Genomic DNA, 250,000 nt, shown 5'->3' on the forward strand with positions numbered 1-250,000 from the left:
ACATTCTAACCCTTAAAGCCGCTGTTAACCGACATCCACAAAATGCTTCTAATGATGTAATTTGAGGAGTTAGTTGCACGATAGTAAGCATCAAAAAGCATATTCATCAATCCAAATGATATATATTGTCATCTAAGTTTGTTAAAGGTGCAGTGTGTAATATGACATCAAGTTCTACAAAGTTCTAGAATGCAACGCTCCCTGGGTAACCCCAACCCTTTCGAATAATAACAGAAGCTACAGTGGCCTTCAAGGACAAGAACAATTCTAAATTTTAAACAATGCACCTGATGACATTCCAACTATGACACTTTCAAGATGGCGGCACTAGGCCTTGGTCCAAGATATGCAGAAATATGGACATATATGAGACCCTTTCTGAGGGAAAAAATAATAATTAAAAAAATAAAATTCAGCTATTATGCACTAAATTAAACGTACTTATGGATATTACAATTACTTTCTACAAAATCTGCTAGGAAATAAAACCCAAAATTCTACACACTGCAGGTTTAAACCATACATACATTTGGTTTAGATGAGGTGGGCTATGCTCTGGTCCTGATGACATATTAAGTATGTTGAACCAATCACGGCGGTTCTTTGCCCAAACGTTCTATAAAAACAATGACTGTTGCCATGGGGACTGTTTGATTTGACCACACAGTCCTGGAAAACCTTCCAGTCAGTAAAAAAATATGTTTTTTGTTTACGCTTTATAATATTAATGAACATGTATTTAATAAGATTTTTTTTGTAAAAGCTTATTGAGACACCCAACTTAAAAAAAACATATTCAAATGTTTTACTATTTTAGACCATGATTCCAGAGGCTTTAAGACACTGATTAATCCTTCACTATGAATAAGTTGCATCCTGTTGAATAGCATGCATATGAAGTGATTTATCCGGCAACATAAAACACAGTGATGGTGCGCTGTACATCTCTCCACTAAACGAGTTCAACTTGTTTCCTGCTGACTGGTAAATAGCCTCATGTGTATCATCATTAAATTCATAGCTCTACTTTCTGGATGATCATGAATTATTAACTCCTCCAAAAGATGAATAGCTTCAAATCGGTGCTTGATGCATCTCATCTGGTACAATACGGTACCATCCAGGCAGGATATGTTGTACATGGTGTTGCAGAGGAGTTGTTTTGTTGCTGACGTTTTCATTTCAGAATGAGTCTTGATCCACCATGAACTCCGGGATGTATTTCAACTGTGTGTATCGGGGCGCACAAATTGACTCCTTACTGTAGACACATATTTTTTTTTGTGTTGATTGCGAGTCAAAGAGCCAAGCCAGACTGCACAAAAGAAAAAGGGATTTGAGCGAAATAAATACCCAGTACAGTGTTCCAAGAAAAATCATGGCAGCAGTGTGCAGGCATCCATTGCTCAAGTAAAGCAGACCTAACACATGTTGTCTCCTTGGTGTAGCAATCCTGGAATCCTCGCATTTTCCGGCACATATACTGCATGTCATCCCAAACTCTCGATGTGCCTGGAAAAAAGGAATTGCTAGAGCAATTCATATTTTGTTCACCTTTCAATGTTCTCCCAACGCTGCAATGATTCATCCACAAATGGTTAAGGAACATGCCCGATGCATTTTTACCTAGACAATTGTAAGAAAGAAGTGGATGCATTGGAAAATAAGACAGTGAATGAATTGAGAGAAAAAAAAAGCATGATACAGTATATGATATTGAGGAGAAAAGCGCGTTAACATACTCCTGCAAATACATTTTACTGTAGACTATGAGCTATTGAATCTAGCCTTATATGATTTGTTGATCTACAAAACTGTGAGCACTCTATTCACTTATATTCACCTCACACATGCATTCGGCAGAACCTACAAGGCCAAACACATCTCTTATACTTCGAACAATGAGACAACTGAAGCAAATGTTTCAATTCACTATTTCTTTCTCTGAGAACATGGTTAACTGAACTGTATGCACCCTATATACCACAACCTTGAGGTGCATTTCTCTGCCCATAACAGGGCCGCATTCAGCCCCCACACTTATTTGTCTCATCGGCCACAAAAGAGCAACATCAAGACTGCATCTTGTTCCCAACCGAGTTGCTGTGTGTCTTTGTGAACCTTCTACTTGTCTTTGTTCAGAAGAATGCAAGCTAGGCTGCTGAATGACGCCTGTGTCCTCTGACCATAAGAGTTAAGGATGAATACGACAAGGAGGTGAAGGCCAGTGCTGGACAGTAACAAAGTACATTTACTTCAGTACTGAATTCAAGCACATTTTTGAGTAATCATATTTTACTTGTGTATTTGGAAACGTATGACTTTCACTCCAGGGCATTTCAAAGACGGTAATTGTACTTTTGACTCCACTACATTCCTAGGAAGCTTTTCGTTACTCCTTACTTTCAGGCTAAGCAAAGCTTTTGAATCAGCTGTTGATATTGTTATTTATCTTAAATGCAGCTATGGAAACCAATAACAGTATTGGCTCTCAGCTGGTTTTCAAGTGAATACCGAATTACTCGGTATTCACTTTCATTCTCACAAAATTCGGTTAATGGTGACGGCAGCACATGAACCAGTTGCTAGAGATGTGAAACAATATGCGACCAACCCTACGTTAATCCTTTGCCTCTATCTAGCAGGAATTCATTATTTCTAAATTCAAATATCAACTACTTTAACACATAAAACAATGGCTGGGCAACCATTACTTGTAGCCGAGTAATATTTGACCAGGAGTATCTATTCTTAAACTTAAGTACTTGGGTTGAATACTTTGTCCAGCACTGGTGAAGGCTAAGACCAGATCTGATGAGACGGAGCACTCAGCAGTACTATCACAATGCTATGCTAACATCCAACCAGTAGCGTGCCGTGGGGTTTCTGTCAGGGCCTTCAGTAACAAACTTTATATACAGTATACTCGGATCCTATAAGCCATTAAGGCTGTTAAAATCCGTGATGTGCCATGTTCCCTCACAGGTATTAAAAAGCAGACACGGCCAGCAAAATAACTTGTTCCGCTCGGTGCTAGCTGTTAGCCATAGCGTCATAGCGTCGTAGTTACAGTCAGTGAAGTGCCGCACACAACCTTTGCCGGCCTTGGTCAGCCCATCAAGCTTAGGCATAAGTATTCATCTTGAAATTATATCTAAACTATGTTAAACGATCACCTTGAAAAAGTCACACGTGTGAGGGCGATGGCCCTAGTAGCTAGCTCATTCACAACAGCCCAACGAAGATTCAAACTTCGCTGATGACATCACAGGGGGCTAGCGCTGAGAATATCGCTGGGCCTTGGGGCGGGCTGTCACTACACATCAAAATCTGATTGGCTGATAACACACGTCAGTCAGCGTTATTATCCAATAGGAGACGGCAGCTTCAATGAAAGGCTAGCAATACTCAGTGGGACCTAGTGAAGGTCCCACTGCTCCACATAGCTGTGATGCGTTTAGATGACATATGCCTGGGAAATCCAGCTCAGCCTCACAAAAAATAACCATAAGCCAAAAAAAATGTAATTATTATTGTAACACACTGACATTTTATTATTGAATTCCGACACATTCAGACAAAACATTATCTAATTTGGAAGAAAATAAAAAGATGAGGGCTGTCAAAATTAACGCGTTAACGCAGGGTGATTAATTTCTGGAATTAACGTGTTTTTTTAAGGCAATTAACGCATGTGCAGAATGATCCGCCCCATGCATCCAACCCTCTCTGCACTACTCTAACGTTGTGGCTGACCCAGGATCAGTAGCTGCGCGTGGCCAAACATATAGCAGCATGCTACAGTCTGTGTTTTAAACTGCTAACCACGGACGTATATAACTGCTGCTAACGGCCACGTACGTGTCGCGGGCGGCAGTTGCTTTCGGAAGCAACAGGAGAAACATTCTGCTCTGTTCACGGGAGGAAACAAACGTCTGCAGTTTTCAGAGGTGTGTGCAATTAATACGTGACATCAACATAACGTCGGCTTTCTGTTACAAATGAACAGTCCCATAGAACGTGGTGCGTGTGCACACACACACACACACACACACACACACACACACACACACACACACACGGACTGCAATCAGGTTGTATTCAGGGATGCAAAACCATGGATTCACCAAATATATGCCATTCTCAAGCCTATCCTATTGCTCAAAGACATAGCAAAGAGACAGCCAGATTGAAGTAGGCTATGGTGTGGTAGCATATGTTTTAGTTGATTATAATTTATTTGCAGTATTTACTGTGGTGGAAATGGAGTTTGAAGAGCAGACGGTTTTAAAGGTTGGGGTCACATAGAAAGGAACAAAAACACCCATGAATGGACATGTGTTTGACTTGTTGTTGCACAGATGATAGCCTATGTCTATTTGTAGATATTAACAACACGTGATGCAACCCACTCACACAGAGATATAAACGCAGTTCTGTAACCTTAGAGAGAGAGAGCCAGCTCAGCCTGCTGCTTCAACGCTCCATGAAATCCCCTGTAAATGTCCTGATGGAATCTCTTCTGAAATAAACCTGAAACAATGATGAAAAGTCCAGTCTGCCGCCTCTGTCTTTGTCAGCCATGGGGAAAAACCGGCACTACATTACACCATCATTTGGATTTCAATGAATAAAAAAAATACATTTAAATGTATATATTCACCTTCTGTCCTTTATCTTTCCATTCATACAACAATACACAGAAAAAGTGGGAATTGTCCTGGCCTATTTCGAATGGTAGAATTAATCGTGATTAATCATGATTAATCCACAGAATCCTGTGATTATTCTGATTACAAATTTTATTCGTTTGAAAGCCCTAAAAAATACATATTATTTTGATTTTGACAGGGCCAGCAGAGAAGGCCCTGCTGGCCCTTACGGTCCACAACTGCATCCACCTCATCTCTCACATACTCCTGGGTTTTTCCAGTTGACAAGCGTCACATTGTAACAGTGTAGATGGAAGATTAGCCCACTTAGCATTCAGAAATCAATCTTCAATGCTGCTTCAAACAGCTACGAGTGGATCTTTTCAGCTACTCTTACTTTCTGCAGGGCTGGTGCTTTACTCTCTCATTTCTTTGTAATCAACAACTTAATGAAGGGAAATACTGTCTAAATTGCTAATCGCCAAATCCAATTTTCCAAAATCAAGGCCATTGATTTATCAATTAATTACGCATCTGTGTCGCTGCTGCCACTTTGCATTGCTTTGGGTTTGTTGACGGTTTTAGCGGTCAGATGCATTATTGAAAGAGGCTTTTTACCAAGGCAGTGGCTGATGCAGAGAGCTTAGGGGGGCTTGTCAGTCTTGATGTAAAGCTTTATTTGCAAAGCGAGTTAGTGTGAACAGCCTTTTAGTCCTGCTAGGAGGACAGTGACATGAATTTATCTTGCGAGAGAGGAGGAATATCAAATGTGTTGAATAAGGCTTTGGCTTGTCAAGGGATATTGATTAAGTGGTTTTGGGTGGTGTCTCTTGTGTGTGTCGACGTATTTGTGGTTGAACGCTTGTGTGTGTGTGTGTGTGTGTGTGTCTGTGTGTCTGTGTGTGCCCCTGCAAGTGGATGTGGTGTTGGGCTTTGTGAGTGCATATTGCATATTCTCATCCTTAACTGTTTGTATTTCTTTGTTTTGTTTGCTCCTCGGCCTTATGGGGACTCAGCTAGAGGGATTTAGATCAGAGAGCAGGAGCAGAAGTGGAGATCATGAAACAGAAACTGGTAGTCTGGACAGGAGTGGAGGAAAAATAAACCATACCTCACTCAAGATCTAAAATAAAGAATTGAATTGTAGCTGTATAGTCAAGAAGATATAAAAAAAAAATGTCTTTTGAAAAGTTAAAGCTTATGGCATCTCCCCCCCTCGCTCTAGGGCACATTCACAGGGCATGAATAGTGGAGGACCCTTATGGATTTCTACACGCTGCTCAGACATGCAGTGCCAGTGTGGGATTTGACCCATGTCCACTATAAATAGTCAAATGGTCCAGGATTCTTTTTTTTCCCCAGCTCCTGACAAGAACAGATCTGATGTGCAAGTATAGTGGACAAAACACACACTCTTTCCTTTTCCGCTTCTTTGTCACGCGCCAATCTCGACCCCGTGGGCCATTGTGTCACTTATATTACTTGATTTCTAATTACATTAACCTTGGGCGCTAGCTTGGGAGCTGAATGGTTGAGACAGTGAAAAGATGGAGAGAAACTAAAGGCGACAAGCAACATATAGTCTATATTGAAAAGGCCAGTATAAAGACTGTGTTGATTCTCACTGCTGTCTGGGTGTTCAAGTATGTTGTTCGTCGGTTAGTGTGAAAAGTGTGCGTGGGCAGGGGAGGGCAACGAGTGCGTGCTTGTCAATGTGTGTTTTTTTCTTAATCTTATTACGGATACTGTACAGTATGTATGGATAGGTTCAGGCATTTGTGTGTGTGTGTGTGTGTGTGTGTGTGTGTCTGTGTGTCTGTGTGTGTATGAGAAAGATCACACACTACAGTATTTGTTCTGCCGGTAAACTCGGCATTAGCAGCAAGAGATTTCAGGCTTGGTCAGCTGTGAAAGCACGGACACGTGACGGGAGTAGTGCTGCCGCCGCCCACAGATATCCGGGCCCTTATCCACTAATTAAAAACTCTCTATCACTCTATGTCTCACTTGGCGATCTCTCTATCCTTCAATTTCCACCCATTGTTTTCACTGTGAAAACTCTCATTATATATCCGTCACTCTCTTTTTACTCGTTATTCCATCCATCCATCCCTCCATCCCTGCCTACTCTCAGCAGGCACTGAGGGCTCCCACCGGGCGCTGTAGTGTTTTGTTGTGTTTCGGCTGGTTTAGGTATAACAGGGTCCTGTGGGTCCTTCATGGGCTTCTCGTCTGAGGTGTCCCTGTCATATGCCTGAGGAACCATGGTGGTGCTAACGAATAGAACAGATAGAATTTTTAAGCCCCTTCCCCCCCCCTCCCATTTCATCACACACACACACACACACACACACACACACACACACACACACACACACACACACACACACACTAAACACAGCCTCACTCCAGGAGAGGCAAATCTCTACTCTGACAGCTCACTGTTTACTCCCCCAGGACCTGCATGTAGCCTGGATCTGCATTTGCAGCAGCAGACTGCGCCTGGATTCCTTCAGATGATTAAGCCGTCGTATAATGGTAGACAGAATGAAAAACTTGCGAACAACACCGGGGATTGTCAAGAAGACTTCCCTTTTTGGAGCATCTGCGCCGCTCTGAGTTAACGTCTTGTGCTTTTGGCATATATACGTTCCTCATCTTCATTCCTGGTGCGAGCGAGGCGTGTTTAGTGAGCGGGATTAGCCGGCCCTCTGTGCCAACAGGCTTTTTGGAATTGTCCAAAGGCCAGAGCTAACAAAGATAGTAACTCTGCTACTCACTGGGGGTCTCCAAGGCTGTTAGGAGGAATAAGACTGCATTTCTGGAACTATATAACTGTATCAATAATCTTGAGGAGCTAATATTGTTGGCTGGCACTCTGGCTCTCCCCATCCATCTTTGTTTATTTACCAATGTGAAACTCAATTTCTCTGCCGCTGCCTGGGCCCAATCCTGCTTCTGCCTTTCACCATTTTGCAGGCTGTCTCTTCTGCCTGTTTTTCATGATCTCGGTTTATTTATTGGAAATTGGAAAGAGAAAATTGGTTTTGGCTTGTTCTAGAGGCTCTTGCCTTTATATACATGATGATTTCTCCTGTGCCGTTTTTTGAGTTGTTGTTGTTATTGCTGGACATCTTAGGGACCCCGCCCCCTCCGGAGATGAGTTGGAGCGTAAATCCTTTGTGTGTGTGTCCGTGTCCGTGTCCGTGTGTGTGTGTGTGTGGGGGGGGGGGGGGGGGGGGGGGGGGGGGGAGGGGGGTGTGTGTGTGTGTGTGTGTGTGCATCTTTCAATTCTCTAAGCAGATTTGCAAAAAAGAACATCCTACTGGTCTGTGGTCGCACTGATTGAGTACATGTTTGTATAGGAGGGGATCGAGTGGGTGAAGAGTCTCTTAAGATAAAATTACAAATATGTAGCCGTGGATTACTATCAGTATGTTTGTATTTGAAAGGAGAGTATGAATAGAAGCAAAGAGGCGTGTGTGTGTGTGTGTGTGTGTGTGTGTGTGTGTGTTGAAGGAAAGAAAAGGGTTAGCATGGGTGGAAGGGGGGTAACAGTGTAATACGATGCATGTGTTTCACTCAGTCCTGTCACTTTGTATTAATTTTAAAGCGAGCGGTGAAGAGTTCATTACACACACTGATGAATTATGGATAAGAATTAAATTAGAAATGAAAATCGCACAATAACATATACATACATTGTCACTGCAGACAATTACCGTACTCCCTGAGAGTCCATCTGTTGAACTGACAAACTCATTTTAATTTTTTTTCTGTGTACTGTATGTGCAACTTTTTATTTTAATGCATTTTGTGATATAAGTACATCCATAAATAATAATTCCATTGAGAACACATGCAGTACTGTACCGCAGTTCATACTTTAGGTAGCAAATGCATAAATCATCAAAGTCTATAAATGTTGCATACACCGTGGCATGAAGATGATTAAGCTCAGTTGTTAGTCACTGGCAGTGATGCAATCGGTTAAGCACTTAGTTAGTTTCACTAAGGGATCCCTCAGTGTGAGTGTGTTTCCCTCCTCTACACAAACATACAAAAATGATGAGGGGGCACTTGTGGTGTAGTGGTTAGAACGCCCGCCCATAGAGGCTCAGTCCTCAGAAGCAGCAGACCACAGGGTTCGAATATGGCCCGTGGTCGTTCACTGCATGTCATTACTCTCTGTGCACCATTTCATCTCTGTCGCTCCACACTGTCTAATAAAGCATACAAATGCCAAAAGATAGTCTTTTAAAAAATATGAGAGGTAGGATACATGTAGAGAAGGTTTTGAAGATTTCGGTATGAAAACAATTATTCTGGCATGGTGCTGATTAAGCCAGCATCCTCAAACCTTACTTGAGCCGTTTCCTATGAGTTTTCTAATTAATAAAACCCCCTGAAGGGTCTATCTCTCAATTGTAAATCTAGGGCTGGTGTTGCGGCCCAGGTGGCACATGCTGACTTGTCCTACTGAACGCCCATGTGTCTTGTTTGAAGTGAGCTCAGGCTCTAGGAAACAACCTCCAGGTTTTGACATCAAAACCAAGAATCAAGCCCCCCTAATGGGCACCCCACTGTGGGCTAGAATTAGCAAGAATAACCCCCGCTAGCAGGCTTACTGCTCTAAATGCAGGGGCCTTGGAGGACTAAATGGAGGGTGGAGAGCGTGCAAGGTAGGCGAAGAAGGAGCAAGCATGAGAGGGAAGGAGGAGAGACAGCAGAGGTGGACTGGTACAAACAAGAGGGGTGTAAAAGAGTGAAATATAGTAAAAAAGGATGCTACCTTGTGCACATCAATATACCAGCAAGACATGTATTAAAGCTTCTGGAAACTTGGTCTAAAATAGTAAAAATCAATATATGAAATCAGAGTTGGGCGTCTTAATAAGCGTGTACAAAAATGTGATTGAAAATAAACCTTCATAAATATTATAAAACATAGTTAAACAAAATATATTTGTTACTGTCTAGACCATTTGACAGAACTGTGTGGCGTGGCCATATCAAACGGTCTCCATGACAACAGTTATTATTTCTATAGATTCGGGTAGAGGACTGTCGTGATCGGTTCATAATACTGTTTGTGTAATAAGAACCAAAGCATAGACCGCCTCATCTACACCACATCTCTTTAAATTCATCAAACTTAAATGACAATATCTTTCATATGCCCATCTCTTTTCAGATGCTTACTATCATGCAATTAACTCCCCAAATTACATAGTTAGAAGGATGTTGTGGATTTGGGTTTACAGGGGCTATAAGCAAAACACTCACTATAGACTATGTCTGCGACTGAGCACAGACAATGGTGGGAACAAGATGGTGTGCCCAACATGTGCAGCCATTGCGTGCTTTCATTCTTGCGTGTGAGCATGTGACAGACATAAAACGGGACAGAGAGCCTCTGTAGAGACAGACAGCAGTCAGTGCCTGCAGCTAGCTCAAAGCTCACAGGGTAATGTATACTCGCGTCTCGCCGTACCACAGAGAAGGTGACACCAGTCAATCCCGTTCTGACAGGGCAGTGGAGATAATAGCCAGCTTTGATTCCCAGCAATAACTCCTGCCATTCAAAATGAAAGACATCTTGATTTCATGGGAACCGCAGGTGTGTGTGTGTGTGTGTGTGTGTGTGTGTGCGTGTGTGTGTGTGTGTGTGTGTGTGTGTGTGTGTGTGTGTGTGTGTGTGTGTGTGTGTGTGGAGCTTACATTATGCTACAGTATGGCTCAGTCACAAACTGTAATTACATGCAAAATGTGGGTATGCATTTTTAAGGCGCTGAAGACACTGGCAGAAGCATAGTCTTTTCAAGCACTAGTCTATTTTGAGAGTGTCGGCTTATTTACATGTCTTATTTCATAATAAATAAAATGTCCAAAATGAACATTTAGGTTTTTATTCAACTTAACCTTGTCTGTTTGAAGCTGTATATTTCTCCTATACAACCATCTTAAACAGCAATTATCTCAACATTTGTTTTTACTCCAAAAATCTCAACTTCAAAAGCAATACTACAATTTCCATAATCATTCATAGCTCTTTTCTATGTTCTATGCTATGTTGCCTTTTTTGTCTGATTTATAATACATTTTGTTCTTAAAAACATGCCCAAAAGTATTTTTTCGGATTAAGACCTGTAAAGAATAATTTTTGATTCATCCAAAGTCTTGATAAAACAAAAGAAATGGATGGAAGGAGTGAAGGGTGATGCTATGATCAAGTCTGCAGCCGGTGATGGTGTGTGTGTGGGTTGAATGTGTGACCCATTTTTTGGACTGTATTCAGTCAGGGGACGGGGGGACGGGGGGATCCAGCAGGTGGTCTGTGTGTGTGTGTGTGGGTATGTGTCTGCGTGCGTGTGTGTGTTTGTGTGTGTGTGTGTGTGTGCGTGTGTGTGTGATTGTGTGTGCATGTGTGTATGTGTGTTTGTACAGTGTGTGTTTGAACAGTGTGTGTGTATACCATGCAAACTGGTGTGTGTGTGTGTGGGCGAGCATGTGGCGGTATGGTGAAGGGTGAGCGCGAGGCCATTGGGAGAGGAGTCTTTCAGGTGGAATAAAAGCATTACTGCAGCGATAGAAAGGTCAGCTGTAAACTTGTATCAGACTGCTGGTGATCACCCCGTGCTGTGGGATCTCTGAGGTATTGAGCAGGCACGCTCTAATGGCTTTGATATATGGACTACAGGACTCCCTGAAGAGGTCAATAACATAGCACTTTGTCTCTATGAGCAATGACCCTCTCAAGCTCCATTTAGAAGCCTTATATCTGCAGGAAATAGGCTGGAAAGGCCTCGGGCAAAGGGGGCACTGTGAAAGAGAGCTAATATGAATGAAATATTTTTTTATAATCACTTCTTCTGTGTCTGGTAATCGTCGTACCGATCGATCATTAGTTACGGCGGTATAAGCATTTTGTCCGCCGGACGTTATCAGAAGTGGATTTTGATGTGCTTGAGAGAAGGACAAGGGAATCGGGAGCTGAATAGGGGGCTTAAAAAGAGCTGATTTATCATTCCTACCATTTGGAAGGGCAGTGGCACCGTAAAAGACCGGTGTCTAATAAGTGTTTCGTCATGGGCTTTAGGGTGAAGGCACAGTGGTTAAAAGAGAGGCAGACAGACATGGGGGCTCAGCTGCAAATTTGAGGATTTATCCGCAACTTGTCAACGGTTAGTCTGTGGAAGAGAGATACTGTAGAGGAGCCCACGCTATATAGTGAGAGAAAGAAAACAGAAAAACCACAACTGACGGAACAGACGAAAGATGTGTGTGCGCTTGATTTTGGCCAATTTCTCTTCAAATAAATCCCGACATAATGGCCACAGACCGTTTGCGCCGGTCCCTTCTGAGCGTATTGATTTGGAACTAACCTTTTGGTGTGAAATATGAAAGGAGCCAAATACTGTTTATGAATGTCTGCTGTAATTGGAAGGAGCAGATGTTGCAATATTGTTTCCACTGTGTTCAATAACAGTCTCTTTTTTGTGCTATTTTTTCTCTCCATGTTTCCTTTCATTTTCCTCTCCTTGCCCATCCCTTCTCCCTACTATACCCCCCTTCTCCTGCATCTTTCTCCAGACTCTGTGCTTTGTGCCGTGGCTGTGCTGAGTGACTAAAGTGTGGAGCCCCTTATAGCCATGGAGGAAATGGACAGTAAACCCTACCAGCCGTTGTCTAAAGGACGCCATGAGATGGAGATGTCCTACACCAGCTCGTCTGACGAGAGCGAGGACGGCCGCGCCCACCACCGCTCCTACACCTCCCGGGAAACCCTGCCCGACTACACCCACGAACTGCGCCTAACTCTGGGCTCACACCGAGAGAGACAGGCCAACTACAGCCAACCACAGACAGGTAAAACAAGCTCAGGGCAATGTTGAGGCTAGACATGGCAGGCAATCTATAACATAACGTAATGTACATTGTACAATGATTTTTTTGATTTAAAAAAAGAAATGGCTGTATCAAATATCTGTTCAGTAAAAACTTTGGACACTAATACATTTTAGAGATGAAGTAAAGAGTTTAGCTTTGGCTTTATCCAACATTTACATTTTTCTGTTTTTTAAAAGAGATGCAAATGTACGCATTATAAGTTGTCACATTTGTATTGAAACATTTTGGAAAATTAAGTTTTTTAATGTTTGAAATCAACCGGCAAAGGTTCCTAATGAGATCTATACGTTAAAATGTTACCCTTTGCACCTGCAGTGTGCCTTAAGGCTGGATGTATGTAGCTTACAGGTGCAAGGATAATGTGAATGCATACACTGTTGAAAAATGACACATATGGTACACACACACACACACACCTGCACTGCCAAACACACACGCTGAGCTCTTTTAAAAGGGCCTATGTGAATTACCTATTAAAGTCCACAAAGAACCAGAAGGACAGTCGGAGGCAGCCAATTACCTCTTCTCCACGGAGGTGATATTTCTCTCCCACAGCTAAACTAGGTCAACCCTGAGCCTTTCTGGCCTCACCTGGGGTGGAAAACCACCCTTCATTACACACACACACACTCTCAGATATGAACAGAGGGTGGTACATAGACACACACACACACACACACACACACACACACACTGACACGTACACACCGAAAAATTTCTTCCCTGCCGGTGACAGGAGGAGAAATGGGCCAGCGCGTGCTGTGATGGATGGCCTTTATGCAGGTCATGTGTGGTGTTAAGAGAGAAGCCGCACCTCATCAGGAGTATGCCGCTGTGCAGGCTTCGCGGTGATCAATAGATACTCTTTTTTTTTTGCTACCCCCGAACTCCTGCAACTCTCCCAGACCAACACGGCCAATGCCTCACAAGCCACATTAGCCATTCATAACAGATGCAAACTCCCTGACAAGCATGCTGCTTGGGGGGGATTTCACTCAGTTTTGAATGCCACCTTCTATGGATTTTGTCCTATTGTGTTTTTCGCCACACAGCAATCAATCAATAGCCTTTAGCGATCATCATATTGCCCTAGCTATTTCTTTCACATCGTTGCGGTGTCAAAAATCCACTTGTCCTTTTCAAGCGTTTTCTCCGCCTTTTTTGTTGCCATAACAAACAAACAACATCTTCCGCCATCAGCAGTGTCATATGGCAAGGTGCAAAAAGACCCCCCAAAGCAGACTTTTGAAATGTCAATGGCAGCCGGTTGCTACGACGCACATCTGTTCATTGGGCTACGGAGTTATATATAGTGTACCCGACCTAAGTAACCAACTGTTAAGGGGGGACATCGCCTCCAGTGACATTTTTAATGGATCACGGAGTTCCTGACAAAGATCAACCAAGTTGTTTCTCCTCTAACTCCCCCCCCATTTTCTCTTCATATGTTCCTCCTTTCATCTTTTAAACTGACACATCTTGTCCTCTGCTCCCTCCCTTTCCATCCCTTGCTTCTCCCAACAATTCATTTTCCCTGGTATAATATAGGTATATAGCCTATATTAATATATATACACACACACATACACACACACACACACACACACACACACACACACACACACACACACACACACACACACACACACACACACACAGTATAAATATATATATATAGCCTATAACATGACACTGATAAATGCTGTCTTCTGATTGGTCAATCGCGGCTTTCTACAGGCAATTATTTCTCGATATGGACCTATATGGACATTGTTATGTGTATCCTACTACTTCAATAAACAATGAAATACTTATTCAACATGACTTTTGAATGTATATGTTGAGAGCAGTGACCTTCAGAGTCATGGTTAATGTCAGGTAAGACTCCAGTCAAGACCACGTTAGTACGTTTGGCCACAGATTTACATAGTTACGGTTGCTATGGAGGAAGTTCCGACTGCAGCAAACAATTTTTTTCTACCGTGAGCAATATGCTACAAGCATTTCTAACCAGAGTCTCGTTCTATTAGAAAGATAGCCTACTATTGATAGATGGATATACAAGAGGGGTACAGGGTAGCTCAGCGTAAATTAAACATAGCCTGGGGGACAAAATCCAAGGAAAATAATGGCATTGAGCTAATTGTTACAAGCAGCTCAATGTTAATTAAAGGTGTCTCGGTTGAGTGTTTCAACATCTTCAACAACATGCTGTTATTCTCATTTGGATTAAGAGGACTCTGTTCAGAGATACTCCAATGAGAAAATCAGAATCTAACTGTAAAGGGGAATGGAACTAGAAATGTGAGGGGGAAAAAAACGCACTGGGCCACGATGAACCTCATAATTCAATTTAATATCTTGATTAAGAGATGTCTATTTTTTTTTTAATTCTCTTATTTTTATTTTCCATCTCCACACAACCAATAATAATAACACATATTATACTTCTTATTAAGCCACCTGTGAATTTACATTTGTAGCCCGCAACAAAAGATCACAAACTTAGTAAACAAAACAGAAGTTTGCAAGGACCCACTGGACATTAATACAACCTGTATTAGACTATAGAGAACCATATTTTGAAATAAAAAGAAAAAAGTACAATAACTGAATAAGATAGAACAAACATGTTGGGGTAAACCTAAATGACACATAAAACCCTCTACGGAAGGATATGAAAGAAAACAAAAAAGAACACAGAAATCCACTTTGGACAAATGCTGGTCCATCACAGATGTCTATTTAAGAAACAATTGAAGTGCTGTATGAGGGCTATTAAAAAGTGACAGAAGGAAAGTCTAAAGTTGTCTCTTAGGGCCTTAGTTGTAGTCATGCTAGTCCTCCTAAGGCCATTATTATGTCAGTTGATGTGGTGCTTAAGCATCGCATGTTTCAATCCATTCAGCTAAAAAATATTTGACGAACAGTTTCTGGGCCCCTGGGGCAGTCTGCGCACCATGGTGAGGGGGACATGACACACACACATACACACAAACACACACACACGCTGAAATGATGGAAATTGTGCCATTGAGTGAAAAGAATGTGTATTTATGTGAGGACTGCAAAACAGTGGAAATTATGACCCAGACTGTTTTGACAGCCATTCAGAATCTTAGTACTTGCAACACCGGGTGGAACTCATTTCAAACATACAAATCGTCTGTTCTTTGTTCTGAAGTGAGCGGCCGACTATAATGGCAGGAAATAATACATTTAAAAAAAGAAAAAGAATAATAGTTTCCTCTCGTATACACCACCTGCTGAAATGTCCTCTTGTGTCATAAATATGCTTCAAAACAAAATAGTACTGTATAGACGGCTTTTTCATTTCTCAGTCAAGTCATGTGTTGTTGCTACGGGGGAAATAGGCTATTTGCTCCTGAATTGCCCTCTTGCAGCCAATTTGAGCTAAACAGTATAGAGTGTAGTGTGTAGTGTTGACCAATCTTGCGGCGGTTTAATTCCAGTCAGAACTATGTGTGAGCCACAGTTGGTCTGTCTTGACCCCATCAAAGAGGCACTGCGGGATACCACGCTGGTCAACACAGTGGTCAACACGACTGTGGCTTTTATTGAAACACTGTTGGTTCCTGTTCAAAAGGACCTGACCCAACCCACATATTAACTGCACTAAGTGAGAAGAAGTCTTCATTTTTTTTTTACCCAGAGTTCTCAGTGCAAGTCTATAAAGTCTAGCAGGCTACAATAGCATCTGTATGGATTTCAATTTACGTCTCAAGTTTTTTATTTTTTATTCTATCAGTTCCATCATCTCCACTTGTACGTTCCAAACAGAAACCCGAGGTGGCGAGAGAGAAAATGTACTTAACTGACTCTGCAGGCCAAAAAAAAAAGTAGTGCTCAATTGAATTGAATTGAATTGAAGTGTAACCAGAGGACTAACACAGTAGATCTGAAGTTCTCAGATAACAGGTTGATGCTCGGGATTGGAGGGCGTTCTGATACCTGAAAGCATATGAGGCTCAATTTTTCCCTCAGTCTGAGTCAATATTAATAAGGTTTGATCTTTATCTGATCTCTTCACCCCACCAAGGAGAATATAGATGAGATCAGTGCTCTGTTTGAGCAGCAGCTCAATATGTCTCAGGCTCGATAACACACATCAGTGCAGCCTGAACAGGATATAGCTTCCCTGCAAATGGTTAAGAAAAAAAATATTTATTGAAAGTGGCATTTTGATCCGGAGTTCTGCTGCAAAACTTCATAAATTCTTGCTCAGACAACAGCCCTCTGTCTCTTGGTATAATATGGGAGGTGTTCAGGTGTTTGGCTTGTAAATGTCCATCTCTAACAAACACCTGGTCAGCTTAAGATGCTGAAGCAAACAAAGAACACATGCATGTGTTAGAGGCAGGGGCGATGCACAAAAATTAAGAAAACTAATTAACACCTTTTTTTTCATTTCAGGCTTTTTGAGGGCACTGTGTAGTCTGTTTCACAACCCCTGACCCCCCACTCTATGCCTATGATCAGATGCTTTACAGCTCAGTTTCTTTGTTTTTATAATTTTTAGTATATAACCTTTTATAATCAATACAGGTACTCACATTTAGACACAGGAACTCATTCTGAATGGAGTCCATTTAGGGACAATACATCAACAGTCAATGACATATAAAATAGTACATGCTGTACCTGTACATACACTATTTAAATGATTTCAACCTCCGTATCTCTCTCTCTCTCTATTCTTCTAGATCTAGACTTCTGTAAGGCCAGCCAGATGAGGAGCCCAGACTACCACATCCACCCACAGCAGCAGCAGCAGCAGCAGCAGCAGCAGCAGCAGCAGCAGCAGCAGCAGCAGCAGCAGCAGCATCATGTGGAGGAGGAGGAGGCTCTGTGCTCCGGGCCTGTGGCTCATGGTCATGGTCGGTCCTACTCCCTGGGTGTGGGCTCAGATGTGGACACAGAGCCGGAGGTGGACCCCTCTCCCGCTCACGGCCTGCAGCACATGTGGATGAGAGGCATCAAGTCGGAGCAGAGCTCCTGCCTCACCAGTCGAGCCAACTCCGCCCTCTCTCTCACCGACACAGAGCATGACCGGAAGTCAGAGCCCGACAATGGTGAGTGGACTATATATACCCCTTTTTTCTATTCTACATACTACATCTGACATGAAAATAATCTTGATATGATGCAGTAGGCATACACCTGGGACATACTTTTACTTATTTATTTCATCATAACATTGCGCCTTGATCTTGCCTCTTGCTTTTACTCGCATCCCTGTTTGTTTTCATACGGAGGCTCCGTCGATGTGACGTCACTACCGGTGTGCATTGGATTGTGAATCACACAAGGATGCTGTTTTCAACCCTAAAAATCTCGTCCGGACGTAGTAGACATCCAGGTTTTTCTAACCATCCAACTCTGGCCACAAGAATCAGGACATCCTAAATCTTTTTCTACCATACTAAATAGTAGATAGTATTGGAGCAGGGTTTGTCCTACTCTACAAGGGTATTGTCCATCACTATGAAAAATTACCCAGGGGTAACTTAGACAATATATACTATCATGAACATTTCCAGTCGAGTACTTATATTAAAACTATGATTTTTTTCTATGTCATTTTTTGAGAAATGTTACAATAAAAATGCACTTTTGGCAATATCTTACTAAAAATGCATACGTACATTTGCATCTCTCTAAATCTAGATGTTGGATAAAGCCAGAGTTAAAATCTCATTATCCTTTTTACAGCACATTAGTGTCGAGTTGCATTACCTCTTTACAGTTGTGTATTTTTTAAAGAAGAAAGTTCTTTCCAAGTCATGCAAAAAAAAAACAACATGTACAATTATAAAGTTTTTTAACTTTTTACAGTTACAGCCTTGGGCAATCACGTGATTGTGTTTTTGAACAAATGCTAATGCTCCGTAGTTGCGATAAGTTTCCTCTCTCGTTGAAAAGCACTTTGAAGAGACTAAATATAGAAAAATGTGCTATTGGTTATTTAGTGTGTGAAGTAAGCTTGTACTGTGGAGGTGAAGCTGAGGTTGGCTAGGGATGGAGCTCAAGAAAAGTACGGTGACGAACATCCACGCCGCATATGGCTTTGGAAAGGATTGAATATCCATTGGAAGCTTAGGGCAGGTCTTGGTTTGAGGCTTTGGTGAGAAGGAATTCATCTGAAGCACCCACACACACACACACACACATACACACACACACACACACACACACACACACACACACACACAGCCGTCTCTGTGGGAGAACTACAAGCCTGGAAAGGGAAAGGAGAAAGTTTGTGAGGTGGGGGTGAAGATATCGGGCCAACTAGAGAAGAGTCTGGGACGGTGCCAGCTATCTGTCTTGCACTGCTGGGCTTGGCTTGGCTCCCCGCAGATGGAGAGTTAGTTAGAGGTGCACACAAACAAAGACAGAGCTCTCCAACCCATCCCCAAGGGCACTGTCTGTTTGTGTGTGCGCCGCAAAAAAAAAAAAGAAATGGTGGAGCCTTTTCACTGGCTGAGAAAAGGGAAAGTTGATAGAGCAAGAGAGCAAGGGGAGGAAAAAATTAAATTAGGGAGAGGGGAAGAATGCTGAGAGCAAAAAAAATGCTAATTAGAGAATGGAAATGGTAATGTAATGGTATAATTAGAATGTGAATAGTAGGGGAATGAGTGGTTAGGGGTAAAACAGGTGAAGGAGAAGATGGTTTTTTCGAGTGCTAGTGCAAAGATGGTGGTGAGAAGGAGAGGACTGGGAGTTGGGGGAAAGAGAGGGATTATGTGAGGAGAGAGGTTTAAGATGTGCTTGTTTACGTTTGGGTAGCACCCAGGGGTGCTGTTTAATGACAGCCTGGATTGGACAGAGAGTCAGCCTTGTGCGAAAATCACAAGATGGAAGAGTAGAGAGTGAGAGTAAGAGAGAAAGAGAGAGAGAGAGGGAGAGAGAGAGAGAGTCAGAGAGAGAGAGAGAGCAAGTTGGAAGCGCTCGCAGCATTACACAGTAATCAATTTGTGATGGCTGTGTGCATATGGACCAAAGTTATTACCATTTGAGACGAGGGACTCCATCTTTATCCAGGGTCAGAAAATGAAAGCCGCAAAAGAGGAGGGGGGATGGGGGGGGGGGGGGGCAGCCGGCCATTCAGCAGAGGAAACAGAAGCAAAATGAGGATGGATGGAGTCACAGGAGGGAGAGGAGGAGGAGGATTTAAATGTTCAAAGCATTTTGGCTTTGCTGCTACAATGCACCAGGAAAAGCTGGTTTATGTGTGGATTGCACATGTCACATGAGAGGAGCTGCTAGGGCTCTCCAAACCTTGACACCATATCTCTCTCTCTCTCTCTCTCTCTCTCTCTCTTTCTCTCTCTCTAGAACATGTTCGTCCTCTGCCTTTTCTCTCACATTTGGTATCATTTACTCTGCAACTTTTTTTTCTACCCTCTGCAACACCAAAACCCCATTTATTCTCCTCTTCCTCCTCCTTGTCTCTCTCGCTCTCTCTCTCTCTCGCTCTGACACGTGGCCAGGTGTGTCCATGCGTATCCATCCTCTAATAGTAAATGCATTATGGATGTCACATTCCTCTCCCATCAGCACAACAACAAAGTCTCGCACGGCCCGCCCTACCCCTGGTCCAAGTGATAATGAAAGTTAGAGCCGCTTGCGAAAAAGATGTTGGCGTAAAAATGGGTCCGTACTATAAAAAAAAGATTTCCTGCCAAAAATGAAAGTGCTTTTTAAGTCGGCCCGACCTTGCACTCCATTTGTCTTTAGAGCTCGGCCCCCCCTCCAAAAACCCATTAATGATGTCAACCTCAAACTGGCAGGACTCCTTTTGTTCCCGGGTCCTGATTGAAGCTGACAAGTCAATTTAGTTGGCGTGTGTGTGTGTGTGTGTGTGTGTGTGTGTGTGTGTGTGTGTGTGTGTGTGTGTGTGTGTGTGTGTGTGTGTGTCTGTGTGTGTGTGTGTGTGTGCGTGCGTGCATGCGTGTGAGCAGTGAGAGAGATGGAGCAACAGATTAAGAAAGACTAAAGGAGTGTCTGTGTCTGTGTGGGTGTGTGTATGTGTGTGTGAGGCGGCATTTGTAGAGATGTCTGTCTTTATTCTCTTTTGTGTGTGTGTGTGTGTGTGTGTGTGTGTGTGTGTGTGTGTGATGGGGTGGCGGTGGGGAACATGTCCAACTGTGACACCTCCCTTGAGGAAGGCTGTAGGCATCCTCAGACCCGCTGACTAACCCAGGAAAACATCAACACCTCGATTTGACGACAGTGCACCGTCAGAACTGAACAGAGGAGATTGGCAGTAGAAAGGCAACAGTGTGGTTCAGCTAGAGTTTACTGCTGAAACACACATACTCACACACTGACACACTGAGGCACTCATACACATGCACACACACACACACACACACGCACACACACACACACACACACACACACACACACACACACACACACCCAAATGGACAAAAGTAATCGGACTTGCATGCATTTGTTAAACATGTCATTCCGAATCCATGGGCACTAATGTGCTTCTACATGGGAAGGCTTTCACAAGAGTCTCAAGCTGGCTGCAGGGATTTGCTCCCTTTTAAGACAAAAAGAACATTAGTGGGATTGGCCATTGTTATTTGGGCAATAAGACCTGGCTCTTATTCAGCGTTCTAGTTTATTCCAAAGGTGCTAGAAACATAAGGTAAATCATTTCCCTAATCCTTTAAAAACAGACCTAGACAAAGCACATGGAAGTACTTTGTCCACTAAGTAAATTGTCAATAAGTGAATAAGCACCCAAATGCTGCTTATTTTACAAGTAAATGATAGTAAGCCCAACGTGATCTTTCTTTTTCTAGGATAACTCCATTCCCTAGGCTTATGCATTATCCCGCATAGTATTAACCAAATTAATTAGTTAACTGAAAATAAAATATTGATTTAAAGGTGCAGTGTGTAATATGACATCATCAAGAAAGTTCTACAAAGTTCTAGAATGCAACACTCCCTGGGTAACCCCAACCCTTTAGAATAATAACAGAAGCTACAGTGGCCTTCAAGGACAAGAACAATTAAACATTTTAAACAATGCACCTGATGACATTCCAACTATGACACTTTCAAGATGGCGGCACTAGGCCTTGGTCCAAAATATGCAGAAATATGGACATATATGAGTCCCTTTCTAAGGGAAAAATAAATAATTCAAAACATTATGCACTAAATTAAATGTACTTATGGATATTATAATTACTTTCTACAAAATCTGCTAGGAAATAAAACCCAAAATTCTACACACTGCAGGTTTAAAGAGGTTGTATTGATTTAGAAATGCTTTCACTGCTTACAGTACCAATAATAGTCCACTATGGTCGGAACTTTGTCTATGGCAACAGTAACTATGTAACTCTGTGGCCAAACTTACTCACGTCTTGAGTCTTTTTCAGACATTAACTTTGACTCCAGAGTTCACTGCTGTCCAAAGTCATGTTGAAAAATGATTTAATGTTTTTTTTTTAAAGAGTAGTATGTTACTGTTTGTAGACGTCTATCAACGGATTGATATGACAGGGAGTGATCGATCTGAAATGTCTGTTACCCATAGCAACGGTGTATTATCCTTGAAATCGCTCAGTTATCGAGATATATCAGACCGTAGAATGCAGTGATGGACCAATCATTTATCAGTGCTGTGCAATAATGATCAATATTGAAGGATTAGTTTGACAGTTGACCTTTTTTTTAAATGAGTGTTGCCATATGCCTACTGTGTATGGATTAAACTAATCAAATGTACGGAGAAAATGAGTGAGATTTACAAGTGTCTGTAGCCATGTGAGGTTAGCTGTCTCCCCCCCTTTACTTCAAGTCATGCATGTTAAGCTAGGCTAATTGCCTCTTGGCTTTAACTTCATATTGCATGAACCAACATGAGAAAGGTATTGATTAACCCTCATATAAAAAAATAAGCAAATTAGCATATTTCTAAAACATATCGAACCGTTCCCCATGATCAATGTGAAAATAATTTGCAATGCCAATCGATCGAATTTCAAAGTTGCTTGCTGTTATAAATGCTTTTTTAAAAAGGAGAAGAGGACGGTCGACAAGACAGAAAGCAGATAGAGTGTAGTGCTAGCTAGACAGTTACTGCAGTGTGGAATAATTGAAAAAAAAAAACGGTCGTAGCTTTATTATCTGGGTTATAACGCTGTGTGGTACAATGAGATGCTAATTAATTGACCACTTTTTTATTAGTTTAATCAGTTGCAGATTTATTCTACACTTGTGTCTATCTTTTCAGCATTTTTTTTTCACCCTCAGCTTTGTGGGAGTGACACATTGGCATGTAGCAGACAGCCCCTTGGTTTTACATCACTGCACTTTCCACACATCGTCCTAAGCTCAGATAGGGTTCTAAGGCAAATGCAAACAGCCATCCAATGAAAGGCTCTATCACTCATTATGGTAGTAGATAAGGTTCTTCTGCTAAAATGCAAATATCGCTGTAATTACCATAGCCTGAGTAAGCACTTGATCCTGATCAGCCGTCGGAAGTCCATTATTTTTTTTTTATCTTTTTTTTTTTTTAACTTGACAACTCCCTGATAAGTGTCTGATCGCAGTGCTCAGTTAATATACACTAGAAAAAGGTTTGAGTGTTCCATGTCCGCCGCACATAATGGTTTGAAGTAAATGGATTTTCATAAATTGCCTACTAACTATTTAGAGTCCCTGAATTAGCAATCATGCTTTATGAAAGCAGTAGAACTGACAACACATGGGTCAGTATGAATGTGATCCCGTCCACATCTGTTGATTTGACATGGCAATGACACTGTGTTTAGTGCTATGCACACGCAGAGGATACACATCACAACAATAAAACGTTATTAAATAAAAATGTCCTTTAGTTTTTTTTAATTATCTTTATTGTCTGTTTGGAAGGCTGATAGTCGATGGGTGTTTAAATGCAAGGTGTTGATAGATGAATATTAAAACCTTATAATGGAAGCAAAGTCATTTGAACAGAACTCCCACCCACGGTCATTTTCATCAGTCATGAATTTATTTACACTTGGCAGCTTGTTACTCTCAAATTCACTCATTTATTAAAATTGTCTTCCAACTATATTAATTTCTTTATTTGTTCAGAAAACATGCAATTCTCTCCAACTTTGGAGTCTTCCAAGATGGATGGCAAGAAGACCCACCATTTACTAGCTTTTGCTTCGAAAATCTTAAAATAAGCTTGAGGCTTTTATTTTGGAATCATTTGGGATTTTGACTGTTGGTCGGACAGCACAATTGATTTGAAAATATTGAAATATATTATAAATATGTTACATATATGTAACAATGTATAGACTGAACAATTTATCAGTTAATCAAAAAATAATAATGATCAGATTATGCGATAATAAGAATTGCCAATAACAGCCCTAAATCAAAAATCACTCACCGCTGTTTGAATTGAAAAAAACTGCCAGAGAAAGGGCCCCGAAGACCTTTTTAACATCTACACTCACTAATTTCCATTTCGTATAAAGTGCTTGTCCAATAAATGAAGGATAAGCAAAACTAATGTTCTCTGCCTAGGGAGTTTTGCAAATCGTGCTTTAAAATAGTTTGAGTAGGTGCCAGGTCTGTACTTACCAACACTGAATGAAGGCAGCAATCTAAAAAAGATTGCTGCCTTTTAGACGTAATAAAATAAATTGCATTTCTAGTTAAAAATATATTTTCTTTTACAGTGTGGCAGTTGTCCTTGCCTTGAAATAAGACAAGCATGCAGTGTTAACTAAAAGATACATTTATATAAACTAAGTTGTTTTCGAGGGACCCGGGGGAATGCACAATGTCAAAGGTCCCTCATATCGTTTATAAACACCGTCCATTATTATTTTTTTAATGATGTGTCAAAGTTTTGCAGTCAAGTTTGGCCAAGTTGCTTTCAGGAAAGGATGTTGCGTAAGGTTAGCGAGGGCAAGGTATAGACAAAGGGCTTTAGAGTGGAATGAATAACTGACCTTATACGGTTTAATGAGCAAGCGCACTGCATGGAGAAAGACAAAGGGAGCGCACGGAGAAGATAGGTAGACAGAGGCTCAATGGCAAGTTAATACATTTCACAGGGGTATTATGGAGCCCATGTTTGAGCTTTTTATACTATACTCTTGATTTTTATTTTTAGCTAGCTGTCAGTTGATGTGTGAGATATCGCTGAGTTTGGGAATGCCATCATAAGATGAACTGATGGAACCCGGGTGAAATAGCAACAGGTCTTACATCGAATTAGATTTCAGATGGGGGGAATCAGATTTTTTTGCAGGATTTTTCTCCCACTTCATGATGCAATCCTGACATTTATTAGGCAATCTGGACTGTTTAATCAGATAGTATGGGGAGTTACAAATGTCTCACGTAAGCTCCCCTTTCCACAAGTATCAGATAAGAGCGTTCAAGCAGTATGAACGCAATGGGTTTTATGCGTTTTTTTTCTCTACATCTGAAGACACAAATCTCTGTTTGGCAGCTCCGTAGTTGCGATAACCTCACAATAATACCCTGAGAGATAGAGACATGCACGGACGTTATGCGCCAATACAACCCGCACATATAGACACACAGACACAAGTTGAATCCCAGTGTCTCTCTCTCGCTCTCTCTCTCTCTCGCTCTCTCTCTCTTCCCGGCATTCTCTTTGTCTGTGCCTGCTAGCAGAGGGGCCTTAAGTGGCGACACCAGGCAAACAACGCACACACTCTTAACTTCTTCTGTTTTCTTCTTCTCTCCTGCCTTACCCCCCCTAAGGCCCCCGGGGGGTTTTGCAGGAATGGATTTGTCTATTAGCTCGTAAAGAACATTGCTCAGTGCCATATCGATCATCCGAGGCTGTAACGTTTAGGGTCTTTAAGTTGTAGAGTTGATCTAGTGGTACACAGACTCCCCTGGCTATTTTACACAGGAGTGCGAGATGATCAACTTAACCCTGGTGCCGCCCGCGCGTGGCCAGAAGGAAACTGCTATAAACACGTCCGACTCGAGAGCCCAGAAAAACCTGCTTTTATTGAACAGGCCCGTTCAGCCATCCGGTGTGTGTGTGTGTGTTTGTGTGTGTGTGCGTGTGTCAAACGAGCGCCCATGAATCCACCAGGTGCCTTATTGTAGCAACAGTGCAGTTTAGTTTGTGTGTGGGTTTCCTCTCTTCCTTTAATAGCAGGCCTCATCACATAGTCGCCCATGCAGGCGTGTGTGTTCTTGACAAGCTGTCAGACTATTGGACCCCATCACGGTTGTCCTAATGATGGAACCTTTACGGCTCACTGATCCAAAGGAAGACCTATTGGACTGTACTATACTGGTTGATGGGGGGTAGGGGGAGGTGTGTGTGTGTGTGTGTGTGTGTGTGTGTGTGTTAGAGAGAGAGAGAGAATGAGAGAAAAGTAAGAGAGATCATTTTCTGTGTCTGTCTCCCTGTGTGAACGCGTACACCCATCCTCCATCCATCCTCATATCGCTGCCATGGCAACAGTCATCAAATCCAAAGATCAGGCCGTAGCTTTCATCTCACGCGGGTCCACAGGCTGTCTGTTTACATAAACTGTTATGATGGTGGACACAGCACTAACAGTCCAGCCTTTTTACTTTGCCCTTTTAATAAGCAGTCACATCCCGCACAATGCCACAATCACCCACGCAAGCAAGAGAGGGGTATGCAAGGTCATGTGAGGTATTTTGTGTTTGCTTTGTTTTGTTCAAATAAACAGTAGAATGAGAGCGGTCCTAAAAAAGTGTTTTCCAGCTCCCGGCGCTGTTGTATTGGGAGTATTTAAATGAGAGGAGAGGCATGGTGAGTGGCACGTGAATACGCTCACAGCAGAAGGGAACAATAGCTTTGAGAGTGTACCGAGAGATTAGTGCAAATCAGAGTGTTCGTCACTAGTGGAGAGAGGCTGAGAGGGGGCGGAGGGCACACTCACACACACACACACAGTTGCCCACACATGCTCCTGCTGTTTGGTGTGTGTGTCTGTCTGTGAGTGGTGTATTATTCAGAAGAAATGGTGAAAAATGCAGCCACATCACAGCTGGATTGATTAGCAAATGGTTGCCGTGGAGTGGAGAGGGGAAAAAAGAAGAAATCTAATAGTAAAGCGTTATTTCTCTATTAACCCTTTCTACCGGAGGTGTTTTCAAAGATACAGGAGGCGCAGGCGATGATAAAAGACATCGGATTCCGTGAGTGGGCAACCAAAAAAAAAGACGAATCGATGTAAAGAAAGAACAAAAAAGAAAAGAAAAAGAAAGCGAATGGGGATCTTTTATACGACCACAATACCATCCTCAGTGTGGATGAATGGGGGCTTACGCTGTGATGAAAAAGAAAAAAAGCTTGTCTGAATAACGAACCTACTGCTTCATTGTCACCGGGACAATCGGAAATTGTCATCTGATCCCCTCGCGTACGGGATTCTGAATGCATTGGCCAAGAGGATGAGTGATGGTGATGACAGCCTAGTGGTTTCCCCACCATTAACAACCGCTGCCATTTTAGTTTAACTGCTTGTAATAGCTGCCCCCACTATCCGTAGTACAGCGATAGTGGATAGTGCCAGGGATACTTTTCTGCCATGCCTGCATCAGTGCCAGTGTTAAAGACTGCCCATCGCACGCTGTGGTGCCGGTAGTAAAAAAGGCTGTTGTTACATGGCACTGTGCCCTGAGCCTGTCAGACCTCCAGGGTGTGTACACCACCTGTCATTATCAGCTCTCTAACCCTGGCAGCTCCGCACAGCTAATGGTCCATTGGGTCTCACCCAACAAGCTGCTGACCAGTATGTGTGCTGCTGCTGCTGCTGGTCGGATGGCAGGAGGACACCTACGCACACAAATGATGCCCGTGTGTGTGTGTGTGTGTGTGTGTGTGTGTGTGTGTGTGTGTGTGTGTGTGTGTGCGCTTACACTTACTTACAATAGCAAACAGACATGCAGGTGCTTGATTGGGCATAGACAACAAAAAATACATCGTAGTGATACATGAGGCCATTTCACTCATTCACTATTGCCCCGGAATGGACTTATTCTTCTTTAATTCACTGGGGGGAATGTCTTGTGTGATTTATAGGGAATGGATTCGCAACCTTTTGTCACAGGCGGCTTTTAATTGAAAAAAAGCCACAATAGAAACGTTGAACAGCCATTAATTGTAACGGTTAATTAAGGTAAACATTAAATGAAGAGAGTTTTAATTGGTTTCTCTACTGATGAGGGTTGGGATCTAGGGTGGGTGACCATGGAATCTGCATATGTAAATAACCAAGCACTCCTCCAGGCCTGGGCTTAACTCGCTCTCTCTCTGCCTACGTGTTCCCTCTCTTTCTCTCTCTCTCTCTCTCTCTCTCTCTCTTTCTTCCTCTCTCTACTCCCCCGTTTCAGTTTATTTCTCTCTGTTTTTGTCACTGCTTCTCGCGGGCACAAAACACACACACACACACACACACACACACACACACACACACCCCAAGGGAGCTGTCAGCAATACAAATGGGGGTGCTTTTGTGGAGTGACATTGATGTGATGTATGTACATGCTAAATGCTAAACTGGCACTCCCCGAAGAGACACCTTTTTTTAGATGAGACATGACAGATTGGCACAAGACATCAACTTCATATTTACAATACATGGAATTATCCCAAGGCCGCCGCCCCTACATTCCAGCAGGCTGTGTTTATTGCTGGTCATTTTTATAGTTGGAAAAGGATGGTGTGTGTGTGTGTGTGTGTGTGTGTGTGTGTGTGTGTATGCATGTGTGTGTGTGTGTGTGTGTATGTGTGTTTTTGTGTGTGTGTGTGGGTGTGTGTGTGTGCCCACTGGTGCTCATCATAGCACATTTGATTGACCACTTTCTCCTTGCGCTTAAGATTCATTTATATGCTGTCAAACGGTGTACATATGGAAAATATCACAGATGCATCAAATATTAGAGTTCTTTCTCTCTCTTTTCCCCTCACGTCCTCTGAGCAGCTGCCACCTCTGCCAGAGGAGAGGGCGTTAAAAGCGTAGGCCAATCACTTTGCTAGACAGATCACCCTAACACCAGATAGATAATCATGCTGTTAAATAAATAGCTTCTTAAAATGTGTCAGAATGCTGCTAAAAGCATGCACATTTTATGGGTGACTTGGGAGATGAGAGGGGTGGCGGTACTACATTTGCATTTTAGTGTGTGTGTGTGTGTGTGTGTGTGTGTGTGTGTGTGTGTGTGTGTGTGTGTGTGTGTGTGTGTGTGTGTGTGTGTGTGTGTGTGTGTGTGTGTGTGTGTGTGTGTGTGTGTGTGTGTGTGTGTGAGTGTGTGTGTGAGGATGAGGCCAGCAGACAATTGGACGACTGCTCGGTCACCCGGTCAGCCTGCTGCAGTGGAAAAGCTTCTCATGGCCAATGCAGGAGCTTTTGCCAGTGTTTCACAAAAAAAAAAAAAAAAATGAATGTGCTAGCGCTGTCCAAACAGATGCTCAACCCCATTCCCAGAAAGTGTTTATGTGTGTGCTTGTGAGGTGGGTGGAGTGAGTGTGCTTCCAAGGGAGCGTGCACTATTGTATTTGTGTCTGTGTGTGTATATGTGTGTGAGTGGATTTCTGTTCCAAGCAGATGTTTTTTTCCAATGTGTGTGTACTAGCTGAATCAGATCAACAACAGCCGGTGCAGTGGCTTGGCCAATGTGGATAATACTCAGTGCCAGTGCGACCCATGCTATACACACACACACACACACACACACACACACACACACACACACACACACACACACACACACACACACACACACACACACACACACACACATGCACGTTGAAGGGACTAAAGAAAAACATAAAAAGAGCAAAGAATGCATAAAAATGCAGGCACACCTCTACTTAAACTTCTGAAGCATTAGCTTATTCCAAGGAATGTTGAAGCACTGAATAATTATGAATAATGATTATGATTACCAGTAGATACAATGAAAGCAATCATATAGAAAAGGAACAGGAAATAAATGTGCATAATCAAATTCAAGTAAATGAGGAGGAGGAGGTGGAAGTGGTGGTGATGTATTTCATGAATGAATGCACTTTATTTCCATCAGGGGAGGCCTGTGTTTATGTTCTGTAGTATTTGCATTAGACCTTTTTTTTCTTTGTTGTGCTGCCAAGAGTAAGAACCCCACCCGCCTAGTTAGATGTTAAGCCCGTCAAGCTTGTCATTCTTAACGTTTTTATTTTTATAGTCATTTATGGGAAATTGGTCCTTGATTTCACACAGCGCCTGTAGACAAAATAGTCGCAGGCAAATTTGCTCAGCTGTAGCTAGCGAGTTAATAAAGCTAAAGTTAGTTCCCAGTTGGTAGAAAAACATTGTCCCCATGTTATTTCATGTTTTTAAAAACACATTTACACTTTTGGATAGATTTGCTTGGGTATAAGTTTAAGATAAGGACTAAGTCTTTAATGTTAGCCACAATTATGATAAAATTTGCTCAAATACATTAGATTTTTAGAGCCGGCCTTTTTGTAAAATATCCGGTAAACTCACACATCTGTTGGTCAATAAAAAGCTCAAAGGACTTGAGAAGTTGCGTTGGGTAAGGATGCTCATGATCCACTACCTGTCCGTACTATGTGTGCTTAAAAAAAATACACTGCCTAGGCTAATGGGTGTGTAAATAAATGGGGCCCACAGTAGCTTGCATCTGGCCTGCACACACAGTACAGACTGGTAGCAGATTGTGAGGAAATATTCACAAATGTTGTCAGAAACTATTTTGACATTAAACATTCTCTAGAATAACTGATTGCACCTTTAAATGAATACTGTGTTGCTTGATATAATTGATATATTTTGAGTGAAACATAGGAAGTATCATACCTAATGAAGCAAAAAGGTGAGCTGCGAGAAGTTTACATTATAAGCCCAATCCACCCTTTTTTGTCCATTTGGAACCTCAGGGTGAAAAATACTCCATTCAAGAAGCCATACAAATGGGTAGTACTGAGACATAGTGGATATGCTCTACCAGTTCTTAAAGCATCCTTCCTCCTTGGAGAACTGGTACATATACTCGAGGTACAGTACATTCATCTATTGTTTTTTATTCTGTCTGTATGGTGGAATATAGGGAAAAGACTGCAGCCCTGCCTGAGTGGGTAAGGATCCCTGTACAGTTTGGGAGGGAGCAAGAAACGACTCTAGTGTTGCAGATGTGTTGAGAGATGATCACCTCGGGGAAGCATGAGGCGAGCCACCTTGTAAGCTGCGGAGAGAGCAAGAGTGAGAGAGGGAGAGAGAGAGAGAGAGAGGCAGAGAGAGAGATAGACAGGCAGAGAGAGCGAGAGTGAGAGAGGGAGGGAGAGAGAGGCAGAGAGGAGAGAGAGATAATGGGGTATGCGGCTATACGATAGGTGTATGCGGTTCTTCTTTCGAGTTCCTTTTTTTTGGGTCAGCACCACAGATGGGTCAGCAGGCACACAACAGACACTGGGAGCGGAGGAGGAAACAGTGCGGAGTGTTGGAGGAAAGAATAAACAAGAGTAATATCTCATGTGTCCGTCCTTGCCCCAGGATGCCCTCAGTCAAATCCTCACTATTATGCTCTCGGTGCCTGATTTATGTGATGTGGCCGATGGTAGCAGTATCTTTTCTTTTATACTGTACAAGAGAGTAAAAACAAAAGGGTGACACAGCCGCTATGAACCAGATCTGGAGGCTGCATTTTACACCTGTACGACACACAAAGGGATCCAAATAGCAACTACGTATAAATCTTCTTGGGTTTTGGCTAAGTACATTCTCTTGTCTAGAGCAATGCATGCTTCTTTAACTATAGTGCGATCTTGAGTGGGCAGAGCTTATATAGCTATATAGAGCTTTTTTTTACATCTTATATCGACTGTCTATGCCAAATGAATTTCCCCCTCTGATATCTCAGGCAAGGGGGGGAGGTAGAGATGGAGTGAGGGAGCCCAGCGGGTGAGACCATGTATCAAATGTATATCTGCAGTTGAACGCTACATTAGTGGAATGAATGCGGGGCGGTGTGTGTGAATGTTTGACCAGAGGCAGGGAAGAGAAAACAAGCATTTGTGAATGTTTGGCTAGAGGCAGAGAGATAAAAAAATAATAATATATATATATATATAATTGAGAGAAATCTATAGAATAACTGGCTTGTGACCATTGCACAGCCATGAGGGGTGACTGTGTGTGTGTGTGTGTGTGTGTGTGTGTGTGTGTGTGTGTGTGTGTGTGTGTGTGTGTGTGTGTGTGTGTGTGTGTGTGTGTGTGTGTGTGTGTGTGTTGTGTGTGTTTGTGGATGTAACACGGGCTGTAATCGCTCCTGAAACAAACCCGGCTGGCTGGGTGGTTGGTGCTGCATTCATACGTTAATACTTTAATGATGACATGATGGCCCGGAGATCAAAACCTCTCCAGCTGAGAATGCGGCTCCAGCTAATTTTACTTATACAAGCAGAGAGTGGCTTTACACTCACTCCATCACTTTAGGCTGAAATATTTCTTTTGTAAAGGTGACACTTTCACTCTGCAGTGTATATACTTTTTATCTACTTTTACTTAATTTATCTTTATGTTTTTTATCATAGTTTTTGCTGTTTTATCTATATTGTATTGTTAGTTTTTCTATACCATTTTATTATTTCTTATTATGTTTCATTATTAGATTTTATCATTTTCAAACAGTTTTAAGTAAAGTTTTATTCTTTGGTATTTTATTATCCTCTTCATCAAATTCATAATTTATTTTATAGACCGTATATTTTTATTTTATAATTTCTAACTGCTCATATTGTATTGCTAGGCGCGCATTAGTGTCTGCGTCCTTTTGTTTTTATTTCCCCCTTTGTTGCAATCAACGTAAAGCACTTTGAACTCAATCTGATGTGTTCTAAAGGAGCCAGGCTATATCAATATGTCCAGTGATTGAACGGTTGACATGAGGCATCATCCGTGTTCACAGCATTTGTTATTTTGTCAAGTCTCTCTTTCCGTTTTCCTTCCATTTCCCCACACCTAGCACTGTCATCAGCCACAGACTGGAAACACCCGCAGTGAATGTGAATTAACAGACGGTGTGCTGCTAGCACTACCTTGCTTGCCACCGAAACAGATCCATCAGAAAGACCTAGATTCCGCCTCCTCTCACTGTCACACACACACACACACACACACACACCTACACACACACACACACACACACACACACACACACACACACACACACACGCTCACACACACACACACACACACACACTTTCAACCAGAATAGCACCTCACATTTTATATATTCAGGGTGTAATACTCCTCACACTTTACAGACTGTACTTTGTGATCAGTAGAACAAAAGAACTGTTAGCAGACTCTTCTTCACGGCTTGCTGTAGGCTTTAGGTTTGTGTGTTTTTTTTTAGTTACATGTCTCTGACAAAATGTTCCTTTACTCCCCACTCAAAGCTCCTAATCTGTCCAAAACAATATATCCCCGTGTTCACATCTCCTCAATTGCCACATTTATAATGAGATGCTAGCAAAATCCATTTGTCCATTGGAACTTGAAATGGGTAGAGTGGGGCTGGCAAAGGCAGTACACAGCTCTGCAACTCAGTAACGTGGAGACACATACTTCATTATCCTCTGAGAATAAATGTGTTTTCTGCACACACACACACACACACACACACACACACACCTGTAAACACACACAGTAGGGGTTCTTGTTTGAACCAAAAAGCATTTTTCACAGGTGTATCATAATGGGCACTCATGAGACTTGATACCCCATGCTTCACTATAAAAAAAAGTGTCTGATAGTGAGCATTTCCACCTAAATTAAAGGTTTGTCAGTACTCTTCCAGCGTAGATAGATACAGCTGTAGTTCTTCTGGCCTGGGCTGAACACACCATCGAACATAATTGACATAGTTTGTCAGTGAGAAAGCTAGTGTGCGATCGTGTGTTCTTGTCAGCAACTTTTACTGGCTTACCTGTATGGTGGGGTCCAGAGGGGGTGGTATTGTTGCTGCCCTAATTAAAAGTGTAACAGCACTGAGAAGCACAAGGCTGATCCACTCTCTCCCCAAGTCAACTGTGGGATTTAGTACTGACATGTAGGGGGTACAAGTCAGACTGAATTCTTTCTCAGTTTTTTTTCCTGACATGTTTTTTTGGAAAAGTTTATTTCAATCGCTCGGGAAGTATTGAAAGCTTTTCTTTTTGAGAGAGAGAGAGAGAGAGAGAGAGAGAGAGAGAGAGAGAGAGAAGTTTTGGAAAGATATGAGGAAGAAAAAAAGACAAGGCTTGGGTCAATGTTGACCAAAGAAAGTAACAACAGGATGTTCTATACTAGGTAAACACCATAGCTTCAACAATAAAGGCTTTACACTACAAGTCCTGCCTGGAGATAGTTAATAATTGAGCTTGACAGAATGGAAAAACGTGTACAAAAGGGCTTTTGGTTCAGCCAAACCAAGCATTACCAACAGCTTCATTGTTTTCATTATTAGATTCTTAATGCTGCTATAAATCCTAAAACAATATGTTCACCAATGGAGCATGTCAGGAACATGCTACAGCCACAGTTCTGCCTTAAGCAATACATGTATGATCTTGATGTATTTATTTTGTTATTAATGTTTTATACATTTGTAACATTGATATTCCATATTTTAGATCAACTAAGAAAACTCAAAGGTTCTAAAAAATGGTCCAATGTTTACACATTTTCCAAAGCTAAGAAATTCAAACATCTTCAGCAGTCCAAAATAACATATATAGGTGCACAGGTCCTTGTATTTATTGTTTTATGTATTTTGTATAATTTTCACCTCACATTAATGAGGTATATACGGCAATGTTGTATTTCCATCATAATCAGAAATGAATAATGTAAACTTTCATTGGAGTATGTATGTTTGAAGTTATTCTGGCCAGTGTAAAACATATTCTACAGGTACAGGTATATGTTTTACTATTAAAGAAAAACACACTGAGAGAGGTAAAGCCATTTTTTAAAGCTGTGCTTTGATTGCACTATCATGGCCATTTTATATCATACTATCCATCATGTAAATGGCCTTTACAGAAATAAAAAAGACCTTACACCTCATTACAGATAATGATATCTTTCACCAACATTACTCATTCCATGAACTCTATGAACTTTTTTATCTCTAAGGTTTTTGAATTTTTTCTCATAAAGGTGTAAGTAGGACATTGGTTTCTGTGAAAGATGAGGAGTACTTAAAGGAGAACATATTGGATAAATGTTGACAAAAAAGACAAAGCAATATAAATTGTTTCTCTTTGTAGTAGTACTTCTTTTTTTGGCTATAGTTGAAACTTAAGGATTCAGCCCACAATAACCTCTGGATGAAGCACACTAGGGGAGCTGTTCAAAAAATAACTATAAATACTGTATAGCCAAGCTAACGTTCTACTAGCATTGTACATTTCTCCTGTTCGGTTTCTAAGAGCTTCCTAGAAGCCTGTCATTTCACATTACAGTAGCTTAGCAATGCTGCATTCATGGATTTAGTCCTCACCGGACAGCAACTGATAAATGTATGTATAGATTTGAGATGGGAACTAGACGAGGTTGTCTACTCATCCCACATTAGCTTATGTGTGTGTGTTTGTGTATGTGTGTGTGTGGATACATGTGTGCCTGTGTGAGTGTATGTTAGTCCCTCATTGGTACAATGCATTTCCATTATAAGGCATATGCCACCTTGTGTTACTGTGAGCCGAGCTGTTAGCCGTCACTGTGACTGTCACATCTATAGCCGGGGAAAGGAAGGGGATATTTCCTGTTTAGATGCCACCAATTTCCCCTCCATGCATGCTACTCACACCCATCACACACACACACACACACACACACACACACACACACACACACACACACACACACACACACACACACACAATTGATAGATTTATTATAGCGTGTCAGGAAAGTGCAGGCTTCACATTTCAGCAAAATGGACCCATTTGGCGGGCAAACGACTGCCCCTCCCCCCCCTCCACCCCACCACCTAACTCTTCTCAGCCCCCCCCCCGCCCCCCCCACCCATCCAGACAGGCGTGCCAGCCCACTCAGCCGAATCCTGAACGGCACCAAATACATGTTTCTGTCACAAGCTTCGTGTCAGCTTTTTTTTCTCCAGGAGCAGGAGAAATGGGGGAAGAACAGGTCATTCTGACAGTCTGAATCACTCGGTGTGGATCTTAAATGTTTTACGGCCTTAATGGGCCTCCAGAAATAGATGCAGTGCTAATGTCCTCTGACTCTAGGAGGGAAAATGTGTCCGTGCTAAGTGTGTGTGTACTAAGTGTGTGTGTGTGTGTGTGTGTGTGTGTGTGTGTGTGTGTGTGTGTGTGTGTGTGTGTGTGTGTGTGTGTGTGTGTGTGTGTATGTGTGTGTGTGTGTGTGTGCTTGGGACTTGTGTGCGACAGTGTGCGCATGTCCGTTTGTGTTTCAGCGCCCGCCCGCTCGTGTGTGTGTGTGATTCCAAACAGGCTTAAGTGAGGGATTCGCGCATGCAAATGAAGCCACTTAAATCTGGGTCCTTTTTTTCCCTCTCTCTATCTCAAAGGGGACTCCCATATTCTCTATTTAGAGCAGCACTTTGACACCATCCCTATGGAAGCAGCGAGCCTCCCTCCCCCCCTCCCCCCAAGGAGCTTTGGTCTTAAGTGGTGCTACTATAGACTATACGGAATCATCCAGATTTGGTCTTATATAATCTCCCTTCCTTAGAGATATCCGCCAAACAAATCTTCCAACAAGCTTCTCGCCTGATGCAGACATTCAAAGTTAACCCCTCGCACAGCATGAGCATTAAGCCTTACCTTTTGAAGCAGTGCTCATTGCTCAATATTGGGGTGGGTGGGTGGGGGGGATTCCTGGCATTGGGTGCTTCTAGACCCAGACAAGCATTTGCAGCTTTGAGAGCAGTTAACCATCTCCCAGCATGGTTCCTCTACTCCAGACAGACTCTGACTTAGAATATTGATCCCTCCTGCTAGCTTGTATCCTTACCCCCTCAGACAATCCATACTAAATGTATTAGCTGTGGAGAGAGCTACAATGTCCTCTGCTGCTAATCATATTTAGCAACAGAGAGAGAGGGGGGGTATCTTTAAAGAAAGTGGGCCTATTTTCAGAGTGAATGATCCGAGTGGATTGTGCTACAGTGTGTGTGTCTGTGGGACATCAAAATGTGGGACACAGAGGCATAGAAAAGGCATTTAGGGTTAATCTGGAAACATGAGGGCCTCACACAAGCATAATCATTATGTTCTAACATACACAGGAGTAACTTTTCGACAAACCTTTTTGTATGATTTTTCCTCTATACAGCCAGTTTTACACACATACACACCAATATGCACACACACACACACACACACACACACACACACACACTGATATGCACAAACACACACACACACACACACACACCAATATACACACACACACACACACACATACACACACACACACACACACACTGTTATGCATCACAGCAGGCATCATACAGGAGAGCATCGCTGATTGTTGAGTGGGGGCAATCAAACGCTTTGATGCTAATCAGAGTTCTCTGTTCTCCGCCGGTTTGGGATGACAGTGGAAATACACAATAGAGAGAGAGAGAGAGAGAGAGAGAGAGAGAGAGAGAGAGAGAGAGAGAGAGAGAGAGAGAGAGAGAAAAAAAGGGGTTTTATAGCAGATGCCCGATTCTTTGGCTGATGTGATTGCTCTGTACCTCATTCACATGGTAGTATAGGAGTATAGCACAGGGGCTGGATAAATCAGGCCTTGAGCTGGGTGGGGGGGGGGGGGGATATGGCTTGCTTGTGTGAGCTGCTTCTCCTAATGCAAGTGCCACAGTGTAATGAGCTTTGGATTTGGGCCCCCAACACCATGCAGCAGAGTTTCCCTTCCGTATAATCTGCTAAATACTCTGTGAACCATTCATTACATTTGTGTGGGGTTGATTTACTTTGTTTTCTCCTCCTGCTGCAAGTGGTGTAGAGATGACAGTGGTACATTGTTTGGCGCTGCAGAAAGCTGCTCTGAGAACACCTGCACCGTTTGATGCAGCGAGCGAGTATTCTTTGCACTGATCCTCTCTTGGTGGGGGGGCTGCCGCTGATGTGTGTGTTTGTTTAGAACCGCTGATTTTCCCACTGTACGTGCGCTTCTACTAGCGCTTCTGTGTTCATCTCCTCTGCCTGTCTTAGCTCTTGCCAGGAAAACCTTTTTTTGGACATGTGTGTGTGTGTGTGTGTGTGTGTATGTGTGTGTGTGTGTGTGTGTGTGTGTGTGTGTGTGTGTGTGTGTGTGTGTGTGTGTATGTTTGAGAGAGATAGACCAATAGAGCAGTACAGAGAGAGAGAGAGAGAGAGAGAGAGAGAGGGGAGAGTTCTTGACATTGTATTTGTGAATGTGTACAGTATTTGTGTATGCTATACCTCTGCTTGTTGGGTGGTTGACAGGCGATGTGTTCAGCCTTCTGACAGACAGTTCCATTAAGCCATGTTGCATTGGTAACCCACGGTGACAGGACAGCACTGCCTCCCTGGGATTACTTGCATCGGGCTCTCTCATGCGCCTAACGAGGAAGTAAACAATGCTAAATTGCTACGTTACATGCTATGTTTGACATGAAGCGAAGAGGCTGTCTCGATGTTTTCAAGTCACGTGTGTTGTAGAATGTCCACACGTCTTAGTTGCCTTTCTCTGAGCTTTAAACATAACACAATGAGGTCACATGGCTAAGAGAAATGTATGTTCCTTAAATAGGACACATACTCTACCCTACCGTAGCATTGAGAAGACGCACTGCAAAAATGTTAATGTTGTATGCTGACGACAGGAAGAGAATCTGCTCAGATATGCTTGCTATGCTAAGAGAGAGTTGAAATGGGTAAACAATGATGATTCTCAAAGTATGGTGGAGCAAAATATGGCAAATATACCTAGCGATCTAAAAATGTAGGACGTTGGAAAAAAGAGAACACTCCAAATGATTAGTGTCTCTGGTGTTACTATTAATAGCCATGTGTTTGGTTGAAATGAACATTTATATTTGTTCTATAGACAACTGACAACGTTTTTTCCAAAATTACCCACCAACAATAATTAATTTAGAGCATATTAATTAATTTAGAGAAGCTGATTTAAGGACAATTCAGAGTCTCTCTTAATGAATCCCAGAGGCAAAATAACCAATTAAATTGTTATTCATTATCATTATAATAATAGTAATTGCCACACTGTCAGTTATATTATCTTAAATATTGGACCCTATTGAAAATGATATGGTTCATCTCAGGGGGCTATCCGTTAAGAAACTTCATATGATTGGACTCATATGCAGCTCTGGAAAAAAAAATCTGAGACAATTCCAAATGATCAGTGTCTTTTTACTAGATGTATACTAGGTATATGTTTGAGTAAAAAAAAATAGAAAATATTGTGTAGATAACTGACACAATTGTCCACAACACATTTTGTAATTTAGAGCATTTCTATTACTACATATGCCGAATATTTTATTTTTTTAGACACTTTACATTCTGCTTGTGAAATAACTTCTAATGAAACCACTGTCACCCTTTACCATTTACTTATTTAAAAAAAAAATTGGAAAGTTGCACATAGTTTAGCAGACAATTATTCCCAAGCCCAGAGACGGTGCAGCGGTGCCATTGTTGAAGTAATGAATGCAGCTCCTAATAATAAACAAGCGTTTGCATTTGAAGATGCAGTTTGTTGTCGTTCGTGAATCTTCTTCCTGCACAAGTCTTGCCTGGGAGCTGCCTGCTGAGAAAAAAAAAACTGAGTGGATTTTGAAGAGGTGTTGAGTGCAGGGGATGATGGCTCTGCTTGTTCCCTTTTAAGGTTATTTTAAGCCGCAGACCTGCAGGGTGTGTGTGTGTGCGCTGCGTGCTAGCTTTGTGTGTGTGTGTGTGTTTGTGTGCGTGCGTGTGAGTGTGTTTGTGTGTGTGTCATGGTTGTGTTTTAATTAGAGAGACAGGAGTGTGTCCTTGGGCTGCCGCAGAGGGTCAGGAGAACCTGGTGTAGTCTGGAAAGAGAAGAGCAGTGGCTGGGACATGTCTGGCAGGCCCACTAAACACCCATTACCCAGACGTTTACATGCACTCAAGAAAAACAGCGCCCTTTCTACCGCCCACACCCATGTACCCATACACACCCATGTACACACACACACACACACACACACACACACACACACACACACACACACACACACACACACACACACACACATGTACACAGTCACACGCACACACGCAAATACAGTACATACGCGTCCTGGTCTTGGCAGCCATTCCTGTTGGCTATACAGCGATAACTGAGCAGCAAAAGGAACACTGCATCAACAGTATAAACCATGTGTTTCGCGGCCCTATATCTGAAACAAAATTGCCACTGGTGCTACTCTGGGGAGAGACACATGTGGAGAGATAGAGAGAGATCGAGAGAGAGAGAGAGAGAGAGAGAGAGAGAGAGAGAGACACTTGGGAGATGTGGGCAGATTGAGAAGGGCAGCAGGAGGTGGAGTGGAAGCGAGGGAGGCGGTGAGGGGAATTGAAAGAAGAAAAGGTTGAGAGAAGAGAAGAGGAAAGGAAGCATCTGACATTTAGGTTCCCTGGCCCAACAGTAAAATGCCACTCCTGCCTGGCACCTTTCTTTCATTCTCCGTGACTTTCTCCAGCCCATATCTCTGACCTTAGGCTTACCTCGGACGGACGTACACAGTACACCTTCTACTTCCAAGCTATTTCCTTATTCGGTCACTTCCCCTCTCATTTCCATTGAATCAACATCTTCCCCCCCCCATTTTTTTTCCTTCCTCTATTTGTCGAGCATATGACCTCTGGCTTTCATCCAGCCATTTCTTCATCTCCCCAGGAGTCATTTCCATATCACAGGCCCTCGCCCTACGCCACATCACGCCCATCTTTCGTCAGCTTTCCGCTTTGATTTCGTAGCCCTCCGGAATCCTCTTTAACCAACTCCCATTCTTCTCCCTCCCCGTACCTGTATTTGCATCTCTTTCCTTTCTCTCTCTCTCTCTCTCTCTCTCTCTCTCTCTCTCTGTCTCTCTCTCTCTCTCTCTCTCTCTATCTACCCATAATCCCCTCCTCACACACCTCTGGGGGCTGGTGGTGTGCCTATAGCCCGGGTCCCATGGCCTAGATGATGGGCCTCATAAAGCCCCTTCCTTAGATGAGCCAGATAGCTAATGGCTGTTGAATAATGCATGGCAGGCAGGATTTAGAGAGCCCAGTCTATTTGCCTGACCAAATACGCTGGGCTTTTATTAAAGACCAACACTTACAATTACAAACTACATTAAGGGGCTGGGGGTCCTCCTGTCTTCAGCTACCCCCCTCCCTCTCTCCCATTTGTCGCTGTCTTCCGCGATCATAGGCTTGGGCAGAAAATTATCTTATGCCTTTTAAAAAATGTTATAGCTCGAAGCAACTGACCCTTTTAGAAGGGGTCGCGAGCAGTCTTTTCTGGTTGTTGTTTTTTTTATTATGTCACTGTGTCAGGGGTTAGTGGCCCTCTTAGTCACAGTTGAAGACAGAGTGAAGATGGGTGAAGCATTTGGGGCAGCGGTGTCATACAATTCAATGTTGGTGTTCGGAACAAAAATGAGGGTTGATGCGTACACGTATAGGCTTTTTATGTCTCTCCCGGCCGTGGGTTGTTTGTTTTTGTGGCCGTTCCAGCAGTTGTATATTCATTCAGCGTAAGTGATACTGTGTGCTTCTGTGCATTTAACATTGAGATTCGTAAGGCCTTTTGTGTACACAAAACACACACAAAAAAATGTGTGTGTGTTTTGTGTACACACCTGTGCAGAGCCCTGCGCTCTACTTTGTGCTGGGAATAGTCATCATCTTCAAGAGATGGATTTTAATTTTCTCTGTACTTACTGTTAGATTAGGCTCCTTTCGCACATCATTCCACATGATTATACTCCGGTGTTAATAGGCCCCTAATAGCTATAAGTAGCTGGAAAGTGTGCATAATAGTCATGAAGTGTTGTTAGCTAATGGCTATCTAAACATCCCTCTACCTGCTTATGTTAAAGTGCACACTTAGCAGGTCTCTGTGTAATAAGGTATTGACCTGATCTCCCAAAAAAATTGAGATTGCTATGCATGGATCCAATCATGAATTTGCATATACAACATTGAGACGCGTCTGCATATTCTTGACAGCTTTGCAGAGTTGGGAGTTATTCAGAATGAGACCTTATAGCCCTAGCCATGGGATCATTGGTCAGTGGCGCGCTATACGGCCATCTTGTCAAGCCAAAGTGTTCCGTCTTTATGTCGCTGACGGATCTTTAATCTTGTCATTCAAGGAAAAGAGCTAGGGGATATCCAGGCCGTGTCAGATACAGAGTGGGCACCATGAGGGATGAGAGATTGATGTCGGGCAGATCAACAGTGAAAGTGTCAACCCTAAACCCCCCTTGATCTATCTCAATATCCTCGTGCCTTTGTCCCCCTTCTGCCATGTGTCTGCACGGCTAAGTGATTACATGTCTTATCCGGCCAACGATCTGATGAAAAGCTTGGGCTTAATATACGTGGCCAAAAACCATCAACCCCATGACCTCATGTGTTTGTTTGTTTGTGTGTGTGTGTGTGTGTGTGTGTGTGTGTATGTGCGTCTTTTTTCCACTGATGTTTATTTAACCTGATCTCCAAGCCCGACCCTGCGGCCATCCAGTGTTCTTCAATGGACGGCACTCTATATATAGAATTCCTTAAAGGTCACAGACTTTTCAAACATTGGCTAACCTCCTAGAGTATCAACACATGCATACTTATGGAGCTTTATTTAAGGGGAGACACTGCAGGTAAGGCAAAAGGGTAAACATTTTAATTTATAGATGTAATCATGAAAATGTTCCGTTTGATTACTTATATTTGAAAAAAAAATAATGTTGAGGTTTTATAGCAGAAATATACAGAGACAAGGTTGTAAAATAAACTACTACATGTACATTTTGGACCTTTGATTTAATGTCCATATCAGTATAAAAGTGTAGAGATGCATTCAGAGCCCTTAGGACATGCTTGATGCTTAGTACGTTCTCACCCCTCCCATCACCTCAACCTCCTCCTTCAAAAATAACAAAACAAAACACTTCCAACCAGCTCTTTATTCTGTCTTTTGGGGACATGATTTTTTTCCCGTTCTTCGTGGCTGCCATTGCCCTGAGAGCTCAAGCAGCGTCTCTGATAGGTGAAGAGGAAAAGCAGACGTTTATTGACCGTCTTCTTCTCATTCTACTGAAGCAGAAAACACACCTTTCCTTCAAGGTGTCTCTCTCGATAGCAGGCGGTTTGTCTGACACAAAAATGATGCGGATACATTTAAAAGGTACAACACAGTGATGCAAAGCTAATTCGATAGGATTCAATGCAGCCCGTGATTTATTATTGATCTGGCTCAGGACTGGTGGATTTGATAAGGTGTTCATTTTGAACCACTAAATAAAAAAAGGATCAATACTTCCTTCTTATTCATTTCATATACCAGAATTAGAAATTGTGTATAATGCCACACTTACTTACATGGCATATATATATTTTAAACGCTGTAAACAAATAAATCTTCGTGTGGTATTTACCAAGGTTTCCAGATCAATGCCATGCATCTAAATTGATATATTATATAATACTATGCTTTAGTTATTACCTTAGGGATTGTAGGGTGAGGATACTGACGTACTTACTGTAAGTAGCTGCTAATGCCTGTGCTACATCCTTGGGTTGACTGCTGCTGTCTGTTACTTTTCCACCAGTGCACACAAAGGCTTGTAGTCCCATAATCTATAAGACAGGACTTATGAAATGTAATTGTATTTAGTTTCTAAGTAACACTGTGCTTATACGCTGATCCATTTTTTTAAGTCTGTATTGATGTGTTGATTAATTCCACACATCATTTGGGATCTGTAGTTATCGTTCAGCTATCTCAATATTAAATGGGGCATTTCAACACATGCTTTAAAGGAAGATTGTGAATAGTTATACACATACGTATATTTGCACCATATTATTAATTTAAGGTGAGTGACTTCAGGCAAAACCACATTGTCATACTCATGGTCAATTTTGCTTTCATAACATTTCTTCTTTCATAATAGTATTAAGACATTACTCAAGTGTGTGTGTGTGTGTGTGTGTGTGTGTGTGTGTGTGTTTGTGTGTGTGTGTGTGTTTGTGTGTTTGTGTGTGTGTGTGTTTGTGTGAGTGTTTGTTTTAGACAGCAGAGGAGGACTGCAGTGTTTTATCTTTGTTAACGCTACACCTCTGTCTCTCTGGAGGCACGCAGGGAGCAGAGGGCAACTGCAGTCTGATGTGGGGCATCTGTTCCCACATTTGTTAAGCTTCCCCATGGTGTGTGTGCGTGCGCATGTGTGTGTGTGTGCCCCCTTGTGTGTGTGTGTGTGTGTGTGTGTGTGTGTGTGTGGAAAAATAGACACATAATGAGAGTGCAAAAGTGTATGCATGTGTGCGCGTGGTGATGGGTGTGATAGGTGCGGTCAGTGGAGCGGAGCGGCAAGGTGTTGTCGCCAATAGAGGGCAAGTGCCGACGTGTCATTGGTCCGTGTTAACGCTGACCCGGGGCCGTCGGCCACGCTCACCTCATTGACCGCAAGATGGCTGCCGCTCCAGTCTGCAGCAGGTGGTGCCGAAAAAGACACTGAAGTCTATTTCCTCTCTCAGCCCTCCACTCCCCCCCCCCCCCTTTGCGCATTCCGCTGTACCTCTATCTCCCTCCACCATCTATTGTATATGTTCCAGTTTGGAATACCAATTGCAGCACCTCATCCTTTTTTCTGCTATATTCCCCCCACCGTCTTCACCCATATTCACACAATCCTGTCCTATGAACATAACGCGTCTATATAGATACATATATATGTATGCCTCTCCGAATGCTTTCCATACTGTAATCTCGGAGGAAGCATTACATGCATAATCTACTCTGTAATAAGGAGCCTAGTTGGCCCCAGATGCCTGGTTAAGATAGGAAGGGAAGATGTGTTAATTAGAACTCATTTACAGGCACTAGCTAGCAAAGAGCGGGACCCCCCCTTCACAGACGACCTGCTTCTCCTTGGGAGAAAGAAGAGCCACAGAGTTTGCTGATCAAAGTTTCACATGCTAAGCCACGGGGGATCTGGAAGGTGAGCTGAGGTAGCAAACCCGGCAAGCAAGCGTTACTTCTTCCTTTAAGTCAAGAGCATGCGCTGGTTAGATGTAATGGGAATAGGAATTATTGACTGGAGCGGCGTGCTATGGAAATAGTGTCTCTGGTGTGCCATCATGGAGACAGGAGAGCTTATAGTATAGGCCTGATTTATGATTGCTGCGGAGAATTGAGTGCTTCATAAAGATTCGCCTGCTAGCCTTCGAGATGGAGTAATCAGTGAAGTGATCTGACTTTGGTGGATTACACTTCCAACGAGTTGTAAAAGTCAGTTACACACGCTTTGACTTTGTCTGTCAGGACAATGCACGCGGAGTTTAGAGTCTCACTCACTCTGGCCCTCTGTCAAGGTCATATGGATTAGAAATGATTGGGTTTCCAATACTCCACGGTGGAGTTCTGCATGATGAATCATCACTTCATTCTAAATCGACACCAATTAAGAAGGGTTTGTTTATTCCGCTGTGGGACACGCTGTGGAATGTTTTTTTGCTGGGAACAAGCGTTCACTCTCACACCCCCTTCTTCTCTTTGCACTAGCAACGCTGTGGCATTTGCAGGGATTTTAGGGTAATGTGTGTGTGTGTGTGTGTGTGTGTGTGTGTGTGTGTGTGTGTGTGTGTGTGTGTGTGTGTGTTCGTGTTTGTGTGCACTTCCTTGTGCACTGTGAGTTTCATGTTTGTTTCAGACCTCCAGATTGCATTTCCACACTCGCCGACGACGTACATGTGTTGTATGCATGTGTGTGTGTTGTGTGCTGTGTATATGTGTGGCATGTTGGCGCGCGTGTGTGTGTGTGTGTGTGTGTGTGTGTCTTCTTTGGTCATGTCACTCAGTGTTTACTGTGTAGCCCCTGCTCTGCTCTGCTCTGCTCTGTTTGTGCCAGTAGCTTATATGAAAAGTGAGGTGTTGGTGGTGGAGCCCAGCGCCGGAGCCAGTGAATTCATTTGCATTCATTCCACTGCCTGTCTCTCCTCAGAGCCCATTCTAATTACCAGCAGCTCAGGTCTGCTACAACACTGCGCATACTCTCTCTCTCTCTCTGTCTCTCTCTCTCTCGCTCTCTCTCTCTCTCTCTCTCTCTCTCTCAGTGAAAACATGGGTCTGCTGGTGATGCATTCTTGTAGCTTTGATACTACTCTCTCTTTAGTGTGCCAGGAATTTCTTCATGTCGGTTTTGTTTGCTGTCAAGCCCAGGCATTTTCTCCTGTTTTATTGTCAGAGAATGAGGATATATAGTGTATATGCATGTGTGTGTGCAAGCGAAACTCCCCCATACTCCTCCACGTGTGTGTTCTCGTCTGAATTGTTATGGGCTGGCGGTACTTGCTTTGTGTGTGTGTGTGTGTGTGTGTGTGTGTGTGCGTGTGTGTGTGTGTGTGTGTGTGTTCATGTTATAGGAAGAAATAAAGGAGAGAGAAAGAGAATCACGAGGCTTGTAAAAGATGAATGTGCGCACTAATCACTGTAATGGCCTTTGTGGCGGTTCACCTCCTGAGTCTCAAACACCTTGTCACGCCCTCTTTCCTGGTGATGCAAATTCTCCAGCCGGGCTAATAACTCACATGACATTACGCCACTACTACTGAGCATTGGCCTCAATGATCTGTCTGTCTGCCGTGTGCATACTTAAGCGAAGGAGGAGATTTCAAGGGGAAATTTTAGAAGACGTATATTTGTCAAAAACGTTCAGGGGGGTCAAACACATTTATAAATCCTTCTTATTTGTAACTATATATTACCCAACGATTTCAGACACCCTTAAAGTGGACCATGTCATCACAACCATGCCTCCCAGCGTACAAATCCTGTCTTTTCCTTTACATAAATATAGACTATTTTAACGTAAATTGATGCAGAAAAGGCATACAATCACCAGAATGCAGGACATGCATTGTTGACGCTTAATATGCCCCCCCCCACCCCCACACCCCGCTCCATGTTGCAACCAAACCTACGCCCATGTACTTATGAACGCTTGCATTCACACACATGAACGCATGACATGCACCATTGCACACACACACACACACACACACACACACACACACACACACACACACACACACACAAACAGACACACACCTGCACCGGGTCGATAGCAGGTGGCAATGACCGGACACCCTGCAGCAATGACAAGGTCAGGAAGAGATCAGGACACTGGTGTGTGCCTCTGGAGAGATGCGCTGAGCTCAGCTAGCTGCTGTTCCGCCCTGTACTACATCCAGCCAAACCTACACTGGCCTCCGCAGCTCTGCAGACAACACTCATTAGGATCAACAGAAAGTTTGGTGGTGGGGTAATATCATGTCTGCGGGAAAAAAAAAACATCGGCTGATTAATTACAAGTTTTAGAAGCCATCATTTAAATAGCACAAAACTGAAGGAGGAGGATGCTCTTCTTCTGAAAGTGTAATTTGAGCGCGCGGGCCCCTGCAGTGAAGTGTTTGAGTGATGGTAAGCCCCTTTGCTGTAGAGCAGAGAGGAGCTGTACACTCAGGAGCTTTGACGCCCTCTCGGGGGAAATGCAACTTTGAGAATCACCTGCAGCCTAAACATGATTGTGGAAGCGTCTGCAGAGTTGTTTTTGAAGATGGGGTTACAAACAAGCAATTACACAGAAATATGCACGTGGATATACTTGCCTTGCATAGACTCATGCACGCACGCACACACACACACACACACACACACACACACGCGCGCGCACGCGTGCACACACACACACACACACACGCACACGCACGCACAAACAACTGCACACACGTTGAGTTAGTCCTCCGGTATGAAAAACATCAGATGATGCATGGCTGCTAATTATCAGGCTCTGTGTATGGAAATCGACTGGGTTCAGTGTGTTTGAGAGAGAGAGAGGGGTAAAAGAATCTTAGAGCACTCTGCTTTTTCTTCATTTGTTTTTTTTTCTCAGCTTTTAATTGGACAACGTGATTGTGTCACTTTGTTAAATGGAGATCCCAGCGTTTATCCAGCGCGTCTGCAGCAGAGATGAATCAATGACTGTTTTTTATTCTAATTGCCGTCTCGGAGCTCCCGCACTGTCATCAACGTAATTATCAGTGCTTTTTTTTTGTGTTTTTTTTTGCCTCCATCGCCGCTGTTATTGTCGAACGCCATCACCATTATCTTTGTTATTTTCACCAGCACCGCCGCAGCCCCGTTATTATCAGTTAAAGCTATCTTCACCACAGTCATCCTCGCCCAAGATCATTAGCAATCTTATAAGCCCCCTTATCATACGTTCAATGTGGTTATTATCAATATCACCATCCTTCACACTAACTTTAATCAGCGGCCGACCAATGAAACGGAGTCATGCTGGAACTTTTTAATATGTCTAGTCTGATGAGATAATGCGTTATCTCCGGTTAGGAACTCAGTCATGACAAAGACATTATTACATAGTGTCAGATGGTCAGATGGGGCAGGATGGGGATCACATATCATAATTGCAACAACAACAAAAAGAAGATACTTAGTTAGATAGAATAAAAAAAAAATGTGGGTTTTCTAATTTCAGTTGTCTGACCTTTTTATGAGGTTAATTATTTATTTCAACCGAAGCACAGCAGCAGCAGCAGCAGCATTGGAAATAAACTTTGTGGCAATGTAATGCAAGTCAATTAAGGAGCAAGATAGATGGAAAGCTATCCTGGGGGAAATTATGAAGCTCTTTATTTTTAGAGTGGGGCGGGGCTGGTTGGCTGGATGATGTTTTTTTTTTTTTTTTTTTTTTCGTTGGGCTCGATCCAACAATAATAGTGTTTAATGTTCTCTAAAAAAAAAACGATTGCATTTACTCTGTTAGACAAGCCAGGTTGGCTATTGTTGAGGTCAGGCTCTATGGATTTTTAGACACCGCTTCCCTGTAATAATTTGAATTAACTCTCGCACTAGAGCGCCGGGCACAATAATGTAGAAAGAGAGAGGGAGAGAGAAAGAAGTTGGGCGAGCAAACAAAGATAGTGAAAAAAGAAGAAGAGGAATGCTGTTTAAATATTATTGTGGCTTATGTTTTTTATGCTCGGCTACACACTAAACTTGAAAGTCTGTCCTTATTAAAGAAGCTATGCATTATGCGGTTGCAGCTGCCACACTTAAGGGACTATTTAAAAAAAAAATCGATAGAGTGAGGGGACAAGGCCTGAATCTTATATTTAATTGTATATGAAAAAGACAGCCAACACAGAACATTATTAAGTTGTTTTCATTTCTGTTGTACCCTTCCTTTTTTGACATGGAGAAAAAAATAGCAAAACCCTCAACCAGAATAATATACAGTTTAGGGCATAATATAATAAAATGGTAAAATTACAGCCGCACTCCAATTGTGTGTAAAAAAAAAAGCTACTAAAAACAGTTATTAGAGCCAGTGGATGAAGGAACAGAAGCGCAGACTGCTGCTTTTGATGAGACAAATAAAGGCCCTAAATAATTTCCCACACAGTCGCTCATTGTCCATGATTGCTGAAATTGCCCCCATTTCATTTATTTATTTTTTATTCTCAGTATAGCCTCTTAATCTTTCAACAGCCCCGGTTAGAAAAACACCATGTACAGGTAGCGCTGAACATCTTGTCAGACAAGACTAGACCCTGAGTAGAACAAGATTATTTTGAGCGCGTTTTTTCGTTCAACCGTTTTAAAACACGCTTGTTAATTCCCCCCTCCAAAGGAGAACTTCAAACATCATGACAGCTAACTCATTACACACACACACACACACACACACACACACACACACACACACACACACACACACACACAGTCGACCACTACTGTGTGTGTGTATTATTTTTTTTAACTCATGCTCCGCTCTGATTACATTAGTATGACATGGCTTTAAATGCCAACACTGTCATAAATACTTAATGTCTGTGCTATTCTCGGTCCATCTCAGCTACAGTTGATGCATTTTTAATACCTGGCCCAAATACCTGCTACCTGTTACATTTCTTTCCCAGTAAATCTGCTGCAGATCCCCCCCTCCGTCCCCCCTTCCGCTGGATTTAAAATCCTTTGCCTCAAACCTCCCTTATGTAACCAAGAGCTGATTATACCAGGAAAATATCTCATGAATTACTTTTCAAACGTGTCTTCTTTGGGGACCCAGAGGAACACCAGGATAAACAACCTTCTACATTGTCACAACTTTCATCTACAGCTGCAAAATGTGTGTGTGTGTGTGTGTGTGTGTGTGTGTGTGTGTGTGTGTGTGTGTGTGTGTGTGTGTGTGTGTGTGTGTGTGTGTGTGTGTGTGTGTGTGTGTGTGTGTGTGTGTGTGTGTGTGAGTGTGTCTCCATCAACTCCCCAGTATAGAGTTGACTTGATGTTTCAGAACTGGTGGCCAAATATCACACAGCCCCTGCTTCTCTACAGTATATCTCGCCGAGCCTATTTTTGGGTTACATAAACTATTTGCACAACATCCCAGCTAGCGTGTGCGATGAGACTTTGCGTGAGGGAGACAGAGGGAGAGTGGAGTCAACAAGTGTCTCCGTGGCATTTGTGCGTTTGTGTGAGAACAAAGGCAATCGCGAGTCAGTTTGTGGATCTTTTGCTAGCAGAGACCCAAAAACTGCCTTATAGCCTAAGCCTTCTAAAGCGCCATCTGGCAGCCCGGGCCCCTGTGTCACACTACTCACCAAGATTACATTCTCCTCTGGCCCCTCTCTCCATGTCCTTTCTCTTTCCCTGCCGCCTGTCCACTTTACCCTTTTTCCTTTTTGACTGGCCAATGCAAAAGTAGCAGGTGAAGTAGCTACAAGTCGTTGCAGATGTATAAGGCAGAAAAAATATGTAATTTTTTTTTCTTCTTTTTTTAGGAACCACTGAGCAACATTTTTTTCTCAACTGAACTCAAACACGAGGTTTGGAATGCACAAAGATGCCTGTGACTCCTCTTAATCCGTTAGAATCCTATTCAAAGGGTATTCCTCTTGAGATAAACGCAGATAAATTCAATCCCATAGAATTTACAGTTGAAAAAATACAGGTTTTATTTTGTTTGCGCTAGGCTTTTTTTTCCCCCAGCATCCCGGCCCTATCAAACATCAAGATCAGTTTGCTCATCATGTATACTACTACTGCTCTCTGATGCTGTTGAATGGCATCATGGGAAGTGTAGGATCCAGAATTGTTAAAGCCTCACCCACACATACTATACATCAGGGAATCTCGGCCTCTGTCGCTTTAATACCCCAACTTTAAGAAAGTACAACATGCTATTGATGGAGTGCTCCTCAAATTTGGAAATAGAAAAGTTGAACGTTTTTAAGATACTGAGTAGGCCTACTTGACTTGTGAATTGTTTTTCTAATAACACATTTAGTCATTCAATACAGGACTTTTACTTTTAGTGAAGTACCTCAACACAATAGCTTATTTGACGTAGCCTAAAGACTCAAGACAATGCTAGAGACACTTATCATTTGTGTTACAAACAGTCTGCAATGCTGTGTTCTGATTCAGTGACACACCTGTGGGCTGACAAGTTCACACTGAGATTTATGAGAAACTTTTCACAGTGTTGTAGAAATAAAGGCTTAGCCTTGGCAGAAATGTTCACAGTGGCTTTAACAATGCTTCCTATTCTATTCAAGTCATTATAGCGTAGCAGAGTGTGAGTCAAGTCTGCAGTAGACAAAGTCATATCCAAGTCAAGTCTAAAGTTTATTCTAAGTGCCTTAAGCTCAACATTTGTGCAACTTGCCAACTCAGTGCCCAGCTCTGGGAATGCACTGCACGCAATTTCTTTTAAAGAAATATACAGTGTATTTTTTGTAACAAATGCTAAAAAAAACAGCTACTTATGGAAAATCCTTGAAGCAAGGGATTTTCTGTCTGGACTCAAAGGACCCCCAGTTAGTGATGAATCAGTTCTACTGCTAAAAAACTGAAGCTCCACTTTAAAACTCCTGGTGCATTACAATCACACGCGATGCAGCGGGCTGCTGCTCTACGGTATGTTTTCCCTGAGCATGTCATTTTTTAATACTCAAAGGTGTATCTGACAAAAATAACTTCCATTTTCCACATCCCCATTAGAATAGACTAAACAGCAGCTCCAGGTGATGACACAAATACATTTCCCGTCATCTAGTTCCATATAGAGTGAATTTAGGAACATTTGCACATCATCTAATGATTTAGTTTGGTGATAGCAAGTAACAAGCAAGTTGTGTGTATGTTACATATATGTGTGTGTTTGTGTGTGTGTGTTTGTGTGTGTGTGTGTGTGTGTGTGTGGGTGCGTGCGTGCGTGCATGCGTGCATGCATGCAAGTGTGTGTTTTGTGCAAACATGACATATCCACTTGTTAAGAGCATTCACAAACTACAGTATATACCACACAATGTCAGCTTTTGTTATTCAACAGCTAAACATCACATAACAGACGGCCCACGGCAATAAGCCAAAAATGGCAGAAGGGAAAATGTTTAGTTAAAACACGCTCTGCACGTTTCCATGGGACCGTGAAGAAGTAAATGTGTGATGTGAGTTATGGTGGCTTGTCATGAGTACAGGGGAGAGATAGTTCCATTGTGTGTCAGTGAGCAGAAGAGGCAGAGAAATTGTTTATCACGTGCTTTGTAACTGTGAACAAAAGACAAACTCAGCTGTGTTTGAAGATCAATAAGTAGCAATGTGTTTTGGGAAGATGAAAAAAAAACCTTTCTTTTTTGTTTCAGACTCTCTGAAATACTGTGAGAGTATTTATGTAGTCCTTTTGGAAAGCATAATATCAAATGTGCAGATATATAACACACAAATGGATGTAACACATTATAACTGCTATGGTTGCAATGCTCAAAATGCCACTGTAGCTGGACAGATGGCATCTTGCTAATATCACCATGTCCTGCACATAGGATTCCTACAACAATATTTATCTTGGAAATGTAAGGGAGAGCCCTAAAACTCTAGTGCTGCTATGTGGTACGTCGATGAGCATTGGTTGTAATGACATTATGACATTGCATGTAGGCTAACATGTTGACAATAATTTGGCATGAAGAGATCAAAGCAGTACGATTTTGAACAATTCTTCAAATGTCAAGTTCATGTGCATCAGATTTACTGTTACTGTCCATAACGGTTTCCCTGCAATATTTTTTGGGGAGAAATGTCGCCTCAATTTTCGACATAATGGCAGCTGAAGTGCAGATCCCAGGTTTTTATGTCGGCAATAGAAAACTGTAGAGCACTGAAACGTGATCATTTAATTATTTGCTTTTTCTACATTTTTCATCCGGCAAGAATCATCTAAATCTGTTCTTTTATGCGACTGTGTTATACTTACACTTGAATAGGGGAGGACTGTTGTATTTCAACAGCTTGACTCTTTTTTTCCCCCCACATAGTGAATTACTGCTGACATTTTGGCAGCAAATAGAGTTGTGGGCCAAACATTGTCTGTCAACCAGATTCAGGTCTCCTTTGTGCCCGACAACGTGCTTTGAGGCTACTGTTACATTCATTGTCAACACAGCTGGACAGAGTTGGTCTTTTGGGACGGGGGATTTTTCTGTGCTCGCAGAACCGTACTGCAACCATATGGCAGCCGCTGTCCCCCTAAACACTGATAACTAATGTCCCAGGATGCTTGAAGTACACACACACACACACACACACACACACACACACACACACACACACACACACACACACACACACACACACACACACACACACACACACACACACACACACACACATATGATATACGTGCCAACCAGCTTCATCTTCTGGAAACGCATTCACACATAAAACAAACATATGCACACACTTTTCATTTGGCAAAACCACAATTAGTGTATGCTCGCCTTTAAAAGACGGACTGAAAAGAGAGAGAGACAGAGAGAGATTCAAAGAGAGAGAGAGAGAGAGAGAGAGAGAGAGAGAGAGAGAGAGAGAGAGAGCTGCAGGGGAGGAAGGGATGGGCAGCGGCAGAGTTACAGTGAAAAGAGAATGATAAATGATGGATTGAGAGAGCCCGGGCTAGACCCTGAGGTTAGCAGGGTGAGGGAGTTACAGCTGGCTGGCTCATTCCCTTTCGCGCTACAGAGCTCATAATAAACATCACATGGGTAGTTTGGGCTGGCGGGCGCAGATTAAGCCGGAGCTGTTAGCTCTTTAAAAGACTGCTCAATGTTGCAGCCGGCCAAGAACCTATTTATAGGGGCGGTTTGGAAGTGCATCAAAGCAGGTAGGGGAAGAGGGGAAAGCAAAGCGCTGGACAAGGCAGACCGTTTTCCAGCTGATTTACGCCCCTCAATCAGTGTAATAACAATAAACTGTCAACTTACATGCCACTTTAATGTGTAATTTATAGTATGACTGCCCTCCTAATAAAAAGCCTATGTTTATTCCCTCCCTCCTACTCTCCTGCTAGTCTCCCAGGGTGGACCCATTCCACCCTAACCCATCACCTGGTTCAGCTGTTGCCTTCTGGAAAATGCTACAAGGTCCATCAAAATACTCACCACAGCATTTTTGAAAACATTTTCTATACATTTTTATCATCATACTGAACTTTAAACTTAAAAGCGAACCCCCCAAACACACTACAGCTATAACGTGCGATAATTTTATCATTATATGCATTAGTATTGATGAGTAATTTTATCCTACAATGAGCACTTTACCCTGTTTTTAACTGCCTACGTTGGCTATGAGTGTATGATACAGAGTGTGAATATGAGTGAATGGAATGAATGCATTATTTATTCATTATCTGCTCCTTGAGTGAACCTGTATTTCGTTGTTACGTTCTGTACACTGGGCCACAAATAGACTCCTGTGAAATGGTCATATATTTGAACAGCACTACCATTTTATACATGTTTTTGTGTAACTATTGTCTTTAACTTCCAATGTTATTTCCTGCACCAATTTCAGTTTCAGTTGTACTGTTTCTTGTCTTGTCTATTACCTTTGACTTTTCTCTTCTTGTATTTGTATGCACCTCGGTCCGTACGAATCAGAATTGCGTCCACTGTAAACTATGTTGATGCTAAATGACAATAAAGTTGAAATTGACCAATGACAATGAATAATCTTATCTTATCTCTTTTCTCTCTTCTCCACACAGAATTACCCAGCAGTCCCGGTGGTCAGTTCACATTTCGCCCGCTGCCCCCTCCACCCCCTCCCCCTCACTCCTGTACGTGTGCCCGGCCGGCGCCCTACACTCAGGTCAGCCTGCAGAGACAGACCATGCCCACACGCTGCCAGGCCAGCCAGGGGGCACAGGGGGCCGACACAGGCTGCAGCGCAGACCAAGCACAGCTGCACAACAGCTGGGTGCTCAACAGCAACATCCCCCTAGAGACCAGGTAAGAGAATGCAACAAAAGGGGATTTTTTTGAATTTTTTTTACAATGGTGTTTTCTTCTTCTTCTATTAGTTGTTCATTAAAGGTGGAGTGAGTCAGTGATTCTGGAAAACGCTTGTTTTCAAAATCACTTCCTGTCAAAACCAGTGAATATCTCCTCATGATCCTGATACCTGTCCATACTGTGTGTGCGCTGAAAAAGAAAACAAATCTGGTGTTAATACACAGCCTAGGCTCTGTAAACTGGTATCCAAAAAAAGGTATGGAACAAAAGGGGTCACGGTAGCTAAAAATATTCCCGTTTACAGAGCCTAGGTTGTGTATTAACACTGGATTTAAAAAAAAAATGCACACACAGTATGGACAGGTATCAGATTCTAAGAAGATATGCACTGATTTTGACAAAAAAAAAAGTGATTGTGACAAAAACAGTTCTCCACAATCGTCGACTCCACCTAAGTGAACAAAGATGAGTTAAGATGGTTTAAATATTTTGGGAACAAATATAGGGCTTTGCTCCAACATGCTTTCATTCCAAAGCGGAGCTTATGTCATTTTGCAGATTTTTAAAGAAGAGACTCTTCAAAATGAAAATGTCTTCAAGGCAAAATTCCCTTCAACATAATGTCACTCCGTTAAAGAAATGTCTTTAATCTCACAAATAAGGATCATTGGATTACATTTTTTTTTTATCAGGAGTGTGAGTTGGCAGACTTTCTGTATTTCTTTCTAAAAAATCCCAGTTGAATGATTAAAAATGAATGTTGGACTAAAGGATTTGGACATGTTTTGCACGTGTAGTGAGGGAGTGAGCGGAACACAACTCAGGCCTCTGGGGTATTATTACAGGATTTTGCAAACCATCAAAGTCATAATGATTCTCTCAAGATTCTTTTTTTGACTCATTTTGTATTCTCATACCCCCTCACTGCCGACAGATTTACCTGGGGACCAGTATCTGAGTTTATGCTACCTAAAATAAAATCACTATCCAGAAATCCGATTTTTCAGGAACACATTGTGATTCCACGGCCATGTGTTGCGCCCGAGAAATAAGAATCCTAATGCCTGGAGATTTTCCCCTCCCATCAAAGGGAATTAAGCATTTGCTTGCTGCATAAGTAATAATTGATCGAAGAATTATTTAGGAGATCCTCATTTGTGAGGCTACTTTCTCCCAGACGAAGCAGCAAGGTGCAAAAGAATATGTTTGCATGTTTAGTGGGAGCCCGGTGTGGCAGCCTGAATTCTGGGTATTATGGCTGAGGATGGGATTGGCAGGCTTTAATAAGTTATGCATTAGGACATAATTAGATTTTACCTCGTTTAAAGAAAAGACATGAATAAAATTAGATTCAGTGACAGTTTGAATTAATCACTGGCCGGACACGAGTATAAATGTAAAAGACTTGTCAGACGTGCGTTGTAATTACATTACTTATCTGTGTGTCTAATTTTTAAATGAAAATCAGACATATTTTTTGTGTGTGTGTGTGTGTTTTGAATTGTTTGCTGAACATCAAAAAGTCTTCCCCCAAAGAGGGATGTGATTATACAACCCAATTTCCACAGTGGCTCTGTATATCGGATGGTGCTTTTTTGTAGTAATAACTTTTTTTTGTACTGGGGAGTTTATAGTCAAATAAGTTTCATTTGATAGTGTACGCTATTAGTTCTGAACCATAAAATGTAATCATATTTATAGTAAATGGAAGAGTGTCCCTTCATAACATAATTCAGATATTATTGCCGATTTTTATTTCCTCGCTTCTAGAGGGTGTAATACAAAAAAATAAAGTGTTTACTGCTTTACTGTTACGGATTGGATTTATCATTCAGGCAACATCTCTCTCCTTATTCACATATATCTGATAAACACTAATCTTATGATTTCATGTTTTTAGCTCTTGCCCCCGATATGCTGTTGCAATCAGATCCATCTCAGGCATGAGATTAAAGATTCATCAAGTATCTACAAACTCGACATGCCTATGGAATTCTAAGTGACGCTGTGACCTTAATAAAAAAATGCCAGGAAAAAAAAAATCTCCTATAATATCTCTTGTTGTCAAGTAGACTTCCATTTTCCCCCTCGACGCGAGTTTGATGAATCTGTATTGAAATGTATTGACGTCGTGTCAGCGGAGATTAAGATAGTTTGAAGTGTGCATAGATTTCCTTTTCGGGCCGCATATCCGTTATGTTTTCTGGAGAGGCCTGGCTTGTGTGAGTGGACGGATGCAGATATGGATGTTCAATATATCTGACTGGTGTCTCACACTGGGCGTGTGTTAAGAGGCAGAACAGATGTTGGGACTGCAATAAATTAACTGGTGCCCTGCCATCTCTCCTTCCTCTTATCGAGATGACTCGGATCACACACTTGTGCGTGTACAGCAGGAAAAATAGAAATCAACTTTTTAGACACACACATCTGCATGTACCTGATGCCCCGTGCACATAGGGCTCCACACACACACACACACACACGCACACACACACACACACACACACACAGATCTCTGTCATTGTGTCTGTGCTGCCAATGCTATCAGAGCCGCTATTAGTTCTGAAATCGAAACAATTTGATACATTTTTAATTCATACATTTTGGTTAGATAAGATAAGTCAGAGTTCGCAACTTGAAGACACACACACACACACACACACACAATCATTGGCACACATCCAGGTAGAGAGACAGCCCCTTGGGCCGTATACTCCGACCTCCTGGAGAGCGGGAACTCTCATTTTCTTCCTGTCTCGGGGGAAATCTGCCCTCTGATATGAATTCAGAGCTTCCTGGGCGTCGCCCCTGGATATCGTCTGAGCAGATCAAAGGCAGGGAGTCTAGGAAGAGCACTGTAGCTTGTTTTTAAAAAGGCACCACAAAAGAAGAAGTGGAGTTCCGTATGCGTTGACGAATGCAATTTCTTTCAGCTCAATTCTGATCTCTCTTTCTTTCTTTAATCCACCTCCAGCAGAGCAATAAAAGCAACGCAGTGGAGTTGACCTGTGTACTGGCCTCAACGCATTTGAAACTGCTCACCTGTATTTGACATCTTTTGGTGTGTATGCTTGTCTTGTGTGGGCATCTCTGAGTCGAGCCATGCTTCTGTGGGCGTGTGTGTGTGTGTGTGTTTGTGGCAGTGTGTGTGTGTGTGTGTGTGTGTGTGTGTGTGTGTGTGTGTGTGTGTGTTCTAAGTTTATCTTTGGCCTTTCAGAGTTGAACTACCATTGACCCAATGGTGCTTGCTGCATGTGAGTGCATTGAGTCTGAGTCCCAGCCTTCAGCAGACGCTGGATGGTTGGAGGGGGGGAGGAGGGGAGATAGACAGTGAAGGATGGCTGTCATCTGTCTCTCAAGTTAAACACAGCTCTATGAATACTTTATAGACAGACTGAGAGAGGGAAACAGAGGAAGACAAGACATGAGGTGAAGGGCAAAATAGAAAAAGGGGATTTTATTGAATAAAGAAATAAACAGACTGAGACCACGATGAAACATATCCATTTAAGCTATATTAATTAGATTTTTTACATTTAAATTTGAGAAAAATATATCCTCTGAAACTGTAACTCCTGTCCTTGTTCATGTCTGTTTTAATTGGATTTGACTTTGATTGATATTATTCTCCTTTTTTTAGTTTTGAATTAACATACTAAGGCATTTGTTTTTTAACCTTTAAATTGCCTTCCATGTTTGTATAGCCTTAGAGAAAAAAAAAAACTTTCCTGTGTCTTCCTATGTAAATCACTATGTTCAAAGCAAACATCTTTTAATTTGCATGACTAAAGTGCTACGATCTAGTTTTGTTATTCAGCTTTAGTAAATACTTTTTCAGCTTGCCGGAAACCTTTTTTTCCAATTTTGCTTTTTATTTTCCTAGATACAAAGCCATCTTCAAGGCTGGAAGTAAAAAAAAAAGAGAGACTAAATGACTCGGGGACAAGATGGATGTGTTTTTGCCGTGTGTGAGGGCCAAATGGTAGAGGTGCAGGCCCGGGGAGGGAGGGTAGCAAGGCGGGCACGTCTCGGTGTCCAATGACGCTGTCAGTCTGCTGTCTGGCCCCACTTTAATGGCCTGTCCTCTGAGGGCCCTTCAGAGACCGCCGCGGCCCTATACCGGCAGCCTGTGTGACCTATCAACCTATACTGCAGACAGAATAACACTCTCTGGGCAAAAGCTATACTCGTCTGCTCCGGCATATCGCACTCACTGTCTCAGTATTAACCCCATATAGAGAGTCCGCTGTGGGGGGCAATCGCTATAGCTGCTGGGGAAAAAAAATTCAGGAACTCCAGGATATTTTTAATGTTATTGTTGTGAATGATATAGACACTCTGCAGAGAAAAACACAATTGTATTTGTTTCTATTTCACCTTTACTTATATAGGCAAGAGTCTAATTTTTCCGCTGATATTCATTCATAACATGTAACAACAAGCGAGACCATCAGTGCAAAAGATATTCTTTTCATATAATTGTTTCTTAATACCTTTGTCATTGGTACGCTCATCCAGGAACTACAGCTGTCTTCGTAAAAACACCGCTTTTATCGAAAGGGGGTGCAAGAATTAACACTAACTGAAAGTTCCTCGGAACTTTAAGGGCCCTTTAGATGACACAAAGCACTATTTTAAATACCAAAAAAAATTGACAATGAGAACACAGAAAGCAATCAACACGTATATCATGAGACATGTACTGGCACATGGATGATTAAGATGGGAAAAAAAACGTACAAATGTCGGGTGTTATGTGCCAGTTCTGTTTCATGTTTCCCAGTGCTCCTGGAGCTCCTCCCTCAGCCCCTCCTTCTCATCGTTACCTGGTTCACCTGCTGCTGCCTTTAAAGCTTGTGAGGCTTCACTCTTTGCCTCTCGGCAGCCAGGACCAGTATCATTGTCCCCATTCACCACTTTCCCTTTGTAAACCTATGTTACAATAAACCCAGTTTTCTTACATCTTAATCCTTTGTTGAGTCCTTTATGTTGCTTCCCTCGAGCCGGGGTCGTAACATGGGGAACTAGGATGTAGAAAAGCAACTGCAGAGAACAATTTCAACAACGCATTACACACATTCTTTGTTTGGTGGTTTTTTTGCCCCTCTGTTTTCCTCTACATAACCATTCATTGTGTCTGTCCCCCCACTGCAGCAGCAGCCAAATTTGTTCATTTTTAGATTTTAGATGGAAGTCAATATGGACAGAACAGGCTGGAAAAATGCTTTTAAGGCAATTAGCTTTCTCCCAGACCCACTTTTCCAAATTGCATAATTTCCTGGCCCCAGTATTCCGGCTTCCTCGTCTGACACCCTCCAACCCCACGGCGCTCCATTATCCAAGCACAATATAGATGAAATGCTACCTCCATTAACTGCCCTTCAGCTTAGCTCGCTATCATCATCGGCCATCTGACGTCTTCTCTTTCTCATAATGAAAATGAACCTCATCTTCGCTTAACTAATAAAGCCGCATAACTTAAGTAGTCACTTTGATGAGTCAAAAAAAAGGAATAGGTAAGTCATTGATCGTTGGCTGCCAGGGATTTTTTCCCCACTGTCTTTCATATCTGTACTGCTCTGTCTGCATTACAGTCGCTGCTCATAATATTGCACCAAAGAGACACTTTGTCAATTTTTGGCTCCTTTTCTGATGAAGGACTCGGGACTGTGGGTATGAGCTTATAGGTTCATATTTTTTTGAAGGATTATACAGTATCTGTAGTGTGCTGTGATGTGGGTACATTACATTGCAAGTTTGGGGCAACACTGTTTTCTACTATTCAACTGGTTATAGTGCACTAAATGTGAATAATGTCCGTGTTTTACATTTGTCACATATATTGCTCATGGAGGGGAAGATTTATGGTGGAACGTAATGTAAATTGCGAGTGGAACTGTGTAGCCGCTAAGGGACCTTCTTCCACCACTTTTCTTCCTTGATTTTAGCTTTCCGGATTAATCTTTGATGATGCATTACTTGCAAGTTTAAAGAGCCCACTTAAATTAAAAGCACACCGATGCAGCCAAACACGCGGGGCATAAGTCATAAGTCAATTACTTAGGCCCAGACAGTACTGAGAGCTTATTTTTCAGGTGAGGTTTAGTAGCACTGTCTCTTCATGTATAGTGGCTAAGTAGAACAGTCTGTCCAGTGTATGATATCAGCATGCATGCATCGTTTTATTTTTAAAAAATGGGAGGATAGGGGTCTCCTCTAAAAATCTCCCCCACCTTGAGGGCCCTTTAAATGAGTTTCAGTCAGGCGTACTTTAGAGCGTGACTGAATTCCACCGAGTGCAGATTTGCATGAATAGAATCAGAGTATAAGGAACTAAGAAAAGATTATGTCTGTGCTGTGCTCGGCTAATTTGCAAACGATTGAACCACTGCTGTCCTAGATAGGCCCATAGAGTCACCTTGATTGTTTCTAAAATAAATAGTAAATTCCAAATTTAGAAAAAGACGAAAACACTGGTCCCAGAGGTTGTTTGTGGGTCATACTATAACGCAGCTTTGATCCCTTCTCATATGATTAAGACAGACATTTAATTGTCCATTTGCTAAAGCCCGCCCTCAAATACTGATTGTCCAATTACAGGTGTGCAACCGCAAGCTTTAGATTTCTCCATAGGCCGAAGAGGTGTGTGCAGTGCATTTAAAGGGTATAGATGCTTGTGTCTTATTTTCTAGACTTTACAAAACCCAAAAGGAATTAGAAAAAAGGGTAGGTAAAGGATTAAACAGTGTGTTTATCTGCTCTAACGTCAGCTCCAATCATTAGCATTTATCTCTAACTTGCTAATAACCCCCAATAGTAACTGAGTGCTGCTCTCAAGGCAGTGTGCACATAAATAAAAGATAAGGGCATTAGTTTGTGTAGTAGTTACAGGTTGTGTTAACTCTGTTCTTCCCTTTATTGGATATGGAGAAGGTTTGCACTCAGCCCAGCTAACTTCCGCAGGGTGCATTACGTTCCCCAAACTCATCATTATCAGAGCCTTTTCTCTTGTGACGTTGTGAAAGAAATGCTTTTTGAACAAGTAAGCTAAACAGCAAGTCAATGATTTCCATTTTCCGTTATGAATATGTAATGCTCTAAGGACCATCTATCTCTGCATTGCAAAACAAGAAAAGCACATTTGATTTTTTTTCCATGGCTCCTAGGCTACATGTTTCATTGGCTGGTCAGGATTGTAACTTTTCTTTCTTTTAGCCAGCAGTATCATGTATGTAGCCGTGAAATGCATATGTAAGTGTTCTGTTACAAAATTCTCCATTTTAAAAATATGAAAGCAGTATTTTTCAACCAAATCCTGGCGCAAACTTTAGCATATTTAGCTAGCTAGCTGGTGAAACCTTACAGTTATTGTTGTCATTTCAGCCAAGAAAATAATAAGTTGCTGGCTCGAAATAACGGTCCCGCTCTAGTCTGCCTCTGTTGGAAATCAAAAACCCATTGTTTTACAAAATGACCATGAATTTTGAGAATTAAATCTCCTGACAGCAAAACATCAACATGCTTAGCAACAGTAGCCAAGTGCGGGTTGAGCTAGCTGACCAGTGAAAGTAATGGTGCGCCGAGGGACTCTCAGTTTGTTTAAATTCTTGCACCATCTTTTTTTTTTACTTTAGCAGCTGTTGTTCGTGGGTGAGCGTACACATGACCAAGGCACTACGAAAAACTATTAAAAAAAATAGCATTCTTTGCACTGATGGTCTCGTTTGCTGTTACATGTAATGTATAATCATCAGAGGAAATATGAAATCGTTTCATACATACTTAAAAGTTCCTCATAGAACCTTTAAGTATCCTACAGGTAAGAATCAAAATGTCTTCTTTGTGTTTATCTCGCACAGACACTTCCTGTTCAAGCAGGGCTCTGGTTCTTCGGCCCTGCTGTCGGGAGCGGGCCAGGGTTACCCGCTGACGTCTGGGACGGTGTACTCCCCTCCCCCGCGGCCCCTCCCGCGCAGCAGCGTGACCCGACCACTGTTTACCTTCAACAAGCCGCACCGCTGCTGCAACTGGAAGTGTACAGCCCTGTCTGCATCACTTCTGACCCTCACCCTGGCCCTGCTGCTCACATACGTCATCGGTGAGTTACACAAGCACGCACGTTTTGTCATTGTATAGCTGTTATCGTATGGTCTTAATTAAGGGTGGAGTCAGTGATTCTGGAGAATGTTTGTTGTCAAAAAACACGTTTTACCTACTGGTTCGTACTGTGTGCACGGAGAGAATAAATCTGGTGTAAATACACAGTCTATGCTCTGCAAACAATGTCCTTTGTCAACAAAGGGGGCCCACCATAGCTAGCAAAATACCCGTTAACAGAGCATAGGGTGTGTATTAATACTGAAATCTTTTTCAGCGTGCACACAGTACCTACAGATAGCAGATCTTGAGGAGATATTCACTGATTTCTAGCATTATCCAGAATGTCTGACTGCACCTTTAAAGACTCAACATTTTCCAAAGAGGCTGCTAGGAGAGCTGAGCAAATTGTGAGGCTTGTCAAGTGACTACATAAATAATAATACAGAAAAAATATCAATAAAATATACAGAGGCAAAGTCAAACAGAGATTTTTAAACTCACAGAGAAAAAATTGAGGCAGTTAAAGAGCAAAAAAAGAAAATACATTTGAAATGAGATCGATAGGGATCGAGGCAGACCCGCTGACAATTGTACACTTTTGCTTTGATGGAGTTGGCTTTAAAAACCGAAGGCAAGTCAACTGTGTAGAATGTGTTAATTGTTAATCAGCTGTCCTTGACCAAAGCGCACAAAACAGGTAATTATTCTGTGACGATTATACACATTTAGCTTAACAAACACACATACACCGTATTACATTTCCAGCTATTTAATAATTTCTGTTTAAATTATTTTAATTAATCCAGTATTGTCTCAGTTTATGACCTTATCATTTTTGCATTTTTTAATTAGTTTTGTTAATATTGAATTTGATCTAATTGCTCATTTGTTTCATTACATACTCCCCCTTTTTTATTGTTTTAATCACATTAATTTCACCATTGCTTATTTTATTTGAATTCCACCACTGACTGTAACCACAGATAAATGCAGCATGTTTCTTTGGGCCACTCATGAACAGGGCCGGGGGTATCGAAGTTTGATACTTATTTGGCACTGACCGAAACGCCTTCATACCATCAAGTATCGAAAATTGTCTTGTCGTTCAATACCTTAGGGGTTAATCTCATCACAGTCAGTGAGCCAATAAGCAGGCAGCATGCTTGATGTGCCAAGATCTAAAAGTGCTGGTGGTTGGCTGTGTCGAGGCATCCAGGGAAAAATACATTAGGTTGCAACATGGGTTACGCCATATGCAGCATACAGCCTTGCTGACTTGCACCATTTCATTTTTTGCACCAATTCATTGCATTGTAACTTTGTTCCTTTTCACCCGTATATTTGGTTGGAGCTGTAGTGGCTCAGGAGATTGGGCATGTGCTCAATTTCACCTTATTTAAAGTTTCATTTTTTGATATTTGGTAAAAATGCCATAATGTGTAATGTTATTGTTTTCAGAAAAAGTATCGTTTAGGAACAAGTATCGAAATCAGGGCATCATTTTCTGTAACAATATTGAATGTGTTTGAACAATACCCAGCCCTACTCATGAACTGTGATAAACTTCCACCTTTTGTATTTAACATTCATTTAGAAATCATTTTGATCTCTCAAAATCAAGACGGCGAGATAAACAGCTCGAGAGAGTCAAAGTCAAACACCGAAATGTTTTCATCGATCTTGTCCTACTGCACCAACTCACTGTTCTTTCTCAACCTTGGCCCCACCCTCCACCTCAGCATATAGTCCCCCCTACACCTCTATACCTCTACACACACACAGACACACACACACACACACACACACACACACACACACACACACACACACACACACACACACACACACACACACACACACACACACACACCTACACCACACCCAATGCAGATATCCCTACGCTCCACCCAGACGCTTCATTTCCCTCCTGTAGTGGAGCTCAAGGTCACGCCGGAGCAGGCGGGGGTTCGCATTAATCACATGCACACACACACACACACACATCAAAGACTGACATCATACACACACACACACACACAGCCGCACAACTGCCGAATCCATGCAGATTAATCCCCAGGCTGAACCATGCTATTCCATTAATGTCCCGGCCCCGGTAATTAGTGCATTAGTGAGGAGTGTGAGTGATGACTTGGAGACAACATCACCTTTTAATTGGTGTCATGCTTCCACTCCTGCTTGGCAAAATGATCGATCTCCCTGTGTTGACATCACCATGGCAACCCGCACACCCTGAGATGTATGGGCGACGTATAAAGCGTAGTAGATGGTATGTCAGAGCTGTAAATCAAAGATATTCAAATGCTAAGAAGATGAAAGCGTTTCATGGACTTAATGCCTTTGTCTACGGGGAGAGGTTGAGACGCGGGCCACCAGATCATTAGGTTCTCTCATTACATAATGATCCAGTCATTTAAATGAATGAATTATCAGCCGCTGACAGGAAAAAAGAGAGAAAAAAAAAACTGTTCTTCCCAGTAGTATTTTTTTTTCACTTTTTCATCCTCATCAAATAATAGCCATGTTGACTCTTGTTGTATTTATTGATTTGGAGGTCTGTTCCTCATTAAATGAGGGTTTCCTATTGAAGTGTGCATTCTTATTAGCATACATATGATTATGAGACACTGAATTAACAAAATTCAAGAGTTTAAAATATGATAATGAATGATCTATTATTCAAAATATAATGAGTTCCTGCAGGGAATTCTACAGAGCCGTTATTACATTGTGCATATTGTTTTTTAAGCAAATGATAATGTATTTTTTTTTCATGCATATATAAGATTCCCCACATGCAAAGTAGACCATTAGCTCATTACTACATAAGACAGTCCAGAGAAGAAAAAAAATTATAATTAAAGCAAAAATACAAAATATTCCTTCCTTTCCAGCTTTTCACTTATGGCTAATTGCTGTTTCTCTTTGTCTTTTGAAATAATATGGTTAATATCTTGTGTTTTTGAAGTGCGATTGAAAGAAAATGTATTGTTTTATCTTAGCATGATGGGGTATTTTTTAGCTATTTTCCAAATGATTCAAGGTTTTAATAAGGGACATTATACATAGATTAATAAAATAAATACTCCTACGTGTGAGGATTTGATTCAACAGCCACACATTGTCCCGTTACTTAATCTTTCTTTATCCTGCGGTTGATAACTCTACTGTGTGTAGTGTCTGTCAAAGTGCTACACTGCGGATACTGCTGTCTGAATCAAGACATTTGCAACATTTAAAAAAAATAAAAAATGACATATCCCTGTACAGTCGTGCCAAGTTGGAGTCCAACATTTCAGAAAAGCTGGAGATGCGTCGTCCCCTCTTGGTGAAAATCAACTTAACGCAGCTGTTACTTTTGGCCTGAATCTTTAGCTTGTTTTTCTTTCTTTTTTTACTCAATATACTCAGGCAAAGTCAACACTGCTTGACACAGTCACAGTAACTGAGCTGGTAGCCGATACATTTTAAAGTAAAGTGGAGGCACTAGAGTGGCTAGCAGTGTAAAAACAAGGTCCTTGCAGAATATCATAATCTTGAACTTGATGTAGCTCTTAATAATCCAAAAAACACACACATCCACCAGTGATGATCCCCCAGTACATCTTCATTTTCGTAATACACAGCTGGAATTGTATTTGCAAGTCCGTGAGGCTATTTGTGAGTTATAATTTGTGGGGAAAAAAGTTACCCCGGCAAATAACGAGGCAATAATATTATGTCTCAAATTAAGGTTTCCAATTAGCACAACAATAGGACGATGCATGATTGCAGAGAGATAATGCCGTGCGTAAGTGATTGCAGCGTTTTTTACAGCCCCCTGTTGTGATTAGCTAAGGCAGTCCTCCTCTCTTTCTTTAACTGGCCTCTCTCCTCTCCTCCTCAATACCCCCCGGTGATGCAGGACCTGAGAATAGCTTTGTTAATTTGTTTATCTCCCCGCGTAGCCCCCTCCCCTTTCTCCATTCCTGGCTTGTTATTAAGCACAACACGGCCATCAGATATGAGCGGCAGGCATTATGATAGCGAACGAACGGGCCATTTAAGGAGAGATAGAGGACAGATTAAGATTGCATCTGTAATCTTGAAGAATATTGCTGCTGACAACACTGCCAGTAACTCATTTTCTATTCTCGTTCTATGGCCTCGTTTAATTCTGCCTCCATAAAAAAAACACCTGCTGTTGCTTTATCGTGCTGTACAAAAAAAAAGCTAATTAGAGTATTTTCTTCATTAAAGGTGCAGTCAGTGATTCTTGAAAGAGCTTGTTGTCACAATCCGCTACCGGGTCGGGTTTGTGTGTGCGCTGACAAAAAAAAACATTTGTGTTTATACACAGCCCAGGCTCTGTAAACTGGCCTGTTGCTAGCCACGGTGGCCCCCCTTTGTTGACCTACAAGGTGTTAGAGATAAGGCTGTGTGTTTATAAATTTTTCAGCGTATTTGATCATGAGGAGATATTCACTGACTTTTTTATTTATTTTTTATTTAATGAATGTATTTCAGTTTTAATCAGTTACAGTCCTCAGCCTTTGAATCGGATATTATGAAAAAGAGGGCGGGACGTGTCATTTATGAAAAAAGAATCATCTCTATGGCAACAGGGAGAAGCTTCTGACGCAAGTGAAAATGAGCAAGTCAGTAGCACCGTGCAATCAAATGATCACCTCCAAATCACATTTCATTCACTGGCACAAACACAGAGGGACACAGACAGTTTAAGCTGCACTTTGAGCCCAGATCTTCTTTATGGTTCTGTTGTGCAGTATGTGCTGCTTCAGGGGACCATGGTGCTTCCATAAAGAACCAAATGACTCGTAAGTGGCTTTAAGTTCATTACTTTCCCGCTATTTCTCTCAGTAAATCTGTTTTTTTTTCTACAGTATGATGAGAATTCAAAGCAACCGCCTTGAAATGGGTGAGCCATTATTAACAGGGGGTCAAACTCAGTGCAGCCTACAACTGAACTCACAAGATAAAAACACAATGTTGTGTCTGTGCGTTCATTGGAGCTAGATTATTCCGATGATCAATAAACCTGCTGGTTATTGTCTTTATTTGGTTTCCCCAAAGCCTAAGGCGATGCTTTCAAATGTCTTAATTTGTCCAAGAAACAGTGAAAATCCAAATATATTAAGTTTATAAGAATATATTACATTAGATGGCATTTTTTTGCAGATGATGTTATCCTAAACGTCTCAAAACTGGAGGTAGGCACACAACATTAAGGTTCTTGCCTAAGGATCCTCACTTATATGCTTGCCCTGACCAGGAATTGAACCCTGTTTTCCCGTATCAAAGTCAGTGGTGTTAACTTACTGAGCTATCCAGCTGTCTGTAATATAAAATTATGAAGCATATTCATTTAAAGATGCAACAGTAAATGTTCGCAATAAAAAATTACAAAAGCAATAAATTGATTATTAAAATATAGCATTTATTTTCTTTCAACCCACTAATCGAGTAATCCGCTTAGGGTATCCCATTTAATGTTAAGTCCTTAAATGATCCATCAATGAATAAATAATTTACAGAAAATATGAATTATGTGAGTAATTTCTAAGCAAAAATAAAATGTTCTGCTCTCATATTCTTAACAGTTTTATTTGATTGTACATTGACCATCTTTTGATTTTGCTAAGATGGTTTTGGCTATGGTTTATACAACATGAACAAATATGAAGATGATGTCACCTTGGGCTCTGGAAAGCCATTTTTTTTAGAAAAGAAAATCTTATTTCATAATAATAAAACTAATCTTTACTCGCAGGCCTTCTTACCAAACAACAAACTGTGTGCTCGGCTAGAACTGAAGGAGAGTTCTTAAGTCGCTCCCTCTTGATCTGGATTTCTCCTCCAAACGTCCTATAGCGGGCCTCGTCTGTCTCAGCGCCAGGCTAATTACAGCTTAGCATGAATTAAATGCGTGTTCTAGCTTTTCTGTGTTGCTGATCTGACTAACAAGTTAAAAATATCACAACTGGGGAACTGAGAATACTTTTTACATGATGTCATAGACCATTAAAGTGTCTTATATGTATTCAGACTATATATATGTAGGGATCAGTGGACACCTCAGAGCATAATTATGAGACAGAATTTCTTTATTTTTTCAAATTAGCCCTCCATTTGCTGACAGAAACTCAAATACGATACAAAAACACACAACTGCATTCAGCCTTGTCTATTTATTGTCTCAGACAACCCCCCCCCACACACACACACACACAAACCACACAATGTAGACATAAAGGTTATAACTAAGAGCCACAGTTAACAGAAGTAACAGACTAACATTAGCAAATGGTATCGAACAAGCTACCTAGAGTCAAAATGTGTGGTTACAAACATAACACGACAGGAACGTGATTATTCTTTCACTCTTTCGTAGCTGCATCTGCTATCACACTCTGACTGTCCCAGAGATGATGGCGTAAACACTGGTGGCGCCATGTTTGTTGCAGCCTGCTGTCAAAATCCCCCTCGCTAATGTGAGCCAAACACAATGACAGTATTGGCTGGTGACAGTGATGGATTATAAATCATCTTGCTGATCATTACCCATGTTGGGAAGTAAAACAACTATTCATAATTGTTTTTAGTTTGATTTGAAAAAATAGTAGAGCAGTAACAGAAGTAACATTATTTCACATTTGTAAAGACCTCAATTGCTTCAAGTGTCGAGGCACTATAATATAGCAGGATTCAGACACATGGTAATTCAAAGTGCTTTACAGGGGCATAAAAACACATTAGAACTAAAAAAAAACATGAGACATATTGAAATTACATATAACAAAAACAAAGTGAGAAAAACAGGCAGACAAAATGTTAAAACTTATTTTAAAAGACAATAAAAGCAAGTGGGTTTCATTTTTTTCTCATGATTTTATAAGTTTATCCTGTTTTTTTTTTACTATATTAGCACATTATTTTCATTAAAATCACACTGGCCCTATACCATTGTAGGAAATAAATGTAAAACAAAAGCAATTACTTTTCTATCACGTCACTTACTGCTGATGCTGAATAAACACTTTAAGGTACAGTTGGTATGGGTGAAGAAAGGAAGCAACTGAGACCAGTAATTGGTGGTTCATCCCACTGGCTCACACAAATGTAGTTCATTTATTTTTCAGACATGCTGATTGAAGCTGGCTCTCGACTTGCATAACTAGCAGCTGTTACAGTATACAGTCAACTGGAGAGCTGCAGCTGATGAAAGTACCTGAAGAAAGTAGCTGATGCCTGCTTAAAAAGTTGCAACATACCTTTTCTGGGCTTGATTTTTTTCTTTCAAAGGTTTTTTTATTAAATGTTAGTAACAACGGAATTGTAGCACAGCGAGTACACATTTTTTCCCCTTTTTCTCCCGAACATACCCCACCCACATCCCACCCTCACACCCAACAACACGAAACACACACCACAAGAAACAAAAACAAACAATCAATATGAAAAAAAAAAACACGTAAAGAAATAAAATAAAAGAGGGGGGGAGGTAGCTACTCTTCTATAATTATTATTTTTTTTTTTTAATAATTTAGGAAGGGGCGCCAAATTCTGTCAAATGTATTCTCGGATCCCTGGGTAGTGTAAAGTATTTTCTCTAAATTCATACATGCCATAATGTCTCTAATCCAATGTGAGTGGGAAGGAGGAGCAGGATCTTTCCACTTGAGTAAGATAACCCTACGAGCAAGTAATGAAGTAAAGGCCAGTTGGGCTTGATTTTTTACATTAAAAAGCACCCAAGGGCCCGGAAAAGTTGTTAAATCTATAGTGACAGTGTTGCAAATACATGGGTAAGGACGTAAGAGTTAACAGTTAAGAGCGGCTGTAGACTGAATTTACTAAATGTAGTAATGCTATGAGATGGTGTGTCTGTTTTATTCTGATTGTATAATGTGGAAAACCGTTGAGACATAATCACAGAGGCAGCAGCATTTGATGAAGTCTGGTGAATATACAAGACAGGGTAAAAGATTATAGTGGCTCCTAAAGGTTAAATGAAATGTGTGACCACTTAGACAAGGTAGTTGACCTTTTTATTTGAGGATACACTCGGCCTAGCTACAATACATGCTGTCTCAGATCAATGTGGGCTTCTTGTCAAAGGGAGGCTTTAACCACTGAATTAGACTCATAACTGAATCCAAATCTCCACTCACAAGATATCAATTAGGAAATTATGTTCAGATGAAAAATAACCAGATGATTGTTTTTGTGGCAATTCAGCAAATTAAATACCTGAGAAATCAAAGTACTTCAAAAAAGTATTGCTATTCTTAATACTCCTTTTGGAACATGTTAAATCGGTTAAACATTTTATTAGTTAATTTACTTAGTTTTTTTAAGAACGAAACCTTAGTAGTCACGCCCCATCGATTTGCAATATTGCCCTTAGTAATGCAACATAGAATAGCTTGCATGCCATCCATGGTCCCGCCAATTCTCTTGAGTGTAGACACATTTATTTTCAGCTTGCAGTATAATTATACCCCTCATCCCCACTGTATAGGTGACTTTAGCCGACTTTAGTCTCGGGCTGGTGATGATCCAACGCTGCTTCTCACTCACCACATAGGGTGCCAGCTACGTTCAGCTGAGACAGCGCCAGTACACCTGACTGTGATTTTAGTGCTTTAGTAAACACAAACACACACACACACACACACACACACACACACACACACACACACACACACACACACACACACATTACAATGATGAAAGCTCCTTCAAAGTAGACATGAAAATACACAATTGGTGGTTCCCTTGAGTAATAGTTTTAAAAAAAAAATCTTTTTAGCTTAAGGCACCAACTGCAAATCACATCTGATGTGCTATATAGACATCACAACAACTGAGTGAATGTGTGACAAAATAGTGGTGTGTAACCGAAATAGTACAGTACAGTGTTTTATTTTCCAACATCAGTCTTATTGTGCAAAGCAATTAAGGAAACGTGTCAGGCAGGAAAGGCAAGGTTGTGTCCTTGGCCTAAATGTTATCAAAGTATACTGATGGAAAGGACAGAGGCAAAAGACATGTGACAAATCCATGTGGAAAGCAAAGAAGTGCCCCGAAGTAAAACTATATAGTCCAAGTCCAAATTGGAAAAAGCTCAAATGTGCTGATTCACACTGCCGAAGATCTGCCACTTTCATTCAGTCAGACAGCCAGCGAGATCTGCAGGCCATCGTGCGCACACACACACACACATTCACACACCACACACGCACACACACTCACAAGCTCACACTCACAAGCTCACACACACACACACACACACACACACACACACACACACACACACACACACACACACACACACACACACACACTGGCTGGACTGTACTCTGTGATGGTTGTACTGAGTAGAGGAACATAAAATGCTTCAAAAAGTTTGAAATGTAATTTACAGTTTGTGAAGGCAGAAGGCAGTAAGTGTAAAGTGGAGATTGCAGTCTGCCCTGAGAGTAGCAGGTGGTGGGCAGAGGGACAGAGATTGTATACAGAGGTAAAAATCAGAGAGGTCAGCCGTCAGGATAGAGCAGTCGAGCTGTTGAGTTGGGCTCGGCCCTAATGAAATGTAACCATCTCTCAAAGGAACCCTTTTAAAAAGAGGTGCTTTGCTTGTCCGGGATCAGTCGCAATCCTCTTTATTGTGCAGCTCTGTCAATGAGATGGGCCACTGGCAACCAATTATCTACTCGGGCAATGCTGAGTGGGTACGATCGGCGGCTACAGCTTGTTTCCAGTTCAGGGACAGGAAACTAGAAACACTTTTTTTGTATCAGTAGTGTACACTGGCTCAGCACAGTTCAGCTGGACACAACCACGCTGTCACACACACAGCAACTCAATCAGGGTACAGCAATGCTGTGTGTTCTGAACAGTGTCAAGGCTTTATCCTCTTTGTCTCAACAGTTGTTTGTAATCTGTTCAATAATTATAGCTTTCACTATTGTTTCACTGCATTTGTACTGTGTGTGTGTGTGTGTGTGTGTGTGTGTGTGTGTGTGTGTGTGTGTGTGTGTGTGCGTGTGTGTGTGTGTGTGTGTGTGTGTGTGTGTGTGTGTGTGTGTATGTGCGCACACAATACACTTAGGGCTCATTATTTTTCAGTTTCTACATTTAAAAAAATACAAGAACTTCTTTCAGTGTATTGTTGTGTATATCAGCTGTCACAACCAATAAGAAAAAGAGAAACAAGTCACAGAACTATGCCAGTTTTATTATAAAAAAACCCAACACTGACATGTTGTATTTTAACTATGTATTGTTTAGTTTTTTTCTACAAAGGACTGCGTTCCTTAAGCAGCTGAGCATCTGTGTTTCCCTATTCACTGTCTATTATTAGAAGCATTTTTCTGAGCTTGTTTACTGTAAACTGTGCTGTGGTTCAGGGTTGTTGCAGAAGAAGAAAAAAAACTATTTTTGGTGCATGGGGGAAGAAATTCAAGATGAAAATTGTTCAGCCCCTTTTACAGAAAATTTTGATATTCTTGTTGTCAAAAGCGTTGAAAAAATAGCCATGAGTCTTATGTGTATCTGAGTCCGAATGTATGTGTATTGTGTGTGCTTGAATGCGAGTCTCGGCTTGTGTGTGTGTGTGTGTGTGTGTGTGTGTGAGTGCATTTTTGTGAATGCATGTGCTTGTGTGTCTTTTTTGTGTGTGTGAGTGCGTTTTTGTGTATGCATGTGTGTGTGGTTATTTTTTTGTGTGCGTGTGTGTGTGTGTGTGTGTGTGTGTGCCCTCCTCGCTCCCTGCTTTCTTCTAGCCAGCTGCTTCATGCCTCATTGGGGGCTGTATTGATTGGTCCAGTTTCTCTTTGTTTTCGAGTCTTTCTATTTCGGTCGTCTGATGCGGCGCTAAGAAACCCGCTGGCCTTTTGCTAAAACTGCCCTAACAGCTACTGAGAAAAAAAAATATATTGGTTAAAAAAAAAATTGCTTTAAATGGCTAGACGGACTGCGGTCTGGATGCTCTGAATGGGCGAGAGAGCCCTTTAGCTGAAACGTCTCCGGAAGGTCAGAGAGGCTTCAATGAAAATAGCTTCAATAGTTCACCCGGCAAGTACATGCTCACAAGCGTGCACACGGGCGTGCACGGCAACCCACACTCGCACACTTTTTTTTCTTTTTCTTTGTCATACTCTCCATGACACTCACACACCCACCCACGCACAAACACCCAGTCAGGCTTGTATGTGTGACTGTGACTGGCTGTTTGTCTGCAGTGTTTTAGCTCTTAGCGGTAGTCGATGGGGGCTGCCAGGGGAGAATCAAACATGGTGCCGATATTATGCTTGTTTTAAAGCCTCTGGAAACCTGGACTTAAATAGTACAAATCTACATATGATATCAAAGTTGGGTGTCTCAATAAGCTTTTAGAAACATCTGATTGAAAATACATGTTCATATATATTATGAAAGGTATAGTTAGAACAACAGCTTTGTTACTGTAAAGACAGTATGACAGGACTGTGTGGGCGTGGCTGTATCAAATGGTCTCCATGGCAACAGTATGCCGTATGGCTCAACATACCTATTGTGTCATAAGAACCAGAGCATAGCCTGTCTCATCTAAACAGCGTTTCCGTAAAGATATACATAATAGATAAATATATCTTTCATTTGGATTGATACATATGCCTAACTCTTTTCAAATGCGTACTACCATGCAACTAACTCCCTAAATTATAGTTAGAAGGATTCTTTAACACTATTCTATCTGTCGCAACATGATTCAGCTTTCAGAAAAAAAGAAACAGATCAGTAAGATAGCGAGTGGGAGACGGACTGTGAAAGTGGGGGACTCTGACAGGAGAGGGATGGGGTGTTATCACAAAATGAAAGAACAACAGAGAAATGTGCGAACAAAAAAAAAACAGAAAAGCTGTGATCTGTTGGACATGGTTTACTGTCGCTATACATGCTACCGTGAATAACTGGATGACAGTGACAGGCGAGTTCTAACACTGGTAAATAGCTACACACCATAGGACATTATACGGCACATCTCGTCATTCAAAACTCTCAAGTAGTGTGTCACCACCTCTACTCATTTTATCCCTTTTTATCCAAAGAGGACTTTCGCGTTACAGATAAGCAAGGTCACGCCGATGATCCTGGAGGATTTATACCAGTGAAGACAGACAGTGACGAGTGAGTGCAGGCAGTTACACACACAAGCAAATGTCAGCCGAGACACACACACACACACACACAGAAACATACACACTTAAACAATCATGACAGTGGTATTAGTAGCTTTTCAAGGAGGTCGCTGGAGGGGAGAAAGAACAACACTTCAGCACCTCTTAGGAGTGAGCGCCGGCGGGCTAAAAAGACGCGAGGGCAGGCCAGGCTCACAGGCTCTACTCAGCCTCTGCTGTCACAGACCACTCTGAAGCCCCATATCCTTCACTCTCCTTCACACTTGTTTCCCCATTTCACTCTCTCTTTCTCTTTCTTTCTCTCTCTCTCTCTCCCTCCCTCTGTCTTTCATCTCTCCCTCTCTCGTTCTCCCATCCCTCAGAAGTCGTGGCTTAAGCTAGCGGCTTGAAACAGCCATGCAAGAAACGCGGATGAAAGATTGCCTTTACTGTACATGCTAAACTACAACCTAAATCGAATGACGGATGCACTTGAAAGTGTTCGCTGCGGGCCGAAGGCAGCTGTAGTCTTTGGTTGTCAGGCGGAATATAGTCTGCGGTTAGCTGTGTGTGTGTGTGTGTGTGTGTGTGTGTGTGTGTGTGTGTGTGTGTGTGTGTGTGTGTGTGTGTGTGTGTGTGTGTAAGCGTGTGTAAGCGTGTGCATGCTTGTGCGAGCGAGAGAAGAAAAAAAAAAGAGCTTGGCAATCAGAGCCTGGGTGTGTTTCCGCCTGTGCGAGAGTATTGATAAATCATTTTTAACTGACTGCGGAGCTACCTTGGCTGTAATGGTTATCGATAAGACACTATATTCACAGTCAATCTCGCCCCATTGTGTGAGTCCCGCGGACCAGCCCAGCACTGTTACAAACACCAGATATGGGTTCACATAGTGTATAACACAGGCATTTAACAGGAATGCACGCACACACACAAACACACACACACACACACACACACACTAACACACATACACATACACACACACACACACACACACACACACTAACACACATACACACACACACACACACACACACAAACACACACACGCACAGTTTATTTTCTCTATCTCTCACTCTTTCTCCCAAACAGTGTGAAATCTAATCATCGCCGGAGCTGCACAATCATTTCTATCTTATCTGGAGACACACACACACACACACAAACACAGGTCTGTCAACAACAATAACAACAACAACTGCAGCACAGCGACGGCACGCTAACGCTATTGCTACTTCTCCTACCAGGCCCACATAGTCTGCTGCACTTTTAAAGGGCTGCCTATCTGGAGAAAAAAAAGATGGTGGATAGAATTAGTGGTTCTTGGTTTGTGCCGTTTATTACACAATAAAGATATGCCATCCATCCTTCTTTTCGTGCCAGCTGTGTGTGGGCCTACAACAGCTGCAACGGCGGCTCTGCCCCTTCTCTCTCTCTGCGGCAGCTTTTTTTGCTCACTTCATCCACAATTTTCCACTAGCTTGGGTTCTTCTGTTCTCTTGATTTCTCTCGGTGGTAGCTTAAATACAGCAGAAAAATACACACCACATCAAGAGCCTCGTTCTCTTACTATTGAGCTGTCCCTCTCCCCACACGCCCTGCGCCGTGTCTCTTACGCCTGCCACATCTTCTCGGCGGGGTAGCCGACAGCGAGGGTACAGTAAAGACCCCCTGCTCCCCTCACACACACACACACACACGCACACACACACACACACAGACACACACATCAGTGCCGTCCTATTACCTCGCGCAGTCATCTCACTGTCACACTGATCAATGATTCATGCGTGCGATGGGGCCTTAGCCAGTTAGCTCACTGGCCAGCCAGTGCCTCTGCCACCATTATAATGACTGTACTAACTCTGAGTGTGCCTCTCTCTAAAGCGCCACAGTAATAGGCATTTTTTTAAAGATTGACGCTGACCAACAGAGAGAGAGAGAAGGAGAGAGAGAGAGATGGATAGACAGATAGAGGAAAAAGAGAATGAGACTCAAGGTTCACGCTGAGCACATGCTGCTCACATAACTGACTGCATGCTGCGTCTGAGTGTGTGTCTCTCTGCGAGTGTGAATGTATGTTTTCTATGTCCACACAGAGGATCAGAAATGTTGATCTAAAAATGACGATGTTGAATGCTGCTCCGAATGTTTATTTAACAACGTCCTTAGTTTGGTTTCACCTGGCTCCATCCAGCGTTAGTTATATCTATTTTAATCAGCTTACCAATCAATATTGCAAAAAAGGCATACAGACAATGAAACACTGAAGTATTTCTGGACAATTTAACAATGCTCCTGCTGCTACTGTATGTGTACGTTGTTACCATCAGTGGAAATTATTTCAGCTTCCCCCCCCCCCCATCATTTTGGAATAGCCGATGGCTCTAAATGCAACAATATGATACTCAACTTTCCTTGTTATGTGAAAAAACAAAGCCAGTTGGTGGCAAAAGTCCGAGCTATAGCAAATTCACAACACTTAGCTTTTGCAATTAGGAACTAAACACTGCGGCACGGTTACTGAATTCATCCAACTTACACTTCGAATGTGACGGCCAACAATTGTTTTAAATGAAACTTAAATAAACAGATTAATGTATTTATTTTTCTCCACATCTTTAGGCCTTGTCTCACAGAGGGCCATGTGTCAAAACATGTGTCATTATCTCTTTAGCTTATTATATATTATTTAATATCATCCTTACATGCTGCATATCCTTGAACAAACTCAATTAGCTATATGCAAAAAAAAAAAAAAAGAGCAATGTGTCACAGTCACAGCAAGCTGGGGGCAGGAGATGAGTGTCCTAGCATTGAATTGCTGTTTTTTTTTCTGAGAATCTGAAAATTGATTTACCTCCGTACAATGCAATGTAACAAGAGCTTGTACGTTCGACCTTTTAACAAAGAAGATATACACTCATGCATATGCAGTTGCTCGTTGGACAAAAACTCAAGGTCCACTCACTAGCTTAAATATATGCAGTATATACACTATACTTGTTTTTAATGTTTACCACAACAATGTATCTCCATTTCTACATGTTCATCTGAAAAAAGCTATTATAGGGACCTTGAATTTGAATTACTTTGTTTCCATGGTCACGGATGTGCCTTTACACTTGTTTATCTCTTGTGGTGTTTACAACAGGAAAGGTTCATGTCCATGCAAGCCTTGGAAGAGCTCAGAGGAAATGTGTGTGATTGTTGGTTGCAGAATTCTATGGAGCTTTTTCACTACATGGTATATGGCCCGACTATAGTCTACTCGCCATTGTTATCGGGTAGCTTTCTGGAGGTTCCTGGCCCTGTCCTTGCCCGTGGCTTGCGTAAGTAGTAAATGTTGTAATACCCGGGACTTGGTCAAGTGAAGAACAACAAACGTGTCCACTGGTCTTTATTGCCTAAATAAATAAAGTATATTGCTGTTAGGACGTCAGCAGGTCCTCAAAAGTACAAGAGCAGAGTGTACAAGAAGCTCTACCACCACCTACTCCTCATTACCATCTCAGGTGTGTGTGTGTGTGTGTGTGTGTGTGTGTGTGTGTGTGTGTGTGTGTGTGTGTGTGTGTGTGTGTGTGTGTTTGCACTCTGTGACTATAGACGCTAAGTGTTCTAGCAAAAGGTCAACAGCCATAAAACAAGAGTGTGAGAGAAACAGAGAGGAAGAGGTTGAGAGAGAGAGAGAAAAAGATAGAGAGATGGGCTGATGAGCAAGAGAAGGAGAAGTATGGTCTGAGGGTCTTTATAGCAGGGATGGAGTGGTGAAGAGGAGAAGACATAAGGACTGTCGCCGCCGAGTCACTGCTGGAGTGGCTAACACTTATAGCTAACGGAGGTGCAGTGTGTTGTGTGTGTGTGTGTGTGTGTGTGTGTGTGTCTGTGTGTGTGTGTGTGTGTGTGTGTGTGTTGGGGGGCGGGGGCACTGAGAACAAGGTGAGAAAGAAAAGCAATTGAGCTGAGAGGAAGTGAGGAGAGAGCGAAGCACCAGAGATTGAACGGTGGAAATGCTAAATGCATCGGTTTGGGAATAACTTGTCATCCTTCGCTGAGCACTCTCACAGACTAATTTATGAAACTATGATAGGTTGTTCCACTCCTCTGCGTAATATAATGCAGAACAAACGGCGGTGATGCATACCACCCTACATCGGTGGTAGCCACAACGCTATAGTTCATATCTAATTCTAACAGAAGAGAGTTGATAACGGGTGGTTGTTTAAAAAAATAAGGAAATCTCTGTAGGGATTGCTTCTTAATCTATCATTGTTAAATGAAATGTTATCCTGACTATCGCAGTTCGTAGTTTGCTGTTAACTTCTCCCTACCTGCCTGTATTTTTCCCCCCAGTTGTCTGATAGACGGAGTGCTTAAAGTCGCAGACAACCAGCGTAGGGATATTGCTGGAAACAAAACCCATGAAATTGACTGTACAAGGCAGACTATTTGATGTACTGTTTGTCATACTTATTTCTTCTTTATTTTCAACATCAGACTGAATCATCAGAACTAATTTCACAGCCATGTGTGTCGATGAGAAAATCCCCCCCAAAAACACTGCAGAAAAAGATAATGGGGAGATATTATTAAATGAGCGACTTGTACCCACACACTGATGTGAAGAGTGTGTGTGTGTGTGTGTGTGTGTGTGTGTGTGTGTGTGTGTGTGTGTGTGTGTGTGTGTGTGTGTGTGTGTGTGTGTGTGTGTGTGTGTGTGTGTGCGCGCGCATGTCCATGTCTGGTCTCGTCACAGGCTGACAGTTCAATTAGTCTGAACTTAATGATGCATGACGTCTCCCTCATGGCCCTGGTAATCGTCAGTGTTCTGCTTTGAAGAGCTCATATTGTGCATGAGCAGATAGCTAAGCCAACAGTGAGCGGCTAGTGCTAGTGAGTGCAAGTTTGAAATGTTTGAATGTATGATTTGCTGATCCCCGCAGATGCCAAATAGTGGAGCCTGGGACTAAAATTTACTTCAACTCTCAGAGCTCATCATAGATTTTGCAGTGTTTTTGAGAGAAAATAGTTTTTTTGCAAACGGGGAAAATGACTGCAAATGGCTTTTGAAACCATCCCCGGTTTTAATTAGGTATTTCTCATCAGCTGGGGATCAAGTGTGGGTGAGTGCGTGTGTGGGCGTGTGCATTCATGCATATACATTACAAAAAGCCCGGTATACATTTGTTCTCGATGTCAGTGTTGCCATACGTACCTGTGCGAACGCTGTTGGTCATACTGTTAATTGTGAAAGATGTGTTTCTCTAAGCAGCCATTTTGTGCCAGCGTTAGCAAAGCGCGTGTCAAGTGCTGTTTTCTGGGGTGTCGGCAATCAGCAGACAGAAGAAGACAGACAGTGAAGATGTTTGATGTCGTTAGAAGTTCCTTACCTTGATCTGCATGCAGAAGCAGCAGCCATCCTCTGACTGCCACCAGCGCATAGTAACTTTGTGATTTGAGTCTTTGCTTTTGTTTGATGTTCCCAATGTGTCAGAGGAGGAAAGAAACCTGCCTTGATTGATTTAGTTTGCGTTGTTCTTTATAGCAGCAAAGGGACATTACCTTTTAAGAATATTGTAACGTAAAACAAGGAAAAACTAAGTTGTTAAAACAGTCTGACATGGATGGAGGCTAATGATTGGTCGGAGCAAGGTAGATGTTTAACGGAACATTTTATCAACAGCCTTGAAACCGATTAATTCATTTCCTTAATGGGCAGGTGTTTGGTGTTTTTTTATTTGTATTTAACAACATGCTGGATTGTTGTCCTGGTAAACAGTTTTATGCGTTTGGGAGGGGGATCCAGTATCCTCCCCTAGCCTTTGTTGTTTAAAAGGCCCATATGGATTGTGAATCGGCAGCAGCTTTCAAAGCATCATTAGTCATGCATAAAAGACTGTGTTAGCGCTTTAATACCAGCCCTGGGCAAAGGCTCTGAAGATCTGCCTTAATTGCCCACCTCTGCCACGTTATGTGTTACCGTGTACATGTGTATGTGGATATACTGTGTGTGTGTGTGTGTGTGTGTGTGTGTGTGTGTGTGTGCGTGCGTGAGAGAGTTTATGTGTGCTCTTTGTGTATTGGATAATTGTCCACTGCCTAGCCAGGCACTAATAAGCACATAAACTGAGTGAGATCTCCAAGATGGGCATTAAAGATGATTCAGACACACACTTCTGCGTGCCATAAATAATGATTTTTTTCTCTCTTTTTTTCCCCTTTCCTTTCCCTTTGTGTGTGTGTGTGTGTGTGTGTGTGTAGCGGTCCACCTGTTAGGTCTGACCTGGCATCTGCGTCACGGTGAGAGCCAGCTGTATGAGAATGGCCTGAGCTCTGCAGACCATCAACAGGACGACCACAGCAAAGCCCGGCCCACCAACTCTGTCCACCTGCTGGACACACTCAACCCGGACAACACACACGCCGGTGACAGGGGTGAGCTGACATACACACACACACACACACACACACACACACACACACACACACACACACACACACACACACACACACACACACACTCTCTCTCTCTCTCTCACCCACACACACACACACACACACACTCTCTCTCTCTCTCTCTCTCTCTCTCTCTCTCACACACACACACACTATCTCTCTGTATCTCTCTCTCCCTCTCTATTAAATACTATAAATATAAGTAATGAACACCCCTAATGTGTTTGGCTTTATTTACTTGAACTGTGTTTGGATGCTTTTATTTGGTATGTCTTTTGAGATTTTACAATCAATAATGCAAGTGTGCAGTAAAACAAGCAGATTGTTTCATAAAGCAAGATTAACAGGCTCATTTCAGGCTTATTTTCTCATGACCAGGAAATTCTGTTTCACATAGGAGATTTAAAGACCTACCTGAGATACTTTGGAAATACTGGACATCTGTCTGTTTGTTACTGGTCCTGTTCAGGAGAGTTTTCAGTGCAGGCTTTAACCTGTGTTACAATCAATTTCAACAGACTTCACCAGAGTTCCCACATGAAAGTTGTTGTGAATGTCACATTTTGACATGGTCTGCCACTTAGGGCTTAATTAGAATCTTAGGTCACATCTTTCTCAGAAGGGGAACTCCTCTGATGGACACATCAAAGTCTGTTATTCTGGTGCGGGGGTAGTTCTACTGCATAAGTGAATACAACGTTGCATAAAGCATTCTGTGGCTCCAGGAGAAGTTGCACAGACTCTGATAAATTGCCTCAAGTGATGTCACACGAGTGAACATCTGCTGGAACTGAACATTGTGAAAATGAAAAGGAGATATATTTTAACTGTATATCTTGGGGGGGTGAGGAGTTGGAAGTAAGTGAGCTTACCAGACCACTCCTCATCTGCACCTTTGGCTAGCAGCTCCAGGCTGTATTAGACAGCAGTAAAGCAAGAGAAATGTGGGAAATAAAAAAAAGACAGTATCTCTGGGTTCTGCAACATCGAGTAGCATGGTTTTGTTTTTAAATTGTCCGCTGTGCAGCCTGACAGTGTTAGTGAAGTGCAATGCAAAATGTGATGAAGCAACTGCACTGACTTGTATGTGTTTGCAACTGCACTGCAATAGACCCCAACCTTTTAGCCTCATTGCAGATGGGCTGCTACAGCCAACATTTTTCAACATTTATTTTTCAATGTCTCCTTAAAAAAGTTATAGTAACAGACTAGGAGCAATACAAATACAACAGGGGCAGACAGCCGGTTAGTTTTTAAATCCATCCATCTTATAGAAGCTGTTATGACACTCATCAATCACAATTCAACTGATTACTATAATACCTTATTTACTTTCTAAAAATGATCTCACCGCTGATCAACGGACATGCTGCCAAAAGTATTTTTTTTGCTTTGCTTATGAGCGTGGTTTTGTTTATTCCTGCTGTAATATTTTCCCCCTCCAGATTGTGTACTAAATATGAACTGCTTTGTAGCCGTGAACGGTGGCTCGGATTTTCCTCACGGTGAAATGATGTGATTAGCACTAGCATGTCAAAGTTCTGCTTTCCTAAGTCGTGAAATAAACCAAACGTGACATAGTCCGCATTAGCTACGGGTAGGCTTTATAAAACAGGCTTTCCAAAATAAGATTGCTTTTTATGAATCACTTTTATTAAACACCTCTGGGTCAACTCTACACACATACACTTTAAAGTTCAACTCAGACACCCACATGATGATGAAGGTCACATACTGTTCTAATTTCTTACTTTTTAGTTAGTTATTTTAGAACTTTTAGAATATCCATCTCATAACTCATCTCCTGTTTGTTTTCTGTTTCAACACACACTCTCATAGGTGGATTCAAAGATTTTGGACAATGCTTGTTATCCAAATCGTTTTTTTGTCAATTTCAGTGAATATCTCCTCACAATCCACTATGTCCTTAATGTGTGTGCGCTGAGACAAATCCAGTGTTAATGCACTTCCTAGGCTCTGTAAACTGGTAAATTAACAAAGGGTATGGAGTGATTTTGAAGATAGGCACTCTACAGAATCACTGACTCCACTTGTAATGCTATACAATCCTGCCATCACGCTCAAACACTTTTGCAACATGATTTAATGGACGCACATTCATTAACTTAGGAGCAAAACCAGTAAAACCCTTTTTCAAATGTAAATAGGAACAATTTCCCATGGCTATTATCCGGCACATGCTAAGACTGCCTATAATATCCATTGGCATGAATTCCAATCAGTTTCTGTTGCATTAGGTGTCTGTCTTGCATGCATAACACCTTTGGCTCAATGAATGTTCCAATACGATGGAGAGACATCAGTCCAAGAGATCAGCCTGTGAACTGATTACTCATTTATTAGAAAGGCAAGGTAATTGGTTAATCATGTTCCCTCTTAGCCGCTCCGTGACTGGAATATCCTTCCTCCACTCCGGCCGTTTCTCTCAACTAGCCAGAAGAATTACTGACACCAATTTAACCCCATGACACGGGACATTAATTGTAAGTGTTCCAGGTCACGAAGTCAGCCATAGCAGGCAGGGCACAGCAACCTTCACGCCTATAGACCCACTCTGGATCTGGATATTACACTATAGACGCTGTTTCAAGCCCCTTGTTTCAGCACTTCTAACACAGGGAACGTAACAGAGGCAAACTGCAAGCCGCAGCAATTTTAGCCAACCTGGGACATCCCTAAAGCAAACTATTCTTGATGAATCCTCACATTTGGAAAAGGGATTAACACACTCATCACTATCTAAATCCTCCGATAGAGCGTGCAGGGGTCAGAGCAGAAGAATTCACTTCATCGGGAAGGGTGTTGCGTCACAACAATCTATTGTTTTAAGGCCCCTGTCTTTTGCGTTGTATTGCTTGATGAAAGCTAGGGGGAAATCCTAAATGGGCAAACGCTAAGCCGTCTATTGCAGTCGGGAGGCCCAGATTAATAAAATTGGCACGGTGGAGGTGGTGGCCCCCCCCCCCTCACACACACACACACAGACACACACACACACACACACACACACACACACACACACACACACACATACACAGGCTCAGGGAAGGCCAGAGAGATTAGAGATTAGACTGTAATCCAGTGGTGGCAGATTATCACGCTCATCCCGCTCCCCGTATACCCATCACCTCTCACACCCAGGGACCACACAATCCCCCAGATTACACAGCCAGGGATGGGGTGAGCAGAGGAGGTGGGGAAAGGGAAATTATAAAAAACATCACAACAGGGCGGTGGGGGGAGTGTGGGAGAGAGTGATGGGAGGAGAAGAAGAAGAATGATGGATGGATACCACTCCACTTGATGGATGTCTAAGGTATCCGCCGTAAAAGAGGCACAAGCAAAAAAAATTCAGACATTAAAATACAATTTCACACAAAAGGAACGTATTAGACGTTTTCACGGCTTTTGTCTGCAAAACAAACAAAGTCAGCGGCCATAATTGTGTTTTGTTTTATTTGGGAATAATTTTATACTTGATACGCTGCTATAAACAGAAGTAACAACGTAACCACGGGAGCATAAAGATAGCGCAGTAGACTGATTGGAGGACAGTTATCAGTTTTAGCTTGTTTTTCAAATAAACTGTATGACACGTAGGTAGGGAGAGATGAAAACAAGCTCTGCGAAATGATTGGACGGCAGTAATGACCTTGTGTTCTTTATGTTCATGTATTTTTAGTGTTGTTGTTTTTTTCTGTCAACGTCAATGTCCAAAACATATAGCTCTCTGTTTGAGTTGTTGACTCTATAACGTTGATTAGGATCAGGACCTTGTAGCAGGAGGACTCTAACTCTCTGCTTTACGAAGCAGCTTTTCAACACCTTGCTAAATACTAATTGACGTGGTGTGTCATGTGCGTATGGCTAGTGTCTTGTTGTCAAACGGTGCGTGCTGAGTTTTATGTTCCAGAGATCACCAGTAGCCCCCTTCTTATTCCTCACAACACATAAAAAACCCTCTCTCTAATTAGTGCTACATTAATTGTCACTCACCTCATGATAATCAACCTCGGGCTGTTGTGTTGTGTAATCATCAAAGTAGTGCATGCATCAACACTCCAGTTTTTCCCCTCTCTATTCGTTATATATGAGCATGGGGGACATGCCCACATACACACAAACACACACACACACACACACACACACACACACACACACGCACATGCACGCACACGCACACACACACACACACACACACACACACACACACACACACACACACACACATCCTTAATATGTATCTTAATAAGGACACTCATTGACATAATGCATTCCCTAGCCCCTTACCCCAACACTTACCTTCACAAATAAATGGCTGACCCTAACCCTTAAACCAACGCTAGCATCAACCTAATTCTAACCTCAACCTTTAAACCTAGTATGAACCCTAAAACAAACCTTTGAAGGAGTGAGGACGTGGCAAATTGTTCTCACTTTCCAAAAAATGTCCTCACTCTGATGGTTAAGAGCTTAAATTGGTACTCAAAAAGATGCCTGTACGAGTACACACAACACACAGACATCCCCCTTGTGCGATGAAAGCACATGTGCCCAGAGGAGAAATTGTGCGCCAGTGGATTCCCCCTTCTTAACGAAGTACGTTGAAGTTTTAGAATAATATTTTGCTCAATGCAGAATGTCTGCTATATTAATGATATGAAATGATACAAACCGGCGTACAGTAGAGCGGTATACCGTCTCTCGTTATTATAATGCGAATGTGATGAAATGTGGGGCTTGTGGAATGCCATCTGAGCCCATGCCATGATTGTATAAACTCCTGTATGAAAGGGGGAGTTAGCGGGGAATTGTTTTCACTCTATCTGACGCTGTGGTCGGAAATGGTGTGCAGATGGATGAAATGTGACAGAGACAGAGAGGAGGGCTCTTAAAGAGCACATCAATATTCTAGACTGCGTGCCGAGCGAGCAGAGAGGGAGTGAGTCTGAGCAGTGTGTGTGTGTGTGTGTGTGTGTGTGTGTGTGTGTGTGTGTGTGTGTGTGTGTGTGTGTGTGTGTGTGTGTGTGTGTGTGTGTGTGTGTGTGTGTGTGTGTGTGTGCGTGTGCAGGGAAGTGTGTGCATATTGTATGTGTGTGTTTGCAGTTAGAGGGGAAAAGGGAGATGTGTCTGTGGGAGGGATGAGTGTGTGCTTGTGCATGTGTGCCAAATGCTGATGGACTGGTCCCTGTTACACCGGTCTCATTGATTTTCTCACGCTGGGATACAGTCTCGGGATGTAATAAACACACACACACACACACACACTCACACACACACACAGCCACAAACCCCACACACACAGACACCCCCCCCCCCCACACACACACACAGCCACAAACCCCACACACAGAGACACCCCCCCCCCACACACACTCACACACACTCACACACACGCAGAGAGAGTATAGATCATTTAGTGAACCCCCTGCTTGAACTGCCTCAAGTTGATAAAGCCTATCAGCCGACACATTTCTGTCTGTCTGTTACTCAGCCTGCATTCAAAACTTCTCATCCTAATGCAGCTGAAGACATGAAGACATTAAAGATAATTTCAAAGTGCACTCAGTATTGACTGTGTGGATGTCATGAGTTTTAAGAGCATACGGCTTTGTAGTGCTCATCTGAGAGTAATAGATAATGTCTTGACATCAAAGGCAGAAAATAAGAAATAAAAAAGTAAAATCGTATTTCCTTGGTAAACAGGAGGCTAGAAAAAATATTACTTTTGCCAGAGTTTGGCCTGAAGGGGTTAAAATGGGTTTTTGAGTACTTGCCCTTTACTGGAGTATTTCCATTTATGGATTTAAAAAGTCTTTACTTAACTGAGACCTTCCCACTTGAGACCTGGATAAAGAGCAGAGCGTAAAAAGGAAAGTGTACATGAATTAAACCACCACAATTGTTCAAACCTCAAAAGCAGAGATTGAATCCATGTGAGATCCCATGACCCGTAGTATATAACGGTTCAATTAAAAAACAGCATATTTTTTTTCCATTCAGGTATAGAAGTAGACATTAGAAGTCCTGGCTTTTGAGGGACTAAAAAACGCATGGATTTAGGTCTTGATTAAAATAAATAGGTGTCAGTCACTTTCTGTCCGTTCGAGGGAAGTGACTTCTACATCGATGACTACATGAACCAATCAGGAGCTGCCTTCCACTTTAAGGGACACACGCTAGTTCTGAACACTGGCCCTGATTGGCCCGGTCATATTTTTGTCCCCATTGAGATTGGAGAACTGCCAGAACTGATATGTGGGAAATATGAAACTCGCAAGATCAGACTGGTCTCACCACCATTAGACCAGTCGGTTTTGCTCCTTCAAGGCAGCGACAAAAACTACATTAGTACGCACTTAGTGCAGGGCAATAAAAAAAAAGAAACCCACAAGTGTTCTTGACATGTGTCAATTTCTACAACACGTATTACATGTGTTACAATGTTAAGTGCGCTGGCGGAGTGCTGTGGAGTGAATGAGTTTGTGAACAGTGCGGTCTTGTCAGTCACAGTCATAGCCCCAGGCACATGACGGTAGAAAAGGTGAAGACGGGAGAGTAATGGAAGGGCCTTAAGGCCAAGAGCATTATCTTCTGCCGACTCTGACTGACACTCATTAGGGCTGCACAGTGGAGAGAGGAGGCTGAAAGCTTATTAAGCCCACCGCTCAAAAGGCCCTTAATTGAATCCAAGTAATTATAGAGACCTTGCCCATTGTGATATTTTTATTCGTCCTGCGGCAAACTCAATCTCGCTCGCATTTGGAACACCGTTAATGTTGTCTGCACCAAATGGGTGTGTGGGATCTGCAACGCAGGCCTATACGTTTTAATATCGAATGAGGCATGCTCACACACACACACACACACACACACACACACACACACACACACACACACACACACACACACACACACACACACACACACACACACACACACACACATACACACACTCACACATTTCCGGTCCCCCCAGACATGTCCTGTCTCGAAGACCCCGGCTGCACTTTCAGTTCTGTTCTCTGCTTCATTAGAATCTGAGGGATAATAACATTAATTGCAAAGACAGTTTAGTTCCCTTTGAAAATAGATTACAGGTGTAATTGTTTTACCTGAATAACCCGTAGGCAAGAGAAATTAATTAGACCTTGTGTCCCAAGTCCTAATGTAGCTCATCTCTTTAGTTGGCTTATTGGTGCGCGCACACACACACACACATACACACACACACACACACACACACACACACACACACACACACAACACACATACACACACACACACACGCTAGAAACACAAAACCCTCGGATGGAGACACACAACAGAAGGACGGACATATGGGTAGGCAAACTCACAGTGACTTTCAGAAAGCGGAGGATGAAAATGTTTAGATGTTAAGCTATCTTTAAGAGTTCACGTTTAAAAACGCCATCCTTATCCAGATGTCCCGTGGCATATAGGGACCTTTTCCCATGTTCTAATTCGATAGAAAACATTGCAGTGTGTGTACGCGTGTTACCATATTGTTGGTGAGTGGTGTCAATGGGGGCATTAGCTGTGTTATGTGCAGGCCGTGCCACAATATAATTGGCTGAGGCAGCATCATTATTGTACCTCTACAGTGTGTTTGGTTGGGAGCAGGCCTGCCCACTAACCCTTTATCATTTCCATCAAGGGCACGTTGCGCTTGATGGCAAACATGAATAAAGCCACGCAACACTTTCATCGGCCGTTCCATCACCTTTGAACAGCCATTTCAACGTTTTGAAAATAAACCATAATACGTTTTCTTTTTTTCTTCATCTGCTTCTGCTGCTGCTGCCAACTAATGATGAAAAGCACAAGAGGGAGATTTATGTGATGCCTTTTTTACTTTTCTTTTCACCGATAGCGAGTTTGAATTTCAATGCTTTTTGCACACAAGATAACAAGGTGTGAAGCAGTTGTACCTCCATGCTAGCACATTGGGCTTGTTTTAAAGAGATTTTTATTTTTTTAAAGACTTTATTTTTTTTAAAAGAATGGTCCAAGGTTTTGTGCAGAGAAACACAAGGCTACGGTGTGGGTTGGAACACAATGATTAGCCCCTTTTACACAGAGATTGCGGCATATTGACGGAACAACATCACTCCAATATGCCGGCTTTGCTTGCTTCTGTGTTATTTACACAGAACCAAGCAACGCCGGCCTGCTGGCGCATCAGTAGCCCCTTTTACACAGCGCTCCGGAATGAAAGAGGTGCTTGTAAACAGCGTCAGGTGTGACGTAAACATTTAGCGCCGCGCCGGTCAGCTGCTTTACAACAACAACAATGGCCGGTGAATTGAGAGCAGAAGTGCTGGAGCTTGCAGTAAGAGGGCCGTATTTTACTGTCCCCACGATGTGCCAGTTGATCTCGCTACGCGCTGAGTCCAACATCACTGGGACAGTTAACCAAACTGACTAAATCAATCCGACCGCTTCACCTCTGTGTGTGTGTGTGTGTGTGTGTGTGTGTGTGTGTGTGTGTGTGTGTGTGTGTGTGTGTGTGTGTGTGTGTGTGTGTGTGTGTGTGTGTGTGTGTGTGTGTGACAGGTTGGTTGTGAGCGAGTCTCTTTGTGAGGGCAGCGATCTGCCAATCAGACATACACATACACACAGTGTGTGAAGTCACGTTACTGTAGACAGAAATAAAGTGTGGATATACGCTCAGACTTGGGATAATAATAGCGGCGGCGGAATGTGTTAGCAAAACAGTAGCTCTGTGGCTAACAGCTGAGCCGGAGCCTTCAGTCAGCTGAAGCAGACAGTCTAGCGGGGCGAGCAGACTATTCCCCCGTTACTAGGTCGACCTTCAAGCTGAACAAGAGCCCTCCGCTGCGCGTCGGGCTCCTGCTTCAGCTTGTCGGTCTTTATTTCTAGCAAGTGACCCGTTCGCTATACTTTATCCCTTACTTAGCCTAGCCTAGCTTTCCATTGTACAACTTCTCCTGGGCAGAAATAGACTCATACACTCTGCAAAATGAAGCGCGGGGGTTTGGATTGAGCAACGGACCTTATGATCAGCTAGATTATACACCGTTCCTTTTATTTGGTGATTTTTACGGGACATCAGGCCGCCGTGGTTAATATTAAACACACGTCCTTCAAATGCTAACATGGTCGCATGTTTAGAACGTAGACTATGGAACGTCAAACGCCCCCCTGTTCCGCAACAACAAGCTGGAGCATTTAAACAGAGAGGCGGAACTGATCGTGTCGGGAATCTTACTACCCCCCGAGGTAGTAAAATTCCCGGAACGATCACTCGCACCTTTCTTCCCTCGTTCCGCAACTGTCGCATTTACACAGCAGTGCGGAGGGCCGAAACGCCGGCATATTCCCGGCTTTCACTGGCTGTGTAAAAGGGGCTATTGACAGCAGTGATCTGAGCAGCTGGGTGAGGCCTAGAGGAGCCCCAGTCATCACACCATCCGTCTGCTTTCTACCAGAATGTCTCCATCTCTCCCTCTTTCAACCAAAGCTGCAGCATCGTTCTCCACGGCTGAGAAAGACGGAGAGAAAGAAATAGAGAGAGCGATGGAAAGAGAGAGAGAGAGAGAGAGCAAGAGCAAGAAAAGGTTTTTCTTCTTTTGTCAGCGGCTGTAACTTGACACTGCCGCTAACTGGTCTTAGGACATGGTCCTCTCATATCTTCTCTTCCTGTTTTATTCCCTTCCTTCTTTATTTCCATCCAGTCATTGATTTCTTCCTTTTTTTGAACAAATTCAAAATAATTATAAATTAAAACATTTCATAAAAAACTGTGTTTTTTTTACATAGAAAAAAGACAAGAATAAGAATTTTAAAATGTTGTAAACAATATTTATAAACAAATGCATCTGAAAAAGAGTTAGAGGATACCAAGACTTATTCATTCCCCCTCTTAGTCAACTGCTTATAATTATCTCTATGCATTTATATACTATATAGACCAAATACAGTATCTAACCCATCTCCCAACACAGCCCAATACAATCAGTGTAACTCTTCCCACTCAAAAACGACCTATCCTTATCCAAATAGCTTTTTTAAGTGCTTTTGTACCTCTTGAACTGAATTATGAATTACTTCCTGTTCCAAACCCTTCCACAAATCTACCCCTTCCTTCTCCCCATCCCCCCTATGATCCCCCTGTGTCTCCCCCCCCCCCCTCACCCCCACCACCACCACCACCCCCCTCCTTGTGGCTGACCTGAGCGCCTCTGTCCCCGCGTTGCATCAGACTGGGAGCCTCGGCGCTACTACACTGTAATTAGCATCAGAAGGACCTGCTGCCTGCTCATCTGCCCGCTAGCATGCCAGTCATTCTGCTGGCCGGCCGGCCTGTCTGCCTGCCAGAGCTCTGCCAACTGCCATGCCCCATTCACGTCCTATTCATCTGTTGGTGAATAAAAGGGCTGCTTTTCCTCAGGACATCCATCCCTTTCGCTGGGCCTTTGTATTTTTGTTGTATATATATTTTTTTTGAGGCGAGGCACAGGAGCGATGATTAGCATTAAAAGGAATTGACTGCTGAGGTAGACTCAGCAGGAATGCATGAATGCATTATTTAGTGCTGCCAAACTGATTTGAGTCTGTTTTTGTAGATTGTTCAGTACAGGGAAAACGTGTGCTTTATATGGGACACCTGTCACCCTTTTTCTCTTTCATTATGAACCTTTTTGAACTATCTGTTTGTTCTCATCCCCCTCTATGGTCTCTCTCTCTCCCCCCCCCCTCCCCCACATCTCCCAGCAAGCTCTCTTGTCACAGCTCAGTCTAGTTCAATCAATTAACGAATTAATCAATTAACTTTTCTAATTCCCGCGGTCCATAGAAGAAGATAAAGGAGAGAGAACATGAAAAGGACAATCCAATGCTATGGCGTGCATCAGCTTGACGTTGTGTTAGAGTCGGTTTTAAAAGTAATAATAACTTTTGTTAAAAAATAAACAAGATGAGCACGCAACAACAACTCAAACATAAGCTCTATTAGGCTGCCTGTGCGTACCATGTTCAGCTTCGTGGTTTAGCTTGTTAGCATCAATACATTTGGTATGAAATAATGTATTGGACGTGTGTGCTTAATTGATGGGGAGATTAGGAAAACAAATAAGAGGCTATGTTACGGCAGGCAATAGTGGTCAAATCAGATTGTTTTTCCCATTTATTACATATATGATCTTTTTTTCCATATATTGTTAACACACATGGAATCAGATCTTTTCAATTCTGATTTGGTCACACTTTCACATTTTTTCCTAAATCCGATACACTTCTAATTTGTTTTGGTTAGTATCTGAATTCACGCGACATTTACTCCACTATAGATTGACATTCTTCACATTTCTGAACTGGCGTGCCAAGGTTAGACAGATGTAGTCAAAATCCGCCCTTGATATCCTATAAAATATTATCTGATCCTGTGAACCCATTCACATCACGAACCAGCCACTCCGACTCCACATCCACACAAACCTCCGTTGAGACGTAGCAGCCATTTCTCCACAAAAAGCCATAATTAAAAATGTGGCTTTTTTTCTCTCCTCGTCTTCGTCCTAATTATCATCTGCTCACAAATTGGCTGGCTTCCACTACACCTCAGCTTCTAAATAAAAACCATAAGCGCTGAAAGCATTGCCCTCCATGTTTACGTCTGTACAACAGCGTGCTGGGTGTGACTTTTTTGCACTAAAGTAACAGTTACAGTATCTGTGAGAATGCAAATGTGTTAACAGGTACCATAATGCATTGTGAACATCAGTATGCTAACATGCTGCTACTGTATATGGCAGGTGTAATCTGTTACCATCTTAAGGAAGTGTGTTAGCATGTTATTGTTTGCTAATTGGCACTAAATCCAAAGCATACCTGAGGCTGATAGAAAAGTAATACTGAGTGGAGATAATAAGTGGAAACAATGTGATGCAAAAATTGTGCCAGATGAATGTACATAATGGACTTATTATGAGTTATTACAACAAATTACACACATTACCAAACTTTAATCACGGTCTGGCCAATGACACCAGGAATACCTATATCATAATTGGGCTTGATGAAAAGTTGAGTATATCATCAAATAATTAGGATTCTTCTCCTGGGCCCCACTGTATAAAATGTCATTGTATACCCTGCAATAGTTGTTGAGACATTTCAGTCTGAACCACAGTGATGGACCGACCGAACTGATATATCCCTTGAACCACGCCGCTAGCACTGCAACAACAAACAAAAAAAAGTAGCAGTGTCAGTGAAAACGGGAGCTATACTACTCGCATTTCCTGCACTTTCTACCTAACTATCTGTGTGACAGTACATGTGATATATGCGGGGCTTGGCCTGTGGGTTGTGCACAGTGTCCCCATAATGGAGTGGTAAAGCTGCAGGCATTATGGATTGAGCGCGAACGGCCTGGTCCATGAATCTGCCCCTAACTGTTCTTCTGCCTTTTGTGGCCGTAACGATCGGCTGGCTCCCTTCTGTCACCGTATTTCCTCCATCTTAGTTTAGAAGCAGAGATATATCTCACCATAAAGGCCCGTACACAAAGAGGGCTAGAGAGCTACTAGCCTTGCCCCCCTACACAAAAGACTTGGGCCTTTTGGTTGATAACGACGGCTTATGGAAAGGAGAGGAGCTGATGGCCAGGGAGACTGTTGTAAGGACCTATTCTCTTTCACACACAAAAACACACTCTCACTCAAGACACTATCTTTTGGCCATGACGCTGTTATGTGAATGCGTGCGTTTTATGTGTGCGCGGTCCTGTCATTCTCACTTTCTCTCACCCCCCCCCCTCTCCTATCCGTCTCCTTCCTTTCACACACATGCTAACACACACACACACACACACACACACACACACACACACACACACACACACACACACACACACACACACACACACACACACAAATACATGCACACCATTCCTTTCTTGTTAGGAGATGCTAATACAGCACATGACAAAGCCCCAGTAGACAGCACTCAGACAAAACACTACCTTTTGTAAAGCAGTTCATCTTTATGCAGAGCCTATCTACAGGATTGCCAAGGCAGGCTTCTCTTGAAAAGCAGGATTTTTTACCAGCGCTCAGTCATTCCTGATGTCTATTCAAGTCTCCTTTCATTAGTACTGCCGCTGATCACACTGATGTTTGAGGACATCAGGTTGCTTATTAATTGCTCCCTCTGCTACTGAATGGAACATCCCTGTGTACCTTCACAGATCTGCAGTATGTGACTTTAAAGCCCCTGTAAAGCCAACTCCAGAAAATCCTTCGATTAGGCCTCTGTCATTTTCGGGAGGTAGTTGCATCATAGTAAGCATCTGAAAAGAGTTAGGCATATGTATCAATCCAAATGAAAGATATTTTCATTTAAGTTTAATAAGCTTTACAGAAATTTGGTTTATATGAGGCGGGATATGCTCTGGTTCTTATGACACAATAAGTACTTTGAACCAATCACAGCAGCAGTTGCCCGAACATTCTATAAAAACAATGACTGCTGTCATGGATGCAGTTTGACACGGCCACGCCTACACAGTCCTGTCAAAAAAGGCATTTTTTTTAACAAAGTTTAATAATATTTATGAACATTTATTTTCATTTATATTTTTGTAAAAGCCTATTGATACACCCAACTTTGATATTATATACGAGTTATACTATTTTAGACCAGGTTTTCAGAGGCTTTAACTAAAAATCACCTGCCTGTGATTTCTTATCTGCAGAGAAGTGGGTGCGAGGCCGAGCCATCGACCGTGGGGAGGTGGACACTGGGACCCAGCAGAGCCAGGCCATCCCTCCAGGTCTCTTCTGGAGGTTCCACATGACCGTGCACCACCCGACCTACATCAAGTTCAACCTCTCACTCTCACACAACTCTCTGCTGGGGGTCTACGGACGCAGGAACATACCGCCCACACACACTCAGGTAAAAAGGAGGTTCCTGTTATATAGCCCGCTGTTCACCCAGATGGACTTGTTTGTGCCACAGTACCACATCCACACACAGATACACCCCCTTTTTCTCTTATACCGCCTTCACCCACACATAAGGTGGTGTTTCTGGGTAAGCTGAGACAAGTTATTTCACGTCAAAAGCACCTTATATAGATCTTAAAGACACTTGTATAGATGTTGGTATGTTTGTGCCTCGATCCTGATCACATGATGGGACATTGTGAAAAAACATTGTGTAAATCTAATCATGCAAGGACTTTTTGAATTCATGCAGAAAAAAATCCATTGTTCTAATAAAAGGTGTTCATGTACATAACACACAGGTGTGAAACTGATTGTGTGTTAGAGTATTTAATTTCCGATTGGCTATTGTTGTCTTTAATGGGATTGCCTTTATTATGGTTAGCCATAACTGCAGGGGTGAAAATTATGAATCACTTCACTGATTCAAACAATGTTGTTCAGTTCGGTTCAAAGATTCCTAATCACTGACCTTGCAGGTGTTCCTTTCTTATTCAAATGTGCATTTAATTGTCTACATAAGTACATACAGTAAGTGAACGCATCAAGACGTCCATACGATATAGTTTACTGTTCAGTGATTCGGACTTCCTTGTATCAGCTCAGTAAAAAGCTAAGTACGTTGCTGGTTCAAGCTGTTGTCTGAGCTTTTTACTCTTTTGTATCATGACTAAAAGCTATTGATTTGGCCAGTGATAATGGGGGGGTTCAATAGAGTAGGTTCAGGTACAAGGCTTTGTGTTAAAGATTTCTTCTGTACTGGACACCTGTAGTTACAGGGATAATGGCAAATGAGTACATGGCAGCACACATGTCTACCTTACCTTTCCTTGAGGCACAATTGTACACGCTCTTTCTAAATAACAATAAAAACCAAACACGCAACAACACGGATGACAATAAATGAATAAAATAAAGTCACATTACGATGTGGTAAATGTGTCAGGGCATGAATTGTTGTCTGCTCATCTAACAGGTAGTATTTATGAGCCATAAACAAAATAACTTTTATATTTCTACTAGAAAGCCAGTCAGGGTATTACAACAGATACATCAAAAATGAAATATTGAAACGAGCAGTTTTTTTGAAAAACAGTACAAGAGATGTTGGAAAACAGCTTTTTTTCTTTTAGACTTTGAAGAGTAATCCCACCAGATGTTGACTGTTAATGCTAATTTGTAATGTTTGTCAACTGAACAAAGTGGAAGGAGAATATTTTTTTCCCCCAATCTTCCCCATGTGAATCATAAGCTGCATTCCATTAGTAGTTGCACTTCCCCTCGTTCATTTACCCTCAGCCCTTGGTATGACGTACCAGCATACGTTGCACGGAGGGAACTTGGAGCGCGGAGGGAGAGTGGGCGGGGGAGGAGCGGGGGATTTAAATGGAACCCACTTGCCCTTGTACTCGCAATGGACCGTCAGTTGCATAGGTAGTTCCGAATGCAAATAATACAGAATTATAACATTCTGCTAAGGTAGCCTATATTGCAGAAAGCCATTTCCTTAGCATAACAAATATTGAATTTCGACACGGTAACTCAGATTATCAAGATATTGTTACTTACACATGTAAATTGTTTGCTCCGACGTATTTTCTTATTTCTGTTAGTTTCAACCAAAAACATTTGTTTTAAATAGTCCTATAATTGGCAGCCATCGGTGTTATAGCAGCAATGTGTAAACTGCAATACATTCACTGGATTGTTCCTATGGAAATAGGATGCTGATTGAGGCGTTTTGGAATATAGTATTTATATATATATATATATATTTGTCCTGTGGGTAGCCGCGATGTCCCTAAAAGCATACAGTCTACCGGAAAATAAAAGGAGGAGGGCGAGTGCCTAAGGCAAGTGATCGAGGGCATGTTGAACGGGTATTGGAACGCAGGGCTAGTCCTTCACAAGAAAACAACATACAACAGTGTGGTCGCAAAGTCATTTTCACACGGTAAACAGTAGTTATCGATTTAGTCCGCTTAGTGTGGATGAAGTGAAGCTCTCAGACACATTTTAAGAGACAAAACACACACACAAGCACACGCACACACACACACACACACACACACACACACACACACACGTCGAACACTGTGTAAGAACAGCATTGTGCCATGCGGGGAAGGCACGCAAACGGACAAAATTACCACACATACTGAGTCATTTTGATTTTTAACATCAGTGAAAGGCTGCTCTCGTCTGCACGGAGAGGTCTAATTAGCGTTGTTTGACACTAGTGTGACACGCGGCCCTCAGGGGGACTGAAGACTCGGCAAGTGCTCGGTAGTTCAAGGAGGTTTTAGGATGAAGAGGAAGAAGGGAGGGAGGGAGGGAGTGAAGAAGGGAGGGAGGGAGGGAGTGAAGAAGGGAGGAAGGGTGTGAAGAAGGGAGGGAGGGTGGAAGGAAACACAGAGCAGTTTAGACAAATGAAATAAAAGTTTTCCCTTTTCAAAAAAGCTGGGTGGTAAAGTGTGCCCATGCTACTAACAGCACGTCTAGTTGTTGAAACAGGAACATGTGGAGAACTCATTCGACGAGTTCCCTTTTGGTTTTTGGTTTGTGTATTTAGGATCCTCATTTTCTTCCTGCGGTCCTTCATACTATCTTTACAATAGGACAATGCAAAAATGAATGTACAGTACATTATACATATTACAAATACATTATGAATAATACACACACAGTAAGACATTGTAAGTCAAAGGCTATTCACACACAACAGCATCATTTCGTAACACAACATAGAGCTAATAATGAGAAAATACACGGACAAGACGAAGACTGACATATAAGAGAGGACAGCTCCATGTTGTTGACTTCCTTGTTCACAATTTGCATCTGATATCCACATCTAATGCTATTCCCCCAACTTTCACATATGCACACACCTCTCCAATAGCAATCAATTCCCAGATTCACACAACAGCCACACACCAGTGCACAAAGCAAAGTAAAAAAAAAAAAAAAAGGCTTGCGAATGTACGTTTTGCATTTATGCAGGTTTGGGGAATTCAGGTTCCTGGCTTGCAGTCATACTAATTGGATGAGACCGTCTTGTTGTTGTCTCATTGTTGTTGTTTTTGTTTTTCCAGTTCGACTTTGTGAAGCTGTTGGATGGGAAAGCTCTGCCCCGATCCCTGACTGATCCCGTCTTAACTGCCAAAGCTCCCAAAGGCCTTCTGCTCAGCGGCCTCCAAGAAACCGGCTTCATAGAATACATGGACCCCGGCACCTGGCACCTGGCTCTGTACAACGACGGACGCAACCTGGAGCAAGTCTTACTCCACAGCACTCCCATAGGTGAGCACATTAATGACACATTCACTGAAATGGGTTTGCTTTTTGCTTTCTTTATATTCCCCTGTCCTTCCGATGTTCCTGGTGCGTGAATATTTTGTGTTTCCTTTTGAAGTTATGAAAATGTATTACCTGTGCATTCTTTTTTTTTTCACTGTGGGTATCTCAGGGTTGTTGCTAGGCTCCTTTGTCCCTCTCTATCCCCTTTCATCTGTCGATATGCGAAAATACCATAAGGACACAGCTGACGGTGGTTTTGAAAACTCATTGAAATTTAAAGGAACTTTTTCCCTTTCCTGTTATAAGTGTGAGATCGGCATGGCTAAAATACAGCCATTAGAAAGGGGAGGACAGCTCCTGTAGTAACGACAGGGCTTTTGCTAACTGCAGCTCATTGCTATGACACACACGGATAGCGCGGTGTAAATTGAAGGATGTGAATAATGCAGGAGATACGTGGCTGAATATAGACAAGTGGATAATTAACAGGGCAGTTTTTTTTTTTTCTCACACCCACTTTGTCCAGTATCTCCTTAAGAGAATACAGTGTTGAAATGACAGAGGGAGAGTGTTGGAAAATGTGGGTAGCTTGGTAACATCAATTGGGGTGGAGAGACTTGATAATTTATACGTATAGCAGCAGACAGGTAATACGGCAATTACCGAGCATGCAATGTAATGAACGGATATAATGAGAAGCACTCAATGAAAACACGGACTCCATTTTGGAGATGTTTGTCTCGCTAACTAAGCCATGCATTATTTAGTTTTATGCAATTCAGTCAATGATTAGAAGGCTTTTCCCAATGTTTTCTATGCTAAATATGTGTATCACCCAACCTCTCAAAAAGCCCAAGCTGTAAGCCAATCATTAAACAGCTCCGTAGCAACCAAAACATTGCGCTGTAGACATTCTTTTTCATCGTCATATTGACAGAGTCCTTTATGTAATGACTGGCAGCGTGTGACAGCTGAACACAGATTTCGTTTCAGAGCCTGTCAAACATGTGTTGACTCTCTGTGCAAAAGTCTGGAATATACCAAGCCTATTTTTGAGTCGCATATTTAGTTTTTCTAAACAGGAAACAGCAGTGTTTACAAAGAGTTAACGATTCCATTCCCTCCTTCAATAACCAATCCAAATCTAGACCCGACAGATGGGTTCATAACAGAACCCTTTATTTCCACTTCTCAAATAATTAATCAAGGGGCTTTTGTTTTGAAAGGAGCGGAGAAAATAATATGAACGTATTGATGTCAAAGTTCATTTGGCTGGCCATTTACACCGCTAACGAGGAGTTACAAACGGCATTGTTTTGGAGGCAGGAAACCCATTGAGCTACAGCGCAATAAATTCCAATAACAGACAATGCAGCAGTAGCCCAGAGTGGGGCTTTATGGGAAGATGAGGGAGAAATGAGATGATCTCTGTCGGGAAATGGAGCTTTTCCGCAGCGAATAGTAACTGGATACAAGGAAACAAGAGAGTATAAATAAGGAGAATAGCAAAAGGCTGTCATGGAAATAAATAAATAAAATAGAATAGAATAAAAAAAATCAATACAGTGTATGAGTATGACAAGAAGGAGTATGTGAGGACAGCAGAAGTATATAAAAAGAATGCACTGAAACGATGCAGAAATATGCCCGTTTCCACAGAAACGAAGAGACGCACAGTACATAAGACATGTTTTAGTTAAACACTGCTGGCAGCAATAATGAGGTATGTGATTAGATGAGACAGGGAACACTGTCAGAGAGAAAAATCAATATTGCCATTGCGCATAAGAATAAAAAAAATAAAAAAACACAGAAGTAAGGTGTGGGAAGACAATCAAAGCTACCTGTGTTTGGTCAGATGCTAACCGACCTCTACCAGTCACAAGATATTATGTTGTTCTGTCAGCCATTCAAAGACCATCTCGGGGGCACACACTCGCTCATATACAGACTCATATACAGACTCACACACACCCACACCCACACACACGCACACCACACACACACACACACACACACACACACACACACACACACACACACACACACACACACACACAGCTACAGTTACGTCTTAACTCAGTGCTGCTGCTGAGTAGGACAGAAAATTGTCGGCACGAATGCTGATATATATACTGTAATGTATGCTGATATGTACCCTATGCACGGCTACACTCCACAGTCATTTCTCAGTGATTCTGACTGTAACGTGTAAAGCGGGGTCATTATGTGGAATTCAAATTCAATTCTCAAAACATATTGTCCCATTTTTTACACAAAACAAAACACTAGCAGATGCACTGAAAACCTCTTTTCCGCCTCCACTTGTCATTGACATCTATAAGCGACCCAGGAAAAAGCTCTCTGGCGTTTTGCCACTTCCACTCCAGCACCATTTTCTTTCATTCTACTCAGCCTGTACCTAGGCAGAAAAAGCATGCAGGCCTATTAATTATGCATAATTGCCAATACTTCAGCTGCCATTACACGTCCTGTATAATATTACTCCAGTAGTACACACAATGACCAAAAACAGTAAGTGAGTAAAAGTTCTGTGTAGCTACCTCAAACTTTGAACAAAATTGCTGCAAAATAAATAAATAATAAAATAAAATAAAGTGATTAGCTAACGGTTGGATACTTCTAGTTAGCTGAGCAGTCAATTCATTTTTTTCCTCATAATTTCATAAAGCTCAAGGGTCATAAAGCATGGCTGGAACTTTACGGCCTCATAAAGTACAATTGGAATGCTTATTTGACCAATCAGATCACTTGGCTGGAAGCACCTATTTTATATTAGCAGTTAACTGCAATAACTTATGGCATGAGTGATTCCTAACTGGAAAAGGGTTTAGTCAGTGGAAAGAACAGAGCGGCGGGTGTCTCAGGGATTTGCACACACACATGCATGCACGCAGACACACAGACACACACACACACACACACACACACACACACACACACACAGACACACCTGCACACACAAGCACATCCTCACACACCTACACCCACTATTATAAATATATATATATATATTTACTGTAGCAAATAAAGACATGGCTCACCATACATTACCTGTTAATTACCTGAAGATTTTTATAGTTTGGACATTGACCTGAAAGATTGCGGATGTGCTTATATCACCGTGACAAGCCTGCACCTTCCAGCACCTTGAGCTAGCTGACTGATCACTCCCCCCTAGATACTCCTACCGCTGTGGATTAAAAGGAACTCCGCGACCTTCCGCCAGAGTTTTTTGTTCATTGCATGTGTCAGGTGCCAAATACAATATTGCAATTCTTGTATATGAGGTGTTTTTTTTTCTTTCAAGAGATAGATAGAAAGAGAGAGAGAGGTTTGTGTGTGGGTCCTTCTGACTGTGTCGGAGGAAAAAGATGATTGCCACTCCTTCTCTCCATCAGTGTGAGGATGACAGGTGATGGAGGTGAAAATGACTTTGGTTTTCCGTAGCGATGCGCTGCTGTGGGGGGGATAACGCTGTGTGCTGCCGGCGATACTGGAAGGGCCTGTCTCATTAGCATGTGTCACACACTCCTCTGAGGCGGGTGACACATAATAACTGTGTGTGTGTGTGTGTGTGTGTGTGTGTGTGTGTGTGTGTGTGTGCGTGCGTGTCGTCTGTCCGCGCGTGTGTGGGCGTAGATGTATGTGGGTCTCTGCTTGGGTTTGTCTCTGTCTCATGTGTGTGCATGTGTATGCACGTGGGGTGTGCATGTGTGTTTGTGTGTGTGTGTCAGCATGTGTGTGTGTTCCTGTGTGTGCATGTGTATTTCTGTGTGTGTGTGTGTACATTTGTGTCTATGTATGTGTGTGTGTCTGCTTGTGTGTGTATGTATGTTTGTGTGTGTGTGTGTGTGTGTGTGTGTGTGCATGTGTGTGTGTGTGTGTGTGTGTGTGTGTGCGTGTGTGTGTGTGTATCTCTCCCACGCCACGGGAGTATTTGTCATCCATGCTCCCTGAACAGAGCGTTCCTAGGGACTGCAGAGGTTTTGCCTCCGGAGTCAATCTGTGTGTCCTGAGGGGAGCGGGCAGGACGGCACAGGGTCAAATAAAGGATGACACCCTCTGACACCCATTTTAATTACTCTATCCAGCTAGAGATAGAGAGAGCTCGCCACAGCAGCAAAGACAACCAGCAGCACATGACAGCCTCTCGGTGCCTCTCCTCTTGAAGTTGTTTAACTCGTTAACTGTCTTTGCCAGTTGTCTGTACCCGCAGAACGAGATATGAAAGTGATGGACATGGGAGAAAAAACGGTAGCGGTTGAAAGGAAGGCAACTAATTGAAGTCCGATGGAGGAATATGATTAAACGCATGCATGTAGCCTACAGAAAGACATGCCGAAACACACACCAAACCCAGATGATACAAAGCGCTAGTAGGCAGAAGCATATCCCATTGATCTTTGTGTATGTACTGTAGCGACGCAGTTTTAAACCGTTCGCACACTAACTTGTGTGCACTCACATCGTCCGATTTGATGTCGTTCCATCTCGTTCCAAACGGCCCACCCCTTGTAAACAGTTTGTTGATTAAGCCTTGATGTTTTGTAAATTTGCGCACAGTGTGTTTTCCAACCTGTAATGCAGTTTAATGTGCTTAGCGGGCTACTGAGTGTAAGTGAGTGCTTGGCTGTTCCCCAGGGAGTGATAGCAGCTGGATCAGACTAATCTAATATAGCCCTGGGAGTCTGGGGAGCCATCCATTGCTTATCAAGTCTCTCATTCAATAACAGTGGGAGGGCCACGCCAGCTTCTGGAGTTACATGTGGAATATTTTCAAGTTTTATCTTTTGTCTGATTTGTGAATCTCTCTCTCTTTGTGTGTGTGTGTGTGGTTTTGTGTGTGTGTGTGGTTGTGTGCAGACTCAATGGATGGTTGCTCCACCGACTGTAATGGAAACGGAGAGTGTGTGGCTGGACACTGCCACTGCTTCGCTGGCTTCTTGGGTCCGGACTGTGCCAAAGGTAAGAGATATCGGGATAAAGGATAAGTCTGGTGTAATATAATTTTATTGGAAAAACTCCAATCCAATTCACTGCTACAATCTTTTTTTTTGTTCTTCTTAAACTTATCACAGACGTATTGTTTCAATTTGAGATCTAGAGTTGGAGTGGTTTCAACAGATGTTACTCAAAAAGGAGTGGAGAAAAATGCATTTTCAGCCGTTACTACAGCTTTGGGACCATTTGGACTTGGCACCATACATTCTCAAATAATGGCAGGACATTTCTTTAGCTCTGATACTGAAGAAAGAACCGGTCCTATCCTTTAGAAAATTGTCTGCAACAACAAACATATCTTTATTATACCTCCTGGAACCATGTGCTAGTAAAAGCTCTACCGCTTTCACAACACTTCCTCCCAATATGCTTTGGTCTTGATACTATCAGTATATAATTTAAATTTCACACCGCACCAATTCCATTAGTACACCTGCAGAGTCAGGCGTATACTCTCTGCTGCGTCTTTCTCTTCGTCAACAGAAAAGGGACATTTCAATTATTGTAAATAACACTTCCTACACATATGTTTCACATTAAAAAAAGCCTTTTAGCAACTCAAGGGGGGCCACTCCTGATCCCTCCTGCAGATGTTAATTTGAAACATCTGCAGTTGAAGTGTGTGTGTGTGTGTGTGTGTGTGTGTGTGTGTGTGTGTGTGTGTGTGTGTGTGTGTGTGTGTGTGTGTGTGTGTGTGTGTGTGTGTGTGTGTGTGTGTGTGTGTGTGTGTGTGTGTGTGTGTGTGTGTGTGTGTGTGTGTGAGTGGAAGGAACCAAAATTAATTAGTGGATGAAAATATTATGTCTCAGAGCGGCAGCTGAGTGAGTAGGAAACGAATGGTGCTGATTAAATATACATAAAGATCCTTAAATATGCAGTTCGGGTAATGTTTTTCAGTGTGTTCCTGTTTATGGAGCCTACAGTCCATTCAAGGCTATTATTTGACCAACCCTTATTGGAGAATTAACAGTATGTGCGATTGACAATTATTATTTTTTTCAAACTTCAAAGGCCATGTTCATCAAGATGGAAAGAACATGTCATCCAATGCAACACTGTGGCCCATTGATGTGTTTTAAAGGGTTTTTTCAGGCAACAATGGACTGCTATGTGCACTGAGGAATGAGCAATACTTGTGAAATCATTATTGGTTTCTTGGTCTTTTCATGGGCTTTGCTGAGAGTATTACCCGTCTCTTACACTCCTCTACCTCTATTTCATATGTTTGTGTATCCTTTTCTGTGTCGTCTCCCTTCCATCTGTCCTTTAATTTATCGCAGCATTGTATCCGTCTCATTGTGTAGTGAAACAGCTGATGTGATGTCACATCCCCATGATTTATTTACGCTCATCATTTATTCATTTCCTTCCTCTCATCTTTGCCCATTTGCTGGCGCTATATTATTCCTCCGTTTGAAAAGTTTGACAGCGAGTTTTGGCAAGAGTTGTAAAAATAAATAAATAAAAAAATAAAAAAGTGAAGTGTCAATTTATTACCGTGGGCTATACGGGAGTGTTAGATTTTTTAACAAAGCATCAAACAAACACATAACACATGCCCGCTCTCGCAAAATTCGCACTGCAAATTATCCCCTCCCGGGAAAAAAAAAAAAAAAAAAAAGCTGTTGGTTCTGGATCGTCTTTCTAATCCATTTGAAGTCTGGAAACTGCCATACATCCTCCAGCTGTGATGAGCGCTGGTGGGGAGGGAAGGTGGGGCTGTAACTGTCAGTGTGTGTCATCAGTACACACTCACTGACTTTATTCTACCTAGGCTGTCATTACATTAGCCACAGTAGCTCTCCATCTCTTTGCATGGGTATATACGGCTCTAGCTTTTCCAGCAGTCAGTCTATAAACCCCCCTAATGCTCTCTTTCCTAATCTTCCTTTTTCACGATTGTTTTCACGGCCTGTTCGGAGCGAGTGGGGTGACGTTAGGGGGGGGATTTTCTACAATTCCAGGGTTGCCTTGGTAGCCAGGCTCAGGTGGTGCTTGAGTAAATTGAAACTGTGTGAGGGATAAGCTGGAGTAAGACTGTGTGTGTGTGTGTGTGTGTGTGTGTGTGTGTGTGTGTGTGTGTGTGTGTGTGTGTGTGTGTGTGTGTGTGTGTGTGTGTGTGTGTGTGTGTGTGTGTGTGTGTGTGTAAAAGAAAGAGAAAAGAGAGGGAGGGACAGAGGCTGTTTGAGGATTTGCTGAATCCGCGCACTAGCTGAGATAAGAGAGCGAGGCCCCACTCACAGTAGGTTACTGCGTTTCCCTGCTAATATACTGCAGCACTGTGTGTGTGTGTGTGTGTGTGTGTGTGTGTGTGTGTGTGTGTGTGTGTGTGTGTGTGTGTGTGTGTGTGTGTGTGTGTGCATTCGGCGTGCATGCATGTGTGCGCGTGTGTGCTACTGAGTACATTCTGTATAGGTGTAATATCTGTGTTTGTGACCCGTTGCAGATTCGTGCCCGGTGTTGTGCAGCGGTAACGGGGTGTATGAGAAGGGAAGGTGTGTGTGCCTGGCCGGGTGGAAGGGAGCAGAGTGTAACGTGGAGGAAGGTCAGTGCATCGACCCAACCTGCTCCAACCACGGCTCCTGCATCCAGGGAATCTGCATATGTAGCGCCGCCTACAAGGGGGTCAACTGTGAACAAGGTAAGACGTCTTAGAACACTCGCTAAAAAAGACACACACCTCTTACTGTCACATCAAACTAACACTTTTAAAGACATTTACAGATATTTTGCTATTTTTGAATAAGGTAAGCTTTGCATTTAAAGCTGCAAAATTATACATTGTGTTACTTTGACAATGGATCAAATGACTGTACCTTTCATTTGACAGTAGTCCCTTGTAGTGACAAATGCAGCTCCGAAGACCTCGTTCAATCAGTCAGTTTGGTTTTTTTATAGCCCCAAAATCACAAAATGTGTCTCAAAGACTGTTACAATCTGTATAGCATATGACAACCTCTATCCTTAGACCGTCAGTCTGGATAATGGAAAACTCTCAAAATAACTATTTAAAAGGGGAAACATGCATCATTGTTTCAGTTTTTTTTTCTTGTTACATCCAGCAGTTCTGCCACCAGTTTGCAGCTGCTGCATCTGTGCCGGCCCCAGCAACCAAGCGTCACACAGACTAAGTAATGGACTCGATAGTGAACACAGTGGAGCATTGATCAGCTATACAGACAGATATTTACCTCAAGAATTAGTGGAAACCAAAAACAGAGCTAAAACCAGAGTGAATATTGGACTTGCATTAATCAGGTTGGACAGAAACACGACTCATAATGAATGCTAATGATGCTACGTGTCTGCTGGATGTGCACATAGACTCATTTGTCTATTTATAGGTTGGCTTGCTAACACTTTGGCCAAAATAACTGTTTAAATTGATAATGTCAGAGTTGTGTTTTATGCTTGTTTAATCACCCCAAAGTGGGCAGTAATCGATCAATGCATCTTTAATTATGAATTTTGAACTCAGATGCTAATGGATGCCATTTGCATTGGTTATTCAAATAAAGGGATATGTCAATAAATCCACCTACATTTTCTATGAAAGACACACTCCTCATAAGATTTCATTTCTATTTAAATGTTTTATCAAAAGCAGATTGCTGTCTGTGAATCCATGATGACAGGGCAAACAGGAAGTGCTAGAAGCTAAGTCACTGTGACTTTTCTTTTTTTTTCAGAAAAATTTTAACAAATGCTGCTTGCAGAGTTAATTCACTGACTTTACGTAGGTGTATATACTGCATATTTGTTATATAATGTGTTGTTGTGAGTACATCATAAATAAGGTAAGCAGAGAGAGTGAAAAATGGTTTGAATAAAGAAAATGTAAAAAAATAAATTCAGCTAGTTCAGGTACAGTAGCTGTGTTTACATACAGTTGTGCAGGACACCAGTTGTGGGCCTTTTCAACTGATCCTCCGCTTGCATCTGTCCCTGTGGTAAAACCATCCAATAAATTAGCCCAAACAAACAAAGCTGTGTGTGATATTTAAAAACAATTGTGATGTTACACTTGATCATAACCTGATGGTGCAACTGTCCTAAGGACCGTTGGGCTGTTGCCATCGGTAACCGGGCCTGTAGAGACTAAATCAGGTGTTTGACCTTGAGCGGAAGAGCTCAGCTGAGCCCAGACTCTGCTGAGCTTTGGCTTGGCGCTCCGAGCTGTAATTAACAGACACACACACACACACACACACACTCACACACACACACACACACACGCGCATTAACACAGCGAAGAGCAGCATACACACACACACACACACAAATCAACCAACCCGATTCACCCCCTTATCAAAGCCTCAGTTCTAAGTGTCCTATGAAGTGTAATGTTGTGGAACAGATACAGGGATTGTATCTAGGGTGGTTAACTTCTGGATGGGATGCAAAGACCACTGCTTTCATACCCGGTGAACTGATGATTATAATGAGGCAGGTGCCCCCCTCCCCCCCCAAAAAAATTAAAAATTAAATAAAAAATAATACCTCCTCCTCCCCACTCACCTCTGACTCGTTCTCACTCTACCGTTTTGTCCTCTCTCTGTGTCTCATTTAAAATCAAAATTAAATTCCAAAAAGCGTAATTGGCATGACTATTGCAGAAAAAAGTTAAGTATTGCCAAAGCATTATTACATAGTATATTACAAATAATTACAAAAGAGAACAATCAGACCCCGCCCCCTTCCCATATATAAAAGTGCATCTCAAAAACATTTCATATCAATGAAAAGTTCATTTTGTTCTGTAATTCCATTCAAAAAGTGAAACTTTCTTAAATTCTACATTTGTTTCACATAAAGTGAAATGAATTTAGAGTCCAAATAATTTTTCAGAAGGTCGACGTTTCTGTATTATAAATAATTTCTGTGAAGGCCTGACATATTTCCTGACATATTTTCCTTTGTGTAATGAATCTAGAATATATAAATGTTTCACTTTTGAAAGGACTTTTCCATGTTGTTCAAATAGTTTTAGATGCACCTGTCCTGTACATGCTTTATTGGCATGACTAATGTGAAAACAAATAGTATTGCCAAAGCATTACATACTGTATATTACAAATGAAACAAATGAACAATCAGAACCCACCATATAAATACATAGGCATATAGTACATACACTACAAATGATAAGGCATAATATGACTCATAATATGAACTATGAAATAATCAACAGTAAGAAGAAAAAAAAAGTAAGTATTCATTATGTGAGACCTGGAGTGGATTGCTGTCTGAGGTTGTGGTGGGTAAATACATACTGTGCTCTCTCTCTATCTCTCTCTGCCCTCCCCCCCCTACAGTGGACTGTGCGGACCCCCAGTGTGGCGGGCATGGTGTGTGTGTGCGTGGGGAGTGTGTGTGTTCCGCGGGCTGGGCTGGAGTGAGCTGTGATGACCCTCTGCCAGCGTGTCAGGAGCAGTGTTCGGGACATGGCACCTATCTGCCCGAGTCAGACACCTGCGCCTGCCAGCCCAACTGGACAGGCCCAGACTGCTACACCGGTAAGTACACAGGGAGGGATTATATGTTCACTCGCGTAGGGAAACAACAGGCACATTTGTTACACACTGGCACATCACTTACTTTGTCGGTGTTCTTGTAAAGCACGCATGGTTCCTGCCAGATACTATTTTCTGGGGATTTGATAGACACGAGAGGAGAAAAATATGGATTGGAGCCACTCTCTGAAATCGGTCTCTTTGTGTGCAAGTGTGTGTGTGTGTGTGTGTGTGTGTGTGTGTGTGTGTGTGTGTGTGTGTGTGTGTGTGTGTGTGTGTGTGTGTGTGTGTGTGTGTGTGTGTGTGTGTGTGTGCGTGCGTGTTAGTTTGCATGTGTGTTTTTGCACTCTCTTCATGCTGGTCGTAAATGAGATTCCCCTCATGTCTCTCACGTGTAGCACTCTAAAGCCCCCCCGACTCACACATACACACACACACACTCACACACACACACACACAAACACACACCCTTTGCAGTAGCACTCACTTTACTGTGCATTTACACTGTATACCACACATATGCTCCTGCACACATGTTCATGCCCACGCAGAGACGCAGATCTCACATCCCCTTCAGCTAAATGAGGAAGGAAAAAAAACAGAGGCGAGAAAAAGAAAAAAGCATTCTCTTCGTTCGCTGTAAGGCTTTTCAGAGGCTGTTCCTCTGAGGAACGTTCAGCCCGGCATTTAAAAGCTGGCTTATGTTTATTGCATCTCATTGTACCTTCTTATTTCTAGGTTAGCAAGTACCTAAACTTACCTTGGCACCAGTAAACTCCACCAGCAATTCTACACTGATTGCAATGAAAGGAAAAAGCGTTGAGTTATTTTAAAATATAGAATGCAGAATTCACCATAGTAAAGACGGAGTCAGCGATTCTGGAGAAGGCTTGTAGACAAAAATCACCCTTTGTCAGTGAGTATGTGTATGAAAAATCTTGTGTTATACGCATACAGCATAGGCTCTGTAAACTGGTACGTTAACAAAGGGTATACAAACAAATGGGGGCCCACCATAACTAACAACATACCCATTCACAGAGCCTAGGCTGTGTACTAACACTGGCATTAATTCAACCAACACACATTATGAACAGATAGCATGATCGTGAGGAGATATTCTCAGAAACAAGCAGCGAGTTAGCTACCTTTACCGTAAATAGAGTAAAGTGTGCATTTTGCGGTATTTAAACTCTAGAATGCAGTCCTCAATGGTGCACAGTGTTACACAAGTGTCCTTGTCCTTGCAGCTTGAACTGGAAAAAAATTTTGAGAGGAAAATAGCCTTTACAGCGCTGACTTTTATACGTTTCCACCACACTAACTTAACACTGGTGTAACCTGGGTAACCGCTTTACCATGCAACGCCCATGATTTAGCAGGGCTGTCGACATTCGCTCCTGCTCCCAGGTGTATGCAAGCCTTATTATGGTGATAGGGCCTCATGATAATGATAGACCGTGGCTGAGTATCTGTGGTATGAGTGGCCTCTCTCTCTCTCTCTCTCTCTCTCTCTCTCTCTCTCTCTCACTCTCTCTCTCTCTCTACCTGCAGGGTTTTTAATCAAAAGGGACCCTGCAATTCTACCGCCCTGGTCTTGTTGAAGCATAGCTAAGCTAATGTAATTCTAATATAGAGCTGGAAAAACTCTCCAACTTTAATCCACTTTTTTCTGCCTTCCCCTCTCCATGCTATGTATATATAAATTGAAATAACTTCATTTTTTTTTTTTTTTTTACTGTAGCCGGATAAGTAGTCTTTGTGTGCCTGAAGCACTTTGCTCTCTTTACTGATGGATGAGGCTTTTGCGTCTGCCGAGAGCTGGGGATATTTGGATGGTGTGGAGCTCAGAGAAAAAGGAAGAAAAAAAAATAGACTGAGAGAGAGAGAGACAGAGATAGAAAGAGGCAATTTTCAAAATGGATGTTGGAAGAGAGAGAGGAAGGTAGTGGAATCAGAAGAGACACAGACAGCGTGACGAGGAACAGGAGAGAGGGTTATTAACATACCCCAACCCAATCTGATCAAAATGTCAGGGAGGAATAATAGAGCCCAATTGGAGTCCCCGTAGTTTAAATATGAGGTGCAAATACAAATCATTTGGCTGTTATTATGAGTCTATTCACTCTTCCCCTTCCTTCAGGGAGCTCGGCTATCAGGAGGTGGGAAGATTGTGCATTGTGAGAAAGAAGACTTTTTGAGTCTCTAAGGTTATTATAGGTTTTAACCGCTTGTTTCTCTCCCTCTTTCTCTATCTTTCTTTCTCTCTCTCTATTTCTCTCTCTCTCTCTCTCTCTCTCACACCTCTATCCGATCACTCAACCCCAAACTTGGATTTTGCTCTCCTTGTCCCCTGTGCCTCTTTTACCTTTGCTTCTCATCCAATGCTCAATATCTCAATTTATTGCCCCCCCCCCCTCCTCCCCTCTCACTCCCTCTTTCTCTCACACTTACAAACGTTTTGATTTTTTACACTTTTTTATAACCGTTTTATGAATCTGCCAATTGGTGTTCAGCTTATGTGACTTCTGCCTCAAGTCTTTGTAAACTAGCGTACATCTAAGTCCTTACTTGTTACTGTTATTGTTTTTATTGCTTGGGTATTGTCATTTATGTATGATTCCTTTACATCAACAATGCCAAGTGATACAAGATGGACATTAGTCTATGGCTGCAATCTGACATTTTTACATCTAACTTGTTCATTAATATACCTTGTCCGTGAAATAAAGGAATTGGACATTTTATTAAATTGAATTTTTCCTCACGGATGTCCCCTCCCCCCTGTTTCGGGCAGAGCTGTGCCCGGTGCCGTGTGGCAGCCATGGCGTGTGTTCAGAGGGCGTGTGTCAGTGTGAGGAGGGCTGGGTCGGAGCGGCGTGCGACCAGCGAGCGTGCCATCCACACTGTGAGGAACACGGGCAGTGCCACGACGGGACCTGTGTCTGCCAACCGGGCTGGGAGGGAGAGCACTGTAACATGGGTGAGTGAGTGTGTGTGTGTGTGTGTGTGTGTGTGTCTGTCTGTCTGTCTGTCTGTCTGTCTGTCTGTGTGTGTGTGTGTGTGTGTGTGTGTGTGTGTGTGTGTGTGTGTGTCTGTGTGGGTATGTGTGTCTGTGTGCGTGTGTTGGTCTGTGTGTGCCGTTGGGAGCGTTTAATTATTCCTTGTGATACTTTGATTACACTGATTAAAATGATATTATTATAAAAAGGTGTTGCCATTGTTAGAACAATTCCCAATTACAACTCCTTTCTCTATCACAATTCTCACTTTGTTTTCCTCCCATCACCTCCACAGTTACTCACGATCTGGATGTCGTTGTAAAAGGTAACATATCTTCATTTAAGGTTGAAATCATTACATAGGAGCCCTTGCAACATGCTCCCAAATGACATAAAACGTATGTGTTTGTGTACGTGGCGGTGGCACGCTCCTTTTCAGACAGATGCTTTATCCTTTGTACTTACTCGTTGTACATTTGCACTACTGTTTATGTATACTATTATTGTCTACATAATTCATTGTATTGCTAAGATAATTGACGTTAAATATTTATAAAAATTATTAAAAAAAATAACGCACCTTTTTTCAGACGGCTGTCCCGGGTTGTGCAGCGGGCACGGGCGCTGTACCCTGGAGCAGAGCGGCTGGCGCTGTGTCTGCCAGACAGGATGGAGTGGGCCCGGGTGCAGCGTCGTCATGGAAACTGACTGCAGTGATGGAACAGACAACGACGGAGGTGACATTCTAATATCATCTATCATTTTCTATCTATTTTTCTCTCTCTCTCTCCCTCCCTCTCTCTCCCTCCCTTACCTCTTTCATTGCTCTCTCTCTGTCTCTCTCTGTCTCTCTCTCTCTCTCTAGAATATTGTCCATTCCGTTCCATTTACCTTTTCCCCCCTGCCAAAGATTCGGCCTCATTGTGCCTCCACTTTTGTCCCTCTGAACTGACCCAAGACCTGCTGAGACTACTGTTGAGTCCTGCTGGTCATTATTATATTGATTAAATATGTACTTGTGTGTGTGTGTAAGTGCACATTTTTGCAAGTGTGCACGCCTGTTATTTTCTCTTATCACAGCTAAATGTCTAAAATGCATACCACCTACTAGGATAATAGGCATTTTCAAGGCAAATTTCACAAGTCTAAATAAAGCGAAGCAAGCACAGTAGAATAGTCTGCTTCTTTAGTTATGAAGTGTTTGGCGACAGGTGAGGGGATTGTGTCACTATCTTCAGTTGAAGAGGCAAGTAGCATTTTAGCAGTAACAGTAGGTCTGCTGATTGCAACCATATCCTAGCCATACATAAGGCTGTTCTCTAATTCTAATTTGAAAAATATATAGTGCAATACTGGTTTGCCCTCAACTGTGCCTGTCCCCTTTGAAAATCAAATATCCATTATAAATATGCCCGTGAAGTCGCTTGCTATAATCCATCACTGCACAACAAGGCACTGTCGCTTTTGTTTGTAGTAAAAAGCGTCCTTGTTTTGTTTTGGGATGTTGTTTTTTTATTTATTTTTTCATGTGGTTCCACATTTTGTGTTGAGTGGCATTTGAATCAGTGCACACAGCTGGTGGGAAACCTCAAACGCATGCATTCCCTTTTGTAGTCAATTTCTTTCAGGTGGTGAAGGTTGCTGATAGCTGCAATGTAACCTTTTTTTCCCCCCCTGCACATTGTTTACCAAAAGCTTTACGAGTGACTGGGCCGACACATCAGAAAGTCATTGGAGGTGGCTGTTTAAAAAACACACAGAACACAGGTTCTTACACTGGATTATAACATCAGAGACGCACAATACAACATATCCTGTCGACTGTAGAATACAGGCTGAATGAAAGGAGACACGTCATAGCAGGGCCAGGGCTAGAAGGGGCCGCATGGCAAAATGTAGGCACATTCAAGTTTTTTTTTTCTATCTCATTGTTCTCATTCATTTTGAGATAATGACCGTTAAAGATGTTTATTCAGGAGACATATTCAGACGCAAACACACAAGGCTTAGTAACACAAACACCTAAATGGACATTTTGGATTGTTTTATTTGTATTAATTAATGGAAGTAAATTAGCATAATGAACAAACAACTCTAAATTGACCAGTGCTTGAAAACACTTTTTCTAGCCCACAGTGTCTTACCTTGTGTATTCAGCTTCTTAACTGGTCATGTTTACTGTAAGTCAGCCTGTGAAAAATTGCTTAATGTCTTCCTTGGTTCGGCAACTTTTTTCAAGTTTGGACAGAAATAAGAATAATATTGCCTTCAGGTATTATCTTTGATTGGACTTTGTTTTATTTTGAAATTGCAGTCTCATAGTAAGGGATGGAGAGCTGAACAGAATAATTCCACATTAAGGAAATACACGTTCTTTAGGATAAGCGGTCGATACAGTTCTCCGTCTGCCTTTCCAGAAAAGTAGCTGTGAGTTCCTGGAGAGTTGTTGTCACGCTGATGTTTACGGAATTCCAGGAAATAGCTGCGCCCGGGCCAAGAAGTAGGCCTAGTCACATAAACCCCCTGCCTATAAAACCACAAATTGTCAATGCGGTTTTTGTATGGATTAAACAAATGAGATCAGTGAGCTTAAGAAGTCCTTAAGTAAGTGGATTGTCTTACCTTTGGACAGAGGCCGTCTAGCTGTTCCCCTGCTTATCCCATGGTCATTGTGCTAAGATTAGCTAATTGGCAGCTGCGGCATTAAATTGAATGGAAAGATATGAAAAGCGGTATCGATCCTCTCATCTTAACTAAAGACATTAAAATAAGGATATCTCCCAAAATGTCTGCCTAATACTTTTTTTTATTAAAAGGAATTGGCAGGCTTATGTTCTTGCAGGTTCATCCATATTTGGAGCGAAAGTAAGCTTACATCAGCCTCTGTCACTTTAAATTATATCACCATTCATCAGTCTCTAACTAGCCGCCCCCGTTATGGGAGTGCAATACTGAATTGCTTGACAACCCCTTAAATACATATGTGTTGATATGATTAAATGTCACATTTTCCCTTTCTGTGCGAGTGGGCGAAGCAGCTAGAGGTTGAGGGTGATGTGTGGGTGGCAGAAGGGACGGCTTTTCTATTTACATTACAGTCAAACAAAACAAAAAAGGCATTAGAATATATACAGCACTACTGTATATTCAAAAGTGAATAATATACATGCTGTATGTCATTATGCGGTATTATATATTGAAGTATTAATATTGATGACCCTTCCTCAAGGCTCAGTACTGCAGGTGTCAAACCATTCTGCTTGGGTGTGATAATGCATGGAGGAAAAAAGACTCGCTCACACACACACAGGCTCCTTATGGAGAGACCATTTACACTTCTCTTATCCTTCTATCCTTTCGCCTCTCCGCACAGCGTTTCAAATACCATCATTTTCTGAGCGCACCGTTCAGCCATCTCTCCCCCCTAATTGGCAGATATACTGTAGGCCTCTCATAGCCTTCTCTCAAAGCAATCGGCCTGTCTGTGAAGATAGTCAGAAGATGCTATCACAAGTAATCAGAGAATAAAAAGGAACTTTGATGAGAGACTTTCAATTATTCTGCCCGGGTGGAAGAGATGAGTGGCATGTATTGTTCTTGCTCTTGTATTTTTCCATTTCACAATAGGCGGCGAATTCACATGTACATACATATTTGATGTGTCACACATGTTGAACAATTGACAGTTTGATTGTGTTTTTTATTTATCTAATGCTTAACAATAACAGGCTACGGACCTGGGAGTTCCTTTTATATTCCAGAGAAATTCAATTAATAGCGGGCTTTCAAGTTTCAAGAGTGAATCTTATGGAAATCAACCATTGTGCTATGCTACCTTTTGTAGGAGGAAGAGGTTATAATAGAATAGTGTTGGCCTTTAGCTCCCTGCTCTGTGGTCAGATGCATTTAAATGTCAGCACTGTTCCCCGGCCCTTTGGAGAAAACCGGCATGAAATAGGAAACACAAATGCCAGCCGGCCTCTCCTATTACCTGTGTGTGTATCCGCAGCTCATTGTTTACGCTGGACTGCCAGGGGGGGTTCACATTCAAATAATGCCTGGCGATTCAGGCCTGATTCATAGCAATATAGAGGCTGTAATTGTATGCTGATGGCCCTCTAATGAATCTCATTTGATTGATACCCGCGATAATGATGATACATGTTCAGTTCATTGTTCAGCATTAGATTATTACTCTACTGGAGTTTCTCAGCAGCAAGCCGGTGGGGGAGAAAATATATAATTTCTTGTCAGTTCCCGAGGTTTTATGGTGTCTTCTTCCACAACCTTTCCAATGCCAGTATATCCAGCCTGTTGGCCTTTAGAATAGAACTGTGCTCTCAGCAACATAGTCACTTAAATCTACTTAAGTATTTATTAACTATGCATAATGAAGATGTTAATGTCTCCCCCCTATATTCACTTTGTAAATTCAAGTGCCCTCTAAACAGCCGGCTCCTCACTTAACATTATTTAGTTTGAACTATTTAATTTTATGATACTTTATTTGTTTAGCACCTTTAAAGACAATATTTTACAAAGTGCTTTGACCTAGGAAACAAATACAAATCAAATGCACACATACAGTATGCACATCAAATCAATACACAAACATACCCGTATACACAACATTGTTAAAGTGAAAAAAGGCAAGATGGAACCGCTTTAGAGGTGGAGTCAGCTGGTGTGGAGAACGCTTGCTGTCCAAATCACATTTTGTCAACATCATTGCATATCTCCTCTGCTACCTGTCCGTACTGTGTGTGTACTGAACAAAAAAAATCCAGTGTTAATACACTGCCTAGACTCTGTATACGGGCATGTCGCTTGCTACTGTGTGACCCCAACAAGCATTCTCGCTGACTCCATCTTTAAAGGACAAAAAAATTATATTATGTTATTAACCTATTATTAAATGAACAGGGCGGAAAGACAATGAGGAAGAAGTTAAAAAGCCATCATCATATAAAAAGCAAACCTATAAACATATATTTTAAGAAGAGATTTAAACGATGTCACGGATTCAGCAAGCCTTATCTTCTCTCTTTATTTTTCTACATTTTCAGACGGGCTGGTGGACTGCGTGGACCCGGACTGTTGCGAGCAGCTGAGTTGTGGCTCCGACCCGCTGTGTCACGGCTCGGCCGACCCTTTAGCCCTGCTGCAGCAGAGCCCGCCGCCCCCCACCGCACCCCCCTCCCCGGCCAGCACACACACACACAGCTTCTACCGCCGCATACGCTTCCTCCTAGGCAAGACGGCCACACACACACTCCCCGGAGAGGTGCCCTTTGATACCAGGTATGTGTGTGTGTGTGCGCTTGTTTACTCTCTTTGTGTGCGCCCGGGCTCTCTGCGTGTGTGCATGCAAAATGTCTCCACGTATTTGCTTTTGTGTACGCCTTTGTCCTTGAGTTGTACCAGTGCGTATATCGCATGTTGAAAGGAATGAGTAGAAGATATTGGAGGCATGAACTCATCCGTTACCCCGTTATTTGTTTAAAGCTGTACTATGTAGGTTTTCAATTTGAAAAAAGTTGTTTTTTATATTTTTTTATTCACTGGCATTTTGTCGACAATAATCATTCCACTTGGATTTGACTGTGACTAGACTTCTCTTAGTTCTAGTTTGAGTGTCTACTGTGTGCCCCCTTCATTCGCATATGTAGTACTTGCGAAGAAAATAAAAACTTTTTGGATAACTATTTGGCAAATTATTTAGACATATCATTGTACATGCATTGAAGTGTCTCTTTCCTTTTGCCTCTTGTATATCATGTGTATGTCATGTATATTTTGACATACAACAACAACAACTCCTATAACAAAGTTGTGTCATTGATATATTGTGTGTATGTTTGTTCTAAATGGTTATTGAAAACTCATATAAAATATGAATAAAAAAAAAAAGACATGGCAGGGCAGTCAATAAAGAGACCACAAATTCATATTACAAAGTTGCACTGCTTTTATAGAGACAGTGCATGTGTGCATGTGATTGAGTCGTGCCTTGTGTTGGCATGCCACTACAGACAACTCAGTGATCCGTGTTCCCCCCCTGGAGTTCGGCAGTCACACACAGTGCATTGTCCTCTGGTATCAGTGTCAGCAGGCTACAACTGCAGAGTATTTGTTTGCCACGTATTAATGCTTAATGCATCATTCAGTTACAAGAGTCGTGAAAGGTGTCACCATTAATTTTTCAGTGGCCTCTCTCTCTCTCACTGCTGCTATCTAGGAGAGGGGAAATACATTTCACCGACACCATGATGACCTAGAAAGTTTGGCTCTAGCAAACGAGAAATGATGCCTCTCTGAAAAATGGCAAAGTGCATTTTTTTTTCTCTCTCTCTTCACCCCCTGCCTGGTTCACTTGTAGAATAAACAAATTAATTAATTATGTGGCTAGTTTTTGCAGAGGGGAAATCAATGGCAGCTTTCACTACAGGAGTAACAAACGGGGCTATGCAGCCAACCAGGGAAAACCTCACCGTCTTTCATTTATCCTCTTTTGTGGAATAACAGATACTCCCTCAGTTAGTGTGTGTGTGTGTGTGTGTGCGTGCGTGCGTGCGTGCGTGCGTGCATGTGTCTGTCTGTATCTGTCTTCATTTGACCAGACCAGCGATTATTCCCGATTTAAGCAGCGTATTTCACACTTTACCTGCGAAAATCAAGATGAATTTTTTTCCCCCCCGAATAGTCGAGACTGATAGTTTGAAAGCTATTTAAGGAAAAATACCGCCATTTCTTCTGCTGCAGGTACCACACTGTCATTGTAATCTAAACATGATGTGGAGCTTTGTGTTTTTTATATGACAGGGTGCTGAAAGGTTTTACTGCGGGGTGAAGTTATATTTACGGTCCACCGTATCCCGGGCAATTTCTGGCAGATTTTCTCTGGCGCTTTAAGAATAAAAGCAGTTTGCTTATTCTTCATACACAAGGTTGTTTGGCTCGTGCGTCACAATATGCCTCTCTCTTCACCCAATGATTACGCTCTCCATCATAGTAAACCTGTCATCTCTCCCTTTTTCTTTGTCTCTCTCTCCATCCTTTCTTTTCTTTATTCCCCCCAGTCGAGTGGCAGTGATTCGAGGAAGCGTGGTGTTGCAGGACGGCTCTCCTCTGGTTGGAGTCAACATCACCTTTCCACAGCATCCAGAGTATGGATACACTATCAGTAGGCAGGATGGAAGGTAAAGACGCACACAGTCAGACACTAAAGGAATAGGTCAACGTTTCTATAACTGTAACTGTGACTGTGATGAAGAAATGGGCAAAGGCCACTCATCCAAGTTAGCTTAGCTCATACACTGGTAGACAAGGGCAGGGGCGGGTCATAAGATAAAAACTTTTCAACATCACTAAACCATCCTGTGTGCTAGTTGGGACTTGTTTATTTACCACGTTATGTTGTGCTCTATATTTTTTACACGTTTTGTTATTTTAGAATCAAATACATACTCGAAGGAAACCAGCTGTCACCGGCAGTCCCTGGGTTCCAGTGTGTACTATATTTGATTCGACATCTGCCAATTTCTTCACAAAAATGCACACACCGTTACAGGAACGATTTCTGTCGCCTTTTTTCTTGAGTGGGACAAACTTTTGTATTTTTCCCCTGGTGCTCCAATCTGATTCTGTCCATCACTTGTCATTTAACCTTTAGTTTTGACCTGGTGACGTTGGGCGCCATGGCAATGACCTTGATGTTCCAGCGCCCGCCCTTCCTGCCTCAGACACGCACCATCTGGACTCCTAACAATAACTTCCTGGTCCTGGATCAGGTGACCATGTCCAGGGAAGAGGCTCAGGCTCCTAAGTGTGACATCAGGAGTGTGTTGAGCCCTTACCCTCTGGTGCTGCCCTACCCACTGCCCAGATACACAGGCGCATGTGTGGAGAAGGGGCCAGTAGTTCCTGAACTACAGGTAAAAATATACTAAAGGGGAGACACGGCAGGAAAAAAATACATTGTTTTTTCAAGCATTGAGATATTTTTGGCTATTTTTCTTTCATAACATGTATTCTTTCATACTGGTATAAATGATAGGTCCAAACATACATTTAGGTGTTTATTTTATGAGCACTTTTCTCTTTACGCCTGTATATTTCTCCTATATAGAACCAGCTTTAACGCCCAGTATCTTAGCATTAGTTTTTTTCCAATACTCTGAACCAAATATCTCAACTTCCCAAGCTATAACATCAACTTCACTTACCATAATCATTCTAAGCATTATACTCAAGGTTATTACAGAAGATGTGTTCATGTGTTGTTGACTGTCTGAATTATGGTATAATTTCTTTTTTTAAACATTCCTAAAGTGCATTTTCTAGACCTGACATATTATTTTCTTTTTTTATATAAAATAAAGAAAATGGCTGTATCAAAAATAGGTTGTGGAAAAACATTGGACTCTAATATGTTCTGAAAATCAAATAAAGATTGTTTATCTCTATCCAACATGAGATGCAAATGTCAGTAATCAACAAGCAACGTTTCATCATGATATGTGATTTCAAAACATTTAACCCTATTCACCTGCAGTGTCTCGCCTTAATACGAACTGCTAAATGTAACCATGCCATGCTTGCTTCATGTCTGAAGATGACAGGCTGACGCAATTTGTCACAGCTCAGCAACAAACCAAGCCGGTCTCACAGGGTTTTGCATATGTTGCTCAATTTCATATTTGCATTATGCAAAATAAGGAATGAGCAAAATGCAAATGTGTGCTCTCCAACCATATACTTCCCAACAACAAAGGCAAATGAGGTGGCTGAAAGTCAGGTGTGGAGGTCAGACTGGTGAGGTATATATTTATCCTCCGAGGTTTTTTTTTTTACAGTGACCAAAACCGCAACGTGACTTTATTATAGTTCCAACTTAAAGGTGCACTATGCAGTTTCACATGAGGAGGATTTGTTTACATATGCAGAGCCTGCAGTTAGTTTACAGAACATATTTTCTCGGCATGGAATTCTTAGTATTGAAGAATTATAAATCAAAACCAAATTATTTTGAGGCACCTGGAACCAAACGTAAAACTAGAATATGGTTGTTAACCAAAACTTTGGACCCAGCTGTTCTTGACAACAACAGTTGAACAGGCACTTTTCAGGTAGCTTTCTAACTTCAAACAGTGATCCGGTTTTCCTCTGAGGAAAGTTTGTTTATTCAGTTATGAGAATATCCCTTAGAAAAATGTTCACTTATCTGACTCACACAAAGTTACATAGTGCACCTTGAAATTATCTGTTCACAAAAAAATATTGTCTTTTTTATCTAGACTAATGATAGACTGAAGAAAATGTCATATCCAATATGTTCTAAATTAATATCATTTTGCAGTTTTTTTTACCTAACTTTTAACTTTTATTATTCATATCCATAACTCCTCTTCTGCACTTCAAAGTTCAAGGTGTTCTTATAAAATCAGATGGGGCTGAAAAGATTGAGAAACTAAAGAACATTGTATCCTCATGACAAATAACTCCTTAGAAAAAAAATATGCAGCAAGAAAACCCGTGGGAGAGAACAGTACTTACTGTTCACAGTGAGCTTAGTAACTCCCCCTGTCTTCACCTGCGTGAAGAAATTAAATCAATGTCTTCAGACTTTATGTAAATGGAATTTGTGGTAATCTCTGACTCGAAGAGAATTGTATCTTAGACAAATTAAATATTATAGTGGATGAATACATGTGTGTGTTGCAGCAGGTAGATAACTGTTTATCAGAGAGATGTTTTCATATTTTCTACTCTGTATTTGTTTGCATTTTGCTTAAGGAAAACCCTCATTCTACCGAAAGATATTATTATTCAAAGTGTCATAAATTCAAAATGTACTATTAATTTCATATGTTTAGTTCCACTTTATTTCTACACGTTCTTATTTTACAATGGCGGCCTGACAAGGAAGAAGGATTAGGGTGATTTAATACATTGACAATTTAAAATTACATTAAATACCGAATAAAAAATTGGTAATGACAAAACGGACTGCAATCAACAAGTATACCATGAGAAGTGTGCAGGCACATGGATGAATATGGAAGGGTTCGAAACCTTACACATGTGTCATACATGATTATTTTAAGGAAGAAGGAAAAAGTTAATGAGTTTTAATGTAACACATATTCCTGCTACACCTTACTGTGCAAGCTATTTCTTCATGTACCCATCACTAGCACTTATTACTTTGGCTCACTATACAAACCCAAAAGTAATAATGAAACACCTTTCCTTTTTTTGATATCATTCTCTCTCTTCTCACCCTGATCTCCATTGTATTTTTCCCCAGGCGTTGCAGGAGGAAGTTGCGATCCCTGGAGCCTTTGTGAAGCTGAACTACTTGAGTACCCGAGCTGCGGGCTACCTGTCCCTGCTACGAGTTCTCCTCACACCCCCCTCCCCTGCATCCCCCATCTCCCCCCTGGGCGGATTGGCCAAGGTCCACGTCCGAGCCTCGGTCCAGGGGCGCCTGTACCAGCGCTGGTATCCTGCCGGGCCCGGCCTGGTCCACAGGCTGGTGTGGAACAAGACAGACATCTATGGACAGGAAGTGTGGGGCCTCACTCATGCAACTGGTAGGTGGAATATCGGAAAATGCAATTAGGGTTTCATTCTAATTGTTCAGATGGAGTATAAGCGATTATGGAGAATTGCCTGTTGTCAAAAAGTGTTTTTTTCTCGAAATCAGTGAATATCTCTTAGCGATCGATCTGTATGTCCGTACTGTGTATGCACTAAAAAAAATCCAGGGTTACACAGCCTAGGCCCTGTAAACCGGCATGATGCTAGCTACGCTGGACCCCCTTTCTTTACGTTTCCTTTGTTTAACCTACCAAGGGGCCGCTAGAATCCACATAAACTGAGAGTTCCTCGTAGTAACTTTATAATAATAAATTCCATTGGAAGCAATCCTTGGTATTTTTCCACATATGGGTGTGACAATATTAAAACAAGTTGTTTAAAGGCAGTTTTAGTTACGCTGCAAATATCATTATATCACAAGAACTTGTGTGATGTTCAGTCATTTATCTAATGGAAGTGAGCAAGGGAATAATAAGCTTATGCCCTTAACCGCTCTCATGTCTGTGTTTTATCTGGAGCCAGCTGCCAGTTAGCTTAGCTTAGCATAAACTGTAAGCAGGGAGAAACAGCTACAGTATGAAGTATCTACATGTTTGAGTGTTTTTTTAATCCGCACACAATCTGAAATGTCAAAATGACATGTTGTCGTTTCACCAGGAGATACATCCTGTGACTATTTCCTGGCTAACACTGTGAGGTTGCCAGGTAACATAGTCTCCAGAAAGTTGCTGCCCCTAATCTAAAAAAAACAAAAACACAATTTAAACACAAATTAATAGTAATGTAGTATATATTTAGTGTCAGTGAGAGAGCTTTAGATACGCTGGAAGGCAGATCTGATGAACTGGCTAGCTGTTCCCTCCGGTTTCCAGGATTATGCTAAACTAACGTAATCGCCCCCTTGCTCTAGCTGCTAATAACTAATTCACAAACCATTTGTGTGGTAGGCTCATCTGCTCAAGTCTGAGCGAGGAAAAATAAAAGGCATACTATCTAAAATATTGAACTATTCCTTAAAACAGGTATAATAGGTTTCCATGGGGAACTGTTTCTGTACAGTTAGAATTAATGGGCATTGTGTACATTCAAACATAAAAGTCCATGGAGATATTGGGAATTGTCTGAATGTTTTCATCATTAAATCTCGGGTCTTCGAACAACACTCTCGCTAGACTGTGGTTCTGCACAAAAGCCCAATTGGAAGTCGTTATGTAAATGACTGACCATTCAGCAGGTAATTGGTCAGTTGTTAATGCAGTGTCCCGCTGGGGAAATGAGAGATTGAAGCTTGGGTTTTATAATACATACTTATTACCATGTCTGATTTTATTTTCTTTGATAGCAGGTTTGACAACTGGTCAACAAAAGGCTTTCACTTTAATCAAAATAATGGTCTCTAGACGATCAAAACCTGTATTAGATACAGTGGGGTGCATAGCGTCTGAACAGCAAGCAGCTTAGGCCCTGCACAATCTGTTTCCAAGAAACTGACATTATAGGGAAGAATGGAGTTCTATTGAGGAGAAGCAATGGAAAGATGGATGGCTCCAAAAAGGTGGTGGTGGAGTAACTGGCAGTAAAGATATCATCTGCGGTGGCAGGGAGATATAGCTCTTCTGGATGGGAACAGCTGGGCTATAAGGAGGAAAAATGCGTGCATGTACAAAATACTAAAATGTGTGCATGGAAAGTTTCCCAAATGTCCTCTATTACCTGGGCAAAAAACAGGCATAGTGGATGTCTTATAGTGGATGTCTTATAGTTACTGTTATGGCACTCTTTGGGTTATTCAGGCATAAACAGCCACTGTAAGCCGTAACAGCTTAAACCTTTGAACTTCCTATTGGTCATTGAAGAGATAATGTTGTTTGCTATCTGTTTTTGCTGATGTGAGGAAGGTTGCAGACAAACAGTTGTGTTCTGCGAGACACGGAGAGAGAGAGAGAGAGAGGTTTGATTTCAATAGGCACAGACATATCACAGGCATACCAGAAGCTTTGTCCACTGGGGTGTATGGTCTGGTACAAAGATTGCATCTCTCCATCCCGAGGCTCTCTCTCTCTCTCTCTCTTCTGATCCGTCCCCTCCTCCTCTCCTTATCTGTTAGAGCTGCATTTCATCTGCTCCCGCTTTCACCTCTTTCTCAACTCCTGACGGTCCTGTTTTTCATTGCCCTGCTATGCTGAATCACCCCCCTCCACACACACACACACACACACACACACACACACACACACACACACACACACACACACACACACACACACACACACACACACACTCTGATACACACATACCCACACACACTTCTTATCCCCCTTTTCCTGGCCTGCCGTCCTCTCCTGAACTCTCACTCTCTCTCCCTCTCTCTCTCTCTCTCTCTGATTCTTGTTATTCTCTCCTTTCTCTCTGATCTCCCCTGTCAGCTTCCTCTTGCCCTCCCTTATTCTCCCTTATCTACCCCTGTTTTCCTGTGTTCCTTCCTTTCTCTATAGTTTGTGTGTGTGTGTGTGTGTGTGTGTGTGTGCGCGTGCCCTGGATACGAGCAGGTGCACTTCAGCTAGTGTGCACGTGATTATTGAACTTTTAGAACTTTTCTTTAATGTTCTGTAGTTCAATCAAAAACGTTGATATAACCTTTATAGACATATTATTACTGCTGGATAAACCGTATGTAATTGAGATTCTTCAAACCTGCAGCGACTTCATGCTCCCGCTGACTGGATCAAAATGATGTAAATGAAGTTAAATAAACCCACGGCCTTACACATGGGCTGATCACCACTAACTTTGTGGCATTTTAGTCAATATGTTATTAATGATGTGGCATGATTAAGATACTGTATATGTCCATGCTGGCAGCTGGTTGAAAGGTGTAGAATTAAAGTGGAGTCAGGTGTGTATTTTATATAATGAAACAAGTGCACTACAAGAGCTGCCTACCTGCTCTGAGCTTGTGGAAATGCCGCACACACGCCCACACTTGGCACCAAGATTGCAGTGCACCAGTTGATTGACACCGCCACACTCTCTGGCGTGCCTCTCCGCCCACTATGGCGTAAGGCAAAGTCACTAATAAACCAAAGAAAATAACCTGAGTGCAGCCTAGCCAACACTGAAATAGAGCCAAGCGATTCCATTTTACCAAAACAAATACTGGATTTACAAGATGAAATCTACGAGGAATGTGTTGGTTTTGGAATATTTTAGGTGAAGAATAAATATAACATTGTATATTGTTTTTGCAACACTGATTTGCTACGGCCAATTATTTTGAGCAGCTCTTCAAAACATCTGCTGCGGTGAAGGCACGCAGTCACTTGAGCATACGCATGTAGAAAAACCAAGTACATTTTTATTCATCAAATTGACCATATCTTTTTACTCAAAGCACAACAGAATAAGGAATTATCAAGCACCTGAGCAGAAACCGTTGCAATGATTTTATCAGTGCTCATTTAAAAAAAGGGAAATTAATATTTCCCCCTTCCGTGCTTATGGTTCCAGGTGCTTCCTAAGCTCAATGACACAGAAGGGGACACAGACTCATGCGCCAACACTTGTATGCGTATACACACACGCACACGCGCACACACACACACACACACACACACACACACGCACACACACACACACACGCACGCACGCACGCACACACACACACACACACACACACACACACACACACACACACACACACACACACACACACACACACACACACACCGCTCCTTGTTCTCACACGTCGCCAGACAGAGCAAGAGAAGAAGGGAGATCATGCTCTGTTTGCTGAGGTGAACACATTGCCTCAGGCCTCAGCAAAGGGGAATGAAAGCTTTCACCTGTGAGATATTGAGTGCATTTATGTTCTATGGTGTGCATGCCTATTTGTGAGGGTTTGTGTGTGTGTGTGTGTGCCTGTGTGTGTACCTGTGTGTTACGCCTCTTGTAATATAGCTACAGTAATATTAGGTTGTGAAGCAGTTCTCAAAACACTGACACATTCCCCTGAGATTGCTTTGCCCCTTTTGTCCTGGAAAAGCCTTGTTCCTCATATGAAGTGAGTTTTATTGTAGAATTATTTTTAAATGGGACAATGTCCCAGGTGACGGCAACGTATTCATGGAAACTTTTGATGCATTTTCATAAGGATGGATTGGTTTCCAGGACATGAAACAGGTTCTTCAAGGGGGTGCATGCAATGGGACTTTAAGGGTCAGAAATTACACAGTAAGACTCAAGGCCATATTGTTTTATATGTATTGGGGGGAGGGGGGGGTCATATCCCCTCCCAATTTTTCAATTCAAATTGCCTCCCCCAATATATTGATATAACAATATACCCTTACTATACAACAATCAACCAAGCACCACAATCCAAAATAATCTTTATAAATCGTTGTCAATATCATTACTAAACTTTACAAATTGTCATTATTATAACTGCCAGTCCTAGTAGCAAGATGTACTGTGTTGTTGTTTTCTCATCTCTACCATTACATATAAAACAAGAAAGGGAAACAACAGAAAACTACATTATTTGAAAAATATATATACAACCCCATCCCACATGTTAAAATGTAAATTAAAATGCCCCTCCCCCCCAACAGATTGTATCCCCTTTAACTTTGACTACATGGTTACTGTCCTGCTACGAATACCTTCCGTTTTATTTTGTACTAATTCTTTCTTTCAAAAACACAACATTGCAAGCCCATCCGAGCTCAAATCAAATAAACCTTTAGAAGATAACTTGTTCTTCCCCCTAAGAACTTTTGTCCAACACTTTATGGTTTATTGTTCTCTTTCGCAAACCCCAGTGTCCCAAATCACCCATTATTTCCCCTCCACATTCACTTGATCGATCGTGCACATTGAGTTTTAAGTTGGCCCATGTGTGCCTGCTGAGGATTTCTCTCTCCCCGTTAAAGGGAATCTCCCTGAATTTGTACATAATGTTTGCGGTCCTACAAACGTATTCCGCCATCTCTGCTGCTCTTTATGCAGACGTCGCTCCCCCCATTTTCCCCCTTGAGTTCCCATCAATTCCCGGGCATGTAGGTACTGACACTATGAAGCAAGTTATGAGAGATCGCTGCTCAACAGTGATTGACAGCGACAAAGGATTACTCTACAAAGTTGTGTGTCAAGCCGTCCAATATATCATTATCTCCAACCAAGCAATGTTATATCATTTTAAATATGTCCAAGTTGACTGTATCGCAACTCCTACAGCTTTAAATGATACACTTCATTAAAGAGTGTTTTGCGTTGCCTTAAAAACATAAGTGGGCAAACCATAAACATAGTTTGCTTGCTTAAGGAAATTTCCAGCCCACAAGCTATCATCAAAGCTAGTTTCAGACACAGCATAGCATCACTTTTTAGCATCAAACTGCAGACAGACTGCAGACAGACAAAGCCTATGAATGTAGCACATACCGTAGCTACTAAAGATGTGAAGATTGAATATTGTATTTTCTTCAGTATGTTCTATTATGGATATAGTAGGTACACATTTAAGCTTATTTTAGAGTTGTATATATATATAATTATATGACATATTCATTTTAAAATTGTGGCATTTTGAGGTTAAGCACTTTTTAGAGACTATTTCTACCGCTTTTGGTTATTCACACCTATTCCTATGAGCTAAATCATATGTTTTGTGTTTCAAATGAAGTTAAAAATATAGCCACCGCTGCTGCCTTTCAACGTTTTTCAAGTCTCGAGTGGTAAATCTCCTGCGTAACATATTAAATCCGTGGCGAGCCTTTAAAAAAGGGCAGCTGTTGATAGTGGTTAGCTGTAGTGGGAAACTGCACAGCGTATCATTACAACTAAGAGGCCAAGCAGCTAATTCTAGAGCTCCTTCATGAAGACGGGCTCCTCTTGATTACGCCTCCACTTCTCACTGATCTCTCTCAAACACACACACACACACACACACACACACACACACACACACACACACACACACTGATGAGGTCTCACTATGGGCCTTTCATCTATCTCCCTACTTGATACTGCATAGTTTTGTGTGTGTGTGTGTGTGTGTGCGCGCGTGTGTGTGTGTATTAAGTCTAGTGTCACGTTTTGTACAAATCCCAGCCCACATATACATACCTTATAGCACTATATAGTAATTGCACATAGCACATAGTGCTGCAAATAAACTGTAGCATTTGAACATTTGACACAGCAGGTCTGCAGCACATACTGCGATTACCGTCCATACACGTCAACTTGCACTATATTATGTGTCATTTCAGTTTCCGTGGGCTACGAGTACGAGGCATGTGCCGGCTTTATCCAATGGGAGAGGAGAACGGCTCTGATGCAGGGATTCGAACTGGTGCCCTCCAACCTGGGAGGATGGTCTCTGGACAAGCACCATGCACTCAACATACGCAGTGGTGAGAACAACAAATTATGTGGTGTTTTCGTTCCTGTTTTTAGCACGAGTTCTATTTATTTTGCGGATGGCATACTAGCTCTCACTGTCAAGTGCACTCATTCAATTGAATAGAATTTCAGCAAATGTTTTTTTCGGGGATAACAACACATTTTTAAGATTTTTTTAGAGCTCCCTTTTACTCTCTCCCAAATAACTACTACAATATTAAATTTTTGTATTTTTTTACAAGGAGGACAGAAGTTCATACACAAACAACTACCAAAAAACATCATGAGGTAACACAATAGTGCTTGAGTTGTTTTCAAGGCAATTTCTTGAAGTAAGGACAGCAGAAGTTCATGCGCCCCGGGGCCGGATGTATAAAAGATGTGTACGCACAAAAACATCCACACACCAATTTCTCCCGTTGCTGTTGTTTGGCAATTTCGATTTTTGAACTGATATTATTTTTGCCATGTTGTGCTGTGAAATTCACTCAAATTCACATTTTCTATCTTAATTATATCGAATTAAAAATAAAGTAATACTCTTCATCATTATTTTATTACTGTGATGATTACTCCATAATTCCCCAGTCAGTGATCTTTCATTTCATCCTGAATTATGAAGCAAGTTGGCTGTTTCAGTACGAACTCCATTAATTAATCATTGATAATTCATCCTGAAGTTTAATGATGATATAGATATCACACAAATTATAATCTACAGGTACGTCTTGTGAATTATTGGTATGGCCGCGTGTAATGATGCCTTTGGAGAGATGTGCCCATGCAATGCGTATCAATAAGCAAACGGACTTCAATGGGCATTCGTACATCCATTTATGGCTAAGTGTGGGAGTGGAAATAATGCATGTGCACGTGCAGTTCACATGAGTGTTTGATCATCACACATTATTAAATGTGCACAAATCTAAGTCATTTGGGGAGAAATACCATTGCTAGTTATTATTTATTAAGGGTTTAAAGTAGTCAATAAAGAGACCACAAATTCCTGTTACCTAGTTACGTACACTTTGGCCAATTGTTGTGTAGGCTAAATGTAATAGCTCATCTATAGTTAGAAAATAATATGATTTCACAGCCTTTAAAGGTGCACTATGTAACTTTTGGCGTGTCACAGAAGTGAACATATGCTAAGGTATATTCTCATAACTGAATTAACAAACTTTCCTCCCGGGAAAATGTGATCCCTGGAACACTGTTTAAAGTTAGAAAGCTTCCTGAAAAGTTACTGTTTCACTTTGGTTGTTTACAGCAGAAGGGGCCCAGAGTTTGGTTTACAAACATATTATAGTCTTACAAACGGTTCCAGGTTCATCAAAATAATTACATTTTGATTTATAATGATAGAATTATTTAATACTAAGAGTCACATGTAGGGAAAATATGTTTAGTAAACTATTTGCAGGCTCTGGAAATGTAAACCAATCCCCCTCCTCTGAAACTGCATAGTGAACCTTTAATGTATTGCTTTCCTCTCCCTCTCCTATAGGAATCCTCCACAAAGGAAACGGGGAGAATGTCTTCCTGTCCCAGCAGCCCCCTGTCATCAGCAGTGTGATGGGGAATGGTTTCTACCGCAGTGTGCCCTGTGGACCCAGCTGCAGCGGAGCAGCCAGGGACATGATGCTGTTTGCCCCCGTGGCCCTCGCCAGCGGCCCAGATGGATCTCTCTACGTGGGGGACTTCAACTTCATACGCAGGGTCCACCCCGACGGATACACCAGAACCATACTGGAACTCAAGTGAGACTCATCAGTATTATTATTATTATTAGGTCGATTATGACCTTTATTTAACCAGGTTAGCATCATTGAGAGTAATATACCGTATATCTTCCACGAGAGAGACCTGGCCAAGATGGACAGCAGTTCACAGTTACAACATAACACATAAAGACTAAAATACGAGTTCAAAACGCACTTAGGAAATTACATTAACAATGATTGATTAGGTGGCGCTCGTGGTGTAGTGGTTAGAGCATCCCCCCTCCCCCCCATGAGGCTCAGTCCTCACAGCGGACGCAGGTTCGAATCTATCTAATGTTACTCCATCTGTCAATAAAAGCTTGAAAAACGCAAAGAAAATGATTTAAGAAAAAAGTCAAAAGGATTGATTAAAACATTCTCAATTTCCAATGGAGTCTGATTTCAAATTCTTAACAACGGCATAACAATTCATGTAGAGACACTTAAGGTCCTGAAGTTTGAGCTCCTTCTACAGGTTATTACAGGAAGAGGGTGCAACAAACTTGAAGGTATTTTTACCCAGCTCTGTCCAAGATTGAGGAACAGTTGTAAGCACAATGTCCTCAGAACGTTACCCATGTGAGACTCATGATCTCGTTGCGTATATATGGGATATAAGACTAGAGACTGATGTTGGCAGTGGCTCTCCCATAGGAGGGGAATAAGCTGGGATTTTGAGCATTAGATTTTGACTCCAGCACAATTAAAACCAAAATTAGCTGGGCTGATATGGATGAGCAACGGCATTAGCTCTGGTTGTGTGTATCTGTGCTTGTGATCTGTTTGATCTCAATAGAGAATACATTCTGAAGTTTGTCTTCATGCAAAAAGCAAACAGAGTGTGTGTATGAGGTTTATGACATCACAGACTCTAATCTTCCTCTTCAGAGAGAAGCTGGAATTATTTGCAGCGAAACCAAGATATTATATATTTTTTTCCTTCGGTGGATTAAGGACGATGATATCTGCTAGTGCGCTGCAGGCTCTACATTCCCTATTTCTGTATTTTCTCCAGCGTATAGGACCTCAATGGGGATTGCACTCAGTCATTTGTCCTGTAAAGTGTTTCTCCGTATTGTAATCTTACTCTCTCATTCTCTGTTATTATTGTATCTCTTGACTAATATTTCTTGTTCAGACGGCGGTTTTCAAAGTGTCTGTATTTGATACTTGAGGCTTTCCTCATGGGAGGAAATGCCAAAAAAGCTTCCTGTTTCTGTTAATATTTAATGGGGAAACAATACAGCCGAATAAATCAACCCCAAATCTTTATGAGGTGAAAAATGACTCATTGCAAGCCTATGAAATTATAAGTGACTCGTTAGAATCGTAAATGATGTTTTTTTTACCTGTTTTCTCTTTTCTCCTTATCAAATGCTCCTTCATGGCTTATTCAATCAGGAACCGGGACACCAGACACAGGTAAGAATGAGTGAATAACACCTGCTTTATAGAGGCTACCTTTCAAAAAAGAAACACTTATGCACAGAAATATTTCAAAGGAAAAGACAAGCCATGTTGCAGAGAGCCGCACAATAGATAGATAGATAGATAAATACTTTATTGATCCCCCAGAGGAGAAATTCAGGTGTCCAGCAGCAGATAAAAACACATCCATCCATCATACAAGCATTAATAATTACAATTACATAGACCTAAACAATACTAAAATACTAAAATACTAAAAACTACCACCAATGGTACTAAAGTGCACATGCATTATTTTAGAGTCCAATATCTTATCTTGTCTTTTTTTCTTGTTGTTCCAAATTATACAACGGCATTGACCTGACTTTACCTCGTCCCACAAACACACCACTCACGCAACACACATCAATGTTCTTTGGTTTCAATCAGTCAATCTATCAAATCCTCATTTAAATTTCACTAGGCCATATTACATTTGTAAAATGGAAAATAGACCAAAATGTCAAGGATTTCATATTTTTTCAGGGGGGATTACTAGAGGTCTATTTTGGATTGACTGTAGAGCTTCACTCTCTTCCTGAGCTGGACTAAAAGCCCAAGGCCTCAGATGGCCTCAACATGGTCCCTGGCCCAGAGCCATGCACGGTGGTGTTGTGAGCGCTTTACACCGTGTTCAACACAAGATTAGACAGATGTTATTGGGTTTGTGTGTGTGTGTGTGTGTGTGTGTGTGTGTGTGTGTGTGTGTGTGTGTGTGTGTGTGTGTGTGTGCGTGCGCGTGTATGTGTGCACCACCACTATCAGGGGTTACATCGAGCCGATTGTGTGTTTTTGTGCGCTTGTGGGTGTTTGTGAGAGAGACAGAGAGGGTTTATCCGATTTGAAAGAGGAGAGGATTTATTTTTGATTTCTTTTTTTAAGATGCCATATCTAGCATGCCAGAGTTTCAGAGCATGCACAAAAGGATAACATTGCTGTGTGTTTATGGTTGTACTGTATGAGGTAGGTGTTTACAATGCGTCTGCAAGTGTAAATGTGCCTGTGACGCTTTATTTCACAAACCAAAGGTACTTGTACCCCATCGGGGGGTGCTGCTACAATTGCCAGAGGCTTAGTGCAATTCAACTAATGAGACAAAATAATTAAGCTTGAAAATATGGCCACATATTGAGTCCACCATAACACTTTAACACTACATGCTGTTACTTAAGGTGTGTGAGAACTACTGAACCAGATAAGTAAATTATTTTTTTTAAGTAGGATATTGGGCACATGATGGTTAATACTATGGATACATTGTTGACATAGCTAAAAGCAATAGTTGAGATTTGCTGAAACTAGCTTCTGCCTCTCCAAGTGATAGTAGAATGAATGCAAAAAAAACCTCATCATTGACAGTTCTGCTGTTTAAAAAAATATCACAACATCCACTATAAAGGCTTAGGTCTACTAGCGTATTACTTATACAGTAGTTATTCACTTTCTAGTTATACAGCAATTCATAGTAACACATTTCAGCTGGTGCCAGTGAAGAGGCATTTGAGTTAACCTGACAGAGCTATGGGCGTATAGCCTACAAATAAAGAAAAACAGGGTTGGGAACCACTGGTCTGAAGCCTATAGCAACTCTGTTCTTCTGAAGGCACTTTGGATTCCCTCACCTCACCCTGGAGGTTTGTCTTTAGTTCCTGCTTCTTCCTCTTTCATTCTCCGCAGGAGCTTTTTACTGTTCGCAGCAGCGTGTTAGTGTTACCCCCTTTGTTCTATCGTATTGTTCTCCCACGTCAAATACATTTATTATTCATCCATATTTCAGCTTTCAAAGCTTTTCTCCACTCCAAGTTCTCCCCAGCAAAGTGCCTATCGGGCCAACAGTGCTTCAAAAAACAAGGTGCAATATGGGGGAAGAGTGTAAAAAAATAAATAAAAAAACACATTGTCTATTCTTTCCTCCTCCACTGTTGGAGCGAGGGAGTAAAGCAAACAGAGGGAGAGTTATCTCCAGACTATTATCTGAGAGTGCAGGCGCTTGATTCAGAAAGAAGGCCGGGAGAAGTCCAATCACTCTGTCCATCAATTCTGATCATAAATTGTGTAGTTATTTGTGGATGGAACTAGGAGGGCTAGAATGAGATTAGTTGTACCGTGGTTGTTTTCGTTGTTCATTTCCCTTACACTGAACAATTGGAGTTGTGAGCATCTTAATGAGAAAAAAGGGGATATATTTGTAATCAGTTGTCGGTAACTTTGCAATGCTTGTGGTACAGCTTCAAAAAGGCCCAACACACGCACACACAAACACGATATTCTGCACAGAGCCGCGGGTGGCACACTTTAGAATAACTCTCTCAGGATCATGTTTAAATAATGTATAGAGCAGTTCAGTGCAGAGCTCCGTAAACAGTTATGCACTTAATGGACTAGATGACTGACAGCCTATGTTTTGTTTTTCCTAGCGTGTGAGAAGGTTCAGGCTAATATAAGAAGGAAGTCTTCTATTATGGGAGCAAGGGAGTGAGGGCAGAAAAAAAAAAACGTCTCTTGTCCAATTGCTGTCAAAAGCAAGTTACAGGAACCTATTAGTCACCTGCAAGACAAAGCTATGTAGGTTTCAAGTTCATCAACGGTGTGAATGGGCTTCAATCGATAGAGAATTTGCAAAAGCGTGACCTTTAAAATATTTCTTATTTCCCCTTCAAGAATTTTTTTCCATAAAATCTCAAAGTGAAGAAGGAGCACTTTCACACCGCGTATATTTGAATTTAATTGGCAGCAAAGCCTTTTGACAAGACCCCGGCTGACATTACATTTTCTCAATACAAACTAATTGCTTGGATCTCACTTAGTTACAATGTTCAAAGTGCAACATTTGAAGGCTTTTCTCTGGTATTTTTTGGCGGTCACCGTGTTCAACACAATAACCTGACAATATCAGAGTTTTAATGACACTAAACTGAAGCATATCCTTCACAGTCTTTGCACTCCTCCCACACAAAGTTAGAAAGTTTGCGGCTCACTCTGACAGTAAATTAAGTCAGTATTCATAGTGTGCTAACCTGAACCAAACTTCATAACTATCTATATTCATCATTACATATATGTCTTCCACACAACATACTGTTTTTAGCCTCATGCTTAAAGGGTAACTGCACCCCCTGTTTGAGCGTACTGCACAATTTTTCAAAATGCATTCAGAGCATGGATTATGAATTCTGTTTTAGAACCATTGTTTTTAAAGGTGCTGCAAGTGGAATGGTTCTTTTAGCTAACTTCCGGTCAGTTACTGCAGTTAGAAGTCCCCTTGCTCGTCCCTACGTCACCACATTAATGCACTGCGGTCTTCAAGCAGCAAGTTATCTAGCATCATCTCAGATCCATAAGTGTGATAAAACATGATAAAAACCATCAAAACAGACATTGGGAAGGATTTTTACCTGCTCCGCCATTGTAGGCGCGCACACATTCACCCATCTTGCTCTGGCGTGCACCGGTAGTGAGTCCATGGAGTGTAATATATATGAGTGAGACGAGTGTCGGTTTTTAGCGTTCTCTCTTCTGATTGGATTAAAATTTCGGGATCCTCAAATAAGTTTATTTGCCGATTACATGCAAAGCAGCTGACTGAGAGATCGGCTTTATGAAACGTGCACATTATGTAAGTGATCACTGTATGAATAAAGAGCGATTTAACACTTATATTAACGTAAATAAACCGCTTACTTCACCTTTAAACATTCCGACATCAGCCGGCCGACATTCGAGAGGGAGGGGGGCCCGCGGTGTCTGTGAAGGAGGCCTTTGTGTTTCGAACACAAAGGAAAATGTTTTTTTCAAATCTTAGTAAAGTTCTAAAATTATTTACAATACAAACACATTCTTAAATTGCCGATATTTAACATATTGCGATTGTTTTCAATATTAACACCAGCATACTATATGTGTTCCTTAACAACATAGGGATTTACTTCAGCTTCTATCTAAAAAAACAAGTAAAAGGGTGCAGTTACAGTGAATGTCAGTCTTAATTATTGTGTTACCTCTACACTAGCAGCTAAAAGAATAGACAATTATGCAATCATGTGTCCACATGGCACAATACATGTAGCTTTTTAAGTGTTCCAGGTTTCATTTGGATCTGTTGCATGTTATAACCACTCACATTATAATATAGTCCGTCCTGTTTTCCTGGTTTCTTAAGGACTCGGCTTTGGTTAGGATTTATGAATGCAATGTTCTTCACCTCATCCAGTCTGCTCAAACATTCATACATAAGGACCCTTATCTCTGCCTGACAAGTGCCTATTTATGCTGACGATCATATGTCTAGCGCTATAAAATCACATCTCACACAAAGAAAAATATTCCTGCCATTATAGTGAGCCAATCGTTGGTCTGTGCACACTGCGGTATTTGTCCTATTCTATGGGTGAGCATTATATTATGTGTACACACTAAACCTTGAGCCGAGAGGCACTGACATTGGGTCTCGTTTATTTAACACAGCAAAAATGAGTACGCTTAATGAAAATATATACGCGGTATTATTGTACTTGTGGAAACAACTATGACAAAATAATCAATTACTTCAAGTGCACCTTGACATTGTGTCACATATTCTAGACTCTTTTGAGAAGCTGACATCGGTGCATACAGTATAAAGTCTTGGCTCTATGTATAAGAGTTATGTAGACATAGCTTTATCAGGCGTCTGAATCCAGGGGCACCATTTTCCTCTTGGACAAGTTTGCATCTCTTCGTTGAAAGCATGAACTAAAAGTAATTTGTAGAACTAACGGGGGACTGATTTTCTTACTGATATCATAAGTTAAGTGAAGTTATCTTTTTTTGTCAATTTACATGAGACACACTGAAATTTGTCTTTTCGCATATCCACTCTCAAATTACCATACTCCGGAGGGAGGGGGGGGGCTGGATCCGTTTGGGGTTAAGTGCCTTGCTCAAGGACACAGACACTGGCAGAGTTGGTGGGCACTGTAGATGTTATACCAGCCACCACTAGTTTTACTACTAACACCCTCCCTCCTGGTGCCGGGGATCGAACCAGGGACCTCATGGTTGCTAATCTTTCCTAGGCCATCCTACCACCCTACCATCATATAACAAATGTTGTTGTTTTTATGTAGTTTGAATGGGTTGACTTCTCTGTATGGGATTTTGTGTTACTACTGACATACAAGGAATATATCATCCGATTGGGTTAACACTTTGACTTCCCAGCCCTATTAACAATTGTTTTTTTTTCATCACAGCGTTGCTTATCCAAATTCATAAGAATGAGATTATAATTTAGATGGACTATTCAGCTACAGTGGCTGTGGGCATCTGTGTGGCTATTTATATAGAAGACATTCATCTTGTTGCTCCAGCACAGGAACAAGTTTGCTCCTGGAGTCTCTCCTACTAATGATATTCACTCGGGTGACCTGATTTTCTTCTAAATGCCTTTACGTCAACTGATGGTGTTCTCTGCTCATGAATTTGCTGAGTAATAATATTATAATTTCCTAAACTAGGCTATAGTCTCATCGTCGTCTATCTGTTTGTATTACTTTTTGGTAAGCAAGGAAAAAAGGAACATTTTCTAAAACTTTATTTTTAGATATTGTTAGTTGCATCTTGCATGTCCTTGGGAAACTGAGGAACAAACTGCACTATGATATATACTAGGGGCTGCAAGATATCAGGAAAACTTGCTATATGCAATAACATAAATGAATATTGACGATTTCACTGGCGATATATACGTGAATACTTAAATATACAGTGTTAATGTATTTCTGCAATGAGTTCATAGACCCAAGCCAGTGTGTAGCCTTTGCACTGAACACAATTAAATACATTATTTAAACTCCAACAACAGGTTTAATTGTTAATTGTTATTTATTGATCAAAACATCATAAAGGTAGAGTCAGCGATTTTGTCAAAAATCAAGTATGAACCCAGCTTAGGCTCTGTAAGTATAGGTAAACAAATGATACGTTAAGAAAGGGGGTCCACTGTAGCTAGCAACATACCTGTTTACAGAGCCTAGGTTGTTATGTGTATCTACAAAATATTTTTTTCCAGTGCACACACTAAATAATTTTTTCAATAAATTGTGCAGCCCTAATCTATGTATATGCTTATTTGCTTTCTAACTCTTGTTGGCTTTCTCTCACTATAAAGCACCAGCCCTGCTCATAAGTATTACCTGGCCATGGATCCAATGGGAGAGGTCCTGTACGTGTCTGACACCAGCAGTCGCAGAGTGTACCGCGTGAGGAACCTGGGGCAGCCCAAAGACCCATCCCGTAACCTGGAGGTGGTGGCAGGGACGGGGGAGCAGTGTCTACCCTTTGACCAGAGCCACTGTGGAGAGGGCAGGAAGGCCACCGAGGCTGCACTCAATAACCCCAGAGGTAGGACTAGATTTTTATGTTTTTTTTATTTAACTTTTATTTATACAGGTAATCACGTTGATACACAAGGGGTCTCGTTCTCAAGGGAGACCTGTTTGGGACAATGCAACCACCATCAGCTACAGACAGACGGACAGAAAGATGTACCAATAGTACATACATACAATATTTAAATGAAAGTGCCAAGTACAGGAAAACTAAAACACAAGAACAAATGTACAATGAGTCTGTTTGCATCGCATTTTAAAATGAGTTTAAAATCCCCTAGTGGGAAGAAGTTGGACATCTTCAGATCCTGCTGCAGTGTGTTGCAGGTTGAATAAGCAGACAAAATAAATAGTCCACACACTACATCTCATGAAGTCAGTCCACAGTTGCAATAGAAACTCTTTCCATAAGCATAACTTACTTTAGCATCTCCTCAGGCGAATATATAGGGATTTGCGATCCATACTCACACATCAGTATTCAGATATATTGGTACAGGTACATGTAGCTGCAGGCTTAGCCTTTGACTAGTGTCTTTGAAGGTTATTACTGTAGTATTAAAGCAGCTCATTAGACTGCGATCTTGAATAATTTACAATTTTTCTTGTTTTCATGACAAAAAAAAATCCAGGTAGTATGCATGTACTTTAACCACGTCCCCTTTCATACTTGGCAGAGGGTAATAAGGGAACACAAAAAAAACACAATAAAAATTATTATCGTAATCACATAAAAAGTAATTTTGATAATCCGGGAACTATCTTTAAGACATGGTCATTCGTGTGGGAGGGTGATATGATTTGTTTTCCATATGACAACACGATGATCACATTTTAAATTGGTTTAATTTCCACAGCCATATATCTAGTTGTTCATATTATCCATGTACGAATACTACCGTTTCTTTAAATTCCTGCTGCATACTGTCCTTTCTTTGGGGATTTGCTGCCCTGGTTCAGAATTGTATTTTATGTTTTCATTCTCGACTGACTACTACCCACATGTTGAATGATGTATGATGACTGTGAACTCTGAGTGAACTAATGTTCTATTATGTAAAAAAAAAAGAAAAAAAAAAGATAAATACATTAAAACCGCCTTCGTGATCAGATTAAATTATTAATTAATTATTATTCGTGATCTAAATTATACTACTGGTTTTCTTTCCCTTTCAAATGTTAATATGTTTGTATAGAATATCAGTTTTCTGAAGCATAATCCCCACACAAACGCATATATTATTCTTGGGTTATGTTTTTACTAGAGAGACAATGATTGAAAGCGTTCTTTCTCATTTAGTTTTTTATAATAGCACTTTCACCATCAGCTCCCTTAAATAGTTATGCTATGGTATTAAAATAATGCTTAATTGGTTCAAGGACCCGATACTGTTTTTCTGCTACAAAAAGCACACATCCCCATTAGGCAGCCTGTACTGTTGACACCAGCTGAGATGGAGTGATGGATACATGCTGCTTCATTCTTGTTATTCTGGACTGTGAACACAATGTACAACGCGGGCTGCATTTGGAGTTACACACTTGTTTTATATACTTAGGACCTACAGATGGACAGGTAGAATGGCATTACTCAATACCTGTTTTTAAAGCTATAGTGCGTAACTTCTGCTGCACCCATGCGGAATTCTGAGTAATTACAATAACACTGTTGGCGCATCTAAATGAGGTTAAATCGGTGTTCGTGCATGGATTTCATACCTTCTGCTGTACGTCCAGGTGTTTTCTTAGCAGTGGAATCAACAACTGCAACATTTAGTGGGCATTTCTTGAGCTCCAGCTAGTGTTGGGGGGCGACTCTAGTTTGTTAACGCTGCCGTAATGAGAAATACAGAGATAGTTTTGTGGAGCTGATAGCTTTAATCAACTTGTGTCAACTAGTTTGGCGATGGATTGAATGTAACCGACATTCATTCATATGAAAAAGTTACACACTCTAGCTTAAGTATAGTAGTTGAGGGGACCACAGTGGCCTCATACTGAAATGTAATGTGAAGTGCATCGTCAACTTCACAAATCCCCATTTTGAACAAAACTATCCCCAGAAAATGGACGAGAAGTCTAAACGAATGGAAGTCGTATCAAGCCTCCGGCAGAGAAATTGTAAGATCAATGACGCAGCTATAGCCGGCACCACACAGAGAGAGAAGCATGGGTCCAAAGCAAAACGCAAGACGCCATTTTGGGGAAAACTGAATTAATAAAAGAGTATATGAGTGATGCAATGGAGGCCATGCCAGATGGGAAAGCAACAGGACGAAATGAAAGAGAAAATGAAAAAAATCAGATTCCACTATCTGGGACTCCGCTGTAGCAAGACTGAGATTCTCGCTGCAGATTTGCTCCGGCAACTTTTTGCGATGACATAAAAAGAAGGCACAATTTGTCTCACTTGCCGTGGTGTATGAATCAACATGGACCATCCATGACACGCAGAGAAAGAGGGGGGATTTTGGTGTAACTCTTAAAAGAAAACTCACCGTGCCTGTCTGACATATCACTGCATAATCCAGCTAACAGCTCTGTTTGCCAGTGTGTGTGTGTAGGGGGGGGGGTGTACTCAGGAGAAAATGACAACCATGATGAGAGTTGTCATCTCTTTGAAGGCGTCATTTGCACAGCGCACATCACACGCTGCGTATATTTCTTATAGAGGTTGCAGCAACCTTTGATGATTTTTCTCCCACACAACAATGTCAGGTGGCTCAGGAGAGCACTTTAAAGCATTTTGGTGCCATTTGCACAGGGCTTAACAACTTCTTTGACTGAAGAAACTTTGGATTTCCTGCAACGAAAAAATAAATAAGAGAAAATGGAAGCTGATGAATTTTTATAACATCCTAACCCAATGACCCTTAATGCCGAGCTTTAGGGCAGAAACTATACAATGTGACCTTGAGTCTGCAGTGTGTGCTTTAGTTTTCAGAGAAAGAAAGCTGGAGGTGTTTGAACTTGAGGTTCAGAAAGGGGCCGGTGCAATGCTGCACTTTGCTGAACTAAACCAGAGAAAATATATCATAATTAGAACCAAGGCTAAGTTCCTGGAAAAAGCAGCTTGAAAAATATCAAATCCGCTTGAACTTCTGTACTTTACTTCCCCTCTGTGTGGGTGATCGTCTCGCTTCGTCCTCGACTGAGACTTCACCGTTGTAAGAAACTGTTAGACTCTAATTTTCTCGTTAAAAAGATTCCGCTCTTGGGTTAATACAGCTTCTTTTGCAAAACAGAGTTGATTGTGCTCGGAGTATTCTACCTATCTCTGCAGGACGCTCAGTGTGACCCTGCTGTCAGTTTTCCTGGACAAAATAAGGTCCTTGCTGAAGATGGCCCTATTCATCTTCACCAACATACTGCAGTGAATCAGCGCTTTCAATGATAAATACAGTAAAGATCTCATACCGCAGCAGACTCGCAAGTAAATGCTTACATAAGTGTCTGGTTATCGCACCGTTTGGACTAAAGTTTAAGGACTTGGTTAAACAAAGTCACTTTTCCCATTTATACAGGTCACGTGTTCCAAGTTCTTGGAAGTTACATATCATCATCAAATCCACCCTTATTGGACCTGTTATGGGTATCTATGTGGGTATCTAGTACTATTCTGTTAGCATTGTGGTCCATAATGTACAATTATGTAAAGCTGTGGAAATGTACCTTTTTCTTTGTTGCATTGACTTGTAGAAGAAAATTACAAACAAAATGCATTGAACGATTTAATTGTTTAGTGTTAGCCTTGTTAGTATTGATCATTCACAGCCTCATAATGACACAATAGTACACTGAAAGGATGTGCACACACATACGCAGATGGTTTCACTTTAGCTGATTAGACTTTTCCTCATGCAAAGTTAATTTCATATCAGAGTTAATGTATTTACCAATGTGTTACATGTAAATACCTTTCGTTTCAATATCAAGGTCCTTATTACATCTAGACTTGTTATGTGAAAACAGATATATCTTCCTTGGCACTTAACAGTCGCACAGACGTTTGTGCAAACACAACGCATTTCGCCTGTCATTCAATGTTTTTTTATTAAATTGATATAACACTATGTTGCGAGTTTACTCTCACACAGTCAACTTGGTATCTTTCCCATTACTACCAGTATGATGTAATTGGGCGCCAGGTTGAAGATGGAGTGAGATTTGCAGTGACTAACTTGAGGGCAACAGACTCCATGTATCGTTAACAGTAATAATGGTGTAATTTGTCCCATCCTATAGCGGACACGAAAAAAGGGCTAACGGGAGATGTCAGCAAGATGTCAGTCGAGAGTCCATACACACACCCACACAGTCCTGACAACTTCACCTGGCTTCTCTTTAACAGGCAGCGGCTTGGTACACTTCTTCACCACACAAACTGACCAATGATTGCACACTTTTTGCAATTCCAGGGGGATACTGTGAAATTTAAAGAAAGAATTGTCAGAAAGAATTTGTCTAACGCAACTCTTCTTTTTTTTTTTAACCTCCTAGGACCCGAGCTCTTCCAGGGCATGCATTTTTTATTTCTCTTTGCTATTTGGGCTGATTGGGACCTAATGAGTATACAAACCAAGAATTATCTTTTTACATGATGTAGTTTCTGAGAAAAATGATGTCCACATATGAGGACCGCAGTTTTAAATCAAGATAAAACACAATAAAGTCAGAATTGAGTAATCATGAACAAAACTCATTTTTTGGTGCCTGAACAGAGCAGCATTTTTCCTGAGTGCAAAAACAAAATGAGAAACAACAATTGTGCCCCTTTGAGCAATATGGCTCATTAGAAAGGCTGCTAACAGTTGCAGGAAGACGTATATCCTGAATTGTAGCCAGAATCCTGGCCTTGGCCCTGGGGATGGTAGTCAAAGACCTGGCTTTGGCCCTTGGGTTAGTAGTTGGCAATCTGGCCTTGGCCCTTGGGTTTGTAGCCAGAATCCTGGCCTTGGCTCTTGGATTGGTAGCCAGAAACCTGACCCTGGAAGCCAGAATCCTGGCTTTGGCCCTAAGGATGGTAGCCGGAAAATTGGCCCGGGTAGCCAGAATCCATAGCTTTGGCCCTTGGGTTGATAGCTGGCTATCTGGCCTTGGCCCTTGGGTTTGTAGCCAGAATCCATGGTCTTGGCCCTTGGGTTGGTAGCCCGAACCTGGCCCGGATAGCCAGAATCCTGTCCTTGGCCCCTAAGGATGGTAGCCGGAAAACTGGCCATAGCCCTGGCCCTTGGGTTGGTAATCAGAGACCTGGCCTTGGCCCTTGGGTTTGTAGCCAGAATCCTGGCCTTGGCCCTTGGGTTGGTAGCCAGAATCCTGGCCTTGGTAGCCAGAATCCTGGCCTTGGTAGCTGAAAACATGGCCCTGGTAGCCGGAAACCTGGCCTTGGCCCTTGGGTTGGTAGCCGGAAACCTGGCCTTGGCCCTTGGGTTGGTAGCTGGAAACCTGGCCTTGGCCCTGGCCCTTGGGTTGGTAGCTGGAAACCTGGCCCTGGTAGCCAGCAGCCTGGTCTTGGCCCTGGGGATAGTAGCCAGAAAACTGGCCTTAGCCCAGGCACTTGGGTTTGTAGCCAGAATCCTGGCCTTGGTCCTTGGGTTGTTAGCTGGAAACATGGCCCTGGTAGCAAGAGTCCTGGCCTTGGCATTAGGGATGGTAGCCAGATAACTGGCCTTGGCCCTGGGCCTTCGGTTGGTAGTCAGAGACCAGGCCTTGGGCCTTGGGTTAGTATCCGGAAACACGGCCCTGGTAGCCAGAATCCTGGCCTTGGCCCTGGGGATCATAGCTGGAAAACTGGCCTTGGCCAAGGCCCTTGGGTTGGTAGTCAGAGACTTGGCCTTGGCCATTCGGTTGGTAGCCGGAAACCTGGCCCTGGTAGCCGGAAACCTGGCCTTGGCCCTGGCCCCGGCCCTTGGGTAAGGAGCCGGAAAACTGGCACTGGGGTTGAAATTTACTGAAATGTACTCATTGTAACTGTAAATGAGGGCAACCTAAGTGTCTCTTGAGTGAAAAGTGAAAGGTTATTGATTGATTGATTGATTGAAAACATATAAAAATGTTCCACAGAACTAAGTCCCGCTGTCCACATACAAGGATTTTTCAATAAAACTAACAGAATGAAGTCCTCCCGTCCACATATGTGTACATCATTTTTAGCAGCATGGTAAATTGTTACAATTACTAGCTTTTGTAAATGTTTTACTTCCATAACAAACATTGAACACTTTTATACATATTCTGAACAAGAATCAGCCATGAAATTTGATTAGATTTTTTTCTTGGTCGAAGTTTGGATCAGGATTTTCCATTTTGGGTGTGATGAACTTTTGGGTGTGTTGTCGGCCATCTTGAATCTAAAGTATAATGTATTATACTCTTCTGCCACCACTAAGTGGCAGTATAATGTCCTTGTATGTGGACCCCAGGCCCTTTTTAGAGCAACATTTTGCATTGTGGTCTAGACAGCCCAAAAAGTTGATGTCCACACAGGTGGACGCCAGGTCCTAGGAGGTTAAATACAGAATTTGCCATATGACAGGGATATGATATAATATTTTTATTAAAGTGACAACAATACCCTGACTAAGAGGGTAAGCACAGCTTCCCTTGGCTTACAGGAGAAACTGGCACTTGTTGGCACTGAACTTAAACCAAAAATAAGCCGGTCAGAATTAAGTTTTCTGTCTGCCGATTCGGCTCTGATTCCCTCCCAAAGCCCGGTAAAGCTATTAATGAAAGATAATTGATGCACATAATATTTCATAGATTAAAGCCCGGAGTGTCAATTTGAATTGGTTAATCATAATACCCTTTGTTATATATAGCTGACAGGAGTGGATTCCAGCTATGTGTCTTGTCTGCTGTCGTACAACATTTTTATTTCCTCTCCCGTGCAACCCGCCTGTTAGCTGGAACAAGTCCTGCTGGTCTCCTCTGACTTGTGTCATCAATAAAGCATTGTCACCCTCTGGAAAGCTGCCGATACACAGGGGGTTTTGTCCATTGTAGCAGCCGCTAATAGTGACACGTGTGTGTGTGCAGAAAGTGCAAGGTTTTTGAGAAAGATCTGGGTAATTGTTCATTTAGCTTTTTGATAATGTGGACAGTTACTGCAGATACTAAACTTTTCATATTTTGCACATTTTTAATATTAATACATCTCATAAAGAATACATATTATTTATAAGACATTGTGTTGATGGTCTCCTATGTCCCAGTTAAAGTAGATGAACACAATTGAGTCCTGTGTATATGCTGCCATCTCACTTATTTGTTACTTGGTATTTTTATTTTAAGATTATTTTTGCAGTTTTGTGGTTAACGTTCATCCTCTTGGTCTGTATTGTAATATGCAGTATGCCTGGCAGTGATGGCCATGAATATGAATGAGAGAAAACGGACAAGAGGAAGAATTGAGCACAATGTGGAGGAGGCTAGGACAGCGCTGTCTATGGTATCATTCATCAGTATTGCCGTCACGGTTTCCATAGATTGACTAATGAGTTCTGTACATCGTGATCCTGTATGTGTGCTTGGGTGAGAAGAAGCAGAAAATATCCTTTAATCTTATTAAGGCGACATAATGCAGGTGAATGGGGTAAACATTATAACATACAGATATCATGAAACGTTGCCAGTTGATTAGACTAATAACATTAAAACTGTTATTTTTTGTATTAATTTTTCTTCCAGAAATGTTTGAATATATATGTAAATATGGCAATATCTACGTAATTATGCTTAAATGAGCATCTACAGTATTCGGGGGGAAAAAACGGAGATGTAGGATAAAGTTAATAATCTTTACTTCATTTTTAAAACATATTAATAACATAGTTCTAAGAATGATTATGAAAATGTAGTTGATGTGCTTTAGAAGTTAAGATTTTTGAGTGTTGAAACACACCAATGTTGAGATAATGTCAAATTGCATTTTGGACCTTTTATTTATACTAATATGAAAGAATACATTGTATGGAAGAAAACAGCCAACAATCTCAAACATTGACCAGTGCTTGAAAAAAATGTTTTTGTCTGCACTCAGTTAGCAGCGGATGTTACTGCCTGTTTTGGTCGTTTCCACCATCCAGCAACAGGGCATGCACACAGCCAATATCCTACACTGTAGTCTAGTCTGGAAAAGGCCAAACCAGGACTAGATTGGGAGGAACTTTTTGGAGGAACTTCATTTGCACCAAAAGCATGTGATGCCAGGCAGAGGAAATAACCTTTTTTTTCCCTGCCCTTCACCAATCACCCCCACACACCTGGCCACCTCTTTGGTCCCTGGGTCGCTGAGGGAGATTTAGCCACAGGGCTGTCACTTACAGGTTACACACACACACACACACACACAGCCTCTTCTGTCACTCACACTCGGCTAGTGCGTGCAATGCAAGTCTGATGTAGTGGGCAGACAGCCAATCGATACGGAGCACAATAAACAAATGTAGTGCAGAAGTGTGCTCATTCCTCAAAATGTCAGCGGCTTCACAAACTAAATAAAAGTTTGCAGCTCCAAATTTGATGGAGCACTATTGATATTTTAAAATGTTCAAAAAGATCTTTAATATGTCTTACCCTTATAACTTCTTGACTTCATTGCTATACAGTCTACACAGATAGAGGAAGGGGAACGACGTTTGAAAAGGAGAAGATAAGAGGAAAAACCAAATTGGGGATGATTCCCTGCGACAACTTGACAGCCGATCTTAAGACGGTTATCATCGGAATATGGTGTCCCTTTTTTATCTTAGAACATGCTGTGCCTCTTGCCTTTCTAGCAGTAATAGAATATTCTGTCCCAAGACTCAGCCTCTTCACGCACGGACAGGTATTTTATAGTCTTTGACTCGCTGCACTTCACAGACTCTCCTACCGATGCCATTGTGCTCCTGCCACTAACCAGCTCTCATAGAGGCTCGGGAGATTTCTCTTCCTGGAGCCCCCCCCCCCCTGGTTCCCTGTCATGCGTCTGCCACACATCCCCCTCCCCAGTCCCCCTCTACTCGCACTCTCTCCAATGGTAATGATTGGAAGACTTCACAGAGAAATATCTGTCCGATTTTTTATTTTATTGAAGCAGTGGCTCTATGATTCTCTCTGCCATTGATCTTGTCTCGTGTCCTCTGGTGAACCCATCACTCCAAATTACAACCTTCTTTCTTTTTCTCCTCCCCCCCTCCTTCCATCTCTCTTTCAATTCCAATCCCTCGTCCCCCCCCTTTTCATCGATGGATCATCCGTGTTGTCACAGTAGCAGTGGTCATGCTGTGACACATAACGTTGTTCCAGTCATGACAAACAGTTGTTAAATAGTAATCCATCATTTTTAATCTAGCCAACAATGGCCTCAGCTCCATAGAAGGACTACAGCGCTAAAATTTTTTTCCTAGTCTCTCCCCGTAGTGTTAACTGCAGGGATTAGCTGGTGTCCTTCAAACACACTCACTTATGAATACAAGATCTGGGCCATTGTTTGGATTTGGCTTCGGCGTGCACTTCTGCAGTCAATTAGCTGGGTAAATAAAAGGCCTTGCCCCATTTTGGAAGCATCCCTTGTCTGACATGAAAGAGGCATCAGTCCCACAGGACACCAGCAGCCTTGGCTCGCATCCCTGGTCTCCTACTGATCACCACATGAAGGGGGAGGTTTTTTTTTAATATATATATTTTTTTCTATTTAGTTTTTTATCTCGAACAATCAGAAGAAAAAAAAATTATATGTTCCGAAAAGTAGCAAGCAGAAGTATAATGCTTTTCCTGCCCTTACTTTACAATATCATACTATTTTAGATTATAATCCAATTGTATATACTGTAGACAGGCACCTAGACACAAATACAGGTGGTAGATATAATACAAATAAATACATAAAGGTATACATTCAGGTCATACATCCACATACAATAACACAATGTGTCCTAGCTTTCTGTTTTGGTCTTATTTTGTTTTTACTAAATATAATTAAGGCGTTGTTTGTTTTCATTGTTTAGTCCATTCCACAAGGTCAGGTGCATTAGGGGAAATGTAGTTGTGTGCATGTGAACCCAACTTTGTTTGTGTTTCATGTGTTCATAGGTTTTGGAAAGAGGAGTTCAGAGTGCTGCTCCGGTGATTGAGAGTTTAGTTGTTGGTGTTTGCCACGCGCAGGTTTTATCTGTTATTTGTCGACTAGTCCCAGACAGCAAAGCAGATATCTACAGAGAGAAGTGTGTGTGTGTGTGTGTGTGTGTGTGTGTGTGTGTGTGTGTGTGTGTGTGTGTGTGTGTGTGTGTGTGTGTGTGTGTGTGTGTGTGTGTGTGTGTGTGTGTGTGTGTGAGTGAGTGCGAGCGTTTGCAGTGTCAGTCTCTCACTCCAGCCCACAGGGGGCAGACTAATGCCCTTATCAGGAGCTGACACGCTGCCACCACATTACTCCCTCTTGCCCCATCGGCCTCTCTCTCTCTCTCTCTCTCTCTCTCTCTCTCTCTCTCTCTCTCTCTCTCTCTCTCTCTCTCTCTCTCCTCTTCTATTATGTCCTCCTCTGCTTTATGTCTCTTTCAATTCAATTCATTCAAAAACCTTGATCAGCACAGCTTTTGTAGAAAACAGTACTGCCAAAGCATTACAGATATTACACATATTAACACATGAGAACAATCAGAACAACCCCCCCCCCCCCGTCCCTATATCTCAGAATTTTAAACAATATCAATATGTATATTATAAATTATAAATATATAAACAATAAAGTAGCCTACATAAAATTGTACCTTACAGCTAACACATTTATGATACAATCAAATGATGGTAATACAAATGATAAGAAAAAATAATAATAACATACCAGAGATATCTTGATTGATCTAAAGAAAAGCTACATAGTATAGGAAAACTAATCATCGTAAAAAAATACCAACATCTCTCTCTGTGTGTGTCTCTATTCCCCACACACACGGGCAGATACAACTTTACTTTGAGATAGCAGGGCCCAGGGTACCCGCATGACGGAGTGGTTTAGTCTAAACCGGTGGAGGTTATTAGCATGATGGCTAACATCCAGGGGGGGTTAATATACCTCACGTGGCTCATCACTGCTGCTCGGCCACCAGCCCTTTAGACCAGGGACATGCCAGGGCTCCACGCTGCGCTCTAGCTGCCTTGGCTGGCGTTTGACATATAAGCAGCTTAGCAGGCCAATGAATAGCTTCACACGTTGGGAGCTGTGAGCTGCTAGCTAGCCGGTCTCATTTACAGAAAATGGTCTGGAAAAAAAACATTGCAGCAGTGTGCATAGGAGCGTTTCCCCCATTTAGTAGTTTCATCAGTGTGAATCAAGCTACACACAACGCTGTCAGCGAGCCTAAAACAATCTCAAACACGGGTCCCCTGCTTCTCCTACTAGTCATGCAAGCAGGAGGGGTCCCCTTAAAAGCACTATAGTTTTAATCACTGCAGCTTCTGCATTTTCAACCTCCTCCCTTCCCCCTAGAATCTTGCCACTTCTGTATATTCTGGCTGGTTGCGGCAGTTGAAGTTTAGAAGATCTCCGCGGGCTGCTGTGTGTAGCCTCTGTGCCAGCTGCTCCAGCGCTATAACGTTGGAATGAATATGCCATTGTTATTCTACCTCTGGCTCCCATAGCATTTAGTGCAGTGAGTGTTGTGACTTAGAAAATTGGAGAAAAAAAAGAGAGGGAGAGGAAGGGGTGGGGGTTGGGGTATGGATTAAATTGATGGAGGAAAGAGAACGTGAGGTAGAAGAAAAATACAGAATGGAGGGAAAGAGAGAGAGCAAAAAAGTGAATGAATTGGATAAAGAAAGAAAGACAGAGAGAGAACATAATATTTTGCTTCTTACGCCTGCAGCGTGTAGCAATCCCACATCTAATCTGCATATTAAACCGGCCCTGTGGCTGCCTGCTCCTCTCAGAGAGGAGAGAGGAGAGGTCAACTATCATTGTTTCTGTTGGATTAAACAGAGCACTACTTCTCAAAACAAAGGCATCGGATGATAAGTCACACTATCTTTTTATTTTTTTGGCCCTGAGATTGTGTGTTTGTGTGTGCGAGCCGAGTGTGCTCTCATATGTGTGAGCAATTTTTTTTTCGCAACAGCCTGTTACATTTCACATTGACCGGCTTTTGTCTTTGCCCCTGGACACATTCCCGCATTAATGATACACACATGAATTAATCACGCAGGCAGGGCAAAAAGCAGCATACTTTATGATAATTTAGAGTGAGGGAGAGAGAGACACACACACAGAGAGGGAGAGAGAGACGCCATTGGGTCATGATATTTCTACCAGGGCTTGTTTTCTCACTGCAAGCATCCATGATAATTAGGAGATCGGCAATGGGTTTTTTTGTGCAACAGACATGCATCACTGAGCAGTCACAAGGAGAAGTTCCGCCAGAGAAAACTAACGCTGAATATATATATATATATATATATATATATATATATATATATATATATATATATATATATATACATGTGGCTGCTGCCAGCGGCAAACCCGGAGGGCCAAGTGAAGGACCTATCAAGCTAAACAACACAGGTATACATCAAGGAGTGTAGTCATGCCAGTGTGCAATTTGTACGTGATTGAAAATAAAGCCAATGGGCTGTTTGTGGATATCCTGCTGATTCTGTGATGGAAGTGCTTCCCACAGAGCTGCAGGAAGCTATTCACTCACTACTATAGAAATGCAATGAGCCCTTTTCAACCGCATTACCTTGTATTTTGACACACGAGAAAGTCGGTTAGTTGGTAAATAATGCATAGCACGCTCTCACTTTAGAATACATGTTTTTGAAAAACATTCCCCAGTTGAGCCATGATGTTAACCATTCGATTGTAAGAAGGTCATAGTGCTCTACACACAGAGTTCTATACTGAATAATCCACAAGCCATTACACATAGAGACAGTGCATGAAATAGGCCACGCCCATGGCCACGCCCCTCGTGGGGGAAAACATTGAACAGCGTTCCATTCACTTTGTATTGAAGGAGACCTGTCTTCTGTAAACACACGTAATTAAAACTTAATCAAACATCCATTTAACAAAAAAAACGTTACTTTCTTGAAAGCCATGACTCTTGTCTCTCTATGCGAGCTGTTTTTGTGAAAAATAATTGAGCAATTTTCAATATTGAGGTGTTTTTGTCCGGTCGGACCCATCGTGGGGGAAACCGTTGAACACCGTTACATTCACTTTGTATTGAAGGAGACCCGTCTTCTGCAAACAAACTTAATTAAAACTTATTCAAACATCCATTTTACAAAAAAACTTTACTTTACTTAAAGCCACGACTCTTGTCTGTCCATACGAGCTGTTTTGTGAAAAATAATTGAGTAATTTTCAATATTGAGGTGTTTTTTCCCGTCCGTGAGGGTTAGCCTACAGCAGAAGGCTAGCATTAGCCTAGCATACAGCATACATTAGTTAAGAGTTTTGTCTCGATATTGAAAATTACTCAATACTTTTTCACAAAAACAGCTCGTATAGACAGACAAGAGTCATGGCTTTAAAGAAAGTAACGTGTATTTGTGAAAGGCATGTCGTATTACGTTTTTATTAAGTTTGTTTGCCGAATACGGGTGTCATTCAATATAAAGTGGATGGAGCGCTGTGTATTGTTTTCCCCCACGATGGGCGTGGCCTCAGATTATGACGCGTTATGCACTGTCTCTATGTAAATTTTTGACTGTTGTGATGTTCTTGATTAAAGCTTTAGTGCATAACTTTTTTACTAAAAATTGAATGATGGTTACATTCAAGCCATTGCCAAACGAGTTGACACAAAGTTGATTCAGCCAATCAGCTCCCCAAAACTCCCCTTCTGTATTTCTCAGTATGGCAGCGTTTACAGACTGGTGTCATCCCCTTATAATAGAAAAAAATCCCAAGAAGCGACCCCAGAAATGTTGCAGTTGTTGATTCTATACTGCTAACAAAAAACCTGGACGTACAGCAGAAGGTAAAAAAAATCCATAAGCAATCACCGAAGGCTTACGTCATGAAGATGTGCCGACAGTGGTGTTGTAATTATTTAGAATTCCTAATGGGGGCAACAGAAGTTATGAACCGCTTTTAAATGAGACATATTGGATTGACTAACTACTACCTTGCTTGTGTAAGGGACTGCGTGGGATGAATAGCAGCACTTAACACTGCAAAGCAACTAAATAGGATGATGGGAAAGAACAATCACGTCATTGATTTTCTAACTGAGTCTAGTCCAGTATTTGAATTCAATTTGCGATGCACAAAAAAAATCAATTTCCTGCAGTAAAAAATTGTAAAAATGTGTAGTGAATGTTCAATTGTGTTGTGCGAAACATGGTAGAAAATCAGGGCAGTGCTCACCACACTATGGCTCACACATTTCCTCTCTACTGGGGATAGCGTTGTCGCACCGTGCAAAGTCCAACTTTAAAGGCTTTTGTTGTGAAAAACTTCTGCACAGGAACAAGTATATCCTGTGTGTAGTCATCATTTGCAGAACCACAAGAGTTAGCTTGTGAGGAAATGTAGTAATTGGAATATTTTAGCTTTTTGGTGAAAATGGTCTCGAATATATGACCAAAACTGTGTTTATTCTATAGTCATTCAAATATTTCTTCCTGTGCTAAAGGAATAGTTCAACATTACGCTTATTTTGTTGCTTGTTGGTGAAGTTAGCTTCAAGTTGGATATAAGGGGTATATAAGTTGACACTCACCAGATGGTGTTTACATAGAAAATTCATTCTGAGCCAAAAAAACTTGTACAGAGAAAAGTTTGGTAATGCATTCAAACCTGAGCAAAACTCTGGCCGGATGGCAGCGCTAGATGAATCATTGTGTTGAGCCCAACAGCATGTGGCTGGAACCTTATTGTTCACCAGATGAATGGATAGGGTGGATCTTGGGATATACTTTGAGAAAGCCGGATCCATCTCAGAGAGCATCCAGTCTGCCTTCTAATCACCACGGGTCAGAGGAGGACTCATAGATATTCTGGGTGGAAATAGTCAGCCCACTGCCAAGATCTGCTAAGCACCAAAGAAAAAAAAATAGCCAATGGGCTCAGTAGTAGAAGGCAAATCACTGCTGACTTAAAACGAGGCTCTACCTGTAAAAAGGCCTGCCATTCAAGTAATGCATTAGGTAGAACACTACGCAAACTGACAGCTACCTTGTTTGTAGTCGGAGTGTGTAGGGTGGGCTTCAGAGAGATTACTGAAGCTCACTGTGTGTGTAATGAAGCCCCGAGTCAATAAGAGATGCAGGCTTAAGGCCAAAAGGCTGAGCCTGGCGCATCAAAGGTGCAGCATTTGTGCCAGTCAGTGTGTGTGTGTGTGTGTGTGTGTGTGTGTGTGTGTGTGTGTGTGTGTGTGTGTGTGTGTGTGTGTGTGTGTGTGTGTGTGTGTGTGTGCGTGCTTGTGCTTGCTGTGATTTTTTGATTGACAGCCCCTGGGTCCCTGGGCCCACTCTGCCTCTCCCAGTGAAAAGGGACAGAGAGTTAGTTATGGGTGTCTTGTTAAAGGTCTGTCAGGTTGACAACATCAGCGTGATCATGGGAAATGTGACACGCGTGTCCCTTTAACTGGTGGAGATGGCCACTTGCTGGCAGCCGGCCTGTCAGCCTCCATCGGGATGCCTGGGCAAGCTGACAGGAGGAGTGGAGCCTTGCCACTGTGTGGAGGAATAAATTGCATTTACTCGAGGTGAATGCCCAACACACAAGCTCACAAATATGGATGGAAGCATTTGTCTCTGTTGGGAGGTGGAGGGGGCTCTGATGGGAGGGGGAGAGATAGTGAACCGGGGCCCATGCAGGTTGTTGCACCTTTAAATCTTTAAACACACTGACCGAAAGATGAATAAGTGGAGTGATGGTGGCAGGATCTGTTCAGCTTGGCAGTCCAATTGAAAGTGCCTGTGTGGAGAGTGAGGAGAGGGAGAGGGAGAGGGAGAGGGGGTCAGTTGCTGTTATAGGGATTGGACAACAGAGCCTGTAAATGTTTGCACCTGGGAACTATTATCACCTGCAGCTCTCCAACAGACTGGTGGTCAGCAGACCTGTTTCTAAAGAAGCACTCACGTAGTACTTTTGGATAAATGCGGAAGGGAAAAATCTGACATGGCAAGCTAGCAAAGCCAACTATCTGTGATAAAGACTGTATTGGGTTGCCTCAGGCTCAGTTACTGTGATGACTGTTTGTGGAGAAAGATGTGTATGTTTGGGTGGAAGCTGAAGCATACTGTATAAGCTAAGTTGGAACTACAAGGTGAGGTTTAGTTAGCCTTGCTAAATACAGTTGAGTTATATTAATGTAATGGAGTTAAATCAGTGTAATGATAATCTATGTTGGTGTTAATCAACACATTTAATTAATGCAAATGAGAACATATTATGATGAATTTACTTCCCATAGTTTTTGTTAGTGAAGTGAGTTAGTCCCATTTTAATAATAATGTTTCAGTTTATCTAACACATCTGAGTTTCGTGGAAATTGTTGACACAACTGTATGAAGAAAAATGCGACAAGTTTTTTTCTTTTTAGAATTGTACAGAATAGCAATCTATAGCAGTTTGGTGCCTGGTTTCCATCTTTTCAGTCGCCAGAACATTGGTTTCCTCCCATCTGATCCCATTTCCCTGGTTTCTACTAAAAGCAGACTGCAGAGCCTCAATGGCTTGTATTTGCGATGGCGTGTTTGCTGTAAAGCCTCTATTGATAGGGCCTCCTTGTGTTTGTTTGATGTTCTAAACAGTGCGACGTAATCTGCAGACGCTCCGTGCCGATCCAAAAGCCCTCAGCCTTTCACAGAGCTTTCTAGTCCAAAGCATTTCAATTGCTTTCTTCTATAATTGAGTTTGTCTGCTGCCTCTGTGATTGCTTTGGATCTCTCTTTTGCTATCAAACAAGGCAATTACTATGCCGAGCCCGCATACTTTCACCAAAAAAAAGAAGGAAAAAATTGTTTATTCGCTAAAAAATTTGCATGCAACTATTGCAACAAAAAAAAAATCTCCTCGAAGATCTCTGCGCGCTTGCAAATTTCTCGACTTCCCCACCATACATGTGTAGTCGGGGAACTAACAGGTTTAAAAAAAAAAAAGAAGACAGCTATCAATAATGAATTAATGCGGGTTAATACGTTAACAAACTTATAGTGGTTGGTAATTAGATGATCCACAGTGTCTGATTCAGACTTAATTACTAAGCCACTGTCTGTTCTTTGGCGCTTCAATGAATAATTAATAACAAGAAGCATGAATTATTTCTGCTTACCAAAGATGCTACCAGCAACACACGCCCGTCCCCGTTCATGGTGCTATCGTGTATCGATTGATGATAAGTGTTTGATAGGGTGAAAATAAAAGGCCGATAGGGAAACAACACTTGTACTAAAAGGCACTGCACTTCACAGATGTGCGTGTCATCGATACCCGGCCGTGTTTTGATGGCAGCATAATCAGTTCATACTCCTGACTGTCATTTTTTTTTAAATATACAGTATATACTGTAGGTTGCAGAATCATATCCGCTGCGAGACACACACTCAAACACATTCACTCACAAGATCAGCATGGTGCACTGTGCTATTTCACAGTGCCGAGATTGAGTGAGCGGGTTTATTCTCCTCCCCTTGGTGCACATGGGCAACCTCGGTGTCTTCACCAAAGTTGTGTGTGTGTGTGTGTGTGTGTGTGTGTGTGTGTGAGTGTGTCTGTGTGTGCCTGTGTGTGTGTGTCTGCGAGTGGGGTGAGTGTGAATTTCCCATCTGCAGACATTCTGATTTATCCGCTCTATATTTGCATATATGCGCACAATGTGATTAACTGCCAAGCCTTATCTTTTTTCGCCTAGCTCCTTCACCGCACGCATGCATGCATGCATGCACACACACGCACCCACACACGTAGCCACACGAGCTCGCTGCACACATTCACACGTCTGCATACAAACAGCATTGTGCGTTCTCAAGGAGAAATGATGAAAGGGAACGCTAAGCCACACAGCCAGCTAAAAGGCTCTTTGAAAGCGTGTGATCTTCAGCTTCATTTAGCCTTCATTTAGGACTGTTAGCAGTTAGCGAACCCCCTCCAGGCTTCCCCCAGCTAATTCGGTTGACTTTATTTATGGCCAGTGGTCCCTCACTAGGGCCAGTTGTGTAGGTGAAACTGTCCATCCGTCTACATTTACGTGTCAGTCACATACAGTTACTCTGTACAGTTGTGCCATGGGCCATAATCAGCTTCGGCTAGCATCATTTAGATGCTGTAATAATATGTCAGCCCATATCATTAACACACTGAGCCTGGGGATATGGGAGTGCAGATTGAATGACTCCCCGGGCTGCTGGTAGTGTGTGTGTGTGTGTGTGTGTGTGTGTGTGTGTGTGTGTGTGTGTGTGTGTGTGTGTGTGTGTGTGTGTGTGTGTGTGTGTGTGTGTGTGTGTGTGTGTGTGTGTGTGTGTGTGTGTGTGTGTGTGTGTGTGTGTGTGTGTGTGTGTGTGTGTGTGAGTGTGTGAACGTTTCTGGGGCTTCCAAACAAGCACATATTATGCTTTCTCCTCCAAAATCAGATCATTTCAAACGGTTACCTTTGCACGAAATGTGCTGATTTTGTACTTAAGTGTTTGTTTTCACGGGCTGACAGACAACGGTGTGTTTGTTTTCGGTACTGTTTTACCATTCCTCTTGCTTCCATCCATGGAGGCAGTGCGTTTGGCAGATTCTGCTGTCAACATTTGAAGGGTAGAGAATACTGTACTACAAGGGAAACTTGAACAACACCAGAAGGCTGACTTCCTGTACTCTTGAGGGCTCAGGTGTTAGCAGTCAGTACGCACCACACACACACAAGTACGTGCACGCACAAACACACACACACACACACACACACACACACACAGGCACACACACAGGCAAACACACACAGACCAAATCCTAATGTTACTGTGTGCCAACACTGCTGTCTACTCTTACGTCTAAAAAAGATACATAATCCACACTGTCCTTGTGTTATATTTGAATTTCTCACCTCGCATTTCAAATATCCTCACCTGTCTCTCTCTCAGCTTGGAATAGCATTGCTGGATCCTCTTCAAATAGCTGTAATCAACACTGTAGACCCCCCTTCCAGTGCATTGATTAGATTGCATTGTATTGCATTTCCACAGCCGATATAATTGCTCGTTTTCTTTTTTGACAAAGACAGTGAAGAAAAGAGATTATATGATTGAGAGTGATTTGCCTGTGATTGTTAATTGAGACAATTCCTCATCATGTCCCTTTGTGTCGTGGCCACCTCCCTCCTCGTCCACAGCGATGTTGGCACTTGTCTCTCTATCTGACTGTCTGTCTGTCTGTCTGTCTTTCTGTCTGTCTGTCTGTCTGTCTGTCTGTCTGTCTGTCTGTCTGTCTGTCTGTCTGTCTGTCTGTCTGTCTGTCTGTCTGTCTGTCTGTCTGTCTGTCTGTCTGTCTGTCTGCCTGTCTTCCTGTCACATTCTGGCTGCATTTTCTTCCTAAATCCAAAGCCGACTGTGAAAAGCTTCACTTTATCATCTTCTCCTCCACTCCCCTCCCTCTGTGTTGCCAAGGTCAATGCAACTCGCTCTAATTCACTTTCTCTTTGATGATAAAAATCCAGTCCCGACTTTTTTAGCCAAATGTCCATCCCCCCCTCTGGAGTAAACTGTAGATTTATCTCAATTATTTTCCCTTCCACTGTGCTGTGTGTCTGCCAGCTTCTAAACATGAGTATCGGAGTGCCAGGTTCCACCAAGGGAGATGCACGGTAAATCTTTTGATGTCTTGTGAGTATCCATCGGCTATACGAAGCGGGGCTGTAAATCCCCCAAACGCAGCATGCAGTTTAAGCCTCAGCAGCAGGAAAATCCAGCCCCTTGACAAGTGGAATGTGGACTAATCGTCCGCCCTTTTCAATAAACACAGAGAAAATACACTTAAAAAAAACACAAACTGACGTAAGTCCTGTGTGCCAATGCCGAGCAATAATAGCAAATCGTCCTTCATTGTTGTTCTGGTGTTAGGATTAATAAGTCAGCACGGTACAAATATGTATTGTCGATGATAGAATGGCAGCTGTTTTAGGAGCTGCTTATGGCAGCTTAAGGCGAGACACTACAGGTGATAACAAAAAATGTACTTAGAGATATCATCAGGAAACTTTTCCAGTTGATTACTCACAATGAAACAATTGTTTTTGTATTATAATTGTTGCATAAATGTTTGAATAAATACGCACATTTGGCAGTACCTGACTAATTATGAATACATTTGCATCTACTTGAAATTTAATTCAGAGTAAAAATCTCTGAACAGGCATTAACATTTTTTTTTTTTTTTGTAATGTTTTTAAGAAGAAAATGTATGATAAATCAGACAATTGACAACATATGAACAAATCATACAGCAATAACCTTCGGAATACTGTTCGGAAATATTATGGAAAGTTTAGTTGATGTAAGTACTTTTGAAGTTGAAAATTTGAGATAATGGATGTTAAAGATGGTTGTATAGGAGAAATACACAGATACAACAGACAAGGTTTAGTAACATAGCACCTAAATGTAGATTTTGGAACTTCATTATACTAGTATGAAAGAAGACATCTTAAGGAAGTAAAATGGCCAAACATCTCAAAATTGACCTGTGCTTAAAAAAACACAATGTTTTGTGCCTATATAGTGTATGGCTTTAACACATTCGGATCCTGTGCTTCCATATACTGAGGGTGTCTGAAAAGGCTCAAACAAGGCAAGAAAGGAAGAACAAAGCACCAAAGGAAAGAAGAAGGAGAAGAAGTAGAAAGGAGAATATCCAGGAACGGAGAGAGAGAGAGAGAGATAATAGAAATCAGTATTGAGAGAGATGGAGAGAAAGAGAGAGAGAGAGAGAGAGAGAGAGAGAGAGAGAGTCCTGGCTGCCTCTTTGTGTCCTTGTGCAGGATTTATGAGCTCCAAGATCAGGGACAGGTTTAGGGTGCTGGGAGGGGCAATGGGCTGGAAGTGAAAAGGAAAGTATATAGGAAGTAACCGTGGTGGATGGCGTTAGAACTGGGAGAATGTGCAGGAGTTTCAGACCTGAGTATATGTAGGCCCGGGCTGCACTGTGGGGTTTGAGACATTCCTTCTGCATAATGCCATGTGACACCTGGAGAAATGGCCAGGCTGAAAGGTAGACGAAGAAAAAAAGAGCTTAAAGGTGCAGTCAACGTCTGATGTCGAAACCACTTTTTGTCAAAGTCCGTGAATATCCCCTCACTCATGCAATGTATACACAGCCTAAGATATGTGAACTGGAATGTAAAGAAAGGGAATAAGGGGGCCTAACGTAGCGAGCAACATGACCATTTACAGAACCTAGGCTGCATGTTAACACTGGATTTTTTTTTTAAGCATGCGCACATGGACAAGGATTTTGACAAAAAGAGATTTTGACAACAAGCGTTCTCCAGAATCACTGACTCCACCTTTAACAGATGGAGTAAAAATAGCCCCAGACCTTATGTAAGGTTCAAGGGTGCGCTTATTTTATTAGCACTTATAACATTCGGGGGCAAGGTGGAGAGAACATATTGCAACGGAATCATAGCAGAAGGACAACTATAGAAAAAAATGAGGGGAGTAAAAAAAAGAGTGCTGGAGAAGATCAAGTTATGGAGAGAGAGAAACCTATAGGAGGAGCGGTGAGGTGTGTGTGTGTGTGTGTGTGTGTGTGTGTGTGTGTGTGTGTGTGTGTGTGTGTGTGTGTGTGTGTGTGTGTGTGTGTGTGTGTGTGTGTGTGTGTGTGTGTGTGTGTGTGTGTGTGTGTGTGTGTGTGTGTGTGTGTGTGTGTGTGTGTGTGTGTGTGTGTGTGTGTGGGTGGGGTAATCTGTCTGTGTCAGAGGGATGATGAAGGGGGCCAGGAGGGAGAGCTGTGCAGTTCACCTGTTGGCCTCTGGAGGAAACACAGTGACCCCTGGCCCTCATCCCTCTGCACCTCCACTCCACCTGCACCAGTCATGACTCGCAGGGTCGACCCAGGGCTGCTAGGGTTTGAGGACGTTTGTGAATCTAGTTGTTGGGTGGCAGTGCGTTTTCTTTTTTTGTTTGCCTGTGTGTGTGTGTGTGTGTGTTTATGTTCGTGTGCGTGTGTGTGTGTGGAGAGAGAAAGCTATTGACTGTCAAGGAGAATTGGACCTTAGTGCTGCCGTGGGGTAAAGGGGAATAGTGATATCTACCCTAGGCTCCATAAGGTGAGCACAGGAACATAATGCATTGTGACAGAGTTTGAAAGATGACTGACAGATACACTATAATATTTGTATTTATTTATTTGTGGGAGGAGACGACTGTATATGGGAGGAGTGGCTTTAGCTATACTGCAAAGTGATGGTGTCGCCCCCATTATACAATAGTATTATGATGTGCTGGCATTTCTGAATGGTTAGATCACCCATACATAAACAATAGCTTAACTGAGTATGTGACATGTGTTCAATAGTAGTGATGAATCCAGGGAAATTACCATCACACTCTGCATTTCTATTCAGCTCTGGGAAGTGTCTTTCCATCATGTTTTTTCTTATCTTTTTGTTTTGCTCAGTTTTTTTTTTTTTTTTTTTTTTCTGCATAATAATTGTTTGGTTGACTCTCACATCTCTCATCAAACTAGTTTCCTCACGCAGCAGGCAGTGGGTTGCAGTGAAAGCGCTCTGATAAACCCACAGTGTGAGGCCTGCCCAGCACCAAATGGCAAACTTTGAAAAAAAGTTAGGAACAAATTAGTGAGCACAGTGTTGCGTCTAGCGGCAGAACAGAGATAAAAATGAGAGTGAATGTTGCACTCACCTTCACCAGAAGCACGACTCCAAATGGGAGCTAATGTTGCGTCGTGTCAACATTTATGTCCGTCTATAGACAAATGCAAGCCATAAAACACATTGGCCATAACACTTTATATTGTGATAATGTGTGAATTTTGTGTTCTCCACTCACAAAGTGGCTAAGACTTCCATTCAGATGTTAAGACTGTAAGACTAACAAATAATGTTTGGATTGTAAACAAAAAAAATATGTGGATACATCATGAAAATGAAGTCATGAAAATAATAGTTAACCTGCGACCCTATTTTTGTCGTTACACCATGCTACAGTTTTATAGGTTCCTTTGGTTGCATATTTTATTGCACCGTTTAGTTTTGTGATTGATTAGGGCTTAGTTAGATATAAGTACATTTTCGTCCACATAAAATCCTTTGAGGCATGCTCCAGACCAAGCCATATAAACATGAACTTGACATGACTTAATGATAACCTATAAACGCAATGTATTTTTAAATGGCACAGTGAGCCGCACATGCATTGGAGCTGGCGGGTGTAGACACGCTGAAATATTGCTTATTGTCGCTGATGCTAAGCGAAAGCAATCAAGCGGAATTGGTGGCATACGGTATAACGGAGGTGCAGGGCCCCGAGATGTGGAATATTATTGCTGTGGTGTTGAGTCTAAAGGGGGGCTATTCTCTCTCTGTATGGAGATGAGACAAGGATGAAGGTCGCTCCTCATCCATAACAGATGATTCATAGTCTGCCCTGACCTTTAATACCTGGACTAGCCTATCTCTCTCTCTCTCTTTATCTCTCTCTCTCTCTAGCTCACTCTCTTTCTCTCTCTCCCGCTCTCTCTCACTCTAACCACTGTCTACTGCAGAGAGTTCAAGAATATGCTGTTTATAGTAACACACACACACACTTACAAAGCGTCTGTTCACATGTGCTGTGCGTGTGTGTTTATGTGTTTTTAATGTTTGCAGTTATGTTCGCCTGAAACGTTGTATCGCTGCAATCCAGCGAGTCAGGGCTTCGCTCCTAAACGACATCTCACAATCTCTATGTGACTCACCTGGTTAAGTACAGGTTTCATACTAAAAAATACAGGCAAGACAATATAGGCCTATATATGCACACACGCCGACATTCACATGGCTGTTTGATTCATGGGTGCGCATTAGAAAATGCACGTTTGCAAGCATGCCGAAATGTCAAAAGTTCACTGCGGCACCCTGCTCGCATCTAATGTGACAAATAAGTTCTTCCTGCGGTTGTATTGTTCTAATCCCTTTAGTGGGCTCTGGAATGGAAATATAATTACATTTCCGTGGTGCAGTGGCTTTGATAAGACAGCCACTTGCTGAGCTGAATGTCTAACTGAGTTGGATGCCTCTCTCCGAAGTCCCCTCTCTTCTCTCTCCTCTCTCTCCGCTCTACTTCTCCCCCCTTCACTCGCAGCTATCCATCTCCTCTCCTCTTCACTTCTTTCTCTCTCTCTTTCAAATGCTCTCCCTTTTTTTTTCCTTTTTTGCTCTCTCGACCACAATCGTTCCCTCAGTCATTTCCAAAAAAGCTCAATATGCCTCTCTCTCTCTCTCCCCCTCTCTCTATCTCTCTCTCTCTCTCCCGGCTAGGTATTGCGGTGGACAAAAGAGGTGTTGTCTACTTCGTTGATGGCACCACCATCCAGAAGATAAACGAGCGGGGTTTGCTCTCCACCGTGATTGGCTCAAACGGACTGATGTCGACGCAGCCGCTGAGCTGTGATGCTCGCATGGACATCAGCCAGGTAAGCTTGTAATAAAGCAGACCAGTTTGAAACAACCAAGAGCCTCATGTTTCACTTGGTAATGAAGGCTTCATTCTCACCATTCAAGTGTTGCTAAGACTCCAGCATGGCATTTGTGTCGTCTAATTAGAGTCATTTTACACAAAAGGGTGACGGTTCACAAATAAGCGTTTGTTTGTTGCTATCTTACTGTCAGTGTGTGTGTGTGTGTGTGTGTGTGTGTGTGTGTGTGTGTGTGTGTGTGTGTGTGTGTGTGTGTGTGTGTGTGTGTGTGTGTGTGTGTGTGTGTGTGTGTGTGTGTGTGTGTGTGTGTGTGTGTGTGTGTGTGTGTGTGTGTGTGAGAGAGAGATAGAGAGAGATAGAGAAAAAGACATACAAAAAGTGCAGTAGAGTCCAGGAAAGTAACCTACTGCACAGATTTGATCAGCTAACCTTCAGATCACACTGCTGACTTATATCAGGCCTATTAGAGCAGCAGATGAATTATAGATGAACTGCTCAGCTCTATAGTGAGGATCTCTGCCCACACAGGGACTGTGTGTGTGTGTGTGTGTGTGTGTGTGTGTGTGTGTGTGTGTGTGTGTTTGTGTTAGAGTGTATGTGAGTGTGAATATGCGTGTTCAGCCCAGGTTAATTCCCAGAGGTGCTCTTATGTGTCTTTAGGGGGCCCATGTTACCACCGGCCTACGCAGCCTGTCTGCCCCGGTCCGGTCACATTAAACTGCTGTGGCCTCAGTGTGGCGTCAGGGTTGATGGAAATGTCTGTAGTCATGGCCAGACACACAAAAGGAATGGTTTAGAGCAAAATGTGTTGGCTTTATGTGCTTTAGCATTTGTTTTAAAGTCGAACTGAAGTTTGAACTCACATCCTGAACAATGTTTAATGCCTAACTACACAGATACTGCACCAGAACCAATAGTATATTTTGAAACAAACAATGTAGCCTATGTCTCCTGGAGAATGCGATCATCGAGGTGACACACAAGTCGAAAACAAACAGCAAGAATATCTTTGAGCAATTAGCTGTAGCCAAGTTTGTTGCCTGTGTCTTAACTCCAGTGGGGCCAGTTGTGTGTTCAGCCCAACTTAACTTGTTAAAGTTATCGCCTGCTGCCACCACTGCAAGGTTCGCTATCATGAGCGGAAGATATTTACTTGATTTGTGTCTTCTCTGCTGGGCTTAGGACGGACAGAGCGAGGGCCGACCTGCTTGATGAATCTCTCTCTCCCTCTTAAAATGGGATTTTCACAGTGAACCCTCTTTCTCTGTAATTTGACACCGCCTATAATTGGACATGTCAGTGGCAATTTAACACGATCCATTTATTTACCAATCCATCTTTGGAGTCATCAATCACCTAATACCGCTCCCTAAGTCTCTCCATATCGCTCAACAGTTTGAGCGTTTGTTTGTGTAAAGATAGACAGTGATGTGGTGGGTGGCTGCTGCTGTGCGCTTCAGTGTGGGTTTGTCTGTCTTTGACCCCCGTAGTGTTAGCGGGCATGGTGTGCTATTTGAGCAGGCGGGCGATCATGGTTATTGGATGACATTTGGAACAGAGCCGAGGTGAGCCGGTGTGTGTGTGTGTGTGAGTCTTGAATAAACACAGGGAAGGCTCCCTGCACCGAAACTGACCTTTTGCGTGAGCGGGGAGGGATCAGGAAAGGCCTAATGCTATGTTATTAAGGGAGATATTATTTGTATCACCTGGAACTTAATTCCTGCAGGGGCCATACTCTCCCAGGCTTTCCCCTTTCTAATATTAGATAGAGATGTGTACATTAAAAATATATATTGTATGTGTGTGATTCTAAAGGTGCGTCTGGAGTGGCCAACAGACCTGGCTATCAACCCTCTGGACGACTCCCTCTACATCCTGGATAACAACATCGTCTTACAGGTAGAGAAACAGTCCTAAACACACGCACACATACACACACACACACACGCACAGACACAGACACACACACACACACACACACACACACACACGATCTCGGCGCACCTGTAATTTTGGTCAATTACGGTAATGCTTTTTTATCCTTCTTAAGCCTGTGGTAATATGCTCTCCCCATATTTCCTCTCTGCACTTCACTATCAAGTGAAGATGAAATCCCCTCAGAATAGGTTGTTTTCAGATATGTCATAATGATGACGCAGGATGACGCGCAAATTTCAAGTGGAGGGCAGGAAGTAAAAATTCTACGCTCATAACATATAAGATTTTTTTAAAAACAATAATGAAATATTTCTTACAAATTGCAGTGCTGTCATCCAGCTTTGAAAGCATAATAAGGCTGCTAACATTAAACTTTGAAAAGGAGTGCCTTGTTAAAAGGAAATAACATGCTATCAACAGTCTCTGCTTAAGTTGTCTCTAAAATGTCACTTGCCTATTCTCAAACACATGTTCTCCAACATTAAGGAATTGCCTGTTTGATTGTGTATCTCGCAACATCTTTATCAGTCATGAAATGAGGCAGGGGTATGGTTATCCAGTGGATCAAAACTTCTTTATTGTCAGTGGCTAATTTCTGTAACCAAATGTAATCACTGTTAGCAGTTGCAATTATTTCATTTCAATCTCTTTTTACTCTTTTAACTTACACATAAACACAGTCTTACTCCCAGTGCGTCAAAAGCAAACGGTTGGTCAGGGCCTATTGGCGTTTCTTACTGATGCAAAAGGTCTCATTATACAATTTTCAACATAAACACAAAAATCACAAGTAGTGCTGGATGAGCAGGTTAACGGGTGGTTTGATGGGAGTTATTTATACTTTTCTTTTGATTTTCCCTTTTACTATGCTTGTGAAAAATTTGAGAATTGTAGCTGTTCGTAATTGCGTATTAATGTCAAAACCTCTGCATAAAAGCTTTCATAAAAACCCTTTGAAACAAAAGGTATACATGGATTGTGAATTTTATTTATTTTCTATCATTTTTTTCAGGTATCAGAAGGTCTACAGGTGCGTATTGTGGCGGGCCGTCCCATCCATTGCCAGGTCCCAGGGATTGACCACCACCTGGTGAGATGGGCGGCAGTGCGGACCACTCTGGAGGCTGCCAAGGCCATCGCCCTGTCCCACCTGGGAACACTGTTCATCGCTGAGACGGATGAGAGGCGCATCAACCGCATACAACAGGTCAATATGTCACTATACTGCATCCTCCTCTGTGAATGGTTACAGGGCTAGAATCCATTTTACATTTCCAGCTAAACAAAAAAACACCAGCAAACCATCCGTCACTAATATGTCCTGCACGCTTGTGACATCACAAATCCCTTCTGTGTTTGAAGTGTTCCGTATCTGCCTCTTACATGTGGGCATACGGAACTCTTTATCTGCAAAATATCCCGAATCTAAAAGCCTACTTTTTTTGGTGTAAAAAAAAAAAGGGGAAAAGGGAAAAAGGGAAAAAGTCCATTAGCTGTATTAGGCACCAGCACAGCAGAGATATTGCCTGCTGGACTCAATCAATAGTCCCTTTGTGGTCCGCGGCTCCACGCTGAGTCCATTTGGAGGCAGAATGGAACATAAAATGCCTCAAATACTTTTTTTCTTGTTTTTGATGGATAATAGGAAGCCATGTTAGATATGACAAAGAAAATACTGTGTCCCTTCTTTCATTTGTCACACTTTCTCTTTTTTATTTTTTTTTTGTATTTCTGGGCACACTTTCACCTTGCATCTCAGGATCATTCTCACAAAGAAAGTCAAAATGAAACATACAAACAGAATGTCCTTGGGTCTGAGTAGGACGGGAGATTTAAATTCACGAAGGCTCTGTGCAACAAGTAGACGTCGTCTCTTGACAACGAATAACACAGGTTTTATGACAATAAACTATGAAATAAAATGAATGATAATGTTGTAACAGCGGCTCTGATATGCAATCAACACACTGAAGAACATGACAGGCTGATGTATTTGCAATGCGATGCTGTATGAGCTAAATTAGACAAAGACAATGTTGTCACTTGTTAAACAAATAGTTGCGCACAGGTACAACGATTGACAATATATTTTAATGCTGATAAAAAAAAAATCACAATAATTACCCGCTACATTTCATCTTAAATGGCTGACACGTCTTGTAGCCGGCAAGTCTTTATTTCCCATATAAAAGAAACATCCTCTTAAATGCTAACGTGCCTTGGCAGCAATGAGTACTCACTAAATGCTTTTGGCACTGCTGTTTTGTCTGCTCTCGTGGTCCAAGCACGTCTTTCTGTCACAGGCACCCGCCGAAACATTTGGCCATAGCATCAAGAACCACACATCATGCATAACCAATATGTGTTGAATGTTTTAGTTTTTTTCAAATCTTGTGTAGAAGCATGGGCGTTAATAAATATGCATGGCATTGGAGCTTTGAGGTGCATTTAAATCACTACATCATTACATTGCCAATTAGCGCTGTTATGGCCGTGTTTGTTTGGATTCAGTTGAGCAATTATGCCAGGACTTGTTCTTTTATGTGAAGCGTCAGACGGGCTTAGGTTTTGAAGATTGAGCGATTACAGCGTACAAGTCAGAGTGGACATTTTAAATCCAATCAATGTCTCTGAAGACTGAAGAGGCTCTTCTTTCTATATTCCACCACCTCTAGAGATGTGAGTGCATGTTCGGCCTGTCACTGCCCTTCTAATGGGTGGGCTTCACAACTAATAAATCAAACTCTGGAGGCCTTAAATCCTAGTAGACGTGAGAATTTCCCAAGACAAGTTGATGAAACGCTTTGGACTCCTAAGCATAAGATTAGAAAACTAAAATGTGGAGAATTTTTTGGGGCGAGTTGGAATTGATTATCTACTCCGAGGATGCTCGATAAATAGAAAAAGAAACAGTTCAACACTTTTGTTTTTTTACGCGCTTAGTGGTTTTTGTGCCGAGTCTTAAGAAGAGAGATACCACTCATTTTCTGTATGTTGTATGATGCGGTGTCAAGCAGTGCTAGCTTAGCTTAGCACAAAGACTGGAATCGGGAGGGAACAGCTAGCATGCCTCTGTCTAACTGAACAAAATATGCCGATCTGCATCTCTAAAGTTCCTCAAATGACAAGTTATATTTCATTTTTTTTACACAACAAAATCAATCAATGAGCTTTAAAGGTGCCACAAAAGACATTAAGCTTTATAAGCAATTCAAGCCATTTCAAAGTTGAAGAAAATCCCAATCTTCTCCAAACCTCTTCTAACAATGCGTGTGTTGCCCTTGGACTCATTAAGTATCATCACCTCCTCCAAGATACATCAAAATCAAAAACAAGTTGTGTGGAAGTTCCACCCGTTCATTGATAGCACTTTCGAGAGCTGCATTTCAAGAATCCATTCATTTGTCCCCCATTCAGACCAGACACTGAAGATACATAATTAAATCATATTTATAAAAAAAAATTAAAAAATGGGCATCTGAGATATTATCTCATTGTTTGGTTGAAGTACCAGTAGTCACACACAGCCAAATAAATTCCCATAATTGTTCTCTTTTTAATATCATTCATTTTTCATTTCCCGCTGAGATGTTTTATGAAGCGCCATCATTATCTTGTCTGCGGTATAGATTAGACGTAACAAAGGCAGCAGTTGTTGAACATTATCTTCTCTTGAACGATACTCTCTTCCTTCCTCATTTTCTATTTGCCTTGTTTTTGACGCATGTGTTTTTTTTGAACACTTCACAGGTGACAACCAACGGGGAGATTTCCGTTATCTCCGGAGCCCCCACGGACTGCGACTGTAAGATAGACCCCAACTGTGACTGCTTCTCCGGTGGGTCATCATACACACACACACACACACACACACACGCACGCACACACACACACGCACACACACACACACACACACACACACACACACACACACACACACACACACACACACACACACACACACACACACACACACACACACACACACACACACACACACACACACACACGCACGCACACACACACACACACACACACACACACATACACACACTCACTCAGTCACTCAGTCACTCATTCGGACAGACTTAAGCACACACCCTCACCGATTCACACAATCATGCACTCACTCACTCTCACACGCACACTCACACAAAAACACTCACTCACACACACACTCATTCACACACACACACTCACACACAGAGACACACACACACACACACACACACACACACACACACCCACACGCACACATGCTATCTAAATGTAGGATTAGGTAAAGTGAAAGTATTAGATTATGTCTAATAGGATTACATTACTAAAAACAACATACAACTGCACTTAAAATTCATATGACATTACCTCATGCATGGCCTAGCTCAGGAAGTTAAGGCAGGAAACAAAACAGGGACATTTTAAAAAGCTTTGACACAACCTAAGTGAATTGAAAACGTCAGGCTGTGTCGGTATTAAGTGATTACATCTTGCTGCCTGTGTGTGTTTCCCTGCTGGCCAATGATGTTATTAGAGGAGCTTAGGAAGAAGAACTTTTCCTCTCCTGCCTGCCTCCACCGCCGTTGAAATGTGTCTAAATCGTTTTGATTCAGTTTAAATGTTAATATCTAAGGAGGGCTGTTTTGACTCCCCTTGAAAGATAATGCATTAAAATATGTCGACCTTTATGTTGAAGGTGAAGTGAGCGATATATTTAGGTTAATATAAGTATTAATTTGCTCTATATTCATACAGTGATCACTTATATAGTGTGCGCGTTTCATACCTCCGATCTCTCAGTCACCCGCTCTGCATTTAATCGGCAAATTAAATTGTTCGGGGATCCCGAAAGTGGTATCCAATCAGAGGAAAGAACGCTACAAACCAAGTGAATGTTTATTTGCCTACAATGGCGGAGCAGGTCAAAATCCTTCCCAATGTCTGTTTTGATGGTTTTTATCATGTTTTATCACACTTATGGATCTGAGATGATGCTAGATAACTCGCTGCTTGAAGACCGCAGTGCATTAATGTGGTTACGTAGGGACGAGCGAGGGGACTGCTAATTGCAGTAACTGACAGGTAGTTAGCTAAAATAACCATTCCGCTTTCAGCACCTTTAACAATGCCAATGTAAAGGAAATAAATGACTATCTACAATGTAAAAGTAAACGGATATAATTTGACTGGGTGTGTGCATGCATGTGAGTTTGATATAAAGTAAGTGTGTAATGGTGGGATGTATTTGTATTCATGGAAATGCTCCACCTTTTCAAAAACGTCAAGCTAAACTTAAGCAGAAACTATCTTGAGAGAAAACCATCAAATGCATAAAAATCCCAAGCAGCAGAAAACATCTCTGGGTTTTAACTGCTTGCTGTATCATTGGAGGGGGGCTCCAGAAAGGTAATAAGGAGGGGGAAAAGGGAACGGACCTAACAAATAAGCAGATGTTCCTTTGACAGTTAGGCCATGCTTTTCATTGTAAGCGTCAGAGGGGATGTGTGATTTTATCATTTAATTCTGCTCATGAAAAAATCAGCCTCCCTTTTCTATTCAAAATGGAGAGAAGTGTCTCTGCCATGCCACAAGCCAATGGGCTGTAACCATCCCCTATTTCTTGGGGTTTGTACTTTGCATATTTTCAATCATGTCTTGCTGTTAACAGATGATTACTCTCTTCAGAGGCTTTCCGTTTCCATCCTGCCACCGCAGACACTCCACACTGCGCCTTTGAACATGCGCACATGTGTGAGCACACAGAGCCGCAAATACAAACAGACAAGTACACACACACACATACATACACACACACACACAAACACACAAATACAAACAGACAGGAACACACACACACACACACACACAATGCACATGTTGTCAAGAGATAAACTGCCACCCTGCTGTAGGCTCAGACCAATGGGAGGCCCCGGGCTAACGGCTTACAGCATCTAAAGGGCTTCACCCGGCTGTAATCCCGCTGTGCTACCAAAGACATGTGAACACATTCAGTCGACCCACTACCACTGTCTGATAAGGCCCAGGTTACTATCAAGGTGGTCATATCAACTCCATAGGGAAGCTATGGTATCACAACAAGTCCCAAGTCCTGAGCCAAACTGATAAACGCTTAAGCGACACCATGCCATCTTCATATTCTCCAAAGCTTGTGTTCATCAGTTGTGATTTATCTCTTTCTTGAAGTCCCAAAAAATATATATATATATTACACAGATACCACAATTCATTTCTGCCAGTTGATTTCTTCCAATAAAATACTTTTTTTTTGTGCAATTTTTACAGAAATGTTTGAATAGATATGCACATTTGGCATTAATATCTAACTAATTATGTTTACATTTGCATCTAATTAAAAAACAAAAAAGTGGATGTTGGATGGAGCCAGAATTAAAACCTTTATTTCATTTTTACAACACATTTGTGTCCAGAGTTTTTACTGAACAGACTTTTAGTATCATTAATCTGACACTTTACAACATATGAACAAATACGTCAGTATTAACCTTTAGAATACTGCTAGGAATGATTATGGAACGTTTGGTTAATGCTTGTGTCTTTAGAAGTTGAGATTTGTGGTTCAGAATATTGAAAAAAAATAATGTTGGGATAATGGCCGTTAAAGATGGTTGTGTAGGAGAAATATTCAGATGCAAACAGACAAGGTTTAGTAAAACAAACATCGAAATGTACATGTTGGACCTACTATTATTATTTTTTTTTAAGATATTTTTTGGGCATTTTTATGCTTTATTTGATAGTGCAGAGAGACAGAGGTGAAATGGGGCAGAGAGGGGAGTGACATGCAGAGGACGACCGCGGGCGGGAATCGAACCCGGGTCTGCTGCTGGGCCAGGCCCGGGGGGGTGGAGGGGGGGGCGTCCTACCAACTGAGCTAAGGGCGCCCCCGGACCTAGTATTTCTAATAGTATAATATACATATTATGAAAGAAGACATGTCATGGAAGCATAAATGCCAAAAGTAGGCCTACTTGGAAAAACATTTTTTTTGCTTGCAGTGTCTCATCTTAAAGAATGTTTGTTTGTTTATTCTGATCAGGCGATGGAGGGTACGCCCGTGACGCCCGCCTCAAAGCCCCCTCCTCTCTGGCCGTGGCCCCCAATGGAACCCTGTACATCGCTGATCTGGGAAACATCCGTATCAGAGCCGTCAGCCCCAACCAACCTCAGCCCAGCCCCGCAGGTCTGCTTGAGATCAGCTCTCCTCTGGACCAAGAGCTCTATCTCTTCAGCCAGGTACACACACAGGGCCGAAGCTACCGACAGAAAACACTTGTGTGTTAGCATGGGAAACATGTAGATACTTGATGACCATAACTGAGCTTAGACGATTTAGTTACTAGCTTAGAGTAGCATGTATAAATATAGCTATCTATCTATCTATCTATCTGTATGACTAAGTGACTGGACTGGATACGTTCATCTTTGTTACAAGTGCTAGCATAACAAAATATATGTTCCTTTAACTTACATGTGTTTTTAGCGGTAAATAAATGTTCCTTTACTTTGTATGTGTTTTTCTTGTATTCATATATATAACATTTTGGGTTTGAATGTCCAAGTACTTCAATGAGTGTCTTAATAAGGGTTAGTAAGATGTCAGATAAAAAGCCTTTACACTCGTTTAAACTTTAAACATACTTATAATAGATGTACTAAAAAGCATGTGCGACTCGACCCAATCCGGACCTAACTTTTCTTCTTCTCCTTTTTCCAGAATGGCTCCCACATGTGGACCAAACACCTGATCACGGGTCACATCCTGTATAACTTCACTTACGGCGTTGGCGGCCAGCTGTCGGGGCTGACGTGTCGCGATGGCCACGGGCTGCAGGTGAGAAGGGACGCTCACGGCGTGCCCCTCTGGCTGGCTCTACCTGCCGGACAGGTGTACTGGCTGTCGCTTAGCAACAGCGGAACACTGCGAAAGGTATCAGCCCAAGGCCACGACATCGCCCACATCACTTACCATGGCAACACGGGTCTCCTAGCAACCAAGAGTGACGAGAACAGTTGGACCACTGTTTATGAGTAAGTCTGTCACTGTTTTTTTTTTTTTCTCTCTCTCTCTCTCTCTCTCTCCACTTATTGTTCTCTCATTTATTTATGTATCTATTTGTCTTTTTTCATTCTTGTCCTTTATAATCTTTATTTATATATATATATTTTTGTATTCTTCGCTTTATCAGTTTTAGTTTAATTTATGATTGGTTGCTAGACTATGAATGTATGTATGGACACAGGATGGAATGCATGTGCTTTTGTATTATTGCCAGACAGAGTTTATGTTTGCATGTGTGAATTGTGAGTGCCCTCTGGTGGTAGCTTGTGTCCCTGTGAATAGCTGGACGGATGGATTTTTTTCTTCTGTTTAGGACTTTCTTATGTGACTGATCAGCTGAAGGACGTCCCTGCACACTTTGATCACCCACATGTTTAGCATCACACACACAGTACAGTACGCAATACACACAAACACATTTGTTTAAATTATTCACCGCTGCCGAATCGAGTCCCTGTCTCCAAAATTCCACAGCTGGATAATTACACATATAAATCATGCTTGACACTTTACTCCGCGCCCGATGTTTGTGCATGAGAGGGGGGAAACAGAGCAATAGCGAGTGCATGCATACATATGTGTTTCTATATGTGCCTTTGTGTGTGTGTGGCCAAGCGTGCTACTCTCCACGAGCGACAGTTATCTGTGGCTGTGTGTGTGTGTGTGTGTGTGTGTGTGTGTGTGTGGGGGTGTGTGTGGGTGCGGGTTTGTGTGTTTGCGTGTGCGTTTGCATGTGTGTGTGTGTGTGTGTTTGTGGTTGTACATCACGGGGTCTGTGTTTTTTTTCTTCTCCCTAAAGGTACAACAGCGAAGGCCGCGTGACCAACATCACCCTCCCCACTGGCGAGGTGAGTGGTTTCCACGGCAACCTGGAGCGCTGGTCGCGGGTGGAGGTGGACGCGTCCAACCGCGAGAACTTTGTCACCAGCACCAACCTGTCTGCCAGCGACACCATCTACACCTTTAGACAAGGTACACAGTGGCATGGCTGTGTTGTCTCTTTGTTTCCCCTTCCTCATAGGTCAGTAGGAACAATATTAAACTGTGGAAAGACAAAAGGAATGTACACTGCGCCAAACACGGGGGCACGAATAGGCCTATGCAACGTCATCCCCCATGTATTCACAAGTTGACACGCAGGAAAAGATTATAGCCCCCTCACCATACATTCATCTCTGCCCCCCCCCCCCCTACTCGGCTTTACCACAAACAAACTGCAATGCCATTTATGACTCATCGCGGTGGGAATAAACTAAAACAGGCAACAAACGCGCATGTATGAGGGCAGACTGTAAGGTTATAGTGATGTTTAAACATTTATGGCGGGCAAACTGCAATAACGTGGCTGTTATTCTGCCCGGGTCAAGCATTGACCTGTGTTTTCCTTCTCCTACTTCTCCTTCGTCTTCTTATCGGCTGCACTGGGTGTGTGTGTGTGTGTGTGTGTGTGTGTGTGTGAGATACACAGCTTTGAAAGAAAATAAGAAAGAGGATTTATCCTTTTCTATAAACAATTCACACATGGATGTCCTCTTTACATATCCAGTACTAATGACCGGTAAAAAAAATATATATATATTTGATTTATTTTTCATTTACAAAAAAAACATGGCGGATCAGACTGAAATGTGTGAAACGTCTTAACGGCCGCGGGGAGAGAGAGAAGAAGAAGAAGAATGGCAGAGATGAGAAGGGAAGAAAATGAGAGTGGAGTGGAGGAGCCGCTCATGGGAGCACTTTCTTCTCATGTCATCCCTTTAATTGCTTTCTCGCAGTTGTCACAATGACAGGACTGCAGGGAAAGGGACGCGGCTCCAACACACACACACAAATACTGCCTGCACACACACACACACACACACACACACACACACACAGGGCCATGTACACGGGGCCTACAGTATGACAAGGCTGCCAGGGAAGGGTTGAAATGACCTCCTATTTTAGAGAGCCCCCCACCCCACTCTCCCATTACGTCCACCACCCACAAAATTCACATGTGTCTCACCCTGCCTCTGAGGCAACCGTAACCATATTATGTAGAGGTGAGGGGAATATAAGTTATACTGTGCAGTTTATTTGCAATGTTAGCTTTTATGATGTAAATATAGTTTTATGACTATTTCTGAAATGTATTTTATTTATTGTGTTTCAGAAGTAGTAAAAGGCGTGAGACAAAGCGATGTAAACATTTCTGTAATCTTCCTCGGAGCAATGTCGAAATGAAACAACAGTTTCTGAGAAACCTTTGCAATGTGTGAAAAAACAAACGGTTTTGGCCAAACACCCCCACACACACACACACACACCCCTCCCTTAGCCCCCCTCTTCCCTTTCTCTTTCTCTTTGTCTCTCTCTTTCTATGTCTATCCTCTTCTGTTTCTGAATAGATTACATATTTTTTCTAAAGATACAATAGCAGATACACAACGTGCGCCGATGTTGAGTTTAGCAATCAACTCAAACAAAACACACATAGAATAAAAGCCTGACATGTATCCATTGCATTTGGCCCTGCTTCTGTTGTGTTCCACATTTTACTCAAGACTGATTTTCTCAGAGACACTGACTGATGTTTTTTCACACTTTTTTTCATCTTGTCGTTGCATATTCACATCCCTGTGTGCATTGGTGGTTTTGCTTGTACGTGTTTGTGTGTGTGTGTGTGTGTGTGTGTGTGTGTGTGTGTGTGTTTGTGTTCCATCGTCCCCCCACTCCAGACCACGCTCAGAGTTCATACAGGGTCAGTGCTGATGGTTCGTTCCACGTGTCTCTGGCCAGTGGGATGGAGTTGGCCTTGACGACGGAGCCCCTCCTCCCGGGCGTTGCCGGGGGAGGAGTCAGTCCCACCGCCAGCCGCTGTAACATCAGCCTGCCTGGAGACCACGCCCCCAGCCTGATAGAGTGGAGGCAGAGGAAGGAGCAGAGCAGGACCAACTACAGCACCTATGAGCGCAGGCTCAGGGTAAAAACACTGGCTTCATATCAGTTCAATTCATTTCAAATAAAATCGCAAAAACAGTCAAATAACATGTAAACGTGTAAAGCAAAGCTGCATTAAAAAGTAGTGTCTATTCAATACACTCTGATATGAAAGAAAATCCCAATTTACATGATGGGCAAAAAGTTGACGTTATTGGTTAAGAAACGTTGGCAAGTACATTAATGTGTTAGGTTACAGCCACAATGGTAACCTAAAACACTGTGGTAAACAACACATCAAATCTCAAGCTGCCAGTTATCATGGATGGAAACCCATGTGATTAGGGCAAATGACTTCACCCGACCTCAGCCACATCTTAAAAGAACGTTAGGTTAACCAAACGTTGTGCAATCTGACCTTTATACGCTCAGAACGACAGAGAAATGTCACCTCTTAGAGACATATTTTTCGGCTGGCCTCACATTTATTTTGAGCACAAACTGTAGAGCAGCAGTTCAAACGGTCGCTACAGTTTGATGTTGCGCAACATGGTAGATTCTTTGACTGATGAATGACATTGCTAATCTGCGAGCAAGCTGATGACTTTGAACTCTTTCGCTGAACTTTCCACACATCACACGCAGACTGCAACACCTTTTCTCTTTGTTTCCTTGGCACAGAAAGCACACGGCAAGCAAACGGAATAGTTCATGAAACAAAACAAGGACATTTTATCTGATGTGCGCTAATTAAAAAATTAGCTTCTCCCCGGGACTGGCTCCTTTCACTTGATCACAATGCAATTTATTGTTATTATGCAGGTCCTAGGTTGCTCTAAAAGTCACAATTAATTTACTCAAACTAATGAATTCTCAGTCAGACATGTCAATTTATTTATATTTGAATGTGTGTGTGTGTGTGTGTGTGTGTGGTCTTATTTGGAATTAATGATGATGTTACTAGAATTATTTCACCAAGTGTTTGAATAATTGAAACTGAGTCAGGCCTTCTTGGAAGCAGGTGAATTTACTTGCAAACAGCATACAAGGGTCAAACAACAATGTACCTGGATTGATACATGGTTGAATACATCGAATGAACAGTGTACAGAGATTATATGCAAGAGAAGTGTGTAGGCGTATACACTCGGTTTGTGTGTCCAGCCCGTTTTGCTGGCGAAAGCAGAAACATTTTAATTAGGTAGATATTCCCAGAAATTCATCTCAGCTGGTGTTATCCTTCATACAATGTCTGATAACAGAATATGGGGAGTGAAACTACTGTGCACATGAATGCGTCATACCTCTGTATTGTGTCTTCAAGGCTAAACAACAAACTTGTAGCAAAACTGGGACAAAGTTCAACAGCCAGAAAGCATGTATTGTGCATTAAAATATTATACAATAAAGCAAATTAAATTCTGTTAACAGATGATAATTAAGCCAAAGAAATTGTATTGTTCTCCCTCAAACATGACATTTAAAATATTTTTTTTTTCTTTTTCAGGCCCATAACAGGAACCTGCTGTCCATAGACTTTGACCAGAGCACCAGAGTAGGGAAGATCTACGATGACCACAGGAAGTTCACCCTCCATATCCAGTATGACTCTCTGGGCCGGCCGGTGGTCTGGTCCCCCAGCAGCAAATACACTGAAGTAAACATCAGCTACTCTGCTGGTGGCCTGCTGTCTGCCATTCACCGTGGGGACTGGTCTGAACGGCTGGAGTACGAGAATGACAGGGTGGTGTCCAGAGCCTGGGTCAACGGCAAAATCTGGAGCTACACCTACGCAGACAAGGTCATTAGAGCTAGGGTTTGGAATGTTTGGTCAAAATAATCTATCACATGGTGATGCTAGGCTCCCACAAACATTTTCTGAATAAGTTAAGTTATCTTTATTAGTCAATTTACACATTGAAATTTGTCTTTTTGCATATCCCCTATCAAGTTAGCACACTTCGGAGGGGGTCCTGGCGCAAGGTCAGCCATAGTACAGCGCCCCTGGAGCAGTTTGGGGTTAAGTGTCTTGCTCAAGGACACAATAGTAGAGATGGTGGGCACCATAGATGTAATACCAGCCACCAGTAGTAGTATTTACCAGGGATCGAACCAGCGACCTTATAGTTACTGGTTGGCCTCTATTTCCTCAAGGCCATCTTACCAGCCATGCTTGCTGTGTACGAAATGTGCAGATATTGGCATAAAAGGTGTAGATTTTTAGTTTTGTTTTGCACAGCAGATCAGCCCTTGCCCCAGTAAAAGGGGGTCTAGCAACGGCCCTGGCATCTTATACAGTATACATTAAATCACAGCATCACACAAAAATGTAAAAGAAAAATGATACAGTTTCAAAATAAAATATAGAAAAGCTTTTGCTTTAGTTTTCGTTTTTGAAGTGGTGGATAAGCCGCACATCTTTTGGCATTCATAGTATAGGCTACCGCTCTGCATTCTTCATCTTTAGTAAGAGTAGTAAGAGCTGTACTTAGAGAAGGGGAGGATGGGATGTGAGAGACAGTTTCTCTTTGTATCATGCTGAGATTTTGTGTGATGGCTTCTCTTTGTTGTTAGCATAAATCTAACACATCTGCTCTTCCTTCGTTTGCTGCTTCAAGGTTGTTACGGTTACTGAATATGAAACCAAAAGTTACACCAAACGCAAAGTCATTTCTTCACTTGAGATGAAAGCTAACGAAATCATGAAAACAAATTAAACTTCTTTGCTATACTAGTACATTTACCAACCATGTTTTAATTGTATTTCATTTGAATTTATTTGTATTTTTCATCGCTTTGAGGCAGCCATTGATAGATAGATAGATAGATAGATAGATAGATAGATAGATAGATAGATAGATAGATAGATAGATAGATAGATAGATAGATAGATAGATAGATAGATAGATAGATAGATAGATAGATAGATAGATAGATAGATAGATAGATAGATAGATAGATAGATAGAGAGAGAGAGAGATAGATAGAGAGATAGAGAGATAGATAGATAGATAGATAGATAGATAGATAGATAGATAGATAGATAGATAGATAGATAGATAGATAGATAGATAGATAGATAGATAGATAGATAGATAGATAGATAGATAGATAGATAGATAGATAGATAGATAGATAGATAGATAGATGTGAAAAGTGTGAAAAAACATCAGTCGGTGTCTCTGAGAAAATCAGTCTTGAGTAAAATGTGGAACACAACAGAAGCAGGGCCAAATGCAATGGATGCAAGTCAGACACGCAGACAAGATGTCCATTGTGGTTCATTACATGACTCAAGCAAGTTTCAAGGCTGTGTCACTTGGGAGGTGAAAATACAATAAACCAGTGCTTTCCTGAGAGTGGTCTTTACAGTAAACACTGTTTTGAAGAATGGAAATAAATAATGTAGAATTTATTTCATTTTGAGTTAATGGATTAAAACATGCAAAGGGATATTTCCCTTTCAGCATGTGTGTTTTAGACAAAAAAAAATCAAAGTTACCAGAAGCTATCATTTCCTTCCTTGAAATTAACTGTAATATCTAATGAAAAGATTTTCAGCCTAAAATATATTTAGTGTCAGCTTTTGAGACCGAATTAGAGCATAAATGAGCTTATATTACAGAACTATCTAGATTTAATAGTACTTGCATGTATAATTAATACATTAATATCATACCTTACAGTTAAATTGAAAAGTATTTTTACACAACATTGTTTCACTGTACTTCGGAGTGCTCAAATAGCTTCAGGACTGCAGCCTTCAGATTTCAAAGCGTGCCTAAAAAGTAACATTAACAATCAAACGGTAAACAAGATGGTTGCTGTCATATGAAAAACTCATGGCTTCAATAATAAAAAAAAGAAAAAGAAAAAATTCTACGCATGTTTTAAGAATTGAATAGCCATCAATGATTAACTGGAAAATGAATGATCCCAGAGCTAGAACCAATGGTAGGCCTACATCTAAAGAGGAAGAGTGTGTTGGTGATGCAACGTTTCCCTCAAATGACATTGAAATAAAGAAATGACCCAGACAGTATTCTAACTCTGTCTGTCTGTGTCTCAGTCCATTATGCTGCTGCTGCACAGCCAGAGGCGCTACGTCTTTGAGTACGACCAAACCGACCGTCTGGTTGCCGTGACGATGCCCAGCATGGTGAAGCACACGCTGCAGTCGCTGCTTTCCATTGGCTACTACCGGAACATCTACACTCCGCCAGACAGCCGCGCCTCCTTCATGCAGGACTACACGCTGGACGGACGGCTGCTAAGGACTCAGTATCTGGGAACGGGACGCAGTATTATATACAGGTTAGATTAATGTGATTTTATGGAGAATGTCTGTTGACAAAAATACATTTTTCGGCAAAATCTGTAAATATCTCCTCACCATCAGCTATCTCAAGGCCTATGTAAAGGTGTGTACACTGTAAACAAAGTAAAAATAAACAGTGAGGAAACACAGCCTAGTCTCTGTAAATGGGCATGTTGCTAGCTAAGGTGGGTCCCCTTTGTTTACATACAGGTGTACAGAGCCTAGGCTGTGTTTTAACACCAGATTTCTTTTCACGATCACACTGACTCCACCTTTAATGTAACTTTGTTTTTGTTATTTAGGGGTAAAACAGTTTTTGACCTTATAAGTTGGGGAAACACTGAATCATATGACTAGAGAGACACCAACAATTCTGAGACTAAGTTTATTGATGAGCCACAAGCTATCACTTGGTTTGCAAAAGTTAAATGTCAACACATTGAAAAATGGTGACTATGATGCAAATTGGGTTCTTAGGATCAGCTCTTAGCCTTATTTTATTCATACAATGCCACGACTTATAGGTACCACAGACTGCAAAACAAGAAAATGGGAAAAGATAATAATATTATTAACACATTACCACTATTTCATTTTCACTTCATGCAAAACCTAAACCTGATTTACCAAGGCTATAGACATGGTTCAGACATGGCTGTAAAACTGAGACTACCATTAAAGCCAAATTGAGCTCATTTATATATCTTGATGTGAGAGTTTAATGGAGCCACTTCCACTTCCCAGCATGCTAGCACAACGTTGTCAACACCTACCTGTTCGCCTGGCTGTGCAGTTTCATCTTATAACAGAGTCTCTTTTGAGCCACAGCAGTTTTTGAACAGTTAATTTACGGGGAGGCAGTGCAGTGTGGAAGAGGGTGACATTGTCGACAGCACCGCTTTGTATTGGGTAGCACATAACACTATGCATCTTGGCACTACAGTCGGCCACATAAAAAAACATAACACTGATTGGCTTGATGAAGGTGTTATAATTAAATCTCAGAAATGTAAAAAGCCCTATTACACAGCTCTAAGTCTAGCTGACACAAAACGTGCTCCACACCCCCCCCCAGCTGTCCTCACAAATGCCACTGATTGGACTAATGTGGGGAGACTGATTAAAGGTCAAATGTTTTATCATCATACTATTGTCAGACATCGCCGAGGTGATTTTTTGATGGAAGTTGGAGGGCTGATTCGGGCAATGATCTGGCATTTAAAAATGTTTAATACTCATTGGCTCGATTGGGGACACTACAGTCTAATAAACCGGCCCATTTTTAAGATTTGAAAGGCCATAACTGCCATGGCAGCCGATTCTGAGTTTGATGAAACGTTGAGGGATGGCGCAACTTGTTCCTTAATGGCCCCGCGGGTTTCTTTTGTATTATTCATGAGTGTGTCCCCCTTTGTTTACTCGTACTGAAGTTCAATTGTTTGACTTTGCATTTTCTTTACATCTGTATACCCAGCTTCCGACACAGCTTACAAATTATTTTTCCATCTATTTTCCTAAATTGTTCTTTTTGCTCATTTTTACTCTTTTTTTTTCTTTCTTCCCCAAAGGTACACAGCGGCAGCGCGGCTCTCCGAGGTGGTTTATGACTCCACCCTGGTGACCTTCACTTACGATGACTCCTCTGGCACCGTCAAGACCATTCATCTCACCCATAACGGCTTTATAAGCTCCATACGCTACAGACAGACAGGTAACTATACACACACACACACACACACAACACCAACCCACAGCCACACATCTGAATTTAACATTTTTATCTCCACTGTTGCAATGAGTCATCTTTAACGACGTCATTCAAATGGATCCATCAGAGGGATTACATGGGCTTGTGAGCAAAGCATCTGTACTGTGACACGACTGCTCTATCATTCATCTGGGGGCCAGATTTATACCAGTGGTATCAAACCCTGTAGTCTGGCTTTGAGTCAGCCGTGCTGCTATTTCATCTGAGTCAAGGCAGCCACAGTTAGAAGTGTGAGTATAGGGCCGAGCGTGATGGGAGTGGAAGAGACTGCGGTCTACCACATGCATTGAAAACGAGACGCCCCCCCCCCCCCCCCCACAACCTCCCTCTAGGCCTCTGCTATCTCCTACCCACCTCCGCAACCCGCACTGCCTGATCAAAGTCAACAAGCAAAATGTATGAATATAAGCTATAAATATGTGGTGGGCTAGGTGTGGCTGTATGCAACATTTGAATTGTTTGCCTGCATGTGAAACATGTTGTCTGTGTTCTCATACGTGTCTGCTAAAGGAAAGGAAATCATGAAATCTTACGCCGAGGGCCTTCAATTATAACCCTGCTAACATGACAGTTGTTTCACTTATAATATGGAAATGAGTTAGGAAGACAGTGCACTTCATAAATTGCATGGTATTACACAGTAATGGTTTTGACCATCAACGGGCCCCTTTAGCTGTGGCGGCGGGCGGATCTGTTCCGATAGCGCCATTGTGAATACAGTTCACCGATTCCCTGGAGTACACGCTGTCTTTCCAGGGTCGTTGAGAGAGCGCTCTCATCTCTGCCGCTGCCGGTTCACTTCCTTTGGCATTTTTTTGATTGGCTCACATGACCGGGTGTCCATAATCTGACGGGAACAGCTCTTTGTGTGTGTGTGTGTGTGTGTGTGTGTGCGTGTGCATGTGTGTGTGTGTGTGCGTGTGTTTATCGCTTTGCCCTCGCGGTGAATAGACTCTCACCTTCCTTTAACTGATCTCATTTCGCCAGAACAAACGGAGCCTTGGAGAGGGGAGAGATAGTGGTAATTGTCCCTTGAGAGGATACAGGGAAGTGTAGGGACCGAGGGGGGGGGGGGGGGGGGGATATATATATAAATATATATATACAGTATATGTATGTATACAGTGGGTAGGTGAGGAATAAAATAAATGGAAAGCTGACAGCTTGAGGATGTGACAGCTAAAGAGGCGAGAGGAACAGACTGCACGTTCCCCAGGGCTGTTAGAAAAAGCCTCCACATCCCTCTCATAGCTTCTGCCATAGTCCCATTAGCGCTAAGGTTTTTAGAACCAACATTTCACAAAAAATAAAATAAAAATAGAAGATGTAATAGTGATCCAGCTCTCTACGATCTACCGAAGCCAGACACTTAGTCATTTTAACTGCAATCAGAGTCATCTCAAATAGCCGCCATAATGGTGTTTCATTAGCGGGCCCCGTTTTTTTCGGAATAGGGGATGAGCTGTAGCAGCTATAGCAAGAAGAGGTGATGAATGGTGTTGTTAAAGTTGATGTTCTGACATTAAGGAACACATTGGCCCCATCATGGCTATTGTCTTTAGATTTCATTATCTCTCCATATTAAAGGTCACCACTGGAAGTGCCGTAGAGGTGTGGGGATAGTTAAGATTGAATGGATTGCACTGTGTGTGTCCCGTGTTAATGATGTGGAATTAGTCTCTTAATTTGAATTAATCAGGCAGGCCTGTGTGGGGTTGCGTGATGGCCAACTGTGACGACTGTGAATGTGTGGCACGTGTTTATAGTCCGTGGCACATCTATCATGTGTTTTTCTGAAACTGAAATATCGACAACTGATTGCCTTTGTGTATAGGACCCCTGACGAGTCGGCAGATCTTCCGCTTTAGTGAAGAGGGCTTGGTGAACGCCAGGTTTGACTACAGCTACAACAACTTCAGAGTGACCAGCATGCAGGCGGTCATCAATGAGACCCCTCTGCCCATCGATCTGTACCGCTACGTCGACGTATCAGGACGGGTCGAGCAGTTTGGCAAATTCAGCGTCATCTTTTATGACCTCAATCAGGTATGCTGTCAAATGCTGTTACTATCAAAATGCTGTTGATGAAAAATAATACACATGTGAATTAGGATACCTTTTTTGCCTTTGATGTTGTCTTAAAGCTGAACTCGTCAATATGTTTACACCAACGCTGGATTAAATGACTTATGTGTAATGTAAAAGTGTTTGCTCATAGTGACAAACCCACACAGAATAGCAACCAACTCTGCAGACTTCCGCTGTTTGTTTTGGTGTGTTTTTTTTTTTAAATGGTGGTCACAAAGCTTTGGTCTGGTTGGTCCCTAGTGTGAGCAGATCTTGGCCCACAAACGTACATACGTATGTCAAGTGTCAAAAAACATGACTCCAAATGAATATAATAGATTTAATAGTCTACTGGATACGAACATTGTCAAATGTCTGCTTGGACATTGGACATAACATATTTGTAATTTGATAATATGTCTATGTTGTGTCAATTGTGCTTTTAAACAAACTAGATTATAATTCTGCATGTAGCATCTCAGCCTGATTTTAGTCGTTTGTATTCAGGTGCATCGCTAACTCATCTGTTGTGCGGTTGTCTAGGTGATCACCACCCACTTGATGAAGCACACCAAGGTATTCAACTCATACGGCCAGGTGGTGGAGGTCCAGTATGAGATCCTTAAGTCCATCGCCTACTGGATGACTATTCAGTATGACTCAGCCGGACGCACCACTACCTGTGACATCAGAGTGGGCGTGGACAGCAACGTGACACGCTACACCTATGAGTACGACGCAGACAGCCAGCTGCAGAGTGCCTCGGTTAACGAGCGGCCTCAGTGGCGCTACAGCTACGACCTGAATGGAAACATTAACCTGCTCAGCCATGGGACCAGTGCTAGGTAAGTGGCTACCTACTAGCAATACATTAGGTAACGCTTTACAAGTAAGTACACAAAATTGTAGGAACTACATAGATATGCATTACCTACTACATAGGTTTAAACTATGTAGTAGTTACCAAAAAAAATATAATGATAAACTATGTAGTACCGTAGTTACTAAGAAAAACATGTTTTAAACCCATGTAGTAGTAGGTAACTCAATCTATGTACTAGTTACTAAAAACAACTAAGTAGTAGGTAATGCATAACTATGTAGTAGTTACTAAAAAAAACTTTAGAAAAACATGAAGTAGTTACTAAAAAAAATAAAAAATAAAAAACTATGTAATATGTAATGCATAACTATTTATTAATTACTAGAAAAAAAAACATATATAACCGGTAATGCATATCTATGTAGTAGTTACTAAATAAACTACCTATCTTTGTAGTAGGTAATGCATAACTATGCAGTAGTTACTAAAAAAAAAAAAGAAATCCGCTTGCTTTATTTCCAGGTTGACACCGCTGCGTTACGACCAGCGCGACCGCATCACTCACCTGGGCGAGTTACAGTACAGCGTGGACGACGACGGATTCCTCCGCCAGCGAGCCAACGACCTGTTTGACTACAACTCTAACGGCCTGCTGACCCGCTGCTTCAACAGAGTGACAGAGCGCGCTGTGTGGTACCGCTATGACGGGCTGGGACGCCGCGTAGCAACCAAGAGCAGCCAGGGGGCGCAGCTGCAGTTCTTTTACGCCGATTTGTCACACCCCACCAGAGTCAGCCATTTATACAACCACACTAGCAATCTGATTACCTCGCTGTACTATGACCTTCAGGGCCACCTTATAGCCATGGAGCTGAGTAGCGGGGAAGAGTACTATGTGGCCTGTGACAGCACGGGCAGTCCCAGGGCGGTTTTCTCCAGCAAGGGGCGTCTGGTCAAAGAGATATTTTACACCCCGTACGGAGAGGTCTACCAGGACACCAACCCGGACTTCAAGCTGGTCATAGGCTTCCACGGAGGCCTGTACGATCCCCTCACGCGATTGGTCCATTTGGGCCGCAGGGATTACGACACGCTAGCGGGACGGTGGACATCCCCAAATCACGAACTGTGGGCGGAGCTGAGCAAAGAGCCCAAGCCGTTTAATGTGTACGCCTTTAAGAAAAACTGCCCCGTCGGCAGAGTGGAGGAGGTGACCAAGTTTACTACAGGTGAGCTTCACACGTGTATGCACACTGACACACACACACACAAAGGCACACACATAATAAAGTGCCCAGAGAATATCTGATGGTGACAAGGACTTTTTTCAATTTCATCTACAATTCCTTACTTTCACATTTGAAGGTAGGCTAGTTATAAAATGAGGAGCCAACACACAAAATGATGAAGTTATTGTTGAAGGCCAGGATAGAAAATGTCAGTTAGGAGTGGAGCAGGTGATGAAGTCTACACACACACACACACACACACGCACAAACACACTCAGTGAGTGAGTGGCTAACAGACTCACACAAGCTGCCACATTACACCTCTCATGCGGATAGTACAGGGCTTATATTTCACCCAGCTGCACATACTCCCCCCCTCCCACCCCCCACCCCCCCCACACACACACACAGACTCACATGGAAACATCTGCCATAAAGAGTGAGCGAACAAGGGCTCACAGCTAACCACAGGTGAGCTGCTGTGTGTGCACGGCAGAGAGAGATGTGACAGACAGACTGAATATACTGGCAACAGAAAGGACAGCCTTGCCTCTCTGATCTGTGTGTTTGTGTTTGTTATGTTGTGTTCCCTCTGTCTGTCAAAGAACACGCTGTTTCCCCCAAGGAGACAAAATAGAAAAAAACAAATATCAAGTGAGGGAAAAAAGATAGAAAAAGGAATGAATATACAGTAGGATGTGGGTTCTGGGGCGTGTGTCCTTCTGGTTAATGGAACATTCATTTGGCCTGTCACGATTTCCTGCAGCAAGATTGTTTATTACAGAAGCAGTTTGTTTGTCACAGAAACACCAGCTGAACCGTCTCCGCCACATGTTATGCTCATAGATTGTGTGATTTCCTGTGCAAGGTGTTGTTACCTTGGCCTTATGACTTTTTGTTCGTGTTCACAGTATACACATTATATACTAACTTTCTCCCGCTCTGCAATATTCTTTGTGTGTGTGTGTGTGTGTGTGTGTGTGTGTGTGTGTGTGTGTGTGTGTGTGTGTGTGTGTGTGTGTGTGTGTGTGTGTGTGTGTGTGTGTGTGTGTGTGTGTGTGTGTGTGCGCGTGTGTTTGTGTGTCTCTCCAGGCATTGGTAGCTGGCTGCAGCTGTTTGGCTTCCAGCTTCATAACGTTGTCCCAGGCTTCCCAAAGCCCGATGTGGGAAGAATGGAACAAACATACGAACTGATGAAGACCCAGACCAAGACACAGAACTGGGACTCCAGCAAGGTGAGACTTCCACCTCTTATGAACCATATTGGCATTTGATTGGCTGACAGGTGAGGGGGTGTTTATAACTCTTATTGTCATGCAAAGTAACATTATACATTATTATTATGAAAAGAAGTAAAGTCTTCAAGCATCTTTGAGCATTTGGAAAAGTGCTTTATAACTCTGTCGTATTATTATTATTAATGTTATTAATAGTATATGATATGACAAAATGAAAATTGTCGATTGAAAGAATGCCATTAATAAATAGAAAATTAAGTTTTTAAAAGTGGCATTTAAAAAAACATCTCTCTAAAATGAAATCAATCTATTTAATTAGACATTCACCTTAATTGATAAATTACTTGAAAAAATATAAGAACTGAACTCAGTTGAGTTATTTTTTAAATCATTTCAAACTTTTTATTGATTTCATATCAATTCATTCATATGATAACTTCTTTCATAATGACTTACCGGTCACATATTTAAAGTTGGACATGGATGGACACCAACACTCAATACTGAATTTATAGGCGCTTTAACTGTCATGTCTGCTGCTCTTGAGACTTTAATGGTTGGGCATTATGGCTGATATAACGCATACTAATAATATTATTAATAAGAAGAATGTTTTCTCAGTATCACAATGTATTACATGGTTTCAGCTTCTTGAATGTGACTCAATGGCTTTCATCAATTTGGAAATACTTTTGCAACTACATTTCGTGTAAGAATGACTCAGCATGATGATTTTAGATACAGTACTTCAGTAACGCTGACGCACTGTGTTTAAAATCATCACGCATTACATTTCTTCACAAATCAGACAGCACACTGCCATGGTTACCAATTTGGGTTTTACACTTTCAGGACATTGTGACCTGTCATAGTAGAATAGAGATGGGTCACTGTTAATGTAATTAGTCACACCTCTTCTTCTCAGAGTGTACCCGTCAGTCACGACAGTGTGAGTGCGCCGGTAGGCACAATAGCAAGACCCTGAAAAATGTAGCAGCTAAATGGAATTCAGCCATCATGGTTTTTCATTATTTACACCTGTGCTTCTTTTACTTTGGCATATGAAAATATCTTGTGTGAAAAAGATCTATTGTGCATGTGTCCAGGAAGCTATTGCAACCCTCATTAATGTTATCAGATGCACCCGTGGTTTTCCTTTTACGTCATTTCAGTGAAAGAAACTAATACCAGAGATGAGCCACAGACGTTGACATTATCAAACCCCTGTAATATTTTTTTCAGGCTGTCAAACGATGCCCTTTTTATTTTTTCACTTTTATTCTCAGAATTTCAATAGTTAATCGCGATGAATCGCATTTTGTATCGCATATTTCAAAAATGTAATGCATTTTACAACAGTTTTTAAGTCCATATTGCTCCCCAGTGTAAAGCAATTCTTACTAGTGTATCTTGATAGGGAATCAAATAAAAGCATACAAAGTCAGTTTATGAGCTTTTTTAGAAAAATCGATGGGGGTGCAATGAGTCATGAGTTGGATTATTATTATTATTTGAACTTTTGCCCTTATTAATGTGGTGGGGAAAAAAAAGTTGTGGTTTTCCACCTCAATGATCTTGTGTGCGCAGGGAGCTTTTGCAACCCATATATGGAAAAAAAACTTACTTTGTAAATATTACTGTGATGTCACAGTAAAAGACATCACAGTAATATTTACAAAGTAAGTTTTTTTTAACCCTATATTTCTCTTTCTGTGATGTCACGAGAAAGAGAAATATAGGGTTTCTGCCTTTTCTCAGGCTAGGATGAACCGTTTTAAATTTTTTTCGCACATTTATACTACATAGGATCTCAGAATTCAATACACCTTCATATTCAAACCGGTGAAGTAGGCCTTTAATGTTACACCTGTTATTTTCCTATTACGCCTTTTCAAAATGTCTGCTGTGAGAGAATCTACTCTCAGTGATGAGCCTCAGACATTATCAAACCTTGTAAGATGTTTGGTCGTCTTTGTTTCCCAGGTGGTTCTGGGTATCCAGTGTGAGCTGCGTAGACAGCTGCGTAGCTTCATCTCTCTGGAGCGTTTGCCTCTAGTCTCTGGTCCTGTGGGTTCCACAGGCCGCAGCCCGGTACGCCCCCCTCCCTTCGCCTCGCGCCCCTCCCTCCTGGGGCCCAGCATCCGCCTGGCCGTCTCCCACGGCGCCCGCGTCAGCGCCGAGGTCATCGGCGTGGCCAGCGAGGACAGCCGGCGCGTGGCGGCCATCTTGAACAACGCGGTCTACCTGAGCGGCCTGAGCTTCACCGTGCACGGCTGCGACACGCATCACTTCCTGCAGTCTCGGCCCGTGGAGGAGGACCTGGCCCTGGGCTTAGGGGTCGGCGGGCGCGTCCTGGAGAGCGGGGTGAACGTTAGCGTGTCTCAGATGAGCGCCACGGTGAGCGGCAGGACTCGACGATTCGCCGACATCACCTTACAGCAGGGGGCGCTATGTCTGTGTGTGCGCTACGGAGGCAGTGAGGAAGAGGAGAGGGCGCGGGTCAGGGAAGAGGCCAGGAAGAGGGCTGTGGACGGGGCGTGGGAGAGGGAGAAGAAGAGGGCAGAGTCAGGGGACGTGGGAAGCCGTGCGTGGAGCGACGCGGAGAGGCAGCAGCTGCTCAGCGCAGGCTCGGTGCAGGGCTACGACGGATACTACTCCCTGCCTGTGGAGCAGCAGCCAGAGCTGTCCGACTGCCCCGCCAACATCCACTTTATGACACTCAGCGAGGTGGGGGGCAGCAGGTAACAGAGACAACACACACAAGGAGTGAGCAGCCCCCCCTCCCAACACCGCCACCCCCCCCACCAAAGACTGCCTGTTTCTACTCTACTCTGATTTGTTCTACCGTTTCTATACTGTATTGAAAAAATATATATATATAAAAGAAAATGACGACGACGATAGAAGATCAAGAAGAGATAATGGGGGGGGGGGGAGAAAAAAATGATTTCCAAATGCCTTTAATTGTGACAAAATGATGGTATTTTATTATTATCGTCCAGTTTCTCCGATTTCTTAACAGTGGCACAAGCAAGTGTGGTTTGGCTGTGGCTTTGCTTTTTTTGTATTTCGACCCTGGCCTAGGACCGACTGTACCTACCAACGGACTTTACTGTCTGTCATTTGCTGTATTCAAACACTGTTCATCATTTTTGGACATTTTTTCTGTTCAAAATTCACCGATCTGTAGAGACAAAGACTTTAGGATCTCCGGTGAATGAACCTTCTTCATCATGACTCAAATCAAGAGCTCTCTGCGGTTTGCCATTTGCGTCCCCACTTGGTTTACCTCGGATATACTTCTATCGTTTACATATTGTGTATGAGAGGCCTTGACAACTCGGACACTCCCCCTTTAGAGAAGGAAAAAAAACCTCTGTCCTGGGTTTTGCTTGCCTCTTGGTGTGTGCTCTCCAACAGTAGTTTGTATGAGTGTGTAAACTAAAAATCAAGAATGTACATAGCCAGTGCTTTCACATTGAAAAGAAGTGCTCAACTGGAAAAAAAAATCTGTTGTTCATAAAGTAAGTGTCAGTATTGTTAATCAATAGAAAAACAAGTTACATTTTTGCAAAGAAATTATACATGGCTATAGTAAATATTCTCGCTGAAAAATCTGACTTTATTGGGTTACAATGCTGATTAAAGTTATTATGTGTGAATTACCAGATTGCTCCCTTGGATTTTCCTAGGCATTGTAAGCTTGTTATTTCTTTCTGCTGCCTCTCTTTCTTTCTCTCTGACTCTCTCTCTCTCTCTGTCTCTCTCTGTCTCTCTCCCTCTGTCTCTGTCTCTCTCTCTCTCTCTCTCCACAAACATTTGTTGTACTCTCTTGGTTCTTGTTTTTTTTGTAACTTTTTTCACAAAAATTCTGTGCTGCTTGTGCTTGTCATTATCAGCCACCATCGTTACGGCTCAAACTGAGATATGCACGATAAAAGCCTGCGTCTTTGATAGAGAGAAGAAGAAGAAGAAGGAGGAGGTGGAGGAGGAGGAGGAGAAAAGCACAGAGGAAGGGGAAAAGAAAATGTGACAGCTGAAGCTCAGCGAGTGGGTGGCTGGTGCAGAAGGGGCAGGACCTGGAGTTGGCTGTGCTGTCGCTATCTACAGATTGTCTCCTCTCATTAGGAAATGCCAATCAGACTATACATGTGTGAACCTCTTCCAAAGGCCCTTTCTCTCCCACACAACCCCCCCCCCCCCAAACAAAAAAAAGTTTGCAAAGAAAGCAACAGAAGTTTGTTTTTTCTTTTAGACTTTTTTTTTATTTATTTTTTTAATCTAGCTAATCCACCTCCCCGTCCGTCTGCCTGCCTATATCCCCCCCCTACTCGTATCTCTCCCGCCCACCCTTAGTCACTCGCCATCTGCCCACCATTAATTGTTTGTGTTCCTCTCCTGGGCTTTTTCGACAGCGACAGAGAAGACGGGGCCCGCGCACAATGCATATGTTCTGACTTGCGAGCAGGTGATGTACGTTGGTAAGACTTTGCTGATGGGGGGCCGCGATGCACCTTTTCCTTTCTAAACCATATGCTCCGAGAGATACTGCCCAACCTCATCACAAGGCGCTTGAAAAGATGGAGGGTCCGGTTGCTAGGAGACCGCTGCTCTGAAGAATAGTCTGGGCTGAATGGATGCTCAATTGCACTCTCTTCCCTCTCTCTCTCTCTCTCTCTCTCTCTCTCTCTCTCTCTCTCTCTCTCTCTCTCTCTCTCTCTCTCTCTCCAGTAATGTCAATCAGAGGAATGACAGATCCCTCCCTCCTCTCTCTCTAGCATTCTCTCCATGGAAATCAGCACTCCAATATGTCAAATTGAATTTTTGTCCCATATTATGTGTCAGACGGGAGGCTCTGTGTGAGCATGGCAGTGTGTGTGTGTGTGTGTGTGTGTGTGTGTGTGTGTGTGTGTGTGTGTGTGTGTGTGTGTGTACGTGTACGTGTACGTGTTATATCCTCATTTAAAAAGAGTTTATTTCAACCCATGTCATTTATTTCCTCCGCCATTGACATAACCCAATTGCATTAAGAAAACAAAGCACAATAACTGTTGTCAACTTATGTATGCAGTAATGGATATTAATGTTTCAGCCGTTTGCATATTTTACATCACATCTGTAAAAGTTATGAGGCACTTTCTGTGCCGCATATGCAGGGAGAAAAAACAATGAGAGAGACAGTGAGAAGGATACTGAGATACTGAGTCAATGCTCTAGTTTGAATGATGTAGATTTAACAAACAGGAGCTGGTTAATAGGAATGAAATGACAGTTACATCACACACAGTGCGCAAAATACAACAGTTGGCATTAGGTAAAAAAAAATGTATTTTCGTTTATAAGTAGGTCAGTGGTTTGATAAGGGGCAGTCCCCTAACCAAAAGCTTGCCGCACCCCCGTCTTGTTCCTGTGTTTCTGTCCCTGAGCTGCATGCTGCGCCCTGCCCTGCAGGTAAGGATTGGGGCTGGTGTGTGTGGGTGACAGGCTATTACTAGCCGGCTGGGCCTCTGTGTGTGTGTGTGCCCGGCTCTGAGCGGTGACAGGGTACAGCAGAGGCATGGCAATGCCTTGTCCGGGCTCCTGGAAAGCTGATATCAAGTTCCTGATTTTCCGGAAATATCGTTTCTGCACTCCAGGACTGGTCTGAAATACAAGAGAGAAAAAAGATCAGAAGGGGAATCCAACTGTGTCTCCCTCTCCACATCAAACCCAACACTAAAAAAAGTATTTGTAGGATTTACTCAATACAGTTATGTCAACAATTTCCACTGAACTGAGGGAATAACTCAAAAGTATGTTGAGTAAATTCAACACAGTATGTATTGTATTTTTACACTGACTTAACTCACTTGCGTTAATACAACTCAATTTTATTTAGCAAGACTAACTAAACCTCACCTTGTAGTTCAAATTCTTAAATAAGGATGGCAACCAATGAATTTTGTTTTACTTAACATTTTTTTTTACTGTTATAATAAGATAAACTTTGATTAGACTTTCTTAACCTGATTATGTCAACACTTTCTCTGGGGGGGGGGGGGTGGGGTGAAAAGGACAGGACAGATGAGCTCTCACAGATGCACCTTATAAAAGACATTAGACATGTTTAAAGTAGAGGCAGGACCAGCAGTGCATTGTGCCAGAAGGGATGGGCTGGGAATCTGGTCAATCATATTTTTATTTTGCTGGTCCGCTGATCCACATTGAGTTTGTATTGAAGAAAAAGATGTTTTGAAAAACCAAAAGGAAAACAATGCAATTATGTATATGATTTATTGTGGAGAATACACATAATGGGTTTAAAAGCTTAATTAGGAAAATTCTCCTTTTTTTACTCCCCTGAGGGTTTGTTTATATTTGGTGTGTCAACAAAAAGCATTTATTTTAGAATTCATCTTATGTCATGGAAGATGCCCAAAGTCTCCCATTATCTCAACAGCTCGACTTGTAAGGGACTGGGAGTGAGATAACACGCAAGATCATTTCTGAGAAAATGCTCTCTGTCTTAAAATGAAAATAATATAAATTGTTTAGAATGTGCCCTCTGATGCACTAAAGGTTTAATGTGACTTACGGCGTTCATTTCAGCTGTGGTGAAATTCAAGGATGTTTTCAGGGGGAGTTGCATTATTTACCGTATTAAATCTATTCTGCACGTTTGCCTACAGCTGTCAGTTTAACATTTAATATCTCCAAACCATAGAAGCATTAAACCTTTCAAAGTATTGTACTTCTTGTCAAGTAAGGAGTTTCCAAAGAAAGTAAAAGCTATATTCTATTTTCATACTGTGCAATCAATCATGCTGTCATGATGCCAAAAACTGTGAAAATCGTATTCTCTAAATGCATTTACAAATCATTTAATCAAATGCAGAGAGAGAGAGAGAGAGAGAGAGAGAGCACTTGCCACAAGCGATGCACTTTTTGTTGTTTCTGTCTACGGCCACAAGTGTTACCTCTGTTCCCCAGCATATTTCATTAAAGTGATTGATATTGTGCTATGAATAATGTAAACTGTTATTGAGCCTGTAGTGAAATCTGTGTAATTCAAGGCTTCTTCTGTTGGGCTTGAGGCTGTCAGTAAAAATAAGCGAGGCTAAAATGTAGTTACAACAACAACGGCATCTATAGCTTGGCTGTCTGTCAGGTTGAGACATGGCCCTCAAGATGTCTCCATACATACACGTGTTGTTGCCAGCCCTCAGTGCCTCTTATTACATCTCCCATCAGAAATGCTGTCAAATGCAATTCTTACGTTCCTATCTTTGGAGCATATGCTGATGCTGTGGCGTCTTGAATTTGAGGGAGGGGGGGGGGGGGGCTTGAAAGGATAGAAAACGAATGTATTTCTCAGTGCTGTCACTCTTTGAACAACAAAAAAATTAAAAGCAAAAATGTGTTTTACTGGAATGCACAGCTTGCTGAATGAGGCTGGCATCAACACCATACCCCCTCTGCAGCTATTTAACACAGACCAACGTGTGGCAGATGAACAGATGAACAGCTGTTCTGCCGGTTTTCAGAGTGCGAAAAGCCGTAATAATAAGATAAAAATGTCTCACGTCTGCAGCCCATGAACCCGCGCCATCCTTGTGCAGCCTGTATGTGTAGACGTATCCGTTGCTCCTGCACACACAAGCACACACACACACACACACACACACACAAACACACACACACACACACACACACACAAACAGCAATGTTGTTTTGCTTCAGTTTAATGAAATAAGTAATTTCCCAACTGCTGTCACCATTACTGGCCCACTGGGACTCACATTTAAACTTAATAACAGGCTACACTATATTTTTAGAGGGTTTCAGTTAACACACTGTTGCTCTGTTAATGCCTTTGAGCTTTTCTTTTCTTACATTTGGAGGAGATCAATAATCTCTGTAAAAACACATAATAAGCCTATAAGTCCATGTGATTACAGAGAGCCAATATCTCTAACAGAGAGAGATAATGCACAATCTGGGTTAATACTGATTTTTTTGTTTGCGTTCTACAAGGTCGCCAACCCTTGTGGGCTCATAAGACACCAATCGTTAGTTGCAACATTGCAAAACAATTTGTTACAAAGGACCACGCATTATTTTACAGCATGGCCTTCAACAAAACATTCTGCCTTCTGTTCCAGGCTTGACCGAGAAAATGTCTTTCAAAAAAAGGTTCACATCTTACGGCACAACACAAGTTTTTCATACTCATCCAACCAAAAGAAATTAGCAGACATTTAAGACATTTTTTGTAAAAAGTAAATCCCTCAAATAATCATAAACAGGGCAACCAAACATGCAACTGATCTCTGTAGCACTTTACAATAAGGGTACATTAATTAAGTGTTAATTAATCCTTAGTTAATGCTATTACCAGTTAGGTAAGGCTTATTAAGCATGAACTAACTGTTAATGCTTAGTTCAACAGTTAGTTAATGTTAGGCATTAACTATGCTTAGTTAACTAATGCTAAGATAAGCATTGTAACTAAGCTTGGTTAAGTGTTACCTAAGCATAACAGGCAGTTAATGCTTAGTAAATGATTATTAAGCATTTCTTTAGCATTTATTAACAGTTAGTTAATGATGAATGTATGTATAGTATGCATTTACTAAGCATTAAATAACATTACATTACTGTACCCTTATTGTAAAGTGTTACCTTTATCTCAATGTTCCAATGGCAGCCATCAGGTCGTATACTCACAGCACACACAGGCAGTAGACGTCAGGCACAGAGTCACTGTTGCGGACCAGGTAGCAGCCATCCCGTCCGTCCTGTGCCAAGCGCCTCTCCCCTTCTTCTTTACCGATGGGTCCGTGGTAGACAGGCAGGTTTTCCATCACGGCTATATCCTCCAGATCCGCTTTTCTTGTCCAGCTCCCAAAGTCTCAGCTATATCAGTCGCTTTCTCTCTGTGTGTCTTTTTCTCGCCTTCAACTTTTCACTGCAGGCAAGCCTTGTATATTCTGTGAACTGGGGGGAATGCGTGTAAGGTCTGCCGTCCAATCTCTTATTTGAAATTTGATTCTCGTTGTTTCAAAATGTTTGCTATGGCAGCCCGAGCATTGTGCTATTCCACTGTCTGTCTGTTTCTCTCTCGCTCTCTCTCTGCCAGACTGATAGCAGCTTTCTCTAACCCCTAACCTTTATGGCGGAGTCTTGATCTTTCACCAAAAAAAAAGAAGAAAAACACACACACACACACACTCATTCACTCATGCACTCATGCGTGCACACACACTATATGTGGGTTTGTGTATCTCTCAGGAAATGATTGCATTTTTCAACAGGAAGTAACTTCAAAGATTTCAAACTGAACATATCCACAACATTAGAAAGCACATGAGATGGATAACGGAAAAAAAGGCCATATCACCCTTCTCACGCATTTGTGCAATGACTTCAACTGTTTCCAGCTCAATTATCCAGAGGCCTCCGATGGTCCCTTAAGACGTTTTATTAACAGAAGTTTGCCTATACGCTTGTCTGTTTCCACCACGCACAGTTTCCATTAATGGTGGTAGACAGTTTACCGTGCAAAAACATTTTCAGTGGAAAAAATTTTCATATGTTTTACCCAGAGATTAAAGTGTGACCGTCCTGCCTTCAAAATCCTACTGATGTGGAAATCCAGGGAGATTATCAGCAAAATGTACTTCAAGTATGACAATTAAAAGCACTCATTCTTTATTGAAATATTGCATCGTTACTGAGGTATAAGTGTGTAAGCAGCATTTTATGAATTACAGCTGAGGTGTAGCTAGTTTAACTACTTAATATACAGCTAGGTTTTTATAGTTGTCAATAACTATACATTGAAATTGAAAGACATACTTTTTTGTAAGGGGTCACAAGACAAATGCTTTGTGTTTTTCTATGTCTACTGTATAATGTGTTTTCTATGTGAAATCATAATGTTAAAAAAATGAACTTGGCACTGTACTTAACCCTCCTGTTATGCTCCGGATCAAATTGACCCGTTTCAAAGTTTGAAGATCTAGGAAAAATAGTTAAAAGTATTTTTTCAGTATGAAACTTCTTCTGCTTGCCTACATATATGTTGAACATATAATATGAAAATTTGCAACCACCCCCTGCATGTTTATATCACATAGATACTGTTCGGGTCAATTTGACCTGGCAGTAAAACTGGAGGTAAAAGGGTGTCAGAAATGTAAGACTATTTCTTTCTTTACAACTGTGAGACATATTTCACCCAAATCTCACACACGCACACACATACACACGGCCACACACACATCCACACACACCCACAAACACACACACACAGTTGCAAGTGTGTTCTTTTGACGGGAACCATTTATGTTCCCTTGGGAAAACTCCACCTACATTCAGTGGACACTCAACAGGGGAGGGGCAAAACATGTAAAATATTATCTGCATGGGAGTCCTACCAACATTACACTCTGTCAGGCAGACCTTTACAAAATGAGCAGCAGAAGCAAAAGGATGACAGTCCAGGAGGCTCTGGAAGTCATCATTGATCATGACAGTGAAATAGAGGAGAATGTGTCTAAATTCTGATTCTAATAATTCTGAATTTGAACCAGATGAGGGAATTACTATTCCTATTCCTCCAAGCAAGACATTCATGTCAAAAAATTGTGAAATTCATTCCCAAATATGCGTCAGGCAAACCTGTCTGCAGAAGGCATACAGGTGAAACTCATATAATTAGAATATCATGGAAAATGTATTGGAATTGAGGCAAGAAGTCATGCAAAATGGACCCAGACCAAGTACTGAGTACACATGCATGATTACTTTAAAGTGGGCTGATATTTCTGTATTAAAAATCCCTGGGGTCGAAGGATGAATCGACAGCCAGTATGTGGGATGCAGAGACAGGCAGGGCTATATTGCAAGCCACCATGTCTCTGGAGACTTTTCACATTGTCTCCAGTGTTTCAAAAGTAATAAAGTGGTGAATCATTACAAAAAAAGTTTGAACATGTATTTTTTTAATGAAAAACGAGTGAATTATCCTTATTGAACTATTGAATTACCTGTTAGAGGTAAGGGAACACCATTGCACTAAATATTGATAGAATAGTTAGTAATGGAGTTGGTAATGACATGTTCACACTGCTTGTTAGGATTTCTTTTTGTTTAGGACATCTTTTGGAAATTGACCCGGAACACCATTGCTGTTCCTGACAAATGAACATAACAGGAGGGTTAAGCTGTCAAATCTATGTAGTTCTGAAATGTACAGTGGAGTAGAAGTAATGTGAATGTAAGCCTTTGTTCAGCTGATGAAATATGAAGAATGCTTCTTATATCTGTATTTAAACTTGTTATAAAAGAAAAAAGAAAGATTGCCTTGACATGTTATGCAGGCGGGCAAAATATGTCACCTGCTGTTCTAGGCGTCCGCTATACTTCTCAGCTCACAGTACATTTTCTCATCACACATGCACATTGTCTATAACACATGTTCTTAGTCACATGTCACTTGTCTTGTCTGTCTCCTATTGAACATGTGTCAACCACACTTCTATATGCGTTGTGAAACAGTGAGAAGCCGCTAATGACACTGTGTTCACGAACATACTGGATATGCTGCAACAAAGTCATCCATACAATCTGTCCTGTCAGTCGGGAAAAAGTCGTGTCAAACTAAAGATGATTAATATATTGTGTGTTTGCAGCAGTGACGTGATCAGGCACGTTGAGATGTATATTATTCTTTGGTTTGTATGCTCTGCCTTCACCCCCATGGTCAACATATTCCCCTACAAGAGACCTTTCAGAATGGCACACCCTACGTTTAGTGTGTTCTGTGCACCAGTAGCTTTTTTTAAAGGTGCACTGTGCAGTTTCAGGGGAGGGGGATTTGTTGACATTTGCAGAGCCGACAGTTACTTTACAAAAGATATTTTCTACATGTAATTCTTAGTATTGAATAAATCTATCGTCATAAATCAAAAAAAAATTGAGACAACTTGAACCAAACGTAAGACTAGAATATGTTTGTCAACAAAACTATGGGCCCTGCTGATGTCAACAACAACAGCGAAACAATAACTTTTTTTAGGTAGCTTTCTAGCTTCAAACAGTGTTCCAGGGATCCAATTTTCCTATGAGTAAAGTTTATTTATTCAGTTGTGACAATATACCTTACATAATGTTCCCTTCTCTGACACGCCCAAAGTTACACAGTGCACCTTTAATGCACCATTCATTCGTCTAGCATTTTCTGTTCTTATACATTCAGAGCTTGAAGCCTTACATGAGTCATCAGCCTGTGTCAGAGGCATCTCTCCCATAGGCTTGGAGAGATCATGAGCGCTGGGACTTTGGGGCTTTGTCTGGTTTAAGCGGCCAGTGGCATCGTATCCACTGCTTCTCACAGCACTATAGTGACACCCAGTGGCAAACCTTGAAAGATGAATAAGGAGTACTGTGAATGAAATAAAAACTAGAAAACCTTTTCATACAGTTTTCCTTCCTCTCGGGTGCCATGGTGACCTGTACATATAGGAATACATGTTTAGAATGCCTCAGGAGAAAAGCACTTCACCATTCAGACATGGACAAAAGTATTTTCTTCAACCTTCCCCCCCCCCCTGTGTTTCAAGGCCTGCCTTCACCATGTGTTTGACAAATATTACATCATTGGCTCTCAGCTCACAGAGACGGAGGCAGACCAGGGTCAATGCAGAAAGCTGTGGATCTATACTGGACACAAATAGCAGGCAGAGATACATAATTGATTATCCGGCGGCGGCGGCAGGCTCCCTCAACCAGCAGACTGGAGCGGAATGCCTCATAAGGACATTAGTATGAGATTACGATATCTGGCCTTGATATGTACGAAATCCATGAGAGGCATTCTCAGTGTGGGGATAAGGGGGAGTTGAATGTCCATCTGCCAGTCCCACAGTAATCCCAAAATTCTCAATTCCCAGGTGGGGGAAGATGGACGTCACAGCTGTCTGTGGGGGAGGTTGGGGAAAAGGAGAGTAAAAAAGTTGTCTACTAAATCACTTACACAATAGTATGTGTGTGATCAACTAACCCGACAATATCCCATTTAGCAACAAAAAAAAACTGTTAAGGTTTTTGAAGAATTACATTAATCAATTCACTATTTAAAGGTGCAACGAGGAACTTTCTGAAACAGTTTAATTTTTCTCCGATGATCATAAATGATATGTATACGTTGTTCATTTTTACATTGAGTGCCTTGAGGATTGCTGCTAACTCTGGTTGTACAGTGTGAAATGACACTTAAAGGATTCTGATTCAAAGAAATATATTCACTTTATTTCTCATTCAGTCAAAAACAAATATTTTTCAGAATAAAACAATATATATGTTACAAGTTACGTTAATACACATAATATCTTGATCCATAAAAAGAACATTAAAAGTAGAATTGTTATGACCCGTTAATAGTTATCCATATTATATACATCTGTATTTCAACGTTTGGCCTTTTCTGCTCTGCAAAGCCAAGAAAGAGTAGGAGCTTAATCCAACCACGATGAAGAAACAAAGAAAGTAGGGCCTAATCGCAGACAATGCAGTCCTGCTAAAATGACTAGCCTAGTTTAGCAGGCTAGCTGTTACTTAAAGGCTTTTTTCCTGCCCCCTTAAAGTTATAGTGCGTAACTTTTTTCATATAAATAAAAGTCCCTTACATTCAAGCCATTGCCAAATGATTTGCCACAAAGTTGAATAAGCCTATCAGCTCCACAAAACGCTCTCTGTATTAGGCTAGGCTTATAGCAGCATCTACTAACTGATGTGGCCCCACGACAGTAGCGCAGGAGCTCAGAAAATCCCAAAAAGGGACCAAGAAATGTTTGAGTTGTTGAATCTACTGCTAAGAATAAATCTGGACGTACAGCAGAAGGTATACAATCCCAAAACAAAAGTGATCGACGATCCGCGAAGGATTACACCATGTAACACACAACGGACATATCAACTCCCTTTTACATTGCTATAGCGGACTTTTTTCCATTTATGAGCAACATTATAATTTGTCCATTTGAATATTTACAGTGGGTTGCTGCAGCAGCCTTACAATCAGTACATTTATAATTCAGTTCAGCAAATGTCTTTTTACAAGGTTTTGCTAACCGGCTTCAATACTGGCTTCAAAACCCTTTTTTTCCCAGCTCAAGCTTTTCTTTGTTTACTTTTTTCTGTCTTTGCAGGGCAGCAAAAAACTGTGCAGGAAAAGGCTATGAGTCAGTGGGTTATAGTAACAGCTTGGTCTCACACATCCAATGCTAATTGGAGTTCAGCAGTAACTTGATGTCAGCAACACTCTTTTTGGTGTGTGAAGCCAGTGTGAAGTCTACTAGGCAGAACCAGAGGGCTCTGCAATGGCTAAGTCTTTAAGATCACTGAGTTTTCTTGAGAAGGAGCTCAGCCTGGTGCTGAAGGAACCCCTCTGATGGCTGTGATCCTCTCCGCGCGCCTTCAAACAAGCGCACAGGCCTTTGCAGAGGCCGCCCAGACGGCCCCGGAAATGGTTCCCAATGAAGCAGTAGAGCACGGGGTTGATGGCCGAGTTGGAGAAGCCCAGGCAGAGGGTGAGGGGGGTGAGGTTCTTGATGGTCCATTGGGCCCAGCAGCTGGCCATGGGGTCCCCGCCATGCAGCAAGTCGATGAAGGTCACACAGTGGAAGGGGAACCAGCAGCAGAAGAAGGACACCACCACCGCAGCCACTGTCCACAACACTCGCTCCAGCCCCCTGCCCTCTAACTGTCTCCCCCCTCCCCGACCGCCGCTACTACTGGAGCCCTTGTTAACACACTGCTGGGGGGTCAGGGGTTTCTCTGGTTTACTGCAGCAGCTCTCCTGGGATTTAAAAGAGGGGGCGTTGGTGGAAGGGTGGATTCTCAACAAGCCTGTACCGGCCAACAGATGCCTCCCGATAGCGCCGTAGCAACAAGAGATAACGAGCAGCGGCAGCAGGAAGGCCAGTATGATCTTCAACCAGGTGAGGGTGTAGAACCAGGTGTCACTGGTGTAGTGGATGGCACAGGCCTCCACGCCCAGAGCCTCCACGTGCTGAGTGCTCCTCAGGTAAAAGGTGGGCACCGAGCAAGCAAACGCCAGCACCCACACCAGGATGCAGGTCAGGCGGGCACGTTTGGGGTCCCGCGCACTCTGCGACTGGAGCGGGTGCACGATGGCCAGGTAGCGGTCGGCGCTCATGCTGGTGATGAAGAAGATGGAGGCGTAGAGGTTGAGGTTGTGGAGGGCTCCGCAGACCTTGCAGGCGATGTTGCCAAAGGGCCAGTTGTAGCCCTGGGAGTAGTAGACGGCCCACAGCGGGAGGGAGAGCAGGAACAGCAGGTCGGACACACACAGGTTCAGCATGAAGGTGTTTGCCACGGTTCTCCTGGAGGCGGAGGAGTGCGCCAACACACACACTGCCAGCGCGTTGGCTACGATCCCCAGCACACAGATGACGCTGTAGATGGCAGGGATGAGAGTTGTCATGGGAACATGGGGCCAATCGGTGCAGTTGGGGGCGGCAGTGGCGTTCACATTTGTAGTCGAATAGGGGGAAAAGGTGGAGTTGAGGTCATTTGTGATCTCCATTGTGATCCTGGATGTAGGCCTATTTACCCCCTTGCCTCGCCACGATTTGACCTCCCGCCTTTTCACTTTTCCAAAGTCAGCTGGAAGTAAAGGAAAACAGAAGAAGAGCATTCAATATTCAGCAGCCTTTTATGGACAAAAAAATAACATTTCCCCTTCACAGCAATCTGTAGCTGGCTCCGGCGTTTATTAGCTGTCCCACTCCATAACTAATCACAGCAAAAAATACATTACAGCACTCGGTGACGTTGGGCAGTCATGAAATACATATGAAGGGGGTTGTAATAATCTGGCTGCTTAATGGATATCTCAGACGCATCTATTTTGTATTAATGGCTGAAATGTGTTTTTTTGCATCATTCGCGGTTTAGATGGAAAAAGTGTCAACTTAATTTTAGGTTTAATAGTTTTACATGAATCATAAAAGTAGCTGAAAGTGATCCTATAACGGTCCGGTGCACCGGGGCAGTGCGTCATTAATAACAGAAAAAACAACAAATTGAAGTTAAAGCGGGAAATCAGTAATACATGGGTCATTAGATCCTCAAATAACAATTTTCAGTACAAAAAATACAACTGCTTATTATGCTAGAAGACAGTCGACTTACTGACAGATACTACAATATGAATGAAGCCTGACTTGAAATGATGATAACTATACGGAATGTATTTTACCTTAAGCGTGCAGTCCAGGCAGTGAAGCAGTTTTCAACGCATATTTTCCATGTCTTGACAGTTGCCCCTCGACATGAGCACAGCTGAGTACTCCAGACCATACCATGCCTCTGTGTGAGTGTGTGTGGAAAACAAGACTGGAGAGTCTGAGAAACCAGATGAGGTCGGGGGCCTTATAGCTCCCAAGAGCCTCTTGGTGATTGCACAACGGGGAAGTTGCTTACACGTCACACCTTCATCTGTACCAAGGGGGCTGGACTGTACCTGGACACAAGCCAGCTTGCAAAAAAAAAAGGGAGCGAGAGGGAGATACTTGCTCTCACTGTTTTTCATTCTTTATCTATTTTGTTTGAATTTCAACCAGAACAGGACCAAGCTATTAAAAAAATGTAGTCAAGATGTGTGTTGGAGTAAAAGCTTTGTCTCCAGCAGGGGCGATTCTAGGATCAGAGCTTCAGGGGTGCCTCGCACCCTTTTAACATTTAATTACTAAGTGTTGTATGTCATTTTTTTTTAAACATGTGCATTTTAACGTCATTTTGAAAAATCATTGTAGGCAAACACTGAATTATGTGGCTAGAAAGACACCAACAGTTCTTTGAGAACTTGCCGAGCCACAAAAAAGGAAGAGAGAGAAACTTGCTCTCACTGTTTTGCATTCATTCTATTCTTTTGTCCCCCCTCCTATAATTTCTACCAGAAGAGGCCCAAGCTAAAGAAGATCTAGTCAATATGTGTGTTGTTGCAGTAATAGCTTTGTCTCCAGTGACTGCAGACACACACCCACGTGTCATACCTTACCCATAATAACTAATAGGACACCACAGTGTGTTTTGAGTGTGTCAAACTTGGAAAGGCCTTCGACCCGAGGAGCAACAGGCTGTGTGTTAATTAGCAGAGAGCCATCGCACGTTGTGTCACATAGTCGTCCTGCCAGCGGTCAGATAAGCCATGGGAAATATTTACTCAGTCTCAGCGGAAGCCATAGCAAAGCCACCAGGGCAGAGAGGAATGGAGAGAGAGAGGGGAGGCACAGTGTGGAAGACGGATGAGGAGGAGGACCGGCTGATACTGCAGGGAGGGAGTCAACCAGGAGATGAGAGGGAAAGATGGAGAGAGAGAGAGAGAGAGAGAGAAAGAAAGAGGAGATTCCCTTCACTGCTTTTTCATTAAAAGCCTCTGGTGATATTTAATGAGGGATGCGTACAAAAGCTCCAAGACCGATTACATCACAGCTCCTTTGATCAGCGGTGGCATGTGCGTGTGTGCCCCTCTCCCCCTGCCTTACTTGCTTGTGCGTGGGTCTATATACGCTTCAATACTTGTGCAACTGCATGTAATTAATCTCCACCTGGCATTGGCGCATCCGCACGCCGCATGTGCTCTCGCCTACTGCTTACATGTGTGTGCATCCTGCTCCATTGAGTATCTATCAGGATGTGACATGTTCTAATGGCCGTGGGAAAGCCGTCGGTGAGGATGACGGATGATCGTGGCGAGAGAGAGAGAAAGAGAGAGAGAGAGAGAAAGAGAGAGAGAGAGAAAGCAGTGGGATTCCGAAGGCCGCAAAATAAAGAGCTTGTGTCGTTGTGTCTTCTCGCATGATATGAGAAATAATTGGGAATGATCTGTATGCTGCAGAAGTGTTAAAAAAGGGGATAGTTATTATGGCTTTCCAAAACGGAAATGTCATAATGCAGCATTCTTCCAGTGGCATGCTGGGTATGCACAGTTGTTCTTCACAAGCCAGAGGCCTGTAGTAATGACATGTAGCAAGACGCTAAAAACTGAGATTTATCGTGTCATGCCAGCCAACACAAATAGAAGAAGACAGGGAAAACAGAACCATGTCTCTGCCTCCCCACAGTTTCGCTGTAATTCAGTGGATACAGTATACTCAACTCGAGCCCAGTTTTGAGGTAGGCCTACTAGTTCTAGGTCCTGACACATTATCGTATCACATTACAAAATGTCAAAGAGAGATATTTAGTCAGATAGATTTATGCAACAGCTATCTTGCACATACACATTCAACATGGAAAATCAGATGAAACTGCCAGACATTAGCCACCCCCCACCTGCAACACATTAAAATCCTACTTTGGCCTGCATGTAGCCTATGCGTGCCTCAGAAAAATATATTGCATTTTAAGCCTTGCTTGAAGTAACGTCCATCTGATTGTTCACTACTTAACATGTTACTATTTTAAGGAAATCTGAGGAATGTTCAGTTTGTGTTAATTCTTGCACCCCCTTAGCAGTAGTGTTTTTATAGGCCAGCTGTTGTTCCTGGATAAGTGTACCCATGACAAAAGCATAAAGAAAAACTATATAAAAACACTGCACTGATGGTCTCGTTTGCTGTTGCATGTAATGTATGATCACCAGAAGGAAAATTGAGACTGTTTCAGAAATATTTAAAAGTTCCTTATAGCACCTTTAAATTTGTCCAAATATGTTTTAAACGAATGACAGCCTCAGCTATCTTGTTAAATAGCTATAGTATTTAGCCAATGTTAGCGTATTAAGCTTAAATAGTAAACATTATGTCTATTGTAACAGTAGCATTGTCGCTGTGAGCACTTTAGCACCTTAAAATAAGTCCATGTTAATCAGTAAATTAGCAATAAGTTCCAGCTTGTTATCATGGCTGTCATGTTTTTGAGTATTTTTTACATTCAGTTACTTTTATGAAGAGACTAATTATTTCACCATGGGTACTGATGTAATCCTCAATACAGTGAAAACATACACATTAAAATGAAGAGGTATTGCTTTATCTATATTAGCCTATTCAGTCAATCTTTGTTTCACTGGTTTTATCTCAGAACCGCCTCATGTTCGGCATTCTTTGACCTTTGTCAACATTTGAAAGTGCAAACACACTTCTCACATCTCCAGACAATCAATTCAGTTGGTTTTGCAGTGCTCCTTCTGATACCATTCACTTTGAATGGCATTTGCAGCATGTAACAAAAAGTGCTAGTGCTGCTTCCTGCAACAACAAAAATTATTTAAATCTGCCCTGTCTTTTTGGGTGTTCGATGAACACATTTACATGCTGAGTGTTGATGAACTGTTAAAGAATGTGTGGGAGTATATGTGTCTGTGTGTCTGATGATCCAAACACAGGGCTTTAGTTACAGCCAGCGTCTGAACAGGGCAGCAGATAAGGGGAGCGATGGAGCAGAGAGCATCAAACTCCATGTTACATCACAACCCTTACTCGACTGGACATCAATCTCACAGCCAATTATTTTTTCAGTGTTTTTTGTTCTGGATTTAGAAGCATGACATTTGATTTATTAAGCTATTAGTTTGTAAAAAGTTTCTATTTCTTTCCATGTACTTTGAAGGTGCACAATGTTGTTTCAGATGAGGTGGATTTGTTGACATTTGCAGTTGGTTTACAAAACAAACACAAAAATTTAATTTTTAGTATTGAATAATTATATCATCATAAATAAAAACAAAATTATGTTGAGGCACCAAACCTAAGAGTAGAATATGTTTGTCAACAAAATTGTGGGCCCTGCTGCTGTAAAGAAGCAGTGAAACAGTCACTTTTCAGGTAGCTTTCTAACTTCAAACAGTGTTCCAGGGATCCAATTTTTTTAATGAGGAAAGTTTGTTTATTCAGTTATGGCAATATAACTAAGAAAATGTTCATTTATCTGAAATAACCTAGTGCACCTTTAACAAGATATGTATTAACTATGTGTCTGGATGTTGTTGCAACCTAAATGTACTACATTTAAGTTTGCAAGATAACAAATGACATTATTTGGTTTTAATAAGTATATTTGTATTCTGTAAAGCATGTTTCCACTGAGCAAAATGAACGGTCAACATCTGATTTTATCTGAAGGGGCGAGAAAAAAAAACTGTTTACACCACTGTACAAATAAAAGGATAGGAAGATGTGCTAAAAGTAAACAATAATATAATCAAACAATCCCCTTAAATTGCTATTATCATTGTAATGTTTATATGTTCTTGCTGATAAATGTGCCATGTGTTTATTTTAACAGTGGGGGACCCGATCACTGGCGGGACCCTGGGAAGATAGCCAACCGCAAACTTCTCTGAGCCTTTCGCAAAGTTCGGTGGAAAATCCCGCTCATGGGGGTGACAGGTCAGAGGTCAGGGGGGGGGATTGTGAACAGTTTCCTCTCTGCTGGTCAAGAAAGAAAAAAAAAGTTTGAGAGAGCGCTGGACTTACATGACAGTGTCCAGGCTAACATTAGTTTCTCAGAACAAAATGATAGCTGCTGCTTGTGTGGGATGCTGTAAGGAAAATGGGGGCCCCCCATATGTGTACAGGGAACCCTTGAGAAAAGAGTGACATATAGAGGCTATACTTAGCGTCACATATTACACAAGGCGGGATAAAGGAGGGAGAGGGGGGGGGGGAGAATCTGAAATCTGCAACACAGGCCCTCGGCTTATATCAACAAGATGTCCATGATGAGAGAAGAAAGGACATTCCCTGACCGTCTGCTCTGGTCTATTTTGAATGGAGCCAATATGTCACATATGGTTTTTCTTTAAGCTGTAATTGGTGAATATAATGTTCCGAGGACACACAGTCGTTTGTGGACATTTTTATTTTTAACAAGAACATTGCTTGTTTTCATAGCGGCACCAGCTCCAAAAAAAAGTGTATAACCCCTCGACACAAACCACAAAACATTCTGTGGCTCCCATGTCGCAGGAAGCCTGGTTCCCATATGTGATTCTGACGTATATGAAGAAGGATGAGAAAGTATTGACATCCAATGGATCTGACTTGTCCCTCTCCCATTGTTTCACTTATACACACACACACACACGCGCGCACACACACACACACACACACACACACACACACACACACACACACACACACACACACAAACACACAGGGGTCCCAAGGGTCGTGACTCTAGTCATGCTCATGTGGAGTTTATGAGGTCCAGGCAGCTCCGGTTGCTCAGAGGGGCAGTAAAGAAGCAATAAAGATGTTAATAGCCCGCTCCCCCGGTACAAACTGTGCGCTCAAAAGAAATAAGCACAAACATGTGGCACCAAAATATATCCATTTAAGTATTTTATGACATTCCCAGCGTTAATACACACTCTCCAAGTATATCATCATAATAATTCCCAAGATAAATATGAATCAATTTGTAATGTACTTTTTTTTTTCATGAAACCAGTGACTGTATCCCTAGGGATCAGATTTATTAGCTGTTTTACATGTTGTACTTTACGGACCAAGGAAGCAATTCTCAAGAGTCAATTGTAATGTAACATGAAACCAAACTAGATCCGATAGCAGCTCTGTGGGACTCAACGCCAAAATTAGCCTGTTAAAGGTGTCAGCGATTGTGGAGAAAGGAAGAGAGTAGAAAATACATATATTTTACATTTACCTGTTAAACCTAACTGCTGAGTCAGTGTGTCTTGTTTCACCCCTGCTGTTAGTAATCCATTTCCTCCTGTTTGTTCCTTTCAGAGAAAATCATTAAACTGGATATCATTTGTTGAAGAAACTATTTTGGAGTTCTTTGATGGTATTCTTGTCAAATGTGAGAGCCGTGTTTCCAAATAAAACTAAAGATTGATAACAGAATGTTGTCATGAATTGATTTCCAGCTGGGAATATTTTAGTATTTTCAGTATGTTTAATATTGTTATTATAGAGAATGTACACGGGTCACAAAGAGCATTGTTGATTGATGGATTGTACTTAGGTAATCCTTATTCAGCACTATTTTGCATTTATTAAGTGTAACAAGTGATGAATGGTTCCCACTTTACAATAAGGGTCACAAATAACATTAAGAAATGGTTAATTATGCTCAAGTGATGCTCAATCAGCACTAGTATGCCTTTATTAGGTGTTCATTCATGAGAAATGGTTCCCACTTTACAATAAGGGTCACAAAGTCCATTAATAAATGGTTAATTACACTTAAGTAATGCCTATTAAGGTTGATTATACTTCAGTAATGCCTATTCAGCACTGATATGCATTTATTAAGTGTCACTTAATGGATACATTGTTCCCACTTTACAATAAGGGTCACAAAGAGCATTAATAAATGGTTAATTATGCTTAAGTAATGTTACAAAAATGACATTTGTTAACAGTTAACAAATGTTTATTATTATATTAATCAACTGTTGGTTCATGCTTAATTAATGTATTAACTAAGGTTAATATAGGATATTTATAAACATTAAATAATGTATTAATTAATACCTTAGTTAACATGAACACCATAAGTAAATGCTTACTAGACACATTAGTTAACAGTTAACTAATGGTTTAATTAACCCTTATTAAGCATTAACTAACCATTAATTAATGTACCCTTATTGTAAAGTGTTACCGTGAATTTTCCAAATAGATTACAGTGTAAAGTCATTGTGCTGAGTGTGTGTTCCTTACATATAATAAAAGATGGTCTCCTGATTTCTGAAACTGCAAACATATTATGTCAGGAATGAAGCATCTTTTGGGAAAGCCTTATATGTGGAGCAGCATTTCAACAAAAGTCAAATTTGTTCCAGGAGCGTGGTTTTAATGGTATCCTTGTAGGGAAAATGCATTGTTTATGTGATTTAGGTTTAATTTAAAGCTCCCATATTATACACTTTTCGGTTCTATTATACACCATATTATATGGTCTTAGTGGTCCCTAATACGTTTTTCTTCAATTGTTTGCTGAAAAAAACTTTCAGATAAATTATTGTACTATGCTGATGTTCAGCTAATCTCACAATGGCCTATTTTTTAAAAAGAGCTGCAGCTCCCCTTGTAAATATACAATCTTTGAGCTGAATCGGCAAACTCCATTTTCGGGTAGTCGGACTGGTGTGTCCTGGCCTTAAGAATTATTTAAATTGTAGATTCTACTGCTAAGAAAAAACCTGGACATACAGCAGAAGGAATAAACCACTGGGGGATCACAGAAGGTGTACCTCATGTATATGCACCAACATTGCTGTTGTAATAACTCAGAATTCTTCATGGGCGCAACAGAAGTTACACACTATAACTTTGAGATATACTGTTTTTGGTCTTCTTTTATGAGATTTTTCTCACGATGTGCTTGGTATCATATGCCTATGTGTGTTTTGCACTTCATGTGAATGACAATTAATAACACTTAAAACTTCAGAATTGAGAAGACAACATTAAATCGTGAAAAATATAGATTTATTTTTGGTTCTAAACAATTGAAGACAATTTTTGATTTGAACAAAATGGAACAGCAGGAGTCCACCTTGTGACCATCACCAGCACATGTTAAGTGCTTTCAATTTACCAATGCAGTGGGCTAAATTACAATAAATAAAATCACCGTGCAGACATGGCTGTCAGAGCCAGTAACTGCACAAACAGAGAAAAAAATGTCAAAATCTGCCATCTGTGGTTGTTATAGACTTGTGGGTGTCATTTTTTTTTCTTCTTCCAAGTAAACTGTCTCAGGTGTGTGTACTGGAATTCACTGCATTTCTGAAACAATGCAAAATTTACTCTGACATTTTTCTGTGGAAATCACAAATGATGTGGGCAGACAAAAATGACAAGGAAAATGCTGATGAAATCCCTTCTAACTCTGCTTGCTTTACAAAAGGGCTTATTTGCACTGCATAATGATACCCATTGTTTGTCAGACGGATTTATGAGATGGCAGTGCAGGAATGCGTTTCCTCCTGCGGCCAGCTGTGGTAACTCAGCTGCGTGTAGTGTACAGGTCTTCATCCTCCGGGCTGGACTGGCCGAAGTCCATCAGAGCAGGGTCTGCCTTGAAACCAGAGCCATCTAGAGGGAAAAAGAGGAAATGCAAAACAATCTTTAGTCACAAGCACAGAAGACAAGGCAAGGCAAGTGTATTTGTATAGCACAATTCAGATGCAAGGCAATTCAAAGGGCTTTACAAGGGCATACAAATACATCAAAATAAGATATTTATTTTGATGATCTCTTTTCTTGCAAGTTCACACATAAGGGGAAAACCTCAGCGAGTTACAACAGGATATGTTTTTTTCCTAGTAGAATGAGGTGATTTGGAACAGACAGACGAATGATGTTATTATTGTTCCAATGTAGAATAAAGTGTCATTTAATATCGTATCACTGCATCATAACATTCATTTTACGATCAAGTTAAAACTTTCTTTGATTGTTACAAACTGCGGGCCCAATTCATGACCAAGGTTCTCAGTCTGCAAACACACAGATGTTGACTCTGGTCGCATTACATCACTCCTCTCTCATGTTTTATTTAGCAGAAGAAGGTTCTGGTCAAGTCAATAGCATGCTGAACTCATTGGCTAATCAATCTGTCAAAGTGGTGTACATACTGTGTGTATATATAGGTTCTCCAAAGGCTCAAAGATAAGACGTTAGGGTTGAAGTTGAGTGTAACTGTTTGTTTATTTTTCTGCTGGACGCAAAATTTGTTTCTGACGGCAACTGAAAATAGCATAATTAAATCTCAACTTATCAAAAACTTTGGTATGTAACATCACACAAAACACGACTCAACATCTTCCAGGTGTCTAGGAATTCAGGTCATTTTCAGAAGAAATGGTGAGTGTGTATGTGTATGTGTGTGTGTGTGTGCACTTCAGTAGCAGTGGGTTGACTGTGAGTGCAGCAGGTGTTCAAAGTACCTTTGCTGTTTTCTGCTGCAGGCTGTTGAGGTGGTGGTGAGGGTGTAGGGGTCGGTGTCTCCTCCATGGCAGGTTCTGGGTCAGCTAACTCAGGCTGGGGTTCAGCTTCGGCCTCCGCTGACTCCACAACTGGCACTGCAGAGAAGTCAGGATGAAACAAGGGGTTAGGGCAGCAAGGGAATCATCAAAGCTACTGTTGAGCCCAGTTGACATGAACTAGTACACTCGTAGTTACGGTAAGTGCAACTGCTAATTGTTTTACATAAAAACTAAAAAGAAAGCTTTTCTGCCCGTCCCCACATCCCCAAAATCACAATGGTAACATACACATTTAATAATTATGTGTGGCGTGTTTTAGTCCGGATTTTCAGTAGCCTTTTCACTGCCGACCTTTGCACATGCAAATGATTGAACCAGCAATATTTATTTAAGGACACTGCTCCATGGGCTTAGCGCCGCCCAAGACCATTATGATTGGTTTAAAGAAATGCAAACAAGCCAAACACCCCCCCTTTATCAGAAATGATAGAGTGTGCTGCCAGACCATACTGCTAGCTGTAGTGTGTTTTGACTAAATTTCTAGTGATCACCTAGCCACACCCAGTTAAAAAAGCTCCTTGAGATTATGGGGCAGAATATTCCTGGTACCTTCTGGTTCCTCTGAGGCCTGTGGAGCAGATGGTTCTTCAGAGGAAGGGGCTGACTCTTCTAGGGCAATCTCCAACGGTGCAGTTTCAACTGGAGAAGACTCTAGTGGGACAGACTCTAATGGGACAGATTCTAGTTGGACAGATTCTAGTGGGACAGACTCTGTTAGAGATGGAACATCCTCCAGTGTCTCTCCCTCTGCTGGGCTGTGCTCCTCTGCTGCTGCTGCTTTAGTGTCTGAAGGCTCCAGACTTTCAACAGGAGCAGGGCTTTCCTCAGAGGCTGGGACGCTCTCTGTCTCTGCCGACACTGAATTCACCACCAAATCTGGACAGGAGAGGAAGTACAGTAAAACATCAGCACTAGTACAAGCACGGTCGGTGTGATTGAGTTAGAGGGGCAATCTTCATGCATTTACACACCTAAGTACACCTACAGTTCCACTCCTCAACTTCTTACTGCAATGTCACTTTTGAACTCATGGACAATATAATTGTTCAATGTTTACCAAGTGCAATACCACTGTGTTTTTATACATATTATTTTAAACAGTCCGTTGGTTCACTTACTTTGTTCACCTGCTTACTTATTTAAATGACTGGTACTTTTTTTTGTATACACTACTTGTTTACCATTTTACTTTACATTTCAACCAATCGTTGATCTTTGGTTCCACAGGTGCTACCCGGAAGACAAACAGTTGTTGACCATATACACACACTGACGTCACACAACTTGGCTGCAGCAAGGGTCTTCTGTTTGTACATTGCTAAACACTGCTAGGTGCTAGGCTGAGTAAACGGAAGAAATGTTTTCAATTGCAAATAGGACTTCGGCTCGCATTTATCAAGAAAAACAAGCGTTGGGCTTGGCCTCTACAGCAGCTCTTTGAGATTATGGGGCAGAATATTCCTGGTACCTTCTGGTTCATCTAAGGCCTGTGGAGCAGATGGTTCTTCAGAGGAAGGGGCTGACTCTTCTAGGGCAATCTCCAACGGTGCAGTTTCAACTGGAGAAGGCTCTAGTGGGGCAGATTCTAGTGGGGCAGATTCTAGTGGGACAGATTCTAGTGGGACAGATTCTAGTGGGACAGACTCTAGTGGGACAGACTCTAATGGGACAGACTCTAGTGGGACAGACTCTAATGGGACAGATTCTAGTGGGACAGACTCTGTTAGAGATGGAACATCCTCCAGTGTCTCTCCCTCTGCTGGGCTGTGCTCCTCTGCTGCTGCTGCTTTAGTGTCTGAAGGCTCCAGACTTTCAACAGGAGCAGGGCTTTCCTCAGAGGCTGGGACGCTCTCTGTCTCTGCTGACACTGAATTCACCACCAAATCTGGACAGGAGAAGAAGTACAGTTAAGTTGTGGGTTATTCGTAAATAACCACAAGGCCACATTGAAACGTGTCCGTTCACTTATATACCCTCTCAAAACACCCACGATTGCGATTTTGTAAAGACTCTACTCTTTACCAAAGCGGCAATCGGGATCGGCCAGGACAATTGCAATCAGTGTGCACCCCTAGTTGAGTGTGAATCAAAAGAGATGGAGAGGAGAGGAGAAAGAGAAGGAAGCAGACACCTGTGTTGGTCTCTGCGGGTGTTACTGGTGACCCCTCCTCCTTTACCACGGCGACAGAGGGCTCCTCAGCGACGGGGACAAACTCTGCTGATTCCACCTCTGTCTCTGGTGGGACGGTAGCGCTGTGGCCTGGGCTGGTCTCTTCACTTACTGCACACTCAGGGTTTGGCACTGGAGCTGCCTAACAAGAGGGGGAAAAATTAACCTGTTCAACCAAGACTTGCATACATTATTCTATATAAAAGTACTAATATGAATAGCACTATTGATTTATCGCACCAAGACTGTAGTCGTCAGTGACAAAGGTAAGACGTTTAATCTATAAAGAGAATAGAGCACTATAGCTGTACAGTTTCTTTGAACTTTTCACTTCTAATAGGATGGATTTGTTAAACTGACTGTAGAGTTAAAAATAAATAGCTTACATTACCATTTTACATTTCAGGCATTTTGCTGAGACCACAACGGAGTGACTTACGGTGAGTTTAACAGCATAAGCTTTCATTTTTTTTTATAAAAATCTCCAAGCAACTACATATCAAGTGCAAAGAGCTCAATATGAGTTAAAATACATTTATCATAAGAAGGGAAAATTGCTGGGTAAGGAGATGGAAAAAAAAAACACCTTCGGAGAGACAGAAGGGATTTTTTGAGCGGGTAAAAGATAAGAGCGGAAATCATTTGATGAGTTCCTAATACTGTAGATGGGTTGAGCCACTGTTTTGGTTTGAGTCACACACACAGTAGCCAGGTTTCAATGTCAAGGGAATCTTTTGAAAGTATGCAACAACAAAAAAGAGATAAAAGAAAAAGAAATGCAAATCAGGTGCATTTCCAAAAAGCAGTTGGTTGATTAACTAGACTAGTTTCGTAGGAAGATGACGGTATAGGCAACGTACCGTAACATGGCTGTAATAAAAGGTAGAATAAGTAGGAGGAAAAAAAAGTGGAGAGTCTGCAGGAACTGTTTTCTATTGGGCAAGTTGTTATTGTCCTTTTGAAGTATTTGCCACGTTTACTGCTATTCAGATACGAAGACATTATGCAGATACTAAGTTCAATGTTCACTACGTCAGAACCTATTCGACAAATGTGTTTCCATCTCTCATATTTGCGCATTAACGCTTTTTTCCCACAAGTCAAAAAACGAACTTAGAGTAGCTACAATTGACTTTTGAATAGTTCTGAAACTTTCAAATTTTTCCTCTGATGATCATCAATTAAATTTAACAGCAAACGAGACCATCAGTGCAAAGAACGCTATTTCTATAGGGTTTTTCTTAATGCATTAGTCCGGGTACGCTCACCAAGAAACTACAGCAGGCGTCGACAAAACACAAACCCCTTTTGTCCAAAGGGGATGCTAGAATTAACACAAACTGAAAGTTCCTTGTAACCACAAGGTAGGAACTTGTAAACTGTATACTTATTATTTTTTAAATGTGTTATTAGTTTTTCTTTATCATGCAATACCCAGATGGTGAAACCTGCTTGTCCAGTACTTTCTGTTAAAAGCTAACTGTTTGCATCAAAATATAATGATGATAATAAATCTATTCAGTAACTCAGAATGACTATTAACCTCTGTTGGTGAAGCAGCGATCTCTATGGCGACAGGCTCCTTGGGTTTGGAGGCAAACAGTGAGGCAACTGAAGCACTGCTCCAATGCCCTACAGCATACACCTTCTTCCCAGTCACCTTGGGAAACAGAGAACATAATAGTGTTAAACTCAGGAAGAAATTAGGTTTGTAACTGGTCAAATGTAGAGGTCAGCATTAAAGGTGCAAGTGTAAGTTCTAGATTGCAACGCTCCCTTTAGAATAGTTACAAAGGCTACAGTGGCCTTCATGGACAAAAGGCTAGTTACAAAAGATGGCATCATCCACCACCGCCTCAAGTCTTTTCACAATATCAAGTGATGAGAAGATGTCTTTATTTATTCATTTATATTATAGTACTTCTTCGTCTTCCAACAGGTGCATTACTCCAGGACAGCCACTAAAAAAAATACATATGGCCATACTGTGCTACTGTAGTAACTTGGTGCAGTGTAACATGGCAACACCCCGCTCCTATGTAGATATTAAAGGCTCATTCTAAGGTAATTATTATTTTTTTTTAAATCTAGCGATATTATAGTCCATTTCTACCAAGTCTGTTCCGAAAAATGCCAATAAATTCTACACACTGAACTTTAAAAAAAAAGAAAGCAGTGCTACCTTTAACACGGACACAGCTTGGGCTGGGTAGCACACTGACGCTCCTGCACCCATCAGGCCCAGTGGAAGGGCTAACCTCTTGAAACGAGAGCCTGCAATGGAGAATGGCAAATATTCAAGCTTGGCACAGACTAAAGCCTGGAGTCCAAATTCATCTGGGACCATTGGATTAACAAAAGGTCACATACACACGGCCTGTTGAAGCTTGACACAGGTTAAAGACCCCCATTCCGACATAGTCTGAACCGGACTATGCCAACATTTCGTGGGCAGATGGCTATATTAGGAATAACTTTTTTTTTTTTTTTTTTTACATTAAGGATCCCCATTTGTTGTTACCGTACCAACAACTATTCAGCCTGATACATCAGATAAAACGAAAAAAGACATTCCCCAACATTACATAACTACTTCTATCTACTTGTATGTATGTTTCCTATGTAAGGGAATAATGGACACGATAAACCAGTGAACTATAGTGTCCCTACTACTGACGTTACCCTAGCATCCCAAATGTAATCAATCCTCACATACCCACTATCACATGTGACTAATAATGTGACTATTTTTTGACTATTTGCCATCTTTACTGTAGTTTATTTTTAAAACTGATCTCACTTGAAGCAGATTTCTTTAGGGCATTGGTTTTAGGTATAGGTAGTGTGCTAGACTAAGGGTGCAATACATGCATGTTTCGATATAATGATATTGGTGTTTAAATGTTATTTAACTGACTCCTCTACAGAGTGATAAAGTCAAAAACTAAGAAGTGCTGAGAAAACTGAAACTGAAACTGAACAACACATCATATTCTACTTCTCAGTACCCCTGTGGTTTATCCGTCAGGTGACATATGAAGCAAGTTGTGGTCTGCCAAAGCCGATTGGCTGTGACACCTGACTGGATGAAACTCAGGTTAAATGTGCTTCAAGTGAAACTGTATCATACGTGCACCTGCTTTATGAAACTTGCATGTTATATAAGTTTCAAATCCGAGACTGGTATGACAAATAAACAGGTTAAGTATTATTGTATCATTTTTTTACAATTTTATATTGACACGTACACATTCGACGTGGCATGAGAATTCAAAAGTCAAAAAATGTGACACTGCAGGCCGGGGTAACTGTCATTGTAATCAAGCGCACATAGATAGCTGACATGCTAGAATGACATGGCGTGCTAAGGACTCATGGCAGTTCCTTTTGTATTTCATAGTGAGATTACCTGTTCCAAATACAATGTCGATACATGTAAATACTATATATAGTGACAGTGAATATTTTCAGTGGAGAAAAATTGCAGAACCATACAATATTTCCCAGTCAATAATGGTAGAAAGGGTTGTGATTGTGTGTGTGTGTGTGTGTGTGTGTGTGTGTGTGTGTGTGTGTGTGTGTGTGTGTGTGTGTGTGTGTGTGTGTGTGTGAAGGTAACCCTAAGCTTTAATGCATTTAATACATTTGATACATTTTGTTCAATGAAAATTGGGATGATGAAAGACCTAAGAGTACTGTAAAATTGAGCAATGTCCTGTTTGGTGGTGTTTTTTTTTTTTTAAATAAGCGGACTGAAAATGTTATCAATCTTGTATGATGATTATAGGCTTAAATAGTTTGAGACAACATAACTGTATTTGACCATGTCTGATGCTAGCATTAATAAAGATTGACAGAGGACAACATATCTGTTCCCAGGAGGCCTAAAGTATGATGTTGTGACTGGGAATCAGAATACCTTTCCGTGCCAAGAACATGCCCAGCAGGCCAGCCATGGTGATGGTGCCAAATCTGGGTAGAAAGCCCGGGGGAGGGTCCTTCAAGTAATAGAAGACATCTGAGAAACACAGGGACAAAGTCAACATGATGAAACAAATATTCTGGAATTGTCTCAATCCGGGACCACTGCTCCTATTTAACCTCTGACAGTATTTAAAAACACCTCAATAGTAGCAATAAGAGTGGTGACTTGAATAATAATGAATTTAGAAAGATGCACTTTTTTTAAATTGAATTTATTTACAGATTTATTTATTTTTTGGATGCACCTGTATCTGTGATGCTTTAAAGGTACCCACAATGAACTCACCTTCTGCTCCATGGTACAGATTGACACCTCCTGTTTTCACAGACAGACAGGCACCCTGCAGGGAACATAGAACAGAGCTGAAATCAACCACCACAACAGGCCGTCAAGAATACAAGAGCGGATATGGAGTCGAGTGTGACTTGTTGTTTTTTTCCTGCGTCTTCCACAGTATCAAACTGTCAAATCTCATCGCAGCAAAACACTACAGCTGCAGCTCTGACTGCATGAGCTCTATTTCCTGTCTGACTCCTGAACTTTGCTGTTTGCAGAATTGTGCCCGCACAGTGCACTCGAAGCACGTGGGAGAGTTTTGCTCTGTAACCGCTAACAAAGACAAAAATCAGGGTTGGAAAACTAACACTGCAGGTGGCAAGATAAGACGTCTTGTTTGTGACGTCGCTGTTGTTCCATTCATGTTACACTTCATTTACATCCATCCAAGACAGGATGTGATTGTGTGAGTTAAAGGTGGAGTCAGCGATTCTGGGGGATGCTTGTTGTCAAAAATCACTATTTTGTCAAAATCAGTGAATATGTCCTCACATTTTGCTACTTGTCCGTACTATGAGGGCACTGAAAATGAACCCAGTGTGAATACAGTACACAACACAGGCTCTGGTGCTAGCTACTGTGCTCTCCTTTTGTTGACATATACACATTGTTTACATACCAGTTTACTGCTGTGTATTAACACTGGATTTATATTTCAGCGTGCACACAGTACAGACAGGTAGCGGATCGTGCGGAGATATTCACTGATTTTGACAAAAAGCCTTCTACAGAATCACTGACTCCACCTTTAATTGTGCAACAGGTGGGTGGGTGTCTGTGAACTTTAATTGATTGTTATGTACCGCTGTATATACGAACAGCAAAGTCTTAATACCTTCACAGCCTGAGCGATTGGTAGTACGCCCTCTCTCGCTGTAGTCAGCCCACTCTGAATAAATCCCGGCTTCTCTGGAACAAAGTGAGCCTGAGCAGACTGTGGCAGCGGCGTGTAGATGTTGAGCTGGGGACAGAGGGAAGGATGTGACTATGACGTGTGTGCAACAGCTCACTCAATGGCAATGACTTTTATCACACCAGATCTGCCCACGCATTTAGGAGCGGCCGTACCTTTTCTCGAGTGATCAGCCCGTCAGCAGGCGATTCACACTCATAATACACACGGATGGAGGCAATGCCCAGCACCGTCGGGACGGCCACTATCACCACCTACCACACAAGAAATATAATATTAACAATAATAAACTCGTATTTGTAAAGCATCTTTCATACAATAAAATGCAGCTCGAGGTTCTTTACAATATAGAATGTGCATGCACAGAAGCCTTTGCATTAACATTGAAATGGAATATGGACATAGAACAGGGATAGGTTGACATGTGAAAACAGGATGGAAAGAAAAAGCAAACCTAGGATAAAATGATGCAAAAAATACACAGCTAACTTTAGAATCCGACAAGCCGAAAACCAGTGACAGACACTCGTCACTGACAGATGACTCGCATCACGTGGTAGGCGAAGTCCATGCCTTAATTTACATATGTGAAAGTAGTGAAACCACAACGTAAAAATTCTCCATTAACAGTAAAGGTCATGCAGTCATGTTTTACTAAATACATATTTTTAAACTGGCGTACTTGGTTTAATTGTTGTAATACCAATTAAGGCCTTATTTTTGGATCGATAAATACAAAGCCTGTTAAGACTTTTAAGGATCAGCAGGAACTACGTCAAACTATATTTAATATTCAAATCATTTGTTGTGCATGCATGGTGAAATATAAGTGGAGCAAGTAGCCTACACTGAAAAAAAAACTATATTTAGATACAGCACTAAAGTAAGCGTATCATGCCATAGCTACAATATTATGTCTTTATTATGTATATTATGATATGTTTGAACTGCATTCACTGAATATTGTGGATAACTCACTATAATGTGAACATAGCCTCCAGTCAAGCTACATAACAGTCAGTGACGTAAAGATACCTCTCGATGTGTTCGTATGGTTGCAAGATGTGTTAAAACTGTCTATATTTGCAAACGAAGCTGCTACATTTGATTTCGAGACGACATGGTGATACAAATGCTCAAGCTGCTGTCAAATAAACGCTGTGTGTGGTTAGCATTGAGGCTAATACAGCAGACGTATTTAGCGTTAAATGCCTGAAAAGTGACAGTCATTTCAAGTGTTGCATTTAACGAGCTGCGGGACAGTTGCCGCTGACACCAAACGCGAACACTCATTGAAAACACACGTGCCAAACGCAACAAACTTTGTGGTAAAGTAAAAGTAAAAGTCAAGCGTTCACCTTGGCCGCCATGACAGTGCTCCACCTCCTCCTACTTCTTCTTCTTCGTTTTCTTTGGGCTCCTCAGCGCCGCCTCGACTCGTCCAAACCACGGTGAGCTGCTGCCACCCAATGGACGGAAACAGAGGCAACAGCAGCAGTGATCTCATTCATTGTGTTCTCTCTTGTCCATGCATGTATCTTTAGTAGACTTTACTTCAATCAGACATCTTCAGCTAGCCTAATTTAAAATGCTGCTGCTCGAGTCCTCACTAGGACCAAAAAAGTGGATCACACCAACCCAGTTCTGAGGCAAGGCAAGTTTGTATAAAGTGCAAAATTCAGACACAAGGCCATTCAAAGTGCTTTACAGGGGCATACAATACACCAAGATTAGATATTAGAAATTGCACTAAAAAGATAAGTAAAAACAAATTAAATAGGATACATAAGATTCAAGATTAGACATTAAACATTTAGACAGCGAAACTGAATGGCTGCAATGAAAATGACGTGAAAAAAGTAATCAAATCATAAGTGCAGTTTGTAAAACTATGTCCCTCTCCCCATGGTGCAATCAGTTTTTATAGCCTAAATATAGCCTATACCAGAAACTAGTATAGAATACGTGCAGATTGTGGAACACTTTCCGTTGTTGTTGCCTGCTCCTGTAATAAACCTAGTGAATACTAAAGAGGACCATCCTCTATGTGTGAACTGATTATTTTGTAGAAACGTATTGATTATGTTCACAGTTTTTTTTGTGATCAATTTGCTTATTTGAACCAAATTTGACTTTCATATATTTCCCTGTTGTGTTTGTAATTGTAGACTTGGAGACATACAGAAGATGTTGTTTTCTTACTGTTTTCCTACCATGTCTTTGTGAATACAGTTTTTTTTTAAATGGTCTGGTCAAGGTTAACAAAAAAAAATTACTCATCATAGGATTATATAGGTCACATACATACATAATCTTTTGAGAAGGACCTGTATATATATATATATACTGTATATACACGTATATATATATATATATATATATATACTTCCATTTCTGCAGAAAAGCTGAAAGATGAGAAGCCATTCTTTGTTCCCTGAAAAAAGCCTTGGTGAGTTTTCCTCTTACCTTTAGTCCATTTCAGCTCATGCACTGGACTGCTTCAATTTCCATAGCACTTGATGAAATGTGCTTGTAAGAGCTTGCTCCATAATGTATAATAAGTGACCCAAAATGTCACAAGTTGCTACGTTTTGAGCAAAAAGTTATTACATTTTGGGCTCAGCATTTTGTTACATTATCGAGCATTATTACATTTGTGTCGTTGTTACATTCCAGGCTCTTACAGGGCTTCAGGCGGCAGGTTAGCCGGGCTCTGCGGTATGTTGGGTTAAGGGACCTCGCTACTCAAATGTAGGCTTTGGTTTACCAACATAGGCCTGAGTTTATCTAATCAGGCTTTGTTTTACCCATGCAGGCTTCACTGTAGGCACAATAATGCCAATACATTCGACACACTGCACCATACAGCATCAACATTTTTGTTTTTTAAAATTAAATGTTAAAATTTCTGAGGAAAAAAATCAACAGAAGAGTGAATACCAGCCCCTCCATTCCATTCATAAACAGCCTGTTCTTCCACACTGAATATGAGCTCTTGACCTATGGCAGATAATGCAGAATCCTTTGTTGTAAACCCAACCTCAACTTTAACTCACTTGTTTCTACCTTTGTCAAATTTTTAAACAATGCTGCTTGACAGATAGATTTTGCAATAGTGACGTGGTGTTCTACTGTGGGGTGTGGGAATAAGTGTAATGTGAAATATGTTTTTGCCACCGGATTTGCGCAATACTTTGTGTGCTATTTATACATTTGGTGCTGTATTGTTTGCTCATATGTTTTAGTTTTATTTATTCTAACTGTCAGGGCATTTAATTGTGTATGCAGCTTGGTAAGTATAAGTATATCGTATTGCATGTCTGACCTTAATAATGGGGCGGTCACATTGCAGAGAAGGCAGAGGGGTCACAAAGTGTTATGTAAGGGTCCAACATGGGAACCCCTGACAGACATTTGACTCGATCGGGCTCAGAACAAAATACAACCACCATGCCATGGGTGGATGCGTAGCACTGCATGTATTCCTTAGTTTATTTTTTTATTGTAAAGGTCGATGCTTATGAAGAGTGAGTGTCAGGTATGGTGTCAGTTCAAATGACCTTTTAGATATAAACTTCAGCTATTGCAGCTGTAAGAACTGTAAGAGCATATTGTGTCTGCCCCTGGCCTATGTGATGGTCCTGGTATAACATGAGCACAGAAGACACTGCAACGCTGTTCCAATAAATCCAAGAAAAGCCACACATAAACAAATCATAGCTCATAGTGCAGAGGACTCAGTTTATTGAAGTCAAAGTTTAACAACTTAAGTTTACAATCTGTATTTTTTGTAATATATATTCATATATATGAAACCAAAAAAGGCTACTTTAGGAAGAATAAATGTCATTTTCTTTCTTTTTTGAATATCATCTTGAGTCAGTTTTAATGTACAGAATAACAGTAAGCTAATAGTATCCTTGAAAAAGAGCAATATGTTCCTTTTTTTAATGTCGCAGTGCAACTTACATCTTACACACCTGTGCAATGTACCATGAGGTGTACACACCTGAAAGAACACACAGTGGAATCTCCCTTTACGGCCTGTTTCTGCAGGTCTACACACACAAAGATCCGTGAGGGATTAACACACACAGTCTGTGCCTACAAAAACATAACTGGCCCGCCTTTAAATCTACAGTATGTGGCCTGCTCAGTGGCACAGCACTTGGAAAGAGAAGACCAATGTTACAGATGAGAAACAGAGGTTACCGAGGTCTGCAGACTAAATACTGTATTGTAACTCTTCTACAGCTGTGTGTGTGTGTGTGTAGGATCGCCGGTATAGTCAGTCCATCGTTGCCTAAAGAGAGGGTTGGGAGGCACAGGGAAAGTGCTTGCATCATTTAGTTTCTTTGTGGTAGTCGCAAATTAACCATAAACAAAACAAAAACATGAGCTATATCTCTTGGGGGGTGTGTGTGTGTGTGTGTGTGTGTGTGTGTGTGTGTGTGTGTTTGATATTTCATGACAGTGTGACATGTTGAGAAACAAAACCTGAACCTACAGTCAAATAATTACAGTAAAATATGAAGGATAAGTACAGATAGTGGCGGAGGTGCACCAAGTGCCATTAACTCATGTCTTTCAGGGTCTTGGACACTGGGGGGCACTGTGGAGTTCTTGGCCTGTTATGCAGATGAAGCGATTCATTTGATTTTTCACAGACATTACAGACCATTCAGTGTGTGGTATATCAACCATATTCTTGAAAGGGAATCTCAAAATAGCATTTGTTTAAAGGATAAGTACGTGATAAGGTCCTTTTAGCTAACTTCCTGTCAGTCAGCAGTCCCCTCCCTCATCCCAACGTCACCACCAGATGAACGTGCAGCCGTGTTGGTCAGATAGTGTCGCGATGGAGAGCCGCGAGTCATCGTTCACGGGCACAGAGACCCGCCTCTTTATAGCACGCTGTCTCCTGATTGGAGCGTGATACTCGAAATCTAACTGTCAATTACTGCAAAGCTGAATGACTGGGAGACCTATGTTATGAACTGTGCATACTGTTTAAGTGATGGCTGTATGAATATAGAGAGATTTAAGTCGTATATAAACAAAATGATCACATACTTCTCCTTTAAGTCGTAACTGTACTGTTGTCTTTCAGGTAAGATTCCTGAAAGCCTTTGGGCATTTGTCATTCTTTTCTATGTAAACCAAAAACATCAAATTGAAAACCTCCTAGTGGTAGCATGCTAAAGGAGGGATCTGCATTAGATCAAGTCAGTGCCTCCCATCAGTCATTGTACAGTGTGTGTGTCTTCAAACACTATCGAATGAAAAATGAAAAAAAAAAAAAATCTATGAACATCAATTAAAAAGTCATCAGTACAAACAGTACTTTTGCATGTATCATGCGCTACAATGTCTAATTATCTTGCAATCATGAACGGAAGATCGAAAAAAAAAAAAAAAAAACACAAATGATCCACAATATTTTACCCTGTCCAATCAAATCAAGTCCCAGGCCATTTTTTTCTCATGCAACACATCACCAAGTAAGGGTCGTCCGTGATGTGAAATCCCCCAAACTGTCAATCGTCTGTCAATGATGGTGGTGGGTTGTCGTCTGCCTCCTATAGCTTGTTAAACTGCTAACCACCCTGCGTCTACAGAGTGAAGAAGGGGGACACTGCAAAACCTTGGCATAGAATACATCATACTTTACATTATATCTATGACACAAAACGTAAATAGATTTTATATATTCTTCTATGTTTAAATATATTTGTAGACTGTACACAAATCTTTAGAAAATGAGACGGCAAATGCATTTTTACCTGATATTTTGAACAGCAATGGTAAGTAAAGTATAGGGCCCCGATGAGACATGGACCCCTGTGATGCAGCCAATGAGATATAGAGATATAGAAAGTGCATTCTTTGTAGTGAGTGACTCCTTTTTGAAAAGAACTCTCTAGCTCTTGCATTCGCTGTTTAAGAAAGAAAAAAAAGGAAAATGTAAAAAGAAACTTAAAAAAAAGGAATTTGTTTTTTGCGCACACGCAAATAACCTACTCTCTTGTCATCCCTCCGCTACCCCGATAGAAAGCATATCACAGTGGTAGTGGAACGCGAACATTTACATCAGTATACACAGCAGTATACACTATACACAAGTCTTTGAGGACTAGAGAGAGAGAGAGAGTGAGAGAGAGAGAGAGAGAGAGAGAGAGAGACCAAAGGGTAAAAAAATGAAAAAAGAGGAGGGGATGGAAAGAAACACAGAAAGGGAAAGAAAAGGTGACAATTCAAACTCAATAAGTAGAATTGCACTCAATCAGAGAAATCTCCTTCTGCAGATACGATTGTGTTTTTTTTTTTTGTTGTGTTTTTTGTGTTTTTTTAATAGTTCACAGTTTGAAATAGTGTGCATCAAGCCGGCACAATGGTTTCCTTCAATGCTTCGAGGCGCTTCGTTTTCATGGGGGTATTCCGGCGGACGGAAAACAGCTTAAACAGATAAACCGGCATCGATGGCTACACCTTTCACAGTAGTACACCAAAAAAAAAAAGTCGTTGCCCTAACTTTTCCCACGGCACTGTCCAGTGAGATCAGACTTTGTTTGAATAACGAGTGAGGTCCCCGCAAATCAACAAGATATGCAGTGAGAGAGAAAAAGTAAAAAAGAAATAAAAAAGGTAGAGAGAGAGAGAAAGGGGGAGAACTGGTGGCTCTGGGTGCAAAGTTCATCAGTACAAAAGTAGTACAGTGCTGTGGTGAAAAGGGTTCTCCTCTGTATTGCTGCTACATAGCTCCCCCCCTTCAAATCAAGCAGAAAGAAAGAGAACATAGCAAAACCAAGAGGATACAAAGGAACCAAACACGTTAAAAAGACTCCTTTTTTCCCCCTTTTCGTTTTGCTCGACAAAGCGTGTGGAGTTTATGCTGAGTTCCATAGACAAAGGAAGATTAATGCTTTCTGCTCAGGCATGCAATAGGCACCCTGTGTGGGGGTCCTCGGGATTATCAAAAGTTCATACACGCAGGTCTCAGACTGTTCCCTCTGATATTTACACATCTTACAATGTGTGTGTGTGTGTGTGTGTGTGTGTGTGTGTGTGTGTGTGTGTGTGTGTGTGTGTGTTTGTGTGTGGGTGTGTGTGTTCGCGAGTGTGTGTGTGTGTTTGTTTGTTTGTTTGAGGTCATGCTCAGAGTGGTGATCAGGCGAGGGGATTTGGCTAATGTAAATGTGTGTGTGTGTGTGTGTGTGTGTTTCTCTGTTTGTGTATATATACGGTATATATATATAAGTATGTGTGTGTGTATCAGTTCAGTCTTTTTGCGTCTCTTTCCCCTTTGTTCTCACACGTGTGTCTCGATGAAGGAGTGTGTGTGTGTCATGAGGGGCGGGGGGGCCAGCGGGGAGAGGTCGTCCTGTCCGTTGGTGCCCGGGCTGAGTTGCAGCTGATGGCAGATGTCCGTGTAGAGGTCTCCGTGCCATTGCTTCCACTCCCTGAAGGTCTGGGAGCACAGGCCAGGCTCCTCCAGGAGGGCACAGATGACCCCCAGCTCCGACTCTTTGGCCTGGGGATGCAAAGAGACACCAGTATGGAGAGTTACCCAAATAGTTTTTCCTCACGCATATAAAAAAAAGAAGAAGTTGTAATCCGTTCAACATTTCAAGTCATTAGAGTTGTTTTCTATAGTGGCAGCTTCGGAGGTAATTGGAGATGGTAATTGTTGGCATGCCCCCCCCCCCCATTTTTTCTGGAGCCATAGTTGAAGTGTCTTCTTCTTTCGCTGTGTGTTGGTTGTCCCATTGTGACGAGTCAGACACATACGAGCGAGCCTGTGGGCGTTAGGGCAGGGACGAGCTACATTCAATTGTACTCGGAAATCGAGAACTTTCAACATGGAGGCGAAATGTGGGACCTATAGGATCATGTCTCGTAAAAAACAAGAAGAAAATCCAGATGCACTCGAAAGCATACAGGTCGGAAATCTGTGCTACTAGTTTTCAAGAAGTTGCCGGGTTCTGAGTACAATGGAACACATTCCTGCTGACTGACATTATTTGTGCACCCGGTTCGTATTACTGGGCAAAGCTGCAAAGCATTCTGTGTTCAATCACCATTGTCTTACCTCTTTGATAGGAGATAGCAACTTAAAGGTGCACTATGCAATTCATGGCAGGGGGACTTTTTTTGGGGAAGTTTTTCTAACTTCAAACAGTGGATCCAGGGATCCAATTATCCCGTTGAGAGAAGTGTATTCAGCTATGAGAATACACCTTAGGAACATTTCGCCACCTACAGTTACATAGTGCACCTTTAGCAGACAAATAAAACTTTGATGGGAAAATCTTACGGATTACAACTTTTATTCTTCTTCTTCAAATCCCCCAAAATCCTGGGCGGCTGGTGGCGGTACCTTCAGGGTGCTGCGGAGGGCCCGGACCCGGTGCAGCCTGTCGTTGAGCAGAGGGTCCCTGGCTCGCTGGGTGAAGCAGCGTCGGAGGTCCTGCCTGCTGCAGGGCCGCGGGTCACCCAGGGCGGTGACGTTGGCCTGCTCCAGGGTGCGGTACAGCTGCTCCAGCCCGTCCAGGGGCTCCTGTGGGGGGGGCTCGCGGCCCTCCGACACACGCCGCTCCCTCCCCTCAGACACCCTCCGCTCCCTCTCTCTGCTCTCGCCACGCAGCTCACGCAACTCTGACACGCCAAGGTGAGGCCCGGGCACAAGGCTCAGATTCAGGGCTACAACCACGAACGACAAAAGAAAAGAAGTTTAGATGTAGAGTGCAGCGGTGTGCTTGATATGAAATGTAGTCGATTGGTCAATGAGTCGATTGACGGTAGATTTATCTGCAGCCGTTTTGTTGATAGTTTTATCATGAAGAAAGCATATTCTGGGCAGTGGGAGTATTTGCTAGGCTATATGATGATTCTCGCACAAGGTCCTTTTTTTGTATACCATCATCTGGCCAAACTTTACTTTTCTTAATAATTAAAGATTATAGAAAAAAAAGTAAGAAATCCAATATGTAGAGAAGTAGTGTAGTAGTGAAGAATTCCATTCACAAGCATCTAACTTGCAAAGTTTCATGATAACATATAGGCTATAAGCTCATATTCCCCTATTCACTGCACCTTTAAGTAGATCTGAATATGTCCTTCAGTGCCTCAATGCTAAAAAAAATTGGCAGACTTTTAGATGCAATTTATTTTCACACCTGTCTCTAAAAGTGTTTGTGCACTTACAGGTAGAGTCAGCGATTCTGTAGAACGCTTGTTGTCAAAATCACTTTTGGTCCAAATCAGAGAATATCTCCTAATAATCCGCTCATGAGGGGACATTCACTGATTTTGAGAAAAAGTGATTTTGTCAACAAGCATTCTCCAGAATCACAATGACTCAATGGAATCCAGTGGCTCAATGATACCATTTTTACCAGACTTTCAGATTCATTTCACACTTTGTTCTCTAAACACTAACGATGTATTTTCCCTCACCCTCCTCTGCCTGTAGCGTGTCCGCAGCGTGCCCCTCTGCCTCCTCGTCCTCGCTCCGCTCCTCCATGTGGGGCACCGTGTGCAGCAGCTTGCCCGGCATGGGGTCCCTGTTCCTGGGCAGACTCTGGCTGCGCTGCTTGTGGGAGCGCCGGTGTGTGTGGCTGTGTGTGTGCGGACCCCTCTCCAGAGGGAAGGGCCCGTCCCTCTCGCGGTCCCTCTCTGCGGCGTGGTGCCTGCGTACGGGCAGCGTGGCCTGCCTGCGTCTCTCCGGGGACATGCCCTGCCTGCCTAGCCCTCCGTACAGCCCCATGTCTCCCCCCATGTCTCTCCCCATCAGGCCTCCGTACTCGCTCTCGCCCCCCGGAGCCGTCTGGAGGAAGTGCAGCCCCGCGCTGGTCAGAGGGGTCTCGATCAGGTCCTGAGGAGAAGAAGAAGCGTTGTTTTTTAGGTTGAAGAAAAAACTTCACTTTGGGTCTAATATGATAACAAATCTTTACTTTAGGCACGGGCCGATAACCGGTGTCAAGGTATACCGCGGTTTAAAAAAAGTTGAGGTTTCAAAACCACTATTCATTTCCGTCATGATGTTCTTAGGGATCACACAAGATGTTAACATAGAAGTGTATTATGTTCAGAATGTTCTAGATGTTGTTAAAACATAAAAAGATTGGGTTCAGCCGAAGTTTTGTATCATTATCTTTTTACGGAGACGTTTCAAAATAACACATTCAAGATCTGTAATCGCAATACCGTGATGTTGTGAAACCGTGAGTCAAGGTTATCATACTGTCAGAATATCATACCGGCCCATGTCTACAGTAGATTCTAGTGAGCATTCATGCATGGAGGGCAGACCACAGTATCCTGCTCAGAGTAATGGGTCAGGGTCTGATATGAGTTGTATAAAGCCTACTGAAAATGAGCTGCTTTTTACCCAATGGTTGACATGATCAAATGGTGGGAAGATTAACAATGGATCAATACGTATGGTTTCTTGAGGACTCAATGCTTACTTGAGTCTGGGGGTTACCAGGATGATGCAATTACATGTTGGTGTTACTTTGAATCTCAGGGTGATTAAAGTAGCTATGAGGAACTTTTAAATATTTCAAATTTTTCCTCTGGTGGTCATAAACTACATCTAACAGCAAACGAGACCATCAGTGCAAAGGATCCTTTTTTTTATATAGTTCTTCCTAATGCCTTTTTCATGGGTATACGCTCACCCAGGAACAACACAGTCCAAAGAGGCCGCTAGAAATGAACACAAACTGAAAGTTCCTCGTTGCCACTTTGAAGGTGGGGTCCAGACATGATGCGTCAGTAGTGAAGGTGAGAGCGGGAATACACAACACATTATCACCAAAGAACAGAGAAGAGGAGAAAATAAAAAAAACAATCTAAATAAAAATGGCTTCCAATCCAGACCTGCCAGGAGCGGCGCTCGCGATGCGTGGAGCGGCAGCCCGACGAGTGGGTGCTGGTGCTGCCCGTGCCCATGCCTTCCCCGCCCCCCCGCTGCTGCTCCTCGGCCGAAGAGTGCGAGTGTGTGGACTCGCTGGAGAAGTGTCGGCCATGTTTGGGCTCCGGGAAGGGGCTGGAGGAGTTGACCTGCAGAGGGAGAGGGAGAGGGGAGGTGGAAGAGACCATCTGTGGAGGGATGGGGGACGTGGAGGCACTCAGCGAGGGAGGGGGGAGGGGGGAGGGAGTGGAGCGCATCAGGCTCATGGAGCTCACGGAGCGGGGCAACTGGTCGTAACTCTGAAGGAAGTTGGACTGAAGGGGGAAAGAGGGGACGTATTTGCGTGTGTGTGTGTGTGTGTGTGTGTGTGTGTGTGTGTGTGTGTGTGTGTGTGTGTGTGTGTGTGTGTGTGTGTGTGTGTGTGTGTGAGGTGGACAGTGGGGGTTGTACAGATACAGAGTGGACAGAAAGGTGGAATGTGAGAACAGATAGAAGGGAAATGTGACGCGCAAAAATAAGGAGACGGAGGAAGTGTGCGACAGGAGAAGGAGGACGGACAGGAGAGTAGAAAGAGCAGAAGAAGAGCAAAAGATGAGAGCAAATAAATAAAGCAATGATATGGCAGATGAGTAACTCCAGGAATGGCTGACATGACCATGTCTTGTGGTTCGGCTGGGAAAACATGGTGACAATGCTACCTCACCTTCATGCATACTGAAGTATGTTATAGTTGTGTATGCTTAACCCCCATTGGGACACGATTCATATTACACGCAGGTAATAACAATTTAGCCATTCTCCTCTGTAATAAAATACATTTTTCCGTACGGCCTTTTTTGACAATAGGAGAATACAGGGGATCGAATAACATTTTCAAAAACAACACTCACTCACCTCATGCATTCTAGTCCTATAAGGACATACACACATTTATACATCTCATTAGTTCTGTGTTGTATTGTAGATTGCGACACTCCCTGGCTTACCCGTACCCTTTGGAGAATTTACAATAGCTACGGTGGCCTTCAAGGACAAAAAGCTAGTTACTCAAGATGGTCATCATCCACCACTGTCTCAAGTCTTTCCACAATATAAAGTGATGAGGTGAAGATGTATTTATTAGTTTATTCAATAGTAATTATTCTTCGTCTTACACACCTATGAACATTATACTCTATTTCTACCAAATCTGTTCTCGAAAAACGCTGATAAATTCTACTCACTGCACCTTTAAATGGACCTGATTGTAAAAGTAAAAACCACATTGCCTTGCCTCCCCCCTAGAGAAACCAATCCTGACCGAATGGGGCTGTGTATATCTATATATATATATATCTATATATATAGATATACTCAATGAGCGATGACAATTGTCGCCACATAGAGGTCTGATTGTAAACAAGTTCTGGCGGTGGAACAGAGAGTGGTGGTCTTGGCTGCTTGCTTTCTGAACCAGATACACTCTCTCACACTCCGATGTTTTATTAATGCTGAGAGCTCCGGTCTACTCTGTGGCGCTCTTAGGAAATCAAATATTCCATCAGGACGAAACACTGCAAAGACTATGTGTTGGAGTGTGGGTTGAGTGAGTGAGTGTAGGCTACTTACCGATGGCGTGCGGTGATAGGTATCGCACATGGACGAGGGTCCCTCCTGTTTGAGCGTCATGGAGCCATCCGTCTCGTCCTGATCACTCTCACTCCAGTAGTCTGACATTGAGAAGAAGAAAAAACAGAGAGAGAAACGAGTGACTTTCAGACACTCAGGGGTGACAGGTTAAATGTCTAGGAAAAATCTAGTCCTTTTTTTTCTTTCTTTTATATCCCTGACTTATTTTTTTTTAACAATGTCTCATTTTAAGTATTCATTTTCAATATATGTATGTATATATTTGATGTATTTATTTAAAAATGTCTTTGTACTCTTATACTCAAATACTTATTTTTCTTTATCTATAGACTTATATTCTCTTTAAAATTTGATCGACATTATTTAAAAAAAAAAAAATTTGTTTTGTTATTATTTGAGCATGACTCAAACATGTATTTGTCAATTGTATGTCCCTGAGAAACGTAATAAACAAAGAGGGGGTTAGGAAAAATCTCTAGTGTAGTGAACCAGACTCACCTTCATCAAGGCGGGGCACCTTGTCATCTGGCGTGTAGCCAATAGCAGCGAGCCCCAGCCGGTTCATCCACCTATAGGAAACAAGGAAAGGAAACAGAAAAAAAGCAAATGTGAGTCATTGAAGGATAGATGACTTTTTCATGTCTAATGCATCTTCAGTTGGCACTCCCAATGTCGTGGTAAAGGTGACTGTATGACAATAAAGGCTTTCTTATCTTATCGTATGAGAACAGGAGCATGGCGGATCATACTAGGTAAATGGAGGGTGATGAATAAAAAAAAACTTTCACTTTAAATAATTCAAATGGAGTCTCTTAACAGTTGACATCCGTCTCACTGACTCCATTCCCCTGATGAGGAGAGCAAAGCACAGAGAGATAATTAGAGGGAGGAGAGAAGTGACAATCCTCCCTCCCATTCTCTCTTGACAGTGAGTCTCAGATGGGGTTCTCTCTGCCTGCTTGTCTGTCTGTCTCCCTAGTCTGTCTGTCTTGCTGTCTGTCTGTCTGTCTGTCTTGCTGTCTGTCTGTCTGTCTGTCTGTCTGTCTGTCTGGCTGGCTGTCTGTATAGTATATCTGTCTGTCTGTCTGTCTGTATGTCTGTCTGACTCTACTCTACTCTACTCGCCTTCTTTGGTTTGCCACTACGTAAACATGTTGTGATGGCACTTTAACATGTATGACTTTTGGGTATTAAGATATAAAAGCATTTGAAACTTAGGAATGCTTAGAGAGGATTTAGTAAAGGAAATAAAGAGAGAGAAGAAAAACCATCAGTCAATCATCGGAATGTTTTGGTTGAACTTGAACAATGTTTCTTTGTGTTGTCAACTGGCAGAACCTGATCTCAGGTCACAGTTTGTTCTGGTCACTTGTTTTCTTGACAGTACGACCAAACTCAACAGATACAGTAACTTAAGAAGGCTGCTTTTTCACATTTAATCCAGTGAAACAACAATGGCCGCTGTCACTTAAACACGTGATAGGTGCTTCTTATAGGTTGCAGTGTAAATATATTGAAATGAAATGAACCATGTGTTTCCCTGGTGTGTGTGACGTACTTTTAAGGACTGTTTCTCGTGGGGGGGAAAAAAATGAAAGGAGGAAGATTTTAATAATTTGTTTTGTTTCTTTTGCATTTTGAGAATGAGTTGAAATGTTAAAAATGAATTCAAACTCTCCATATCAGTGCCAACATGTCGAGATCAAAGTCAACTCCTCTGTTTGTTTCTCCTTCTGAACAGACCCAAATGTTCTGAACAATCTGTCCAAAGTTCTACTTTTTAAAGACTTATTTCCACACTGTGCTTATGCACTACAAGAGAAGCACTGCCCTTGTTACTAAAACCAATTCTGACAGACATATCTACACAAGGCTTTTTGTGCGTGTGTATTAGCAAAAGTGTATGGGCACAAGATGCAAGTTTGATTGAAGTCTGAGTTTATTCTTTGACACTTTGACAAAATGCTATAAATAATGATATATTTTCCTATTCTTTTTTTTCTTCTTAATGTACTACCCCTAATACTAATGAATCCCAATCAAATGGGCTAAGGCTGAGTGCATTGCCGAGATGTCAAGGAACAGAAACACATTGCTGATTTTTTGGTGTTTTCGCAGGACTTTTCTGTAAATAAGGAATCATTTACAAAAACACCAGCCTTATATCAGTCCGTTTTCAGCATCAGTTTTGTCTTGAATAGCTGTCTATGTTGTGCCCGTAGCCCATTTCTACCATTAAAAACTTTCTCAAGACACCTTGAGCATTTTTCTGAACTAACTTTACCATCAATTCCACAACAGGAATCAGCATGTATATTTAGTTCTAGTTCTAGCATTCTAACCCCCAAGAGAACTCTCTACTTTCGCTACTCGGGATGGCGCTTGCATGTTAACATTTTCCGAAGATCGCAACTGCAGACAGTAGTATAACTACTATAACTCGCCTATGTCACAAATCCACATCTACGTGCTCTGGAAAAAACCACGATACATTTCTGTATAAGGATCCAGTAAGTATTCTGCTGTTTCTCTATATATACCAACAAACCCCTACTCACTCACACACATATACAAATACACATGAAAAAGTCTGCAACAGAGCTTTCACACATGAACCTGTAAGCGCTGTATGGGAGTAAATATAGCTGGTTAATTACACTTTCCCAATTATCTCTACATGTTATTGAGCAGAGGTGTGGGGATAATTAGTGCTCATCAGTTCGCACTCCTGCAAGCATTCGTACGATCTTGCTCTCACATAAGGACATGTGACACACACACACAGATTGACACAGACACACACACACAGACATACACACACACACACACACACACACACACACACACACACACACACACACACACACACACACACACACACGTACGTACACAGTTTTACATTTAACAACAGAAGGCCAAGCTCATGCCTAATTCATGCACTGTGTTGTGTGGGCTGTTGCCTTGTGTAAACTCGGTTTACTCAGTTAAAATATTCATGAGAGAACACATGCGTTCCCAGCATCCCACTATTGTCCACATTAAGGAGAGACACTGCAGGCAAAAAACATTGGTTTTTTTCAAGCACTGGTCGATTTTGAGATTGTTTGTCTATTTTGCTTGTATAACATGTCTACTTTCATACTGGTATAAATACAAGATCCAAAATGCACATTCAACTGTTATTTTGCTAAACCTTGTCTGTTTGCGTCGGTCTATTTCTCCTACAACCATCTTTAACGGCCATTAACTCATCGTTATTTTTTTTCTCGAAACTCTGAACTAAAAATCTCCACTTCTAAAGAACTTACATCAACTAAACTTTCCATAATGATTCTAAGCACTATTCTGAAGGTTATACAGAATAATGTGTTCATACATTGTTCATTTTCTGATTTATGATCATTTTATTTCTAAGAACATGCCAAAAAAAAAAGCATTTTTATGACCTGTACATGGTATGTTTTTATTTATAAAATGAAAAAAAAATTCTGTAAAAACTTTGGAGTCTTTTATGTTCTAAAATGTAATGAAGATTTTAACTCTGGCTTAAACCAACATATCGATATTTTTTAGTTTTTTAAAGAGATGCAAATGTATGCACAATGAGTTAGTTATAACATTATAACCACATTTGCATACTTATTTAAAAAATGTTTTAATTTAAAACAAAAAGGAATAATTATTTTGATGTACTGTAAGGAATCAACTGGCAAAGCTTCATGATGATATCTGACTATAGGTGAATAATGTCCCCGTATTGACCTGCAGTGGCTCACCCTAAAGACACAAACACATACACACACACACCCACACACACACACACACACACACACACACACACACACACACACACACACACTGCGAAAGGCTCACAGTGACACACACTCACTCACCTGTTCATTTCCTCCAGGCAATCTGTGGCGAAGAAGAAGCTCTTGATTTTTGGATGACAGGCTTTGAAGGCACTGTAGTCAGTCAGGGAGAAGAAGACTGATTAGTTATGTGTGTGTGTGTGTGTTTGCGTGTACGTGCGCTGCGTGGTAGGTAGTTTTTGCATGTTCATGTTGTGTGGGTGAGAGCGAATGTGCTTGATTAGTCATTTTGGCGACATGCGAGGGACACTCACAATTTCCGTCTGCACTCTATGGCTCGGTCTATTCTGAACTCTGGGAGGCTGATGAAGCCCTCAGCCTTCTCATCCTGCAGGCACACACACACACACACACACACACACACACACACACACACACACACACACACACACACACACACACACACAGAGTGGTAGTAAGTCAACAACACAGAAACAAAATGTCATACATACTGATATAGCTATTTACAGTAATTTTAGGTTAGGAGTACTTCTAGTCAAGAGTATGAAAACAACATATGCTGTTGACGTTGGCTTGAATAAACTCCTTTCTCCAGCGGACATGAAGAAGATAGATGAGCTATGGCTATGCTCCGTAGAAGACTTAGTTATACAAACAAACATATCACATTCACATTTTTCTTTATAATATTGGAAGTGTTCTAATAATCCATTCTTCCAAACATGTTAACTAAATCTTTGGGTCATACAGTAGGTTGTGTGTTCATATGAGATCAGAATGCTCTGAATACATTAGACTAATCAGTGGAGTTCTCCGTTAATTTCCCTATTTTATATTGAGGCTGTGATATTGGACTGTTTTGAATTTGACTTTTGTCGGTTAAGTAGTTTTAAAATAACTGAATATGGATGCAGGGGGGAAAACCCTATGTTCCAATCCCCATACGTTAGAAAAAAGATTTAGGATGTCCGAATTATTGTGGTCAGATTTAGTATGCTTGAAAATACCGGGATGTCTACTACATCCGACTGAGATTTTTAGTGTTCAAATCAGCATGCTATTCGGGCGATTCTGTCCCACAATCCAGTGCGCTCCGGAAGTGACATCACATCGAAGGAGCTTCCGTATGAAAAAAAAAAACGCGTCGGATATTAAAGAAAGAGGCAAAATCAAGTCTCAATGTTATGAGGAAATAAATAAGTACAAGGTATGCCCCAATTGTAGCATACTGCTTCCTAACTAGATTTTTGTACAGTCAGCTGTAGTATGTAGAATAGAAAAAAAAGGGGGTATGCGATTTGGAACGCAGGAAAAGTGTTGCCTAATAAAAACTAAAGGGGTTGGACTCTGCTAGTTGATGGTGATGCCTTACATTTTGGTTGGTGTACCAGTAGAGGCAGGACTCTTTGAGGATGAACCAGTACTTCCTCCATTTCTGGGTGAAGTATCCTTTGGCGTCTTTCTTCTTCCAGAGCCAGCCCTCACAGTCCCCGTGGCCCAGGTCCTTACAGGAGATTCTCCGTCGGCTGGCGCTAGTGAGGGAACCTGCACGGAGGGGGGAATACAATCATGTTAATACTGATATTCATTTTGAAATTAAATGAAGAATAATAAGATATCTAGAAGTGAAGCCATGTTTTTTTTGTGGTTATAGCCAGGCACTTACAGACTGAATCCAAATGTTACACCAAATGTTTTGAAGTCAGCAGAAGCTTAAAGGTGCAGTCAGCTGTTCTGGAGAGAGCTTGTTGTCAAAATCACTGTTCGTCCAAATCAGTGAAAATCTCCTCTCAAACCCCACACTGTCTATTCTGTGTGTGTTTGGGTTTACAGAGCCTAGGCTGTCTATTGAAACTGGATTTTTCTTTTTGTATTTGTAAGGATTCTCCAGAATCGCTGAGTCCACCTTTAAAGTATGGCTTTCTTCCTTTCAAATCTGTATGAACTTTTAAATCCCTCCAAAATGAATAATTTGTTGCACATCTACAAAGCTAAAGAATATTCAGATGATGATTATGTAAGTGATAAATCAGGACCCTAAGAAAAGTCAATCATCATTTTGGATTGGTGGGGTGCTTTGTAAATGCAAAATGTCAAGTTTCTATTTTGCAAGTGTAGTACTACTGTTGTTGCACCTGTGTTTGCATCTAGTCTTTTGCAAATTCTTATCATATTGGGCACGTCTCTACTTTTCTCATTTGATATTTCAAGCCATTCCCTCTTCTCACAGGCACGTCATGTACATGCCAGTCACAGTATTCCCAGGGGGCGGCAGTGGCGAAGTGGGCAGGGAGGTCGCCTCTGGAGTGCAGGGTCAGAGGGTCGATCCCCCTGCCTACCTGCCACATGTCGAAGTGTCCTTGGGAAAGACATTGAACCCCGAATTGCTCCCGATAGTTAGCTTGCACCCTGCGTGGTAGCTGCTGATATCAGTGTATGAATGTGAGTGTGATTGGGTGAATGTGTACAAAACAATGTAAAGCGCTTTGAGTCTGTGAAAAACCAGGGGAAAACGCTGTATAAGTGGAGTCCATTTACCATTTACAGATTAGGTTCATTTTGGCACAATTTTGGGGGAGAAAATCTATATGCTATTATCATCAACACTGGTAAAACTGCAAGGATCACACACATAGAATAAACACAGTGGAAAATGCAGCAGTGCGTCTACCTTTACTTCGCCTTTTGGTTTTCGTTCTTAGAGAGGTGTAATGGAAAGACTAGAGAGGGGAGAGAGAGAGACAAATTGTTGAAACATTAAAAAAAGACATTCGGATACACTTTTCAAACTTTTTGACACACACACACACACACACACACACACACACACACACAGAGGTGGCAGCCCATTCACTCTCCATGTTTAGTGTATCTTTGTATTCTAGCAGAGGCACCCGGCTGAGAGGATTAGAGGCACAGAGGGATCACAATAGGAAACATTGCCTAATCCAGGAAGTGACCTATACCACCTGTGATGCACCACTCAAAGCTGAAAGCATAGTGACGTCACGATGCTTTAACCTTTGCTATTCCAGCCATTTGGAACAATGAAACGCATCTAAAAAAGGTTAGAGATGTTACTAATATTGTATTAAAAGCAATTGGGGATGAAAATAACTGACTTCTTATCAACGTATATAGTAATTGAATTAAAAAGAAAAGAAAAACAGCCAGTGTGGCCACAAGTGACAATTCCACGACAATGCTAAATTATAACATTTAGTGTAAAAAGAGGTCTCAAAATCAGTCTTTTTATTCAGCAATAGCTTCAGTATGTAAAGTTGGTTAACATTGGCTAGTACAATAGCAGACAAACTGAATTGAGTAATTGTGCTTTTAGTTGCATGTAATTTGCAAGAATAAGCTTTGATTTTCTTCTTATTAATCACAATTTGAAATCTGATTTTGTCTGCTAACACACCTGGATTGTTTACTATCATCATAGGATCTGACATTACCAGTAGCTGAATACACCTGCAGGCTATTTATCAACGATGAATACTGAGTCACTGTGTACAGCTTCCTTTGTCACACTAACCTCATTAGCTATTTACCTAATCCACTGCAGAGATAACAACCTGAAAATGTGCCTGCTGATTTTCTTACATTAAAGTAATAATGTTTCAGAATGTTTGGAATAAAATAAATGATTATGGAAAAATTTTGAAAAAAACTGATGTTGAGATAACAGCCATTAAGGATGTTTGTAAAGGAGAGATGTAGAGACGCAAACAGACAAGGATTAGTAAAATACACATCTAAATGTACATTGTGGACCATTTATGTATACTAGTATGTAAGAAAACATGTTATGGAAGCAAAATAGCCCAAAAATCAGAAAATTGACCAGTGCTTGAAAAAAATAAACGTTTGGCCTGTAGTGTCACACCTTCAAATATGACCTATCAGGAGTATGCATAGATTAATAAAAACATATAGAGTTAGAAAAACAGCGTCATATCATTACCTGCTGTCCTACCTTCCTCATGGAGGCTGCTCCCGAGCTTCCTGAGCCAGAGTACCTGCAGGAAAAGACCAGCGGGCTTTAAAAGAACCACAACACAGTCTTATAACTCTTTCCATCAATCACTAGCATGCACATCTTGTCAAACAAACACAGACTACAACTCACCTGTCTATTGTGTCTGCTCGCAGCGTGTCGGCTCCTCGCTAACAGACAGAAGGAAAAAAAGACTTTGTTAAAAAAATAAAAATCCTCCTCACCTACATGGCTGCTACACACACACACAGTTATTTAGCATTCTTTATTAATAATTATTACATTTGATTAATTTCATCACGTGACAGATCATTTTTTGTCCGATTGCACGCTTCATTTTCTGGTGACTAATAATTGAATCAGGTGTGCTTGTGCATTCATTGTTCCCAGTTGTGAAGCTGACATTAACCTTAACTGTTTTCCTTCAAATGAATTGCACTTTGCTGAAATTCCAAAACACTATCAAAAATAATTTTTGTGTGGACACATAAAAAAAGAGCTTTTTTTGGACAAATGCATGGAGGAAGAAACTCAAGGTCCGGGTCATTTGAGGGTCAGGGTTGGATATAGCACCATAGCCATTAGGTATAATCATCATTTCATAACTAATCCATGCTTTCACTATTATGATTACACAAGTGATTGAATGTACCTGCACTGCTATAGGTTACTTTACTGACAGCTACAAGCACACACATTACATTTCACTACAACTTGTATTTCATTTTGTGTTGCTAAATAAGAAGGTATATTGAGTGACTAGAAAAGGTCTCACACAGAGAGAAAATGAGCAGGTCATTGAGGTTAGCGCTTGTTAGTGCATAACGGTTTACTACATGTGCCAACGAACAGATATGAGTCACCACTGCGATAAACACACGGTGGAGAGGGTTAGAGAGACCTGCTGGCACGCTATGGATGGGTGTGTTTGATTGTGTGTGTGTGTGTGTGTGTATGTGTGTGTGTGTGTGTGTGTGTGTGTGTATGTGTGTGTGTGTGTGTGTGTGCGTGTCTTTGCGTCAGTCGTGTTTTAAGCACAGTCTGTCAGTCGTGTTTTAAGCACAGTCTGTCAGTCGCGCTTGTAATTGGTCTGGCTGATGCTGAGTCATCGATACGTGTTTTGCGATGTGTGTGTGTGTATGTGTGTGTGTGTGTGTGTGTGTGTGTGTGTGTGTGTGTGTGTGTGTGTGTGTGTGTGTGTGTGTGTGTGTGTTTGTCCGGAATAAACTCCTATTTAGACCCAGGCGTGTCTGAGGAGATGGGGATATTAGGATGAGTTAGGCGAGTCGTGAGATGGCTACCCCGCATACAAATGCAATCCTCTGTGTGAGGGTGTGTTTGTTTGTGTATACCTGTGTGTGTGTGTGTGTGTGTGTGTGTGTGTGTGTGTGTGTGTGTGTGTGTGTGTGTTTGTTTACTGGCGTGTTCGTGAGGAGAAAACACAAAGTTACAGAGGGCCGTGTCTTAGAGAGTGTCAATCTCATAATCCGTGAAGTTGGCAGCCATGCAATGACACTGATCATCCTCTCTCTCCTTTTGTCCCCTCTACCTGACACACACACACACACACACTCTCTCTCACACACACACACACACACACACACACACACGCACGCATGCGCACACACACACACACACACACACACACACACTCACACACACACACAGAGCAATGTGTGTGGATCTTTGAACATCGTGACATATGTCAACCGCAAAAAGGAAAGACATCAAATGTTTCAATAGATTGTGGCATGTTCATTCCAGTTTGTTAAGTAACACAAAGATGTTTAAAGCCTTGAAGAGTATTTTAATAGCTCTTTCATCACAACAGCATACTTTTGACGAAACAAAATAGGTGAGGCACAGGGGTTACTTAAGGATGATGATGGTTAAATTCCATTCTGCTGCCCTTATCTTCCTGCACCGTGCAAGCTCACACACAGTCAAACCTGTCATGATTTATTATGACACTTAAATGACAGCGCCATTGTCAATTTTCCCAATAAAAAGTTTGTTTTTGCATTAAGGCGTGTGTGGGATGGACTCAAAATAAAAAGTACAGTACATATGGTTCCTATGAAAAGAGCCAGCATAACAGTGTGGTAAACAGTTGAGCTCAGGGGAATGCAATTCTTTCAGGTTTTAGCTGTAGATGATGCTAAAGTCAGGGAATTTGTTTAATTGTTGCTGTCGTATCCTTTAAAAGGTGAACTATGATACTTTGGGTGTGTCAGAGAAGTGAACATTTTCTGAGATATGAATCTCATGAATAAACAACCTTTTGTCTAGGGAAAATTGGATCCTTGGAACACTTCCTGAAAAGTAACAGTTTCACTGTTGTTGTTTACAGCAGCAGGGCCCACAGTTTGCTTTACAAACATATTCTAGTCTTACTGATTCTGATTCTGTGAATTTGAATTTTAAAAAAGCACCACTGAAAAAACATTAGCCTTTTTTTGCCTCTTGAAGGTGCACTATGTAACTTTGGGTATGTCAGAGAAGTGACACTATGTCAAGGTATATTCTCATATCTGAATTGACCTCTAGACACTTAAAAAGTGAACTATCCGAAAAGTTACTCATTCACTTTACAGCGGCAGCGCCCACAGTTGTGTTTACAACCATTCTCTCGTCTTGGTTTCCTTAAAAAAAAAATTAGTTTTGATTTATAATGATAGAATTATTCAATACTCAGAAAGACATTCGGAGTAGATACGTAAACTAACTGCAGACTTTGCAACTGTAAACGAAATATCCCTCCGCTGAAACTGCAAAGTGCACCTTTAATAACTGATGAACCTGATTCTGAAAATGTGTGTGTGTGTGTGTGTGTGTGTGTGTGTGTGTGTGTGTGTGCGTGCGTGCGTGCGTGCGTGCGTGTGTGTATACGTACAGGCAAAGGCTCGGGTGGCTGGTCTAGGCGCAGGGTGGAGGACAGCATGGAGGGGCTGATGGGGAAGCTAGGGCTGCTGGGATTGCGGCTCTTGCGTCGGGAGCGTCTGGTGGAATCCCTCCGGCTCTCCCTGCCCGGACCCTCGGGCTCCTCCTCGATCACCAGGATCTTGTCATCGCTGAGGTAACGCAGGAGGGAGTTGTCTGAATCTGTGGTGGGCCGGGGAGGGGTGAGAGCATGTTAAAGAGATGGACAGGGGCTCAACAGAATGGGAGGGAAGTTAGAATAGAATCGGAAGGAGGATGGGGTTGGAGATAGCTTTATTTGCCTCATTTCCACATGGGCGGTGTGGTTCAGTTCAGTTCAGTTCAGGCTCGGCACGCTTTTATTTGCATTTCCACTGTCAAAAGTTGGGAAGGGTCCCACGATAAGAAAGCCGAGCCGCACATTTTTATTTTCGGGACCCTTTTTGTTAGGGTACCAAGCAGGCCAAAGGGTGGAGCTACTCTGTTGATTGGTCAAAAAAATCCGTTCCCTAACCCTCACCCATATACTTTATACTATACTCTGCCCGCGGTTATTGCCGTCCAACATGAACCCCGCCTACCAAGTAAAAAGGTGCTGTCTGCAATGCAAATGCAGGCGAGATCTAGCGTCACAGTGCCAACCCGAACCGTGCCGACCCGAATGGCTCAATGGAAACGTTTCTCGAGTCGAGGGAAACCCCCAGAGAAGAGCTGACGGATGAGGGTGAATAGACCTTTACAGATAAGAAGAGCCAACAGGAAGGGATCATAAAAGTGCCTCAGAGCTGTAGCATCTGATATGGATCCACAGCCGCAGACATAAAGCTAATCTGTTTGCAGTGATTATGATGATTTGGAGGGCACCACTGATAAATCTTATCAATCTGCAGGAAGTTTTTTTCCGCTTTAGCTCCCGGATAGAATAAAAAGCGTTCCACCTAATGTGTTTATTATCCATATTCTAAAATGTGAAAAGCTTAAAATGTGACTTGGAGAAAGAGGAGAAAGGGCCAGGCAGACCCCCCCCCCCCCCAACACTAGTATTGTGCTTTTAATGTTATTCATTGACTGTCTGATGGTAGAGTGGAGGAACCTCGGCCGAATACAGATTCTTGTCTGGCCACAAAAATGGTGAAGCTGGTGCTTAGAATTAGTCACAAAGCGAAAAGAAGAAACCCTCTTTTCCAGGGCAGCTGTATAAATGCAATGTCCTCACATTTATGTCTTTACTTGTCAAATACATACCTGGAAGATATGTATCCTCACACAACCACACCACCATGGATAACCAGAGGATGAGCTGAAATGTGTTGAGAGAGCTGATTATGGAGGAAAAAAAGCACGGCACCGGTCCGACCTGCCTGTGAGGGGTTGCTGTGTTTTTGGACTGTGTGTGTGTGTGTGTGTGTGTGTGTGTGTGTGTGTGTGTGTGTGTACCTCGGCTCCCTCTCTTGCCCAAGCTGGGTTCCTTAGGCTCGGCCATCCAGTTATATTCGGGAGGCATGGAAACAGGCCTGAGGTCACCTGGAACGACCAATCAGCAATCAGATAGCCTGCTAGGGGGATTTGGAGGGAGTGGGGGGGGCAGTGAGGCAGTGACTGTGTGGGAGACAGCTGGAGGGGTGGACAGGTGAGACAAAGTGTGTGCAGGTGAGTGGGGGAGGAATGGAAGACTCTCAAGGGGCTATAATATCTATGACATGTAAGGCAAAGGTCAAATGTCCTTAGTTTTGGGTTTTGGTTTCGAGTTAAGTTTTCTATTCATAGTCGGTGTAATGCAAATATGCGGCTGACCTACACTCACTTCTGTTCCTGAATGCATCATGTGTATCTCTTTGCTTTAATGTGGATCGTGCTTAAATGTATTTAACAATCCAGCATACACCTAGCAACATTAGCATTTAAAAAGAAATGTAAAGCTCAAAAATCGAGGGTCTAAGATTAAAAAATATCATGATATGTTCAGTCAAACAGGCAGTTTTGCAATGTACCATGACGTACTGTTTGTTCTCCTACACACTTGGAAAACAAAAATAACTTATAAGATATAACAAAATGTAGTACAATATATAGATTCATATTATTGTCTAAGGACACAGGGTGTCTTGAAGCTCCCTGAAGCAAATTGTTATTTGTGATACTGGGCTATATACTGCAAATTAAAAAATGACTTGACTTGACTTGAGTCCAGTTGTGTTCTTCATTGATGACCTGTCTACAGTTCAGTAGATTTATAGGACAACACATGGCCCTTGCCCGTCACATCATAGGCCCCTTTAGAGTCTCTCAACAAGGTACAGGATGTCTAGGGAAGCTGCTTTGAACAAGGGGTGGGGTGGGGGGGCGACACCATGGACGTATTATACCAGGGACACAGGTGGCGGGGCAGACAGGGAGCTGGAGACAAGTGTTTTTGGGACTGACCCATCCGTGGCATGTGATCAGTGTTGTTTTGGTGCAAGCGCACGAAACAAAACGAAAAAAGACACAAAGAAGCAGAGCCATGGAGCGATGAGTGATGAAACAGATAAGGAGGAATTCTGAGGAAAAAGGTGAGGTCATGGCTGGTGTGAGAGCACAATATGCTGTTCTACTAAACAAACACACACAGGGCCGGAGACAGGCAGACAGACAGATAGACAGACAGACAGACAGACAGCACTGCCAAATTCACACTGTCTGGTTGCCTCTGTGCGTCTTACCATGGGTGGGGGTTTTGTCCCGCCTGCGAACCCCTGTATTGCGGCCCCCCCTGTCATAGTCTGGCCCGGGCGGTCCGTCTCCCTCCAGCAGGGAGAAGAACTGACCACTGTCCTGGTCCAGGTAGTAGCTGACGGCCTCCGAGCCTTTAGAGCCCGACTGGGAGCTCACGCTGTAGCGGCTGATGTCATCGCATGACATCAGACCCAGCTCCTCCCTAAAAGGAGAGCACAGATGTCAACGTCAAATCCAACGTTAGCACGTTTCAACAACAGGACAAAAAGGTAGCATGAAGTGCTATATCCCCCTACTCCCCAACTGCAAACAGAGCAGTACATGATTACTTGTTTACTTAAAAAAAATTAAAAAAAAATAAAAAACACTTTATAAAACATAGGAAAAGCTATAATTGAAAAACTTTAGGAGACAGCAGAGACCGAACTCTCAGCAGCCGAAGTAACAGAAATGTTGAAAGGTGGAAGATAAAATATATAAATAAAATAAACCCAACACTAGGGTTAGGTAGATACATGAGTAAAATGATAATACTATGCATGAAAGGAGAGACAAAGACACTTAGGTATAAAATATGTGTGTGTGAGGAGCCTGACCTGGTGCTGTAGAGTCCAGAGACGGGGGAGAGGATGTAGACGTCCTGGGCGTCCATCTTGGACATGCCCAGAGTCCCTCCAGGTGTCGGGGAGGTGCTGGTGGGGCTGGTGGGCACCGGCTGGGGGGAGAGAAGGGGGTAGAGAGGTTAAGTTAAGTTATATCTTTATTAGTCCATTTACACTAGGCACATTGAAATTTGTCTTTTTCGCATATCCACTCTCAAGTTACCACTCTCCCGCAGGGGGTGGTCAGAGCGCAGGGTCAGCCATAGCACAGCGCCCCCTGGAGCAGTTTGGGGTTAAGTGCCATGCTCAAGGACACAATGATAGAGATGGTGCACCATAGATGTAATACCAGCCGCCACTAGTTTTACAAGTAACACCTTCCTGTCCGCTGCCGGGGATTGAACCACCGATTTCATTTGCAGTTGCTGGTCGGCCACCACTTTCCTCTCTAGGCCATCCTACCGCCCTATGACTCTATTATACAGTACGGGCACCTTTTCTTTGGATTGTAATTAGAGGATGGTGAGGGGGATCTCAACCTGCTGCAGTCACTGAGTATTATATATTTTTTTGCATCAAAGAAAAAAAAGGAAAAAAAAAGTGGGAAAGGGAAGCTTTTATTTGTGAAATCTTCCTTGTGATGCAGCTTGTTTTAAAGCTTTAGTGTGTATGGCTTCTGTCGCCCTCATGAGGAATTATAAGTAATTACAAAAACACTGTAGCCGCATTTACAGTACATGAGGTAAGCCATCGTTGACCGTGCATGGATTTTATATATTTTTTTCCTCAGCAGTCGAATCAGCCATACTGAGAAATACAGAGAAGAAGGTTTTGTGGAGCTGAGCAGGTTTAATCAACGTTGTGACAAATAGTTTGCCGATGGCCTGAATGTAACAGACATTCATTTAGGCTATTTGAAAAAAAGTTACGTACAACAAATCACAAAACAGATAGTTGTATACACAAAGCCTTGTTGTGTGTATGTTTTTATATCTGTCTGACTGCACAGCCTCTCCCACGGTCAATCGCTTCTATCCACTATTCTGTCATTTTGTCTGAGGCCCTCTTCACTCACACAGGGCTCTCCATGTCTGTTCCCATGACAACCTCCTCTCTCTCTCTCTCTCTCACTCTCTCCTCATCCCTCTCTCTCAAGCTACAGGGGAAGAAGAAGAAGAAGAAGAAGAAGAAGAAGAAGAAGAAGAAGAAGAAGAAGAAGAAGAAGAAGAAGAAGAAGAAGAAGAAGAAGAAGAAGAAGAAGAAGAAGAAGAAGAAGAAGAAGAAGAAGAAGAAGAAGAAGAAGAAGAAGAAGAAGAAGAAGAAGAAGAAGAAGAAGAAGAAGAGGACAGAGATAAGAAGCTAGCGTGGCCTCCCAGTCCTACCTCAGCTTCACTCAAGGACACGTGCATTCATTGATCATCAGTGGCCTCCATCCACAAGGAGAGGACACCTTGCTTTTGATGTCACGGAAACTCACAGTCCTAAATTTACAGTGAATGTACTGTATATTTGTTTGTTATGTTGTATTGCTTGGTGGAGAAGTATTGTCTGTAGTGTTTTAATGTCATAACAAAAAAATTATAATAATACAATTATATTTGTTCACAGTCGGGGTGATAAATGTGTTTGGAAATCGTGGCGACAACTTCCCCCCGAGGAAGTTGTTTCTCGGGTATTGAAAAATGGGGTCTATCAATGTAAACGTGTCCTCTTTGTTTACCTCCTTTTTTTAATTATATTTATATGCTTTTTGTTTTGGGTTATTATTAGTTTGATGTCTAATGCTTAATGTGGGTTTGACATCATCCTGGGATAGGATATATGTACTATCCTGTGCTGTTCATGTTGTGTTTGTTTGGAAGATATTGTATGTAAATCATCATGGTGGAAGCATGACATGAAATGAACAGAATAATATGATAAAAGAAATGGGGTGTTTTGCTGTATATGTCTGAAGAGGATGCTCCATTTTAGAAAAAGAGGAGACAAGAAGCGAGTGTGGACAGAATGGATAAACAGACACAGAGGGCCGAGCAACAATGAGTGGTTGGCAGCGCTCTCATTAAGCAGGCCCAGTCAGTGTTTCATCATTTCATCAGCAGTGCATTAGGCAAATTCATTTTATATTCAACACTTTTATTCCATCTCCGACCGGGGGCCCACTCTTCTCTATCTTCAATCTCTTTTTACTCTCTTTTCTCGCACTCTCTCCTCTTGTGACGGCAGCTTACAGTAAGACGGCTTCGCAATAAATAATGAAGACGGGGCGAGAGAGACAGAGGGAGGGAGAGAGAGAGAGAGAGAGAGGGAGGGAGAGGGGGAGAGGGGGGAAAGAGAGAGAGAGAGAGAAAGCGAGAGAGGGAGTATGGATGCTAGGCAGGGGAGCTGTGCAGTGTGGTGACTGGAGCCGAGAGTGAAAACAGTAATTTAGTGATTACAGCCCACTGCTGCCTGCCTGCATGGAAAGAGGGAGGTGGTTAGAAGTAGAGTAAA

At 41.9% G+C, this 250,000-nt stretch overlaps 5 protein-coding genes across 6 annotated transcripts in view; 1 reads left to right on the plus strand and 4 right to left on the minus strand.

Moving 5' to 3' along the window:
• Positions 1–12,304: 12,304 nt before the first annotated feature.
• On the plus strand, positions 12,305–191,196 carry tenm1 (teneurin transmembrane protein 1; the record flags this gene model as incomplete). The annotated part of the gene is made up of 37 exons (XM_080036099.1): positions 12,305–12,521; positions 17,288–17,656; positions 54,990–55,233; positions 63,099–63,337; positions 81,783–81,956; positions 95,740–95,942; positions 99,088–99,295; positions 104,180–104,281; positions 106,764–106,958; positions 109,633–109,833; positions 112,628–112,813; positions 113,128–113,157; positions 113,423–113,569; positions 117,899–118,133; positions 119,912–120,031; positions 120,505–120,766; positions 123,142–123,427; positions 129,707–129,850; positions 131,347–131,599; positions 133,004–133,024; positions 139,218–139,450; positions 163,893–164,047; positions 165,866–165,949; positions 167,001–167,195; positions 169,739–169,826; positions 173,064–173,260; positions 173,742–174,055; positions 174,886–175,058; positions 176,807–177,051; positions 178,516–178,809; positions 181,078–181,322; positions 182,895–183,037; positions 184,929–185,140; positions 185,705–186,006; positions 186,507–187,213; positions 188,306–188,448; positions 190,435–191,196. The coding sequence occupies 37 exons, from the start codon at positions 12,305–12,307 to the stop codon at positions 191,194–191,196; spliced, it is 8,328 nt and encodes a 2,775-aa protein (XP_079892225.1).
• Positions 191,197–193,530: 2,334 nt separating this feature from the next.
• Positions 193,531–197,549, minus strand: LOC307257029 (SH2 domain-containing protein 1A-like). The gene is made up of 3 exons (XM_080036146.1): positions 197,158–197,549; positions 196,014–196,077; positions 193,531–194,094 (listed from the first exon to the last, which is right to left on the minus strand). Exons 1-3 carry the CDS (start codon positions 197,292–197,294, stop codon positions 193,825–193,827), a joined length of 471 nt encoding a protein of 156 aa, XP_079892272.1. The 5' UTR covers positions 197,295–197,549; the 3' UTR covers positions 193,531–193,824.
• Positions 197,550–201,757: 4,208 nt separating this feature from the next.
• agtr2 (angiotensin II receptor, type 2) lies at positions 201,758–204,845 on the minus strand. Its single transcript, XM_080035845.1, has 2 exons — positions 204,719–204,845; positions 201,758–204,123 (listed from the first exon to the last, which is right to left on the minus strand). The coding sequence occupies exon 2, from the start codon at positions 204,041–204,043 to the stop codon at positions 202,790–202,792; it is 1,254 nt and encodes a 417-aa protein (XP_079891971.1). The 5' UTR covers positions 204,044–204,123; positions 204,719–204,845; the 3' UTR covers positions 201,758–202,789.
• Positions 204,846–211,908: 7,063 nt separating this feature from the next.
• Positions 211,909–222,310, minus strand: apool (apolipoprotein O-like). 2 transcript variants are annotated; one of them, XM_080035109.1, is made up of 13 exons: positions 222,250–222,310; positions 221,047–221,145; positions 220,814–220,939; positions 219,928–219,982; positions 219,577–219,675; positions 217,840–217,931; positions 217,201–217,317; positions 215,619–215,799; positions 215,162–215,372; positions 214,956–215,116; positions 214,037–214,363; positions 213,389–213,523; positions 211,909–212,534 (listed from the first exon to the last, which is right to left on the minus strand). In XM_080035109.1, exons 1-13 carry the CDS (start codon positions 222,259–222,261, stop codon positions 212,446–212,448), a joined length of 1,704 nt encoding a protein of 567 aa, XP_079891235.1. In that variant the 5' UTR covers positions 222,262–222,310; the 3' UTR covers positions 211,909–212,445. The 2 variants fall into 2 exon arrangements, with proteins under 2 accessions (XP_079891235.1, XP_079891234.1); XM_080035108.1 differs by having other exon boundaries at positions 214,956–215,372.
• A 5,890-nt stretch (positions 222,311–228,200) lies between these two features.
• The window catches only part of LOC307256531 (connector enhancer of kinase suppressor of ras 2), a gene marked incomplete at both ends in the record, with an annotated part of 65,599 nt that continues 43,799 nt past the window's right edge, over positions 228,201–250,000 (minus strand). The window contains 16 exons of the mRNA XM_080035537.1: positions 228,201–228,422; positions 229,269–229,591; positions 230,348–230,765; positions 231,776–232,123; positions 233,418–233,518; positions 233,937–234,007; positions 237,332–237,403; positions 237,565–237,638; positions 238,644–238,816; positions 239,943–239,991; positions 241,251–241,293; positions 241,404–241,441; positions 244,165–244,373; positions 245,628–245,714; positions 246,893–247,107; positions 247,502–247,620. Of these exons, the coding sequence (XP_079891663.1) occupies positions 228,201–228,422; positions 229,269–229,591; positions 230,348–230,765; positions 231,776–232,123; positions 233,418–233,518; positions 233,937–234,007; positions 237,332–237,403; positions 237,565–237,638; positions 238,644–238,816; positions 239,943–239,991; positions 241,251–241,293; positions 241,404–241,441; positions 244,165–244,373; positions 245,628–245,714; positions 246,893–247,107; positions 247,502–247,620 (2,562 nt within the window). The remainder of the gene's footprint in view (positions 228,423–229,268; positions 229,592–230,347; positions 230,766–231,775; positions 232,124–233,417; positions 233,519–233,936; positions 234,008–237,331; positions 237,404–237,564; positions 237,639–238,643; positions 238,817–239,942; positions 239,992–241,250; positions 241,294–241,403; positions 241,442–244,164; positions 244,374–245,627; positions 245,715–246,892; positions 247,108–247,501; positions 247,621–250,000) is intronic.

The sequence above is a fragment of the Ammodytes marinus genome (genome assembly GCF_949987685.1).
Source record: "Ammodytes marinus genome assembly, chromosome: 10".
In the NCBI taxonomy this organism is placed as follows: Eukaryota; Metazoa; Chordata; class Actinopteri; order Uranoscopiformes; family Ammodytidae; genus Ammodytes; species Ammodytes marinus.

Excerpts from the sequence above, each read along its gene's own strand:
- LOC307257029 (XM_080036146.1), bottom strand. The coding sequence starts at position 197,294 with ATGGAAAACCTGCCTGTCTACCACGGACCCATCGGTAAAGAAGAAGGG. Across the intron at positions 196,078-197,157 it reads GTCTACTGCCTGTGTGTGCT|GAGCAACGGATACGTCTACA; the intron begins GTGAGTATACGA and ends TTGTGTGTGCAG. Across the intron at positions 194,095-196,013 it reads CGGGTTCATGGGCTGCAGAC|ACCAGTCCTGGAGTGCAGAA; the intron begins GTGAGACATTTT and ends CTTGTATTTCAG.
- agtr2 (XM_080035845.1), bottom strand. The coding sequence starts at position 204,043 with ATGGAGATCACAAATGACCTCAACTCCACCTTTTCCCCCTATTCGACT.
- apool (XM_080035108.1), bottom strand. Across the intron at positions 219,676-219,927 it reads TCTGTACCATGGAGCAGAAG|ATGTCTTCTATTACTTGAAG; the intron begins GTGAGTTCATTG and ends TGTGTTTCTCAG. Across the intron at positions 217,318-217,839 it reads AAGCTGTGTCCGTGTTAAAG|GTGACTGGGAAGAAGGTGTA; the intron begins GTAGCACTGCTT and ends CTGTTTCCCAAG.